This window comes from Plectropomus leopardus, chromosome 13 (genome assembly GCF_008729295.1).
Source record: "Plectropomus leopardus isolate mb chromosome 13, YSFRI_Pleo_2.0, whole genome shotgun sequence".
NCBI lineage: Eukaryota > Metazoa > Chordata > Actinopteri > Perciformes > Serranidae > Plectropomus > Plectropomus leopardus.
Window position 1 is genome coordinate 3,410,987 of NC_056475.1, and position 288,358 is coordinate 3,699,344.

The 288,358-nt window shown below is 39.4% G+C and overlaps 2 protein-coding genes across 2 annotated transcripts; both read left to right on the forward strand.

Annotated features, from left to right (window-relative positions):
• The first annotated feature begins 78,073 nt into the window (after positions 1-78,073).
• On the forward strand, positions 78,074-242,910 carry kirrel3a (kirre like nephrin family adhesion molecule 3a). Its single transcript, XM_042499533.1, has 17 exons — positions 78,074-78,134; positions 78,555-78,647; positions 151,445-151,594; positions 161,749-161,898; positions 178,737-178,894; positions 190,671-190,821; positions 199,455-199,560; positions 217,692-217,840; positions 218,477-218,604; positions 220,061-220,187; positions 227,293-227,393; positions 229,090-229,288; positions 231,991-232,098; positions 233,452-233,520; positions 238,262-238,371; positions 238,473-238,559; positions 242,111-242,910. The coding sequence occupies exons 1-17, from the start codon at positions 78,074-78,076 to the stop codon at positions 242,585-242,587; spliced, it is 2,424 nt and encodes an 807-aa protein (XP_042355467.1). The 3' UTR covers positions 242,588-242,910.
• An 8,964-nt stretch (positions 242,911-251,874) lies between these two features.
• On the forward strand, positions 251,875-256,434 carry smfn (small fragment nuclease). Its single transcript, XM_042499409.1, has 7 exons — positions 251,875-252,179; positions 253,110-253,193; positions 253,282-253,359; positions 253,627-253,738; positions 253,831-253,939; positions 254,653-254,706; positions 255,967-256,434. Exons 1-7 carry the CDS (start codon positions 251,913-251,915, stop codon positions 256,088-256,090), a joined length of 828 nt encoding a protein of 275 aa, XP_042355343.1. The 5' UTR covers positions 251,875-251,912; the 3' UTR covers positions 256,091-256,434.
• The last annotated feature ends 31,924 nt before the right edge of the window (positions 256,435-288,358 follow it).

Genomic DNA, 288,358 nt, shown 5'->3' on the forward strand with positions numbered 1-288,358 from the left:
GAAGGAGTGTCAAAGGGAGCAGGTGTTAAAATGATCAATATGTTGTGTATTTTTGTTGGAATGATTTTTTTTTCATCTTTTTGACTTTTTGACAGACAAATGACAGGAAATGCAGAGCTTGGGACATTTTGTTCATCTTTGCTTCTTTAAATATTATATAATAAACAATTATATAGAATGATAGTTCTTGTGGGTGCTGTTTTGATGTCCTGCTGTCAGGTGAAAAGAATCTTCTAAAAACAGGATGACAGGAAGCTGACTGACTGGTACACAGGATGAAAGAAAGTTAAAAGAGCTGGCACTCTTATCCTCAGAAAACACTTATCGGAAGGTGCTCTATCACGTCCAAAAGGCCTTTTATTAAAACCTCTACTTCCTACGTGTATTGGCTTTTTTTTTTCTTTCCTCACACAAGACACACTTTGTGCAGCTCTGCACCTATGCGGATGTGCATATTCTGCAGAATATCTTTAAACCATGGGTAAATTGTTGTAACTTAATGTGAAAGAAAATGGGGAGGAAATAGTGCAGCTCCAAATGATGGTGCTGACAATTTAACAAAATGTCAATAAACTACACACAGCATGCACAGGTGTGATTGTACTCTATCGCAAGATATAAAGATCTAAAACTGTCAGTCCGACTCCTGCTTGACAGTTTTTGTGTTAACACACAGAAAATACACTGGGTTCATCCTCATTCTGAAAAAGACAATATTCCTGCTGAGCTAGAATATGAGGTTGCATTTCTGTTCTTTTGTGATCATTGATACCAAGGCGCATTGCTTTGCAAAAATTAAAAACACATTTGATAGGGTTAAAACATGTGAAAACAGGTGGCAGTTCATGGGTACACCAAGGCCGGTGTCAGCTGCAGGCAGTCAGAGCAGCACTGGATAATTGTCACAGGTGCAATCAATGAAGTGAGGGTGCACAAAATCAGGTCAACACAAACAAAGCACAAGTATCTCCAAAAGCAGCAAATTCATCTTAAAGAATCAGATGAATACAACAAACATATTTACAGAAATGAAATGTAATGCTTTATTTCAGGCTTAAGCTCATAGTTGAGGATCCAAAATGTTTTTCTTTGTAACAGTTTTTACATCCATGGTGTTGTTTATAATGCTTGACCATCATCATTATTTGGTCTCATGTGTTCCTTAGATCCAGAGAACAACTGTTTTTTTGAGACCTGCATTTGTGAGTAGCAGCCCTCAGACAATTTAATCTACAGATTCATGCATGGTTAATGGAAATAAATACTCTGCTAATATTCTCATTTTTAGGAGCATTATTTGGGCGTGGATACAGCCAATTTGGAATATGTGTCTCAGTTGGATTTTTTACTTCAGTTTGAGACACACAGCCTCTTGTCTGCTCTGTTGGTTGTCATGGAAACGTTGTACACAGACCAACTCACTAACAGTTTGACCAAAAACAAGGGCTTTTCTACCCCAGCTTTGCAGAGGAAGCTTTTACATATTATAAAAGATTTGGATGAGTGTAAAAAAGGGATGAGCATGTATGGTCCAACAAGTCCACCTCCTGTACAAAACTTTGCAAGAATCCTGTTTTGATGCAAAGAAGCAAAATGAAAAGAGGCCCCAGCCATTCTACTTTTCCATATTTTGACGTTATGAACCAACACGTTCTCATCCCATAATCTCAGGAAAGTTTTTACTTCTGCGTCTACTTGAGATGTTTTAGGTATCCTTCAGCATTAGCTTTTTATGTTTTGGGATGCTGTCTGTGATGTCAACAAATGTACATGGTGGGAGGACGCAGCACTGTCCTTATGTTTACACAACATGAACACATGGAAGCCAACGCTGACTGTCACGATGGTTAGGTGTAGGCAACAAAATCATGGATGGTTAGGTTTTGGCAAGAGTTACATGGTAAAAAACACACACACCTTCACACGGGAAGCAAACTCTGGACACCCGCACTTAAGTCGGTTGTTTGTGGGACTCATTGACCTCCCTACCCGCCAGCCAGATAAATGCACTTGTGCTCTTTGTATTATGTTGTTACCAGCAGAGTTATCACCTGACACTGTCCTCAGCATTTCATGCATACACAGTTGGTTCTGTCCGGCCACGTTCTCAAGTGATGCCGTCTGTGCACATTGCATGTGGACGTGGCTGTTGCCATCTAGACGTCAGCCAGCATATAATGACATCGCTGCTGGTTCTGTCTGAGCGGATTCTCATCCGACACTTCTCAGCTCCGGCGACGCGGAAGGATGCTTTTGGCATCACGCTCATATGCGGAAAAGCATTGAAAGAGCAGATTTTTTGACAAGTTTGAAGTGAGAATGGGCTGGGTAAATGATAATGATATGCACATACATATGTCGGAGTAGGGCTGCATGTAAACGGGAGTGTCAGTAGAATATTCATTTTCGTAAGCAATGTAAACAGCTTAGTAGGAACATTGTCTTTTTTTCGGAATGAAGGCAAGAACCTGACTATTTTGTGCATGCAGACATACTCAGTGATTGCAGCTGATAAGGAGACACTTCCTGTGGCTGGAGAAGTAATAATCTTAGATGGAGAGAAGGCACTCTTCAGTGTACCCACAGAGATCTAGGCTGATACGTCTACAGCAGACAGATGTACTATACTTACGTCAACCTCCTGCCTGGTGCATCTTAAAGTAGCTGACTGTAACACATTCTGCAGTATAGATCCTTCTTTGCCTCGCTCGCCGCCTCTTGATTCATTTCTCTAATCTGACTGAGACTTTGTGTACCTCTCACTCAACCATTGCTTTCCCTCCCATTGCACATTTCCTGTTCGTAAAACCCAGCAGAATGTGGATAGTAAGCTGCCCTCCAGAGAGATGGCAACACTCCCCTCTTGGATTTGTCATATCAGATGACCACAGTGTGCAATCATGACAGTGTTTACTCACTCATAGTGCAGCACACTGGCCCCGATAGCACCAACACTGCTGCTGTCACACAAAGATAACCGAGAGTGGTGTTGCACCGCGGTCTTAACTGTTGATCTGTTTGTGGCCTGTTTATCGCACGCACATCCACACCATACTGAGGAATGAGGAATTTTTTATTGCAGTTGTACAAGCACATTAAATAATCTGCTTTATCCAAGCGGCTGCATTTTGGACTGTTTTCTGGACGATATCCGTGTCGAAGAAAGTTTCCCTCTGGGAAATCTGCTGCAGCCAAAGCCCGGTGCCTCTCTTTACATCTCCACCGAGCGCTGTCAGAGGACTGTTTGCAGGCCATTTCTGGGTTTTTGCTGCAAAACTCTAAAATGGGAACAGATAACCTCATATTGTCTTCATACTACTAAAAAAAAGCACATGCACATACCACAGTAGCTCCCAGGCTTATATCTTTGTATGCATGGTTGGAACTCCTTTTTATTGTAAATGGTTATGAATTGGTATTCATTTTACTAAATGACTTCAGGAGTCTTAACATTACAAACTGACATCAGTTCAGATAAATTCAATACAGTGCATTAACATTTGGCCTTCATTATTTTGCATATTTTTAAAAAGTGATTTTTATTCTTTACAAGTATAGAATGTTTGTACCTGATGCTTCACATAGCAGAGCAAGGACATCCACCGATAAACAGGACACAAAGAGTCTGCTCAGTAATGCACCTGCTCCTACTGTTAGTGCTTCTGGACATCAGCCTTACATCTGTTGACAGCTGGCTAGTGATTCTTAGCTACTGTTTATGACAGGGACACACCAATACGTGTGTGTGTGTGTGTGTGTGTGTGTGTGTGTGTGTGTGTGTGTGTGTGTTTTGCATCAAAAAAAATCTAGACATAGTCACTTAAAGCAGTTGTTGAGGTGTGTGTTTAAGTGGAAGATTTCCTTATAAAGAACACCTACTTATGTTTTAACAGTATTCTGCATTGAAGCCCCATTTACACCTGGAATTAACATTTGATCTGGATACATTACCTGGATAATAGTATCTGATCAACAGGCTTTTGCATTTACACCTTCTAACAAGCATGTTGTTGTGCCATGCTGGCGGACTCATCAAAAAACATGACCTCCCAGGTCACATGCTGCCTCTGCTTGTAGCTTTTGCTAGTGTTCATTGAGCTAGTAGGAATTAATAAGCAGAGTCAGGTGACCTTTCAACTGAATGGATTATTTTTCTTCAGAATCTGGTCATGCTGCAGGGAGGTCATTTATGCCTGGATGAGATCTCATCACAACGCGAGCCGGACCAAATCCAGACCTGGTCTGGCAGATCCAATCACATTCTGATCACATTGCATTTTGTTAACCCTTTTAAACCAGAGAGAACTGTCTTTATTTCTTTCAAAAATAAAATAAATTAAAAACAAAAAAACAAACAAAAAAAGACCTGGGAAAAGCACTTAAAAATAAAATTTTCTAACATAATATTAAATATGTAATAATGATCATTATAAATATAGATTGTGTGTGGCTTTTTTGACACTGACATATTTAAATGGTTTATTTTTAAACGTGGTATAATTAAAAATTCAGTCTTTCCTTTTAAACAGTGCATGACAGGGCGTCTGCACCTCGCTGAGTTCAAATTATGCAGTCCTACTTCAACAGAATTAAATGAGTCATTAATTTTGTAACAGATAGTGTTAAGCAGGCGCCAGAAAGTGTCAACAAAAACTGCTTCTTCAGTTTGTGACCACTGAAGAATTACTTTGTCCTCCCACACCACACACCCCTCATAGATTTCAATTAGTTGTGATGCCTCACTCCAATAACCTTAATGTGTATCCACACCAGGATTCAGTCCAAATTTGGAATAAACTGCACACTTCTCACAAGGTTTTTAACCCAAGGTCAGTGAGAAATATGAGTAGAAATAGGCAGAAATACTCACTGCCAAATTAAATTATAATAATTTCACAAAACAATATCTTATTTGAAACTGACTGACCTGAACAAGCCCTGTCCTTTTTTAAGTATAACAGAGGAAGGTTGCAGACCTAACAGAGCTAGCCTTATTTACAGCTTTTTAAATGCTTTAACTGTGTTTATACTGGCACAGTCCATTCAACCTCACAGGCCTGAGTACAAAGCAAATTACAGACCAGTCCCTGTAGCAGAGGCTGAGCAAGGGGTGCCTTCCAGGGCTCCTGATATGAGATATGCCCATGTTGTATATCTAATTATACGATTCCCTGAAGATTTCTGATATAACTGAGCAAATGTTCTTCTCTTGTGTTCAGGGTGCTGTAGACCACATTTACTTAATTGTTTGCGCTCTTTGATTTGCAGCCCATATTATTATGGCATGGATTATTATATTGTGCATTTATTGACTCAACATTCATTTTATGAATTCTGCTCCACCGTAACAAAAAATGGTTTCAACATTTGTAATTCTTTATACACCAAATTCCTACCCAGGCCATTGGACTCTCTGTTAAATTCTCTTTGAAACGAGTTGATAATATTTTCATGCTGTGTGGATGTACATGTTTAGACAATTTGCAGATGATCAATGATTCTCTATACCTCACCTCTCAATGTCATTATCCTACGTCTACATGAGGTGCTTGAAAAACATTGGATTTTGGATACTTAACAAATCAGTTTTAAACTAACAAAATATCAACTTTAGTATTCATCAGCACTCTATTTTAAATTGACGTCGGCATTATGCATCGCCCTGACATTGAATTTTGGTCATCCAACGTCACAACCTAAATTTAACCAAACATCAACGTAAGATAATGTCAGTTACCAGCCGGGAACATATTTTGTGTTGTGGTTTCAGAATGATGAAGACAATCAGAGAAAAATTAGAAAATAGGACGTAAGCTCAACAATATATTTGTTCCTTGGGAACTATTATGTTTTTCCCAAATGAGGCTTAGATTTTTAGGCATGATATTATCTCTAATGGCTTGAATAAGCATAAAGGTTGAACCCCCAAATGTTTACAACATCCCAACAGCAGACACTCGGGTATCCCCTGAGAACTCTAAAGATTAAGCAAATATGTTAGATAATAAATTCATTAAATGATTTTGACCCAATGTACAGGGGGCTGTGAAGTAGATTACAGGAGTCTGGTGTTTAGCAATTCCCCCCTCACCCCCATTCTCTTTTGCACACCTGTTTGTAATTAATGCGTTTCCCTTGGGATGATTTCACAGGGTGGACAGAGAGCAGGCTATTATTCCACATACATGAAACAAGGTCAGTATTTTACCATATAAATTAAAAGCTACACCAACGTACCATGTGTTTGTGAAGATTCAAGCATTTTCAAATCTGTGACCTGTCACATCTGTCGAAGTCCCACATGTTGAATTAGGATACTTTGTACAGCCCAAATATCTTGAATTGATTTGCCATGAGAAAAAATAATTTTACTCATGGCTCTCTGGGTAATTTCTACTTAAGTTGCCCATTACCTTCTTCCCATGTTTTTAAAAAGACATAGGGACAATTTACCCAAGTTATATATGGTTAATATTTCCCATGTTCAATTCAGAAAAGATATAAGGAATTGTAGGCATGGAAAATACACACTAACACTGAGATACTGGATACTGTATTTATGTTTAAATATATTTCTATTTCAGCTATCCACTTCTTTAAAGAGTTGTTTTTAATCAAGTGAGGAATGAGGTTGAAACCATGAAGCAGAAATTGAGTTATTTTACCTTGTTGGAGGCAGATGGCTCCATCCAATCAGCTGACCCATTAAAATGATCACAGTCCATACAAACAAATACCCAGCAAATCATTTACTTCAAATTCTCAGCTGCTGTTTGCCAGGACGCTTTTTTCCCCACTGTTCTCAATTACTCTTTCGTCCAACCAATTTATGATCTTCTATTAACCTGTATCCCTTCAGATTATATGCCATGCACACCTCCGACAAGACAGCCTGTTTAATGTATCCAGTACATTTTTGCTTTCTTACAGTACGCTTAAGGTAGCAGTAGAGTAAAGGTCAGTCGGCTTGTGACCAGATATTCTCTGGATCTAGATGCCCTTAAGCAACACACTGCTGTACATTGCCCCAAGATTTTTCGCCAGACAACATGAAGACTGTGGGTGAACAGAGCAGCTCCCAGGTGTGACTGGGTGTAACCGTATAAATTTAAAGCAGTGTTGAAAAATTGAATCTCTGTGGACTTAGGTTAAAACCTGCCAGGGTAAATAAAGGTTAGAACATCTTATTCTCAAACATATCTTCAACACTGGCACTTTTATACTGTAAGATACAGATATCTGAATGTTGCATTCATAGTCTGTTATCATGATTAGTCTGTAAATAGCAAAGGTTCGTATTTAGAGTAAGTTTAAAGGGTGAACTTTTCTGCACACTCCACCGTGGCCACAACTTGCATTAACAGGGAAATTAGGAATTGGGAATAAATGCTCTGTAACTTTGGAATTTACTCACTTGATGAAGTCCATCTTTTAAAGCCTTATATTATCTTCAGATAAATGTTGAAATGCATTTTCACAATGTCCCCCATATGTTATATTGGAAGCACATTAAGGAAATCAAATCTGTTTCAATGTACTGTACATATGAGCACCTTGATGTTGTGCAAATTGCACCTTTTCATGGCTTTTCAACATACATGAGTCCCAGGTGTGTCTAGAGACAGCTATAGTATGAGAAAAGACTATCCTCTCTCCTTACATTCTGTTTCATGTTGTATAAAACATTTGTAAGTACGAGTGAGTAAGGCTTGCTGCTGGATATGACACTCTATGGGGTTCGCTGTAACACAGAACATCCTTTAGCGGGGTGCCCATCCCCACCCACTGAATACCTAGTGAATCCACCTCACAGTTCGCCATAGCTATATCCTAACTGCAAACCTCACTGTGCAAAAAGGGCCAGAATCCGAAAATCCGGGGTCTTCATTTTCGCTTCATAATGCTCCACACATTTTCAACGGGAGACAGGTCTGCAGGCAGAACAGTCTAGTACCTACTCTCTTTTACTCTGTAGCCGCGCTGTTTGAACAGAATACATCTCATTGTCTTGCTGGAATAAGCAGGGTCATCCCTGAAAAATACATCGGCTGGATGACAGCATATGTTGCTCCAAAACCTGTACAGAATGTACATTTCAGCATCAATTTTGCCTTCACATCATGCGGCCAAGTTGGCCTTGTTTCGAGATGTTGTTGATTAATGGCTTTCACTTTGCATGGTAGAGTCTGTACTTGTGTTTGCAGATCCAGTTATAAAACTGTGTTTAATGTCAATGGTTGTCCAAAGTGTTCCAGATGTTGTAACATCCTTTATAAATGCTAGTTTTTAATGCAGTGCAGCCTGAGGTTTGATGGGTCACAGCCATTTGTTTTTTTAACATGAAAGCATGGTAACATGTTCTAGTTAGCACCCTAAACCCCCCAATAACAAACAAGTATGAACCTGCCATTTTCACAATTATACACACACGCATGCACACACACACAAAACACCTTTCAAGTGAATAAATGACTAATATTAACTTCATGGTCACCCTTTCTTTTTAAACATAATGTGGGTCAATGAAACACGTCTGAGGGAATCAACATTTCAAGGCTTTAGAATTTCATTAGCTGAGGCTCTTTGTGTTTCCTGTTCCCCAAAATTTTAATTATATACATTTTTCTCAAAACAAAATTCCACGGGCTTCAAAGCAATTAAAACATTTTTTATTGGCTATTCATTTCATCACATACTGTCACTCTTGTTTATTTATTTTCTGTTGAATTTATATTTTGAGTACATCAACTGGCAAATGGTGCTGTTAAGACTGAAAAAAACTGACTGACAATGTACTGTTTGTGTATTTATCATAGAGGAGAATATTAAAGCACTTTTGTTTTATTGTGAGTGTGTTATTATGTATAATGTGAGTAAAATAAGGCTTTAAAAGAGCTTCAGCTTGTTTATTCAACCAAGCAGGTGATTTCCTGCACATCAAAATGAGCTAAACTAAACTTCAACAAACACATTTGTTGTTAAAATCTCAAACATGACAATGAGTTGTCATGTATGACATACTCACACTGAACTTAACCTATTTGGCTCTAATGACCCCTTAAATGGCACCCCACACTCACGAGAAAAATAGCTCTACTTTCAGAGTTGTGAAGAACTGTCAAGCCAAAAAAGACAAATTTTCCTCTTTCAGGTTGTTTAAGTCGATTAATAATCAGAGGATGCTGAGAAGCTGAAAACTGTTCTGTAGCACACAAGACAAAAGAAAACTTAAGAAGAGAGATATCATCATAAATCATCAACGTACCATAAATCATCTCACAACCCTCTAGGGGTACCAAACTGCCAGGTTGAGAAGCGGAGCCGTATTAATTCAGCACATTATAGCGACTGCTCTTTACAGTACAGACCAGATGCTTCACAATTAGTTATTCACCAGATAGCAGCCAGACCGAAGAAAATATGCTCAGCTTTCCTGTTACAGAAAATAAAAAAGCTGACCACGTTCATCAGAAGTGAAATTCCCTGGAATGTGTGAAAAATGTTTTGTGGAATGAAAACTGACAGATCTAATGAAAAAAGAAAACCTGCAGTGACAGATGCTTTTTTTAAAAAATGACGTGTGGTGTCTGTTTTCAGTATTAGTTTAATACACCATAAACAAAATATTAAACAACACAGTTAACAAGTTTTTTAATCTAATGTGCTAAAACTCTTTATTTAAAAAAAAAAAACAGCAAGAAGTAAGTGCCAATCTTTTCGGACATTTTTGATTCTTTGTTGCTGAAGTATTATTGTGATGGGAAAGGTGTTGGATGTAAAATGTCAAAAAGTCAAATCAACATCTTTCTAAAAGTGACCAAGATTAACCTTTATGAGGGTGGATGCATGTTTGGGGGTTTTTTGGAGGACAAACTTCTCATATTTAGTTTGACAAACATGTCTAACATTAAACAGATAGTGAAAAAATAAAGTCAAATTACTCTCCAATACTAAAAAAAAGTAACAATTTGCATGGACATTTTTGTAGGATGGAATTACAGAAAATAAGTTATAATATCTTAAATACAATAACTGAATAAAATAATTTGACCACTTAATGACCACAACTTTTGGACTTAATTCGGCTTTTTAAGGTTCAAGCAAATCGTGTTTCAATGAAATAAGTAGAATAGAATAGAATAAAGGTCTTAAATAAAACAGTTTGACCACAACAGAAAGTTTGGATTCATATAAAGTTGGTTCAGTTTAATTAATTAAAGAAGTATAGGCAAAAAATGTTTGTTGTACCTGACTAATTGGCTTTTTAAGATCATTAAAGACTTGGAGGATTTACCCAATAATTCCAGAGTTGGATCAACTTAAAAAGAGGCATGCAAATTGTTCCTTAATTTGATCAAATGGATTGTTTTTTAGAGTGGAGCTTATACAACTCTCAGCGACGCAGCTCAGCCATGTGCTGCCTGAGAGAAGTTAAAAGGCGGATGTGCTCCGAGATGAACCCTCACAGAAATACACTGAAATGCAAAATATCAGGAACAGGACTGGAGGCAGAGCATGTCGCAAATTTTAATTACCTGCTGATTGGGATCGACCAAAGTCTCTCCTCTGTGGATTGCGTGTTTAAAAGAGCAAAATGCCTCCATGTCTCCCAACAAAACTCAGGGACTGTCGGCAGTGCTCACATCCATGCCCACCAAATAATCCAATCATAATGCAATTAAGATAGGAATACAGCGTGATGGAGGCCATGTAAACAACATACTGCGATTGTGTGGATGATATTATGCTTATAGTTGGAATAATCATAATGACAGTATGTGGAGTATCGAGTCACATTATTAAATCGTTTTGGAATAAAACCACCTTCATCCAGCAATTTTTCACAGAATTTTCTAAAGTACATGACAAACTAGCTTTTTGACAGCGCACGTCAAAACTGCTCTGCTGGTAAGACACTTCACTCTGTCGACTTTCTTGTTTCGTCATGTATGAGCGCTCTCCAGGCTCTACAAACAAACTTCATGCTGTGTTGGTGTCCATTTACTGACGGCACATGTTTCTCTGGAAAATGTTGGAACTACTGAGCAGCATAAATAAGAGTTTTAAAGCTGCATCCACACAGCAATAAAACTGCCAAAACAGTCACAAGGGTAGAACATGGCAGCATTATGAAAACAAAAACATCAGGTTTGAGGATATGCTGAGGAGAAACTGTGATGTTATAACATCATTTTCATTTCAATTTCCCCTCAGCTAACCAGGAAAATCTACTCAGTATCAATACTGCTTACCACAGGATCCTTTATTAAAAACAACACAAGACACAAACAATAAAACAGTGCGGAAAGTGGGAGCACATATTGAATTTTTGATAAGCCAAAAGCCTCAGTTGCTGACATGCTGAGAACATTACGGTTGCATACTGAAGCTCATCTGAAGAGTTCAGCGAGGCAAGTGATGATAGACCGAAAGATTACGTTCATCCAAATCTGCAGAGGGTTTTGAAGCCAAGAGTTCAGCATTTAGAGCTGCCATGTTGGGTTTTTGGAGCCATAAGTAAACAAAGTTGGACAAGAGGATGGAGCTGTAGATGAATCGGACTCATGGACTGTAGAAAGGTGTCCTACACATTAATTTATATGTGCTCGTCAAATTAAAACATCTGGCACCGCTTTGATTTTTTTTTATTTTTGGGGCTGGACCGTTCATTAGGAGCACTATTGGATAAATACTGTTCAGTTACTGATTGCACAACACATGTTGAAGACCCACCCTGTTCTGAAATCATCAAATATGTCAACTCTGTTAGTGCGTTTGGTGTCCAAGCATGAGGCCAAAAGCACCTTCCCTGCAACCTTCCATCCACCTGGGCTGGATGGCGTCAGACAGAGAACCAGGTGTGTTCACACACAACACACTACAGGCAGCATCACGTAAAAGACAGGGCCAGACAGAACTTGTGCGCATGCAACACGAAGGATGTAACACAAGTGCACTTGTAAGGTGGGGAGGTGGATGGGCTCCACAAACGAAAGACCTTTCATTGGGGACTCCAGAGTTCGCTTCTGTTTGTGGATTTGAGGGTTAGTTCTACACTTAATCATGTGTCTCTTTTGTCTAACCCTAACCAACCGTGACTTTATGTCTATTTCTAACCATTGTGACACTCCGCATTGTGCTCATTTTGTGTAAATACAAGGACCATGCAGTGTCATCCCACCACGTGCATCTGCTGACATCACAGTAACAGCATCCTGGAGTGTAAACAGCTGACGCAGAAGAATACCTAAAACATGATAAGTAGACGCAGAAGGTCACTGACAGAGTGGCACCATGTTACAAGCTGGGATAAAAACATGTTGGAACACCAGGTGTGTTAGTTAAAATGAAAATTAAGTGTTCATTGCGCTGGGTCTAAAAGTCTGCAGCAGCAACTGATCAGCTCTGGCCAACAAACCCCAGACTTTCACTTGGCAGCCCGGTGTTTGCTGCCAGTGTGAATGTGCAGCCAAATCCTAACCATGTGTTTTTGTTAACATCCCTGCATTGATTGGGAATCCCAAAACGTTAACAGCAGATGCACCCTGTGGCCAAAACTGTTTTTGTTGTTTGTTTTGGGGTTTTTTTTGTTGTTTTTGCTGTAAACATGTCAATTTTGGCTGTAAAATTGGATATTTTAACAGAGGTGGTCATGGGGATTGACTCACTTTTGAAGCCAGCTTTTAGTGGCCATACAAGACACAGCAATCATTGGTGCTTCATGTTTTCAGCCCCTGAGGTTGCAACTCGGTGTCATCACAGAAAAAGTGTTAGTTCCTCAGTACACCTTACTGTCAACCATTCTCACTGAAACTGAGAAAAAGTTCCTATTTCTTAATAAGATCTAAAAACCGACCAGTTATTTGATGACTTTTGTCTTGCAGCTTTGGCAAGCTTCCAACCTTGTATCTGAATATGCAAAGAGGGACCATTACCAAAAGTGTTGATCACAGATTATTTAAATTAATTAAAGTGGAAGAGTGCCTGTTTGTGTTTGACAGTTTTTATCATGAGAGCAGAAAGGTGAAAGGTGCTCCTCATTTCACTTTACTCCGAAAGATTTGTGACTTGGCGCACAAAGGATTTGCTCAGAAAGAGTCTTACATTCATGTTTGCCAACTGTTGGATTTAATGGGTCTCTGTGGATGTGTAGTCAGATTAAATTGGGCATAACAGCCATTATGAAACAGAAAGTCACTGCACGGCACGAGCGTGTGGGCACAGAAAGGACAGAGGCGAACTGTCAGTTAAATGCAATAATAAATATCCTAGTGTCCTCAGATCATCTATTCATATGGATTCTGTTGGGTTTTTTTTTTTGCATATATACATCCGTTTGATAAGAATTTATCCTGACTACTGCTCGGGTGACAGGCAGGTTTTTTTTTTCCTTATATTTGTTCTTGTGTTGAGTTAGAAATAGATATTTGTTTGTAAAGCACCGCATGAGCTGATTTAACTGCTCATCCCCTATTCCAACTCCCGACCCCTCACAACCTGTGACCAATCACTGCTCTCCGTTCTATGCAGCCATTTAAAACCCAAAAGTGGTTCAACATTTTCAGTGTTTAGGGACTATTTTGCGCATTTTACAAACTTTTCATCCTCCATTTTTTGCTGCTGTGTTCATGCATTTGGCATACATTTTGGGAAGCTTGTGTATTTTTTTGTTTAATCTTGGGATTTCCAGCTCAGCTTCAACAATAATTCTAAAATACACAGTGCAAACAAAATTGTTACATTCATACTGTTAAGTGCAAAAGATTAAATCGAAATTGAAACCTATAAAAATTGCAATTTTTGATCCCACAGCCATCAAAGCATAAAAATATAAACTGTATATTTCATAGGTGTCATTTTGTGCTTTTGTCTCTGTCTTTGTATTTTTTTACTATTTTCCACCTGATGCTGTCATTTTTTACCATATTTGGCATATGGAGAAAATACATGCTATGTACACCAGGTGTTCTGTCACAATGTCATATCCCAGGCTGTGATAATCAGCAGTATATTCAAAATAGCCTGGCATTTAAAGGGTTAAAAATTATATTTGATATTTATAATTAGGACTGATGTTGGTCAATAAATAACTCAACGAAAGTAGAAAATAATATCAATGTATGATATTTTTTTAAAGCTTGATTCTGAAAAGCACATTTTGTGCACAAAGAGTGAATATGTGATGCTGCACAAAAAATAATAATGTATTTAAAAAAAAAAAAAGCTGCTTAGCAAGCTGTATATTGAAAATAATTGAAAAGCGTATTTTGCGCGCTGAGCGATACAAGTGGGTGTTATATTAAAGCGGGCCCTCAGGGTTAATTATCATTATGTTGACACGCATGACCATGGCTACACTCATACTTTATTATGCTGTTTGTGCAATGCTGTGTGTCATGATTTCATCAAGATATTGTATGCCTTCATTAACTTACAATTACTGTCTTATTCATGACTGTTCTTATTGGATCATGCCTCTGTTTGATTTAATCTCTTTGCAAAGCACTTTGCTCAGTGTTACTGTTTTTAAATGTGCTCTTTAAATAAACTTGACTTGACTTAATTTGTTCAAGGTCCCTACTCTGAGAGACTATTTGCTGGCCATTTCTTAATAGCCTGCTCATAATTTTCCCCAGTCTCACTGAGTTTCAGGGATGGAAGTTCGTTCATTGCAGCCGTGCTTCAAAAGGTATTTTTGCACATTAAGCTCTTAATTCTAAAAGAAATTAAGTCTGTTGCTTGTTGAATCATTGTGATTGTCTCTGGAACGATAAAGTAGTTGGACAGATATTTTGGGACCTCATTATGAACAATTTTATGGGTACATTCCAACTTGATTTCTAAGACTTTTTTCAACTGGAAGCCAATTAACTTAGAAATGTGCTGAATAAAAAATGGGTAAGAGGAGATAACTTTAACACAGTCCTGATTAACTTGATTTGGACAACTCTAACCAGGATGAAATAAAATCATGAATGACTTTCTTGAGATCATTGACAGAGAAAAGACTAGATTTTTGAGATGGCGCATGTCCAAAGGATGCTGGTTAGGGTTCAAGTCCAACGTGTCTTGATCCTTGTGATGGGATGAAAATGATCAATCACTAAAGTCCTTTGAAAGAGTGTGCCATCATTTTAGCTGTACTATGGGCTCATCATGGTGTTGTTTTATCAGACCAAAGGAACACTGCAGAAAAGAAAAATCTGTTACATTTTAATTAAAGGATTGCAAACAGGAGCAGGAGCGTCACAGTGTGTAGAGTTACAGTGAGTGAGTGAGTGTATGAACAGATTTTTAAGACTCCTGCACACTCGCTACTTGAGCTGAAATTATAATGGCACTATAATAAATTGTCGTTATACGGGCGAGCAGCCTAGCATCAGGAGAGCAATAAGTAGGTCAGTCAGTGTGTCTGTCCAACACTTGGGGCAAGGTATCCATGACATCTGGTATAGATATTAATGGTCCCAAGATGATAATTACTAATGATTTTGTGACCTTGTGACCTTTCTGCTTTGCTGGGAATATTAACGGAAGAATCCTAATGATTTTAGTGACTCCCTTACCGTCAGGCAAAATATTTGAATAAGAAATAGCATGTTTAATAACATATAAAAACTCTGCTTTGAATAATCATTTCTGCATATTTCTCTTTACATGGTTAGAATAAAGAAGTCGGATACCACTGGCAGGATAATTTCATGCAGCTGTGTCAAATTACAACTACTTTAATTTACATTTAAGCTACATTTATTTTTTCAAGCCATAAGGGTGGCTTGCCAATGTTTACTGGCAGTCTAAATGAAATGTTTATGTTTTAATTACTTTTTGCATATATTTAAACCAAGTAGATAGCAAGTAAATTATTTTCCTAAAGACATAAACCTAGATATAAAAAGTGGTGCTATTTTCTGTAACACTTCAGCATAATTTCTACTTGGACATGATCTGGAAAGTATATATTAAGCTTAAAGTTGCAAAGTTGTGCTGTCCATTTATCCAGTTTTATTTCCATAGCATTGGCTTTGAATAAAGTGTTTGATTTTTTCAATACAGTAATAAGGTTCCTGTGGTTTTGCAGCCTGTTCTCATTCCTAAGTTGTCAAATACTGCTGCTTTGTGAGTGATTTTCATGTAAGATACTGATGCCAAAAGCTACCTATCTTGGCGGTAGGATACACCACCAGGTGTTATGAAGATATTACATATTGCTGCTTCGCAGTGAAATTCCGCATCTACATATTAAAGATATCCTTGTGCTTCTGCTGTTGAAGTTGCGGGATGCCACTACTATAATGTCAACAAAAGAGCAAGCTGCACATGGTTATATTTAGGCAACAAAAGCACACGTGGTAAGGAGTACGAAAAAAAACATCACATTTAGAAGGGAAGTGAACACCAGACTCCTGCATAAAAGTCCAGGATTTCACCCCTTCTGCCTGCTCTAAAGGGGCCTTTGTACTCCTTAAATTACGTTGTTACCAGCAGCGTATCAACCTGATGCCGTATCATGTGGACATCACATTTTCCATGCGGTTGGCTCTAAACTGACACAACTGTCTGTGTGTCATGCAACTGTGATAGATTGATTTTTGTTAAGAAACTGATAATTGATCATTTCTCAAGGCAGCAAAATCACTAAAATCAGTTTTACAACACTTTATAAAATCAGTCATTAAAGAACGGTCATCTAAAACAGTAAAAAGGAGAAATCATTTATAAATGGATGCTGTAACTATAAAACTCTTTCATAATTATTAATTTTCAAATTCATTGTGGATGAGATTAAAATTGTGAAAGCTGTTAAAATTTTAAGTGCTACGAAAGAGCTTAAAATAGTTAAAAACAAGGTTAAAACGGTTATAAGTATACCTGTCAGATGAGTGTATCTGGGATCTACCTGTTAAGCCTTTAGAGGTTGATCGTGATTGATTAGTTATGCCTGCAGAGGCCGGAAGGGGGAGCTCTCGGCCACGATGCGTCAGTGAAGCTGCCAGAGAGGAAACATCGTGTCGGAGCATCTTTATTGATATTTCCCCTTTTCAGGTATGAAATGAGCGTTTATGCTCTGTGAGTCGTTCTGTGTGTGCTTTATGAGCATGATGACTGCATTGTGAGCATGTTCAAGGTATTATTTTTATGTTTGAACGCCCAAATGGCATATTGTTAAAACAGTTAGCTTAACTGCGTCCTCCTCGTGGACAGCACGGAGCAGCACGTGTTAAGCATGCATGAGACGCACATGGCGTGTTAATGTTTCATAGCATGATGCTGTTTATGTGTTTGTGTGTTTGAATAGTTAACACAGCATTTATGAGCTTCACAGAGTGACTGTTTCAGAAACAAGGAATTTGACAAAGATGTGGCACAAATGTTTAAGATATATTTTGTTTATTTACAATTCATTTAATTTGCAATAATTTAAGTTGATGTTTATTATTTTAAAAGACAGTTTCACAGTCATTTATCTGTGGTGTTTAAGTTAACCTGTTAAAAGGAAAGTATGACATTTTAAAGTGCTTACCTGTTAAAAGAAAATGTAAAAATATACTTACCTGTTAAGGCCAGAAGAAATGTGGAACATGGACTGGGAAAATGCATATTTTGTGACATTGTAATATTCATGTTTAAAGAAACATTTGTACTTTTGTAAATACTTTTGAAACAAAGTCACATTCTCAATGAAGCTGCCAGAGAGGAAACATCGTGTCCGAGCATCTGTATTGATATCTCCCCTTTTCAGGGTGTAACACAACCGCAGCAGGTGCCAGCCAGCTGTTAGCTGGTTTTTAGCAACACCGTGAATGGTTCTGTCTAGTGGTATTTTTAAGCTGATGCCATCCAGCGACATATCATGTGGATGTGAATGGTAGCTTTTGGCGTTGGGATCTTATGCCAAAATCACTGCAAAAGTGGTTCAAAAATTTGAAGAATTCGGAATTACAACAGACTGATTTTAACCTTAAAAATAGTACTAAGTAAATTGCCCATTAAGTCATAAAAAGTTGTGCTAGTTTCTGCAATACATCTACATAATTTCCACTTTGCACTGATTTCGTCAGTTTACATTAAAATTAACTTGCTACTTTTGTGCATTGTATATACCCAATTGGTGTTTCCATTTCACTGGCTGTGGATAAAGTGCTATGATAAACACATTTAACAAATCAAATTTAGCAGTAAGGCCACTGTGACTTTATAGAAATCTTCCTTCATAAGTGTTTTATTTAATTGAACTGTTTAAACAGGTGATATGAAAAACACCTGTCCATTTAACATCCCATGTGTGAAAATGAGGAAGAGCGTTGCTCGTAATTCTTTGCTACAGGTTGTAAATAGTGACTGTAAGAAACACAACACATGCTTCTGTTTCATGGTTAGACTTTTTTATTGTGATGACAGATGGCTACATGAATTATGTTCTACAATATTTTGAAAGGGTATCAAAAAGATAATCTACAGCTTTGACAAACATCTCAGAGCATACATATGGTAATAATTGTCTGACAAGTAGAAACTTATCAAATGAAAAGATCTAAATCACTCTGTGAAACACCGACACAGTGCAGTCCTCACAGCAGCAGGTTTTCAACTACATGTTGAACAAGTTAAGATCAGTTATTCTATCTTCAGTTATGTCGACATGGGACAGGATAAAGTCTATTCACTGCAAATTACTGCCTCATTATGTGTCACTTGTCTGGTGTAACATATAAGTCAGGACAACATAAGGGAACATTTGCTACAGTTATCAGCATACTGTTGATTCTTTTTCTCATTTAGACCTTGTTTGGTGATTAAAGACAAAGCTAAAATTGTGAGACAGACATATTAATAGCAGAATTTACATCAGGGAAACCTGTAATTTTGGTTGCAGATGTTGTTAATTTCTCCCCAGTTTTGGGTCAGATGGAACACGTGCAGTTGTTTTTAGTTTAGAAGTGATTATTGCATTGATATGCACGATAGTGCAATTCATTTCTGTTACAGTGAGTCCCTGTCTGCAAAGACAGAGGATATATGAAAAGTTTCAGCCTGGTCTTACTCCCAGGGCATCAAGATACGCTGCCTGGCCACCATTGATGATGGGAACGTCGTATAGTGTCGATGTGAGACAATCTGGGCTTTCAACCAACTCCAGCGTAAACCCACCCGCATCATTACTGAATGCTCAGAGTCCACAGAAACAAACAACATCGTTTGCAACATTTGTGACACTCAAAGACAGGTGTTTTTCAGCAGGCGGGCTTCCATTAACATATTGCACAAATTGAAATTTCCAAAAAACTCCTATTTAAGCAAAAAAAAACAAAACCCTTGCATGAGGTGGTATTTCGGGCAATTCGAAAAAGCCATATTTTGCAAAACTGCAATGGAAACTGTTTTTGCTTTTATCTCTCACATGATGCTATGGCTACAAGGTGCAAGGTAATTTTTCAAAAGTTGAGCAGATCTTCCAGAAGTTTTGAATCCACAGTTCCTCTGTGAAATGGTGGTCCTTCACCTCCCAGAAATCCCTCATACGTGGCTGCATATAAGGGGCTTGCCTTTCCATTATTGCTTGCATAAAACGCCTATTTTGCCTTTCATTGGAAATAATGACAGCTAGTTCGGTGGCTGCAATAGGAATAAACCTGCTAGGGCACCCGGTGCCTTAGTTGGTAGAGCAGGCGCCCCATGTACTGAGGTTGTGTCCTTGCCGCAGCAGCTGCTGGTTCGAGTCCAACCTCAGCCCTTTGCTGCATGTCATCCCCTCTCTCTCTCCCCCTGTCACGCTATGTCTGTCCTATTAAATAAAGACAATAAAATCCCTAAAAAAATCTTTACAACAAATAAAGAAAGAAACCCGCTGATGTTTTGAACATCCATCGCTATGCTTCTTGGAACGTTATCAGTGAACGTGACGAGACGTCACAGACCGTCACTCAGTGGAAACGCAGACAACTCGCGATTGTGTTTTACTGACGTTTTGCAAATATTGCTTAAGTTTTGCACAATTCTGTACTAAAAAACCTTACCCAGAGACATCCACGAAATATACATTTTCTTCATATAATCAAGTACTTTTATTATAGTCTTAACCTGACCACTGACCCTTTGTGCTTCAAGAAATAATGTAAAAGGCTACCTCCAGGATCATTTTAGTAATGACTCGGGCTTATCCAGACCTTCCTTCCTATCACTGGGCTCACAGAGCAGGTGCACTTAAGACTTTCGCCAGCCTAGAGGTTAACTTCCTGTTTAGCATTCTGCTAACCTTAATGTGAATGAAGTGCTTTAATTGTGCAGTTCTTCTAGACTTTTAACATGTTATCTTACCAGGTCAGTCAAATCCTGATCGTTAAGTGAGTCACTTTGAGGGGGCTGTAACCGTCTCTTTTAGCTGAGGTCCACAGAAAAGCCCATTGTGGGTTTCTACCTCATTTGCTCACATAAACGGACATTACAGCTGTATGTGTTCTTTGCTGCTGACCCGTTTCTCTCCTGCAGCTCTGCCCAGGTGTGCTGCATTGCCTAATGAGGTGGATTGCTTGACGAGGTGCACCTGGCTGCAGAGGGAGCTGCTTAAGAGCTCCTTTTCCTGCAGCGGAGGAGAAAAAGGTTTTATTTTTTTGTGATAATTTTCAAATAATCCTCCTCGCTTTTTAAAAAACTAATTTTTAGGTAGTTCTCATATCACCTACATATTTCTTTCAAATTTAATACATTTCTTGCTGAGTTGGTCATTGCCTTTTTTCCCACTATGTTTTCAAAAGAAATTAAATCAATTTGTGCAGTCTTCAAAGGGTACAATAGATTGTGAAAGGCAACTGAACGAAGCACAAGAAAAGTGGTGTTGATCCAGGTTTCAAAGATGACCTCAGTCCCATTCTGAGATCAGAGTGCTTTTTAGTGCTTAAGCACTATTTCTCGACTTGACTCTGAGAGTTGTGATACGGGCCAAGAACTGACCACCTCTCCATGACTCACATGAACGTAATGATTCAAAAAATAAAAGTTTGTATGACTCAATTTCAGGACTGGTAAAACCACTCAGATAGCACAGTGGCAAAAATGTTCTAGACACCAGCTAGACACGTCCATCTCAGCGCTCAGAAGGAGAGTGGAAATGAAACCGCCTCATATGACATGGCTCCATATTAACGCTGACACTCTCCCGCCTCGTGAAATGTGTCAGAATTGACTTGGAGATTTTGCTGATCACCTTCAAGGCATGAAAAGGTTTGACATGGAGCTATTTCCCAGAGCTTTTGCCCTGTATGTACTGAATGATCGTAGCCTTGGGCTCCTGAGGTTCCTATCGGCTGCTGCTAAATCGACATAAAAACATGCAGAACACAATAAATCTTGAATGTCCTTGCCATTTGTTTTGCCGCCTGTAGTGCGTGGGGAAACAAATAACACAAAAAATGACAAAGCTGCATGCTTTAAAAGCTTTATCATTTTATTTCTCTATGTGCTGATATTGCCCTTGCTGCGCTTCCATTCTCAATGTCAACAAATACAATAAATATTTTATTGTCCATTTGTGCAAAGTGCTAAACATTATGTTTCTGTCCCATTAAATGATAATGCATGGCAGATCATCCAGGAGTTTTTTTTTTTTGCCACGGTCTAGACTGTCTAAATGGCAGAGAGGCAGATGAGCAGGCGGAGAGAGGGAGGAGCCAGCCTCTTAAGCACTTTCCTCACTGACTGTACCGGAGAGAGAGAGAGAGAGGGGGGGAGAGAGAGATGCAGAGAGGAGGAGAGAGGGAGCCAGTGAACAAGCGCGCACAGTCAGAGCGAGTAGCCCGAGCATGGGAGCTCGAGTAGTAAAAGCAAGCCTGGTGCACGCAGCGTGAACGGAGAGCAGCAGAGAGACAGTCAAGACTGAAGAGAAAGAAAGGAAGAAGTCAGAGCAGCTGAGGGACAGGAAGCTACACAGTGTCAACTCCACACACTCTTTGCATCCGAACTGTTTAATTCTGTCTCAACAAAAAGACGTCTGCAACAATGATTTCCTGGCTGCTGCTGCTGCTTCTTCTCTACTGTTTTTCCAGCACGGGTGAGTGAACAAGATTTTTTTTCTTCCCCGCTGTCACTGTCTGCAAGTTTGGATGCAGTTTGCTCGTGAATTGGTCATCGATGTTTTTGTTTTTTTTCTTCTTCTTGGAAACCCCGCTCTCGTGTCCTGCTGAAACTCCCCGCTACGCTGAGATGTCTGGCTGGATTCTGTTGCATTTTCTGAAAGTGATGTCTCAGTTTGTGCTCAGCGGGCTGGAGTTGCTTCGCTCAGAGTCGATATTATGCTGGGTGATAAGAGGAAAATGTTTGGGGTTATCCTTATTTACCAACATGTTGATGACAAGTGTCACAGCCGCCAGTTTTTACGCACAGTTTACGCACAATGCATATTCCTTAATCCTTGGTGCTGGGTGTATTGCCACACTTCTAAGATTGTATGCATAGACAATCCGGTTTCTGTTGCTATTTAAATCAGTTTGCATTAGCAATCTGAGAGTCTGTTTGAACAGTGTGTTCATGTTTGCTCCGACCAAACTTCTGTCATGTCTGCACACTCGGTACTGATGCAATGAATGCTGAGACAAATTAAGTGAGAATTGAAAAGTGCTGATTGAAAAAAAAGCTCTGACTGGTCTTATTGATTTTTGTTGCCCCTTATCCTGTGGCTAGTGACGACTTCACATTTGCTCGAGTCCATTCACTGAATTTAAAATGACTGGCTTCATTGCAGCACTGTTGGTTGGCACTGCAAAGTTTTGCAGAAATGTGACAGAAATGTGTAGTGACTTTTACTTTAGTGAATTGAGATTGTTATTGCGTTTTGGAGGAATAAGGGAAAAATGCAGCCCTGAATCTAAACTAGACATCTCACATGGGGTATGTATGGAGTCTATAGAAGCTGCAAGTCGCACACAACCTGAAACCATAACCTGACAGCTGGAGCCTCAGCAACAGTACAGAAACACTGTGAGATGAGGCGAAAACTTTGTAATGCCATTATGTTCCTTTAATAAAGCATCACGCTGCTCTCCCCATTCCCGTCTCCCCTGTGGGATTCAATCTAATTCACCTGTTGTGCCTCTGACTTCTTGTTTTAACTTGCTCACTCATCTGGAGGCCCAGCTCTAAATGGATATCTTCCAAATGTTATTGCTCAAGTTAATGTTGAGCGTTCGCACTCAGCCGCGTGTGACTTGAGCTAGAAAACCTGCCTAGTCAGGCTGAATCTGCACACACACGCGCAGATGCACCCAGTAGTCTGTGGCACACCACCACTAATTTGAATCTGACACTGGTAATAAAGCCTTTAATATGGCTCTCAGTAGCTCTCTTTCAGGCACCGTACATCAACTCTCAAGAGGATAGCAGCTTTATTGCCTGGTTTTATGAGAGTATGAGTGTGTGCTGGTGTTGGAGCACACTGAGTCCACCCCCTCCTCCTACCCCCTTTTTGTCTGAGAGGGGGCATTTGCCACAGTTTCCAAATGACTGCTTCATTTGCAGAAGCAATGCTTTATAGCGCTGCGCTCCCCAGTGCACCGCACAAAAGAGATTTTTCGCTGAAAAATCGAGCAAGGTCTCTTCTGCTTCAGCTAGTATGCAGTGTTTGGGAAACACACAGGTGAGGTCAACTAGCCTCAGAGTTAGTGGGATTCTCTAATTAGAGAGGCTGCACATCCTGTATTGCTCAGTCCTCTGGGTTTCTGGAGCTGTAATCCACAGGAGGCTGGGGGGGCTGTGTCCGAATCGCACAGGAGCAAAGCATCCTCAGAGCTGCAGCTGTCAGAACTTGGACAACCACGGGCCCTGTTAATAACCCGTTTGCTCCGTGCCAGATCCCCATGCTCAGCAAAACCGGTTATCATGCACTGTTTAAGGAGATTGCAGGTGAGCAATCTCTTTATGCATGCGGATAAGCATGGGCCAACGTGTGCAGCACATACATGCAAACGGCTGTGACTTCCCCTTTTCACAGAAATTACCAAGTGTGTTGATTTGCATTTGATGTGGGTGGAATCAGAGTGCGAGGACATCAGCCTGAACCAAAAGAGGAGGAGATGAGAGAAAGGAAGGAGACAAAGAATCCCTGCTGCCATCTGACTCTCCTTCTGGAGATGGCAGCCTTCCTCCTGTGTTCTTGTCGTCCTAGGCTGGCTTTGGCACCAATAGTTCGGCACAGAACATGGGAGAGAGGGAGAGTGTGGGAGAGACAAAAGCCTACTGACTGACACTTGGAAATTGATGTCTCTGTGTGGACATTGGATAAAATTGAGGATGAAAATCACAGCACTTGGGGGGCGGGTGGATAAGCATGGGCCTATTGGCATTGGCATATTGGCATTGCTAGTTTTATATTGGCATTTTTGTGCACCTCAAAGGTGCAGAAGGCACCAATAGTTTTTTTGAACATTTCGATCAAAGGACTTCTGAATCTTATTGTGTAGCAGCACTAATGACACGTTTATAATTTTGAACTGGTTGTAAATTACTACAATGATGCATCACAAACCACATAAAATGATATACAATATTCATTTTTTGTTCTTGGGCTCAGTATTGAAATTGTGAAGGTCTTTATCTTTGTGACTGCCAAGGACAGTTTTGGTTCTTCTAGCTGAAAGAAAGAGGAGACAAAAGGGACCTTAAATTTATGGATTGTGCGTGAAGTAAATGCTTTTGCTCCACTGTTTGGAGGCCCGGCAGCGAAGAAGAAGAATGAAATCTTTTTTCAATTGTGCAGTTTGGTCGTAATAACAGCAGATATAATAAGAAACATAAAGTTTTTATTGCAAAATATTATCCTGCACAAAGTTTCTTAAAGGATCGGTGTGTAAGGTGCTAGCAGTGAGGATTGCAGATCGCAACCAGCTGAAACTCCCGGTTAGAATTCCCTCCATGTTTATTGTTCAGAATGGTTTTATTGGGAGCCAAAATATCTGCAGATGTCTCTTCCTCTGCAAAACAAACTGACCCTCTGAACAAAAACTCTAACTTAACTTATTATCCAGACAGGAGCAGAGTTATCGTTGGAAGTAGAGATGATTTAAATCACTAAAATCACTGTATAAAGCTGCTTTGTGTTAAAAAAGCAGTGCTATTTCTTTTCAATTCTCTCTTCTCAGAGGGGCTTTCAACTACAGCAGCTGATGCCAAAATGCAAATGCCCCTATCTAGAGCCAGTGTTTGGGTTTGTCCATTCTGAAACTACAATAGAAACATGGTGGTGCAACATGGTAGACTTCATAGACAAGAATCTGCTCCCAGTATAAACTGCTATATAAGATAAAATAAGAATTCTCACTTTAAGGGGATTATACACTAAAAAAAGTAGTATATCCAATATATTCCCCAAAATCCTAAACACTAAACTGTTAGCACTATGTAGCAATCATGGGGGCTGGGCAATATAAAGATAATTTATCGAGATATGACACTATATATTTTCTTAGATATTGGATAATGTTTTATTGTGATATGGAATAAGTGTTGTTTTTTTCTTGATTTAAAGGTTACATTACAGTAAAGTGATGAATTTTTCTCAACTCAACAGATAGTTGAGTTGTTGAGTTGAGAAAAATTACATTTAATACTTAAATTTAATACTTGTCTTTACCCACTTAGTCATTATATCTACATCACTAATGATTATCATTCAAAAATGGAATTGTGTTAACATCCAACAGGAAATTTGGTAAAAAAGAAAAAAAGCAATGTTTGATATGTCTCCCAGTTCTAGCATTAATGAACTGATTTTGAGGTGATTTAAAAATATTGAGATGTTTATCAAGATATAATTTTCTGCCCATATTGCCCAGCCCCATAAATCACAATACAAGTCATAACACTGCACCCACTGGGGTCACTTTGCGTACCTCGTGTAAGCAACAAGTTCATTCATATTCTGTATACCTTTCAGTTCTTGGAGTAGTAGGAGTAAACATTGATGTAATTCTTAATGAAGGGAAAATCCTCATTGAAACAAATATGAATGGATCTACCCTGCTGGCCTGCTTGGCACTGGTTGGCCATTAATTCAGTGAGATTAATTAAACGTTTGCATATTAATCACGATGGTGTAAAAAGCCTCATATTCATACCCACATGATTATATATTGCTTGTCATGTTGACTGGGTCCTTGTTTCTTTTAATAGTGTGAGGAAATAAGTTTATCCCTTTTTTTGCTGATCTTTTATGAAAAGATGAACGTGTTTCAGTCTCGCATTAGGTTATTGTAAACACTTTTCACTGCCAGCGCTTAGTGGTTGATGAGCAATAAAATGCTCATCAGCTTCTCAGTTGATTATACGACGGGCAATCAGTGCTGAGTTAGCTACCGGGAGATCAACCTGGCTCTGAACTTTCCCTTCAGCTCAGAGCAACTTTACAGCACATGTACCTCCTGTGTGTGTCCTAAGTGGTTGTTGTTGTGAATCGACAGCAAGATTCATTGAGGGATCGGCGGGACTTGACCTCCAGATAACATTGCTGTCAGTCAGGTGAACACACCATGACACAGCACTTGAACCCTCTCTCTCGCCTGTGGTTGAAGAAGACAGGGGTTCGCTCCGGGGGCATGACCGGCACGTCACCTCAACTTCTGAACACGGGGAAGCCATATTGACTTTCCCAGTGGAGCGTGATTGTGCTTGTTTATGCCTCATCCGTCTTTAAGGACCCCCCACCTCAGCGAACACATCTTTCAATAGGTTGCTGTTCACCTTGGCTTGATTTCTGTGGTCAGAAATCAACCACAGACATTTCGAGGCACTGCAGCATATAGCTCATGGCTGACACTGATATCAGAACTTGTGGAACGAGGAGGCTGAGAGCTGATATTTTGTGTTGAAAGTCAGCATCTTTGCAAGTCTAAAATTATTAAGAGGCCTTGTTTTCTCTGTAATTTGTTTTTTTTTACTGTTGTCAGGAAATAAAAGCCCCTGAACCGCATCCTGTCCATCATCGGCACTCTCTCTTAAAACCCATAACAGTGACATTTTGTTAAGCGTGTTAACAAGACAGACTTTGTCACCTTGGAAATAAGAACACAATTTTCCTCTTACAAATGGAAAGTTTCATTTATAAGCAATTCACACACTTGTGCTTAATTTCTACCCACACAGGATTTTTTCTGTTACAAGGTTAATTGGTTTGGTATGACCAATAACATGCTAGTATGTCATGTATGCCAAGGTTAGCAAACATTATACAGACATTTCTACATTGTTGACTTTACATTGTTGCAGACAATGATTCTCCACAGTTGCCCTTTCAAACATGTTGCAAACAACAGTAAATTGTCCATGTCACATGTATTCTCACATACTGGAACGCTCCTTTTGGTTTAGGCGAGGGTTTGCACCTGCAGGAGGCAGTATATGATGCAAGAAGTACGTTGCAGAAATTACAGTGTTTTGTGTAAGACGTAAGTTGTAATTTGGTCATAAATAGTCGCATCTTGTCATTCTTTGACTTGGTCTTATGATGTTGGCAATAGGGTTTAGTGTATCATGATATTACGGTACACCAGGGTATTTAGAAATCCTGAAAGTATGTCTTTCAATACCATCATAAATACAGGCACTCCTCTCTCTATTAAAGTCATTGTATGTAGTGCACGACACGCACCAGCAGAGCTTAGTCTCCAGTCTTTTTTACATCTAACTTTGTGAATTAAGGATTTCTTTTGACCAAACTGGAGCTGGTGATAATTGAAACAAAAGACTTACTAGCAAGAGTAACCAAATGGTTTAGGTGAGTTTTATTTTGTTTTTGTTTTTATGATGAGTTAACGAGGCAGTTAAACCTTATCTGTCTTCTGTGACCGAGAGAAAGTTGAATTCAAAAGGTGAACAGTTGTATTTCTGTTTAATAAGGAAAATAGGTGTAAGAATATTACTTTTCTTAACATTTTGCTGATTTGTATTGTGTATTTGTTAGTCTGAAATGCTGAAAGTAAGAAAAGCACTCGCTGTCGGGGCTCCCGCACCATCCAGTCACCTTAGGGGACCGCTTACCTCTTTTCTCATATCAATGCATTGGTCTTGTTACAGCAAACCTTTCCAAATAAATTACACAAATTACTTGCTCATGAATACATGAAATATGTACAAATTTTGATGCCTTCATTTTCGGAAGATAACGTACCAGCAGTGCAAGAGAACAGCCTGTTCAGTGAGACGTTTTTTGCTGATGTCTTTGTGTAAATGACCAGTCCTGTTCACCCTCTGATGTTCATATTCTTTTGGTTTCATGCCAGTCCCATGGCAGAAATGTTGCACGCCCACTCACTGAATTCTCCAGACAATGACCTGCTTTATTCACATGGGCTCAATCGCACATTACAAAGACTTTGTATTAAGGAGCTTGGCAGCGTCATACCGTTAAACATCCGGTCCAAGTGATGCAGTCCTTTGTATTCTTAAGTGCTTTCCCTTTAGGTCACGTCTAGACAAGTTTAGGGTTGCAGTGCATGTATAAGAGGGCTTTATGATTTAGTATGTCAGAGATGAACATAGAGCTAAACACAGCACACCTCAAAAGAAATCATGTTTGCTGTTTCCTTCCTTGTGATCCCTTTCCACTTGCTCTCAGTCAGGATGTCTAATGATGATTATGTCTTAAAAGCAGCTGACACAAGACAATCTTAGTAAATGAGGACATAATTCATTGTGGCATTAAATGTCATATTTGATGTATGCATACCGGCTGCTGTTCAGAAACACTGGAAAAGCTGCAGAGGAAAATCCCTCCACAGCCATCTGATACAAAAATCATGAGTTTTGTCGACATTCTGACAGGCTGATATCTGTTTTTTAATAAAACCTGGTATCGGCATGTTGATGTATCGGTCCAGCCCTGCAGAACAGCCCGTACTTCCACAGAGATGTTATTGCAAGTCGTTGCTCAGAGGCATTGTGGCAGTAAGATTCATTAGGCTTCTCTCGCCGCCTTAAAAATGACAACGTAACAAGATGACAGAAAAGTAATATTGAAGAGGAATTTCTCAACCTTAAAGCCACTCCCCAGTCCTGTACCATCAGTCCTCATTCATTCTCTTCCTATGAATGTCTGGCTGAAATTATGCTCATATAATACTTTAATAGTACAAACTCAACAGACACTGACCCTGAGTATCTTCCTGCCATGTCCTCGCCTAACCCAAATGCAATCTACCCTGGCAAACAGCATATTTTAAAGCCAACAGTAAATATTTTACTGTGGTTGGATGTGCTGTTCCCTTCAACTACATCCAAAGGGCAAGCATGGCCCTGTCAATCCTTTTAATGCAGCGTTACGCAGCATTCATCTCCTCCAGATTATTGACGGATTAATAACCTCAGAACAAGTTAATGCACAGGAAGTTACAGACCAGGCTTCAGTTCCCTCAGCGCCGCATCTCAGCCATTAACCTCTTGCACAGGAGTCTATAACGACAACACACAGTCAGGTTGTTGCCTCAAATCACACTGATCAACTTGAAATCAATGCCTATTGATCAGTCTATGGGTTTCCTTTGGGAGTCGTTGTGATATAGAGGGCAGCAGGGGAGCAAGCGGAAGTGGAGGTTACAGTTACTTTGTGGCATGTTTGGCTTTCTGAGCTGAAGCTAATGAGAAACCCTCCTGTTAATGATTGATGTTGCACAGTTGCAGCTTAAACCGCACTGAAAATTGGAAAAAGCAGCTGAAGGCAGAGGAAGGGAGACACATTTTAAGGCTGTCTAGGTGGAAAGTCTGCCAACCAGTGACAGTCCATAGATGGGGAGGTGTTGCTTGTTTGGTTCGAGCATTATTTTTTAACAGTGTGGGTGTGAGTCCACTTGATTGCTGAACACGCTGTATCTTCTATTTTCTATTTACTCGGATTTTGTTTGCTGCAATCATTTCATCATTCAGCAGCCCGGCCGAGCAGCGTGAGGGTAAATAGTGCATCAACATATTTTTTTTTTCTTATAGTATTGCAGACATGAATCTTGTTCTGTGTCGCTGAGATCTATGGCCATGTTGCACTTAGCGGTTCCATCGGTGTTTCCTGGCACCGCTCGGAGGCGGCTGGAGTAAACAAATGGCTGCAGCTATTGACAGAGCTGTTAGGTTGTGCACAGGCCGATGTGTTTTGTGTTGCAGGACGACAGGCACTTTGAAGAACTGAGCTGCTGATTTGATACTGGGAGGCAGTATTTGCCCGCATTTCCCCGGCGTGGCGCTATCCACCTGGACAGAGCCGGCTCCCTGCGTTGTCGATGTAGACGTGTGTGTTTTTATCTCTTTGTTCAGACTCGCTCACTCTCACACACAGCTGTACACATGTGCTCAAGATGCTGCAAAAGAGTTTGTGTTTGCATATGTGTGGACATAAGTATGCGCGGTGCGTGAGTGTATGCAGAGAAGCATGTGTTTGCGTGTGGATCAGGCTCCACAACACCAATTACAACCCTATGCCTCTCTTTCGCAATATAAATGTAAATCAGCCTTTTAACTTGTACACAAGAACTCCTGGAGGGGGAGGGAGGGAGACATGGAGAGCGGGAACCAAGTACCTCACCTCCAGATAATGATGTGTTTCCTTGCCATTACCATGCAGCCCATCACAAAGGTGTTGTGCCGCTTGAATATAGTAGTGCACCTCACGCTTCCCCCAGTGGACACTTGTTTAGGGCTTTTGTTGTTTATTCCAGTCTGGTTGCTGCATAAAATAGGCTCTCTCCCTGTTGGCTGAGTGGACGGGGAGATAGCTAGTCTGCAAAGTAGCTCAGTCAGTAACTCAGTTGAACTGACCATTGTCTGCATCCCAGAGTGCCTCAGTGGCATCATGATGCTCTTGTCATTAATGCTCGGCATTTGTCTGTGATCTGATGCCCATGAGGCACAAACCTATCTGAGCGTGCTCTGTTTAATCTCGCCTCATTATTTTTCTACGCGGTAAACTAGGCGTAAGGGGTGGGGGGCGGTGGGGGGGCGGGGGGGGGTTGATGCCATCTTTTTAATGGGGAGCAGAAGCAATCACCACGGAGCTTATAATAAATGTTCTCCGCATGCTTTCTTTGAACCCGTCCCCGCAGATCTGGAAGACTGTGCTCAGCAAGGACCTTTCTAATAAAGTCCCCCCTGATAAGGCCTGATAAAGTTTGCCTCTGAAGTTTTTTAGTCTTATATTGTGAATGGCTTCAGACACGCTCGCCGTCTTCAAAGTCAAACCTCCGTGGCTGGGTAAATAAAACTGATTGATGGTTGTGACATTCATCCCTCCTTTGAAAATGGTACTCGACACCTGCCCGTCTCTGGCAGCTTTATGGACAATTAGGACGCCTGTCCTACAGCAGCTGATTAAATGTCTACACATACAGCGAATCCCAGCAGATCAGGAGAGATATGGGGGTTGTTTTTAATTTTCTAAAAGTTGATATTGTCTCCCTTGACTTGATTGGTTGAATTTCAATCACAAAACTGTGGAATTATCATGATGCCAGTCATCGCTTACTCTTTGTTCACGTAGCAGACATTTCATGCTTGGGCTGTGAAATCCTTTACACTTACTGAATAAGATGATAAAAAAAGAAAGTGTTCTAAGTAGGGCTGAAGAAAATATAACTTTTATTTTTATCACAATGCAAACTTGAGTTATAAACACATTGAAAAAAACAAAGAAAAAACAGTGATATTCTACTTCATGTGTTAGGTTAAAAGAGTATCGGTATACATTTTTTTCTTTAAAATGTAAATATCATTCAGTTTTGGAAAATCTCGCCTTTCATGTAGGGCATGGGCAATAAGGGAAAAAAATCTAATATAATATTATTGCTCAGGTAGCTCAAAATCAACAATGCAACAATACTGTAGGGTTTTTTATTGGTCGTTTCAGAATATTTGCAAAATGAGATTTTTGGCAAATAATCATCAATAATGTGGATATGATGATTAAGTGAGTAGAAATAAATAGTAGTATACAGTAAAAAGTAGTTAAATAAATGATCTGCATTATATTAAAAAAGTAATGCAGATTTTATACAGTACTTGTAGGGATGCCCGATTATAGCGGCGCATCCCTGGTATCAGCAAATATTGGCTTTAAAATGAAATATTGGAGTCTGCCAACATGTTCGTGTCTGCCGATATTACAGAGCAATGTTTTTTTTTTTATTGACAACGTGAACGTGTACAAAAAGTCAACCCTAACTTAAAGTATTTTTCTTATTTTGCACAATAAATGGATATTACATACAGGAAAAGCATTGTATTTCATGTCTCCATTTGCCGCTCATCACAATAGGAGTATGCATAATATGATGTTGATTCCACTACAAAAGAGACTATGACTATGACTTATGATCACTAAAACTAGGGGGGGTATTTAAAATATTTTGTATCACTGTATCATATATTGGCAAAAAATCCAGTATTGTGCATCCCTAATCATTTGTAACTCCCGATTTCAGCATCCGCTTTTCATGGGAGGGTTTCCCATCCCGACATGACGTAAATCAAATATAGCCTCCGTCTGAATAAAACAAAAGGACAAACAACATATCCAAATCTCCCTGGGCTCATTCACTGCTGCTTGGCACCGACCCAAGTCATAAACAGCCCAAAATGAGCCCCACTGTCCCCCATATCCATTAGTCTGTATCCAGCAGGCACAGAGTGGGCATTAAATATGCCTCCCGCTTCTTCATTAGCAACAACAACAACAATAACAAAAGAAAGTTGCAAAATATTGTGGCCATACATGGAGGAGACGAGACTCAAGCCAAGACTCGGTTAAGGTCCGCGAGCCCTGTCACAGTAACTGAGTTGATAAGCGAGGCAGCCTCTCAGGGCATGCTGGGGGAGAGTGGAAGTTGATAAACAGTGAAGCCCTTGGACTGAGAGTGTAGTTTATTGTAGCCTTATCTAAAGTGATAATGGCACTGCTGAGGGTCTAGTAATGAGGTATGAGTGGGAGGTAACCTTATAAAAGGCCCTAATGTCAGATCAGATAGCTGCTAGAGAAAGGTGGAGGAGCATTGACTCAATATTTTTCACTCTGCCAGGCACTTGGGGAAAAAACAGCAGAGCAGATTTTGGTGTGTGGGGAGGTTGGTGGGGGGCTTATAGAGTGGGTGGGCTTTGTGAGAAATGCTGTCACACGGCGAGAAGTTTGGATGCTTTGGGAGAGCAGGGGAGACAGCTCCTCTGAAAATAAAGAGAGTATCTTGGCTCAAATGAGGGGATGGAGAACTCTTTTTCTCCCCCTCTCTATTTCCCATTTCAGATTTGCACCATTTTGTCAGAGTGTAAAGAGGTAGGAGAGCAGTGGGGTGTTGAGGCGGGATGAGAGTGGGCAACAGACAGATGCATTTCTCACAGATTACGGTCAGATACTGAAGCCTTCCAGCGAAGCCTGCGGCTCTGCTTTTCTTTATCTTTATTTCAAGAGTTCACTTACTCCACTTGCTCCATCCCCCCGAAGGAGCTTCATGCGATGGACTAATCACCATCAAGAGAGCAGTAGTAAAAATTCAGTCTAGTTTTTATTTAACATACTTTTTTCTATATATAATTTTGTCTTCAGATTTCTGGAAAAATCTAACCTTAACCATACAAAAGAATGTTTCAAAATTGTTTGTCCTATTTAGACATTTCAGCTGCTATAGAAATGGTATGCCAGTGACAACACTGGTATTTAAGTCATTTCTCAGAGCATCTTTAAATGCTTAATATTCCCAAAATCTGTGTAACCTAAGCTAAAAGATTATGCAAGTCAATAAATCATAAATATTTATTGATAATAAAGTATTGACATTGTGTAATTGAAAAAAGAAGACAGTAAGACATCATATTTCACAAATTAAAAAAACAAAGCATATTGATTCAAAAGATTTAATGTAGAAACATACTTCTTAACCCTCCATAAGTTATTTAAATTATGTATATCATATGTATATCATTATTCTTTTTGAGATATGCTCAGCGCCACAGCACGGTTTTGCACTGAAGGTAACTTGGCACACTGATGTCATTACAAGTCTGCACATATTGCCGCTTTGTCAGTGGACATCTGTGTCTACATATTATACTCTAGGCATCCTTCCATTTGGGATGCTGCAACCGACGTCAGGATGTCCACAAATGCACATGGTCAAATTTAGGCAACAAAGGCACTGGTGAGTAGGTTGGGGAAAAAACATCTCGGTTTTACATTTATACAGGAAGCAAACACTGGGCTCCTGGGCGAAAGTCCTTAGTTTGTTGGACTCATCCATCACCACCGCCGTGATGATGATGATATCATGCCGCTATGAAAGGTGGCTTTTGGCGTTGGTATCTTATGCCAAAATCATTGACAAAGGGGCTGATTTAATGATTTCAAATGAGAACGGGCTGGTGCAACGTGATGAAATAGAAGACAGAAGCCTTAGCGCTCTATAGCAAAAATACAGACAGAAATCTTTCCTTTCTGCTGCAAAAAGGATGAACGCTCTAGTGTTATAATTCTTGTTTTAGATCTATTTAAACAAAAGTAATGCAAACAATGCCCCCTTACGGCCATCCTCAGGAGGTCCATTTTTAGAGGGTTAAAACACTGTAAGATGATGCAATAACTGCACAAAGTGATTACAATTTTTATTAGATATTGTTGGGAGATAAAATAGCGAAATGCTTTTCCTCTGTCTTCCCGCTAATGAGAGTTTTGCTATAAATATTGTATCTGTGACTCTCAGGAGCCCGGGATGTTTATGGCCTCTGGTCTTCCTAATGAAAACGTTTGATTAGAAGAAAAATAATACACCTCCTTGAAATAATACTACATATTAAATCACACTCTTGTGAAAACACAGTTATTAGTAGACATTTTCTGCAATCCAAATGTAATGGAATAATACATTATTCATCTGTTGACATGAAAAAAAAGGCTCTCAAGAGAGCAGGTATGTGAGATGTGTTGTAGAAAGGAGTGAAACTGTGCTCCCAATCATTTTTTTCACATCTTACGCGCGCATCCAACATTGTCACATCAATATTCTGGGGTGTAGAACCTCCAGAGGGCTGTCTGAGATGTGTTATTTGTTGCTTTTGGCAAACATGGTACAAGATAGATCATATAAAAGAATATTAGAATTGCCATGAGGTTAATGTGAGTTTATACACTGAGAGAAACAGTCAAAAACACAATTCCGTGTCCGACCAGGAAAAACATTTTTTATTTTCTGTCACCTTGATAATTTCAAATCCTTGTAAACATTTCTACAGCAGGAGTCGATCGATCAAGTCTAGCGTGTTCAAAAGGCAGCAGTGACAAGTTTAACATCGAACAAATAAAACATGATCACATTGCCTCACTTTAAGCCTCTCTGCAGTGGCTGCTGGTCAGTTGTAAATTTTATGATTTTGCTGAAGACTTTTATGACCGGCCCGGGTTTACCTTCCAACTAGATTATTGATCTTTTAAGCTCATGTGAGCTGAAATGCAGCCTGAGATCCTCAGGCAAAGGTTCTCTGAGCTGTTTTATAGTCTAAAGTCTTCAGTTTCAAACAGAGACTTTCAAATGGCTAAGAAAACTTTGCCCAAGGATCCCGGGCTTCACTTCATCTCACATGGGCTTAAAAGATCGATGGAGCAGTCAAAAGCCATATATCAGTCTAACAAAATCATTGTGTCTTCATGATTTTTTTCCACAAACATCAGAGGCTCACTATCTTGAAATCTTTCAGGGTTTTATATTCACGATTTCCTGTGTCACAGGTTCACTTTTTCCACATTTAGTAAAACCCTTCAACATACAAACATGACAATAATCTGTTTTAGAGATTTTCTTATTGATTGAGATGTGGATCAGCCTTTTATTTTGAGGTATCCATAGCAACCTCTGATGTGTATTTCCATTATTTTTATTTCCCCTGGCTGCCTGTATCGACCAAACACAATACATATTTATTTCAATAATGCACAAGGGCTGGGCAATATGGGCTGAAAATTATATTGTGATCTCGATACACCATATGGATGTTTTTAAATCTCCTCAAAAGCACTTCATAAAGGCTAGCACTGGGAGACAGAATCAAACGATTAACCGAATTCCCATTTTAATGTGACAATATAAGAATGACTATCGGTGCTTTGAAAAATATTAACACAATTCCTGTCATGACCAATAATTGTTAGCAATGTAGATAATGACTAAGTGGCTAAAGGCAACTATTAAAACAAGTAGAACTGTGGGATAAATTGAGAAAACTATCACTCTACCGTAATGCAACCTTAAAAATCAGGAAAAATCACCATTTATTCCACATTATAATGTAACAATATCTAATATCTAAGACTAGAGTTAGTCTCATCTCTTGATTTGATATAATTTCTTTGCATAGCACAACCCTATACACTTATATTGAATCGAAAATGGTTTAGAGTTGGAGACTAACTCCAGATTATCTGATCCATCAGAATCTTATGGCTTCAAGTTAATCAATTCTTGTATTGATGCATGGCTTTAATTACAAATTACAGATACAGATAATTTTGCAGGTTGAACAGATACAGATTATGACTTCTCTGTGCACTTCTGCTATCCCTGTAAACCTGACATATTTTGGTCTCATCATTGTAGCAAAATTATGTCAGAGCCTCTACAGTTATTTTCATATGGCACACTGATGTGGTTCAGCCTGATTGTATTTGCTGCACTACATCCCCCACCAACATTTGATGCTCTTTCCATTTAAATGGACAATCCTGGTGTTTTTTTCTTTCCCCCTCTTTCTTTTGTGATGGCTTTTTAAAGATGCCACATTACTCTGCCTCGTATTGGCATCCATTTGTGTTGGGGGGCCTGATTCAGCGACCCCTGCGACGGGGCCTCATTGAAATTCATTTAAAGGTCATGGACCAGCAACCTTGGCCTGCCCTTCAGCCCACACTGGGTCTGGCTTTTGATGGGGTGACACAGCTTGGCTGTAATGGTAACAGTTCTCAAGGTCTCCAGCATGACTGCACAGGCTTATCAGGGAGGGCTTCATCAAGGCCTGGCGGGCTGCTAGACAGAGTGCAAAGGAAATTAAAGAAAGAGAGGGTCTAATGTAAATGAAGAGGAAATCATCATGTGGAGAGGAGTGGAAGGAGCAGCAGGAATGTTATTATCAGAGAGAGACAGTGACAGGAAGAGGGGAAAGGGCCTAGTGGGGGCTATTGATGCTTCTTTGTCAAATAAGCATGAACTAGACTGGATAGACAACACTTAAGCTGCCTGTGCAAGGCGGGAATATCATGCCGTAATACTGCGTCATTCTGTATGTAACATCTGATCGCAGAAAGGGGGGACATAGTGGTCTCGCCTCCGAGCTAGGACAGGAGGTAATAACAGCCCTAAAATGAGGTCTGTGAAAAACGTAAAGCTGGAAAGACTAAGACTGTGACGGGCGTGATGGGTGTGACGGGTGTGACGTTTTAACGAGCTGGAAATTCCAAGATTGGAAAAAAACCCAAAACACATGCAATCTTGCCAGAATTTATGTCATATGCAGGGACACAGCCAAAATGATCAAAAAAATGAAGAATGAAAAGCGCGTAAAATAAACCAAGGGTTAGAAAGAGGTAAAAAGGCAGCTGTTAACACAGCGGCTAATTCAAAGAACAGGAACAGTGGCAGTTAATGTCCGCAAACTAAAAAGAAAACAAAAGAAACCAATGAGAATCGTGGGCTCCTTCCCCCCTGAGCAGAGGAGGAGATCAGTCGTAATGTAACAGGGACGATAAATGATTGTGATTGACGTGTTATTGTTAAGAAAGCGCTGCTGACGCATATAATATATCATATCACGCTAGAGGCGGACGCCCCCATGTTAAATGTCATGCCTGTTGAGCCTCTTTTGAATTCAGGATGTTGTGGTGCATTATATACTCACACACCTTGGCAGAATGATGCCGTCATCTTTTGGGTCTGTGTAAAAACCCATGGGTGGTACAAAAGGGGGACTTTGTTGTGACCCTATAGTGCAGTCTCTGTGTGAAAGCAGGTATTGTTGACATGACGGATTGAGCAATATGTTGATAACTTAGTATAAGACAAAATATTGTCACAAGAGAAATTTTTATTGAAGTATACACGTATACACATTAATAGGATTTTGTGTGAGGATAGAAAGACGTCCTATGGAGGGTCGGAGGAAAAGGCAGTGGTGGAAGGCAGAGTGTGCTTGTAGAGGTAGTCAAAAGTCAATGAAAGTCTTCGCTTCCCCCCGGAACAAGCAAGTATTGGAAAAACCACTCTAAGTATTTACTGTGCCCAATAAATACACAGGTCATCTGAGGTGCTTACAGAGTGAGGCTAGAATCACTCAGCACTACCAATCTCTCTCAATGTCTGCTGGTGTTACAAAGTTATCACTTGCTTCAAAGTCAGTTCACTGCAGATATAACCAAATACTAGAAAAAAAAATTGCTGAGGTAACAACCACAGGCGTCTGACATTTCTGCTCGACTTATCTACTTCCTCTCTATTTTTCTTTCAATCAAAAGTCTTCCCGCTATACGGATTTTCCAAATTGTGAAGCGTATGGAGCACCGGGGAGGTTTGAGTGGCATTATACTCTCCAAGCCATTGTCTGTTAATGATTTCAAAGATCCCATGAGTCGCTGCAGCTCTGTCATGTCAAGACTTTTGAGTTTTACATGGCTTGACAAGTGCCGTACTCCCACGGGGTGCAAGAGGGGAGACACAGCGAGGCAGCAGGAGAGAGAGAAGAGGGGGGGGAGGAGAATCAAGACGGGGAAGGGAAAAAAAAGAGGTGAAGTGAAGGATTTAAATGAAACCTGTTTTGTTGGCCTATCAGTGAGAAATTGGGAGGCAGATGTGCAGTTAGTTCACCTCTCAAAGTTTTGTTATAATGTGCCACTCACTCCCAGTAACAGTGATTTTCAAAGACACATAGATTCCTTGGTTCCATTTCCCAAGTTTAGCTGCCTTGCATGTGAGTTGATCAGACTGACAGAGTTCCTGCGCCCCCAGAGATGCCAGGCTTGCCAAAGCTCCTTCGCTACCCCTCCCCTCCTACTCGGCATTCCACTTGACAAACTCGAAGTGGCACCTTGGCGGTGCAGCATTTTTATTGTTGCTTTCCCCCCAAAGTACCTCTCCTGCACTCATACAACCTGAAAGCTCGGTAATAAATATGTGCAATATTATTTTCAGATTTATCGTTACCTTTTTTTTTCCCATACAGTCTTTTACAGTTCTCTTCCATCAACTGAGATTACTCAAGGCAGCCATGGATCTGCTCATCAACACGCTTTCTTTTGAACTCTCTCGCCTGGCCTTTAGGATTAGGCTTGACTGGAGGTCGGCATTGACCTCACTCGCTGCCCATGCCTTTAGACATTCATCATTAAGGCAAAGTGTTCTTAGGCTGTCCAGCAGAGCGTCATACAAGGGCGAACCCCAGGGAACTTCAAGGGGCTACGCACTACCTTGCCGAGAGCCATATACAACCTTGATTGCCAAAACCTGCAACTCTGTAGCTCTGCACTCCCAAGAGGAACAATCATCTCCTCTGGGTTCATGGAAGGATGGATTTGATGTCTTGAAGCTGCAGTTATGTACAGCATTTAGTCTGATCTCTCATTTACCCGAGATGAAAAGACAAGCTTCAGCAGTCTCTTAAAATGCTGATAATGAAGTCTGTTTAATGCACTATATGTGTGATGGTGTGGAGGTAACAGAGGATGGGCGTTAGTTTTTGGATTTCCAAGCTATGTTTCGAAGCTCACGTTCTTACACTGAGTTGCCAGTTCAGGTCTCACTTTCACAAACACTATATGTGTTTTATCTCTTGAAACTGAGTCTGGCATAAATCAGGCAGGCTAGTGTTTTAAGCATTAACTGAGTGTTGGAATGGCTAAAATAAGCAACTGAGATGGCTTTGAATGTGAGATCGATTTTAGTTCAGTTTTAGCAAGTGGATATCATCTCTCAGTTTTTGCACAAAACCATTTCAAGGAACAAATCCTCAAAGATTAAGGTCTGATAAGGGCTGTCAAACAGCACAATTATTCTCAGAATTTCTACAAATAATCATGATCGTTTTAAATTCAATTATTTTGCATTTTTAAACAGTTTTGAAGTCACTATTTACAAGGTGAAGAAATGCTTACCAACTTGTAACAGCAAAAAACTGCATGGGACTTGCAAAAAAGGGCATGTCTGTAAAGAGGAGACTCATGGGTACCCATAGGACCCTTTTACATTCAGATGTCTTGAGCTCAGAGGTCAATGGAACCCTGTGAAATGGCCATTTCGTTTTTCCATTACCAAAATTCAACCTATATTTGGAGCGTTTTTCTGTCTCCATCCTTAGAAGCATGACATAGATGATACCACTGAATTCCTTATGTCATCTGGTTTAATATGATACCAGTATCATCGCTCTTCCTAAAAACTTCGGCCATTACAGACTCTTAAAGACAGGAATTTTGGCTGCCAATGTATGCGATTTAAAAAAAAAAGAAGAAGAAGAAGAAAGCATTAATTATGGACCTTAATCGCATGGCAATTAACATATTAATGCTGACAGCCCTAATCTTAAGGTTGGGGGGAAGACGGTTGTGATGGTTATGGATAGTCCGACCTTGTCTCTGTTGTCTTTGTTGTTGCTCAGCCATCTTGCCCTCTATTACTGCTGGGTGACAGGAATAAAATCAAATATTTTTGACCAAATATCTCACACAGCCCATATCTTTTATTCTCTAACAGTACCAATAATAAAAGAGAAAAGCTGATGTTTTGCCTGCCTTCTAAAAAAAACCCTGTAAATTTTGTGTTGTAATCCAGAAACCTAAAATGTGCTCTCTTCACAGACTCAGTATAACTGTTCTCTCTGCACACAGTGTGCTATGGAAGCTGCATTGTTCATACTCTGTTGTCAAATATATCAAAAGCTGTTACAGCCCTGTATGTTTCATGCCCTATCATTGCACAGGTAGTAATATCTAAGAGAGAATTTAGCCAGTAAGAACTTCGCACCTCTGAGTGGAATTTAAATGGCAGCGCTGAGTTTCCTCTGTCCTTGGGAAGCTGAGAGCGGAGCGTTTATTGATGACTGGTAAAAGTTCATCCATCATCAAATCATCTATCATTAATCTTTAGTGGGTCAGGTATATTGGATGCATTTGCATTTCGGCGGCTCTCTAAAGACAGCTGCTTGTTGTGTTTTCTTTGAACGTGTACTCTGTCTCCCCTGGGTGTGGTTGCTGAGGAGGCATGTTTTTATTGTTGTTCTTGTTGGTTGTTTCTCACTATTATGCTTTTTTTTTTTCACCATCAGTGACAATACCTGATATACAAACCTGTTTGATCTACGTTGTCAGAGTGCAGGAGACACTGTTGCAGACTCAATTATGGTTTAGCTAATATAATGGCTTTATGTCTCGCCTGATGCGGTAGTTATTGGTATTAATCTGCGTGAAACAGAGCTGAATGGTGGATCCTCATATTGCCCCGTAGAGATGAAGCCATTCTTTCCTTCCCGCACCTGGAAAAAAAAAAATCCCCTTTGATATCCACAGCCAGCCGGGGCATTGTCATCTCATCATGTGTTTTTCCCCCCTTTTTTTCTCACCAGGAGGTGCAGTTGTTGTCCTTAACTGTTGTCCCGTTATCTCTCTCTACCCACAGTGCAGACCTCCCTTGCCAATCATTGTCACACTGGACACACTGCCACTGTCAAATAGATGCTGTCAAACAGAGCTTTTGAAGTGACAAATGATGATAGTGCAGTTGCAGTGATCCCAGCAGTGAGAGGAAAGGTCTCTGCAGACAGTTCAGAGGGAGAGAAAGGTGTCACCCTTGATTCTCTGCTCTGACTCCACCAGGGGAACTTTGATCTTACTGGAAAATTCACGGTTGCCACCAGGCTTGATGATAGATGGAGATACCTGCTTTCAAACACAACACTGCTGCATGGTCAGGTGTTGACATTCCAGTAGACCGGTGCCATCAAAGAATCTGTGATGTCAATTATTAGAGTCTTAGATTACTTTTCATCTCATGCAGACTCTCCTCGGGCTTAAATGACAGAAAAAAGTGACTGAGTTTAAAAAGATGCCGAAGCTCCGGGGAAGAGCACCTACAGCATGCTTTGCTTTTCTCCCCAGGTTTTCAGTACTACATCAAGTAAATATCGTCATTTTTATTTTTATTGCAACACTGCAAGTAGTAAAATAGTACAGTAAATCTCTCTTGTATAACCAAGGCAGTATATTTTTTTTAATTTAGAAGTCAGTAAATGCCATAGCAGTGCCATGCTCTATATTGGCATCGCGGTTTTTTGCAAATTGTCTTTCAGTGCCGAAAAAGACATTTCTTAGTCCTGTCGCCATTTTTGAAACAGCCCTTACAAATGCAAAATAAAATGCAAAAATGTAATTTTCTGCCACTAGAGAGCTCTTATTTAAAACAATAACATAAGCCAAAGCAATTCTGTCACTGACGTCATTTTTATACGTTAAGATTCCCTCAGTGTTCGTGAGGCTTTTACCAAGAGCCCAGTTATTTGCAGAGGTCTCCTCTCCAAAATAGATGGACCAGGTGATATGAACTAGCAAAAACACTGAATAAACAGTTTCACAAAAAAGATGCAATACTCAGTTACCAGATAGCCTGGACCATGTCCTTAAATGTTTGGGATAATGTAAAAACAACAAATTATACAGCTCTGATGTAGTCATTTTAGACATTTTAATGCTGAAACATTAAATCTGCATTATTAAAATTAAATTAAACCTACACAGATTTCTCTTTTGTTGCAAAATTTTAGTATAAATGGTCACTTTTATGAAAAAAGGCTGATCCGATCGTTTGAAGATGCATCCAGAGACCTTTGCCTCACACACACAATATTTTCAGGTGGGTATTTTATTTACTCTGTGTGTTATGAGCAGGTTTGACCCCTTGAATTGCGATGCTGTTTGGGTGAGCAGCACCCACTCTGAGGGACAGATTCTGTACTGCTTCTGTTTCTCCTTCATGTTTGTATTTTCTCCTGGGGTGGGTCACCTCCGTAGGACAGAATGAATGACATCCGGGCTGCTTCAGTATCATTATTTATGTGAACATATGAACTACCAAAAAACTGGAGCAATTTAACTCCCCTTTGTCACTGTCATGGAAATGTCAAAGTTAGTAAAGTAATTACCAGTGGTGGAATGCAATCTGCTGCTGATAAAGTAAGCGCCTCTTTAGCATGCCAATGAGCAAAAGAATGCAAACACAACAACCAATTTAATCATTGCCATTGTTCCCTCCTGCTACAGTAACATGATTTTGTATTCATAACCTAAACAAGGAGATGCCTGCTGCACAATGGACCTGCCCAGAAAATAGCGGTGCAAATCAACGACAAGAATACCTGCTTCGCTCTAATCTTTAGTAGCTTTGTTATATAAATTTTGAAATCATGCTGCGATTGAGCTCAGACGGCATTCTCAGTCCCAAGCATTAATTACTTAAGTAACACGAACAATAAAACTTAAGACTGCCTATTGTTAAAAAGAAAAATACCTTCCCAATCTGGCTCAGTCTGGTACGAAGCGAAAGAGACAAAACAAATCATTTCCATTCAGAAAGGGGCGATGAAACTAATGTTCATCCTGTTCTGGCCTATTCTCGCTGATTGTATTTCACGACAAGTCCTAAAAATGTCGTTTTATGATTCAGTTATCTGTTAAGTGATTGTCATAAAGTAGCCTATAATCATAACCCTGCTGAAATGCAGGCTCTTTTTAGTCTTTTAAGGGTGCTACACATTCAATATATACCAGGAGTGGAGTGATCTACTGCTCCCTAAGCCTCTTCAACATGTAAAACAGCGCTGCTCATCACACTCTCTCTGAACGAAAAAAAAAGAAGTAAAACGGCAGGTGAGCTTCAGGGAAAAGGTTTAACAACGACATCTCATTTTGGCAGCTAATCTCATTGCTCACATTTGACTTTATGTCTTATTTCCGCCACCATTTTCGCACTGACTTAATTAAGACGCGCTCCCTCAGCTAAAACAATCTGGCTCGAGGTAAAGCATTTGTATTTTATTTTTTTCAATACTGTATCCACATTTTGAAAATGAATTGTTTTCCTGAGAGATGGCCTAATGAGATACATTGGTCCTCCTGGTGCGTGGGGAGCCACCAAAAATAGAATCTCATATGGGCCTCAACCCATATAGTTTGCTTTTCTTTAATTTGTTATTCAGGTTCAGAAATGAGCTGCCAGCGCCCTTTTCAACATTATTATATTGCTAAAGAAGGATGGAATTTTGTGTACAGTAAGTTATTCGAACTATATTTTCGTGCACGGTGTAAAATTGGCACATAAATACAGTCTCCTTTGGCAGTCAGCGTGAATGAAGTCAAATCCATGTGCTCTGTTGGTCTACTGGCTTCCTGGGAGTAGCTAAGCTTAATGAAGTAGTTAATTATGCTGCAATGTATTGGGATTGGTCAGCCGCCATCCAATTACTCTTACTGGAAAGGAAAGGAAGCAGATTTCTTGGTGCCTCGTTCAGCTGCAAACAAATCACTAATAATACAAGCTCAAGGTGGGATGCTGGGATGTGACAGCAAAATAAGTGCAGCTTGTTTGGGAGAGGTATTTCTGCCTCATTTGATTGTGCACAGTGACAGAAGGATGGGAGACAAAGACAGAGGCGGGTGGCATACATTTGAACTCTTGACAATACAAGTGCATGATATGCCTAGCATTGTGTCAGCATGAGGTGTTATATCACAGAAAGTTGCTGTTCGCTGCAGAACTGTATGTGCTTTCCTTCAGTTCTTGAACCACACATTTTGGCTTCCATTTCTCAATACATTTGCCTGTGAATTTATTGTGAGGTATAGCAAACCACTCGTATCAAACAAATTTATGGATAAAGTATTGTTTTTTTTAACCCTTTGAAATCGTTTGCAATTTTTTCAATTTTCAAGAAATAAGGGGGAAAAAGTGCCCTGAAAATTTGTTGAGAGAGTGAGAGAGAGAGAATATCATTAGAAATTCAAAAACAAATGTATTGAGAAAAGGATGCCAAGATGACTAGATCAAGAACAGAAGTTTATGATTATATTGACTGTTTTATCTATATTTTTAAATTATTCTTTATTTATATTATTTATTTATTTTTTGGGCATTATGTCAAAATAAATGTTTTCCTTTTTTTAAAAAAATTTTTCTTTCTATTTTTTCTAAATTTAAGGTACTTTTCTTGTAACTTCATCAAACCAATTTACTCAAGTTTCAAAGGGTTATGTATGTTATTTGCATGGCGCCTATGCAGACAGAAGTGCTCTATTTTTGTGGTGCTGCACAGATAGTAGTCAAGTGCCATAATGCAGATCTGGTGATTTCATGACTTGGCTCTTTTGGGAATGAACCAGAACCCGATGATGTGTTGAGGAATAGATAAGATAAGATCATTGTTGTCATTGTTAAAAACGATGAAAGTCAGTTTGTGTTTTTCCTGTGCTGCTGCTGAAGATTCACCAAACAATACAAAAGCCTAAAAACAATTTAAAAAAAAAAAGCACAATACAAACTGGCCAGTACAAATGAGTGTGCAAGTTACTGTTCCTCTTCAGTCCAAAGAATCTGGGTTTCTAAAATTACACCCTTGTTTCTGGAAACGCTACTATTAAACAGAACTCAAACAATCATGTTGTGATCATACAACTGCATTGTAATTAAAAATGTGGACTCTTAAAATGATAACAGACACAGTCAATGCCACGGTAACCCAGCGTTTAGGACACGCTGATGTAGATTTGGCAAGAACGTGCAAGTTATTCCTGCCAATCATCCACCAGATTGGCAGGAATATCTCGCCATCAGGTGATTGTGGGAGTTATTAGGTCAGGGTTAGATGAAGACGTCAATGATTTTGCAGCCTCAGATCTTCAGGCAGAGCTCCAGAGCTGAGGGCCCCCTTATTGCAAAAGCTGGGTCACCTTTTGTTTTGAGCCGGGAACAGCCACCACAGCCCTGCCAAAAGATCTGAGGCTACACTCTGGCTCACAGGGGAGCAGCAATTCAGCACAACTGGGAGTAACTGGGAGCAAAACCATGCAGTGCTTTAAAATGAATTAGTAAAATCATAACATGAATTCTAAAACTTACTGCTCATCGGGGTAGGGAGGAAAATATTGAGTGCACCGGCATAATCTTGAGATCAGGTCGACAGAGAAAAGGCCTGATCTTTGAGGTAAAAACATGATTGAACAACTTTTGTAACTTTTTGTTTTTTCAAATGAAAGGTCAACATCAAAAATAAAACTCAGGTTTCAGGCTGCAGGTTTGACATTTGTACACAAAGAGCCAAGATGTTTTTACAAAATTTGGAGTGACTTTAAGGGACCAAAAAGAAAAACTCCTTTAAATTTCCAATTTTTCATTTAGCTGGAGAATGATTTGGAGGCATCAATGACTCATGAAAAGTGCCACCTGTTTTTTCTTTTTAATATGACATGCATGGGTCATGTGCATAAAAATGGTACTAAATTTTTTGTTGAAGTTTTATATGCCCTAGTGGCAGCATGAATAGAGAGAGCAACAGGGGCCAAGGATTGAGCCTTGGGGAACACCATAGTTCAGAGTGGCCACAGAAAAAACGGAATAACCAACCACTATCAGTCGGGAGGGGATACAATAAAGTAGAATGATCAACTGTGTCAAATGCTAAGCTGAGAATGAGAGGAATTAAAATCGAATAATCTTCAGCATCAAGAAGACCATTTGTAACTTTCATGAGAGCCGTTTCATTGCTGCAGTTACAGAAACCTGATTGTAATTTATCAAAGATAATGTGATTTTTCATAGAAAATTTTAACTTGAAGGAACCAGCTCCTCCAAAGCTTTTGACAAAAATAGTCATTTGGAAATGGTTCTAAAATCTTTGAAATCCAAAGGTTTCTTTTGATGTGGTTGCACTACTTGCATGCTTAAGGCAGAAAGAAATGCTGCCAGTGGACAGGGAGTTATTTACAAAGGATAAACTAGAGGGACCAACACTGTTAAAAACCTCCTTCAGAACTCTGGCAGGCATACCATCTAAAGGACATGATGAAGGCTTTAGTCTGGCAATTGTGCCCTTTAAATTGCACAAAGAAAGAGCCTCAAAATGACTGTGCAAGAAAGAGGGTCGCCATGGAGAGAGGGATCACAGGACCAATCAGGAGTTTGATTTCATTTATGTTATTTGTGAAGGACAGAATGTGCTCACAGATAATGGCGGTGGGGGCTTCAGTTTGTTTTTTAGGAGCTGTTATTTACTTTTTCTTTTTCACATCATGTACATTGCCCAAGTGAACTCTATTATGCAATACAATAACAAACAACTTTTTTCACATCAGATTGTTGCAAAAACACTTTCTCCCCACAATGAACAAACAACGAGGAGTGTCGATGGATTACCTGTTGTTGCAATTGAAAATGGAGCTGATGAAGGAAAAGGACAACGTAGACACATACCCATATGTGTTCATTGGCTGTGTCGGCAAATGCAATGATGGTGTTGTTTCAGGACTACTATATAAGCTATGGGAATGCCAGGTACATGCTCCAGAAAGTTATCAGCAGTGCTAACAAAGTGGAGTCTAACCACCATGGCTCCAACACCCAAACTATCTCAATTATAAGAGCTGATATGGTACAATACGATGGGCTACATACCTTTGGGGCTCTTTTTTTTTCTGTTCGCATTTGTACCGCTAATAGGAATGCTGGAGTGACATACTGTAAGCTGACAATTGGTAAAGCAGTGTAACTTTGATGAGCCAAAATCGAGTTGTATTTCCATTGTCGCATATGCTCAGTGAAGCTGGACTTCACTGTGGGTCCATTTGTTTGTGTTTTCTTTCATTGTTATTATTTTTTTTTATTTAAAAATTGTGGTTACCTACCTGAAACAGAGTAACAGTATTGTGATTTTCAGTTAAGTAGTGTCCTCTCAGTAAGCTTTTAACCAGCAAGTAACATGCTGATTGTCATGATTGAGCTGACAAATGTGTCAGTCACGAATTAATGTTTTCCGCTGATAAAAGTTTCAGATTCTGTCAGTGACAATGTCAATTCATTACACTGAGTTTGAACATTTGTTTGTTCACAAATTCAGCACGTCGTGATGCGGCTGAAATTAAATCATCATTAATGACACATTCAACAAAAAAATCCTGCACTGGAATCATCGCTTACGTGAATGCTATTTCCATCCGTGTGCAATCTCCACTGAAGAGAATATTCAGCAGAGATAGCATATTTTATTTTAATAATTTAAAATATTTAACTATTCAGTCAGCCAAGAGAATGTAAGTGGGAACCCAGTGTGCAGAGTGTACAAATATAAGCTACTATTATAGCTAATTACAAATTTGAGTTCCCACTGATAGTGTGGCCATGAATAATTTCAAGCGAGTGGCTGGGAGCAGCCCAAAACTGTATCACCATCTCTCATCAGCATATTAAGTCAAGCCAACAAAATGCAGTGGAAACACTTGGACCAATTTACTCCCTATTGGCACGTAATGTAACATATCCATTCACATATTAAATCCTGCAATTTTAGTGCTCAATGACAGAAAATAAATGCCAGACATGAAAAACGATGAAATACCACAACACTTAATTAAACAGCATTGTGCTGCAGGTATAGGTTAATATACAGGTTAAAGCTCACTTATCTCCCAGCTTTAGTTGGAGGTTTTATGTCAGTGTTTAACTCAATAGTGAATCTATTTGAAGTTCCCTTTAATTTTCTTTTTTTGTTGTTATCAAAAGCAGCATTAATTATAGAAACCAGGTGTCAAGGGGAATGTATGGCAGCTTAGTACAAATGTTTAGGTCAGTGAGTCGCTATTAAATGCCGTCTATTATTGTTGCCTCTGTTCTGTAGCGCTTCGTTGTTCGTTTCTGCAGTGACCTCCTTCTTCGTTCCCCTTTAAATGACTTGTTGGATAAGATGAGGCATCAAGGGAGAAAAAGCCAGTGTGCAGCGCAGATCAGTAACAATACAAAGGGGGATAATTGTGCCAAAATCACAGCCATCAGGTCTCACTTGCCACTCAGAACTCCATACATCTTGCTTAAATCCCTTCTATCTACCATACTCAGTCTGTGGTGCCCTTAATCTCTATTGCACCCACCAACACTGCACTGCACTAGCTTTGCAGCTCCTGGCTCCTCGCCTCTCCTTCGCTTCTCACCGCTCAGCACACTGACCCCCACAAATCCATTGAAAAACCCCCACGCACTGAGCGTTAAGACGATTTTTTTTTTTTTTTTACATACTCTCCAATCATTCTTTCATGGGAACAAGACAGGAAAATAATGCAGAATCTTGGGGAAAGAAGGAGAACAGAGAGTGGGAAAAGTGTGATAAGTAGGCCAGTAAGCTAGGATTGAAAATGATAGATTATGAAGCACTCTCTTGCAATTGCATCATGTTGAGGTTTGAGATATTACAGAATGTTATCACTTTGAATTCAGCTGCTTATGAAATCTTTTTTTCTGACAAGCAATCCAGGCCGGGGTGAAGCCCTGAACAAAATGAATGCTTGTTTATATTATTGAGTGTCTTGTGAAGCTCACGTGTGAAATGTACAGAAGCATCTCTTTTGAATGGTTGAATCTGACTCCACATTGCGGAGCGGAGGGCAGCCAGAGATGGATGGTTGTTGGCACAGGACAGATTGAGGACGCTGCCACTGTTTGGACATTCCATCTCCATCCATCCAGGATATTTTGGCTACTTCAGCAGATTTGGTGCCCATTCAATGCTGTTGGACTTGTGTGGCATCAACAGAAGTTGGCAGGGGTCAGTGGGTCTAGGCGCCAAATGGCGACGAGCTCCAGAGACAAAGGCAAACATAACATCTTTCCAAGAGACAATCGTTGAAAGAATAATTCCAGTTATTTCCAACACGGGCCTCATTATTCCGCTCTTTATCTTCACGCTGATCGCTTGTGAGAAAAATGTCCTCGCTGTACACCTGCTTGCCTCGAAGTTGGCACTTATTGGGTACTAATCAAATTCAAAAAGCACAAAAGAAGCTAACACAAACATAGAATAATTAGGACATTTCATGGTTCATAAAAATAAAGCAAAAGATACATTGCATTTATATTTAGAATGCGTATAGAACTGAGTGTTATTTATGATATGATAGAATCATATCAAATGTGTGTACGGTATGTATGTTAATCTGTCTGGTATGATCACACAAGACCATGTAACCTCAATCCCAACAGCTGTTTACTTACTTTTAAACAAAACATTACTCCGTCTCTCATCAGAATAATTTTATAGCCTTGAGACCATTTCAAATCGGGGACACAATGGAAAAAAATAAAACTAAAGTATGGATTATTCTTTTACAAATACTTGCATTCCAACAAAAAATAAGAATTTTTGTGCTGTCACTCAATCATCAATACATTGTTTTTACTCAACTGGAGATTGGCATGTTTTTCAGATTCTTTAACATCAAATCAGATTAATCAGATTGACTTGTTTGACATTTGATGACAGAGGTAGGAAGATTTTCAGGATGCTAAATTGTAAGTTGTAAGTTGATTTAATATTGTCCAGTCTACCCCAAACATGCTTCATACAGAAAGATTGCAAGCTTGAAGACATCTAGATTTTATATTGATTCACTGTCATAGTGCCACCTACTGGAAACAGGAAGTCAACCATATGTACAAACACCATCCAATTCACATGAAATTTACATTGTGTAGTCAACACTTGATATACAGCAACATAATGTATTATTGGTCCGAGTTTTCAAGGGCCTGCTCTGTTTTCATTTTTCCTATTTATCGTTACTTATCTGACTTATCTTCCATTTCCAAACAACCAAGCTAGTAATGGACATAATACCCAGGTACATCATAAAATAAGATAAATTATAAATAAATAAAACCATAAAAAAAACATTAGAGAATCCACACAATAAACGGAACTTTGGAATACAAATCCCCAGACCCTCTACCTTATAGCTCAGTATTTTTCTCATAAATGTTTTATCACCGAGCAGATCCACAAAGCATGAAGGAGAGTACCTTCTGTTCTCACACCTCCAACACCTACCATCATCAGTTAGCTCCATTCTTTTTCATTTTACAGGCGTACAGTAAACTCTGCCTCATACAATACATTTCCCCCTAGCCTTTCTAATCTATTTACCACTATTGGGGAGAAGTCTGAGCCCATGTTTCTTTATATATGTCTTCTTCCAAGTCCCTTTACCATATTAATCTTAAATCCTTAAATTCTCACACTTGAATCCTATCACACAACATTGTTGCATTTTGATCTTTGTTGTATGATTTGCCCACAGCTTAGGCGTCAACATTGTCTGTTGTTGTCTTGTTGTAGGATTTTAACATTTCTGACTACTATGATTCCTTGTGATAGTATTGGAAGCACACAACACTGCTATCCCATTAAAATTCGACATATGAAGCAGTCCCTCCAGAATTTCATAGGCTTTTTGGGGACTTTTGCAGCATCAAAATCCTGATTTCACAGCAGCGTTTCTAAAAAAAATCACAATGCATGTTGCATTGTGGTTTTTTTTGCAGGGAAATTGTGGGAGCAAGTGAAAATTGCAAAAATTGTTGCAATTTCTTGGTATAGTTCATTAAAAATTAAAGGAATCTTGCTTCAGTGGCAATAACACCGCACTGTTCTGAGTTTGTAATTTAAACTATGATAACATTACCACTAACCATGCATATTTTATTGAACTCGCCTTGATTCTTTCAGTACATGTAATAGATATGGATGCAGCAGCTTCTGCAACGCATCTTAACAACCAGAAACAAGGAAGTGAGTTTGAAGATATTATACAGGGGACACAAATATGGAAATTCTAGGAATATCAATGGATGACTTGCCCTCCTCTCCTTATGATTGTCTAGTACTGGTTGCCTTTGTTAGTTTTGGCGAGAGGAATGGGATTGTAACTGTTCATCTTTAATGAACAGTTTAAGGTTAGGTTTAGGTAATAAAAGTAACTATAGTAAAGTTTAGGAAAAGAAACATTTTTGGTTTAGGCAAGTGGTGTCATGATGGTTAGGTTTAGAAGAAGTAACATGGTGAGGACGTATGTGAAAATGAATCAAGTTCACTCAAAATTCACAAGATTGTGAACATGTGTCTCCATGGGAAAGACCTGGGTGAGAGTCATGTGTTTTGTGACTTATCTAACACACCAACCTGCCCCGTCACTGCTTGGGACCCCTCCTTTGTTGACTCCCATCAGTGTATTGGTAACTTGCTTTTCAAAATACATGGTATGGACACAAATTGGGTGCATTTATTTTTTCATAGGAAAATGTGCAAAGCGTCGGTGAGAATAGCTTGTAAGTAACCGAAAAGCGAATTTTCACACGGGACTTTTATAGTTGGTGAAACTCAGGAGCTATGATGATTGGTCAAATTTGCTGAAAAATTGTGGTGATTGGACAAACACTGCAAAGTTGCACACAGTTAACTGGAATTGGTTGAATTTGTGTTAATTGTTGCTATCACGACATTATAACATTCTAGAGAGGCTAAAGGATTTAATGCATGCATTTAATTACCTCTACTATAAAAGTCCCTTTGCATTTCAAAATATATTAGTGAGGTGCTATAAGAAGATCAAATAAATAACGATTTTTAGTAATAGAAATATTCTAAGATTCAGCCTTAGTGTGCCCTTTTTTAAATTTTACATTAGACATCATTAAGCCATATGGGATGATGAATTTTATTCACCCCAGAAATAAGTTGGAAATTTTAACTTACTGACATGTCGACGATGCTCATTTGCAATAAATATGACAGACTGAAATCGCTGTTCAATTGGGATTTATTTTTGAAGTTAAATTGTTACAGTCTTTTAAATTCTGCATTATACAGCTCAGTAAAGAGATGGTTTGTAAAAAAAGAAAGAAAAATCTTACTAATCCTTGAGGATATTTCTGAGCATTCAGGTACAAAGGCGTCAATGTTTCACTTTATCGAGCTGAATGTGGCTCCTGACGACCCTGAAGTTGCATTTTAAAGCTGGGAACGGCTTACTCTGTCTCTTCGTGCTGTCACATCTTGTTGAAGTCAGTTTTGACACCAACTTTTCACTCCAACTACATCATTGCACCAAACATCTTGTATTACATCACCTTTACCACATGATTTCTCATAACTGTCTGCCGATCACAATTTTGGAAGCTTCTTTTGGAGCCGTTTTGCTGTGTTTATTTCTATTTTCCTTCAAATGGCACATTGAATTGTCTCATCGAGCCTGGCTGTTCAACTGCGCTGCTTTCCTGAGGAGCAGTCGTGACAGCTTTATGTGTGTGTGTGTGCGACTGTGTGTGTATGAGAAAGAGAGAGACAAAGAGGGGGAGGGAGGGAGCAACATAGTAGGAGACAATCTCTTTCCTCCTCCATTAGGGGATGGCATTCGATTCAGCCAGCAGGAATTCCTTCTTTCTTTTTTTGGGATCTATCTGTAATCAGGAAAATGAATTCGCAGCACATTTTGGTGACACCTTTATCGCTACATGCTCATTACCGTGTTGTTTTTGCACCTGCACCTCCCGACATTGCTTGTTAATCAAACAGTAGAGAGACATAAAAAGCATTGATCCCTTTGCAAACGGAGTTCAAAGTGAAAAACATTATTAACTTCCTGTTCATTGTGTTACTGTTTAATTAACTGTTAATTCTGGTGAAAGCAAAGCAGAGCAGAAATGTATTTATATGAAAATATCACTTCTTCAGAAATATTAATGCCTGCTCTAACTGATCAGTATGTGAAAGTGTGAAGTCAGCAGCTGGCTTTTGAAAATACCTATTTAATTTGCTGGTGTACGAAGCTGCAGAGTGCCCGTGCATGTTTGTGTTTAAGCAAAAAAAGGCGTGTGAGTGTGCGCACGCTGAGGAATAGAGTGGAGTGACATGAGCGGGTACAGGGGGTATTTGATAAAGCCAGAGTTGCTGAAGGAAGTGGCACTTCGCTGTGATGAAGGAGATGAAAGCCAAAGGCACGTTAATTATGCATCTGTCTCCAATGGATAACACTCAGAGGAGACATGTCCTGATTCATTTGGCAGATTATTCTTCACTTCTGCTCGGGGATTTCAAGGAGATGATTTATTGATCTTGCTCCAACTGTGTCCTGTTGTTATTGCTGAATTCTGATGTGCCTCTGATTATGGACTGCCTCGGCTTTATAAGTGAGTGCAGCTGGAGAGAAAAGTGTGCACTGTAGGACACCAGCAATGTCTGTTTTTTTTCCCTCATTGTATTTCCTCGCAAAATGTTCTTCGTGTAACCTGTTGATATTACGTGCAGATGGCAAAGATAAACCCCAAACCCTTTTTTTTCTCTTTCTTGTCTTTGCTTGTTTCCGTGGTTCTTCAGTTGTCTCAACATCATTGGCAGTAATGTGTCATGAAACAAAACACTCAAAACTCTATTAGGCTACTTAGGCAATGTTTGTCTGCTTGAAAGAACATCAAACATCCCACTGACAGACAGTGTTGTAAATCCAAAAACCATAAACCACAGCTCGGCAGAGTCTTTTTTGTGTTGCTGGAAAGCTTTCTTGTTTTCAAGCTCGGGGAGCAATGTGCCTTGTAGGAACAATCGCTCATGTTTAACTGATAGCTGTGAACATGTATTTGACAAATATTGTGGATCATCTCAAACAGCACAAGAAAAAAAGACTCATTGGTGCTTTTACTACCACTGATCTAAGCAGAAAACAATCTGGAGCAGGGGGAGTATAAAAATGATCTATGGTGATGCAAAGGAAAAAGGGTCGTAAAGTGATAAGCGATGATATTTTCCCTTAATGGCGTTCAGAAAAGATTAAGGTGAAGCAAAGTAAGAACCTTGAAAATGATCAAGATATGGCAACGTTTGCCAGGTTTTATCTTCAGGAAGAAATGAGTCTAGTGCATAATCATTAAAAGATCTTTCTTTCATTCTTATGTGGTGGTATACCAAAGCCGTTTGCAAAAACCCAGAAGAATTTCTTTAACTTTTTTATGTGGAACGCATTTAAATCCTCCTCTGACACATATTTTTAGGGGTTCTAGCCCGAAGGGCTGAAACCCTTCTGTTTTCTTGCAGATTTATTATTCTTAATAATCTTCTTTCTCTTCTCATCATAAATGTTTTGCAAATTCCCGTGAGATGGTGCATTGTGGAGATGTGACATTTTTACCAAAGATTGGAGGTTGAATGCAATCGCTGCTCAACAGATATGACCTGATTGGCCTGATGGGGAATCTCTGTTATCAAAAGTAACATTTTTGATCTTTGAAAAGTCATAACTCCAATATAAGTCCAATTTACACAAAACTGACATCTATCCCATGTTGTAGATTGGCTACTTTTTTGGTCTTGTCTTGAACTTGGCCACATTTTTTCACAGTGTTGACTCTGCTCTGACAAAGAGGACTTGGAATTTTATTTCTACACCAGTCAAGATCATATCTCTAAATTGCCTCTGCAAAAGTGGTGTTTTGAATAAAGATGGTTCGATTGATTTTAACTCCTGAGTGGGAGATTAAGGAGTGCCTTTGGTTTGTTGGCACATATTATCGTAAATATGTCCTGCAGCGTGGGACATGCCTTGGTCTGGTCTTGTCTTTGTTTTGATACACTCTAGAATTTGGTTTCAGTTTAGGCGGGTCTTGGCCACGACACTGCATTTATTTATTTACACTACGAATTTGCTTCAAGAACCATGAAGGTCAATCTGATTAGATTTTCCAGTTTAATTTTTTGAAAAACACATTTTTGAGGTATTTGCCTAAACTGTTGGTCTGCTCCATACCCAATTTTCTGCGGGTCATTATTGAACCAAGCTTATCGAACTTTGCATAAAGCCTGTTGATATCTTATGCATTTTGAAGTTACTGACCAATGAATTTCAAAGGGGGTGTGGCTGCACACATCAATGGACCTAACAACACTTGGGCCAACCAACACAAAGCTTACAGAATCTGTCCACATAAGTACCTGAAATATACCCTGTAAGTTTCATTTGAATTGACCACTTTAGGCTGTCAGAAACTGTCAGATTTTCTGCTTTGACTTTTTTGTGAATGGTATGAGATGAAAATGTATTTTACTTAATGGTCATGGTCATGGTGTTTGAGTGTGGCTATATTCAACAGGAACTTGAATAGATGTCATCTTGGTAACTTTAAACGCATTTATATAGACTTTTTTAAATTACAGGTCAAAGTGAGACAAAGGTCTTTGATTAATGACAATATGTAGAGACCTGCTCAGCTTTTTTTATTTAGTAAAAGTCAGAGCTGCAACAATTCTGTCAAATTCGCCTCCATTTTGGCAGAAGAGTATTGCTGGACAGTTTTAGATACAGAATCAGTGTAGTGCTGTGTGTGTGTGTATCAGAGCCTGATTTATTCTATTCATCGTGCCATAGAGCTCCATTGTTGTCCACAAACTATTACACACACATCAGTGAGCCACACTGTTGCACTGGACGACATGTTCCTTCATTACCATGAACACACACTGTAGTTTATTTTGACTCAATCCCACGTCCACCGTCCTGCTGCCCCAAATACTCACTAGAGCACCAAATGTGGATTAATCCTCCCAAACAGATGCACTGTTTCCTCCTGTTTGAGTAACATGTTCTGAGTCATTGTAGAAATTACTAAGCGTTTTTTTCCCCATGAAATTATGCATTTGTGAGCTGTTTTTCAAGATGTTAAAGTGATTCATAGGTTGTGCACACAGACTGAGCTGACCTAATGAAGCTTCTGTTTTGACTGTTGCTCAGCATTAACGCAAGTGTGGTGTTTAAAAAAAACTGATATAGCCCTAAAAATCTGTAGAATACAAAAAAACATGTTGATTTGATCTTGATTAGCGGCAATATTGACAGCATATACGGTTAATATGTGCCATTTGTTACTGCTAGCTCAGAATGATCAATAAAAATGCTATATTTGTGATAAAATGTGATTTAAAAAAATCAGCTGTATTTAAGACATGGTGGAACAAGTCATATTTATCTTTAAGAAACAAGTTTAAATTTTCATCAAAAATTACACAGAAAGCCACATTTTACATAAAGCTCTGTATGGAAATGATTAAACATAAAGTCGTGCTGCCACATGATGGACAGAGTCGTACTGTGTGCCTGCTGCAGTATTTCATACAGTTAATGCAAGTGTACTGAGTTTCCTTGTCCTTGGGTCCACAGGCAACACAGCACTTATTGTTGCTACTGGCTGCAAAAACTAGATTGATGAATTTTAGAAATGCACAAACACACAATAGAATAGAATATCAAAAAATATAAAAAGAGAGAAATGTGATACGCAACAAAGGTCCCAAGGCCGGCAGAAATTGAACCAAGAGTATTATAATGAAATGATGTTTATGAATACATCATGGATTTTTTTTATGTAAGAGTATACATTTTTACCTATAATTTCAAATTAATTTTGAAAACATGTGTAATACTTGCAAATGCAAAAGATTAGAAAGTCTTAACTGTCATTATACTGCATACACAGTGAATAGGAGTGCTGCTTTAGTTTGGTACATAAGCAATCAAACACACACCCACACAGATTGATAAATAACAGACATTATGAGTATTAGAGCTTTTTTTTAAGTATACTATGCAGAAATGTTGGTTACTGGGTGTAAACAAAACATGCAAACTTGACCCTTTCTCCCTGCAAGCTACTGTACTATTGCAGAAATGAAACATTTGTTGTAACGAATGAGCTGATAATTTGGCATAAGCTAACTGGTGGCACCTGCCTGTTGAAACAAAATAGTTGCTCTTCATCCTCTTCTTCGGTGCCAGCCCGTGCTCACTCTGAAGTTGTTAAATTCTGTTGTATTGCAGATTTTTCAGCGTAAGATCCTGATGCAAAAGCCACCTTTTATGTCTGCATGATACGCAGTCAGCATCAGTATCATCATGGCATGACACACTGCTGGTCGGCGTCAGACTGACACGCTGCCAGTAACAACATAATATAAGGAGCACAAAGGTCCCTATAGGGCTGTGGGAGGGTTGGTGGATGGATCCAAAAAAAACACCTTACACCTTATCATGTGCCTGTCTTTCCTAAACTTAACCATCTGTGCCCTTGTTGCCACATCTTAAACCTGGGCATTTGTTGACATCCCAGCACTAGTTCTGTTGTCTTTACATAACCAAATGCTTTGTAGCTTAATCCCACCATGTGCTTTTTTTTTTATATCCCGGTGTCGGTAGCAGCATCCCAGTCAACAGCAGACGTAGAGGGATACCTAGAGTGTAATATGTTGACACAGAGACCCACGGCAAAGTGGCAATATGTGACAGCTTCAGATGAGAATATGTTGACTGCTAATACTGGTCGCTAGTTTTTTAATAAAGTCCTGACCACATCTGCTTACTGTTTTTGGCTGGAGAACTATACACTTAGAGACGCTCTGAACAAAGACAAATGCCACACACTTCTATGCTGACACGAGCGGTAACAGATGAGAGTTTTGTATGAGTCTATACATTATTTATTAATAAATAAATATGGCACCATATATGGTTGCAGTGCTGATATTATTTAAGTAACGCTGATCGTCTTGTCACCTAAATGTTGTCAGCTGCAGTCATTGCCTCTTTGTTCTCAGAACCATCTTCCATCCCTTTCTCCTTTAATTTGGCTCTGTCAGAGTACAGCTGTCAGTGCATCCATTCATGCTTTATGATTGATGACCGTCTGTACTTTGATGACAGGGCATGAGGATAATACTTTTTCCATCTACTGCAGCATAATTAGCTAACAGTGGGTGAAAGTTTTCCTGGTGTATGGGGAAAAAAACTGTAGTTATTTTAGCTTCAACAATTTCCTCATCATTAACCCTGTCTCTGCTGACAGTGATCTTCCGCTGTACTTGTCAGTAGCGTCTTAAAAGGATGTAAAGTTGCAAAACAACATTACAGGGCATCTGTTAATTACCTAAGTCAAAGGTGAGGATTATTCTTGGAGTTATTATAGAGCTAGTAGCTTACAGTGAGATGAAACGTCACCTCCTGGGCATCAACCACGAGAAGTCCCCTCAGAACTGTACTAAAAATGCTGGTGAACATTTGCGGTAAACCTCACCCAGCCTGCACAGCTGTCTGAAAAACTGCTTAATACCAAAGACAAGTCTGTGGTCTGAATACCAACGTGCACAGACTTATCTCGGCCGAGGATTGCAGCCTCACTGAATTCATGTCGCGCTGACGTCTCAGAAGTGCAGATTCTACAACAAAGGATTTGGGGTGACATTCTTGAAAAACACACTGCCCACTTCAAATATTTAGGACCCCCTCTGACACACAGAGTGTGACAGAGGCGAGGTGTTATGTGTACAAACAGCTGACTTAAAATCTGATTCTGGGGCAGAGATATTTTCTCTCCTGCATCAATATGTATCGTGCACCTTATGCTTGTAGACAACCTCTTCTTTCACAGTGTTCTGCCGAGAAGCACTTTTCTCTGACACCCTGCGCTGTCTGAGTTCTGGTTCACTAAACATACCCATAGGCGTGAAAAACCAGTAGTATCTGTGAAATATGCAATACCTAATTAGCATAATAATTTCATTGGCTCTCACCAACGGCACAAATCAGAACAGGGCGACTGTAATCTCGCCCTGTCACGGCAATCACCGCCACAGTAAGTTTCTGATCAATTCTTATTAACAGGCTGCAGATTTTTCTCGACTGTTTGCAGTCACAGTCGTGATTTATGACCAACCTCTGCTGTGTTTTCGCTTTCTGCCTGAGCTGTTATTTGGCTGTTATTAGGTGTGAAATTCATGATGGAATACCTCTGAAGACTTTCAGTGCCCATAAAGCAACTGGCTCAGAAAAGTTGGGAAGAACTGCTGGAGTGGAATTAACACAAAACAGCAACTTGACTCTGCTGCATGTCTCGGCCTCATTTCACATTGTGTTGATAGGCAGTTTTTAGATTGGCAACCCCAAACAATTAGCATGTTAGAAATAGATGAAGAAGGCGTATATTGTGGGGAAAAAAAGTCCACTGTATACTTTAACATCTGCATTCCTTATTAAAAACAAGGAAATCAGAGCCTTACATCACATAAAGGGAGATGGGCCCAGCAAGGTCAACTGCAACAGTAATAAAGATATATATTTTTTCCTAGTTTTGATACCAATTAGGATGAAAATATGTACTCATAAACATTTAATGAGCCACTGCCTTTTAACTGTAACCCTGTTAGTCCTCTAAAATACATAAAAAAGGCACTCCTGAGAAAAATGAACAGCACGGGGCCACAAACAGAGTAATGCAGTAAGGAGAAACTGCAGCGAACTAGACAGGTGTCGTAGTGAGTTAATGTTACCTGCTACTTCATCATGAAATTGTCAGGTCTTAGGAGCACTGACTTACCATACACGTTTCACATTACCTTCAAGCTGGATTTGTGCTGCTCCGTGACAAACTGGCGTCAGTCAAAGCAAATGGAGCTGCTGAAAGCAGAAGCAGAAGCTGTTTGAGTTGTCTGGATGGCACCAAGGAGGCTTCTGCAAACCATGGATATGTTGCATTTTTTACCTTATTATGTAGCGGTTATGTTGGAATGTTATGTTTCAACAACATTTGGTTATGTTAAGGCACAAAACCACTTGGTTATGTTCAGGATATGGGTATAACAACTGCTTTTTGTGGGACTATCCCTGCAGCAAACACAGCAGTCAGTACATTAACATGCACAGTTTAGTTGAGCTACAGTTATAGCCTGATTAGGCAAATTTATTAGACTACCATCCTTGTGCCAGTGTACAAGCACCAGAGGAGAATCATTTAAAGAGTAAATCTGCAGCTGCACCATTTATGTGTTAGTCCGACTTTGAGAAATTTGACTCCATTTTACTTGGACTTACATGTTTACATGTATTTTAAAAGTCCAGTTTAAGCCTAACACAATTATTTGACTTGTTTTAACATCATGTTAATGTACTGAATGTTTCTGTAAAAAATAACTGCTTTTCATGGCACTCTCCTGGCAGAAAATGCAGCAATGTCTCAGTGTGGCACTAAACCGGCAAGAAACATAGCAACGTCTAAATAGCTGCTTTTCTTGACACTGTCCTCCATGGAAACACGATGACAGGTTGCTAAAAAGCGCCTTTGTTTAGAGGTTAAAGGCCACTGTAAACACAGCTTTGGCTTGCTAAAATAACAACTGGTTTTGCTATTTGTTGGTCCCTTGCAGTGGTCTGTAGCAGACATCGTTTCAAGGTGATACACCATCCACCATCCTCTCCATCTCCTAATGACAAAGTCAGCTAATGTAAGACGTCACAATAGAAACATCGATATAACACGTATAAAACAAACTTCCCGTGGTTTACAGAAATGTACAATGCCAACAGTTTCTTCTGATGACCAGGCTCTCTGTTCTGTACTCCATCATGTCATATGCTGTTAACATAATTCTTTTGTCTAAACTTAAAGTCAGAAATGCATTCAATCCATTACAAACACTAAAATCCTTCCCACCAGCACAAAACACACTTGTTTAAATCACATGATGGCGAATGTGTGGGCTTTGTATAAACCTCCTTGCGTGTTGAGAATAAACATCTCATCATTCAGGTGGATCTTAATGTGTTTCTTACAATTGTTTTCGAATCAGTTCACAGTAAAATGAACCTTTGGAGTAAAGCTTGCTTTTCTGAAATATCTCACAGTGAATAGGAACATGTCCTGGACTGTTGCCATCCCAGCCTCCTGCAACAATGAATAACCCAGCAGACAAACCATGTAGGAGGAGAGCAGAGACAGCTTTGCAGGAAAAGCCTTTGTCTTGTACTTGTATGTGCTCATCTGCTTGAAAGACACCCTCACTGTTAAGAAAAAGTATTGTGAAACCCCCCAAAGTCTGGTCCTATAATACTGCTTTTTACGTTTAAAGATTTGAAACACCAGAAATTTCAAAACTCTATTGGAGACATGAAGTAGAGACCCTTATCATAGTATAGTTTCTGCACACTGTAAACCCTGAATGCATTGATTATGGACAGCAGATCCAAAAAGAGCAGAGCCAGCCCTTTGATCTTGAATTTAAAAATGCTCCCGCTGTTAAAGAGAACATGGGTAGAGCAATAAAAACAAAATGAGGCTCAGTGAACGCTGAAAATATTTCCATGACCTGGGATTGAAACCAAACACTCTCAAATACAGTATCAGATAGTACAGAGAGCTGCCGAGCTTATGGATTTTTTCACAAAGCTTTGAGGTCTGGTTGGTCTAGCTTAGCTCCTCTTCTCTCTTACCCTTAAAATCTAATTCAGAACAATCAATTTGCAGTTTTAAAATTATTATTTCATGAAAAGAACAAATACCTTCTTTCTTTCACAACAATATTAGTTGATTTAGGAAACAATTAGCATCAAAAATTCAAACAGTTGTCTTTTTTTCGAATGTATCACTTTGGTTGGTTAGATTTTTCCACAACATTGTGCCTCTATAATGCCTCTAGCCATGGCCAGAGGCATTATATTTTTGGGTTTTCCAACTCATTCTTGTGAAAGTTATATCTTAAGAACTCCTTGAGCAAATTTCTTCAAATTTGGCACAAACGTCCACTTGCACTCAAGAATGGACCCATTCAAATTTGGTGGTCAAAGGTCAGGGTCACTTTAACTTAATGTCCATCCCATTCGCATGTATGGATATCTCAAGACCACCTTAATGATATTTCGTCATATTTGGCACAAACAGTCACTTGGACTCACTGATGAACTAGATGAATTAGAATTTGATATAATGATATTATACAGTCAAAGGTTAACTTCACTGTTACATCATAATGTTCTGCATAAACACTTACGCAACGTCCTTAAGTCAGGGAGACATTTGGTCAGATACTGAGTTGGTGAAATTAATCGTGGGTGTTGCAGTAGTCCAGTTTTTCAGTATTGGACTCTAGTTCCCCTCTTCATCCTCTTTCTTTCCTTTGTAACCTGCAAGCTGTCGACATCTCGCCAGCTTTTCCAGAGCTAAAGGAAATGATTTAAGGAGCCTCGAGGTCTCTCTTTCAGAAACCTTGTGAGAGAATGAAAATACATTTGAATCCAGACCCTCCAAAGTACTTGCATCCCTTGCTTTTCTCACTTTCTCACACTAACGTCAGAACACCATCCTTCCAAGAGAATGGCAGTGTTTGTTATTTGTTGAAATTCCCCAAACATCACCTGCTTACATTGAACTGATGCACTCTAGCAGCCGTGTCAAAAGCAAAGGTGAAGGTAGTGTGATGTTAGAAAATGTTATAAGTGGTAAATATTTAAATGTAGTGGAATATTTTGTGGATTATTTTGAAGGACTTTTTTGGTTCCCCTCCTCCATCAATATCATCAAACATCCTGAATGTTCATCAGACCAGTTAATCATTTCATTTGGAATGCCATTTGTTATTTGTAATTTGCTAATGTTAAAAATTCAAGCAGTTGCTCTGCCTTTGGAACTGTGGTAAACAAACAAAAAACAAAAACAAAGCTAAGATGGATTTATTTTTTAACAGTGACTCTACATGTGACAGTCCCTGTCCTTCCCTGCTCAGTTTTCCCAGAGTTCTGTAGTCCTCGCTAGTTTTGTTCTAATGCACATTTCTGCTGCCAAACACAAATCAACGTACTGCTGTGACTCAGTCAGGGGCGGACTGCTCATATGAAGAGGCTTCATGCTTGTTATTCTGCATTCTCACATTTCTCTCTGCAACTGCTGCCGAACAAACAATCCAACTTCAAGCTTGGACTGCAGCTAACAAGACACTATTGATAGGCTAGATGGACCTACACACATTTTACTTGTATGTAACTTAGAACACATCCATGCAGACATATGTAGCTAAAAAATCTAATCAAATCTGTCATAAACACTAATGCCCGAAATGTAAAAACATGATTTGTATTTTGGACTATTGTATGAGACTGAGATAACTGGCTTTGCTGAATTTTAGATGCATGCATTAAAATACATATGTATCAATATACATTTCTATATGTATATATATATATATATATATATATATATATATATATATATATATATATATATATATATATATATATATATATATATATATATATATATATATATATATATATATATATATATATATATATGTATGTATGTATGTATGTATATAACATGTTATAGAATTAGCTGAAATCTGTGCAGCCATGAATTGGGTTGGAAAGGTTCTAAAAATTACTGGCTGGCTTCTAACTTCTAACTAAGTTTAAAAGTTTGACCATTTAATTAAAATGTAACCATGTACTACATTCAGAAAAGCACTAAAAAAAAGCTAGGGAAAAATGTCCACAAGACTGTATTTATAATTATCATAATTTTATGTTTTAAATTATGCGGCAGAATCATTATTATTTTTTATAATAAGACTTTTTTTTCCAGGTCATTTCTTTAGTTTTGCCCTTCTTTTTTAAAACTTTCCTTGGTTAGTGCTAATTTAATAATTATAATTTATAATAATAATAATTTTCTTTTTACTTTTTTTTTTTTTTTTTTACAAAGTTTAGGGTCATTTCTCATTGCCTACTTCTAATTTTGTTTATGAAGTTACTGTGGTTAGGCTTATGAAAATAAACATGGTGAAAAGAATGCACCTTAAAATGCCTCGGAGATCAACCTGCACCATGTGAGATGTAGCTAGATTGAGCATGCTAATTGAGGAGGTTAATTAATTTATTTGCATTCATTCTTTTATAATAATATAAAAGATAATATAATTATAAAATAATTTCTTTTATAAATTAGTTTGCTTTCAACCTTAATTTTGCACACAGCCCACATTGTCAGCTCAAATTTGACTAATTGTTTTCTTTGGAAAATTAATGGATGGCGTCTCCTCATGATATGATAAAAGGTTTGTTTCTATCTGCATATGGCATGATAAATACAGCCTGAAAAAAGAAAAAAGTAAAACAAAGCAAACAAGCCTTACGACCAAATGCACGAGTAAGAAGAACAATAAGAAATATACACAATATATTCAATATTTGTAATTCCCATAAATTTCCATGAAAAGTTTTCACCTTGAATACTTCTTTAATTCTGCCACCCTGAAAGACTGCAGCATATGTAATACTACACATATAATGGTTCACCCTCTCTGTGGTGGAAAAGTACCTTCATCTGTATTGAAAGTGCTGCTTCCCTGAGTGTTTCAATTAGAGGGAACTTCGCTTCTCCTCCTAAACATGTTTACATAAGTGTATGGAAGTTTAGACTGGAGGCTTCGTGTCTGAGTGTAGCCAGATGTTGGGCTAATTGAAAATTGAGAGACATCACCCTGAACGGAGGAAATGGGGGGAACCTGCAGAGTCCTGCAGGGAGTCTGCTGTGAAGGTAAATTGCTGCTGATTTGCACCTAGCGCTACCTCCCAGAAAGAAGAAGCAGCTGTAGCATTCAGATGGTAGAAACCGGTGAAGGTGAATGGAGATGGCTGACCACGTGGCGGCCGTCCAGATCTCTCTCTCAGAGAAGTGAAGTGGAAAAACACAGCAGATGGGAGGCCAGTAAAACTGAAACCTGAAACAATGCGAGAATTACAGTATTTGAAATAAGATTGCCAATGGCTCACTTGGTAAAGGCAAGTAATATATAACAATAACCAAAAACAATAGCAAAGCAGAAGAGGACTGTGGACATCTGTGCCACTTGCTCTCTCTGTTGTGTCTTTTTACTCCAAACTCCAAACTCATAGATTTGGAGATAACTTTAAAATTGATGATTTTTTTTTGCAACTTTAAACATGACTTGAAATTAAATATTTGAATACTGCATCTTTACTTTTGTGTGCTGATAAGACCACATTAATATTTGTTGTAGATTGTATTCACAAAAATGAGGATAGTGGTCAATACAAGCTTCAAATATATTCATGTTTGTTCTACGACATAAAATAATCATACTGTTGCACTGGTGCTGTTCAGCCGACCTGCGTGTATCTCAACATTGTGAGAGGTTCTCTCAGGCTGTGTTACAAACCGACACTGCCCGACGAGTCATACTGCCGCGAAAGGTGCCTTTTGGTGTCTGGTGCCGAAATCACTGACAAAGCGATGGTATTTGACGACTAAGGAATGAAAATGGGCTGCAGTGACAGTAACTACAGCAAGTTGATGAACTGTGAGACAGGATATAGTGATTTTACCTGCCTTCCTTGTATTCTTAGCACATATATTTGCATTTCAAGTGTTCATTTTATGAACATTTTGCGGAAAAGTCTGAGAGTGTTTTTCAGGCAATCTGAATACTGAACCATTCTCTCAATAGTCAACAGAAATCTGCAAAGTCCCATGCACCAACTGAGCCTGCAGTTCTGTTCTTTTTGGCCGACGTCACTGGCAGTAGGAAGTCTGCATTGAATAACAGCCACTTCAGGCCTCTGCAGCACACTTAGGCTTTCAGTGGCTCCAAAGAGGCACGGCAGGCTTCCCACCATGAGCCGTAAGCCTCTGAGCACATTTTGTGAATTAGGCTCCTCTGCTTATGCTGAAGCTGGCATCAACGGGAAACTTCCAGCTCTGCTGGAGAAGCAGTCTGGAGGAGTTGCCCAACATGCACTCTGCTACAGGCTCCTTTACTTCACACACTTGCTAACAGGATTATGCACCTTCTCAAACTTGCATTTCTCCCCACTTTACTTTTTCATCTCCTACCAACTCTGACACATAAATCACACATTAAATTATTCTACAGAAGACAGACAAGTTCATAAAACTAATTGTGAGCCCATCACTGAGGCTTTATGCACAGAGGTTAATGCACTGACTGTGAGCTGCTTCTTAGCATTGAAATACAGGGACTTTATTATGCTGCTGAATGCTGATGTCTGATATTTAGAGAAATGACTATTCACATTCCATCAAGATTATATTCCTTCACCACTCACTTCATCAAGTGCTGGCATGCCATTAAGAAGCATTGCCACTTTTCTGAATTTGAAAATGACTTCTACCATGACAGATAATGTTGAACATAGCAATCGCTTTAAGTCAAGAATCACAGCGAAAGCCCATTTTCCCATAATATATGGAGATGTAATCATCTTGAAAACAGTTGGTATCTTTTCAACATCATGCTTTCTTTTAAGAAGCAAAATTGCAGCCAATTGTTTAAATCATATCTTTGCTCATCTTCTTCCCTGTCGTCGGTGTGAAGAATTTTCTTCTCACCTTTCTTCCGCTCCTCTTAATCTTCAGATGTTGCTGATGCAAACAAGTGTGGGTGAAACACACTGAAGCATAATTGGGTTTGCGGTTTTGATTGTTTTCCTTTGGTTTTCACAGAGAGGGAGAGGCATCAGAACAAGGTTGTGCATAAAAGGTTGTGCGAAAAAAGTCTTTATTTACAATTAACTGGATTTCAAAAGAGGCATACAGAGGCGCTTCAACTTGCAGATAAAACAAACCATTTATCAACACAAACTCCATATGCTACCGGCAGCTAATGAATAAAAGCGTTTGGAGGCCTTCATTTGCTCTTTTGTCCCCATATAGCTTACTCTCGTTATGTGTCTTTATGATGATGACCATGATGACTAATAGAAAATACTAATTTGAAACTTAAAACAATTGGCAAGATGCCTTTGCAAGTTGTTTGAGAACAACAAACAGCAAAACCTGTTGGGTTTTACGCAGTTCTTTTTCAAGCAGGTTTTAAACATGTTTTTAAATTTTTTAATGGCTTCTTAGGCACCAAACATGGGTGTTTTTAGCGACCCGTCACTGTTTTTCTATTGGATTAGAGCCACAAAAAGCCGTTGATTTTTCATCCAGACATCGCTGTGCTCTCTTCTGGAGTAGTGGCATGAAAAAACCCAGAGCAAAGCAAACAAAACTTTCACCAAAACTTTGCTGCTTTTCCAGCAGTGATTGTACTCCCCAAAGCAGATAACGTCTGCTAAAATATGATCTTTTCCAAACCATAATCAAAGCATTTTTTGTCAAACCATCCATTATCCATAGTGTTGTTGAAACATAAAGTTTCAATGTAAAGTTTTTACAATCTGCAACATAATAACATGCAAATGTAACATATCCAAAGTTTACAGAAATTGTAAAATGCCATCATTTATTAATGGGGACTGGGCTGAACATTAATAAGCAGTCATTAGTCTTCATATTTGAATTTTTAACATAAAAATGCATATCCACAAATCTTATTGGATGCAAATTAAACTAGAAATGATTTTTTTTTTTTCTCAAAAAGTGATGCACTTAGTTAGTTAAGGCCAAATTTAATTATCACATGTCTCCATCAAATTTGGCCGCCACCAAGTCCAAATAATGAGGAAGGCCCTTTTAAAAAGTGTAATGACCCATTAGAGATCACAGGCGATGTGGCATTGCACCATTTAACAAGTTGGCGGCTCGGCCGGTCGGGAAATGAAGTGTAAACAATCTTTCAGCCAGTCGAAGCTTGCAGGGTGTTTTAAGAATGCAGACTTGCCTTTTATAATAAGCACTGGGTTACCATGGCATGCTCTGCCTGTCAAATTGGATATCAAAGGTCAGCGCTGCATGGCTAATAAGCGTCGACCAGTTTCAGTGGTGGTGCTGGACAATGGAAAAACAATGTGGATGTGAATCTGATCAGAGGAGGAAGTCAGTGAATATAACTGTTTGGTAGGGAGAAGCTGGTTGGACATCTCAACTAATCACCACCCGTTTCTGCAGTCTAGACTGTTGTTTAGACTTTCTCTTATCTTTTTATTATCCAGAATTATGTCTTTTATGCAATATGTAAAGCACCTTGAATTACCATTGTGTATGTATGATGCTATATAGTGTAAATCACACTGCCTTTAGCAGAAGCCGAAAGAGAGAAAACCCAGAAATCAGACAGAAGGCAGTTGGCATAATTAAGGACATTCTACACTGCTCTCAACTTTTTAATATTTAATCTGCTCTCTTTCCCATTGAAAACAACAAGATTATGCACCAGATCATGGGGTATAAAACTGGATTTGAACCTTTGCATGTATTTTACATTAGTTTAGCTATGTACCTTTTGTTACAGAGAAACTGCAAGATTGAGTCAACATTTTCTTTAGTAAAAACATTTAAAAGAAAGTAACAAATAAATAATAACAGGAATTAAAAAAAAAAAAAAACTTAACTCTGGAGCATTCACATATAATCCGGACACATTTATCTTTGTCCTAATGTTGGTACAAACTAGAATCTATGTTAAGGGTGCAGTTTCCAACTTTTATCGGACTAATCTTTGGTCATATTGTTCATTGGTGAATGGTAAATAGGCTATTTTCTCTCAACATTGGATTGTGTTGTAAATGTATTAATTGGCCAGCTAACTTCGAGACGGTCTTCAGGTTTCCCTTTCTGAATGACGATTACAGACGACAGCCGTCTGTCGATATGGAGGGGTTTTTTCTCTCACGCAGAACCTACATGCTGGTTGGCCGTCTGTTTGGTGTATTCATGGACAACCTTTTGGCTGAGACATGGCGATGTGAGGCGATGCAGCAGGGGGCTTTTGTCACTGTTAGTTTTCTGACGTAGGCTGGGCCCTTACACACACCATGCTCATTCTGTAAATTCTAATACCAAAAAGGAGTTGAACCTATTTAGGTTTGCAGGCTACCAGTGGGCCATGAACCATGTTAGCTTGAACACTGCAACATATTGACAATATTTATGTTTGCAACAGCTTCTCTGTCTTTTTATGCTCTACACTTTGTGGCCATCAACCAGGGCATACACACACACACACACACACACACACACACACACACACACACACACACACACACACACACACACACACACACACACACACACACACACACACACTGACAGAGTAGACAGCAGATGCGACCCAGGTGAAGTGAAAGGTTTTACTCAAGGTAACAGCAACTATTTTTGTCACTGTAAGTGCCAGAAAACCTTGGTTAGGAAAACCATGAATGAATTTAGTTCGATTGTAGTTTCCAGGGTGATATTATTGATTTGACATAGTGACATATTTTTTTTATTTTTTGCAATACTGAGAATAACTAAATGTTCTCTCTCTCTCTCTCTCTCTCTCCACACCAAAATAAGCCCAGGAAGGAAAATATGCCACTGAAGATTATGAAGTTCATGCAGTGAATGAGGTTTAAGACATTACTGACATGGCATTAATGTAACTTGGTTGGTTTGCGGAGGCAGTTATTCTAGTTCTTCAAATGACGTGTTAATCATGTCTTAAACCTCATTCACTGCATAAACTTCATAATCTTCAGTGACATATTTTCCATGCTGGCATTATTCTGCTGTATCTTTGCATAGATTTTAAAAATCTACAAGACTTTGCCATTGAGATCATGCTGTGTTGCAAGTGGTAAGAATTTGTCTGAATCTTAATTCCACATTCCTTGGTTGGATTGATTCTATGCCAGGAAGTGCACCCACATCAGTCGAGAACCATGAAAACCTTTCACTGCAGTGGGATTTTATCTTGGCATTCCCTTTCTTATTGATAATACCCTCTACCCATGCACAAACAATAAAGTGATAAGATGTAGTGTGTAACAGCTGTGGCATGCAGCTGTCAGATTAAATGGTTTGAAACCTGGCCACACACACACAAAGCAGAAACATCAAACACAACGGAAGTTTAGGCTTGGCATTTCTCTAATAAAACATTTATCACCGCGTGCTGATGATGTACGCTGGCTGGCGATCTTCTGTCATTTTTGCAAGACTTCCTACAAGTCCTCAGAAATTACTGCCTGCAACACATTAGAATAAAAATGAGGCGGGATCTAGGACAAATCCTGGCTTTTTCAGCGGAGACCTAATCTGCAAATGCAAATCCAGTGATAAAGTGCTTCCCCATCAGTGTGGAACAAAGTAAGGCAATCAAAAGATTTATTGGAAGAAGGATACTCACATATGCACACAACAGGCACATGAAAGACTCTCTGGTTGTCGGTGAGAACTCATCTGCTGCGTCTGGAGAACTGGAGCCGTGAGAGGAGCCCAAGAGATTTGCACTCTCCAGAGAGGACAGGAAATTGGATGCTTATGATAGGTGGTAATGAGGTTAGCATGAATTTTGAGAGCCATTTGTTGGAAGCAGGCAGATTATGAAGAAAAAACATTTGCTCCAACCTCATTTTTGACTCCAGGGTGGCTGGAATGGGCTTGACAGTGTCGGAGGATTTTAAGTGGGGTTTTAAATATAGCAGGAGAGAGGACTTTGGGACACCTGGGGTTAGACAAGAAAATGAAGAAAAGCAGGGAGATGAGATATTGAAGCAATTGTGATTTAAAATATAGAACTATGAACTCATCAGTTTTGGGGTTTATCAGAAATCCTAGCATCTGTTCTCTTAACCCTTTGAAATCTCGATCAATATAAGTTTTCTTGTGCTGCGTTTCGATGCCTTTCTAAGGCTATTTAACTCTTTGAAAACTGAGCAAATTAGTTTGATTTCTTTCATGAAGAAAGAGGGAAAAAACAACCAACTGGGCAAGAAATGTTCCACAAATTGCAAGTAATTAAAAAATTACTTAATATTTAGTTTTAAAAAAGACAGGAGGATTATAGGAAAATTATCCAAAAATAAGGGTAATGATTTCCTGAGAACTATATTTATAATCATGATAATTTCATATTTAAAATGAAGTTATGGAAAAAAAATATTTTTCACCACTTTTTATAAGTCATTTTTGTGTTTGTTTGTGTTAATCTTCCCCCCCCCCCCCCCCTTTTTGTGCTTATTTTCAGGTCATTTTCTTTTTTGCTCATTTTTGGGCCTTTAACTCATTCCCTTTTCTCATGTTTTTGAAAGAAATCAAACCAATTTGCTCAGATCAGTTACAGTTATGGAGAAAAAAAATATGTAATGAAATTACAGTTACTAATCAAATTGTTGGCGGTTAACAAAAGGGTTACATGAAAAAAAAATCTGTGAAAACTTTAGAAATTGAATTAAATATTCATTCTGCTGCTTTCCATCTTTTTGCCATGCAGGAATGCTTTCTTTTGGCATATTTTTGGGGGTCAGCAAAGCCATAGAGACAAATTTGAGCGCAACATTATGCATTTATGCATAGCTTTGACGCTTTATGGCCCTGTTTAAAACATTTAGAAAAGTTATCAAAAAGTAATTAATAATAAATAATAAGGTAATTAAAAGAGTTTAGTAATGTATTCCATTTTTAACAGGGTAACCAGTAACCTGTAACCTTTTACATTTCAAAAGTAATCTTCTGTTTATGGCAGGCCTTTATTTTGACATTCTGCATAACCCTCAAACAACAGCAGGCAGATAAATGCAAGCAGCTGAGAGAGACGATGAGGATGACAATATTTATTCATGAATAAATCAGCAGTGTGTAAATATTTTGGATTTCTGAGAACATAGACAGACAGAGCGTGTGCAGTATGTAAATTATGACGTCATGGGATTGAGGATGATTAACGGGTTGATTGTCAAATGCTCACAGCAGAATCAACCAATCACAGCAGCCTGTGGTTTCTAGCAGACTTTTCGATTAATGTGTCTCATAAACTGTAAATAACTGTTTACCTTCGTCTTTATGTCTATGATCCGTCTGCATCATTCCCCTTCAGAAGAGTGACTCTGCAGATTTGGATTCTCTTATTAAAGAGGTGAAGAAAGAGTTTATTACTCAGAGTGTGCAGCAGCATAACGATAACAAAGGTGAATAAATTTAACAGTGAACAAATTATTTTTTGATATAAGCCAGGAAACATCACATTAGCTCCAGTGTTGTTAGTTAACTTTAGGTTATCTGACTGCACTCTCTTTCAGAAATTTGATAGCTGCCGAGTTAAATCTCCATGAAAAGTGACAAAATTAATGTCAAATAAATCTATTGTAGTAGAAAGTACAATAATTCCCACTGAAATGTGATGAAATACAGGTATAAAGTAGTCCAATGGAATTACCCAAGTAAAGCTACCACAAATTGTAACTGACAAACTAGATTACCAAAGTAAATATTGACCAGCAGCATTAATTTCTGAGGCAGCGACACTCATCATTCTGCCATCAGTACATTCAACTCTTAATATCATTTCTCTTCCATCTTCAACTGAACAAATTAAACAAATTAATGTTTTTTGACACGTTTACTGTGTAACTATATTTGACCTTATTTAAAAAGAGCTCTGGACATTCAAGAGTGCAGTCTGTATGTAGTTACTATATAAATCGCGCAGTTACAGAAAGCTTGAAGTCCTGTATGTTAAAAAAAAACTGCCAAAAACTACAGGCTGCTGTGATTGGTTGACTCCACTGTGAGCATCAGATGACGTGTAGCGGAGGTCCCGCCCACCTCCCTCCGGACAATCCATTTTAGCATCAACCGTGACGTGCCTGGACAGGGATCAACATTAACGTTAGCTGCCCCGTATCGTCAATGTTAGACCGAAAAACCGAGCTTGAAGGCTGAAATTCAACCGTGCTGTTCCTTTGGAAGATGCAGTCACTATAAGAAGCGGTGAGTAAGCAAAAGTATAAATATTACATGTTAATTGATAAGCTAAACCGTGCTAGCAGCTAGGATAATGTTTGCAATGTAAAACTGCTAAAGCTAACACTGTGTCACTGTGCGAAAAAAACAGCTGTTTAGTCTGTGCACCTGAGCTTTATTACCAAGCTTTTGTCAAATAATCTTGTTGTTAATGAATGTTTGATGGCTGCTGGGAGAAGTTTGCTTGCAGGTCTTTAAGGTAGTCAGCCCTAAAGTTTTAGAAAAAGATCATAATTTGGGATAAAGTGAAAACATTTCTGTCAGAAAGATTTTTAAACAAGAGCATCGAAGGTTGACTTTTCCCATGTGCTGTTTGATGTTTGTTAGTGAAGTCAATCTAAAGTAAACTTTACTGCACTCCATCGGCTAAAATTATAAATAGTAGTAATGTGACATTTTCATCTATTATTATAAGAAAGGAAGGGGTGGCAGCTTTTTCTGTAATGGTTTTGTTTAATGATCATATGATATTGTTTTATTTCAATTGTAGGCCCCTGAATTTAGTCGAATTTAATTTGTGGCAGACTTTGTTTTTTTGGCAAACATGGTATCCTTGTCCAAATATTGGATATAATATCATATCCTGATGAAGCTGGTGACTTACACCCCCACTAAGTATTAATAACTAACTCAGAACACTGCTTTGTCACTTTTTGAGCTGCCAGCTGGAACCTGTGATATTTATGTAACATTGTCATAAATTTAAATAAGAAATTTGAGCAGAAATTAAGCAGTGATGGTGGTAAAGCTTCACAACAAAACACATGGTCACTCAAAACGATATTGCTTTACCCCCTTCATACTGCAGTTATTCTGGGTAATTCCTCTCACACAGGCAAATAACGTATGTGCTGGTTGGCAGTCGGTTTGGTGTGCTCATGTGCAACTTTTTGGCCCGAGACACAGCGAGGTGTTGTGACACAGCAGGGTGCTTTCTAGTTCTCTGATGTCGGTTTGGTGTATCTGGGCCTTTAGGTTTAGGCAACAATAAGCACCTTGGTTATGGTTAGGAAAAATCGTGAATACAATTTAAAAAAAAAAAAAAAAAAAGTAAGAATACAAAAATAATGCTGTAGTCACTACAAGTTGATAGTGTATTGCCCTTCATGGGCAATACATTTGAAAATGAACATTTTATGAACACATTCACCATAGATATTAATATTTTATCATTTTATTAAAGGTCTTGTGTGTAGGATTTAGTGGCATCTAACAGGGAGGTTGTAGATTGCAACCAGCTGAAACTTTTCTCGTGTGCCAAGCATGTAAAACTTGAGTAGTACTCGGAAATGTCAGTTGCTACGTCAGTTGCTTTTTAGAGCCAGTGTTTGCTTTGTCTGTTCTGTGCTACTGAAGAACAACCTGGCAAACTCTGTGGAAGAGAATTTGTTCTGTATGTTAATATAAACAGCTCATTCTAAGGTAACAAAAACTCAGTAATTTATAGTTTTAGGTGATTGTACACTGTAATAAAAAGCACAACTATGAATTTTTTTTTTCAAATTCTTTCAATAAATAACCCTATTCTACACAATGGACCTCTAAAAGAAAATGTTTGCTTGTCATTACATTTCCCTCAAAGTTTGAAATTTGTTGTATATAAACATCTTTTCAAGGCGACAAGGCTGCTCTGTGTGATCTGAGGGAAATAATCAGATTTGGGACCAAATCAGCTGCGGTGGGAATGCATCAGAGGAAGGGATGAGCCACCACTTGTAGTGTGCCAGGTCTGAGGTAGGCTGCATGAACAGCTTGGTGTTTGTTGAGAAGTTGAAGTCACATTCTTGCTGAGAACACATATCCTCGGGATAGTTCTGGCAGCACAGCTCGCACAGCTTGCAAGACACAGGTGAGAGGCTTAGCAGCTAACAGCGGCACAGAGAAAAAGTACAACATGCACTCAAAAAGTAACACTGGTAGAAACAAAACAAAAACTTGCAGAAACATTCTGACGGCAAAGTGATTCTCACGACTGAGGAAATGCAGCACAAAGCGAAGGAAAGACTTCTATCAAGGTGACGTGGGGTGTGTGAAATGAGGGGAGACATTCAAGAGCTAACAGGGATGAAAGACAGTGCTCCCTGACCTACTAAGCACTCAGTTAGAATTCAGATATGATTGTAAAAAGACTTCACATGCGACGGCCGTGCGCACACACGCCACCTTGTAGTGTTGCCTCAAGTGAGCAAAGTGAAAAAGAACCAATTATTTTTGCTAGTTCCAGCATTTGCACAAAAAACCCCCAAGTAAGTCAGAGAGCGTCTGCATTTTTCCGTCACTAACTAGGAGTCAACACTGTTTGAGTGAGTCACAGAGTCACCTCTTTTCAGGTTGGTTCCATCAATAATGTCATTGTAAGGTATAAAAGGGGCTCTATGGAAAGCCGTCTCTGCATGGATTCACTTCCTCGGATGGGTTTAACAAAAGTGTAACACAGCAAGGTATGCGGCGCGGAATAAAACAGTCAAAGCACTAACTTCCTCCCCCAAAGAAATGCTAAATCTTTCACGCGTCTATTCGCCGCCCGTCTTTACTGAGGGTGTTTTTGTGAAACCTCCATTATCCCAAAACACTCAAGCTGTGTATCTAATTTATTTCTTTTATCTTGACCACTTAGTCCCTCTTTTAAAGGTAAGAGTCTGACCTTTCCATAACATCTGGAAGGACCATCCTGCAGAAAGCAAGACTGACCTTTATTAGGCATTCTCTTTCTCAGCAGGCTGTCAATTAACCTTCAGTAAGGCAGGGACAGCATGAAACGTACTGAAAAAAATAACTCTCCTAAAAGCGGAGAAAGAGATTTTTTTTCCACTTATTTAATTGAACTATTTTTTAATTCTTTATTTACACAACATACAAAATTCAGCTGGTAACAATATTCATATTTTAGCTCTCTGTGTGGTGAAGCGCATTACATCCAATAAGATCATGTTAGGTTCTTATTAGCCATACTGATGTTATTGCAGGCGCATGGGAACAGTCCCTCGTGGTACAATCATTGCAGCAACAACATCAACAACCAAAAGGGTAATAATATTCCATGTACTTTCAAAAGATTGAGCTTTGGGATCGAAAAAATGAAGTGGGAGAGCATTTGTAAAGATCCAACACTTGATTACCATTGTTTAATACTCCCTGGTAAAACATCTGTGTGGATAATTGCTCGGCTGATTTCTTTTCTCTCCCGGCCGTGCCCTTTTTCATTTAATGCATGAACCTGTGCGGTAACAACACTACTTAATTGTGGGAGGAAAGAGGCATCCTACAGTGAAGTGAGTTAAAGGGACAACTTCTCCATTATCGCACATTTACATTGTTGTTCTTGTTTTTTTTGTGTGAGAGAAAGGGGAGATTTTTATGCAGCAATCTGCTTGAAGGAAGACAGGTCATTTTTTAAATTATAAATTAAGCAATCTGGCAAAGGAACTCTAATTGGAGGCAACATTTTGAGTAATTGTGCACACAGAATGATTACACTGTGTGACTGATGATGAATGACTCCTCAAGCATCTTTGAAAACAAATTACCACAGAGTTTCCTCCCTGAATCTGTTTGTTTTCTTGCTGACTTTGAGTTGTCATTCATGGCCCCCACTTCATCTTGTTGCTGAAAATTTGTTCAAGTTTGTGCATGTGCCACACACTGCGTACAGGAATTTGGCTTAGGGTACTTAGAAGTCTTGACGGTGTAATTTTTTTATACAATGTAAAATACAGACTCTCCTCTTTAATTAAACTGATACGAAGATGCTGTATTGAGTGTGTGTAGTGCACAGCATGCACCACCAGGTGTCAGTCTCTAATGGTACAGCAACAGCAGAGAAACCGCTGGGCTTTATTTGGACCAAATTAGAGTTGATGATTGATTGAACAGTGGATTAACTAACTAGACGTCTAACAAGACTAAGACAGTTTCGTTTTGCCTCTGTCATGTTTGAATGAAGTTTTTGGAGTTAAAAGGCAATGAAGGTAGTCTTAGTTTAGTGAAAAATTCAGAAGGTGTGTGGTTGTATTTTTGTGTTCAATAAGGAAAGTACACAGTAAAAATATCATAGAACATGGTTATGATTGATCCTTTTAAATGAGGCATCTGCATTAGGCCTCAAGTCTGAATATTTTTTTTCCGAAAATTAAAGCAACGTAAAAGATTAACAATTCTTCAATCTTTGAAAGTTCCTTAATAGAAGACCGTACACAAATGTGTCCTATATAAAAATGTATTAGTGAATATTGGCTGCCATCCATTCAAGGGTACCCAAAAGGTTTGATCAGGCCGGGTGCAGCCAAGGAGGCTAAACATGCAGAGCCAACGCCTTTATATCCAGTGCTGAACTACCAGACATTTATTTATTTACACATGTTGCTGCTTACTGGGTAACACCTCTGACACACACACCAAACGAGATGAAAACGCAGCTCAAAAGCTGTTGCACACTGTTTCTAAGTAACATGCCATTCAACCTGGTAAGCGCTTCACACAATTTCAACATTGAACAAGCCCCAGGAGCTGGTAATTTGACTGAACTAAGTGGGACCTTGGAGATGGGGAAGAGAGCATTGGGTTTTCTTTTTTTAAATTTTGTTTCTTGCCCTTTGAAGAATTAGCTCTAGCATGAATAGTGTGTTGTAGAGCTATTGTAAATTTTAAGGGCCTCCATGGAAACACTGATGTTAGTAACATTAGTAAGAGTGTTAATTGTCTGTTTGATTTTACCCATGCTGGTAGCAATAGTCCGACCTGGGAGTATTTAAAGCCCTTGTTTGATTCATCCGGCTTTTTGTCTGTGGGCTAGGAACCCCACCTTTGTGTCAGAGAGTTTCCTTTGTTCTTGTATTGATGGCATGTGTTTGATATATATTGATGTTAAGAATTTGTAAAAATCAGAGTTCCTGGACTGTTGTGCTCATTTTGACTTTCCAAACCTCCCAGAACTGCTGGCTCACATCCTGATCAAGACTAATTCAACCAAATCGGAGTTGGTGATTGGTGGAACTAGACGACTAACAAGACAAGATGATTTTGGTGAGTTTTTGTTTCTGTCAAGTTAAAAAATTGTGTTTAATAATGAGTTAAGACAATGAGTTATGAGCAAGTCATTGTTCAGTGAAAGAGAGGTGTGCAGTTGTTTTTTTCTGTTAAACAAGGAAAACAGGTGTAAGAAGATTTTCTTTCTCCATATACCATACGGTAAACCTCCATGAAAAGTCAAAATGGTATAATGCTAATGTCTTTACTGTATTTTTATTGTAAATGTGACTGCTGCAGTGGAAATTCAGGTGTAATGTGTGTCTTTTTCTTGGCATTAATCTAGCAACATTTTCAGATATCAAAGTTCAGTTGTTTACAGAGGGATGTACGACTCGGTGTTATGGAGAACCACCTTGACACGTCTGCTCCCAATTTAGATTCACTTGTTGAGGACAAAAGTGGCTACTCTGTTGTGATTTCTGGAACAGCAGCGGCCTTTTTCCTACTTAGAAGGAAATAAAGACATGGTCTAATCAGAGTGTACTTGTTGAGAAGTAGGCTGTGTAAGAACAAGAAATACATGAGCACGTGGTAACTGAACACTAATGTCCTTGATGGTGCTTTTGAAGGGCATCTTAATTAAGTAGTTTAGGTATTACCATTGCTTTAGTATTGATAGTGTAGCACAAGGAAATTTACTTTCATACGGTGTAACTATAACTCTGTATAGTGCCTATTTCAACAAGTATGGATGGGTGAATTTGCTAAGGATGAATTTTGGCTGCTGATAGCACCATGAATTGGGCGTCACTTGAAACTGCTATCCGCCCCGTCTCAAGGTCCAATGCAAAAACGTTTTTGTGCTTGTGATATTACAGTGCAAACTCTCCCATTAAGTTTTGCAGTTGAGTTCATTTTTTTTTTTTTTTACATCTTGTAGTAAAGTATAAACGTTGCCTTTGCACTCAGAACACAGTAGGAAAACGATGGCAAAGAGATACATAAAGCTGAAATATTCAAATCCTGAGCAACAGGTCCTGACTGAAAAGGTGCACTCCTCAAAAGCTCTCAGAGGATGCTAATATTTTCAATGTCACTTTGAGTGGCTCATAGCCCTGATCTTCATAAACTATTTGTTTGTGCCATGAGTATACCTTGCATAGAAAGGTGCCATTTTCACACCAAACTTTTGCATGTTACTTAATTTAGATTTGTTTTGAGTAGCAAAGGAGCACTGAGATGCTATTTTTTTGTGCTGCAGATAGGGGTACATTCAACTTCCTGCAGCTGCGTTAGGAATTAGGTTGTTTCTTTTTGTGCTGCAGATGGACATGCAGGTTTCTCTCCAGTGCAGTATTTCTTTGAACAATCAGAGGATGTCCTCTTGCTTGTTTAGCTGTCTTGGTACTGTATGTTGTGAGTTGAGAAGTTTTCAGGCTTGTTTCCAGTTCCATATGAAATCTGCCCTCAAACTTACTTGTGTCCACACTAGGGTTGGTTACCAAAACCTGGTGCCTATAGGGCATCTGTTCCCACAACACTGATACCTACCGGACTGGACCATAATGCAGGTTTTGGTAACCTCATTTCGATGCCATATTGTGCAAGTGGTGCGCAAGAGAGTGAGGGAGCGAGCGTGTGTGTGTGAAACTTGGCAGTGCACTGTGTTCTCAGTTCAGACTGTTTTTTAGTGAATAAAGTCTACAACTCTTCAAAACCTAAGACAACCTCCTGTGTAACTCTTGGCACCTGCAGATAAAAGTAAAGCGAGGTAACCCCGATGTTAGCTAGTCAAGTTGGCCAACCATTGGAACCTGACCAGGCTCCCTTAAGGTGGACTGTTGAGATAGACCAGTTCTTCTCATTGCAGCGAAAATCTCAGAGAAATGTCTGCTGAGTCTCTCCTGAGTTATGGAGACAGTTGTTAATCCCAATTTAAAATTTATTTTGCCATTATTACTACTGTAAGTGTTATTTAGTGTTAAATTATTGTCATTTGATTATTTTTTTTTATTGGGTGAATACTTTTTTATATTTATCAGTATTTATTCAGTATACTATAATATACATTGAAAAAAATAAAATTTAAATTCGCCTTTACAATAAAACAAAGCCATTTTAAAATGTAATTTACTGTCATCTAGTGCTATATTTTTCAAAAGCATCGATCTAGACCCAGGAAAAGTATCGTTTAGCACCTGTATTGCAAAAAAACCCCAAACAGTGCCTAAACCTTGACCTTGACACTTGAGACAGTGGTGGCTGTAATTCTTTAGACTCAAAGTTTAAAAATTGAGAGAACAAACGGCTCTGAATTGTGATGGAAGTTACAAGTTTGATTGATATCCAAACTGCTGTATGGATGATTTGTTCCATGTGCTTTTACTGTAGATTATAACCACTCAGGAAAGATTGGAGAGATGCGTTACAAGGTATGGAACATTTGCCAATAAAAACGGACAACATTAAATTAAAAATGAATAAGAGCTGCATCTCAAATGGAGGCTGCTGAAGCAAATCTAGTTTGATGGAGAGAGCTTCTCGTACCAACGACTGTAAAATCTGTTCCCCAATTATATCAAGCAGATTGTATAACAGGCAGCGGATAGAAACTATGACATAGCATTACCCATCACGGTCCAGGGGCTGCTGACGCTTCAGATCTGTTACTTAATAGGGCATCAGAGGAGTTTCAGAGACGTGTCAGTTATTGCTTCCAGCACATTCCGGTCTGAAGAGAGGGAAAGAGCCATTATAAAAAAAGTTATGCTTGAGCCATGTGCAGGAAGCAAAAACTATAAATAATAAAACTATGATTAAATTGACCTTTTGATTTCGCTACTTCCTGCGATCCATCACTAAAAAATAGCCCAAAGAGTCGCCATCGCACATTTCTAAAACTCTGCAGGTGGCCTATTCCTTTCCTCTGTCATGTCCTCTACAATTTAGGTGAACTTTTCTGTTGGTGTGATGACAACTGGCAGTATACTTGGCATTTTCACTGCAGTTATCATAGCTACTGTCAGAGAATCACATTGCATCACACAGGCGAACCTTAGAGTGCCACGGACCTCTTTAATTTATCCTCAGGGTGCAGGAAAAATGCTCTAATTACATCGAAGAGTGTGCACACAGATGCAGTATATAAAACAAAGAAAGTAGCACATGTTCCTTTTCCCTTCAAGTTCTTCCTTTGGAAATCACACAGTTTATGGCTCCATTGTAATTGCTGAACCGTGGGGATGTCAAGGCTGCTAGACTTTATTGAGGGCGATGGGTGAGAGAGATTACTGCCATCAATATAGATTTGGATGTTACTCACACCTCCGCAGAGCAATGGGTAAGCCCAGAGGCTCAAGCCAAGAGAGTGCTTGTTATAGAGTGTGTCTGCTTGTGTGTGTCAGTGTGCAGAGGCCGGGATGGGGAGGGGGGTTCGATGCTTGAGAAATGCGGGCTGAGTGTGTGTTTTGTCAGGTCAAGGTAGTCAATCCTTTGTGTCGCTATATGCTGAAACATGTCAGGCATGTTCTGGCAGATTTTGGAGACGAGAGAGGGAGCACGAGCAAGTGGAGCTCAGATTGGGCTGCATCAGTCCTCCATTCAGATCTCTGCAGGGGGCAAGTTGTTCACGGATGTGATATATCATTTCATCATCATGCTGCAAGCAAATAGTAGTGATTGCTCAGATTTTGGAAAAAAAAGAGATCTGTGTGTTGACTTTGTGTGTAAATTACCACACAATAAAGCAGTCCCTCAAGATTTTAACAGCCTTTTTGTGAGATCGTAGTGGCTCAAAATGCCTGATTTTACGGCAGCCTATAAAAATTGCAATGCGTGTTGCAGTGTTTTTAGATATTTTCTGTGATTAAATTGCAGGGGAAAATCAAGATTGCAAAATTATATATATATATATATATATATATATATATATATATATACATGTTTTTTTAATAATTAATTTAAAAACAGAAGGAAACTTGTTCCAGTGAGAAGAAAAAAGTTTTAGGTTATCTCATCCAGAAGGGAATAAAGCTTCCACACCATTCAAATTTTTTTTTTAATCCCTAAAGTGTTTTCTTTATCACACACACACACACACACACACAGCATGTATCAGCATTATCACTTTGCAGCAATACAGGTTGTTCTCACAAACTACTTACTGACCAACCATCTGTATTTATTTCATAATACTTCTGATTGCAGCCGTTTATGAGAACAACCTGTATTGATGCAAAGTGATAATGCTGATACATGCTGCCATCTTGCCATGCAGCCAAGAAAAAGACAATAACTATATTTACTGATGTCTCATATCAGATATAGGGTCGCTAAGCACAGACTGAATCGCAATAAGAATTCATTAGAGCCCACCTCCACCAGGGTCCTCAACACTCACACGTAGCATTAGGACCCCCCGTTGTTTTTTTTCCTTCTAATATCCTTTTAGTGCAATATTTTAACATGTGCAACACCTTAAAATGCAACACTGGCAAATGTGCAATTACTCCACAAGTACAATATTTCCTTCAGGACATGCAATAATTACGTAAATAGGTTTATTTTATGTATGTGTGTCGCTATATATCTTATCTTATCTTATCTTATCTTAATGTCTGAATTAATTTGATTGAAACTGCATCACGGTCCACTTGTTGATATCAGCAAATATTGTATTTTTGTCTAAAGAATCTGTGTAATATTGTTCTATGATAAAACTTGTGATTTAAATGCCTACCACTAACCATGCATATTTAATGTAACTTACCTTGAGGCTTTCAGTAGTTGATCTGGATGCAACAACGTCTGTCACAGTGATTTATCCTGTATTTTGTCTACGAGTTTCATCCATTCATCCAGTATGGCTTTCCTTTGTGTTGCACCAACATGTTGCACATGGTGCCGAACAGCTCACCTCTTTTTGTGCAGAACATCAAAAAATTGCCTTTCACAATAATTTTTGTTGGTAAATGGTGGTTTGGTGGTACCATGATTGATCAAAGTGTTACGGTGTTTGGGCGAATTAAGGTCGGCAAAATTCACTTGGATTTGTTGAATTTGCATTAATTGTTGCAATTGCAATGTCCTGGAGGGGCTTATTAAAGGTTGCACACAGAGAGAGCCTTGCCAAAATCTTTCTCCTTCTCTCTGGGGAAACATCATTCTCAGTTTCACCCCCATATGGACCTATTTTCTGATGGTAATTTCACATTTTGCACCTCTGGAAAAAAGGGTTAATTAATATCTAATTTCTAATCCAATTTGCATTGAGTTCTCGGCTGCATTAATATGAGTCCTGTTAATGTATTTCATGTGCTAAATGATTCTAATTATGCTGCATTATGTACATCTCTATCATTATCTCTATTTCTGTCACTGTGATTAACCCAGAGGACAAGAATATTTATCAGCAATTACAGACAGACAGGTTGGCGATTCTCATCTAGAAATACCAACTGGTAATTTCACTTTTCTCACCTTTACAAGATGATATTATGGTTTAAAACCAAAGCATGATAACAGAAACTAGCATTAACATTTTAAAATGTAATTACTGTTCATATTGTTTACAACTGGAGGTCACAGTTTGGGCTTCTATTTGTATTTCTATATCTCAGACAGTAAATTTGTTTTAAACATGAGAAACGTGTTTTCCGTGAGCTGAAGAGAAAAGCTGCAGGAAGTTCCACACTGAAACTTTAACGACAGTAAGTGACAGCCACCATTTACTGAACGCCGCTAAAGTTCATATTGTTATCAGCCTAGTGCTTTCAGACTGATGCTTGTGAAGCAGACACATATTGATTGGAGTCCGAGCAGCCAATGAGATGAGCTCCTTAGCTCATCCTTCCCAGCAGCAGCAAGTACGTCTCTGCTACCTGACGTTCATGTCAATAGTAAAATGCTTCGTATTTGAGATCTAAATGCACTTTTTTTTCGAGTGCAGCAAATAGTCATCCAATTTTTTTTTGTCTGGCCCTATTTTCCTGCCAGCATCTTTGTGTAGAGGAAAATGGCACCAGTGTGTGCATGTAAGAAATGTAGTGAAAAGGGAAGTGAGAGCTGATAGCTTTCAGGTAATTTTACACAGAGAAATCATATAAGATGACCCTCTCCAGTGACCGAGTTGCTGATTTGAAATGTATCTTAGGTCATTTCAAGTCCCTGTATCTTCTTCCTGTGCACGAAAAGTGTATCAGAGCAGTTTATTGTCGTAGTTTTACTCGTCCCTTTTTTGCCCTCTGCAGGTTTTACCAAATGTTGGCCTGGATAAGGCTTTGGCTGCGTCACAATATAATGGTGTATCAGGGTATTTAGAAATCCCAAAGGTATGTTTTTCAATACTGTTATGAATACAGGCACTTGTCTTTCTATTAAACTCATTGTATGTAGGTGGGACCATGCGCTTCACAGATGAGGGCGATGTGGGTTAGATGTGATCGAAACCGCGCACCATGTGAGAGAGAGAGACACGGAGTTTCGTTGTTAGGTAGGAGGAGACCCCTGTGTGCCTCCAACTGCTTGTCAGTGGTTGTGACACTTCATATTTTGTAAAATTGAAAGAAAAATAAAAACTCAGTTAAGCAATACGATAATCTGTGTCCAGAGTTCTAAATTAGTGCGTTAAATTTCGTTTTGCATCAGAAATAATCTGTCCTCATTATGGAAGAAATTGAATCTCTTCTGCTCTGTGCTGCAGGAAAGAGCTCCACTCGGGGTGAGCTGCAGAGGGGCTCACGTGTTTGCTTTTCAGTGGTGGACACACCGACACAGAAATGGCTCCACTCAGTCAACAAACCCATTAATAACTGTTGGGTAAAATGATCCTTCTTGTCACCGCGTGTGTGACAGGCGCAGCAGCGGTATCACAAACACTGAAATAGCATTTGTATTCTGCAAAAAAGAAAAAGAAATAAAAAGGAATATCCAAATGCCTAAATTGAAAACCAAATACCTACCCAATTAACGAATACTCAACTAGACGAATATTTTGGCCCAGCCCTAAATATTACAGACTGCCCAAGCCTAGCCTGGAGCTCTTTAGATTTTAGAAAGATGTGGAAGTTATGTAAAAGGCCATCACAGGAAAAGGGCCCTTTTTGGCACTCCTAACAGGCAGTGTGCTACGCATATTACTCATCTGTTTCCTTCTTCCTTTCTAAAGCTGATGCATATTAGAATCCAAATTATATCAGGATGTCAGCGCTAAAGGCTGTGTGGGTGGTATTTGAATTTGTTTGTAAATGGAAGACACAGAACAGCTATTTTAACTCATTATTTGAGCTTGGTTTCCTTTCTAAAAAAACAACAACAACAACTCAGCTTGTTTTACTTTACCTCAGGGATGTGCTATTATTTCATCCCCAACAACAATTTATGATTTAATTCCCCCAAACAATTTGCATTTCAATCCCTGAATAGGTGTGTTCTTGTAGGTGTAAAAGGGAAATAATGAAACAAGAGCTTGTTTAGTAAGAGCCAAAAAAAGAGAGGAACACTAATTTCTGGCGATATTGCACACAGTTTTGCATGACCTAGACGGAATTATATCTCTGCTGCTTTATTCACTGCCAATTTAGGATGAATAGGCCCTTTAAAAACGACATGTTTAACACCAGACAGGTGAAAGCTTTCGCAGTGGATACTTTCTTTAATCTGAACAACAAAGACCTTGTTCACTTGTTTTTCTAAATCTTTAGTATTCTCAACAGTGCATAGAGAAGCAGAGTAGGCTCTTTGATTCAGGTGTTTTTTTGAGGTTGTACAAGAATACGACCTTATGGCACCATTAACATTCTTGAATTTAAAAATCAAGTCTTGTTGATGTGAAAGGCTACTGTCAAATACGTAAACCACTCATTCACATCAACAAAGGGCTGTGAAGGACATGTTCATTCCCATAACCTGCATCGAACTGTCCAATAATAAAAAAAGAAATCTTAACTCAAGGTTGAGTTTTGCTTCGAGGCACTATGTTCAGTTTCAGGATGATAATTATGTCTTAATTATGTTCTTTCTCATCCCCGCTGCAATTTAGTGCATTTTCTATTTTAGACCTGGCTTGCTTTGTACATGAGCCCAAAAGTCATCCCTTGTATTATTGGAAATAACACGGTGTCTCTTCTTCTCATTGAGTTGGCAGGTTATTTAAGTGGAAGAGGTTATTGTGAGATTGTCTCAGAAGCAGTAAGAGACAGCAAGAAAGTTGTTGCATAAAATCTGTAAAATGAAGCCGCGTAGCAACCTACGAGGTGAAAGTGTGGCTTGCTGAATAGCGTCTGAGATTTGACTTGTGTGTCGCTGATTATAATACTAATGCTAATGCTGCTTCGCTGAGAGAAGAAACTGTAAAACAAATTGAACTTGAAGCAGAAAAGATAAGAACAAACAAAAAAACAGGGTGACCTCACTCTCACCTCATCAGATACTGACCCTTGGTTGGAGTCTGAATGAGGTGCACTATAGGCAAGTGATTAGTCGATGCTCTGAGCAACTGATATGATATAAAGAGCAAGAAAGTTGGCGTGGGGCTGGAAGGAGGCATGGCGGATGATGGTTCAAAAGCTGCTTTTGTTATGCCACCTTGCTGTTCTGTATATAATGTACAGTCACAGGAGAGGGGGAAAGAGATGTCTTGCATCTGAACGGAGGTGAAAACAGCTCTGAAATGAGGTCTGTGTAAAATGTAAAGTTGGAAATACCTGACCATGGGGGGGTGGGGGGGGGGTGTTACCTTTGGTAATGGTAAATGATTCTTACTGACACATTAATACCATTGTTGTTGTTAAGAAAGCACTGTTGGCACTTAAGTTTTACATCACAGGAGAGACTGGCGCTGCTGTTATGCACGTCATGCATCTTATGATTCTGCAAATCACTAGTGCACTGTATGATCACACACTGGAGTGAAATGAGGTTGTTTGGTACTGTGTAAAATGCAAATTAGGCATAAAGAAGGGACCTCAATGTGGCAATATAGTGCGATCTTTGTGTTAAAAAAGGCTAGACAAATACAGGACTTACACCAAGGAGACTGCTGTTTGTCTCCCATTTTGAACCATAAGTTCATGCAGCGTAGTATGTCATGTTAGGTGTGTTCCCAATGACCTGGCCCAGGTCTAAACTTGGCTGAAACTCGGTATTAATTAAGCCCCAGAATTGGGGTAAATGAACTGTCTAATTCTGCTGCCATCACTGGGCTGTCGTCAAAATGACCTGGCCCAGCACTGACCCAAAATCAGCAGTCCAGGAGAAATAACTTGGGCTGCTTCTGCTTGCCTTACTTGGCATGACAGTTGCCCTAGACTCGGACCAAATAAATCTATTTGTCTAATTCTTGTAAGTTAAGTAGCAAACATACTTAATTTAATCAATGCCGTGATCTTTTTTGTAAACCTAACAAAGTACTTCCTTCGCCTAAACCAAAAAGCAAGTAGGCTAAACCTCCGTTGGTTAATGTTCATTGTCAAAAGAGACCGTATGCATGTGACAAGTGGAAACTGAGCATCTAAAACTGATGCACGAGGGATACAAAGGGTGACATAGTTGGACAAGTAGGGCCACTGAGCAACCATCTGTATCTGTCAAGTTTGGAGTGAGAATGTGTTGGAAAAAACAACATTACCATTGTATTGAATCTTGTATTAAATTGAATATAACAACTGCAAACTCTCTCGTTGAAGGGAAACACATCAGTGACTTTGTGAATGTCACTGCACTCTTGAGCAGAGCTCCAATTCTGTAACAACTATTGTGAATCAACATTTTTCATCACCATAATTCACTGTGGCCTTTCTTTTCTCTGCTTTAAGTCCCCCAAACCTCTTTGAGCACTTTGCATTTATCTACAGCAGCAGCTCAGCACACCCGCTTTGTCTTTGTAAATCTCTTTGTGTCCAGTCACAGCCTTGACACTTGCCAGAACTGAGGCATAAATCAAGCCTACATGTAAAGCTAAGCATTCAGCCAACTGCCCATCCCCTCCGCTGTACGGAGGAGTTCAATTGATGGATTTGGACTGAAACCTTGAGGCGACCACCCGCTCTGTCCTGTCTCCTGTCTCCTGACAGGTGAGGGCAGATAGGATGTTGTGCTTTAATGGACATGCTTTTTTTTTTTTTTTTTTTTACACCTGACAGTCTGAGGTGAGAGGGATGTAAACTATCACCACTGACACTGACCCTCCCGGAGAGACCAAAAGGCTTAGTGCTTAGAGAAGCTCATTCACCTTTTCAAGTGTTCAAAGAACAAATTGGTGTAGATTTGTAAAGAATTGCTGGATATGAACTGACAGTCCTGAGCTCTATTGTTAAGAGGATTTAGTAGCATTAAGGGGCCGTTTACACGGCAACGGTTCGTGCATGAAACGTTAAACTTTTGATGTGTTCTTCTGTAGTGTGTCATTACAAAGGTACACCACCAACTACTGGCCTGGCATGCATACTACAGCATTTTCCTTTGTTTTTGCAGATCTGTGTACACAAGGATCATTTTCACTGTGTTTTCATATGAAAGCAGACTTTTTTTTTTTAAATGCAATGGAAAGCGTCTTTTTAGTAGGGCCGTAGCCTTTTTTTCTTTACTTTGAATTGAGGTTTTTCTCATAACTGCAAACAAAAAAATACAGTTTTAACATATAACAGCCATACGTGCTGTAAAGCAATCAAAATGATTTTTTTCCAAATTTGTTTGCAATGCAAAACATAGTGTTGAGGTTGCTGTCAGCCCCTGGGTATTATTCATTTGCAACCATTATACTGTTGTTTCATATTATGGTAATGATTGAATAATGCTGCAAAAACAACTTGCTAAAACTGGATTCCTTGCACGGTATACACATCTATGCGATTATGCCTATTACAGGGCTTCAGTCATTTTACTTGCACATTTTGAAATAAATATCTGCAGAAAACAACTGCTTCTCTATTCTTAGTATTTGAAACATCCGTATACAGGGGGGATTTGTGATTCCATTGCAACTCCTTTCCTGCGAGCTGAGTTTTTGAGTTTGATGTACCCGTCTGTGTGGCACTTCTTCGTCTACTCATGCACAGTGTGTAGGAAAACAAGACGAGAACTGGGGAGGGAAGCAACAAAAGCAGATGCTGCTAATGAAAAAAGCAGTGAAGCAGGCTAAATGAATAGGAACACAGTCCAAGGCTACTTTTGATTGCATTTCAGGAAAAGAATGCGCCATGGCGACCCCAGTGTCTTTTACACATGCTCATTTGCATGAGATGCACTTCAGCAGAGCGTCTTTCCGGAATACAGATTAACACCAAGACAAAGGAGACAGAAGAGAGCTGTTTCGCCAGCCCAGGCGAGCTGTCACACCTCCTTTTTTGCACTCCTTTTTTCTTGCTTCTTCTCCCAATTTGATGCCGTTTTGTTACCTTCATCATCTTTGAACCCCACAACCGAAAGGGTTCATTTCTAACTGGCCACAGACATACCATACACTTAATGCTGATGGTGCCAGGATGATGTGCAAGAAAGCACAGATTCCTGTGATTGCATTTAATTATCCAGTGTCACTTGGAAATAGAAGCGTTTGGCTCCAGAAAGCCCAGGTGTGCATCCATAGCTGTTGATAATTTGACAGAACATGTCCAGCTTTCAGCATAGCAGTTAAAGTGCCATAATGGTATAATGAAACATCACCTGGCACATTTTTAAAGGGTAACTTAGGCACGTTTCAACCTGGACCCTATTTCCCAATGTTTTTGTGTCTAAATGACTAATGGGACCAACCATTTTTGAAACTGGTGCACAGCTGAGCGATAGCTCTGCAGATAGGAGGCGAAACAGGCTGCAATATAACAACTCAAGGCATCTGTGCACCATCAATTTACATCAACTGTATGTGCTTGTTTTTGCCATTGACATGCTCGGATTATTATTCTAAGTGTCTAACAACATTTTGGAAAGGATCCATGCAGAGATAGACCATTTTGTGAAAGAGTATTTCTACCCAGCCTGGAAATTGCTATTGCTAAAGCAACCAGATTCCATTTAAAATCAAAGCAATTTTATATAGCAAAAAAATTTAAACCTTTAAACCATTTAAACCTCTGAAACTTGAGAAAATTTGTTAGATTTTGGAACAAAAAACAAGCAACTTGTCATTTTCTCTTTTATGTTTGTTTACTTTACTATTTTCGGGTTACTATCAGGACGTTTTCTTGTAGTTTTTTTTTTTTTTATAATTTCTTGTTATCTTTTTGGCCATTTTTTTGTTAAGTTGCTTGTTCTCTTCTTGCCATGTTTTTGAAAGAAAGCAGGCCAATTTGCTAAGGTTTCGGAGGGTTAAATATGAAAATTTGCTATACACTAAAATGACTGTTTATTTCAATGAAGCCTGGTGAGGTTGGCGGTAGTGTTTTCTGGTTAAAAATGTTTGTTCCCATTAGTCGCTTAGACACAAAAACATGGGAAAACAGGGTCCAGATTGAAAAATAACAAAATTGCCCTTTAATGTAATGCATGTAGAAGCCATCACCGCCTCTGCGTGTGATTATTTATTGTGGTAAAGGGTAATTCCAGCCTGACTTTAGCTATTTGTTCACCTTCATGACAGCACACTATCAAATTTGAATAAGCTAAATTAGCCTCCTGGGCGGTGACTGATGAAGTGATGGCAGATCCGGATGACATACGGGTGTCTGATGGCATTTAAATCAGGCCTCTGCTACCACCTCACATAGTGTGATAGCACTGATGACTTAGCACTGATGACTTGACAACACTAGCAGAGATGGGGCTCTTAATTCACTTTTTCATAAGATATTTGCTTGAGCTCAAAAAAAAAAAAAAAGGAAAACTTCGGATGGATCAGATTTAATTGAAGGTGAACGGAGCCCGAGCCTGCAGGCTAGGTGTCGCTTGTAAACAACGATGTGATGTATGAGCTGTGATCACGCCGTTGAAGCGTAGCAGCAGCATCGCACAAACTCTCCTCTGTCACTGTTTCGATTACTCCTTTTTATAACCCGCCATTAATGCAAAAACACTTTAAAGAAAGCTTTATCCCAGCTTATTACCAGCCAGTCATGTGGTCAATCACTGAGCATAGGCGCTAAATGCACAAACCTGGATATGCAGACTCCACAGAGAAGCGCGTCGTGCGATGTATTAATGGCCTTCTCTTGACAGGCAACTGTGCTTCGACTGGGCTGCTTTCCCTCCCATGTTCGCTTGCTGCCTCATTAAAATAGACACAAGTAGGAGAAATCAATGTCACTTATATGGCAAGGCTATGTCTGTTGACTACACTTAGACTTACATAATGACTCCTCTCACTCCCACTCATGTGTACACTTATATGCTGCTTGTTTGTACAGACAGCTGGCGTTGACTGACTGACTTGGGTGATCTTGATTGGTGCCTACAGTGACAGAGGTCGCCCGCTTTAACGCTCTCCCTCATCTCCTCGTGAATACCACAGATAAGGATGTGTTCACAGGAAGAGAAAGTGGCTGCTCCATATAATTCAGAACCCAGGGAGCTCCGCTACATGAGCGTCCTCAGAGAATGACAAGCTCTGCAGAGTACAAGCCTTGTTGAAGTTGCTTTGGCATTCGTTGCAAGGACTTTTGACGCTCTCAGAATATTTCCTCCACCTTCATTACCGAGTGTGCCATGGGACATGAGAGAGGCAGATCAGCATTCCCATATGGAAAGCAACATGATTTATGAATACTAATTTAGTCAGATGTTGTCTTGTTAATGCAGATGTGTTATTACCCCACTGTGGATGTTGCTGTGAGGGCCCTCAGCAGTGTTTTTTAATCTTCACATTGGCTCTTTGTGTTTTTTTTCCCAGAGTGGTTGTGCTTTCCGTTCTGTCCAGAATATATTAGCCTCTGCAGCCAGCCGAGCGATGCCTGGTCAGTGGATTGGAGCGCAGAACAAGGCCAACAATGACCCATTGTTTCTTTTCTGCTCGTATTGGCTCTCTATCAAAAGAGGTGTGTGTGTGGTGGTGGGGAGTTGAGGTGGGGATTGACAATTTGTTTGGCTCATTAGCTAGTGTCCCTATTCCACAATACACAGCTCTGTCAGCGTGTGTGCTGAAGCGTGTGCGTGTACATGCACGGATGGCGGGGCAATGAGATGTAAAGCAATCCTCCGCTGCTCCATGACATCATATGTTATTGATTTATTATATTGTGTTTAGCCATCTTCCAGGATCCTACCTCTTTCAATTATGCTTCCCACTGTTATGGAGCTTATGAGCAATATAAAGTGAATAATCCATATTTTATGGATCGTATGATGTTAGACAAAAAGCATTGTTACTGCCCATTCTTTTTTTATAGGCTCTTTTGTTTGGTGGTGTAATGTGATTACTTGTGTAGATAAGGGATGTCAGAAATGACTTTCTGTCACTGGAAGAGTCCTGACGACTTTGATTTCATCAAACAAAGTGACAGTGAGAGAAGGGTGGATGTCGATGCTGGTTGATTTGCTGATGATTCATTTGAGGGGAAATTAATGAGAGGATACGTGCGTATATCCTGCGATTGCCAATTTTAGGGAACAAGAGAAATATATTTGAGAGATAGATACATTGAATGGATGCCTACATGTGATAATAATTAATTTATACTTTTTACAACTTTCTCTTTCTAGTTTTGGCCAGTATTGGTTATGATGACGTGGCGATCACTGAGGAATCACCCGAAAATCAAAAATATATATTTTTATCAAATCTAGATTGTTTTGGTGCGAGTTGCTGAGTGTTGAAGATATCGGCTGTAGAGATGTCGGCCTTCTCTCCAGTAACATGAAACTAGATGACACCCAGTTTGTGGCGCTCAAAGTCCCAAAAGGGTACATCTGACAAACTCAACAGCAATAGAGTGCCCCAGTAATGAGTCCAAAAACCTGGAAATAAGTTAGAATTTCAGCACCTGAACATCCTTCAGTTTACAGACTGATGGCCTGGTTCAACTTTCACCCACTGTGCTTAGTGTAGTTGTGTGTACGCAGTTTTCCTGAGCAATGAGGGACAATTAGTGACATTTCAGGTAGAGTCACTTTCAGGAGGAACATCTGGCTAAAGTCATTAAGAACATCTGGATAAACCGGCTGCTTTCTTGCACTTTGCTGCAGCTTTGCAAAGGTGTTCCCACATTTCAGCAGTTACTTTAGTTAGGTTCATTGGTGATTCTAAATTGTCAGTAGGTGTCAAAATGTGAGCATGAAGGATGAGTGTGAATACTGGTCTGTCTCTATGTGTCAGCCCTGTGATTGACTGTCAACCTGTCCAGGGTGTACACCGCCTCTTGGCCAATGTCAGCTGGGAGAGGCTCCAGGCCCCCATGACCCTCAAGGACAAGCAGGGGTAGCTGATGGATGGATGATGGACCTTGGTTTCAGTGATATCAAAATTGATAGAAATGATGGCCAAAACAAGTATAAGTTGTAATGAAACAAAATTATTGTTTACATGTTATACAATCATGCCAACAATGAATTATGCAGTAATCTGCATATTTTATTTTCGTTATGTACTCCTGGTATGACTTTTTTTTTTTTTTTTTTTACAAGTGACACACAATTCACTACTCTTTTTCAAAACTGCTCAGAAAGTTCGCTTTGCAGACTTGCAGCTCAACTCAACAAGTATTTTGACATCCAAAAAGGTCACTTTTTACTGCACGGACTGTGCTACTTCACAGTATATATCACCAAACTGATATAGAAATGCTGCAGTACAGACTTTATTTCCTATTTTGCATTGAATAAATCCAAATGCACAAAATGAAAAAAGTAAAGTAAAGTAAAGTAATCCCAGAATATCCTTTCTCTTGCACTTGGCCACAAGTTCTTATCCAAATCACATCTTATGTTTTCTCTTGCAATACAGCTGGGTAATAATCTTTTACATGCAGGATCAGTCCCTGGTAATCCTCTGCAGGGATGTCCAGACATTCAGCATCCATTATGGACATCTGATCAAGTGGCTGGTAGACAGAAGCTTTCGCTGTGGTACGATACGCCACCGGGATGGTCAGTTTGTAACATGGCCAGATGGAGCCGATCCCAGTGTTATAACTTGCCACCAATTGGCCAGGCAGCATCTTGCGCGGCAATATGATATCAATAGGATAGCATCAGGTTGAAACACTGCCGCTAAGTTTGTAATTTAGTTGATTGCCGAGCGCTTTTGTTGCCTAAACCAATCCAACCAAAGAAGACAATAAGTATATGTATGTATGTATGATGTGATTTGGTAAACAAGCTAATGGTGGATTGTAAATGTGCAACATATATAAAGTTACTATGAGCTGTAAATTCACCACTTTTAAGCAGAGGGTATCTCCTCTCTCCTCCTCTGTGCCGCTGTCTGCATGCCCGCATGCCTGCAGCTCTCTGGACCAAAGAGTAGCACGAAAGTCAAGAGCACTCACTCCGTAGCAAAATCAGGGGACCAAAAATTCACCAGAAGTATACTGCACAGGAAAATCAAACAAACAAAAAAGAACTGCGCCCTCATGTCAAAGCAATCTCAGTTGACTTAGGGTCTCCAACTGATGATATGAATCTTTGATTTCCAAGGGGCAGCCCTAAACATGTGTAAAATAGACTATGAAGACAGAGAGTTTTGGTGGTGGTTCAGTTTTAGAAAAAAACAAAACAAAACATGAATTTAGAAAGAATTCTGAAATTAAAAGTGATGCACAGCTCAGTCCACAGTGACTTCTGTTGTGCTGACTGTGTGAGAAGCTTTGAAGAACTCTGAAAAATATGTATTACCAACTGTTAAAAAAAAAAAGAAAAAAAGAAGCAATGTGAACTAGACCATAAAACTTTAAGGAGTTATAGTAGTTTGAAGAAAATCAGGTTTCCCTCACTATTATGCAAATGCGTGCAGCAGAGAACTCTGAAATCTAATCACACTCTAACACACTTTACAGGAGCGTGTGGTGTTGGCATAAAGTTTCTATCATCTATTGCCTTCGTTATATTGTGTTTGCAAATGGTCTGAATGCGGACAAGTGCGACAACACATTACTGTTTTTATGTGAAAACAAAACACCTTCTCAGTATTCAACTTGCACCTAATAGACAAAGGACATTTGCAGGATGGTGAAAGCGACGATATCACTCTGGAACTTCAGCAGCAACAATGACAGTGTGTTTTGATGCAGTGTGCTTGAGGGGTGGAGTTATTGTCCTCTGCTCATTATGTGTATTGATAGTGGAATGAAAGTCCCTGCTGTTCCGCTGGCTCTCTAATGGACTGAATCTGAATGTCTTCCCTAATGGAGGAAGTTCTTATTGGTTGATGAGTGGGAGTGCAACGTCCTCGGTAATATTGTCGCTCTCTTAGATGGCTCTCTTGCTCAAGATAGAAGGCGCGAGCTTGCCTTTTTTTCCCCCTCTGCTTTCTTTCATAGTCTGTAACCGTCACATGATATTACCCATGTTGCTATGAGGGGAAAAAATGGGCAGCTTATTACAGCAATAAACCTCTTATTGTGTGTTCGAGAGCGTTTTCACCTTTCACCGCCACTCGTGAGAGTCCCTCTATCGTTTACGCCGGGATGTTATCTAGTACCTGTATTAAATTAATCATTCTGGTGAAACAGCCCTCCGAACAGATTTGTCATTGCACTACAGCGTCTGCATTCATTATTAAATCCACTACGGGTAATGCTCATTTGGTCATTCAAGGACGAAATGTCTCTTCAATCTGTCTTGAGCGGAACACCTGATGAACAATCAGCTTATTACATGTAAGGTCTCCTGGAGGGCCTGGGCCTTGTCTCTGTGCAAATTGAACCGTGTGGGCAGCATACAAATAATTACATGAACAGGTTGTCTCCACTGTAATTAACTGTGGAGGGGGAGCTGGGATTTGTTTTGATCCTCTTTTTCTGACATCTCATGGAGATGTAAGTCACAGCCAGAGGGACTCCATAGGTTAGAGGCTGATTGAGGGGTTGCAGTTGAACGGAGGAGGTGACGGGGGGTTGTGTGTGTGCTGTGTGTTGGGTGTTCGGCAGCAGCTCAGCGGGTGATGGTAGTGAGGATCCTGAGTAATCATGAGTGGTGGTTAGAGTGGTGTGCCTCCTATCCAGGCAAAGGCACAGCAGCGGCCAATATGTGCTGCCGGAGTTTGCAGCATACTGATTTGGTATGGTGGAGGTTCACTTTAACAACATGGCTGATTGGTATTGAACAAGGCTTGGAGGAACAATTGCATGCTGAGCTAAACCAAACACAGTGAGAGGGCCCATTGTTGCGTACAGAATAATATTCCATTTGCCTATGAAAACAGCCAGTCATGCAGCACATTTTCTAATATTAACTCTGGAGGCAAGCAGACAAAGAGCATGTTCTCATTTACAGAGAGAGACCAGTGGTAGAGAGGGACTGGTCCGATATGACACACTGAGACGAGACTGAAAATTACTGTTTAGTTTTGGAGGAGCTGGTTATATTGTTTCAGGGATGTTTGGGCAAAAACTGAAACAAATAATGTTGAACGTGTTCACATTTCACCATGCCTTTATAACCAACGTTTCCTTCCACTGTTCTCCCCATGGGGGAATTTTTTTCCTCATAGAGGTTGAAAGTTTCTGATCAGATGTCCTTCTAAGACGCAATGAATGCTTGATGTGTGGACTTATCTACAAATGATTGCCATTGATAGATCAGGCATGCAAAAAAGTGAATTTTCCAGCTGTATTGCAAGAGAGGACATATGGTGTGATGTAGATGAGGAGTTTCGGACAAATGCAGGAGACAGGGTTGACAAGCACTGTTGTCATTGTTAAATCTGCATCTCTCTTATACATTTGTGTGTAGTGGATATGTATGGTTTTGTTTTGCATCAGTGGAATTACTTTTTTTCACTTAGTGGATGCAAAAATGTCAAAAAAAAGCAAGATGCATTTAACAGATTTATTGTATGAAAAAAAGACTGATGTGCAAGTTTGACTGTATGAAGCCCATCTGCTTTGCCAAATACATTGTGGGGAAGCTTAGACAGGGAATCAGCTGTAGCATCCGAGCAAGACGAAGCCCCTCAGGACCCTACATAGAGGAGAGGAAGTGAAGAACTAGGTGGGAGGGAGGGGCGGAGAGTACAAGAGCAGAACAGGAAGAGCGGGTTGGGCAGGTACTTATGCAGGAGGTGACATGCTTGAGGTGCTGTGCAGCTCCTGAAGTTCTGCTAGAAAACTTCAAATGATGCATATTGCGGCATATCTGATTAATTTCCTTTTCAAAGGTAGCACAATCCGAGTAGAAGCGCCCTTCTTTTTGTTGAAAAGGAATTCTGGTTTATGGGATAGGAGCCTTAAATAAGGTCTGTGGTAAAAACAAGCTTCCCAGACTTTCACATTTTCTTCTACGACATGAAATATGTCAGTAAATACCCACTCCTGAACTTTGAAGCTTTTATATGTTTTTAGCAGTTGCTAACAACTACATTCTCACTGTAAATAGATAAGTTTTGATGTTCTGTTTAGAACAAAATGAAATGTTGCTGACAACAAAAGTGCTGATTTTTCTAATCAGTTGCATCAAAATTAAATTGCTTCCTATTGTGTCACTGAAAATGAGAGCAAAATCAGCATGTCTTTGATGTCGTTGTTGTTATGTCAACCCTTTGTGAATAACTAAATCATTCTGGAAACATATGGAACAAATACATGATCTAGTGTGTAGAAAAGACAAGTGCCCAAACCTGTTTAAGACACATTTCCGTGGCATCCACAGGTACGTTTGATGTACACGAAGACTCACGCACATTAAAATCTGTGTAGAGCTGTTGTTCATCAGAATGTGCTCATCAAAGAGCAAACAAACAAGATGAATGGAGTGGAAATGGAAGGAGAACAAAGACATCATAATCATCAGATATGTGGCCAGCCCTAGTGTGTGCATGTGTGTCCTGCATGCATATATACATATTTGTTAGTGAGTTAATGAGCTGTGGATGACACCAGGCCAGAGTGCAAATCCAACGATTTAATGACTACAGTCGATGGAGGAGCTGAACAGCTGATTGGAGGGGTAATTATAAAGATTGCCTCGTTTGATTTGGCAGATGTAACTGTACGGCCGCTGCATGTGTAACGTGATCAATGTAAAGCAGTTGCTAACTGCAGGCATCTTAGACTATTAAGAGTGACATTTGAACCATAGGGGAAGGAAAATGATGGCAGGTACAGTGTATTGGATCTAAAGCAGATTGCACGCTTTGGTGAATAAATTGGTTCAGAGTCTTATGTAGATGCTCAGACAGTATCTGATTCCCTTACATTGGCAACTGACATAATGCATGACATGAAGGAAGGAGATAGTGTCGGCAGCAGAGCAGATGCAGGAGCAACTGGCGGTTAAGTGTTTTGCTCAAGTGCACATGGTGATACTGTATCATTTTCACAGGTGACATCGGCAGTCAGGTTACAGCCTGTTATTGTGAGTTTAGTCTGTTTCTCCCAGGGCAGCCACTGGCTTGCTTTGTTGGTTATCATTGTATTTCCCAGTTTCGTGTCTGTCAGAACCTCAGCCCATGTTTACACCTGGTATTAACATGCATTCTGGGTGATCACATCACATGTGGACACATTGATTTGGTGAATCGTCAAATGCGTCCTCAATACGTCTTGAGATTCGATTGCTCAGACATTTGGAGATGGTCTGGAAGCACATGTGGCCACATCTTTCAGCAGGATGTACTATGGGAGGGGAATATATATATATATATATATATTCCTTTTTAACCGAAAATAATGTCCTAGAGGGAAGCTTTTACAGCATTTGTTTCATCTAATGAGATGTGGTTTCAGTTCACTTCACTCATTTTTATTGCAGCTAAATTTATCTAGTGGACTCAAAAAGCAAGTAACTTTGTTATTCTACAAGGCTACATAATTAAAATTATAATGATACTGTGCTGTATCAATTTGTGGCATCTTACTGACTGACTTGGTCTTCTAGTACAGGGGAAAGGTCGAAACCAAGGGTGTGCTTCAGTCATGTTAAACAGACAGAGAGTGGGGCAAAGAGGGGCTGAGTGAATCAATGTGCTGCATGCAGCTCTACAGTGAAATAAGATTTTGAGCCACTAGCACAACAAACCTTCTTGTGGTCCTTGCAAAGGGAAATGATGTAAGTGTTTATTTGCAGTTAGAACAGGGAAGTGAGATCTCATCACTCATCACTTCACGCTTGTGAAGACACATTCAGTGCCAGAATGTAGCAGACAGAGTTACAGCTGTCCACTTGTGATCCTATCACCAGAGACACATTTTATTACCAGGTCTGATCATGCTTTTAGTGTCAGTATCAATGTATTCTCGCTGCACCCAGTGCAGCTGGTAGCTGGTATCAAATCAACTAGTTTGCAATTACTTCTATCTCTACCTACTTTTCAACGCTCATTACAACATAACTAAGGAACAGAGGGATGTGGAAAGAAATGATAGATTGACACAATTGGCTTGAATATATAGCTCTGTACCAAAAAATAAATCAATAAAACTGTGTTTTACTTCATGAACCAATGTAGCCATTCATGCCCTTAGGTACGTTGGCAAGCAAAAGGTACATGTGTGGGAGCTGACCAGAGCAAACACAGGCCCGCAATGTTGGCCACTTAGCAGCTCCACTGGAGCAGTTGGAGAATGAACACCTGGCTCAAGGGCTCGGCACTCACAAATGGAGAGGAGAGAGAGACATTTGCTGCCTGAATTTCCTGGTCGGTGCAGGAGCTGCCAACCCGTTGGCTGAATTTGCTTCCCTAACCTTCAACACCGTTGTACTGGTGGTTTTTTAGAGTTGTGAGCCTGTAGCTGCGCTCAGGCTGCAGAGGATCCTGTGCTGGCCTTGTGAGAGTGAGAATAATTTAAACAATATGTTTACATGCATCTGTTTCACCTAAACTTCAGATGCTTGTTCTAAACTCTTGATGCAGCAGCACAACTACAATGCGCAATTAGTTTGTTTTCTGCTAAAAATCACTTTGTTTAAATTAAATACCAACTTAAAAAGCAAAAAAAAAAAAAAAAACATTCTCTGCATACAGTAACTCTTATCAAAACACTGCAAGCCCAACTCAATATAAGATCATATGTTACAGTTGATGGCATCACCAAAAATGGAATAACATTGAATGTTTCAGTTCTGTCTGCATGCAACAGGCAGTATGAGTTACATTCGCTTTGTATAATTCATTTTCCTTTTGCTGTAAACCGCTCTGCATATTTTTGTGTGCATTTTTGGCAATATACTAGCTTAAATTGAATGAGTCATCTTTACTGTATAGAATGTAGCCTACAGCAGAAAAAATAGTAAGTGATTTGCTGCAGTAAAACCCTTTTTTATATTAGCTACATGAAATTGCTGCCAGTGATAGAAAAAAAAGTACAACATAAACGGCCTTTGGTTCCAAATGTGAAAAAAATACACAAGTACAGTAAAAGATGCACAGAAGGGAAAACACAAAAATGCAGTTTAAGAAAGTCAAGCTCCAGCCTTTATTTGTCTCTCACTGTTTCTCTGTGCTGTACTGTATCCTCATCGAACAAAATCGATCCAGAGGTGAGCTTTCTACTGTACTATATATGAAAGAGCTGTACAGTATAGCTTTTGAGCTGCTGTTGCAGAAGTCAAGGCTTTCTATTTCAAGGTTTTGAACTTAAAGTTTTCATTTCTGGCATGCTTTGTGCAAACAAAAAAAAGATCCATTACTTTGGTATTGAGTCAACTTTTACATAAAGAAAAAGTGTTTCTTATTGAATTAGTGTGTATCTGTGTCAGTAGCCGAGGACAAGGGCTGTGTGTGTGTTCTGTTGTATCATTCTGTGTCCCCATGGTTTTTGCGGGTCCTTGAAATGCAGCATAGATGGAGCTCTCCTTGAGGATAATTGATCTGTTGATGCATGCAGAGCTGATCAGATCAAATTGATGCAAGAGAAGAGCAGCTGCTGCAATGAATGCAAACTTTTTGATTCAGCAGTATGAATGGTTAAGTTTCACTGTCAATGTGCTTGACAGGGTTTAAGTTAGGGTTACTCAGAATGTGCTGGCATAATAATAATAATAATGTTTATAATAATAATAATAAGAAGAAGAATTGGACTTTCTAAGGACTCAAAGACACTTTTCATGAAACAGAAGAACAAATATGCATTGCATCACACTGAATATATGTTTGAACGGTGCTCCGAATGAGTGGTCCAGCACCAAAAATAGGAAATCTAACTTTGGAGACAGATGTTTTAATTTTGGCAGGTCACCACAATAACGTGTGTGAAACCCAGAGAAAACTTGAGCATTTTAGAAATGTGTTAATTGACTGTATATATCAGCTTGAATTCCATTGATGGTAGACATATGTTATGCCTACTGTGTTTCAAGTTTTGATGATGTGAGTACAGAATGGACAAAAAGATAATAGGGATTGTGCAGATTTTGATGAAATCATACACTAGTTTATTTTTCCCTGTTGGCTACAAACAGCATCAGTCATTTGTTATTGGTGATGAACAACTCGGTTTCTGATTTAAGACCTTTTTTTTTCTTCCTCTGGATGATAAAAAAATGTAAATCTAAAATTTCCTGAACAATGACCTTTGACTGCAGAATAGATTTCTACCGTGAGTTTAGTTGAACTTTAATCATAGTAGCAAAATGAAGTGTGCACACCATCCATGTCCCATTTGGCAGTGTACTGTAGCGCCCATAAATATAGCCCATGAGTAGGCTGCTGCTCATTTTTCAATTCCCCCACTCAGAAATGCACTTTCACTTTAACACTTCTGTATGAAGGCATACATTTTTAGCCTTTTTTAAAAGCCATTTACTGTCAAGACTAATGTGAGGCTCATAGAAAGAAAACGGGCCCCTTGTAGGTCTCCACAATGACACAATTAGCAGCGCTTACTGTGGGAATAGACGGGCAACAGCTGGACATGTCACCGGAAATCTGCGTGGCACTGCAGCAGTCAGCCAATGGTGTGTCCAGGGTGCCACATGGCAAGGACATCAATTAAATAAGCTTCTTTATCAGGCTGACATCACAGCTTGCTCTACAAGCGTGGTGTGAGATCCTTGATGGTGGCACAGCTTCTTGGCTGGAGGTAAGACATTAACAGACAGCCTACCATTTGCTCCCCTCACGAGCAGCAAAGAGTAATGGGACTGCACGCAGCTGCATGTGAAAAAAATGAAACTAGCATGAAGCTGAGGCAGTGAAGGCTTGGACCAAAAAGCACAAGGCTGTGTCATTTTGCTCTGTCTGACAGTAATCTATTAATTAAGCACGGTAATGGCTGTAATTGTGACCATTCTCCGAGCCAACATTGTGGGAAATGCTGGCCTTGTTTGCCAAGTATCAAGCGTCTCTGAGGTGAGTATACTTGACTGCTCAGAGGGCCAGGGAGGCTGCGGTGCATTGGTGCTCACTCGCATTTCACCTCCTGCTCGCAGCAGATAACAGCTGCTCCTTGCAATAGGCTCCCGGCCACTGTAACAAAGGCCTCACCTTTCAGGGAGCAGAGAGTAACTGCCTCGCATTAGCTCGCTGGCACCCACAGATGCTCTGTATACAATACATAAACAGGTGCAACACAAGCATAACCGAGCACAAAATGCCACTTGGGCAAACACGTCAAGAGGGTGCAGTGCGCCACACCACACACTAGTGTGGCAGTTGTTATGTTGTGTCCAGCTGGCACTGGATGCTTTCTAATCTGTGTTTTGGCACCGCGGTTCCAAAATGAAAGCATGTGTCATCCTGGGCTCTCTTCTGTCCTGACTCAAATTAACTTGGAAGTCTAACACATATCAAAGGATTTAAGGAGTGACATGAAAGCGTGCCAACCACTTTAAATGTCTGCACCCCCTCTCTGCATGCTTCACCGGGGTTCTGAATGAACTCCATCTTGAAAACATACAACTCCCTGCAGGATTTGTTAAATATCATTTTGGTTTGTGCATTCAGTAGTTATACTGAATAATGAAAGTGCAGTACCAATAACCACAACGGCTGCTGTGTTTGTGCATTGTTTCAAGGGAGATGGGGGGGGGGTGGATGAAACGCTTGATAAATCACCAGACCCCGCTTATAAACATAATAAAAATACCAGTTTAATGTTGTATATGGAGAAAATACAGATAGCAGCAGACAGGAAATAAATGGAGCTGAGAAAAGAAAATGTTGTATGGATGAGAGTCTGACTTATCTCCCGGTTAAATGCAAAGATCTCCTCGCTACACTTTCTGTGAACTCGAGTAGCTAATGTAGTGGATGAAACAGCGCGGGCCGCGTGGTGAGCTTCTTCAATGGCTGTGATTCGATTCACTAATGGACTCTGGAGGCTGTTTTGTTTAACAACGCCTTATCTCTTTCTCTGTCTCTCCCTCCCTTTCAGTACAGCTCACACTGAATCTGTTTCTAGCATCAGGCCCCAGCAAAGCTCCAGTTGCACTGTGGTGTGCTTTGCACGTACCAGTGGCTGCCATGATGGGAGAATTATCACAGGCAGTGTCCATGAAGCAAAGGTAAATGGGAGCACTGGGAGAATAGCTGTTGTGCTGCCGGATAGTTTTGCATGGACAGACTCAAATTAAAGGGGCAATCAGTAAGGTTTTTATTGCCTCATAGCCTGAAATGGTCATAGTTTATCTGCTGGGCTGATGGGGCTGTTGATCAATATGGAAGACTCAACGACCAGCTGGCCAGGTGCTGAGATTTCTGCTGTCACAATACATTGCAGCCATGAAGGCTAAAAGCCTTGATGTCAAGCAGTAAAAGCGAATGACAATGCAGATTCATGGTTTAAGTACTTTTTGTATTGATATGTCTGACCTCTCCACCATAAGTTTGTGCCGGATCTCTGCTCTAATTAGACAGCGTCCTTGTCTTTTGTGAACTGTGACTTTGTTTCAGTCAATTATAATCTGGCACCACTGGTGGGCTGCTGGACTTATGCCTACCAATTATATCTGAAGTATGAGCAATAGATGGCAGTGAAACAGACACAACGTTATGATGTCATCCTTCTTTTAATCTCTGAGGAGTTTTATCAGATGAAGACCTTCCAACAGTCCCAAATGAGCCAAACATGATGTTTAATTTGGGATATGTTCCAATTTTTTAAGGTTTAGTGCTGACAGTAAACCCACACACAACTGGCAGAACAAAGACACATCTAATATCTCCAACTTTGACTTCTGAAGCTTTATATACAGTTTATTTATACATCTGATGACTATATATCTATATATATCGGTACATATACTCTGTCAGTTTGCACATGATGTGCTAAAACTAAGCAGAAAACCCCAGGACTGAAAAAAATGAAGCCAAAATAGAAGTGCCAAAAACTGCAATTCCTCATGTGGTCACTTGAGGCTGGGGTCCAGAAGTGTGTCAATCCCCATAGACCCCCATGTTAAAATGCCCACCTTTACAGCCGAAATAAATATGTTTACAGCCTGGTACAAAAAGCAATATCTATGGCTAATTTCAACATTCATGACAACTGTACGGAGGGTGAATTTTCATGTAACTCAACTCCTTAAATGTTATTAAGGCTTAAATTTATGCATGATAAATGGAGGGGCCTCTTAGAGTGACATGCTGCTTGCTAGGTGCCTAAAGTCCAAGTCAGATCCACACCTCATTAAAATTTGGTAACTTCTTGCTTCAAAAATTCAATCCATGATCAAAATGCCAAACTTAAGGCTTGAAAACAAGAGTCCACAAACCAATAGGTGATGCTACACCTTTGATTTTTATATAGTCTATGGTAAAAGAAAGGCGAATTCTTCCAGATGCAATAACAGCTCAATCTGCAAGTCTTCCAAATTAAACAGCTAATACATTGCTTTTGACTCTTCTCTAGGACAAGCCATGTCCCCCTCCCCCTTTATCTAATGTCCTATCAGCAGGATAACATATTTTATTTGTGCCCCCCCCCCCCCCAATACATTTTAGAAATTGACTATTGTATTGCTGACGGTTTGTTGTAGGGATGCACAATATTGGATTTTTGCCAATATCCAATATTCTAATATTTTCTGACTCATTTTGGCCGATTGCAGATGCAGATAATAATATATGCACACGTTTTTCCAGCTAATTGCAGAGAACATTAAGTCCCTTCTGTAGTTGAATTAACATGCGTCTACTTTACTATTGTGATGGCCCCGTGGTGGCAAATCCAGACATAAAATACAATACTCTTCAATGTCATATTTATTCTTTATTCTCCCACTTTAACAGGCTTTGATGATGCCCATCCTCAGGCAATCCTGGCAATATCTTAAACCAGTGCAAATTTGACTTATTTCAACCAGTTAAAGCCACACAACTAAAGTATCATTTTGGTCTGTAAAGTTCATTTTGGGCTGATGTTGATATTTCATTTTAGAGCCGTAATTTGCTGCTACTGATGACGTGTCGATATTATTGTGCTTTTGTTTATGGTTATATAAGCATAATGGCACAGCTTTGCTTAGGGCTACGGAAACATCATTACCATGGTTACAGCAGAAAAGATGGTCAAGATCGGGTTACAGTTGTGGTCATGCTTTTTAGAAAAACGTTGCCTATTAGCTCAAAACTAGGAACAATCAGCTGTCTCCATGTGTTAAAGTCCCATGTCTTCTTGAGCCATCCATCTAAACCAACCTCTTGTATGCGCTGACTTTGTGTCTCTATAACTGTGATGTTTTGGAGCACTTGCTGAAAGCACTGGTTGCTGTGGTTCTTCTTTGGAGGACAGTCTCCTGTCCATCACGTAGTGTCTTTTGGTTGTCCACGTGTCTAATTTACACTTCTCTTTTCCTCTCACAATGAGAATGTGTCATGTGTGCTGTACTTTATCAACACTGTGGAGTTTTTCTGGATTCACAAGTCAATGTTAGAAATTTAGCTTGTTAATGGAACTGATGTGTTGTGCCATCTGGTTCACAGCAGCTTGTTCCAGATGGAGGCTAACGAAAATGTTTGCTTCCAAAAAACTTTTTTTTTCATTTCTTACTTTTTTGTAAGGTGGCCTTCAACTTTTGTCTCGCCTTCCAAACCTTCAGTGTGTGACATCTCTTTCCCCCGAGGCTATTATACCAAACCATGGATGAAGCAGTTCTTAGCTTGTTGTTGCTTTATGCCAGCACAAATTTTGTTATAGCTGGAATACAAAATGTTCAGATAAATACTGCAACTCCAGTGAAAAATGATAGGGAAAAAGTGCCACCTTTGGATTAATTCATTAACACACCTTGAAATAAATTTGATGCATAGAAACTAAATTATTCTTAATGTTAATGGTATTGAATGAAGCACATCTAAAAAGCCATTACTACAGACGTAGTTATTTTTCCTTTCATTGGCTGTGTGCATTTTCACACCAATGTAATAAAAAGTATTTCTTTAAAAGAACACACTGTACTGATTATAAAAGGAAAATGAGTGCCAAAGGCAACCGGTGGGATAATAGTTTCTGATAATTGCACTGCCCATGTAAAATTAATCTAGCATGCTAACTCATGCTTGATAAAAACAAACTGTTCTATAAACATTGCTATTCTTTCATGTGTGAAAAGATTGGGATGGGTAAAACCTGTTTGTTTGTTTCACATAATGCACCAGACTTGGTCCTTTTAAAATGACAGTTGCCTGTGAGGCTTTCAGCTTGGCTGAAACACTTCATGAAATATGTAAGATGCATAAATAATTTTTGTTCATCATAGTTTTCATCAGTGATCATTTTTAAAATGCAGACCATGGTATGTTAAATGGTGTGTTTCATAAAAGCTGCAATCTGGTATACAGTTTCTTGATGCTGAGAACACAATTGCTACCTTTTTTTTTTTTTTTTTTTTTGCCCATTCAGCCTCACTGTCTCTTCTTTCAGTCACATTCCCACTTCCCCTTCCCCTGCATTTCTATGGAGCTTTGGAGTCATTTTCCATCTGTCTACCAGATGTCCTGGATTTTCCTGTCAGTCTAATTCTGTTTACCTGACTCCCACATCCTCCTGATCACCTGCATCTCATTCTCCGGTCGCCATGTCAGTATATATACCATCTCCTTTTCCCGTGTCTGTTGACAAATGGTCAGTGTTGCAGTGTGCAGCCTCTTGAACCTGAAAATGTACCAACCTGCTCACCTGCCTGCACCTTTTACCCGCCCCCATTCCTGTCAGTCTGTGGATTTTCACCCAGTGACAGTACAGTCTGGCCACATATGAAATTAATATCCAGCATCATCATTCATTTTGCCTGAGCCACACACCTTGGCTGCTGTTGAAGACACCCATGCAATCCAGCTTCCAACATGTCTTTCACCTTGGTCACCACTTGTCATCTTTGGTGTCCTTGAGTCCAGCCTCCACTGATCATGCCTTTGGCCTTTTGTCTCCTGCCCCAAACCCCTGCCACTGGCTTCTTGGCCTGGTCCACCCTTGAGCGCAGGCATCGGGTCCGCTCTGCTGAGCAACTCCACCCATATATCTTGCCTTTAAGTCTTTATCTTTGTATCTTCAGTTCCCTGGAAAACCTCCCTAGCAGCCTCTTCTTGCTCTTCGGTCTCACAGCTGCCCTCTTTAAGTCTCCTGCCCTGCTGATCTCCTTTGCTCATGCTGTCAGTCTTACCTCTCCCGCCCTAGCCCCACATGGCTGAGGTCTCCTGCCTCTCCTGCTCCACCGCTGTCACATTAACTGGCCATCTGCCTATGGGTTCCTGCCCACAACTGTCCCCAGGCTGCCCACCGGAGCTTTCTGTCTGTGTAGATTCTCAGATATCCAAGTCATGGTAATTCTAGCTGCTGTATCGTAGCCAACTGGACTTTTTTTGAGTTTCTTAAAGACGTTTCACCTCTCATCCGAGGGGCTTCTTTCAGTTCTGGCAGACAAGTCTGGAGTCACGGGCTTTAAACTCAGTGTTGGCATGATGGCCAGGTCAATGATTCATATGTCCGTACCCAGCCGGCCATCATGTTATAACTCAACGACCCACATGAGGGGTCAATTTGGGTCAACGACTCACATATGAGATGAGAGGTGAAATGTCTTCAAGACACTCAAACAAGTCCATTTGCCTGCAATATTACAGCTAGAATTACCTGAGCTTTCCTTCCTTGCTGAATTCAGTTTCCAGGCCACTCATCTCTTTGGTTCTTTCCTCTGAAAAACATGGAAGAAACTTTGGGAAGAGCAACAGACAAAGGATCCATCCATCCAACTTTCAGACGGACACCAAACAGATGGGACTTGTCGCGTCTGACTCACCCCATCATAGATTAACTGTTTCTTGTGAACTTCTGTTGACACATTGGCATGCTCCCTGTACATGATATTGCCCTTTACCACGGCAGCTTTTAGGATTTCCCTTTTATTTGAAATTAAAAAAATTCAAGATTGCTCTTGAACCATAGTTATCTTGCTTGCTATTGCCTCATCTTCTACCAGGAATCTGTTGGACTGTTTCATTTACGAGCAGGGTACTTGAAGTGTCCATCCCAAGATTTTTAGGTAGCCAGCTCTCCAGAAAAGTGCATGGATTCTGTACCTCTGCGTGTTGAGGAAAACCTACAAGTCTCAGAATATTACTCCAGCTTCGGCAGTCCACATCGTCCACTTTCTCAAACAGAGACTTGAATAGAACTGCTAGAGTTTTTTCACGTGATTGGAGTTGGGCAATGTCATCTTCTGCACTAGAGATGTGCTCTCAGCCTTCCTCACCCGTGCTTTCACTTCTTTCATTGCAGACAGTAGGCCATCAATTTTTTAATTGTAACATCTGTGTTTCTAGGGGCTTTGTCAGTTGTGTTTCTATCATGTTCTTCACAATCTGTGCTCAATAGCAGCAAAGCTTGCATTGGCTTCCTCAAATTTCCTTCCTTACAAGTTGGAAAGTGCAGCGGCTTCCTGCTCTGTCTTTTTTTTCTGCGGCACAATTTTTTATTTTTATGATCAGGCATAGCTGGAAATGTTTAGCACTGGCCTATTTACTCCTTTTCAAGCAGCAGACTATTCAATGTCATTGTCAAATAGGTTTTTTTTGTTTAATGTAAAAATGTGTCATTAGGCAGGTCAAATGATTTTTGAAGAAAATAATTCATCAAGCTTCTAGAAAGCAATACATTTTTTAAGAGGTTATGCTTTCGTCAAGGTTTTTTTTTATTGCAAGGAGTAATTCCATTCAGCAATGTTTATTAATAAACAAACTGTTTAATCACCTGAGAGCTGTTGATTTCACAGAACTGTTGGAAAAACAACTTGCAGTCCCACACTGCTGAGAAATCTCACAGAGAGAAATAAATAGAAAGTAATGGGTTCCTCTGCAAAATCTTTTTCACATGCCAGATAAAGGGAATCAATACGTTCTCCCCCAACAGCAGCCGACACTCTTTCACCGCCTCGTGTTTTCTGTAGCTGATACCTCAAATCACTGATGGCCCAGCACTCACCGTTCAGGTGTCAACCATGACAGAGGAAGGACTCAATCACAGTGTCGTCTCAAATTGTAGCACAGTGCCCTGTAGGCAGAGGAGGTACCATGACTGCACAGCAGCCTTCGAGGCTTGAAAATCAGTACCTCACTTCCAAACATCCCTCACAGTTGCCACGGATCTCTCTGAGCTTCACAGATGATGTCAGAAATGCTGAAATCCTACGATCAATCAGCACAGCCTTTGCACACCCAGCAGTGGTGCTTCCAAGGCAGAAGCACAAACATGCCAAAAAATGGATATGATCTATTTTTATCCTGGACAATTGTAACGTCCGCCAGAGCCGTTCTTCCCCACTGATTACAATAATCATTACGCTTACAACCATCCGGACAAGCGCCTCACTGCCATAATTGTTGGAATCACTGTATGAAAAAGAGCCTTTGTTAGAATCACACATTATTTTTCATTCATCCTCAATCCAGTATTATAATGTCTCCACGGATAAAGTTGTAGCCTTGTTCCAATGCCTATGATTTTTCACAAAAAGTTTTTTCACGAAAATTTATCTTCAAAAAAAGAGTGCTTTATGTCAGGTGCTCATACGAGTTGAGTGATTGATTTAATTTTATTATTGTCCTTAACCCCTTTAACGTCTTGCTCAGCTGTTTGGTAGAGCACATTTTGAGTCACTATATCTTAATGAAAAATGTGTTCAGCTTAACTCAACCTCAAGGGTCAAATGATTTTTAAAGAAACATGCTCTATAAAATGGTTAGCCTTTTATGGTAAAGGAACTGATGTCAAGATAATTAATTTTTTTATGAAGTTGAAAAAAAATATGAATATTTATAGTTTTTATAACATATATATTTCATGTCATTCCATTATGTATTTGATCAAAAAAAAAAAATTCAGTATGTCGTTTTTCACCATTTATGAGAGGTTTTCAAAGTAATGTTGTGGTACTTATCAAGAATACATGTGCGGAAATAATACTAGTAACGGTAATGCTATTAATTTCATAGTCGTAAATTAAAATATGTTGTAATAGTAACATATTACAAGCAATGTAACAGTAAATGATGTGCAATTTTGATTTTTTCTTTCTTTACCATTACCATGAACAGCTATCTCAACTGTATGGTAGAGGCCTATATTAAAAAAACAAACTACAAGGTCAGTAAAGAAAAGAAATACTGATTTTTGTTATTATAGTCACAAAGACATAAAAAAACGCAGAGAAAAAAGTATCTCCATTGCTTTTTCCTTCACATGGACTTTCAAAGGTTAAAAAAGTCAATGACAAGCTGCTGTTAACCTGCAGCAACACAAAGTGAAGTATGTCGTTTTTTTTTGCACACAGTCAGTCTTTCTCTGATAACCAAGGAACTGCAAATTTCATCACTGTCGTCTCACAACAGAAGTCTTTTCACAATTTATATAATATAGAATTTTTCTGCAACTGACCAGAAGTCAACTTGTGATCTCCAGAGAATCACCCTGAACAGCAGAATTTATTCTATATCTCGTTTTCACCGTATCCACTATGGAAACTGTTTTTAAGGAACAATCTGTCCTCTGAGAGTCTGCTTACCGATACCTAAAAACAGTTGTGTATTTCAGAGCCAAAGTTCATTGGCATTCCTCTACATGTTTCAGTGCAGGATTCATTTCACTTCAGCGGCCCACAGGAGAATCCAATTATTTTAGTGAAAAGTAAGAAGAGATGAAAGGTCTTCCAGCACGTCACGCTTTTGCTGAAAGAAAAGCAGAGTGTCAACAAGTCAACAAACTTTGTCTGTATGGTGCGCCGCTAAAGCTTAATTATGTCTCCAAGACACCCACAACTAGCTTTGGTTCCCACTTAAGCCATTGTGGAAGCCACAAGATACCACTAAAATTTAGACCACTAACTGTCAATTGGGGTTAAGAGGCCCTAAATATGGCAGAGGTTGGTCAGGCGTGCAGTGCGACGTAGCATGACACCTGAAGGCTAATGGAAATTGACATTCCTGCTTGGTTGAGTCATGGACGCACAGGCATAGTGGAGCCCAGGGGTGGGGGTGGCTCATTCCTCCAGGCGTCGCCTCCAATTAGCCAGGCCATGCTGCAGGCCTCTGTTTGCTCCCCATTAAAATGTTAATCAAATGGAACAGAAACCTGCCTGTGGTCAGCATATCCTTCCACTGAAGGCTTCCACAAATTTAATTAAAAAAATCTGCATGTGTACCATTATGTCAGTGTCTGCGCGATTCCCTCACAGTACTATAAACGAGGTGCAGAGAGCGAATCCTCAGAATGACTGTTAAACCATTTTTGAGCACTTTTATAGTCTTTATTTTATTTATTTTTCTTCTTTTTTCTCTCATGTAAAACTAGCACCACGCCTGTCAGGAAGACTAAGAGCTGGGAGCCACAGAGCCCCAGTGATTGAGCTTCACAGTTTTGTATTTGTGATATAGAGCTCTTTTATCTGGGTATGTGTGCCGGTGCATCAGTCTCCAACAATAAGTAAACAGGACAGCCAGCACCATCCAAAGAGCCATCTCTGCTACATTTTTATTCACACATTTGGAATCTGTCGCCTGAAGCCTGGAACACCCAAAGCTTAGCAATAACAAACCGACTGCAGCCGTTCAGAGTAATAATAGAGGACATTTGAATAATTAACTTACTGGTCACTTTCTTATGCAGCTCTGCCATGAATGACACTGTCAGAAAGATGGTGCTACTTCATGTTTAATATTCAGGTGGAAGTGTTTGGTGCGTAAATGTAAGTATTTCTAATATTCTGTCCACTACCTTTCATTTCTATCACTGCTGATCAAAGCTGTGAATGATAAATACCCGTGACTACAGCAGAGTCATTTGTCCCATGAGTTTGATTGTAACCCTTCCCACTAAAGCCAGATGTTAGTGGGTGTCAGTGGGTTTGTTCTGTGCAGTAGAAATGGGTTTAGGAGATAGATTTTCTCTCATTACGGGTAATTTAGAGTCAACAATTAACTGAACTTGCATGTCTTAAGACCGTTGGAAAAGTACAAACGTGTACTTGGGCTCAAGAATTAAGTGCTTTGAATTTGTCAGAAGTCAAGGTCACTGTGACCTTACATCTGAACCATTTTCGTGAACGCATTATCTAGAGGCATATATTTATTTATTTTTTAAAATTTTGCACAAACATCCACTCTGACTCAACAATAAACTGATGACATTTTGGTGGTGAAAGATTGCTTTCACTGTGACCTCACAAAACATGTTTTTGGCCATAACTTAAGATTTCATATGCTAATTATGACAAAATTTCACACAAATGTCTAATTGAATAAAATCATGACATGATGACATTTTTATATAAGAGGTTTCTGTAACATCAAATTGTCCTGCAAAAACACTTTTTCTGGCCATAATTCATCGTCATATCTCCGAAACAGAAGACAGACATTTGGAGACGCTAATCTTGGGTGTCCATATTTAAACTGTGGTGATTGTATAGATCTTCTGTGCTGCTGGGGATAAGATGTCCATGTTTAGGAATATTTGAATTATTGTCAACCGTCCTGGCTACAAATGAGTCTGTACAGACATGAATGTAACTGCGTCTTGACTGGTTCACGCAGGCATGCAACTTCGAGGCGCTATTTCTAGTTTTTTGATACTTGTTAGAACAGTGTGTTGCATCTGAGAGACAGCAAGAGAAAAGGAGAAAGAGACTGAATGTAGCAACAGACGTGTAATTAAATATGTTTCTGTTATTTTGACATAAGAGGACCGTTATCGTGGCCAATCAATACTGTGTTAAGAGATAATCTCGTCATGATGCCTGAGCCCACCACTGCTCCACCACGCACTGCTGTTAGACTCTCTGGTTTGTATTAAAGTCACATTTGAGGTTTTCCCACATTTTCCATTCAAATGTTCAGAAACCCTTTAGTCACCTTCCTAGTGAGGCTCTTGCAGCAGCAGTGAGGGAAATGAGAGTGATGAAGGCGGGATAAATGTCTGTGGAAATCCCTGAAAGGCGACAGATGAACTCGCAATTAAGTGTGCCGCTGTGCCTCACGACAAATGGGCTCAAGTAAATCTCATATTAGGTGGCTCGCAAGCAATGCTTGATTGCTTGCTAGTCCCCTCTCCTGCCCTCCCCCACCCTCCTCTCTTGCTTTCCTGTTACTTGAGGTCAGTGCCGGTCTATCCACAGAGATGAGAGCTTGGCTTTAGATTGCATCAGGCTTTCCTGAGCTTCAGTTTGGCACCCAGTCTCAAACCCACAGCTCTGTGCAAATTCAGCAGAGCCATCGGTCACAAAGTGGGGTTAATGCGGGATCGATACCAGGCTCTTGAAGGGAAAAGCCCCACAGTTCTTATTAAAGCTTTTCATTATTCTTTCAGTGTAGTGAATTTTTAAAGACCTCTTTAAGGCTAATTTCCCAGTAGCTCATTTTATAAGTTCACATTCAAAGTTCACATTTCAGGGTTGTACCAAGGTGAAGGAAGACGCTATAACATATTATATAAACTAATGTTATTATACAAATGGGAATTATTCTTTATGCCATGTCCTAACTGGACGTTAGCGTCAGATATCGCGTCAGATCACGTTACATCGCAAGCTTTCGGTCCACGCTGCATCCGTTAAAATGTATTTCAGTCACTTCATGTAAGCATGAAAGCATTTTTGTATTTAGATATTTAGAGACATAACCACTGAAAAGATGTGTGAGTACTTACTTCCTCATTATTCATATTCACTACAGTAGTATTGTGGGTAATTTATAGATAGCACTGTTGTTGCTTCCACTCTATATCATTCCACCATCTCCACTTTGTATTAATAATAATAATAACTTTATTTATATAGCACCTTTAAAAACAGAGTTTAAAAGGGCGTTTGACAAAGCAAAGCAGAAGCAACAAGGACTTCCTGTAGAGACAACATAACGATTAGAGACAAACAGTAATACCAGACTAAGGCCAAACAAAATTTAAAGTGGAATTAAACAAGAGAAAAACAATTACAAAACAAAAACAATAACAACCCATACCAATAAGAGTAAATGCAATTCAAAGCATATTAGGAGTGAACATTATAGTACTAGTAATAGAATTAAATACAATTAAACACTAATTAAAGGATAAATTAAAAGACAACCTAAAATAGATTAATTAATTAAGACAAGCTAGCATGCTAGCATCCCAAAATATTTGACAATATTTACTGAAACATTTAGCTCCAGCCAGATGCAACTCTATTGTAGCAATCCTCACATTCCCATCATGCCTAGTGTTGGACTGAGGAGTTAGTTAAGTTTGCTGTTTTATGCTCCAGAATGCAAATAACTCTTTTTGTCTGTGTTTATAATGTTTCCGTTGAAATGGTGGATTATTTATTTATTCATTGTAGATTACACCACTCGTGAGTTACATTCATGATGTCTGCTAAAAGTATGGATGAAAGGAGATCACACCTCTTCTTAAAAAGCCTTTTCTCCTCGACAATGGAGGGAAAGTCATAGTGCTGACACATAAGGCATATAAATATTGACATTAAACTCACATCGTAACGTCAAGCCCTGTGAAGCAGCTAAACCTCGGCATTTGTGGCGCTGTCAACACGTGCAACAGGTATAAAATAGAGACAGGGTAAGCGAAAAAAGTGCTGCTCACACAGCACGCCACATCGGGTTAACTTACAAACTTACACACAGTGAACTACAACTCATTTTTGTGTGAAGTGGAGAATAGCCCAAACTGACATACAGCCTGTACCATAAAGCTTAACAAAGCAAATATACTCTTCTGCAAGTACTCTGAAAAATGATTCAGTGGGAATGTTTTGATATAAAGTATCCTGTAACTAAAAATGAACATGACTTCAAAAGGTACATAATTACACCTCCAGTCAGTTGTCTTAATTTACAGCTTGCTTTCAGAAGTGCATTATAACAATGACATGAGGCATTATGTCCAATAATTGGTTGTTTTGGTGCTCCAAGGCAAATACGAGACAACAATAAGCAGCATCATTCTATCAATTCAACTTTTAATCACAAAGTGAATTCCTGTGGCTCTGGCAGACAATTCCACTTTAAAATTTTTATCCATAAATACAACACTTGTTAAAAAAGGAAATTATTGCGTGTTTCAACAATATCCACACTAAGTCAAATTCTTTATTATCCTATGCACAAGAGAAGCAGAGATTGTAGATGTCAGGCTCCCTTCAAAGATGCTCATTAAATATGTATTAAAGCAAAACCACGCAAGTTAAAAAATTAAATGAGCATCTCAGACATATAATAGCACAAGTTAAAGTGTAGTGATGAAATATTACATAAATAAAAAATGAAATAAAGTCATATCAGTTTCTGCTACATGTTAATTGTAAATTGATTAACTATGGCATGAACAGGAATAGATGTACGCGTATGTCTATTACGTGAGCACATCTAATAAATAATGATAACTTAATGTCCTCTGTCCTTCACATGGGTATCAAAACCAAACATCACAGTATGAAACAATTTTACCAGTAAAGTAAAGCAGTACACTCTGCAGAGTGATCTACTATTTTCTTTACTTTACTGGCAAAAATACTTAACTTAACGGATATATCAAATGGCCTAAACACACATAGGGATCTTCCAGCCCCTCTTATTTCATCACCACTGGCAGCGTTTCAACCTGACGCTGTCCAGCGGCGTATCATACAGCCGCAACAGGTGCTGTCCGGTCATGGTACTGACACCGCCTGTCCGTGTATCATACTGTAGCGCCAGGTGCTTTCCGGCGGCGTATTAAAACACCACGAAAGGTTCTGTATGGCCGTGTCACAAACCGCAGCCTCCCGGCAGCATATTATGCCTCTGTGAAAGGTGGCTTTTGGTGTCTGTGTCTGATGATTTTTGAAGACTTCAGGACAAGAACAGGTCAAACAAACACAGCTTAGGAAAACACTTTGGCTTTTTTTTCCAGTACATGTGAAACCGTGCATAATTATAACTGCTTTTTTTTTAGTTTTGAATGCAAAGATAAAGATGTCTACCATACAGCAGGTGAAATAAAGTTGGTATTGGAAGTCCAGAGGAAAGTGGCAGGGGCCACGGAGTTACCTCCTGTGCCCATGATTTGTATCTGTACTCCTGGGAACAGGTGGAGACAAAACAATCGTGCTGTTTAGGAGTCAGTTCTGTATTTTTTATCTGTTTTGATTTGTTCCTTCCTGTGCACAGAGACGTTTCTGTCCACACACCTCATATGAGGTGTCTTCTGTCTCAGTGGGAATTGGGACACTGCTGTATCAAAGCCCAATAGGTAATATAATAATAAAGCCTGGAACAGCTTTGAACAAAATTATGATATTATTAAAGTGTAAAAATAACAGGTGTACACTGTGTTTGCATAATTGCATCCAAACACAATAAATATGTATTTCTTTGAAGAAGTGCTACAATCATTTCTTTATTTATCTCCCGGGGTGAACTTGCAGACAGTATTAGCCCTCTAACCACACTGCACACATGAACATGCCACGGAAACGTATCCCCACATCTGTGTCAGTAGAGTGACAGACTCCGAATCAGTCAGTATAATATCTGTGATCACTCCCCCTGGTTTGTGCTCCCAATATGCACCACTCTCCCTCCTGAGCCTAATGCCATGTGGCAGCGCTGGCACCTCTCTGTCCAAAAACATCCATCATATCACACACATACACACACACACACACAACCTTGCATAAATTCATTTGATGTGGGAGTTATCGAGAGTTATAGAATCTGAATTTATCCTGCAACGATGACAGTTCTTCCACATGGTCTTAAAGCCAGCTCTGCTACATGAAAAAATACTGAAATAAATAGTTCAACCCCGTCAAATACCGTTGCTCAGTTGAAGGGCCCACGGCATCAGATATCAGGAGGCCCCCTTTAGCAGTGATATGATATACAGTGGCTGGTGGTTATTTGTTACTATTTATTTGTAAGGTATATTTTAGCTAATATTATTTATTCTGTACACTGCTGGACCTGGGAAACAAATTTCGTTCCTTCATGTTTAACATGCACAGGAGTAATACCATAAAATACTCAAAGCCTTACAGACTTATTTAGACTCTTTCTGTAACACCCAGGACTGCTTACAAATGCTGCAAACCTTTCATACGATAGAGCAAATGAGCCCAGTTAGCCGTATTGTCATTGGAACAATAGCTAATACTGCTGATGTTACCAGCATCAGGCCCAGCAGCAAACACTGTAGAGAAACATGATAAACAAATAGTTTTTGGGCATAATTGCATACACAAGAGTCTGGATGTGAACTTGTCACTGGTATTACTGTCCTGCACATGTATGTCTGCCATCCACTCTGACCAGCTTCATGCGACTCCATTGTGGTACATAAATGTAGCGCTTTATTCTAACAAAAAACATGCTCTCTGAGCATAACCCAAGCAGTCAACTACTAAGCTTATTTCCATTTAAAGTCCCTGGGTAAAAAGAAAGTGACATCATACAATGTGCACTAAAGTAGCATCATAAAGATTTTAAAGCTGTCAAGGTCAGGAGATTATTCTTATGAGTGATGTAAGAATGACGGTAACTCGATGGCTTTGTGAGTTTGCAGTGAAGCAAATGTTGTAATGTTGTTTTTCCAGCTTGTAACCAGCTTGTGATACACGATGAGATGTGTATGAAATAATCAACGAGTTCATGTACAGTTTTGCTGCATCTAAGGGCAGCTGTTTCTGAAGTTCTGGTTCGTTTGAAGAATTTCGCAGTATCTTGCACCTGCTTCATGCGTCTTCTAAAGAACACTGAGTCAGTAAAAACTCCCAGATATTTAAAATGTGAAACAATTTTAATACTTTACAATGACAACTGTATGACTTTGTTTTTTCTAATACAAAAGTACACACAATTGATTTTATTCACATTAACCCTTAGGGCCTAGTTGACATTACACAATCTCGCTTCACTCTGGACACAAAATGCGCTTTTCACAATCAAGCTTTAAAAAATGTTTCACATAAATATGATTTTTTACTTTCATTGAGTTTATTTTTTATTGACCAACATCAATCCTAATCATAAATGTCAAATATTAATTAATTTAATTATTGGTTACTTTTAATCCTTTAACTGCTAAGTTTATGCCATGATGCATTATGTTTTTAGATTGTAAAAACAAAAAATATTTTCACTATATTACATGCTAATTAGATCCTTTTTTTTGATAATCGCAGACTGGAATATGTCAGTGATTTGCAGCAACACAGGGCACCCGTGGAAATAATATTTTTTTTCTCCATATGCCAAATAAAGTAAAAATAACTTCATCTGGTCGAAAATAGTAAAAGTTACAAATTCTAAGACAAAAGCCCAGAATGACACCCAGAAATAATACAATGCACGTTTTTACTCTTTGATGGCTGTGGGTCCAAAAATTGCATTATAAATGGGTTTCATTGGTACATTTTGCACTTAACAGTATGGATGTAACAATTTTATTTATACCTTGTATTTTAGACTTTCTGCAGGAGCTGAGCTGGTAATTCCAAAATCAAACAAAAATACACAATCTTGCCAAAATGTATGCCAAATGCATGAACACAGCCAAAATAACAGTCAAGCAGTCCCTAAATAAATATCAGACAAGACTCCAAGGGGCAAAATACTGACCATTTCTGATATTAATTTGGCTGCTATGTCATTTCTGTCTTTAATATATATAAACAAATACATGGATGGTTTCGATGGATGGTTTCGACCATCCATCAGTTAAGGTGTGATGTCAGCTATGATATTTCTGCGAGCGGGCAGAATGAAGAGCAGTGATGTAATGCGGTGGTTGTGGACGGCAGCTTTGATGAAAAGATGTTTACAGCAATTCAACGTAGAAAGCTAATGGGCGAATGGACTTACCTCAGTTTTGCAGATGGCGTATGATTGATGAGACTGCATGTAATGAAATCACAGCACAATCAACTCTGATCTGTACTCTTCTGCAGAAACCTGCTCCATTTGTCAAGAGCTCATTTTCTCAGACACCTCCAAAAAACAGCTGCTGTTCAGAGAGAAGCTCAACCCCAAAATGTGACTTTTTCCTCAAACTTAATGAAATCGTTAACCCTTGCAACACTTCACTTACAAACCCTGTAGTCATTTGATGAGATTCATTTGAGATGTCTGGTGTTTTGTGCTCCCTGGGAGAGAAGCGAAATGGTTCGATAATGTGATTATTTTTCATTAGATCCATGGATGATCAAATGAAGAGTTTTAAAATAATGTGCTTGCTTATGTAACTTCTTTCTTGGTTCACAGCTTGACACAGTTTTCACATGGAGATCCAACTGCTGCACCAGCAGAGCAGATCAAATCCGAATCTTCATTCTCTCTTTGAAATAAAAACCAGCCGAGGTCATGCTTTTCTCCTTGAGTGCAAGATTTCTGACCATCTTAGCCATGCATTTCTTAAGTTAATAATCTCTCCCGCTTACGTCACCTGAAACAGAGGAAGCCAAATGCTGCAAATCAAAGTGTACCCCATGGGCAAAATCTGTCACCCGAATGCCAAAAGCTGGCCAAGCTGTGTGGCTGAAAATTAAAGATGTGACAGTGAGAATCTGCTGACTGCAAGTTAAACATCAAATGCAATTTTCACAGCTCAGGTTTGCTGGATACTTATGAAACCACAGGATCAATGCTGTTTTACGGCCATGCAAAGCTGTGAGCACAGGATTTAATCACAAGCTGTTTCCACTTTTAAACTGCAGTTTGTTCATTGCAAAGAATTTTACTAAAAATACAATTTATGATACATGTTGTCATTCTTGCGTAAGGCAAAAAAAAAAATAAACATTTCTAAAAGCAAGAGTTAGGATCGAAAGCATGCAAAATCAGGCTACTCTGAATTACTTTTTTTGTCCGCCCGCCTCTCTCTAGTTTACCTTCTTTTTCTCGTTTATAACTGTCTATATAGTTTAACAGGTAATTAGGGATGTTGATATTTTACAATTAACAGTCAGAATTGTGAAAAGTTATAGCTAAGAGTAGTCATTACTTGCACGTTTGTTTACAGACACTGATTTTGCTCTCTGAAGCTGCTGGTATCCATTTGATGTCTAAGTATTATTGACCAATCACATTTGTGCAGGCAAACGGTTCTTGTTGAGTACAAAAGATACAGAATGCATCAGCCAAAAATGTCTGAACCCAACGGCTATCATCTAGTGACAATTTATAAGGTTTTTAGGAATGTCAGTTTTGGTTCATTTTACTTTCGGGAGCCTTACACACATTAACTGTTTCCTAACTGGTTACCTTGCATTGCTTCTATTTAGTGGTGAAATTTGAATGCTTAGTGCTTTAAATGTTTGCCTTTTAGTTACAGAGCTAAAAAAAAAAACATATTTATGATTTAGAATTATGTTACAGAGAAAAATAGGCCTATATTAATTTTTAGTGCTTTCTTAAGGTTATTTTCTTGTGTTTCTTTCTTTTTCTTTCTTTCTTTCTTTTTTTTTTTTGCTTATTTTTAGGTTATTGTTTTGTAACTTTTTAGATATCCCATCCTTTTGAAAAAGTCGAGCCAATTTGCGCAGGTATCAGAGGGTTAATATACAGTCCATGGTCTCATCAAACTGTGATGTCAACTTCACATAGAAGAGGAAGTCTTCCCCAAAAGTCCTCGCGATATTGTCTGTTGTCCTTGTAGACTCGTGTCCATCAGACTGATAGCCAACGGTTTCTGAGACTGACTGAGATTAAATAAATATTTCAAATGAGTTTAATGTATTTCTCTTTTCTGGAAATGATGGTTCCAGTTAGAGCCTCATCTAAAATTTTACATGATAATCTTTTTCACACACATAATTTTCACAGATCAACTGGAATACTCACCGAAACCCAGTTCAGATGAGAGCCAGATAATGGTGCTTTAGATAAGGAAGGCAAATTAGACAACGCAGAAAACATATACAGCCTGATCATGAGGAGCTCATATTTCCAAAGCTTCAGAGGTTTTTGCTGGCAGGAATTTAGCCCTCTGGAATAAGTTATTAGGGCAATTCCCCATGGCCCGCCTGTCCTTTGTCATGATATTGACTGCACATTAATTTCTTGTTGCTTTAATTCCACCTGAGAACATGAATTCTGGATTTTTCCTTTCCCTGCACATTGGAGAATCCAGCCCTCTTTTATGCTTGCTGAGCAGAGGACCAATTAACACTGATGTGTAAACATCCTCCCTTTGTTGGATGCGAGTGGAGCCTCCAAAAGCTGCTGTTCTCTCAAGCTTAAATTTGTATTTTTTCCATGATTTAGTCATGTACATCATCCACTTATCACCGCGCTCGCACGTCAACACAAGCTCGCATCCATTCACAACGGGATCGTTTGACTCGCCCAGCTGACAGGGCTCCTCTGGTGAAATCTCTATTTTTTTCAGCCGTGACATTTACGCTGCACAATAGAATATGTAAGAGCATGTAAAACATTTTGGTGTTTTTGTGTTGACAGCTGGGAGCATAGGAAACACAGCAGGAGGAGGTATGAGAGCAGCACCAGTCAAGTCCTTGCCCAAAGCCACCAGGTAGTTTTCAAACGCTCCATCGACGCTTTGAAAGTTGTAGGAGGTTCACCAACACTCAAAACAAATGGAAATGAGCACAATGGAGCAGCATACTAATCGCCGCTCTGTTGTGTCTCAGCAGTGCGGATAAAAAAAGTTGTATTATTAAACGAGGAAATTAACTGAGAGCACGAGAACAATGTTTTCTATCAAACAAAGAACAGTCGCTTTTACTAATGTTAAAGCAAATTCACCCTGTGATGAAGAAACTCCACAGCGGTGAGCAGCCTCTGAAATCAACCAAAAATGTGAGTAATGATTTGGTGAGTGAGACAAATATCAATTACCGCTGCTGATCATTATAACCCTGATGATGCAATAAAGCATGCATCACAGAGATATTGATTTTCAACACTGAGCTGGCTTGGTCGGGAGGGGAGCGGATGTAGGGAGAATTGACTGTGTAGTCGGTTAAGCTCTTATTACGCTGATCAGCTCGAAAGCCGGTGGAAATATAAAGTGCACGCTCTCGAGCATGTCCTCATCGACAGATGCTCATCTGAACAGCTTGCCCTTAAGCCTAAAGAGTCAACGGGGAAAAGCCGCCGGTTAGGTTCGCTCATCAGAACGGTGATGTAGATCTCACCCTGCACCATGTGATGATTATTTATCACTAACACAAACATGAACAAAAGTTCTCTGTGAAGACCATTTAAACAAAATTCACTCTGGGAATAAAAGGGGAATAAAGGCAAAGAGAAATTGACAGCAGCCCAGTCTATTAGTAATGATGCCATCTTCAAAGAATATACGACTTTATTTAGTCAAAAGTAATAGTAGTAGTAATAGTTCTTCTTTTTTGATCCATCCACAACTCCAACAGCCCTCCTAAATACGTGGGTCAGACACAAGTTCCTGGATCATAATTATGTGGAATATGTGCGAATTTTGGTGCCCTGCACCAACAGTGCATGAGAATGGCCTACGATGTTGCAGTAAGTTTGCATTTCCTGTGGATATGTCATGTAACAAGTGTGAATGCTGAGCTTCATCGAACTGTTTTTTGTCATGTACGATAGGACTGAACGGATTACTGATGTTATGTTACATACACATGTTTGTGATATATGACTTTTAATACAAGGCTGAGCGGTCAGTTTATAGTGGTCAGCTTATATTGGGGCTCAGTGTATTTCTCAGGTGAGCTCATGATATAAAAAGAAATGATTGGCGCAACACTCCTGGTTATAGGATCAGGTTTTATACTATACCTTTCACAAGATTACATATAATTTCTATCATGTTCCACAGCTAATGCACTTGAAAATTACTGGTTCTCTATATGTTACCTTGACAACAAAGTACCCCTCTTTTGGCAGGTGTTTTATAAGTTCAGCTGCTGCACTTCTCTAGATGTTCTTTATATTTAGTAGCTTTATAGTCTTTATTTTTTGTCAAAGTGGACTCAGTTTTGGGAGATTGATATATATATTAGTGGTATAAGTCATTGTTGTATTTGTTGGCTTGTTATTCTTGGGACTTGAAATTCACAGAAATTGAAACAGCTGTGGAAAAGATTTTTTGATTCTGTACAGATAGGCTCCTGGAGATAGATCTACTTGAATTTTTTTAACTGACATAAGTTGTATTTGCATGAATTATTCACATTGAGTGTAAAAGTTGTGTGTTTTTGGACAACATTCAAAGGTTATTTTTGTCTCATTGAGTGCAGGCTGAGTGGAGTGATACTTAAACATGCTGCTTTATTTACAGAGCAAGTGACCCTTCTCTAAGTCCCGCCTTTAAATGCAGACTGGCCAATCACATCGGACCAATTCAACCAGGGTCTTGCAATTATACAACCATGTTCCATGTACTTTGGACATTTGTGTCCTTTTCAGGCTGGTTATGGATTTTGGGCTATTGTTAACCCTTTGAAACCTTGGCCTGTATTCTTTCAAAAACATTGTAAGAAGAAATTACCTAGAAATCTACTAGAAATAGTACAATGAAATTAGCACACCCCCAAAACAAAACCTAAATAGGGGAATGGCCTAAAAAAACAGAATAATATAGAAAATTATTTTAAAAATTAAAAAAATAATAATTCTGTGAAATAATTTGAAATATATATTAATAATAATTAGAAATATTGATCTCTAAAAAAAATGTTCCTAGCTTTTTTGAAAGACATCTGAATGCATCCTGGATATATCCTTCTAATGCTTACCGTATGCCATTCTGTATTCTTCTCTCTGAAACTGTATTTTCGGTTTTCCAAAAATTAGGGAGTGCAGTTATTGTCAGTGTCCATGCTCTCTCAGGTGGCTTCACAGGGTAGCTGCGGCTAACACAGTTATCTTCAAAGATATTTACTGGTGCATATCGGCACTTAGTAACCATCCCATCAAGAGCTTCCAAGACAGAAACTTTCTTGTGCGGTTGCAGCCGGTGCCGTATGCTCTGCTTCACATGTCGATAAAGCTGCTGTTGGCTTCATCTTTGATTTCCATGAAATGACATAGATGACAGTTTTTATGTAAACTTAAGCAGCACCTTGACATGCTTCATCTATCATTTTGATCTCCTGCCCAATCAGCATAACTGGATGCCACAAGTTCTTCCTCTCTTTTGTTCTAACACAACTCCTGGTTCATTGTTCCCTTCAAACTTCCTCGTGTTTGGCAGTTAGCTGGTGTTACTGCTTTGGCTCTGATAGGTAGCGTGACAGCCTGCTGACAATCCAACTTAGATCAGGTCTTGCGCATGTCATTACATGTATCACACTGCCAACAGCTTCAAGTTTTGTTTCTGTTCACATGCAGTTGACCTTGTCTTAAAATAAGACTCTCTCCATGTAACATCAGTGCCCTGGAAATGCTTAAGTTATCTCAAGCTCCTTCGTCTTTCATTTTTTCTCATTTTGTCACTCTCACTGACAGCAATAATGAGATCATCTTTCCAAATTTTTCTTCCAGGCTGTATGAACACTTGTTAAAATTTGTTGACTAGCTCTTAAATTTACGTCTATCAGGTTGTTTCTAGTATGCCGCACAGGCAATTAGAGCATTTAGATGAGGTGTTTTAACTATTTATAACCTGAGCAAATTGGCTTGATTTCTTCCACAAACTTGGAAAGAAGCCAATGAGCAAATTAACAAGAAATGGCTGCAAAATTAGCAAGAAATTAGTAAAAAAATAAAAGTTAGAAGAAAATTGCCTAAAATTAGCAATAAATAAATAAATAAAGCAAAATACGGTCAGTAAATTATGTGAAAAGGGGCCTAACAATTTAAAAAATGAAATAATAATAAAAATATAAATTTATTTTATGTAACATCTTTGTCAATTTAGAACTATAAAAATATTGAGTTTATAAATATATATTTGTTGCCCTAATTATTTAATCATTTTCTAATGACTCTCTCTCTCTCTCTCTCTCTCTCTCTCTCTCTCTCTCTCTCTCTCTCTCTCTCTCTCTCAGCTTATTTTTTGGTCATTTTGTTGATTTTTTGCTGAGCTAAAGCCAATGAGAATGCAAGACATGTGTTGAGGAATGAGCCAAAAGCTGCTGCGTTTCATCCCAGTATGTGTGTGTGTGCATGTGCGTGTGTGTGTGTGTGTGTGTGTGTGTGTGTGTGAGAGAGAGAGAGAGAGAGAGAGAAAATGACAGACAGGAGAGGAAAAGTTGGACTAAATTATTAACTTAATAACTGATGGGAAAGCTGCTTTGTCACTTTTTGACTTGGATATTTTCCGCCTGACGCCGGGTTTTGGGTCACCCATGCATCACATGACACACTCATCTGGGATTTCTCCCGGTGAAAGATCTTGTAGTGTGTGACCCCCGTGTCGCCACACAGTCATGTAGTGTGAAAATTACAACAACTTCAAGACTCTCGATTACAAGACAGCGAGTTGTGTCGTGTGAACAGTACAGCGATGTGGCGACTCTGAAAGTCGTGTAGTGTGAACTTTACTCATACTGAGCTGCCATTTGCATCACACTGATTTCATATTTGCAGAGAGAAAAAGTCTTTTCCTGCCACTTAACTGTAACCCTTTACAACATATCTGTCCTTGAGTGTTTCAGTATTATCAAAACTATTTTTCATTGCATTTACCACAGCTATTCTAAACCTGTGAAAAGGTTATCTTTCAACTTTTGCACATGGCTTTATTCTCCAGCATTAATAGCATTTTCTCTGTCTGCTGCATTTTTAACCCTTTAACAGGCACACCAAGACATACATTTGCAAAAAGTATTTTTGGCAGGTAAAATTGTGATCCTGACTCCACATTTAGCAACTTTTCTTTCTTTTTTTTTCATCCTTTTTTGTTAGATGATCCATTCAGGCAGCAGATTTGCAAGTCAACTTGCAGGTTGACATGCCCACTTAGGGTAACTGTAGCATTAATGTTTTTCATATAAAGAAAAAAATTCTACATAAACTGTGAATGGCAATATACACCCATGAAAAGGTTGTCTTTCTACCTTAACCTTACTTATTCCTTATTCCCCAACATTAATAGCATGTCTTTTTCTGTCTGCGCAATTATTATTATTATTATTATTATTATTATTATTATTACAGGCACATTAGGAAATACACCAAATACAATAATATATGTGTGTGTATATATATATATTTTACATTTTCTTTAAAATGTATTTACTTATTTTCTGATGACCCATCCAGACAGCAGGCGTGTGTCTGTTTATGCCCTCATGTTGTGGGCATTGGTAAGATGTGAGAAGACTGCTAGGGGGTTCTGCAGTAAATGACATTTCATTATTATTTTGGTTTGTATTGGTGCTCACAAATAAATTGTGATCTCAGCACTAATCAGCAAATCTAGCAATAGTGTTTTGTTGATTACTTAAAATGTTTTCTGTGTGTTTGCTCTGTTTGACTCCCCCTACCTGAGCAGGTGGTATGTTCCAGTCAGGTGAGGCAGAGAGGGTATTAGGGGGAGAAAGGAGTTGGCAGTGAACTGTGGCTGCACTTTCCATTTGTTTGGTGTTCTTTTGCTTCAGTTTAATTTAGTTTTATTGAATTTCCGGGGTTCCATTTTTGCCTTTTGTTCCAGTAAATGCTTTGTTAATAATGGCCATGGTTTTCGCACCACTCCTGCTTATCGACTTGGTTCTTCAGCATCCATTTTAAAGTTTCCAAGTGCCAAACCACCTCATCTGCCTTTTATATGGGGTTGCAGCACTACAACACCAGAAATCAGTCCAGGTGAGCCGTATCACAGCCAGAACGGGCCCTATTTAAATGATCTATGGGACATGTTGTAATGTACATAGTTTATGTGCAATGAAGGTGTGTGCGACTCTGCTTTTGATAGTGAAACTGCTCATAAACTGAGGCTGTTTTTAATTCTTTGATGTATTTAATCCTTTAATTAATAATAGGTGTGTTTTGGGTCTTTTTACCTGGCAGGCTGCTTTTCACATGGCAGATTTGGGGTTTTTTTTTGGCTAGAATGTACCTGTAAAGTCATAATTTAAAGTATACTTTGCCAATTTTCAGCCAGCTTTGTATCAAAACAGTGTGGGTAATATGTGTATAGGAAAGACTGTGAACTTCCTAACATCTGCCTAGATATGATGTAATTTACATCATTTGGTGGAGTTTCGCTGGCTGCTGGGGCTGCTTTAAATACAGTATAAATACACTTTATGTCCGCATTTTGGTATTGCCTGCCACCACACAAGAGACACAAAGAGTAAACAGGTGATGAAGAGACACGCTCGTCCCTCTCTCTTTCTCTCAAACTCTGACTGAACTGTAACATAAGATCCGTCCGGCCTCCACTGTGTCACACAGATGAGGTCACATTACATCACCCATCAGTTGGAGCATTTATTCGTGTAATGCCTCTTTAATATCACAGTTTTTGACAAATTCAAAAAAACTCTTCCAAATGTTAATAAACTCAGAAGCATTTCTCTCCAGCTATATAAGTTAGTCTCTCAAGAGCCAAACTTGATCTTAAGTTTTTTGACCAGTGGCCAAGAGAGGGACATCTGACACTTTTCCAGCACACTGGGATAGAGCCATTTACTTCTTTTTACTGCGTAGACGGCCTTGTTTTATATGAGGACCCTTTTTATACTGGTGAAGTACTTTTTTAACCTATCCTCCAAGCGTTTTATGGTGACAGGCTTAAGACTTTTTATAACACAGCTCATATTCTGTATTGATGATTAAAAATAATAATAATCTATCCACGCAGTCAACATGCTCCAGCCTAACCCACCTAACATATGAGAGGACTAAATGGCTCTGTATGTCTTCTGTTTTATACAGTATCTTAATGTAAGGTGGTTTACTTAAACAGTTATCTGGGAGCTAAGAGAGGGAAAGATCAGAGGCTACACACGATTCATTGTGAGATCACCTGCGGCCTGTTGAGCTGCGTTTAATCACCAAAATTAGGTGCCTAATTTGCTCATTTGCAGCCCCTATTAGCATACCAGCCCCACGTCCAAATTAAGGGTTCATACAGACCCCCAGTGACTCATTTCCTTTTCATCCCCATTCGCTTCCTCTATAGCAATCATTCTTCTTATTCGTCAGTAATTTGATTGAGGAGTGAATTGGTGTGCAGATTTAGTGTACGAATGTATTGAAACGCTCACAAAACTCCAGCCGACAAATGTTAATGAAGGAAATCAAAAACGGAGCATCCTTTCAGTGTTGTGCTGTGTTTGCATGCCTTTCAGAGGCGAGATCCATCCTTTTCTTAGAACGATGTGAACGCCAAACCCCTGCCAGTAAACCCTCCACTCATTGCTGCACTGAGCCCCATTAACACACAAGTAGCACTATGAGGAGGTAATTAACAAATTACAACCAAACACTTTTGTTCCATGAGACACATTTACAGAGATAATGAAATTTACTGAAATCACCAGTGATGCAAATATTTAAGGTCAGGACTTAATCATTTGTTATTTCTGGATTTAGCAAAGCAACTTGGTTAGTTTGTGCCAGAAAATATTCAAAACCCATCCTTCAGAGATCCCAGCACTGCCTAGGTTTTTTTTAAAGAAAAGAAAAAAGTTAATGTGCACTAAAAGCACAACTGAAATTACCACACTATAAAAAAATGACAAGTTCTTGCTAAATTAAATCTAGGAAACGTATTGCATCGCATCTTATATAATCCAAGATACTCTTACTCATCTGAAGATTTGTTTTCTCAGCAAAGATAGAAATATACAGTATGTCTGTAAAATTTGTATTTTGTGTCATGATAAAGAGGTTTTTGGTGCAATGAGGGTATCTGCAAGTTCTGATTTGTTGTTCGTTTAAGGATATAAAATGTGATTGGCCAGTTTGCAACCAGCAGAATGCAGATATATAGCACAGTTTTGACACCTTGTTCATTACAGTTAAAGCAGATGCAAAATATGCATAGTTTGATGAAATAACTTGTATAATTTACAAGTATAGAGGACAATCAGTTCCCCAAATTCTACAATGTAAACTCACAAACTGATCTTGCGTTAAAAAGTGTAGGAAACCAATTTTTTTAATAAAGGTAACTAAAATAGCTATAAAGTTTATTTCATAGTTTATTTTTAAGTTTAATTAAATTTAAGTTTAATTTACATAATTGTGTGTTGTTGAAATTTAAAAATAACAAGTGAAATAACTTGTTCTTTTCAAGTCTTTTCTTTTTATACAGCTTTAACGTGGATTTGACTTGATAATATAATTTTGCTTGTTTTGTGCAAACACTTGTCTTGTCTCAAGATGCTCCGAATGGTATTTTGTTAAAATGACAATCCTACGAACTAATTGTTCTTTTTTTTCCCCTTCATTTTATTTATCATACTAAATCAGTTCTAAATAAGTGTGACGTTTATTTAATTAAGTAGCTATCAATAAAATAATTCAATTTCGCTTGTCATTTTTGATTTACAAAAATAGTGAATACCACAAAGTAGACATAACATAAGAAAAGTTATATTTACTTAATTTTTTCAAGGCAATCAGTTTCCTAGATTTCTTTAAGATCAACTTGTCAGATTTTACAATGTTCTCTGTTATTACTGTTAAGTCAGACTAACTTGACTTACTTCAGTTACTGCAAATTCAACTACATTTCAGGTAAACTTCACAGTTAGATAAAAAATAAACATAACTTAGCACTAATAGTTACATGAACTTACTTTTTTCAAGGCAGTTGTTTTCCTAGATTTTTTCCAACTTCAAACTCAGCTTTTACAGTGCAAGAGATCTCATTTAATGTTTGTATTATCACGGGACCTTTTGTGATCATGAAAATACTACGAGTCTGGAAGTTCAACCTTACAAATTACTGACATGAGAGGGGAATTCAAAGCGCTGATTATGCTAGCAGCTTTCACTCCATCATCCAGGTCTCCTGTTTTGAAGTAGTCCCACGTGTATAGAGCTTTGGTAACAGCGATGAGCTGGTGAAGTAAAGCCTTAGGAAAAACAAGCAGTGTTGCTCCTCCCTAACACCCTCCACCCAGGCGGCCTGCGAGTTCGTGCTGGTTGTTGCTGTACGGCCTCCTACGCCGCCGAGGATTGTTTAATGAAGCAAGGGCAGGCTCACTGACAAGCATGGTTAGTGAGAAACTGACAAGTGTGGTTATGACATGCCTTGTCTTACCTACCTTGTGGGAGACAAGGGCAAATGGACTTATTCTTTTGTGTCTTTTGCGTGTGTGTGTGTGTGTACAAGCATGCATGCGTGCTGCTGTGTTTGTGTAATTTGTGGAAAGGGAATGACAAGGGAGGGAAGGGCGGGCAGAGTGCTTACAGATCCTGACATTTCTATCCAAGAAAGCCTGCTCATAGCTGGTCAGGTGTGTCAGGGTGAATGGTGCCCGAAATGCTGTGCCCACGTCTCGGGAAGACATGTTACTTAACCTGCCTGAGCGCCCCTGCTGACACTGAAGCAGCTTGCGGCAAAAGGCCACAGCACAGACCTGTCCTAACGTTTTGCCATTTCGTCTCAAATATTCGGCTTTGTTCAGCGGAGGCCTTCACAGTCACATTTGAGATGTATTGTATTTAGTTGTGCCTGTTTATCGTGGAACTGATGTGAAAAGGTTTCTCGTTATATGCCTCTATAGCTCTCAACAATGGCCTTTTCACTGGCAGCCAGAGGCGAAAAGATATTCTTAATGATTTTTGTGGCTGATCTGATAACTCTGACATAGACAGTTGGCCGTTCGATTGATCCACCTTTGGTCCAGACCAGCTGGAGGGGATTGCCATGGAAGTTGGTACAGACATTCATGGTGCCCAGAGGATCTGTTTTACTGATTTTGTTGATAACTTTAACTTTCCTGCACCACTGTGAGTTTGACATTTATAGTTCAGTTAAGAGTGACATGTCTCAACAACTGTGGGGTGGACTACCATGCAATCTGGTATCGAAATTCCTGTTCTTTGTGAACTTTGTTGGTCCCCTGACTTTCCTTTTTTCTCACATAATGTGAGGAGCTGCAGCTCTATCAGGACTTTAAAAACAACCTTGAAAAGACATTTAAAAGCTGCTTAGCTCTACTCACTGACCTTGAACCCTCGATTTTTTAGTTGTTTGTTTTTAATTTTACAAGCATTCACTTGTGATGTGCTATTTTGTGTAGCTTTTTATTCATTGTTTTGTAAGAGAGCTTTTTTGTCTAGTTTTATGTCGTATTGTCTGTCTTGTGTCTTCTTCTCTGTATCAATTTATATCATGCGCTATTGTGTGTATTATTATTATTATTATTGTGATATATGATTAAGACCAGAATTCTGTCATTGCCATTACAGTTGAGGAAATAACTCTGAAAGAATATTAACTCTTTTGACTCTTACTCTCATTTGCCTCCGTGCATAGTGATTTACATCATGAAAATAAACTATTAGCCATTTTTTTGGGGTCCCCATGCTCTGGTTCTCAACCTCTGCACAGAACATGTTTTTGTCAGTTTGATCCTCAGTTCCCTGCAGGTTCAAGAGTCCATGGGCAAGATGCAGAGCCCCTAGCTGCTTCCTGTGGTCAGGGTTAGGTCTTTGCCTTCTTTGGTTGCTTCCTGCCATTGGTGTGTGAAATAAAGGCAAAATGCAAAGTGCTTTAGATAATTACCAAAAGAATGACTAAAGACTGTGTTTAATGCTTCTATAGTTGTAAGTATATGTTCACGCTAAGCTGAAATTTAATGATGAATATTATATAAACCGAACACACAAACAAAAACCTTTATATTTCCCATGTGATAACTGGAAGCACATAATTATTTTACTGTTGTTTTTTCCTGACAGCAACCTCTGGGCATTTATTACCTTTACCTCACCACAACGGTTGTCAGTTTTGATCTACCAGTTTGGTTTTATTTGCAAAGAGCCTTGAAACCTCACAAAGCCGCTGGCATGGCCGCATACTGTTTACCCAGGACTGTATAAATAATTGACGTAGCCACCGGGATGTCCACATTGGTTTGCGGACTCATGTTTGAAACCTTGAGTTTGGCACTTCTGCTGTTGTCATCCTGGTTTATTGGAGCCAGAAGTGAGCATATTTGAATGAGTGGGTGAAGCTGTGGAGGAAGAAGGGGTGGATGTAACCTAAAGATTGTGGTGATGCCCTACAGACAGCCTGTCACTCAAAGCTGCCACTACCTTAAGTATGCAGAGCTTTGGCCCCTATCAGTATTTTAAGTTAAGTTTAAAAAAGCTTCACCTCCTGTACAGTTGTCATTAATGTTGAAAAACGTATGAGACTGTAAACATGTCTATTTCTGCTGCAAAGCTGGGCATTTTAACATGTGAGTCTTTTGAATTTGACTTGCTCTTGGAGCCAGCCTCAAGTGGCCATTACAGGAACTGCAGTTTTTGGTAATTTTGCATTTTTGCTTCGTTTTTCAGCTCCTGTTGCCGCTTGCTGTTTACAAATATAACAAGGCAACTTCTACAGTGAGCAAACATGCAAAATGTTCTCTGCCAGTGTATTCAATTTGTTTTTCATATATTTATTGTTGCAGGTAAAGCTTGATTAACATTTTTAATGGCACTTGGTTAGGTAAGGGAAAGACTGTGGTAACAGGTAAATATTTGAAAGTGACAGAGCCTCAAATTCCCACAATTTCTAGCAGTTTGTTTGGCCAGTCAACCGCCCCAAGTCAATTCATTTGAATTTTAAATCTTTACAGGAAAGATATAGACAGAGAGATAGATATAGATATAGATATGGCAAAGCAAGTATAGTGTGAGCATGAGGCTTGAGAGGTATCATCATCTTATGATATTACAGTATACTAGGGTATTTAGAAATCCTGAAGGTGTCATAAATACAGATGCTCCTCTCTCTATTAAACTCATGGTATGTAGTGCACAGCATGCACCACTAAAACTCAGTCTCTAGTCTTTACTGGTAGAACAGGCAGCAAAGCTGAAAGACACCATGGCATTTAGTGGTGGACTGATAACTTAAAGGACTGTAAACAGCTGGCAGCCAGCAACAAGAGCCTTTTGGGATAAAATGAAATGTTTTTGTTTTTTTTTTTTTTTACATCTAACTTGGTGAAATTTTGACCACACCAGAGCTGCTGATTGTTGGAACAGTCGACTTAGCCAAGACGGTTTGATTGAATTTATTTTGTTTTGGCTGAGTTTGAATAAAATGTGTTTTATGAAGAGTTATTGAGGCAAGTAAATCTTGTCAGTCTTCCATGATTGAGAGAAAGTGAAATTCAAAAGGTTTACAGTTGTATTTTATAGTTTGGAAAGCTTAAAGTAAGTAGTGCACTCATCATTTGCTACCTATCTGTGTTGATTTTATCTGCAGTTTCCCTACCCGTTGCAATGCAGGTGTAGCCCAGTCTAATCACAGCATCTTTCATGATATCAAACCTTCATTGATGCATCTGTGGGTCATTACACTTTACAAGGAGTGTGGTGACCCGCTGAACTCCAGCTTCGTTTCACACCATCCTCTTCAACCTGCCCACATACTAGTACCTCGGTGTGGAGGTGACAACACAGATTGCAGTGGTGCATTAGTGCTGATAAGGTCAGCCATTCAAAAGTAGAGTAGGCCATAATCTTCCCTGACTTGACCTTTCCAACATAGATTAACTCCATTAGCCATGCAGGAGAGCCGTGCAGATGAGCGGCCTGTCACTACCCAACTACTTTCTAGTACTGAGAAATGGAAATGGGATTGCATACATATATATAAATATATGAGTAGGACGGTTTAGGAATGAAAAGCCCCTGAGCAGTGAGACTCTCTGGCAGGCAGAAATAATGCAGTCACACCAATTGTGCAGAGGCCTCACCCTAAGGTATGCCTGGATGTGATTCATGTGTCACAATGAGTCTCTGTGATTTCCACTACATCAGTGGAAGGCTTAAATTTACCTGATTTCTTTGCTGCATTCATGCACCTGTGACTCACAGCACCAATGAATGGCCCTGAAAAAAGATGCGGGGGGGGGGGTTGCATCTTGAGTCACAGCAGAGGGATATTGTTAAGCTTTGCAGGAAGACAGCAAGTATCTGAAGCCCTGTCCCAATGCTATCCATCTTTGTGTCAGCTTTGACAAAGCAATCGAATATTTCCTCCATGACTGTGGCGCATTACAAACTCAGATTTCTGTTCAGAATTGTGATCGCAGGCGAGAGTTTCCCTGACAGAGCCAGTGGACAAATGCAGAGATAAAGCCAACTTTTTTTTATAGAGAATAATACATATACCTGCAAACAGAATACTTTTGAGGCAGCTGTGGCTCTGGAGGTAGAGCGGATGGTCCTTTAATCTCAAAGTTGGCGGTAAGATGCTCTTCCTGTCTGCATGTCGAGAATGCAAACATTCATGTTTTCAGCTTCTGTCAGTGAAGATTTGCTTCTTTTCTTTGTTTTATATCATTTCAAACTGAATGCTTTTGGGTTTCAGCCCAAATAAGACGTCAGAAAACATTACAAGACATCCAGACAGGCTTAGCAATCAACATTAATTGATGATGAAAACGAATCTTTGCAGCTGTACCATAGTTAAACATTGCATGGAATGGTTGCTTTAGCTAAATCTAAAGGCCACAGAAAACTCTTTTGCTCCTCCAGCCTGTTTGTCCTCCTCCCTGTGGTCCCACACTAATTGCCTCGCCTGCCTTACCCTGTGTCTGAGAGAGTCTGAACAACAGCAGTGTTAATGAGACGGGACTCGCTACTTTACTGGTGTCTCAACCCAACCTTAGTGTCATAATGGCAATTACCACCTGCCACGGTCATGCGAGGCAGCTGGCAGTCTCTCCAGCGCCCTGTGAACATGCAAATCAGCGCGCGTTGATGTTCTCACTGCCGTCTCGCGTGTTTACATCTCATTTCCGAGGATCACTCACTGCAGCCTGCACCAAAGCCTTTTTTTTCTTGTAGTACAGCGTGTCTGGGTCTGTTCACACTTGCTCTTTTTTCATATGGCCACCATCTCCTCTTGCTGTTTTTGGATATAATGGGAAGCTGCTGTGAGGCGTACAGAATATTTGTGAATTGAGTTAAGCTGGGCATCTTTCTAGGCATAGAAGGGCTTCTGAAGTTGTGGAAAGTTCAACCTTTTAGAGCTGACCAGGCACACTCCTCCTCTTTTATTGCAGCTTTACGCAGCCTTTTCTTTTTCAATAAAATCCACACAAAAACACAAACTGTTAAGACATGCAGAATCCTCCTTAGCCCCCACCATCCGCAATTTATCTGCACTAGCGGAAGCTCCCTGTCCTGCCTCGCTTTTCACCCACCAGTGATAACACTGAACATGCATTATATATCACAAGCTATTTCACAACAGAAGAACAAATGCTTTATGTTACAAGCCACATCAGACAATTTAATTATTTGTAATATCAGCATAAAATGCATTTGGAGCAACACAGTGGCTACTGTTACATGCACACCAGTAATCCCTTATTATTCAGAATATGAAAGTATTATGACTTTAATGCGGGTAATATAAACAGCATGTTCTGTTTAAATACTCTGAATTAGGCCATAAACCATATTCTGCATTTTCTGGTTTAAACATGTTGTATATGCCGGTATAATTTGGGTTTTAGGAGCATTATTTAGGCATGTGTACAGCCAGTTCAGAATACAGTCTTAACTGGGGTATTTACCACAGTTTGTGTATGTTTACAGTGGGCTCTGTGCGTTGTCATGGATATGCTATACACAAACCAATTCACCAACAGCTTGCAAAGCTTTGGGGTAGAGATGCTTACAAAAGAAAATCCCATTTCTGGTCAGAAGGAGACACACAGCTGCTTTTAAACTTCATGAAAGATCTGGTTATTAACAGGTTTTGGGATATTCATAAATATCGCAGCACCAACCTTTTCAGTAATAATAATGAGAATAATTACAATAATATTTATTCATATATATTACTTTTAAAGCTTAAGCACAAAGTGCTTCCCGTATTAAAAGATTAAAACAATAAAGTTAAATAAATAAAGTTGAAACCAATGTAGCCCCTCCCCCACCCCCTCATGACAAAACCAAAATTAAGAACATTAAAAACGTTAGAGCAAAAATATCAAACAGCACTGCGTACATTAACAGGGTGCAAGTCCAAAAATATAATTTCATAAATAAATAAGTAAAATATAGATACAAGGATTAGGCTCATTATAAGGAGATAAAAGTAAGAGTAAAATAATTGATGGTATATATAAGTAGATAAGACGCTAATAAAGGAGATGATCTCATATAAAACAGCTAGAATGCTAATAAAAGAACCAACTCTTGAATTTAAAATAGGTAAAAGTGCAAAGTATATGGGAGTTCATAAAATAGTCACATGAGGAAACTAAAACAAGACCACGATAAAATGCAACAAATATAATTTCAATATATAGCATCATCAAATAATAATATCAAGGATATGCTTTTCAAGAGACTGAGGGAAGGAAGGAGAGAGTTTCACAAGTCCGCCATCAGTAGGAAACTGAGACAAATATTCCTATTTTGATGCAAAGAAGCAAAATGATGACTTGAGTGATGAGTGGCATATTAGGGCACTTTATTTGGAATATGCACAGCTGCATGTAAAAGGGAGTGTTAGAGGAATAATCATTTTCATTAGACATGTAAACTACTTTGCAGGAATATTGTCTTTTTCAGAATGAGGGCAAATACCAGACTATTTTGTGCATGTAAACATGCTCAGTATGTGCAAACATGTGCATGCACAAGCAAGCATCTGCATGTCTTTCAGACCTGCTGCACTGGGCAGCAGTTCACAGACAGCCGAGGCAATCTAAAAGGCTATAGAGTGGCCTTTGGCAGTGCCATAGGCAATATTCCCCCCAAGGACAGACAGAGGAAGAGAGGAGCATGCAGAGGAGAAAGATGAGCATGAACGAAGGAGATAGAGAGGAGCTTGGAGGAGTGGGAGACGGGCAGAGCTTAGGGATTTCACAGAGTGGGGTGTTTACCTGCAGCCTCCTCACCCTACTCCTCCTCCTCCTCCTCCTTTTCAGAAAGTACTGGTGCTCCCAAGTTGACAGCTGAGGTCAGACAAAAGACCCGGCAAAAAGCCCTCCAGCATTCTTGCTGCGTGCTGCCCATCAAAAGGCCCGTGAAATAAACACAAACATGAATGAAACACTGAAAAGCAGAATACGCTAAGACTGGAGAAACAGGCAGCCTTTTAAACAGAGAGAGATGAAGGAAAAAGGGGGAAGAGCGAGACAGCAGGTCGAGACTCACAGAGCGTTTGTGAAATGGCTGATTCCATTAGCTGCGTGTGCATTGCTACCAGGTGGGGTTTGAACTGCATTTGAAAAAAAAAAAAAATAAATAAAATTCAGAGGAATCCGAGAGGGCCGGTGAACGGGACAGAACCGAATGTCCCCGAATAAGTTTATGTGAAGCTGGTGGCGCATTATGTTCCAGCCATTTATCTTCTTTTTCTCTCCACCTCTATGTATGTGTGTGTGTGTGTGTGTGTGTGTGTGTGTGTGTGTGTGTGCATGCACTCCTTTCATGGTTGGCAGAACAAGTAAATGGAGTTAGTGCAAAGCGGTTGCCTTGACTTTGAATTTGTTTAATACAAGAATGTATTTGTGATTTTTCTGAATTGTCTCCAGCAGGCCAACCATCTATAGAAGTAAGAAAAATATGACCATAAGTTTGACCTAGGACCTTTTTGAGAATACATCAGGAAATCAAATAGAAAGTGTGAATTAAATGTCAGACCTGTTCGTTTAAAGGACACGATGGTTCACAGTAAAGTGGATGATGAACTGCTGCGTACAGTTGCCGTTAGAAGGATAAATAAAGTTTTACTGAATTTAACTAAATTTAGTGTCATTAGCAAAGAGGATAGAAAAGACTGGATTCCATCAGAGAGGTGTTGGGTCACTTTAACAGTGAAATGTAAATGCATTGTTTCTTTATAATGATGTAAACCGGTGTAGTATGAAGCACAGAGAGGCAATTAAATAAGATGTCAGTTTACTGGTAATGTATAGACATTACCAGAAGAGATGGGAGTGACACTGCGTATGGAGGTACATTATCCAATGTATTACCATGCAGGAAGTAGTGTTGGGTAGAGTATTAAAAATCTATACTCAAGTAAAAAATTAGAAAATTGAAGTGAAAATTACCATTTGAAAAACATACTTGGGTAAAACAGTACCTGGTAAATCAATTGCTCAAAGTACAAGTTACTTTACATTTGAATATTTCGAATGTGTTCTGGCCAACACAAAGTAATGAAAAAGCAGCAGTTGTTGATAAAACCTTTTTTGTAAAATAGAGGCTCATCAACCAATACAACTGAATGTAAAATCTTCCACTCTCTCTTCATCCCGTCCACTCTACTACTCTTTTCCTTATCATAACATCAAAAATTAAAATTATACATAAAAAATGAATATTGCTAATATTAGCTAGCTTCCTAGGGGAAAGGAAAATTCAAATAAGATTTTTTTCTATGCCCAGCCTATTTCCCCCTAGAAATAAGAGCTCATTTTGACAACAGTATGAGTTTCTGACAATTTTCTCACAATTCTTAAATTCATCTCCTAAAAAATTCCCTCAGCCCGACTGTACTTCTGACCATTCTTGTGAATATGATATCTCAAGAAGGCCTTGAGGGAATTTATTCAAATTTGGCAAAAACGTTCACTTGGACCCAATGATGAACCAATTACAATGCAACCTTGTGTTCATTTTGTTCTTGTCAATCCAATCTCTTAGGAGGGCCTTTAGGGAGTTTCCTCAAATTTGGCTTCCACTCAGATTCAATATGAAGAGATTAGAATTTAGTGGTCAAACGTCAAGGTCACTGTGACTTCACAGAACATGCTTTTGGCCATAACTCAAACATTCATATGTAATTGTGACAAATATTTACACAAATTCCCAAAAGGATAAAATGATGAAGCAATGATAATATGCTCTTGTTCAACGTCATATCTCAGGAGCAGAAGGAGAGACATTTAGTCAGATACTAAATTGGTTAAAACAGACTTTGGTGTTCTTGAAACTGTGTCGATTGTGTAAATCTTCTGTGCTGTTGGGGGGAAGATGTGTGTGAAGCATCCATGTTTCTGCAGACATGGATGTAAAATGTAAGCACAACCTGACTTATTCATGAAGATGCGTAACCACAAAGAGGAACATTGTGAATGTCCAGAAATGCATTCATTGCATAGTTTGTGTTTTGCATTCATACCCCACCTCAGAAATAACAAGGTTTCTTTAATTTGTAATCTCATTTTGTATGTGTTTGCGGCAGTTAGAAGGTTTACCGTTTTTAAATGTGGAGGTCTCAGTGTTTTTCAGGAGGTAAAGCAAGGACTTAGTCATGTAACTGTTGGCTTTTTTTATGACTTTGGTATAAAAAGTGCTGTCAGATGTGGTCAGTGATTTTCGCTTGAAGCCTCTTATTCTGTTTTCTTTCCAGGCTGCTGGTAACTTTGTATCTGTAGTAGAGGTGCTCCTTGCATACTCGCGCCCCCAATACTCAATCCTTGTATTTAGAGCAGATTGGTTGTAACAAAGGTATAAACTGCACATGTTAAGTAAGTAAGATTACTGGCTCCGACATAGAGTTTAAAAAAGGAACAACTACTACTTTTTTACTGATGTGTGTTACTTGTAACTCGTAACTACCCACCACCTGACAGGAAGGAAATTAACTTTTAGTCCCACTCACGGTTGTTACACCACATCTAGACACCAATGCTGATGCTCCTTGCTTGTAGCTGTCCTTCCAAAACCTTGCAAGTTTCCAGTTACATGATGTACAACCCCAGTCGCAGTTTGTCAGCCATACAATCTCTTTCTCATCACACACACATCACTTGCTCTGCCCGTGGACAGACCGCAGATGTATGACAAGATGTACCATGTCTTTGACATAGCTGTGTAATACAATAGCGCTCTGGATCCCCTGCAAATAGTCGTCCTTCATCCACCATCATATTTCAGTCAAAGTGTGGCAGCGTGATGTTTGAGGACGCTGCAAAGCATTTGGTCATTTGTTGGATCTTAGAGATGTTTTTTTTTCTTCTTTTGTCAGATGACATCATGCGGTTCGACAAACAGCTTTGTCAACTGTGTTATCTCTGTGACCTTCATCTAAACTCATGTGTATGTGACCTTCATCTAAACACAAGAAAGACTGTGTCCCTCCCTAGGACAGGTCAGAGGACAGGCATCACTCCAGCTCCCGCTGATGGTTTTATCAGTCACAGTAGATTTTGATGAATGTAGGTCTAGAGCCATCATGTTTTTTTACAGCTGATTTTGGGTTTTTTTAGCTGAGATGATTGTCAACTAAACATGAATCTTATTAGCTTTTATACATCATATGACCTAAATATGTTTGACATTTTGCAAGAGAAATAAAACGTCTCCTTAAAGATCTTTGAATAAACACTTACCATGGCTGCAAAATGCTAAGCAGAGAAACAGGTTTGAACTTGATGCATGATGAAGGCAGGTAAGTTTACCTGTGGTGTAAGATCAGGCAAAGCTCCCAAACCAGGCAGGCAGATTTATGCAAAAACTTATCCAAAAAGCTCAGACAGAGGGGTAAAGGTCAGATGGGCAAGCAGGGGATCAAGCTGGCAAGTCAGGCAGGCAGAACAGAAGGCTGGAAAGCGAAAGGTGAACAGGAAGGGCTGGTTTGTATACTGCAGGACTGATGGGGGAATCTGGAACAGGTGTACAGGTAGGCAGAGGTCAGGTGAAAAGGGGTGGCTACCAGCCCCTTCTCATTCCAAACTTGTCTGATACTCCCCGCTAGGTCAGTCATGTCAAAAGCCACATTTCACGGCGGCATGAAGCGCCGGTGGGTGACATCACTTTACGACACGGCTTGATGGAACCTATTGAAGCGGAATGATACGCCAGCTCGTTCTCATTCTAAAGGTATCAAATACCATCGCTTTTGCAGTGATTTCAGCATAAGATCAGGACGCCAAAAGCCACCTTTTGCGGCTGTATGATATGCCACCAGGCGGCGTCAGCTGAGAACGCAGCCCGACAGAACCATTTGTGGTGTTATTACATCCCGCAAGACAGCCGGGGAGAACCTGCCACGGAAACAGGATATGTAGACGGGCGGCATCACTTGAGAATGTGGATGGACTGAACCTGTTGAGTCTGCATGATACTGGAGGGCTTTAGGATGAAACATTGCTGGTAATGATGTAATATACCGAGAACAATGGTCCTTATAGGGTGGGTGGGAGGGGCGGTGGATGGATCTAACAAACTCCAGACTTTCACCCGCGAGACCTTTGTTCACTTTGTTGACATCATAGTAGTGACATCCCGGAGCGTCGACAGCAGACGCAGGAGGACATCTAGAGCGTAATATGTAGACGCGAAAGTCCACCGAAAAGCAACAATATATAATATGCAACTTGGGATGAGAAATTGTTGGATACGTTACTGGATGTAACACTGATGGTGATAACACTGCCCTCTTAGGCTTTAAATTATCAGATCCATAATTGCACAACTTTGAAGTAAAAGTTACCTTTATTTTTTTTGCTAATTGCACTACAGGTATATCCACCATCTATGATAAAAGTTGTGTTGTGAGAGAACAATGACAAAAGCCTTGAAGCATTCGGTGACTCTCTTTTCCTCTACACACTCACGCACAGTAAACCTCTGGCTTTATTTGCCACATTAAAATTCTCCTGTTGCTGCGAGTGCACAACTGGGTGCTTTCATCTCGTGAAGTTAGGAAGTCAAATTCATTGTTTGATTGGTACTATGCCCCCTCCCCCACCAAAAAAAAAAAAAAAACTCTGTGCCTTAGGCTGTGCTTGAAACCCTTTTGTTCACACAGAACAAGGATCAATCCATGAATCAAAGATTTTCTAGATCCATTTTTTCCTGTTTTACCCTCCACCCTTGTTGAAGCCAGGGAAGACGCATTTATTTTCCAATGCGGGGAACTGAGAAACTCAAGAGACCTGAAAGGAAGGACAATTTTACACATTGTGTCTTTTTTTTCCAAACCCACACTGTTATCTATCAAGGCCTGTCTGCAACATACAGTAGCAAACAATTTCATTTTTCACAGAGAGACCCTGGAGAGTTAAGTACACAGTGTTTTGTGTTTGTAACATACTGTATTTTTTAGTCTTTATCATTTTATAGAAGATTAAAAGGACTTTATATTTTCCATTTTTAGTAGTTTCTGAGTATTACTTAGTATTTGTCATATTATTCCACAGACACTTCACAGTACTGTGGAGTGTGTGAGCCATTTAAATCCACTGTAACAATCCAATTATATATTTTAGATTAATTCAGAACTGGCTTGTTTGATTTTTTATAGGTAGACTGTGTTATTAATCTCACAGCAGTGATAACACAGAAGATGGAATGGCATTGACATGTAATGCACTTCGACGCTGAACTATATACCTTATTCTTATTGAAAAAAATTATTTCCAAATGGAGTTATGCAATTTTCACTATGATTCTGACATTCATCAATCTTTTCTTGTTTGGGGTTTCTTCTTAGGAAAAAAATCAATCTCTGTGCGCTCACTTATAGACATTAGAGTCCCAAGACGCAAAATAATTATTGTGTTTTTTTTAAATTCTACAGTTCTACAATATCACAGGATTTAAATTACAGCTGCATTTTTCTATCATGATGATTTGAAATATTAATTTTCATTATTTTACAAAGCATTATGGTCTGTTAAAATAAAAACCTAACGCTTCAGTGCAACTAAATTATGTTAAGAATAATCAATGACTGATCACGCAAGAAAATGTCACAGGTTGCAGCGGGCAGACTGGTCAAAAAAGGACTGAGCAGCGTTCTGTGTGAGTTATTAATAACTTACAGAATGTTGTATTAAATAGGATCACACACATGCACTCCTTGGAGATAGCTGCGGCACTCATCTTTGTCCTCAGTTGTCCACAAGATACACTTCCATTTTCCAAATGTACGTTTTATTTTTCAAAATAAACTTAAAATATCAGTAAAACATCCTATTTAAGTTTTTTTTGTTTGTTTGTTTTCCTTGTGCAATAAAAGCAAAGAAGAAAAAAAACATGATGGTTTTGGATCAACATTCATATGGGAAGCAAGCAGCGGGTTACTGGGTGAAAGTCTGGGGTTGTTGGACCCTCCTGTCCTCCTCACAGGGACTGTCCAGCTCCTTATGTCACGTCGTTACCAGCAGTGTTTCAAACTTGTCCGACAGCATGTCATACCACTGCAGAAGGTGCCGTTCGGCTGTCCTGAAGCGTATCAAACCACCTCAAAAGGTGCCGTCTAGGTGGGTTATAAACATCGTGGAAATCCATGCCTCTGTAAAACTTGCCTTTCTGCATCGGTGTCTGACGCTGAAATCATTGACCACGTGGTGTTACTTGATGAGTTGGGAAAACAGGCTGCATAAAGTTTGCAGTTTTCGGGTCGAGTCAGGTTTGGGTGCTTAATTAACACAGACTGTCAGCATCCAGTGAATCTCTGCTGTGTTATTTTATATCCACTCCTGACGCTTAGAAATATGACGGCTCATTTGGTGTTTACTCTCTCCAGAAATGTCAATATTTCAAAACTATTGAAATTTTTTTGGGACTCGGTACTTCACCCAGAATTTTGTTCGGGCATTCTTGATTTAGTCCGTTTAACTTTTCTTCTTGTACTTTTTCTTCTTTGTCTACCCTTGTATGGGGATTGGTGTGAAATTTATGCTAATTATGATCATCTAGCACATGCTTTCAACTGATGACGATGAGGGGATTAATCACTACAACAACACAGGTGTGACCAATGGTGCGGTTTAAGAACACACAATGAGGCAAACATGGACTCTTAGGACCATCCCTATGAACAAATTTAAGGAAAATGAGGCCCAGTGGTATTAACATCCTGAGTTTAACTTCATGCTCATTCTGAATGCTTTTAACAGCAGAATTTCTCTCTTAGCAAGGCTCACTGTAAGAATGGATTTGTGATGGGTAATGCTGAATGGTTATGAAATATTGTGAACACCCCATTCAGCCTTTCTTTCGCGGTCTGTTATTCAGAACAACCTCAAAATGAAATGATTATGTTTACCCCCGTCAGGACCTTGTAAGACTAATTTCTTTCTGTGCTTAACTTCTACCGTTTCTAGGGTCATGGAGTTTTTTCAATACCAAGCCAAAACATGTACAGTTATAAAAGAGTCAAAGCTCTATTAAGTTCCTGTCCAGATAAAGAGGAGACCTGCCAGCAACAGAGAGCTCATATTAGGGACATAAAGATAAAGATGGTGGAATTTTTCACTACAAGCAAATTTAGCACAGTAGTGTTGACAGCAGAGGTCTTCTTTGGGCACGATTTTAAACAGATCAGTGGAAAACCTCCCCAAACCCTACGTGCATAAATGTCACACAGTGGCTCTAAGAAACAAATTTTTCCAGTCAAGATTTTTATGAGTCTATAAAATATTCAGTTGAATGCTGCGGTGTGTGCAGTGAACTGAGCTTTGCAACTGTCCTCTCCTGTGCCGTAGCTCATGGCACTGCGGAGTCTCTACAGAGCTCTATGAAAGGAAGGCGGACTCTGGTAACCATAATGAGACTAAATCGCTCTCAGCACTATTTTGCTAAATTGCTGAAGCTGTTTAAGGAACACATTTTCATCTCCCCAGTAGACCTCTCAGAGACCACTTTGGCATAAAGCTGCCAAATGCCCCCCGCCCTTGTTTCAGTCTTCTTGGCAGGTGAGGGAATTGAGTGGCCCCTCATAAGCTTAATTGCGTTTCAGTAAATCCACGAGCCAATGAGAGAATCGATTCCCCCATCAATGGCTGGCAAAGTGAAAGCAAACATCGCGTTGGGTGTAGTGATCTCAGGCTTAAGCTGAATGAAGATTGTCGAGGAAACTGCCCTTCAGTTTTCTGAGCATATTCACACTCTGGAGTTTAGTTGTAGTGGGCAACTCTGCCCAAGATTTTCTGTGTTTTCCTCTTTCTTCTCTCCAATCTCTCCACATCCACAGGCCCCATAACTTAACAGAAGTCTTTACCTTCTTCTTTTCAAGAAACAAGGCTTTCTGCAGTAGAAGGGCACAAATACTTTTGAAATTGGTGCTACATGACCAGAAAATACTGAGAAAAAGGACTATGGCATGGTGTTTGGTCTGTAGCCTACAATGCACTGCGCCGAAATGGACCAATAAACACTCCTGCTGGTGGGTGAAGAAATGCAAACTCATACGAGTGAAATAATGGCAGCTGACAGGCAAGAAAAAGTCTAGTATTACAGTAAAATGAAAAGCTAAAACTTGTCTCTGAAATCATTTCAAGTGAAAAAAAAAGATTCTGCCATTTTTACTATGCAGGAAACAGTATGGGGACCAACTCCTGTTCACAAACTCTAACTATTACAGATAAAAAGTGCATTAAAATATGTTTCTGAAAACATTTTAGGCAAGAAATAGGCATTGCTTTAACAGAATCTTGGTATATTTTAGGGGAAGCAATGATTGGGAAATTCTTGGTCAATAACATATCAAGGAAAATAACAATTTGGCCGATATCTAGGCACTGATGCAATGGAGGGATGTGTGCTGCAGTTCATTTACACATACTACCCACATTGTCATCACACAAAACTTTTTGAAAATTGGCAAAGTATCCCCCTAAATCATCCTCGCCACATGTACAACTCTTCATGAAATGTGAATTCTAAATATTGCTCTCCCCAAGACCTTCAATATCATCAACTTTGAAAAGAAAAAAAGCACAAAAAACACAAAAAAATTATATTTTCCATTCCTCCCATACAGTAATAAACTGAACACAGCTGGAGACATGAGGTTACATTTGCTTCAAGTGGCTCGCCCGTTTAGCAAAACACCCTGCTGCTGTCCTTTATCTCTAAATTGCACACATCTAAGCTGTCAACAGCTTCAACATCAACAAGTGGGGGAAAAAAGGGAACATTTCCACACCGGTGTAATCGCTCTTTGTGCCAGGCACCTGTAGAAATTGTGGATGTTTAATGGGTGAGACCTCTAGGCAAATTGCGGAAAAGCGAGGTCGAAAAATTTTTGCAAAGAAATATGTTTATTTTGATTTGACTGAGACAGCCGTCTCCCACAGAGAAGCTGGGAGATGTAATGATGAGATCCATTTGTTCTACTCATCCTCCCATTAGTGCCCGCCCTGCTGTGCAAACGTACTGTTGTGAAGCACAAGACAAGGTTAGATTGTCACATTACAGCGCTCCCCATAGAGCTGCACAAACCCTGCTTGATCGACAGAGACACAGGCATGTACATATATAGATTGCCCCCCACTGGAACCCCCGTTGGCACCGTTTGCTACTCTCATGCTTATCATGATCTTCCGCACTCTGTGTACTAAACCCATATTTAAGACTTCACAGACACGATTGTTCAGATGTATACTGAGAGTTTTAGAACCAAAGTTAAACAAAGAGTCAAGTGTTTTTTGGCTCGTGGATGTAGGCGAAGACTCAATGTATTAATTAACTATCCAAAAATCAGGAAATACAGTGCCTCACACTTTAGTGGATGTTTTGTAGAGCACGACACTCATTTCTTCAGAGAGTTAAGACCTCTGAGAATCCACTTGAACAAAAGTTGAGGTTTGGTTCTTTAAAAAAACAAGACAGCAACACACAGGCAAGTCAACGCCACACTCTAAGCAAAGTACCATTGAGACTGAATACAAAACACACTAATGCATTGGTAGTCAAGGACTGAAGGAGGAGAGACAAAATAGAGGCGCTATAGGGGGATGAAGAGCATGTATTTGCTCAGTGGAATGGAAAATCACAAAAGACAGAAAACCATTTAAACTCACTCTGTTTAGTTTTCAGATGGCAACATTAATATTAATGAAAATCTTGAAATTTAGAATTTTTTCTTTAACGTTTGCATTGTCATTGGCTAATTCCTCCAATACAATTAGGGTGAAGCGATGGTAATAAGACCAATGGAAAGCATAAAAATATATGAATTAGGAAAGAGACACTGCAAACCTCTATATAACAGGTGTCTATGAAAAACATTTAGACACAGTGTCCCCTGAATAGTTAAAACCTTGACAAAACTTTTTTTCCTGTTATACAACTGATTGACTGTCAATCATGCTGCTTCCTCCACTGATGCTTTTTGCACTGACACGTAATGATACAAAAAACGCATTGTTTTTCAATATGTGTGTGTGGTGTGAGCCTTATAGACTTTTAAATCTATATGAATAGTTTTGTTATTTAAGGTATCATTTTTGTCTGTAACCAGGAACTAGCTGCAATTTCTCCTTACAAAGGAGGATAGAAAGATGCTTACAGTGTCATGCAAAAAACTTACACTGTTAATTTGAGCAGGCGGCCTGCAGCGCTTATGTTTTCATATATGAAGAAGAAAAGTTTGAAATCAGAATCAGAAACTTTTTTTTTTAATTGCCAGCTAAGTTTGCACATACATACAACATCAAATGAAATAATATAACATAGAAAAAGTTAGCAATGATAAAAATAAATAAATAAAAAAGAAAATAGAAATGCATCAAATTCGATCAGTTTTTAAAGTGGAAGAACTATACAGTCTTGTGCAGGACTATTCAAAAATACTGACCAGCGGATATGCAAAAGTTCACAGTAGTGGAGATAGTGAAGATGTGAGCTTGCATGGCGACAGCTGTGGATAAGAGTCAGTGTCAGTGGGGGTCCTTGGCCTTGTTGACGAGGCCAGCTGCAGTCGGGAAGAAATTATTTTTGTGGTGTGAGTTAGTGTCCGGGGTGATGACGCGAATGTTGGAAATAAATCTGCTGAGTTCTTTCCCTGATGTGCATGAGCTTATCGTCTCTGGTGAAGGAGTGTTGGATACCACGGCCAAAAATCTGAATTATCAATAAAAACATGACATTACAATGCACGCCAGCTTACAGAGGCAGCCACCTATGGCGACATCTTGATTACTTTATATGTCTTCTTTTTTGCCTTTGAGTCCTCTTCAAGACCTCTTCTCTGCTGCTCCTCCTCTGATCTGTTGCTCATGCAGTTGGGGCCACTTTATTAAGGACTGGATCAAGTCATTAGCTATCATTTGTGCTTTTTAAACGGAAGTTAAATTCTGTTATTTACTATAAAACGAGTCATTTTGGATAACCAAAGTTGAGTGCCATCACTCCACTTCATCATTTGGACCAATTCTTTTGTTTATGATGTCCAGTTTTTGAGCCCCTTAGAGCTAATTTGTTGTAGTTTTTTGGTTTGTTTCTTTTTTATTTATTTTACATTTTAATGTATATTTTATTTCCTTTTATTTGTGGTTTTAGTGGTTTTTTCTGTTTTACCATTACCATGAACAACCACCATTTGGTAGAAGCCTATATTTAAAAAACTATGGAGTCTGTTAAAAAAAATAAGCTAATTTTATTATTTTTATTATAGCCCAAAAGAAATAAAACAATTCAAATATTTTTGTCTGCATTGCATTTTCCTTGGTGAGGACACATTCAGATGTGTTACGGGGTTTATAGAAAAAAGCTTTGTGACCTTTTTGGCTGCAGCAGGAATGGGATCTCAGAGGACCCAACACAGATGTTGCAGTGGTATGAAACATGTGATATGGCGGTGTGATAAATGATCTGTCCCTCCAGGTTCCACCTTTCTGTTGTTGAAAGATGTGATAGTTTTACTCAAACGGCAAAAAGCAACTGATTTCTCAAACGTGTTGGCAGCATCGGTGTTTGTATCTGCCGTCACTCTTGCTGCTGATATCCTACTGCTCCCATTTGGGCTTGCTTTGAAACGTTTAGATAATTGTCAGAATCCTTTCTCAGTAAACAAGCCCTGGAGGTTGTTTTTTTTCTTCAATAAGGGAGAAAAAAAATGATGTAAGATTGGATCAGAATTATAGAATATGTGGAAGTGTGATCTCACCATTTCTCACAGTTTAATGTAAAGGTGTTTCTTTCATTGGGGTTTCACTATGTTTAGCTGTTCTGTTTTTATCCAAGGCAGCAGCTTGGTTTTTATGATGACACTGTTTCTCGTTTCAGTTTGACTAGTACTTTGGTTTTTATGTTTGCGCCAGCGATAGTGGACACCGGAGATTATGTTCTGTCCGTCTGTACGTCCTTTTGTCCACCCGTCATGTACATTCTTGTGAAAGTGATATCTAAACAACGCCTTGAGGGAATTTCTTCAAATCTTGCACAAACATTCACTAAGACTCAACGATGATGCATTTTGGTGGTGATAGGTCAAAGGTCTAGGCCACTATGGACTTATTGGTCTCATTCTTGTGAACTAGATATCTCAAGAACACCATGAGGGAATTTCTTCAAATTCGGCACAAATATTTGAGTAGACTCCAGGATGAACTGATTAGATTTTGATGGTCAAAGGTTGCAGTGAACTTGCATTCTTATGAACACAATATCTCAAGAACACCTTGAGGGAACTGATTCAGATGTGACAAAAACATTTACATGGACTCAACGATGAGCGGATGAAAATTTGGTGTTTCGAAGGTCAAGGTCACTGTGACCTTGCATCTGTCTCATTTTTGACAAAGGTAAAGGTCATAGTGACCTCATACAACATGTTTTTGGCCATAACTCAAGAACTCTGAAGAACTACCTTATCTATCTATTCATCCATCTATCTGTCCATCTATCCATCTGGTCTTTGGCAACACTTTTGTGTGATAAAGTAAGCAAGGACTAACATGAATGCAGCTTGAATAAAAGAGAAGCCCTGGGATGATAACCAGAGAATATAGAGGAAATTATTCGAAAAGAACCATTATTTATTAAAAGTATTGCAATTGCAAGACCTTGTGATGTCTTGCGGCCTCAGGCAATTTTCTGACCGAACATATGGCCGGTGCAGTGCCTCTCAGTGTGCCTCTGAAATGGGGTTATGGGCTGTCAATAACACTCCATTGCCCCAAAATTCTTCTGTTACACCTGTGCTTACACATTTAGTGTTGATTTATGTGCCACATGGGGATGGTGATCATGGAGCGCCAGATGAAACAAGTTAAATCAATGCAGTAATATTTTACTACTGTGTAAAGATATGAAATACAGATATTTTAGCATTTATGCAGTACCATTTTCTGTGCAGCTTTATGTGAACTCATTTGCATGCCTTATTTGAAATAATTGCTATATAATGGTAGAGTTTCTGAGACTGAGGGGACTTTTTTTAATTTTATTTTGGTGTCTGAGTTTGAATTGTGTTCTTGCTTATTATGTTTAATTTACCATTTGCTTGCTCATTTGCAGTTTTTGTCACTTGGTGTTTATTATACAAGCTTAACTAATAAATTCCCTCTTCTTACTATTGCAGGGAGCTCCGCTGTGTTCACCCAACAACCCACAGACTTGGTGGTGGTGGCGGGCCAGCCGGTCACCCTGCCCTGCTCCATTCCCGGTTACCATGGCATGGTGCTCTGGCTGCGTGATGGCATGGCCCTGGGTGTTAACAGGGATCTGTCAGGTAACATCTCACTTGGCTGATCTCATCACCTAATATAAATGCATAAATTATTCCTCAGAGTGAATCAAACATAAAAAAGGTATACATATACAATTACACCATCAGTTAACCACTTTGATTCCTAAGCAAATTTGGTTTGATTTCTTTCAAAAACATGGGGCGAGGGCAATAAGCAGCTTGAAACGACATGGCCCAAAAAGTGAGAAGAAAATGACTTGAAATATGCACAAAAAAAGAGTAAAGATAAAAAAAAAAAAAAGAAAAGAAAATGATCTTAAAAAAGTAAGTTCATTAACTGAAAATGATCTTTAAAAAGTCCTAATATATATATATATATATATATATATAAAATTATTTATTTATTGTCACAATGGGGAAAACAGTGCCTCACATCCACCACTCCACCACCCCTACCGCCCGCCCGCCCTATAAGCCCACTTGCGCTCTCTATATCAAGTCACACTGTCAGAGCAGACGTATTTGACGAGTCCAGAATGAGAAAAGATGCGACATACAACTTAAAGGAAATAGTCACTTATGACCTGAAAAACAAGGTCGCTGGAGAGGATTGTACATCAACTATCAGTCCTGAATGTTTACACACAGATTGATGTAGTGGCAAAAGATAATAACTGAAGCAGACGTTACATTTCAGCAGAACTGACAAATAAACCTCTAGCAGGCTCTCGTATACTGTATCACCCACAAGTGCACAGGCATGCCCAACTGCACCCCCTTAAAAAGACCCCATAAAATGGCCATGCCCCTGGTAGGATGAGCTCTCTTACCTAAGGGGGCCTTGACACTGCAGCTAATGCAATTCACAGTTATTGCCTCCACTAAGTGCTGATGAAATAAGAGTTTTCTTTTATGAGGAGTAGCCCATGAAATGAACCGGTGATCATCTCTCCTCAGGCGTCGTGTTCCATCCACATGCATGTGTAGAGTGCACCGAGTAGCTCCTCGGGTAATCAAAATGAGGGGGGGACGAAAATCTCATAATTCTAAAGTAGGGCATATGTAAGCAGATTCTAACACTTTAGAGACTAATGTAGGATTAGGTTGACAGCACACTTTAAAATGCCCTGGTGCAAATTAAAAATTAACAGGCAAATAGAGAGCACATGCACTTCGCTCCGTGTCGTGGCTGTTAGAGGAAGTGACATCTTAAGTGAAAGGATTTTAATGTTGCCTGCTCTAATAGCTCAGAGGGTTTCAGTTATGATACACTGAGACCAACAGACCAGTCCTGCAATGGGGCTAAAGGCCTGTGAATTCAGAGTTAGTGCCAAAAGCATCATGACGGACCAAACCTGCTGCCAAATATCCCTTAGAGAAGGGCTCTGCCCTTATTGAATATGTTCTTCAAGATACAAAGCTAAGAGATTGAGCTTGGTCTGTACAATTGGATTCAGATCATACAATTCTTCATGAATTATAAAGGTGTGTGCTATGTGAGATGGCTCTCGTGATCCCAGCACTCTTGGAGGTGAATAGAAAGGTTTACTACCTTTCATGGGCCAAGTCTATAATGCAACATGATGTGAATAGAAGAATAATTCTCTATGTGCTTGAGAAAGGAAGCCACTGCACAGTTGGAGATCTCAAGGCTGGCCCTCTAATTATTGAATTGGCCGGTGAATGGAGAGTTTAGAACGACTTACTCTGGCCTTAATGATAACTCATGGGAGTGAATGCTTGTATGACTACACAAGTGTTTTTTTGTGTGTTTTAGTTCATTTTCCACAAATAGACATTCAATCATCTTTTACAGTAAATATGTTTTTTCTACCACGCACAAGGCAGTTTGGTAGTCCTTTACAGGGTTTTTATTCTTTTCAAGGACATGAAGTTGCTGTGCGGTAATTTAATGCAGGTCAATCTTCACCTACAACAAGAAATTTCAAGCAATATTGGTGGTATAACACCTTACACCTTCCCGTCACAACAAGTATAAACTGACAGCACCCATTATCATGCTGCCGCAAAAGGTGCCTTCTTGCACTGGTGTCTGACACCAAAATCACTGACCAAGCAGTGGCATTTAATGTGTTGGAAGTGGAAATGATTCCACACTATTCCACTGACTAACAAATGGCAGTAATGAACCATGAAACGCAGCAAAGGCAGTGAAGAAGAAGACTTCTAGCTATAGCGAACATGGATGTAATGATTGCAGGTTAAAAATTCTTCTTTGTGAATGTTTCATAAGGAAGGAGATGCATTTAACATGTTTGTTGGGCCTTCAGGATACACACAAGAAATACTGTCAAAATCGCTTTTTTTCTTCTCAGTTTTTACAAGAAAATTCCAGAAGGCACGTGACAATCATGGCGAAGGCCATAGAAAAGACAAAGTACTGTCCGATAGGCCTTCATGTCACTGATATTTTCTAAATGTCACCTTCATAAAGTACTGAATGTTTAGTCATTATTTTGTAGACAGACAATTCCTCTGATCACCATGATGATTTGTGATGCAACTGCAACAGGAGCTTCTGTACCTAAACCTTTAAACTGGGGGATTGTTTTTGCAGTTTGATTGACGTGCAGGTGCCTCCTCGTGCACATTATTTATTTGTCCTTCTGGGTTTGTTTCAGTCTTTTTGAACCTGTGTTTGGTCAAATGCTCCATTCTTTTGCTTTTTTTTTTTGAGATTCAGTAAGCCTTATCCATGTGGACAAACACGAAATCCCCACAGTGGTTATGTTCCTGTTTGGTTGAACACTTTGAATGACACCTTGTCAGTTCTCTTTATCTGCAAAATGCATGGTTGAGTGTGTTGGGGCTGCAACACACGTCAGGAAAACACTCGTCCTTCAAGACACACAGACCGGCTTTTCTGTCTCTTGACATGCGAAAAATATGGAAAGCCTCTTCATCAGCACGTCCAGCTGGGTTACAAAAAGTCAACATTTGAAAGTTGCAATTTATCACAACATCTGCTGCTTGAGCAGATGGTTAATCGTGTTTTGCTCTTTGCCGAACCACATGTGACTTCCTACCCCCCTTCTTCCATTTTTCCCCAGGCTGTTTTGAAGACTCGAACTGCCTGAGGAAATAATTCCCTCCAATAAGCTTTCCGAGTGGAGGGTGTTTGTTTAGGTGCTGGGTTAGGTCAATAACAGCACACTTCATCTGCATGTCTTTGACCTCCAGTAGAAGTGAAGACACACATTCTGCATCAAGCAAAAATCTCTCATTGCTGTTTTTTTTTTTTTAAAGAAACAAAAAAAACACTGCTAGGTGTGTGGTGTTACGCAGACATATTTTAGCATGTTAACACGATGCATTCCCCAAAAGACACCGTCTGCCTTGGCCTCTTTTTTGCTGCTCCCATTTTGTCATAGACAGTGTTCCCCTAATTGGGCCTCAGAGGACAATTCTCCGCCATTACATCTTTTCTATCTCACTCTAGGGCCTTTCACTGGTGTCACTGAAAGTCATAATGACCTGGACCCCAGGGACCCGCTGGTGCCTAACCAAACATCACTATCGACTTAGCTTGGCAGAGATAGACAGAGAGGACTGGAGCTCCGTTTGTGTGTGTTTGAGTGTGTGTGTATGTGTGCGTGTGTGTGTGTGTGTGTTTGTGTGTGTGCGTGTGTGCACGTGTTGTTCACGTGTGTTTATGTATGCACTGCCCTGCATTTGTTTGTGCATGACTGTGCCTGTCACAGTGTAGATGGCACTTCGTTCTTGATTGCGCGTCAATGACAAGAACCAGAGAGAACTGGAAAGCCTTTCTCTCTTTCTTCCTCTTGAACAGTGAGTGTTTATTCGGAGGTGACAGTGTAATTGGCCTTTTTGCCTGGACAACAGTTGAGAGCCCTTCTTGCTGACACCGCACTGCTGTTTAAACAGGTTATTATAACTATTGAAAGAGCCGAAAGGAAAAGAATATATGAGCTCAGCGGATCGAAAAGATATTATCACTAAAGGAGAATAGCACTTGCAAAACTAAACACTATTGAAAGTAATGAAAGCATGGGTACTGAAGTAGGATATTGCAGTAATTCAAATTAAAAGCTGGATTTAATGAGGGAGTGAGGATTGAAATGTAATGCCGCTGCGCTGCAAATGGGCTTTGAAAGCAAAGATGTTGGTTGATAATTCTATTCTTCCAAAACTATCTACTTTTCAGTGAGAGTTTTATAATGTGACCTTCCTCCCCCTCTTGAGTTTGACCACAAGCTCCTTTCAACCATCCAGTTTCCTGCTAATGATAATGAGTCATACAGTAGGTGCCTGAATCAATTCTTTATTAGCCAGGCCTTATTAGCAAACTGGCTCTCCAAACAGAGCATCTCAATAACAAATCACTGCAAAATTATTCAATTAACAGACGAGAGTTTTTGGGAGGACTTTGTCTTATCCAAAGCATGGGTTGGAAAAATAGAAGCTGTCATATGCTGTATGGATTTTAAAGCCGCCTGAGGTAAATTTGTGATTTGTGAACACTGGCTTGAGTTACAATATTCCTTGTTTAGAACCCACTCTCATTACAAGGTCGTCAAATACTGATGCTTCGACACACCATCTGGCATCTCATAGTGACGCACAGGGTAATTTTTTAGCGTATCTGCAGCGTAGCCCCTTTCACACACGCCCTGCAAACCTTAAATTAAGTAGAAGTCACCACAAAAGGGCTGTATGTAAGAATGCAAATGTCCAAATCAGTTGGATGGGACATTTAATTTTGTTCTGTCAGCTCCCTCATACAAAGTGGATGTAATGTTCGATTAAGTCCATGTGTGAATAGAGCAGGTCATTGTCCCTGGATTGACAGTGATCATGTAGACAGGTTGATGAAATGTATACCCTAAGACATGTGTGAAACCGCAACAATATAAACATCCAAGGGTAAAGCAGAGGGAACATTTACACAGTGACAGCAACAAAAATGTCTAACTGGAGTGATTCATAAGCTGCTTTCGGCACAACGTATTCACAAAGTATGGGCCGTAGGATATCCTATGAAAATGTAGCATGATAGCTCATTTGATAACATACACATCTTTAACATGTAAAGGAGGTAAGGTCTAGGCAAGAGAGGCTTTATGCAGACTTTCTCGCTCTTTATACTACATTAGTTGCTCTCAACATCAAGTATCGCCGTAGATTAGTTTACCTTGCAGTTGGTTGAAAGCCTGACGTATCTCATAAAGCCAAAATCTGTCTTTGGGCAGTCTGTATTCGGCACCATGGGAGAGAGAGTGGACTGGTGATCACATCCACATGGTTCTCAACATAAAGGGCCTGTTTAATGGCCTGTTTAAGGATTAATAAAAAAAAATGATGATGGTTAAAATCTGCTCAATACAAACAATACTATTAGCCCTAAGATTTGATTAAAAAAACATGTAGACTTAACAGATGTTCAGTTGTAAAGAAAGAGAAAAAAATCACTTGTCCTAAAATATTTATATCACTAACACATCACGAGCTTGTTATCATCACAGAATTGATAACATTCATGAATGCAAATTGTAACATAATGTTCCCCAGCAGGCTGACTGCTCTTTGAATTGGAAATGCTTTTGAGGCTGAATACGTGTGTTAAATTTCAGTCATTTTCTGGTAGGCTAGAATACCACTGACAGCTCAGCTCTGCCCACCACCTTGCCCACATTTCCTATGCATTTCAATTATCAGCCCTTCAGCTTGGTGTGCAGGGCATGGTTCAACAATCCCCATAAGCATATTGTTTTTAGTCAGCAGTCACTGAAATCTCCAAACACAACACTTCCACTGAAACTGGCCACAGCTGGACTGCTTTGATGGAAGATGGAAGAAAATTGTCATTTTTGTTTGTGTCTAAATATTTGCGATCTGTTTTTTTTTTTAATGCATGCTCTCTGAATACCCAATGTAATGTAATAATTCAGAGTAGTGTAGCATCTAATTGTCTATAAACTGGCACTCATATAATAGACACATAAAGTAAAATATATTCTGATTACTTTGTGCTTTGCATCCTGGGATAATGTATATTTTAAGTGTTTAATGGGTCACATTTTTTCACGACAGAGCTCACTGTGCCATCAATCCAAATGCTCAAAAAGAAAGTAAAAAAGCTAATGGCTGCAGCATCCTATATCTCTAAGCCATCCAACTGGTTCAAATGTATTGAGAAGATTAGGGGAATAGTTTGAATACTGAAATACAGGTATATGTATGGGTTTTTTATAACCACACCATTGTAGTATGTAATTTCAGCCCATTCTCATTCCAAAGCTGTCAAATACCGCCACTTTTGCAGTGATTTCATCATTATATCCCAATATTAAACCTACATTTCGCAGCAGCACAATTTACAGACGGGCAGTGTCAGATGAGAGTACGGCTGGATGAAACCTGTTGCGTTTGCATGAAACGCCACTTACCACCACTAACTGGGCATGTCAGATTGAAACACTGTTAGTAGCAACATAATATAAGGAGCAGATCGCTATAGGGTGGGCAGGAGGGGAAGTGGATGAATCTAACAAACACTGGACTATCACGCAGGAGACTGGTCTCTTCATGTCTGATGTTGTTGTTTTTTTTAAATACATAAACATTTGCCTTTTTTTCTCCCAAAACCTATCATCTGCTTTGTTGATGTCCTGGCATTGATTACCATGTGCCTTTGTTGCAAACCACATGTTTTTGTTGTGCAATCCCACCATGTGCTTTTGTTGCCATCCTGGCATTGGTAGTGGCATCCCAGAACATGCAAACAGACACAGGAGGATACTTAGCGTAGTATGTGGGTTGAGAACATGTTAGTATTTTTCCGCTCCTCTCTCTCATGGTCTGCCTGCGTCTCCGCCGGTGTCTCATACTCCACAGGTGTCTCCTCCAATGTTTCCAACCGATGTCTCTCATTCGAGATTGGATTTTCCAGCTTTTTGTCTGAAATGTCAGTCAGTCAGTCATTTTCTGTAACCGCTTGTCCTTGTAAGGGTCGCGGGGGGGGGCTGTATCTTGATAAGGCCTTTTTCCATATCGCCCAGCCCTAGTTATAGTGCTCCAAACTCACTTGGTGATTAGTTTGAATATCATATCTGCTGCATATATTACCAACTGATATCCAGTTTTGATGGAACAAATTTAGATTTACCATGAATTTGCTTATGATTAAGTGTGTATGTAATTTAAATTGAGTCATAGAGATGTATTACTGCTGTATTCCAATGTAATGAGATGGCATTTTTCATAAATCCTGTGTTATTGCTGTGAACCGATGTTAGTGAGAGACTTCCAAAAGGCCCTAGTCATTGATTGTTGGTCAGTAGAATAAATAGCTGTATTTTAGATGGAATCAATAAGCATTAATGTTATTTACTTTGCCCATTTGGCTTTAATGGAACCCCTTCCTCCCCCTCCTCCCCTCCTTCCATCTCCAGCTTGCTCCCTCTCAAAACAAGCTGACCTGCAGGCATACTCATTCTCTCCCCGCCTCCCTCCTTCATTCTTGCCTCTTTCATTCCTCTCCAACACTCTCCCCCTCCATCCATTGACTGGACTTTGGAGAATGGATGAAGGAATATCCAATGTTCAAAGGGATTCTTTGTGTGAGTGCGTTAGGATCTTCCTGAAGGGAAAAAAGTCTACCTGTATGCAAGATGGGAGGAAGTCAGAAAGACAGGCCTCATCTCCGCACATCCACCAACTCTTACAATGTTTGACACAATGGTAGAATTGGAAGTATGCATGCCTTTATAATTTTCTAGTTCTTCAAAAACACCATAATGAAGTGATTTTAGTAAACAACGTATAAATGTGCTTCAAGTCATGCAATAGTTTCATTTTATGCACCATGCAATTAATCACATATTACACTACAATTGCCATTTGAGCCTCTGGGTGGTATTTGGCATCTGATTTCATCAGGGTACAAATTACAGCAGTGAAAGTCAATCCCAACGAAAACATGTCCTCAAGGACATTATGGCTCTTTCTATGATGGATGCCAACACGTGACAAAGAAAATTCATTTATTAAATGCCCGACCAAAGAGGAAAATACTTTGAGTTATTGCAACATTACAGTCAGAAGTGCCTAAGGCAATGTTCTCCACTCTGCATTGGGAAACTCTGACCACGTCATGGTCCAGGTAATCCCCTCATATAGGCAGAAATTAAGCTCTATAACCTGCTTGATGTGAAGATATCCAAGTTTCCAAGTTTAAAATTGAAGTCATGGAAGATCCTTGTCTGTGCTTGGACTGGATTAACTGGGAGGCTTTGAGGACTGCTACCAACAGACTGGATGAGTTCAGCAGGGTTTGGACACTTCTGACGAGTCAGATTTAACTGTTTGGCTGAAACTGCTTGTTTAGACGTGCTCTGCATTAGGTTGCATCAGCAGAATGTAATATGATTTACTTCACTGTGATTTCAAGTAATGCACTGAGGCAAATTTAATCATTTTAGTGCTTTTCCTACCAAACAAGAGAACACTATCAATGCAAATATGAACCAGTACACAGTGAACATTTCAATCAGGAGAGACTTATTTCATTGAAAGAGGCTTAAATAATAATTAATAACAATAATAATAATAATAATAATAATGTTAATATATATCACAAAAAGAACATAGGGAAGTTGTCTAAAAGTTAAGAGTCTTTGGAGATTAGACCCCAATGTGACACCAGTATTTTGAGGTGTAGTGATGCCATGAGCCTCTAGACATTGTTGTCGTGGTGTGGGGAGCGATGCTCAAGATCTAGATAGGTGTGATGTGGAGAAGGACTTTTGGAGAGCTCATTGGAGGGACCGGTGCAGGATGTGATGCGAGACTGGAGGTGGATGGGGTGGGGTGGTTTTAAAAGCAGACTGCAACATGTAAATTGGTTCACATAGATCATGGCCAGATCTGATTGGTGTAACTGAAAGAGTAAATGCCTTAGTCAGTATTGGCATAAAGCGTAGCATAAAGACATTCTTCTTGTGTAAACTTTTGCTAAGCTTCATGTCAAAGTTTGGGAAGAGTTGTTTCCAATTGGCTCTAATTTGCAGTTTCTATAAGGATCCCAAGGTACCACACCACAAACAGTCACAAAGGTTCAGTAAAAATGGATCAATTTATGTAAATTTTTAATTGAAAATACTGCGAGCTCGATGTTAAAACTGATGCCAAGCACTACGACAGACAGTCAATTTAACCAGTCTATACTCCAAGTCCAGTAAATGAAAAGAGTTCAGTGCAGTGGCCAGGACACACTCCTAATCTTATTTGTGCTGACGTCTCTCACTGACCAACCCGTGGGGAGGAGTGAGGGGTTAGAGGGAATTTTGTACTGAAAGCAAAAGAACTTTCCTTCAAATAACTGACATCAGGACCTTCAATACATACTGCAGGCTCATTCATCAGCGTCCTGGCAGGTTCACTTCTGCATTCCCAAGAGTGTGTAGTTTGTTAGTGTTGTTGCACATTTTCTGGTTAGTTAATTGGCAATAAAAAAATGCAAGAACAACACATTCTCATGCTAAGTTGTCACATATCGTCGCTTTGTCAGTGGACCTCCTGCATCTGCTGGTGACGTGCCGGGATGCTGCAGCCAACAACGGGATGTCAACAAAAGCATGTGGCTAGGACTAGGCTACAAAGGCACAGGTGGCTAGATTTAGGAAAAAACATCCTGATTTGGCTTTACATTCATATGGAAAGCAAACAGCAGGCTTCCAGGGTAAAGTCTGTGGTTAGTTGGACCCATCCATCACCACTCGCACCCGCCCTTTAAGGAACCTTGCACTCCTTATATAACGTTGTTACAGGGAGCGTTTTTAACCTTATGCATTTTAGTGGCATATCACACAGACGCAACAGGCTCTGTCCAACTATATTATCAACTGACACCACCCATCCGCATATCATTTGGCCATGCCAGTTGCCATCTGCCTGACTAGCGATGTATCATGACACTGTCAAAGGTGCTGTCTGGACGCGTCACAAAATGACAACACCGGGTGGCTTTGGCCGTGGCTATCTTATGTCACAATCGCTGATATAGCAGCTGTGAATGAAGACTTTGTCTATAAAAATACTCTGACAGAAACAGATTTAACAATCAATGAGTGTGTGTGTGTGTATGTGTGTGTGAGAGAGAGAGAATCCCCTTTTGATCGACAATAGATAACATTGTGCTACCCATTGTATTTCAGGTTACCCACGATATGACATTGTCGGAGACCACAGTAAAGGAGAATATCACCTCTTGATCCAGAGAACAGAGATCCAAGACGACGCCTTTTTCGAGTGCCAGGCCATCCAAGCAGCTATCAGATCCCGCCCCGCCCGGCTCACCGTCCTGGGTATGTCCCAACCCCTCACTTCACTGATGTGGAAACATATCAACTGTATGAAATCATGAATCGGGGAGACAATTAGATTCATGTAGGGGAGCTGAAAGTAAAGATAGAAGTGACATGATTATGGATCGGGCAGATAAATTGGTGAGATGTGCTTAAATCAGAGGCTAATCATGTAATGTCAGAGTCCCTGTGGATCGGTTTTCCATCAGCTTGTCATTTGGTCCCAAATCGATCCGAGCTCTTTGATTCACAAAAAAAGGCTTTGCATATAAGAACAGCAGCCGCTGGCAAGCAAAGACTACACTGATTACCATTATCGATTCAGCCCTGCCTTATTTAAAGCATGATATATTCCAAAGGTATCAGTTCATTATCCAAGCACCACGGCTCAAAACTCCCTCATTAGTTGCAGTTTTACCCACTAATCTTACGCTGGTTACTTAATGGGGAGAGCAGTTGAAGACAAGGGGGAGGAGTTAAGACGTTTGGCAATTGGGATCCATTAAAATGATTAATTATAGATAAGAGGGGTACCATTTGTTTAGTTTTTTTTTTTTTTCCACCCGACTAGAAGGTGACAAATCATTCAGACATTAGCCTGACATTTAATCCCAGTCAAATGCTGCTGCCGGCTTTGTGAAATAAAACTGCACATGAGGCTCCTGGCATTGTTCCAGGAGTGAGGCAACACACTTAATAGATTAAGTGAAATGTGTTGTATTATACCCGAGAAGATGTGGAATCAATGTGACTGTGTTTTGGAATCTGTAATGGGGGGAAATGCTCCACAATTTAATCCAATCAAGAACAATTATGCACATTAGAGCCAGCAAAACTCTGATGAAGAGCTTCATATCAGCCACATTCACATTTGCAAACACTGATTCAATCCGTCCTCAGATGTCCGTGTAGCAGTGTGTGCGGCACAGTGTCAATAATTTGACAGACAGACGAGACATTCTCATTTGACAGTCAGCAAACTCTCATGTTTCGCAGACAAACAGAAAACGAGCACAGACAGCTGTTGTAGACTTGTATGCCTGATTTGATGTCATGTAAATAGAGTTTGTACACTTTTGGCACATTCTGGAGCTTTGACTGAGTTTGGAACAGAGACCTTTATTATTATTTATACCTGTTTTCTCTTCATACTGTGATACGTTAAAAAACCTGTCCTTAGTTTTATGGGGTATGCATCAAAGTTAGGAAGCAAACAGTTGCTGCTCTTTTTTTATGTTATTGCATTGAAAGTGTTTCCATCTGCTGTCAGGTGACCATAGTCAATGTTGCGCCTCACTGTAAGTCGAGGCTTTAACTTTTTCCGAAGTTCTGCTCTTTCAACACATTCTTATCCCAAGCCGTCACATATCCCTGCTTTGCAGCAGACTACCTCTTCTACATATTATATCATTATGCATCTGCTGTTGACGTTCCAGGGTGTCGAAAGAAACACCAAGATGTCAACAAATGCACATGGTTAGGAACAGGCCAGAAAAGCACCTGAGGCAAGGTTTCCAGGTGGGCTGAAATGAGCTTGCAGATTAGTCTGGTTCCCAGGCTGGGGCGCTGTCACTTGAATGTAAAATGTTGTTTTGGGGCATTTGCTGAAATGACTGAGGCTGTAGTTTTTCGTCATCTGTAAAATTACCTGGCAAAAAATACACTTAGTTGCCATTTTTTAGGTCCACCTAGTGGAAAAACTAATGCAGTCTATTACAACAGAGGCAAAGTCTATTATTTGCTGGTTTGTTTTCCTGTTATCAGTGATTCCCCTCAAACTGCACTACTAGCAGAACTACTGCCTGAGAGAGTTCAATATTCATAGACAGCAGAGGCAAAGAACTACCCCATTCAGTCTGACTCGTAAGCTTTCTATTTTCGCAGTCATTGAGTAATATCCACATCTCCACATAGAGCCAGGGAGAATTAACATGGGCTCTGGGCCTCGGTGACTTGCCGCAGGGATGAGAATGACCCATGAGCACAGACCTGTGACCATTGACCCTTGTTTTAGTATGGCAGGCTAATCTATGTGGCCTCCAAGAGAATGCAGCCTATTGAATAAGGCATGAGACTGAGCTGATCCACTGCACAGGGGAGAACCCTAAAGCTAATTAGATTCTCAGAAAGCCTTCCTGTCTGTATATGAAGATACACACACACATATACATATAAACACACACATTTTTGGTACAAAGTGTGTGTATATATACAACAAATTGGATTTGTACTAGGTACGGAATATAAATGTGTATACAACCCTGATTCCAAAAACGTTGGGAGGCTGTACAAAACGTAAATTACAACAGAATGCAATGATTTTTGACCTTTATTCGATTGAAAATAGCACAAAAAATAAATAGTTGTGTCTTTCTTTCTTTATTTGGATCCCCATTAGCACTATCATAAGCACTGGCTATACCTCCTGGGGTCCTAACGCATGCAAACACACACCAACAACAAAACACATAATCTTGTTGGTTTCACATTGAATATGGAAAAGAAACAAAAAAAAATATCCTTCTAACAAACAATTAAGCTTAACACAGACTCATAGTTCAATCACATTTCCAAAGAATTCTTAGAAGGCTTGACTTTAATTTTCATACAAATAATCTTGATAAACTTCATTGTCTGACTGAACCTGAATCCTATATTATCCACCCTGTACTTTCACACATTTAATTCCAAGAAATTGGGTATTAAAAAAGACCATATCTCATTATCTACCAGAAAAAGACAAAAGACAAAAATAAAATATTAAATGTTAAAGCTGAAAAAAGTTTTTTGTTAAAATATTCACTCATTCAAAATTTGATGCCTGCAACGCATTCCAAAAAAGTTGGGACAGGTGCAAGAAAAGACAGGGAAAGTTGAACGCTGGCCAGATGTATCTGAGTTTGAAATAAACGCTGTCACAATTTAGCGACTGCTTTTTCCCTTATCTGCATCTCCTTTTAAAGCAGAGCTGCTGCTCCTCCAACTAAAAGCCGGGTAAATCTTTCCGTTTCAATGAAGTGTGGTGAGAAAGTGAAAAGAAGAGTCGATTTTAGGTGCCGTAAACTGCTTCAGCTTCCATAATCACTGCTCCTCCTAGTGGATGGATAAGCCACTGCTCCTGGTTGCTATGCATGGTGCTTAGAGGCGTTGAGTCGGCCCCATTTTCCCTGTGTCATCATCTAATTTCAGCCAAAGACCCAGAAGGGTCTCAGCAGGGATCTGCCATAGATCAGGCTAAGCCCTGTCAGCAAATTGTCTTTTCTTAGGATGGCGAAGGCATGACCCGCCCTACTCTCTGATTGGCTTATTTACATTGACCTCATTGGTTGGGTTAGTAATTTTAAGGAAAGAGGAGTGAGATTGGTAAGGGTTGGGTTAAGAATGTCAAGGTAAGCTAATCTGATGAAGAATGAGGCTGTCCAGGCCTTCACCATCCAAGAAAAAACTAAATTCACGATTTGTCACGGACTAAGTAGAAATTCTAGGTGGCTGCATCTGTATAGGATATGGCCTAGAGTCAAAGTGCATTCACGTAATTACTGTTGACTATAAGCACCAAACTCACTCAGTCAATTTCATCGAGGCCAATGAGAAAAATACAGTCAACTATTCTCTTTCACTTGCCATCTCTTTTTCCTGTCTTTATAAACTCACACAAAGCAGACAAGGCCCTGATTTACCGAGACTGAACTGTGTGGGTGCATTGTATAATTCTCCTCACCTCAGCTGCTTTTGCAAAAAGTGAAGAGGACAGAGAGTTCAGTTTGAAATATACTCCAATCTGGAGTATGACAGGGCATAGTGCACCCAAATAGCCACATTTAATCAGGTGCATGTAATCTTTTTCATTCATTTTTATGCCTGCGCTGGCAAGGCCCTGACAGTATTTTTTCCAGGTTGTCCATCTGTCCGTGAATCTGTCTGTCCCATAATCGTGAATGTGATATCTCAAGAGCGCTGTGAGAGAATTTCTTAAATGTAGCACAAATGTCTACTTGGACTTAACAATGAACTGATTAGATTTTGGTGGTCAAAGGTTAAAATCATTGTGACTGTCTGTCACATTCTAGGGAACTCAAACACACGAGAACACCTTTCAGGAATTCCTTCAAATCTAGCGCAAACATGCACTTAAACTAAATGATGAATGGACCTAAACTCATCGGTTAAGGTCACTGTGGCCTTGCATCTGCTGCAGTCTTGTAAACCTTTATATTTTGAGAACATCTTGAGGGAATTTCTTTAAATTTCGCACAAACGTCCACTTCGTATCAGGAATGAACTTATTAGAATTTAGTGGTCAAAGGCCATGTTCACTGTGACCTTGCATCTGTTGCAATCTGTCAATGTGATATCTCAAGAAGACCTCAAAGGAATTTTTCTTCAAATTTGGCACAAGCATCCACTTGGACTTCAGAATGAACTTATGAGAATTTGGTAGTGAGAGGTCAAGGTCACTGTGACCTCATTAAACATGTTTTTGGCAATAATTAACACACAAATGTCTAATAGGATAATATTATTAGGTGCTGACATTGCGTGTTCAAAATGTCGATCAACTCCACACAAAAGAACTAAAGGGGGGACATTTGATCAGGTACTGATTTGGTGACACTAATCAACCTTGAATCTGTGCTGATTGCATAGATCTTCTGCGCTGCCGTGAAAAATGTGTGTGAAGCATTTACATATTCACAGACAGCAGCATGACTGGTTTACAGAAGAAGATGACCGCAAGTTAGTCACTCTAATTCGTTTATTTTTTTGCACAGTACACAGAGGTTGTTGACTCACCTAATGACCACCTTCTTATTAACGGTATGTCAAAATCACAAATAAGAATGTGAGGATTATTAATTATATGCAGTTGTTTACTGTCTCATTTGGGTTAACCCTGATTTTCAGGCTTTTAAATACAGCAACTGAGTGGTTTGTACTGTAAATGAAATCAGTGTGGTGTCTGTTAAAAGGCTGAGTGAGGACTATTACACAGAAGGGTCAGGTCGCCTGCTGTTTTTATGGTTGTTATAGAACCGTTACCACCACAAAGCTCTGTCTATGATATTTTGTTTCAGTACTTTTGCAGTGGCGGTGCCCTTTGTTATGTTGCGTGAAAGCAGAGCATAAAGAGTAAGTGAGCCTCTAAAGCACTTTCTTGTTGTTTTGCTGCAACCTGGCATTGAAGATGGGATCTTGTCATTTTAAGGAAAGTGAGTCAGCCTCATGTAATGCTGAGAGGAGCTGCACTTGGCTTTGTTCTGAGATGGTGAGGTTGTTGCTTAAGCACAGCAGCAAAAAGTTTACAGAGACAGAAAGTTTTCAGGCCGATATGGACAGACTTACAATGAGCACATTTTCATACTCTGACAAAAATATTTGACTTCTCAAAAGGTTATTTAACCCTCTCCACCTCTCTTTTTTTCCATGGCAAGCTCTCACTGCAGCTGTTTTGTAGCAGTTCAGCAACACATCCATCAACACGACCCTTTGTGTATCAGGAAAGCTCTGCGTTGCTATCCTCTGGATGTTTGACATCTTTTTCTTTTTTTATCAGAATCAGCTGTATTGGCCAAGAAAGAGCTCCAACAGCATCCCAAGCTCTGGCATATTATTTGTATTTCCTTTGGTGCCATCCAAGGGTGAAAGTAGATTGAAGTTCTTACTGGTATTTCTACTCCAGCCTTTATCACTCAGCATTAATCTCCCCCTGCCCAAGGCTTCATGCAGCCCTAAACACTTGCATTCAAGTTTTTAATGTCTGCATCGGTATAAATAAATGAGAAAAATTCATTTATAGCAAAGTAATTATTTACATGGTACTCTTGCCACAGAATATTTTATTTTTAATGTTGACAAAATGTAGAAAATTACATCTAAATTTATCAACAACAGTTGAACAGTTTACAAGTCTTTTCAAGTTCATAATAAAACATCAACTTTTAAATGTTGTCCAAAGCTGCACCAGGTTACAGGACCTTCTCTCGCCCTCACTCAAACAAATCTCAAAATAAAAAGAGTGCTCCAGGTTACTGGACACAACTTTTTGTGCAAATAAAATACAACTGACAATAAATAGCAGTAAAATCCACTTAATCTGATATTTGTTTTACTTTCCCAAAAGAGAAGAGGAGAGAAAGGAGTGACCCCCTGCTGTCCAGGGGGAAAGTCTGGATTTTTGCAACCCACCCACCACTGCCTCCTTACAAGACCACTGAAGGCGGCTTTCTTGCAGTCTTCCAAAATGCTTGAGATATGTATGAATTTGCATGCATTCATTTGCATAGGAAATGTGCAATAAGTTGTGAGAACAGCATAGCATGGCTAACCAGTAGCCCAGCTCCTAAAAAGGACACCCTGTGGCATAATAATAAGGCATCTGGTTTTGATATGTCTGTCAGGCAGGATTGCCTATCAAAGTTGAATTTTTAAACCCAAAATCTCAACCAGAAGGACTCTTTAGCATTGGTTAACAGCTCTATACTACGTCCGTGGTCACTTAATCCTGCAGGAGAAGTCTTACATCTAACTATCTTTCTTGCCATGCTTTGAGTTGTTTGGCTGATTGGCTTTCAATTGCAAGGAATTTGACTGTAAATTAATTATAAGAACAACAAATTAAAAAAGAAAACCCAAGCTGAATTTATTTAACAGTTGATGATAGCCATTTCTGGAACCACATTTTTTCCTCACCTTTATTGGTAGTCTAACAATCTTTTAGAATTCAAGACTGGAAGTAACTTATCAGTCTGCTTTACTCAAAATATATATTAATTTCTATAATCCTGTTGCATGGCATTAAAGGTTTTATGGTGGGTTTTGGGGTGTTTAGTTATATTTTTAGTGGTGTAAAAAATAGTGTATTGCTTTTTGAGGATGTTACCAACACAGATCTTAGCCATTTCCCTCATAGATTCATTCTGTTCTCTTCCACATCTCTTATCAAACATGTGGATAAGAGATTCCAGAGTCCAAAATGCATAGACTCATTTCATTCATAACTTTTTACTATTTATGTCATCTTGAGGCAACAATCTCCTGTTAGACTCAATTTTAACTGCATATGAAATATTCAACCAGGGACAAAAAATATATGAACTGTGCATTAATGGTTAGGGTGTAGGATGATGGATATGCTCTTTCTCTCTTTTGCTCTCAGAGCTCTGATAGTTCCCTTCAGAGGGGTGGACTGGGACTCATCAAAGCTACAGAGATTAGTCATGGCCGGTGGACACTATTGGAATTTCACAAGTTCTGAATTATACCTTTAAAGTTTGAAATGGAGAAACAAGGTGTCCTTTCCAATCCTGGAACCTCGTTTTTCTGAGGTCTTACCAACTTAACACTTTTTTTTATTTTACAAATATACAGGATGTTTTGTTTGTGCTCTGTAGAAATATCTGCCAATAAATGAACACATCTCTGTGGTGCATCTGCTGCCCAAAGGGACTGAGGCATGAATCATGAATGTGCTGTGGAAGAGTTGCAGCACACTCGGATTAGATTGTAAATCACAGAAAAAGCAGTGAAAGGACAGATAGACAGATGAACACAGTTTCCTCGTAGCAGAAATTTGTTTGAATATAAGAAACAGTCATATTAACAGCAGAGTAAGTTAGTAAATAAAGCTGTAGCACTTTTAAAACCATGCATTTACAAAGCGCTTAACAAACACAATGAATTAATTAATGGAGTTTAAATAAATTAAGATACGTACTACAGTGCAATGAAGGACAGACGAGACCAAAACAAACAAATAAAAACATCTCATGTGGAGCTGCTATAGGCTTTCCTAAAGGCGGGTTTTTAGTTGATGTTTGAAACAGTCCAAGGACTCAGCAAATCCAACGAACTGGGAAAGATTGTTCCAGAGGGTTGGGGCTAAAACAGCAAATGCATGATCACATTTTGTTTTGTAGTTGGAGCGGGTATGGATAAAAGGTCGAGATTTGAGGATCGGATTGGTCGAGAAGTAGAAAAAGGATCAAGGAGATCAGAGATGTAACGAGGCCGTACAAGGTCGTGCAGTGCCTTGTATGTTATCAACAGGAGCTTTTAGGTTATTCTGAATTTTACCAGAAGCCAATGGAGAATGCAAGAACAGGTGTTATGTGGGACGGACAGCTTGTCCTTGTCAGTAGTCTTGCAGCTGCATTTTGAACCAGAGGAAGCAAACGTATTTAGACTTATAGAGTTTCTTTGTGCTAGGTTCAGTGTCAGTCATACTTTGGATGAAATTCTGTTGAATAACAGAACTCATTGCTACATGTAATGATCTCTCCTGTCACCTGGCTGCTCTGCTTTTACTTTCTCTGCCTGAAGCAGGGAAACAGCAATGTCTGTCTCTGACTGGCTCACTCATTCCTGTCTCACTCTAATATTGGCAAGACTGCATGTATATATTTTTCATTTAGAGGAAAAGATGTCCATTAGTCTGACATCTCTGTTAAGGATAGGAAGCTTTAAATAGTCTCAGTTCCTTGGGTTAATTTACCTGAAGTTTGACTGTGGGAATGACCCATTAAATGCTTTTTTAAACTCTTTAGGAATCTAAACCTGTAAGTTTTACATGCACTCTATGAATTTCACACACCTTTTACATTGTATGACCATTTGGTCCCAAACAGGAAACAACATTCTCAGGCCCCACAGCTTCAACAATTAATTTCATAGTTGTCAGTTATTAAATCAATCAGTTCAAGTACTTTTTCAAGAGGAAAAAAAAATCTCTGATTTCAGCTCTGTTAATGTGGATATCTCCCTTTTCCCTCTGCAACAGTAAACTGATCAACATTTTTCACCAAATTCGGACGTTTTAAAGACCAAAACAACTAATGGATTGAAAGAGAAAATAATAGTCCGAATAATCAACAATAAAAATATTTTTTATTTGCAGACTAATTAGCATAAATGGATTGCTGAATGGGCCTACTGGGCACAGGCCAAAGTGTCAAAAAAAGGACATAAAATCCCCTAAGACACAATACCACAAAAAGATGCATAGTGAATACAAAGAAATACAAAACTACAACAAAGACACTCAAACTCACTATACGAACATACAAAATGACTACAAGAAGACACAAAACAACTACAAAGACAAAAAAATTGACTACAAAGAGACACACAATGACACAACATGACACAAAATAACCAAGAAGAGATGCACAGGAACTGCAAAGACACACAACACCACAAAAAGACTACAAAGAGATGCAAAATTACTACAAACACACTCAAAATCCCTACAGAGATATACAAAATGACTACAAAGAGACACATAATGTCTACAATGAGTCACAAAATGAGCCAAAAGAGATGCAAAGGAACTGCAAAGACACACAAAATAACCATAAAAATCTGCAAAAAAAAACCACATCATCACTGACAGATAAGTAACATCTTTGACATTTTGCACCTTTGCCTGGCTGAAGAGGACATTTAACACAGCTAATGCAACACCCATGCAACAACTGCATCTACATGTCCTAGATGAAAATTACCATCGTCTTAATTTGGATTATATGAAATCTAAATGAACCCCATGAGAAAATTGGGTCACTAAAGCAGCAGAGCAGAAGACAAACAGGGAGCATTGAAGGCAAGGTAGTGGAACAATGCAGTACATGCATAACACTGTAACAGAGGATATGAAATCAAATGTGTAATGCTGTTTATAAATCTATGGGTTTGTTGGAATCTACAGTTTAAATGGATAATGTGCATGACTATTCACATTAGTTGGTCCTCATTGTTGTCCATTTCCTTCCGTCTTCATGGAGTTTATTGGCCATTACTACCATCTGCGAATCCTCGACAATTAGCCATATCGTCAATAAAGATAGAACATATAATTGTCTGTTGATTAAAAGGAAAAGGATTGCTCTGTTTAGAGAATCAAATGCAAAGGCTTGCGTGATGTGGCGATACAGTAAGGCGAATGATTATTGTGCAGTATAAAGGGGAAAGAAAGTGTTAGATTTTAACTTTTTTTAGTTTGTGTTGACCTGCAGCTCATGTAACAAATGTTAAAGTCTTGTTGGTGCTTTAGAGAACCTTGTTTAGTTTTCTTTAGAAAAGTTTCCATTGATTTGCTTCAGTATTGGTGCTTTTAGAAACCATATCTGAAGAGAATGCGCACAACAAGCAAGGCCAACTGTTGTTACTCTCTTGAAATGTGATACAAAGAAGCAAACATTACAGACAGCTTTTACAAAGAGAGAAACAATCTCTTTACAGAGAGCATATTTTCTTTTGCATCACGACTTTATTCCTGAAGTCAAACAGCAAAGAACCAGTGAGTTTTGGTATAAAAAGATTAGAGCAACCTGATGACAAAGAGAAATATTAAATTATACATCCACTCTAGTGGTGACAGATCATCAGTCACACAGATGACAGTAAAGATGGCAGCTAAAGCCTCATAAAAGTTAGATAATATATGGGTCAAGTTGTTAAAAAAAGGCCAAGTGTGAGAGTGTTAGATGCATGAGCCTTATTTTCCTTCACAAAATACTTTGATGTGAATGGGGCATATTCTGAGTGTGTTTACTCTATGTAATCGATCACATTGGACATGGTCCAAATCTATGAGATAAACATGTCAAATTTGAAACTGAAAAAAGCTTTGAAAGGTTTGTACTCCGTGTTCGACAGCTTGAAATCAAATAAAAAAGGGTTTCTGCAAGCTTTAAACTAAGTTTTGAAGGCTTGCATATTGTTTGATTTCAGAGGCTAAAAACGAAATCTCTGCAAACATGAATTTTATTTGATTTTTTTTTCCTCACAACTACAGCTCTCTTTTTAAAATGTTTCTTCAACACATTTTTTGGAGTTTCAAAGCTGTCCTTGTGTATTTAGTTTGTTATCCAGGTTTGACATCTTGTAAATAATGATTCAAAAACTGGTGCTCATATATTGAAATCTGCAGTAAAGTTTACTGGTTATCAAATGCAGATATTATTCAACGCCCACCCCTGCCACATTGCTTGGGGAAATCCAGACAGCTGCAAGAACCATGCAGCCTGGTCACGTATCCTGTTCATCAGTCTCTAGCCGAGCAGTCTTTCAATCCCACCTAAGGGCTCAATTATGGTTACTGTTACATACGGAGACATATGGAGCCTTCTGTCCATACTCTGCATTTATTTTGTCCATATTTGTGCGCATTTTCTGAGAGCTTCCGTATATGGACGAAACGGGGCACCAGAGGTCGGCAGTGTAGCATAGTTCAGGCGAGATACGACCCTGGGAGACGACAAAAATATATATGTATATTGGTGTGACCGAACATATCAGTAACACTTAATAATATACAGTACTATATGATAAAATTAGCAAAGCAATTATCAGTCCACGTGTATGTAATGGCCGCACAGACCGCTGCAGTCTAAAAAGCTGTCTCCGTTAAAATTTAAAATATAATGATCTCTGAAAAGTGGCTGTTGTAACCAGTCTGTAATACGAGTGCAAATGTACATCCACACATTTTTAAAGTAAAGATTTACCCTTTCAAAGCTTAAGTTTCAACTTCCAGAAAAAAAAAATAATTACATAAAATCCCAGCATATGTGCACCATTTCAGATCACAATTGTACAAGGTGTCAAACCTTGAACACAAATTAAACACACCAAGAGAACAGTGGCAAATTTCAGAAAAGACTCAGAAAATGTGTCTGAGCAACACTGTAAAAGGAGTGCTGCAGTTTTGAATAATGGAAACTCAGATACACAATAATCTTGCAGAGATTTCAACTTTTTTTCATCCTATCAAAATATTATACAAGCCTTCAAAACTTAGTTTCAATCTTGCAAAATTGTTTTTATTAAATTTCAAGTTTTTCAGACACTCAACCTTTCAAAGCTTTTTTTTTTTTTCCAGTAGTGAAACATGACACATTCATCCCATACAAATGGAACGAGTGAATTAGAGTCTGCAGGATGAGGAAGATGATGAAGTAGAACTCAATAATATCTCAAGCTAATTTTTTTTGTTTTTTCGAAGGGTAGAGCTTATGAAACGTTTCTTTGTGGCTGTGTGTTTGTGTAACATCGAATCACTGATGCTTGCAGACTCTTCGTCACCCTCGTCTCTGAGGTGATCTAAGGTGAGCCGGAGTTTGATGATGAAGCCTCCATGCTGTCGGCCATAAAGAGAATTTAAACATTCGTCAGACTCATCTGGTGGATAACAGATGTGGAGAGTGGATTGGTTTTTGCTGTTTTTTTTTTTTCTTCATGCAAAGTTAGGATGGGAAAAAATCCAATATCATTTATAATAAGCAAACAATCAGCAGCAGAGCTAACCTTTGATGTTCCAGTGTTGTAAAGTGCAGCAGCAGACCACATGTGAATATCAAAGTTATTGCGTATCAAATAAAGAATAAATATTGTTGCAGAGCTTAATCTTCAGGCAAGATGAGAATGACACATGCAGCTCAGTGACTCACATTATACATTAGGTGCATATTCAGCTCTTAATGGTCCGACTCCACAGTATATGCTCTCAATTCACAAACCCAGCAGACCACGCCACTCACAAGACACCCAACTGTTTCATTCATGAGCTGCAGCCTGCCCACTGATCTGAGACCAGCACGCATACATGCTTCATTTAAAGCAATGCGGGTCATTTTTATTCACTTAAGTTGCTTTTATGGAGTAATTTTGTCCAGTGGTAGAAAATAACTACATTTTTGCAAGTACTGTACCAACCCTCCATTTATCTTTTGGGCCAATTTAGCCCCATGCAGTTTTTAATGTCTCTTAATATTTGACATGATGTAACTGCTACTGACTGCAGCACCTGCAGACCGTAGGGGTATACATTTTGTCATATCTCACAGGTACTTTATTCTCTTTGCACGACCTGGTAAAAATTTGTTATTACAATCATTTTCTGGAGGTATAATTTGCTAAGGTGATCTGAGGTTAGCCGGAGTTTGATGATGAAGCCTCCATGCTGTCGGCCATAAAGAGAGTTTAAACATTCGTCAAGGACAAGGGTTGGTTAAAGGTTATGTGTAATTCTGAGGTACTTGTACTTGAATATTTCCTTTTAATGCTACTTTTTTACGATTATATACGGTGGGATTTATTGTACTTTTTGTGGTACATTCCATCTATCTGAAATGTGTAATTATTTGTCAGTTTTTTAGATCAAACTTTTGCATAACAGTCTTTTAAACAGCAGTGCATTGTTCAGAGATTAAACCAGTGGCCTCCAACCAGTCTGATTTCAGACAAATTCCAAAAAAAAGAAAAAAGAAAAGAGAATAAAGTTAAGTTGGACATTTTTGTCAGGTTTCAGGTGTTGGAGTTGTTTGCAGCTCTGCCAAAAAGACATTTTACCACTTTTCTGGTGGTTTCATTTAAAAGAAAGTTATTTTTTGTCTCACTGTTTTGTGCCTGTCTTGTTCCCATTTGGCACAGATGCCCAATCAGTCTCAGTGATGAATTGATTAAAATCTGGTAGACAGTCCTGTTCATCAGCTGCAAAACCACCTCAGTCCCAAATATGAGAACGCAGTTAGACCTTGTTCTGTTTTCTGAACATCATGAAAATCGTTTAGCGACACTTCACATGTGATATATTAATTATCCAGTCAGCGCACAGCATTTAATGAAAGATAATACAACAGGTCCCACCAATCAGCTCTCCTCTCTCCTTCAGCTCCTGCCTCCCTCCTCAGTTCTCATATCTATCCTCCAACCAGTCTAAATTATTTTGGCAGCAGATGGGAGCGGATACAAAAATCCACACGCATTAAAATTACATCTGCAGAAACAGCCCAATTCCTACAGTTTATCAAATCATTTGCTACACATTTGAAAGCAGTTGTTTACAAACACAAATCCATTTTTCATACTGTGTCATGGAAGAGCGAGTTGGGGCATTTGCTTCCTTGAATAACATATTAGTCAAAGCACCCGCTGCGTCAAGTGCATTTTACGCTGAAATTTGAAAAGTACATACATGATGCATGTCTCATCCAGTCCGTTGAAATGTGCATGTGAGGTGCATGTTGAGCATTACAGGGGGAGCAGTGTTAAACTCTCGTCTCCTGCTTTCTTCTCAGCGCTCAGGATGTGCCATCTGCATGTTGCCTTTGATTAAGGCTTGCCCCAGATCTGCTATCTAATGAGCTCAGAGCTCAATCAATAATTCACTCAAGTTTGAATAAAATCCAGGCTGATCAGGTCCATTCATACAAGAACGTAATCAGCGTCTTTGAGCAGCCTCGATGATGCTCCTGCCATTAGCTTTGTCCTGCTTCTTGGCTTGTTTGTCAAAGTTGAAGATCTATTTGGCTCTTGCCTCTGAGTAATCTCTCAGGTGTGGGATTTAATAGTATTCACAGATTTGGGGAAGAGCATAATCAATCCTCTTTTAATTTAGTTTTAATCTTTAAAATGTAATTAGAAATCATGGTTCACTCATAGCTGCTTTTGTAATCTACACCATGATTGTCCTGCATACCAGATTCTTCCAAATCCAGTTGATATACTTTTATTCATCTTTTACCAGTTTTTAAGAGGTTTGACTCCATTGAAAGTAGGTTTGTATGATTGTGAAATTTTGGGCCAATACTGATGATTAACCTTATGTGACATCACTTTTCTTGTGCTGCATTTAGACACATTTAGACACTTTTAACAAGTATAAAAACCTTTGAATCTTTGAAGCATATCAGTGCGATTTCTTTCAGAAACATGGGGGGAAAAAGGCAATGAGCAATTTAGCAGGAAATAATCCACAAGTTGCAAAAAATCAGTAGATTTAGAAAATTAATTTTAAAACGCTGGGGAACAATGTCTGGGGAAAAAGAAAAAAGTCAGAAAAAAAATGTTTTTGATGATCATAATAACATATTCAACATTGTTTTAAATAAAGCTAAATCAAGATTTGTGGCGACTACAGTTAAAATGGAGAGTATTCATACGTTTCTATTTTTTCATTTAAATTATTGTAACGCTATTTTTACACCTTATTTTTACCCCCCCTCTTTACCCCCCTGACCTTACCATCCGTGCCCCCCCCCCCCCCCCCCCCCCCCCCCCCCCCCCCCCCCCCCCCCCCCCCCCCCCCCCCCCCCCCCCCCCCCCCCCCCCCCCCCCCCCCCCCCCCCCCCCCCCCCCCCCCCCCCCCCCCCCAAAGACCTTACCATCCGTGCCCTTGTTGCCAAATCTTAACCATCATCTGTGATTCAGATTGTTCAACGCTTCTGATGAGGTGTAATTAGGACAATGTCTTGCACAATGCAGCATTTTAGTGATATTCTTTATCTCAGAAATATGTGAAAATTAATTACAAATGCAGCTACAGCCACAGCTACAGTCGTCTTGATACATTCAGATTGGGCACAAACAGGGAAAGTATCAGAGCCTCTTTTTTAAAGTGATCCATCATCACTGATGCACAGTGCATCGCACAGGACTCCGAACTGCTTAAATATTGAGCACAAACAGAACATTTTGATCCTGCCTAAAGGATTAACAGAAAAAAAATAAAAGATGTCTTGGCACTGACCACACTTTGCTACAGAGAGAAAGGCACAGTATATTCACATCTGTTACCAGAGTACATGGCACAGTTGATAAATGAGACAATAAAATAGTTCTTAAAACAAAACTCTTTGCTGTAAATGATTATTAGCTAAAGTGCTAATTAGATTACACTAAGAAACAGAGCTTTAGGCCTTGCGCACACTTGCGGCTCATTATAGAAACCCTAAAACCGTCAAATCCACACCTCAAGGGAACGCCAAAGTGCTAAGAACAACTAGCTGGAAACATTTTGAAAGATCTCAGCTTTAGGGTTCATACAATGAGCAGTTATGTAAGCCATAAGCCATAAATGCTTGAGTAATGAATTATTTTTCTGTGTTATGTTTGTTATTTTTGCCAAGGAGTTTATTTTTATTTTTTATTTTTTGGTCTGCTCAGATATAAATGAATGTGAGCGAACGTTACTCCACAGGCCAACAAAGAGCCGTTGAGTTTTTGGTGTGCCGCACTCCATGTGTCCATTTCTGAAGTACTTCAAAAAAGTACCAAAAAACTCTCTTGGATTTTTTAAATCAATTAAGTCCCATGTCTGTCAGAGCAGATTATCGTTTTTTTTTTTTTTTCTTTTTTTTTTGGAAAAAAAAATTTTTTAGTCTACAAATCAATGATACAAAAATATTTGGATGAGAGAGAATAAGTTATTAACACCCATCCACTGTAAGCGCTTTATAAATATTGATATTTTGTACACAGGACTAAGGTTTTCCTTCAAGAAATCACCATCCGCCAATCAGCATGATTGTCTGTCACTCTGTGTTTTGATGCAGATCAGAATCCAAATGATGATTAAAAATTAAAACATTTTCTTTTAATATTTTAGAGAAACAGTGCGTCCTTGGCAGAAGTATGAGTTTCAGTCATCTCAAGTTTTTATTTGTTTTGTTTTGGAGTTCTGCCAACCCTGATACAAATCCTGTTTTTTAGTGCCAGGTCTTAAGAAACATATTTCATTGGGTAAATCTCTTTTGCACCTTGTGTGCCTTACTTTAAATAGAAAATATTTGTTTTAACTGAAAAAATTGATGTCCAAGCTGCATTAAATATTTAAGTTTACTGAACTTGAGTAGACAAGTTGAATCACTGTCGAAATACCTCAAGTTGTCTTTTCAAATTAATTCAACTTAAACTTTTAAGGCAGCCCAGAAACCAAAGTTAAGACAAACAGTTTTTACAGTTTGTGCACTTGTTGTCTTAGTATTATTATCTTTTTGACATGTATTCTTAAATTCGGAGAAAATGACACCAGAGTGTAACACCTGACTATCCCTCTGCAGTTCCTCCTGATGACCCGGTGATCGTGGGGGCCCCGGTGGTGAGTTTACGGGCCGGTGACCACCTCAACCTCACATGTCACGCAGATAACGCCAAACCTGCTGCGTCCATCATCTGGATCCGCAACGGTCTGGTCCTGAGTGGAGCCATGTACTCAAAGGTATGCTGGGAGAGTTTGGGTGATATGTTGTACCTCCATTAGATAATTTTGCTTAACTCTTTGAAACATCAAGGGACGTCAGTTTTCTTCACAAGTATTTAGACCTTTTAACGCTGAGCAAATGGGTATGATTTATTTCAGAAACATGGGAAAAAGGGCAATGAGTAAGGAAACCTGGGGAAATCATTTCCAGGGAAAAAGAAAAAAGCTAGTGTACTTATAATATATCATAATAATGTGTTTAATTTTATGTAACAAAATTGTAATTTTTAGCACTTAATACCTTTTTTACTTGCTTTTCCTTGTTTGTTATTTTCCTTTTTTAATTGCTGTTGTTCACTTTTTACCGTCTACAAACTGTCTAAATGTGTTTTTTTTTCTCTACCTTACCATAAAACCTTTTCCTCAAAACCTTACCATCCATGCCCTTGTTGCCTAAACCTAACCATCCCTGCCAGCGTGTGTTTGTTGATGTTGACTTGAGATGAGTGTTAGCATACCAGCAGGCGGCGGTCGTCTATAATTAGTCTTAAAAAAGGGAAACCAGAAGAACGTCTTTACTCTAGTTCACCATGTAGCATTTTAACAGCACAATCCAGTGTTTAAAGAACAGAGCTTATTAACTATGTGCCCGTGAACAACAACCCAAACCATCAGGAAATGTTTCTGGTAAAGAGCTCAGTGACTAAAAAAAAAGACAATCTTATCTTATGTAACATGTTTGTTGTAACCTCACCCCCTCTTCATCTTAGCCCTTTGTTTAATTTCCTCACGTCTTTCTCTTCTTGTTCACTGAGCTGAACCGCCCAGGTGATTTCATTCACCAGTGAGCTCCACTAATACACCAACATACTGAATCAGTGGGAAAAAAGCCGACCAGGGTTGATGGGGGCCAACGGTGCGGGACACACCGCGGTCACTAAGGCCAGAGACATTCGCCGTCGGCCCAACATTGACCGACAGCCGACCGTCTTTATCGCAGATGTTAGTGGACGTCCTGACAGTTGCGATTTTTGCCTCTGAGGCCCTCTATAAGGTAGTATTAGTCCACCACAAAGCATGATGGGCCAAGTCACCAAGAAGTACAAAAAAAGAGTTGACTGTCTCAGCTCATCAAATCAAACTGTCAAGAAACACATAAAGGGACAGTTAAAGTATCCTGCTTACAGTCTGGCTGTGCGCCACAGAAAGCTTTTCAAGACGACTTCCATTGTGTCGCCCACACTGCTGAGTGGGTGACCTGTAGCAGGCAGTCGCCCTTAAAGAAATCGCCTGACTGAGGGTACACAAAAGGAGGAAGGACTTGTACCAAAGCTTTTGACCTCTGATTGAGGTCAGAGTCACAGCCCTACCATGCAGGATTTGGTCGTGTCCTGCTCACAGGCACTTTGGCAGCAGCCAAGCATCACCTCAGCCATTACAGTGCACTTTCCCTGAGCACTGGACCACCCTGCTGCCCCGTGCTGACACTAAAGTGATAACCAGCCCAGAAAAATGGGTCTTGTAGCCTGTGTTGTCATGTCAGATGAATTAGATGTTAACTTCAGTGAGAGTGCTGTACCTGAAATAGTGATGATACCAGTCATGCAGAGAAATTACCACCCCTCTCTAGTGGCGAGTCAATTGACTCCCTGCTATTGCATCTGTCTGTGTGTTTACCTCCGAAAAGGTCTTGTCAAGACACCTGATCAATAAACTTTTGTTTATAGCCTGTGGAGAGCTACAGTCGTTCCATTTGTCTTGTCCATATGCGTTTCTTCCACCTTGGCCCCACAATGTTATGAGACAAAATAAAATATGTAATGTTAAATCTTAATGCGGTGCATAAGACTTGCTGGTATTAGAATTTGTAGGCCGCGTGCTGCTTTTCATGCTGACATTTACTTCTCAACAAGTTTATTGTTGAAATAACTTTTACATGCACTTTGAAAGTCCATCTCCTGCAGTTTCACACGACCCTATTCTACAAATCTATATATGTCCACCTCATTGTGCAATACCAACATGTTCTCATCCCAAGTCAACAAACTTTCACGTGTACATATTACGTTCTAGTTATCTTCCTATGTCTGTTGTTGACATTCTGAGTTGCCGCAACAGCAGGACATCAAGAAAAGTCTATGTTGAGGATTAGGCAACGAAAGCGTGCGGTAAGGGTTACGAAAAACATCATTGTTTGGCTCTACATTCATATTGGAAGTAAACAGCGGGCTGCTGGGCGAAAGTCTAGGGTTTGTTTGACCCACTTCCCCTCCCCCCTGCCTGGTAGAAACCCTTGATCCTATATGACGTAATTTCGGCAGCATTTCAATCTGACACCGTCCAGGTGTGTATCATACGACTGTGCCAGGTGCCATCTGGCCGACCCGGGTCATATAGACGCAATCACACCAAGACGCATTGCACCAGCTGTAACCGCTCCAGAAATGCCTTAAAAACGCATAAAAAACAGCAGGGCTGTGTGCGCATACTCCATACACGTGACCAAAAGTGATGAGCAGTGTGACTCTGCACCTTGAGCTGAAAAGTTGAACATTTCTTAACTTTTATGCATGCCAAAAAACCAGAGGAGAGCCCAGCAGGCACGCTGTACCTTTTCTAGCGATGCGTCTCAAGCCTCAGTGTGACCTGGGTGAAAGTCCTATATTTGTTTGATCCATCTACCTCCCCTCCATCCCTCCCTACTCTGACTTTTTTTTTCTTTATACCACGTCATAGCCACTTTACATCGCGTTAGCTGATAACCCAGTACGTCTCATAGAGATGCTTCAGGGTGCCCTGTGTCGGTAACAGATGCCGACATCCACCTACCAAACTGCAGTACTTGCTGCCCTGGGAGTGAGAACAGGCTGACAATGCATGCCACTAATTGCCTTTTAAATTATTTAATAACAGTTTAATTTGGCACTAAAGTGTACCTCTGACTGTACTGATTACATCGCTGCTGTTTGGACAAAATGTTTGTTTTTGTGTAATTTAATATTATTAATCATGTTCCCCTTAGGACTCTTGCTCCTAGCGTATTTTTATAGACTAATGTACCTGTATGAGCCTAAAAACACAACATGCTCTTTGCTGCATTTCCAAGTCACAGAGGAGATTTTATTTGATGTTTGCGCTACTTCTGGAGAAGAAAATTATCATTTCTACATGAAGGGATTCTGTTACAGAATTGACATTAGTTAGTTAGTTAGTTAGTAAGAAATGCAGTCTCTTACAGACAAACTATAGATAGCTTTAAATGCATATTGTTCACTAAGACGTGACCATCTGACACTATGAACACACACATTCCACCGCTGTTTTCTTCTTCAAACTTACCACCTTAACAATGTTAATTACCGGTTCATGAAGACAAATGTCTTTTTCGTGCTCAGCCACTGTCTTTGGCAAATTAACAGAATATGGAGCTTTGCCGAACAGGATAATTATAAGTAAGGTTGGGAGGTGACGAGTTTACGCACAGGCTCAGTTTTCTCCATAACATTAAGATTTACTATGAGAAACAGATGTAAGTGGTCTATAATGATCTATAGGAGGATTATGTATGTTTGTCTATTTACAGCAGATTGAAAGCGACACGTATGCTAAGCTTCTATAAACAGAGCCAAATAGACTCAATACTGAGTGAGAACAAAGAAAAAACAGCTCACAACTTTGCAAGCATTTCTGAAAACATTTATCATGAGACATGATGGCAAATATGATTTAATCTTTTTTAAAAGAAGCCTGCAGCACAACAAATGTTGTTGAACTGGTGAACAATGAATGTTCTCCTGATTGTTGTGGGTTGAACAGATTTTAAAAGTTTTTTTTTGAAGGTGTGGTGATGTCATTTCTCTTTATTTCTTCTCTTTTCTCACTGTCTGTAGTTAACCCTGAAACACCAGGATCGACATCAGCTTCCTTGTTCTGCATTCAGACACCTTTTACTAGCATTTAAACCTTTGAAACCTGAGAAAATTGGTTTGATTTCTCTAAAAATAGAGGAAAAAATCCATGAGAAATGCAAACTGCAAAAAGAATTAGTAAAAGGTTACAAGGAAATAACATGAAAATTACATGGGAGGATTATTAGGAAAAATTGGGACAAATGTTCCAGAACAAAATCGATTTATAATTCTCTTAACTATATATTTAGAAACGTACAGAAAAACATTTTTTAGCACTCTCTTGAGGATGAGGCTTTTTTTTTTTTTTTGCTTATTTTCAGGTCAATTTCTTCTATTTTTTTGCTGATGTCTTGCTAATTTATGGGCCATTTCCTGTTAAGTTACTCATGACCCTCCTCCCATGTTTTTGAAAGAAATCAAGCCAACTTGCTTAGGTTTCAAAGGGACAAACACCTCAGGGATGCTTGTTTACTTACACAATATCTTTCTTTTTTTCAGTTAACATAACTTTCAGCATCTAACTCTCAACTGCCTGCAGCTCTGAATACCCTCATCCCTTTATAAAACAGCACTTTATTCAGTCACTTTTTCTTTTTTAACAGTAACTCAGACAGCAGCCATTAACAGAGGTATATGATTCACAGTAGCTATAAAAGCAGCCAATGCACTAACTGCAAACTGGAGTCAGACTTTAAAGAAATCACTGACTACAAATATAAAATTCATGAACAAATAAAGATATGATGGTATGTACATTGCACATTTTTGTCTTTATATCTCATGCTGTGAAACTCATTCCATGGACAATTTTACACATTTATGCACAAACTATCACTTTTTCTTTTTTCTTTTTTTGCAGTAGTTGTTTTTGGTTCATTATCTGTTTTCTTATGCACAAATGCACCAAATCAAATCCCTACTTTGTGAAACCTACTTGGCAATAAACCAAATTCTGATTATGGTTCACAGTGAGCAAGTAAAATACAAAACAGAAATTAGCTGCATGCAACATTCAGAGCAGTAACATAGCATCAGACTACCTTTTTCTGCATCCTGAGCAAATAATTAATTCACTACCTCTGTGTGTTGTAATCCCAGCTTCTCTGTTTTTTGTTGTGATAGACAATCTTACAACAATTTTCAAAGACTGACAATGATTTGATTGAAATTTTGATCATAAGGAAATGTGCCATATTCCATCACAATTTGCACTGGAGATCTCACCATTAATGTAATGTAATGGCCACAAACAACAAATTCATTAACACACATTATTCATTCATTCAAACCTTTATTTAAGACTCGGGGAATCATTGAGGGAGACCGTCATTTTCAGTGATGCTGAGCAAGAACAATGCATTTAAAACATAAGCAATCAAAAGAAACAAGACTGAATCATACAAAGGAACAAACAATAATAGCATTGAAAATAGCTAAAAATAGAAATGCAGGAAAACAACATGGTAAGGTGTAGAAATTATAATAAAAAAAATTGCACTTGATTAAAACAAGATCTGAAATAAGGCATTTGAATAGCCGCAATGATGGAAGAGTGTCCAAGTTCAAGTTTGGGGAATGTGATGTAACAAGCTATTGTGACCGAGTACCCAGATTATGTGATGAAATATAGGAAGAAAGCATCTGTTTCAAAGCTTTACAGATGCCTAAAAGCCAAGGCTGGTCCCAAAAATGAGGCCAAGCCAACCTTTTGGTAAAGATGGCAGTGGTGGGTCTGTAAGGATGGTACACATTCAGCTCTCATAAATCAATAGTACCTAAAGCTGCCCTTGCCATAAAATCAAGATGTGGTTGCCATATTTTAATTTTAATTTTAAATAGTCCTGACTCTTACATTTTATGTTGTGGTAGATTTTATCTGGGTGATCAGATTTCCAGTGGATTGTAATGCACTTTCTTAAAATCAATACATTTTTTTCAATATTCATTCCAAGGGTCCGTATCGCCTGTGTTTAGCAGACACAAGCGAGGTGATTTTGTAATATGAATATCCAAACATTGTGATATAATATCAGCAACAAATTTCCAAAATGTTGACAACGGTTTACAGGACCTACAATAGAAGTTGCCTTTTCATTTTTTACACTGCCAGCACAGAAGGGACATTTCATTATTCCTTTTTTGAAGTTTTCTGCTGTGTCATATCTTCTACGGAGAGTTTTGTAAAGAGAAAGATTGTTTCTCACATTGTAAGAGCATTTGTGAACGTTCAAACATAAAAAAGACCATTCTTCTTTTTTTATTTTTGTCTTTCAATCCTTTTCCCATTTACATTGAATTGCCTTTGTATTTGTGGACAAACAGTCTAACAGGGATTTATATACTTTATAGATACATTGAGCAGTTTTTACAAAACAAACTGAACCGTGTACATAGGTGTTCTCTCTGGGCCCCTCCCCGCTCCCACAGCTATGTGTTCTAGCGTCCTTGTGGGCCCCCTCTCGAGCGCTTTGTATACTCAGTACCCCTTTTCCCCCAGTCACACTCCCCTGATCCCACCAACCCTCTGTCCCCGGGAGGTTATTTTACCGTTCCTTCGAATACCTTTCTTGAAGTGAATTTGCTACATCAATGTTGTACCAGATGAGATTTTTATTTTGATCCACAGGGTGAGAGTGAGTTTTCCTATCATGCTTAAAACGTGACAAAAATAGAGAAAATGCTCCAATGTTGTTAATTATTGACATTTTCTCTGGCGGTTTGTTCACTTTGTTCAGTCCTGGGCTGGAAACCAAAAGAGTGAGAGGTCCTTTTAAAGGCGTATTCCCCTGATGTGGAGTCTTAGTGCACTTCAGCTTTGTAGCTGTGGCAGACCGACAGCCCTTGATTCATTATAGAAACTCATAAATTAGACAGAGCCAAGTCACTTAAACATGTTTATTAAAGACAGACACAGCTTCTCTCATTAATATTGTATTTACATGCCATTTTACATTACTCCCTGTGACAGTATGGGCTTACAGTATTCCTGTGAGGTTTAATCACAGAGTGTTTTATGTGACATAATGTATGCATGTATGTATGCATTTATGTATTTGCTCTGACTGGTGAAATACGTTGTGTGAGATTTACAGAGCAACAGATATTTGGCAGTGAAATGACATCTATTCAGAGAAGAGATTAATAATTCAAGCACTCACTTCATGTCACTCATTTTTCGTATGTAAATGGATTCATGAAGCAGAAGCATTACAACAGAGTCGCAAAACATTTCATTGCAGTTTACTCTAAACAAGATTTGTGACGAATTGCACCTTCGAAACAAGTAATACTCAAGCAATCAATCATTTTTTGAGGGGAGAATCATCATGAGGCATGGTCCCAAAACACCTCACAGTAGGGTAAAACATAGAGTGGCAAATAGATTAACATAAATGAAAATAAGACCACCATGTTCAAAACATTAAATTCAGATTCTATCACATTACTTTCTGAAGTCATCAAATACTGCCGCTTTTGCAGTGATTGCAGCATAAGATCCGGACCTCAAACGCCACCTTTCACAGCTGCATGATATACCGCTGGATGGCGTCAGGTTAAAAAGCTTTAACGACATAATGTAAGTAAGGTCCGGCTGGGCAGGAGGTGGTGGATGGGTCCAACAAACCCCGGACTTTCATTCAGGAGTTCATAATCACTGTCAGTCTGAATGTGATGGGTTGACCACCCGTACCTTTGTAGCTTAGTCACAACCGTGTGCTTTTATTGGCCTCCTGCGGCTGGTTGCCATGTGCTTTTGTTGACATCCCAGCATCGCGAGCAGCATCCTGGAACGTTAACAGCAAACACAGAAAGATACTTAGAGTGTAATATGCAGACGCAGAAGTCTCCTGACAAAGCAGCAATATGTAACAATTTGGAATGAGAATGTTTTGAAAATGCCAAAAATTTGAATAAAATGTTGAAATAATGCAAAATAAAACATGCATATGAAGGTGGAGGAGATGTTGGATGGCATCACACCTAAAGGCAAGATGCCTGCAAAGCTGCAGACCAGTGTTCAAGACCAACAAACAGCAAGAATCGTTGTGTTTTAGTGAGTCATTACTTTGTAGAAGCTTTATAATCAACAAAAATGGTTGTCGTTGATGTTTGCCACAGATAGTGCCACAAACACGGGGCTGTTTTTTAGTGAGACCGCAAACCCCAAATCCCAACTCTTTACGCCAAAACATGATCTTTTCCTAATCACAATCAAGTGTTTTTTGTTTCTAGAAGTAACCAAATGTTAACCAGCATTGCTGAATGTAAAGAAATACAAAGTTTTAAGATATTAGGCACATGGTAATGTACAAACATATCTGTGGTTTGCTGATACATGTATTGCCAGCATTATCTTCTGGTGATTGCTTTTACCCTAAACTGCCCTTGGGAGAAGACACACATTCACTTTGGCGAGTTGGCTTTCATTCTAGAGGTTTTGATTGTACATGTGCCAAAGTGATTCAATAGAGTGGCTAAATTTTTCTACTTGAGCAACAATTAATGTTAAAATGTCTCTGAGCAATTTGAAAGGTTCCAAGGAGACTGATAAAACTTTTCCACTGTTTTCAACCTTTCAGAGAATATCAGCCAAATATAAATTGGTTCAAATTTCAAAAAGTTGGTTTGCAGCTGGAAGCAAAAAGACCTGAAGTATAAACCATGATAACATCAGTCATTGTCTCCATGATGAAAAGAGACAATGGAAAAAGCGAAAACAGAGAGGTCCAAAAGAGCGTGCAGTGTTCTCATTGAAAGTTGGGTCATGCTTCTCTTTTGGGTAAAAACAAATATCTGGAAAAGTGGTACAAAGGTTACATCACATCACCAGTGTCATCTGGGATTTTGCTTCTACTGTTTACCTCTGTTGTGCACTGTGCAACGCCCTCTGATGATAAACTGTCTGTGATTACAATGATTCTGGGCAAAACAGGTGGAAATACAGGCTGATTTGTGTGATAGCATTGAGAAACCTGATCAGAACCTGCTCAAGATTCAGAGCTGATTTGGTGGAAAAGTGGCACAAGCAGTAGAATAGTAAGAGGTGTGATTTGACACCTTTTCAGCTACATCATGTGTACAGTAACCTTAGGTGATGCAAGCACTTGTTTTTTCATGTTTTGAATGTAGATCTGACGTATTTGTTGTTGTTAGTAGGAGTTTAATGAAATGTTGGGGTTAGGCTTGCCTGCACTGTGGTAGGAGGAACTGAAAACCAAACATTTACACAGCTGATTAAAATCTCATCACAATGTGTCCGACAAGTTTGCCTTGGATTTTTTTTGTGTACAGACTAACACCTCCATACAGACAACACTGTTATTCCACCCATTCGACTGTTTACCATTCTTTTCACACACTTTCAAAGTCCAAGTCACACTGAAATTTATTTATTTGTTTATTTGGATCCTCATTAGTTACCACGTAAGCAGCAGCTACTCTTCCTGGGGTCCACACAAGAAAATTACATTGCATAGCATTAAAAGTAGATTACATGACAGCTCATAAGACAGTTAATGAAAAAAACAACAACAAACAAATTCAATTCTATGGTTTTCTATATAACATTCTTCCCGATATCTCAGGCAACAACATAGTTTCTGTACAATTTCAGGTTTGCAGCACAATACACACTCCTCAATCCCATTCACCCAAGAAACATTAAACAGTGTATGTGTCAGCTGTAATCAAAAGTCGATTTCATGAGATGCTTCTTTAATTTCTTTTTAAAATCTTATTTACCTGTTGACTGTGTGAATTTTGATAGAAGACTATTCAGCTCTTTCATTGCTCTGTACATTACTGTGTGTCGCATTGAATTGCATAATTAGACCTTGTAATGCAACGAGAGTGACCTTCACTGGATCAGTTAACAACATATTGAGTTATTTACCTGTTTGACGTTAGTCAGGGACACTCGACTTACTTTTGCAAAATGACAAGAGGCCAGGGGCCAGTCACAATAACTCCATACATGTTTCTAGGATTTTAGGATTCTTCTAAAATTATAGGACATTTAAAGGAATTTAGGATGTTTCAAAGATTTAAACACATTTTTACAATTTTAGGACACTTCTTCGATTTTATGACATTTCTAGGATTTTAAGGCCTTTCTAAGATTTTTGGATGTTTCTAAGATTTTAGGACATTTCTCAGATTTACAAAACATGTTTTGTACGTTTCTTTGAATTCTCTAAGACTTTAAGTACATTTCTGGGAATTCAGAAAACTAATAGAATTTTAAGACGTGTCTAGGATTTAAGGACCTCACTTAGATTTTGGGAAACTTCTCAGATTTTTAGACCTTTCTAGATTGATATGATGTTTCTAGGATTTTAAGACATATCTGGAATTTTAAGGTGTTTCTATAGGATCTTAGGACATTTTTAGGATTGTAGGATATTTCTAGGACTTCAGGATATCCTAGGATTTTAGGATGTTTCTGGGATTTTAAAATGCGTCTAAAATTTCAGGATGTTTCTAGGATTTTAGGACATTAGATATTTAGCGAGGACCTCTGTTCGGGATCCTCCACTGGCACTTTTTTTTATAGACATACTCTATTTTGATGCTGTTTTATGCACGCTGGCACCTTATGTATAGTAAAAATACAAAAAACTATTCCCAGTATGAATCACTTTATTTTTAATTCGAATTAGCAAATGGTTGAGGGGCCACCCAGTACCTTATTGGGGGCCAGATTTGGCCCATGGGCCATAAGTTTAGCATCACTGCATTAGGGGGATAGTTTTATTTGTTGTCACTGTCACCACCCTGACTGAGAGATTACCTTGAGATGCTCACAGTATTTTCATATCATTGCTCTAGAGTATTAAATGTCCCACTGTCTGCAGAGAGTGGTTGGTAAAAGATCTATGGCGGATATTAATTCCTCTCAGAAAGAGCCTTTGGCTGTTGAACGTCACACTAATGACAACTAATGTGATCCTTGCATCATTATGAACACTAACCCTGTTTTAGACTGGATTTATTTTTTTTAGTAATTGCTGAATAAAAGACACTTTGAGGTACAGACATCTGGGATGTCTTTATTGTAATACATTGTGGAATTGGATAATGTGAAATGATTTTAGGTGGAGAATAATTGCCACATTCATGCGGCAGTTAAACCCCTGAGTCAAGTCAAAAAGATGCTGATTTTGGAAAGCATTTTTCCATAGTATTACTATTTTTTAAAAGTTCTTGAATAAAGACACTTGAAAACAATTCCTGGGTCTTTTTCAAGCACCAGTTTACTAATTTCATTTGAACATGAAATTGTTGACCAGTCAGCCGTGTGTTGAGTTAAATTGTCTAAACACATAACAGCCGATGGCTTTGTGTGGTTTGTGCTTCAGCTTGACAGCCTTTTACCACTGCTCGCCTTTGAAGTGGATTTAATGGCTAAAGGGAGCCTCCACTTTGTATATGTGTGAATATTGTGTGGTGGGCCTGCTTGGTGGCCTTGAGAGGGTTCTGTAAAGTGCAGGATTATGTGCAAGCGAATGAGAACCTGGAAGTGAAATAAACACACGCATTCATATTAGTGATTGGCCAAACACCTGGGCAGCTCTCAGGTATCAATGTGTGGTCACATTTGCAAACAACTCAGGTTTTTCCACAGAATGAATAATTTATCCAGCTATTTAAAATATGCCCCGACATCCACTCTGAAAATCGGATGCCCTGAAAAATAACTATTCATTGAGGGACTCACAGTTTCACCAGTCCCCCTAAATAAATAGATAAATGAAGTAAAATGTATTTATGCTCCATGAAGTCAAGGTCAAACAGACTATTACTAAAGTCATGTGTGTTTATTTTCGGGTTGATGAAATGATCGATAATGAATAAATATGACATTTTTTGCCTTGATTCCTCAGACCTTGCTGCGGGATGGTAAGAGGGAGAGCACCGTCAGCACGCTCTACCTTTCTCCCTCCAACATTGAGTCGGGTCAGCAGATTACCTGTCGAGCTTCGAACAAAGCAGCCCCCAACGGCAAAGATGCTACAGTCACTATCGACATTCAGCGTGAGTAACAAACAGCCAAACTTCAAATTTATCATTTGCAATCAATCAAATATGCTCTTCTCATTCAACTAGTGCTTCATTGACAGGATTTAAAGGTCTAGTATGTAGCTTTTAAAGGATATTTGAGGATATTTTGGCAGAAATAGAATATGGATTAATATGTGTATGTTTTAAATGTTGCGGTTTTCATTACCTTGGAAAGAGACGTTTTTATCTACATAAGGAGCCGGTCTTCATCCACAGAGATCGCCATGTTGCACTGCCAGGTTTCTACAGGAGCCCTGAACGGACAAACCAAACACTGGCTCTAGATTGGGCCGTTTTTGCGTCAGCCATCCTAGTAAGAAGCCCCTCTGCAGCAAGCAGTGCTGGAAAAACACAAATTTCTTCACGTAAAACTGCTTTATTGAGTGTTTGTTCCAGGGTGAGAGTTTTCTGCAGACAGTGCAGCTCCTGATAAAAAACCTCCTGAACATCTGGTTCTTGAATTATAAGAGCACACTTAACAGGTTTTAAGCTGACAGCACGGCTCCATCATGCTTAACAACACTGGACAAACACTGTTTTGTGATGTGAAACTGCTTCATTCAGTGTTTTTACTGTTATAAAACACATCTTGTTTGTTTTGAAGTGAAAGAGACCTCTACGAATAATTCGGGTGAAAACCTCCAGAACATCTGGATCCAAAATATAGTGAGCCCACTTTAAGTTTAAGAGAAAAGTTTAAGTTGCCCAGAAACACTGATTTGTAGCTAGTTTTGCCATTTTTTATCACTGGGTCTGTTGGTTTTGGAGAGGAGGAGACCTCTGTGGATAATTTGGCTCCCGGTAAAAACCTCCTGAGCAATTAGCACTGAAGGAATCCCAACCAGGAAATCTGCAACCCTCACCACTAGATGCCACTAAATCTCCCTAAATCAAAACTGCTTTTTTAAAGTACTCCGCAGATTATAATGATGTTTACCAGGAATACTCAGCTAATGTGTGGGGCCACTTTTGCAAAATGACAGGAGGAGGATGAAGAGGACTATTTAAGGAAGTTTAAGGGGGATTTTAGGACATTTCTAGGATTCCAGGACATTTCTCAAATTTTAGGATGTTTCTAGATTTTTAGGATGTTTCTAGGATTTTAGGACTATCTAGACTTTCAGGACGTTTTGGGGATTTTAGGACATTAACAAGGATTTTTTGTCGTGGGGTGCGGGGGATCCAACACTGGCACTTTTTTTTTAATAAACAAGCTCTATTTTGATGCTCTTTTATGCACTCTGACACCTTGTATATACTAAAAGTACAAAAAAAAAACCAAATCCATAATTCCATTTGAGTGACAGTCAATGTATATATTGTGCACTGTCATATAAAGGTAAAAGGTACATACTATACCTTATACCTTTATCTGACAAGAGAATAATGTTGCTTCTCTTTTTAACAGTGTTTTAATATAGCCAAGAAACACCATAAGAAATCAGTCTACAGTGAAATCTGCAGGGAGAAAGCACAGGAACACAATGGCACAGATAATTAGATGATTACAGATGGTACAGTATGTTTTCAGTGTGTATCACTTATATGAAAAAACGTGTGCTTTGTTACTGCCTTTTTTTCTCTATTTCACTCTCTACCTCTTCACAGTGTCATCCAAACACAGAAAATGAGGCGCCTCTATGAATAATTAAATTTTCAGATGATATTATTTGATGACAAAATCTATTTTCCACAAGTTACGGATATTCTTAACGTTTCTCACAGCTCCTTCAAAGCTATTAAGTATGACTAATAAAGCATAAAATGCTATTCAGAGATGCATTTCTTTCGACGGATCTATTCTTCCTCCCCGTGCTTTCTTTTTTACGCCTCAGTTTAGTCATCCAGAAGGAATGGAGCTCACAGGATAGAGCTTGGACAAACTGAGATGCGTGAATTAATTGATTATTGTAAGAATGGCCCTTAATCCTTCTGTCGTACAAAACAATGGGAGCACCATTTTCCATGGAAAGTCAAGAGTTGGAAAAACAAATGTTTGATTGCAGTACCCCACCACTTGTGTGTATGGGCGGCCTTGAACTATAGCAGCAGTTCTGGTAATAGAGCTCCCTGGCTTCCACTGACAGCGCTCCAAACACCCCCAAAGTCACTGAAATGTGCAATCTTCAGGAAACAGCCAATCCAGTCTGCCTCCACAGCAAAGCAAGGGCTGCTTGGAGTAACGGCAGTGCCGTTAGTGTTTCACACTAAGCTAAATCATTCCCAATGCAGTGTTTGAGCCAAGCGCTTAAACATGCACTCTTTGTTCCATTTAAAATGCACATACTGTATAGCTGTGAGGTGAGGGTGTTCACTGGGTGAGGTGGGTTTGGAGAGGGAATGTTAAAACACAAAGAAGCAATTCAGCAAGTTTTGGAAAGGCAGCCATGAGCTCATGAGCTGTTTGACGGTCGGGGGTAGGAGAAGGGGGTGACAGGTGTTGGATGAATAAGTGATGATGGCGCTGTCAAGGTGGAGAGGCTGCAGAGACTCCTGGGGGTCTTAGAAAGCACGGTACCTCACCACTGGGGGCAGCCAATGTTAACCACTGGCTGTTAATATTGATGGGAGGCAGCTGCTGCTGTCTCAGAGAGCCACTCTGCAGCCAACACTGTGTACCGCACTGGCAGGATGCCCTCAGTGCACCAGGCAGAGGACAGGCAAACACACAGGGTTAGTCTGGCTCTGACTCCCAGGCAGACCACTGGTCACCTGGGCTGGAACTGGGCACAACTGGGCATTCAGCATATTCGTCATCACAGCTGCCGACAGCTTTTAATGAGGTTTCCACATTGATTATTCTGCTTCAGCCCAAACATGCTGGGCAAACGCAGCGAGGCAGCTCCTGCACTGTTTCTCTGCTACTGAATCAAACAAAACGACATGTGAAAAAACACCACTCATATTTTTCATCTCAAGTATAAATTTGTCTGAAAAAAATGAAACGATAGACAGGTTTCCATAAACCTTCAAACTGCGCAAATTGCAGATATGAAATCTGCCCAATGAAAACACGTCAATTTTGAAAAAACTCACATTTACAGCAAAATAGTTTTTCGCTTGCATGAGGTGGTATTTCAGATGATTTGAAAAAGCAATATTTCACAAAACTGCAATGGAAACACCTTTTTGGCTTTTAGAGGTCACATTATGTACAACAAATAGTATCGGTAGGAACTGGCTCCCCCATGATGCAGCAGGAGCTACAAGAGGTGTTGCATCACGTAACTTATATAAGGGGCTTGCCTCTCCATTTTCACTCGCATAACACATCTTTGTCACCTTAGATTGGAAATAATGACGGCTAGTGTGATGGCTGCAATAGAAATTAAGCTGCTAATGTTTGAACATCCATCGCCATGCTTCTTGGAATGTTTTCGAGATAAGAGAAGTCGCACTACATAAGTGAATGGAAACAGTCATTTTTGCGCAAATCTGTGATGGAAACCTGTTGAGTGTGTTTGAAACTTTTTTGTTTGAAACATATCAATAGTCAATAGTCAGCATATAATTTAACACATTCCTTAAACAGTTTGGCTTTCAAACATCATGAAATATATATGTTTTTGTAGTGAAGAATGACATATTTCTTATAAAAATCAAGACCTTAGACGACGCTGAGTGATAATACAATAGTGCTCCTCAGTTAAACTTCTCTCAGTTATAATTCCTTCAGTGTTTTTGTCTGGGAGGTTTTTACCAGGAGACAAATTATCTGCAGAGGTTTTTCCTTTCCAAAACAGACAGACAAGGTAATTAAAACCTGTAAAATATTGAATTTCAGATTACAAATTAGTAGTTCTCTGATGTTGTTTGGCATTTTGGAGATGAGCCGCTCGCCCACCACATGCTAATGTGTGCACCCCGTTACATCTGATAACGTAAGATCCAAACATTCAGGAGAGAGACGAATTATCTTCAGAGGTCTCTTCTTTTCCAAAACAAACATACCTAGTGATTTACACAGAATAAAGTAGGTTCATGTTACAAATCAGTCCTTTTCGGATGATCCCTATCTATAGTGTTTGGTTTTTCCATTCTGGGCTTCTGTAAAAGCATGGCGGTGCAACATGGATGAGGACCCACTCCCTATGTAGATATGAACAAATCATTTGTGTGAAACGAAAACATACAATTTCTGCCAGTAAAGCCTCCTAAATCCTACACACTGAAACTGAAGTTATGAGAGAAGATTGACATATAACCTTTATTTAACCAGGTAATCTCAATGAAATCAAGAGCACCTTTGCAAGAGAGATTTGGTTATAGCAGATAAAAATAAAAAAACAGATTTGAAGTGACACTTTGGAAATTGTAAAATATTCTGTAATTCATTACGTTTGGTGGAAGTGGTGGAAGGCATTCTTCCCAAATGCAGCATTTACCAAAGACATAACCTGAGTTTTATTTGTGTTTGTTAACTGCAAAGATAAGGTCAACCCTATCTGAAATCATCTTTATATAGTACTCAGTAAATTTGCTTATCCTGTTATAGTGGCAAACATAATGAGTGGGTGGATGACTGTCATTGTCAGGAATTTTTATTTGTATTTTTTAATTAATGAAGTTCCAAAAAAAATTTCATAATGGTGAGCTCAGTACAAGCGTAGTGTATTTGAAGATTGGATATTTTAGTGGAAACAAATAAACGTATGGTGAGTAAAAATTTTAAAGGGAATTTTTAACCAGCTCTTTGTCACTGCAGTGTGTACAGATGAATAGTGTTTGACTTGTGTTTGGGGTGGTAGACAGGCTGGGAGCTCTTAAAGCTGGCGACCGAGGGGGCACCTTAACACCATTCCTCTGTAAACACTTTCAGCTCTGCAGAGCTGCAGAGCTGGTTGAAAACTGGCAAAGTGTCCCTTTAGTCATATCCCCAATATCAACATGTTTTAAATAAAAGATGTGTCCCTTTTATATTGATAGATAATGTTCCTTGTGGGATTAACTTTCCTTCAAAACACATTCACTTGCAAATTATATAAATGTAATTAAAAAAGGAGTCCTTAAGGTGACAGTTGGCAGTTGTGTAGCAGCTCTGGACAAAACCTTAATAACTAATATGTAAATAAGACAAGTTGGCGCTGTTTGATAGTGCATATGCTTCTCTTCAGGCCACAGATGTAGTTGCTGTTAACTACGCGTATGCATAATGGCTGCCACGCGTCCCCCTGTTTCGGTTTGGAGCGTCAGCTGTTCGTGTCCTCAAAAATGAATGTGACTTGGACAGTAGATGCAGTACGTATATAAACAGCAGGGGCAGTGTAGAGGCAGAGCGGAGGTGACAGAGTAAACACAACAGGAAGGATTAAAAATGGTGAGAAGCACAAGAGACGCGTCCTCCCCATTGTCCCAACGGGCTTGATTTAGAGGCCTTACGTACCTCCGACATTGCATCTGTCGCCTTTTCTGCCTTGATCTCAATATGATAGTAACCTCATATATAGTCATATATAGATTGAGCTCTCTCGTGTCCCCTCTAAGAGGTATCCACCAGTAACACACGTCGCGTATAGGCAAGTATATATACAAAACCTTCACGATGCAGCTGGCAACATACACAAACGCAAGGTTAAACAGCAAGTATTTCTCCAGCTTTAGGTTTCCCTTCTTCCAGTCTTTTTGTTACATTTTGTGAACCAATCTCTCTTCTCAACAGGCAGATATGAGAAATGATGTAATCTTCTTATCTATGCTTTGGGTAAGGCAACAACTGGCTTCCCCATATTGTCAGAGTGTTCCTTTAATTCACACACAGTAAACAAAGCTCTGTGCAGTTATATCTACAGTACAGTAAACCGGAGCTAGCACAGCTAATACATATGTATGGAAGATCTGTGTTATGTAAATTCAATCTGAACTGCATCACGATTAATTCTGAACCCAGAGTAACATGGTGAGAATCAGGTCTAGCAATTAAAAAAGTTTGTTATTTTGCAGAGGGCCTTTAATTTCCTGTGGTTCCTCTGCCTACAATGAGCTGAAGGAGTCAGGGCACAGAGGAGCCAAGAGGCGGACTCTGTCCCTGGGTAATTGTAAGAAAGGGAGAAGCTTGGAAGGTAATTGCACAAAGAGGAGGAGCGTGGGCTAAATAATGCATTTTTCTTTGATAATTAATAGCCAAATGCAGAAGTGGTGTGTCCACAAAGGTCCCCACGGGCACCAAAAAGACACACATACTAAAAATGCTAATGTAACATCGCCAAAGTAGAGCCATACTCAAGTAGAGTGTGGTTCATCACACTGTTCTCCCAGGAGTCTGATTTCTGTGACAGAGACTCACTTTTTGCATTCTTTGTTTTGTGGTGGACTTCTATTAGACTCTGCCCAGCTCCAAATTGTGCGCTGATGAAAGCCACAGACAAAAGTTAATTACACAGTGTGCTCGAAGAGGCTCTCTGAACAAACCACAGAAGTAGATCAGTGAAGACAATAAGCACAGAGGGCTTGTATTTTTATATGATTGTTTAAAAATATGGGGTAGAATCGTAGTCTAACTAACATCTGAAGAGAATTTATCTGAAAATTATTGTTGATGAATAAAGTCTGTATTTTGATTTTCAATTTTGTTTAGAATAAAGAAGAGTGATATGCATGATTTTTCGAGGGTATGGCTGCAGGGTTACACGTCAGTGTCACAGCGTCTTACTCAAACTTTAACCCTAACCATGTCTGATGTGCTGTGCATGCATCTGTACATGCATCAAACTGACAGAGCCGTGAGAGTGGCGGCTACAAGCCTGCAGCCATATCGAGGGCTTTTCGCTCGACTCACAGCCCTGGGCAAAAAAACCCCCCTTAGCCCAGGGCTAGCAAGTCTGTTAGCCCCAGTCACTTCATGAAAAATCACATATGGTATATACCCACTGAGATCCCAGTATACACCGAGTCCCACTCCAGAGATGTTTTATCAGGGTGGAACGGTACACTGAAGACATGTTAGGTCATAACCCGGTTTAGGCGTCATGGTTTGGTATAGCAGAAAGAAAAAAAAAAGCTTACAGAGATTTTTCTTTCTATTTATTTTAAACAGACAGTCGTGCAAGAAGTAACATTTTCCCACTGGCAACTTTGATGAACTATTTTCATTAGAAAAACTCCAAACATTTCTGTATTACATTGTACAAACACTGAACAGACACTTTCCCAAAGGGCAGCACATCACAACAGGCTGTAAAACTGAAAAGCATCTCCTATGAAATTGAAAATACCAAACAAGTAGAATTCAAAAAATGTGCACTGGGAGTGTTACAGTCAGTTCCACCTTGACAAATAGTTGCAGTTGCTTAAGTAATAGTGTTTTCCCTCTCTGCCTTCAGATCTAAAGGCCGCTTGAAAGCAGTGGGGTTAAGGAGTTCGGCTCTGGTTTGATTTTTTTTCTCTCATGCTGGTGAAACATCTGAGTGATGACTGTCGCATTAATGTTAGCATGTTGGATGTCTCGGAGCGGCATATCACACAGCCGTGACACATTCCATCCAGTCGTGTGATCAATCGCATGATCAACTGCCGTCAACCTGATGCGTCACAAACTGGAGTCGGCCGTCAGCGTATCTTACTGCCTCGAAAGGTGGCTTTTGGCACTGATGTCTGATGCCAAAATCACTAACCAAGTGATGATATTTTGGCAATTTCAGAGTGACAACATGATGGTATCTCAGTGTTCTTCAGAGAACAGTCAAAGATCATACAAATGGGCAAATCCGCTATCATTTAAACTTTGAAATACTGTGTATGACACCACATAAATTGCCAGGCTTTCAATAATCCCCCTGTGGCTCGCAAAAGAAGTTTGATTTCTCAAATGAAAATTTCTGGCAATAGTTGAAGTCAAATTTCTCATAATGAAGTCAGTAGCAGACTGCAGGGAATTCTTGTGGTGGAGTCAAAGATCGGGAAGTTTTTCGAGTGATAAACTACACGGAGACTTGGAGAGACACCTCAGTAAGGGCCTTCACTGTATACCTCAAAAGCACTTAAGCACTTTGTGAGCCACTGAGTGGGAGTGTGTGATAATGCCTAGTGCTGCACCTTTCATTCTTTTGGGTGGCAGCCTTGACTCTACCCGAGTTGATTACAATGAATAATACAGCCTGTTGTGCAAAAAGTCCGACTCCGGTATTTTGTATTGGCGCTAAAAGCAAGATGTTTTTTTTCCCAACCAGCAGGAACTGAAGCTCTCTCCCTTTGAAACTGTTATATTGTGCTTAAAAGGGCATTTCACTCACAGTGCATCGGAAGGTTATTTTGTCCCACACTTTCGTCCTCCTCGGGTTTTTGTTTGTGTGTGGAAATGTGGCTTTTGTTGACGCTGATGTTTTGTTGCAAAGCATTGTTCAGCTCTCACCCCCAAAATGATCATTTGTATATCAATTACTCACCTGAAATTTGTAAAGAAACTTTTTTTTTCTCGCATGCCTCCACGGTGAATAAAGAATGAAAAAAATAGAGATAAGTCTCTATAAATTGAAGTAAAAGGGGGTTTTGTGCAGTATTTGTAACTCTTTCAATGTGTAACCAAAGCCGCTGATGACTTTAAAGCGATGACCAAGCCCTCGTGCGCTGCTTTGTCCTTTATTCCCCTCATGATCTCTCTCCTCTCTCAGACCTGCCAACTGTAAACCTCACTGTGGAGCCACAGCCTGTTCTGGAGGGAAATTTGGTCAAATTCCACTGTGCTGCCAAAGCCAACCCACCTGTCATCTACTACAGGTTAGCCCCACCATATTCACTACTTCACTGAGATGTTTTGTATGTTTTTTCCTCTGCTGTGTGCCTCATACATTCTGTTTTTTATCCTCTTGGTCGTAAAACATGATGTCACAAAATAATCACTTGAGCAAGCAATGTTCGTCTCTGTATGCCAGCACTGTGAGTAACTGCCGACCTGTCTAGGCTGTTCCCCAATGTCGGTTGGGATCGGCTCCGGCCCACCGAAGTATATGAGCGGCTAAGCGGGTATAGCTAATGTATGGATGGAATGTAGCTTTATTTTTCCTCTCTGACCTCAAGTCAAGGCGGCAGCTTAGAATTTCAATCTTTTAATGCGTCAGTGAACAATTTAAAGTGCGCCATGATCCCGGGTCATGGAACAGTAACACATGGATTTGCTATTTCATAAGGTCATACAGTTCATGAGAATACTCAACAAAAAAGTTTACACCAGTAGTTTTGTGCAGGGGAAGCCTAACGGTGTCACAATACAAAAATTCACATTTCACAAGTGAAAAGGAATGATAAAACATAAAATAACTGATTTTATGATAACTTTATGATAACTGATGGGTTTTATTTTGTTGTTTTGTTGACAGTATTTACATTTTGGATCTTAATTTGTAGAGTATGGATAATTCCTATGTTATGTTTTGAAAGAAAAGTAAAGGCAAGGAAGAACTGGTCTAGGGTACAAACACAGCATTAGGCTGTACACAAACGTTTTGCTCCCTTTTTGCTGTGATGCTTTTTTTTTAGTTTCTAAAATATAAATTATGTGTAATATGTCTCATAACATCACCATTCACTGTCATTTTTATGTGTATCTCTACATCCACACATACACACAGCCATTCTCATAAATGTGATATCTTGTGAATACCTTAGGGGTATTTCTTCCAATTTGTCAAAAACCTCCATTTGGATTTATTAGATTTTGGTGGTCAAACATTGAAGGTCAAGGTCACTGTGACCTCGTCTGTCTCATTCTTATGAACACAATCTCAAGAATGTCTTCAGGGACCTTTTTTTAATTTGGCACAAGCATCATTTGGTTTTAACAATTACCTGATTAGATTTTAGTGGTGCAAGGTCAAGGTCACCATGACCTTGCATGTGTCTCATTCTTGTGAATGTAATATCTCAAGAACGCTTTAAGGGAATTTCTTCAGTGTGGCACAAATGTTCAATTTGACTCAATGATGACATGATTAAAATGATGGTGATCAAAGGTCAAGGTCACTCTGACCTCACAAAACATTTTTTAAGCCAAAAGTCAACAAGTCACATGCTAAATATGAAACAAATCATATAAATGTCTATTGTATATCTGTTCTAAATGTTTCTTAAAGGAAATGTTTCAATGTTTTAACATGTTTATCAACATGGGAGTGGACAAATATGCCTGCTTTATGCATATGTATATGTATGATTATTATTATTGCAATAATCCAAAACAATGACAAATACTGTCCATAACAACCTCGGGGGTACTGCATGCTCAAAAATTAAATTAATTAAAAGAGAAACTTCAGCATATTTCTGTAGAGAAACTGGAGCTCGAACAGGAGCTGTCTGGCCACTGCAATCATGTCTCGTGCACATCAGTCGTCACTGTCCTGCCTTTATATTATGTCTGGCCACTGCATAAAGTGCAAGTCTGTTGCAAACTATCCAGCATGGTCTGCCTTTGGTGAGGGGGAGGAGGGCTCTCTGCATCAGTTGTGTGCTTGGCCAGCAAGTGGTAAATGAAATACAGCGTACTCTGTGCATGTTAATCATGCACTAATTGCGCGTCAGAAAAAATGGTGGCGTCTAAAGGAATTTGCCTGAGCTCATAAATATGGCGCTCACTTTGACAGCCCTACTAATAACATAAAATGATAAAATGATGACATTTAATATCCAAAAGGTCAAAGATCACTGTGACATCATAATATTCTGCAAAAACACTTCTCTGGCCATTATTCAACATCATAACTCACGAACAGAAGGGAAGACATTTGGTCAGCTACTGAATTGGTGACAGTAATCTTGGGTGTCCACCTTGTAACTGTGCTGATTGTATAAATCTTCTGTGCCAGCGGGGGGAAGATGTGTGAGAACCCCAAGGCGCTAATTCTACTTAATATTTTTGATAATGATAATATTGTAGCGTATACAGTTCCCCATGCATAAATGACATAATCTGTGTGTGTCATGCTGTCTGGGGTGGGGCAGTCACTGACTGAGGGCTGCCTAAAAGAATGTCTGACACACTGTGCCAGTGGCTCACCTGCACTCATAAACACTCCCCCAGCAGCTGGCTGCTCTTTCATTATAAATGGGCAGACAGCCCTGAGAAGCCGCCACATTTCTGCCATCTGTCTGTGTGCCAGGACCGAGCCGGCCGTCTCTCCTTCGCTGCATGAACTCTGAGAGAAGGGGTCAGGCTAACTACAAGGCATGCACACTGACATTCACTTCCACAATCAGGGCCCCGAAGCATCCTGGGAACACAGGCTAAAAATTCAGTAGAGAATATAATGAACCTGTGCAGAGTATTGAACAAAACACAACAGAACAGAAAATAGTAATGCTTTACACCACCTCCTTGATCTTTATTTTTCATTTGGGGATTACTTTAAGGCTCATAAACCCAAACTGACAGCAGCAAAATGCATGCCAGGTGCACCTTCCCTTGTTAAAATTTGTGTTGCTAAAAAATGACAGGGAACGCCTTATCTGCTGACAATACTGCTTTAATGGTTTGTTTGGTACAATCCTATCTGTGCTGCCTGCAACCTTACTGTCAGCTCACTGTATAATTCACATCTGACCATTTGTGCCAGTGCTCCAGTGTATTGTTCATGGATGCACGATTCTCTCCTTGTGTGTCATCATAATGAGATTACCCAAAAATGGAATGAATACAACAAAGGGAGCTGGGTTGTGGACATGTGTTGTGTTTGTTTTACATTTTCCTAAGTAACATATCATAAAGTTGCACATGTGGAATGCCTGGGCCTGCATTTCATCATGTTGATGAAAACAGTGTAAATGGATGTAGATGTAAGGTGACGCAGAACAATCCAATTGCCAGAAAAGAAAAAAAAAAAAAACATTGGCATTGAGCGTTTGAAACTTGTTTAAACTTTAAGTTCCAACAATGCTGTGGTTAATGTGTGGTTAGGTTTTGTTCAAAAACCACTTGGTTGTTCGTGTTTTGCTTAAAATACCTGTTTTTTGGGGAACAATTCCTGCTGGAAAAGCAGTGATGTCTTAGTAAAGAAGCAACTTTTTTCACAATCCCTCCTGGATAAACAGCAACAGGCTGTTAAAAAAAACATCCATGTTTGAGGGCTAGAAAAGCCACAGGGAAAAAACAACCAGTCCCTACAAAACATTCACGTTTGGGGCCTAGAAAACTGCAGGGGGAAAAAGTGATGGGTCACTTAAGCTGCGATAAAACAGCTGTTCCCTAAAAAAACATCAATTTTTGTGGGCTAAAAAGCTGCAGGGAGAGGAAGCAACCAGTCCCTAAAATACAGCCATGTTTGGGGGCGTAAAAGCTGCAGGAAAATAGTCCTGGTTCCCTAAAAATACCCATGTCTGGGGGCTGAAAAGCAACTGGAAAATGCAGCATCAGTTACCTAAAAACATTCATGCTTAGGGGGCTAAAAATGTTGGAAAAAACATCAACAGGTCCCTAAAAACAAGTTTGTAGGCAAAAAGTCTGCTGGAAAAAGAGCTGCATGTCCCTTAAAAATACTCATGTCTAGGGTCTGAAAAGCTATTGGAAAAAACACCTATATGTTCATAAAAAACACCCATGTTTGGGGGCTGGAAAGCCGCAGGTGAAAGAATTATTGCTTTAACTCTTTAACTCATATTTGGACTCTGGGCCTCCAGTTGCTGACACACACCAATCAACTGGAGGGATGTAGAAGAGGGGGGTGGATGAGTAAACACCAACGCATCCCTCCAAACATGCTGTTTCAGGTAGTGTTATGGCCCTCCAACCTACGTTTTGTGTTAGTGTAAGTTATGGTCAAATTGCTGGTGAGACTTTCACATATTCCCATTCTACTTTGAAAAGGTCAGTCTTTTGTTCTTCGTTTTGGGGTTCACAGTGCTGTGATTTTGCGGGCCCCGTCGTGGAATGTGGGAGTCTAAGCAGTTATCGGGTTATTGTGAGGCCCATCATGTCATAAACTGGCCATTTGTCACTCACCTTTCCATTAGTGCCCTCTTTGAGTCCTGCAGGGTCCTTTTCTGACCCAGGGGTCTTGTATTCAGGCTAGAGAGAGTTCGCTCAGTTCAAGGCTGGAAGTAATAAATCCTGACGTCCACACTACAACAGATTCTACACTTCAAATTCAGCTTTTACTTGGTATGCAGAAGTCAAACAGTGGACTGAATATGTTGAATGAAAAATCCTTGAGACAATATAAACTACAGTATATTAAAGGACGGTAAAATTGAAAACCTTGGTATTTTCCAACCTGGAGCCCATTTTCTAATGTTTATGTGTGTAAGTGACTATTGAGAACAACAGTTTTTGAAAGTGGTCCAGTATTGAGTGAAACCTCTGCAGGCAGCCAGCAGCCATGAAACAATCTGCAATGTAAGCCTCAGGGCAATATTGTATCATCAGTGTACCCCCACTAAAAGTGCTTGTTTTTGCCACTGACAGGCTCATATTGTTGTTTTCTTTCACTTGATCTGGACCATTTTTTGGTGGGTCTAATTAACCACCTCCACCTTCACCTCCAGCAATTTCAATTAAGATAATTTATGCGAGAAATTAAAAGGGAAACTTTGGTATTTTGGTATTAGTGAGCTAAAACACAAGAGAAATGTGAGAACTTTGTCCTCCTTGAATTTTCAGATATGCTATCTTTTCACACATTTTTGCAGCATGCACCTTGGATAATGGGTCTAGCGCTCCATTGAAAAAGAAGAGTTCAATTGTTGAAGCGCAGCCTCCTTTAAAAAGTTTTTCTAATCCCGAGTTGTCACATATTGCTGCTTTGTCAGTAGACTTCCATGTCTACATATTACGTTCTAGGTGTCCTCCTTAGTCTGCTCTCCAAAAGCATGTGGTTATGTTATGGCAACCGGTACAGGAACATCAAAAAAAGCATTTGGTTAGGATTAGGCAACAAAGGCAGATGGTTAGGTTGAGGAAAAAAACACAATGTTTTGGCTCGATATTCATACAGGAAGTAAACACGGGGCTCCCTGGTGAAAGTCTGGGGTGTGTTGGACCCATCCACCACCCCTGCTGCCCGCCCTTCCAACTATTTACATTGTGTTGCTACCAGCAGCGTTTAAACCTGACTAGCGGTGTATCATATGGCCACAATAGGTTCCGTCTGGTTGTATTATTAACTGACACAGTCTGATCGCGTATCATATGACCATGCCAGGTGCAGTCCAACTGATCAGCAATGTATCATGAAAGGTTCCAGTGGTCAGCATTACAAACGGACACTGCCTGGCAGCATATCATACTGCCGCAAAATGTGGCTTTTGGTGTCGGTATCTTGCATTGAATTCACTGACAAGTCGGTAGTATTTGATGACTTAGGAAAGAGAACAGGCTGGTCTAACTGAGCCCGCTCAAGTCTCATTCTGAAGTTCTGAGTTGTTGCTGGTAGACGGTAACAAATACAGATCAAGGACAGGACAAAGAAAAACTTTTTAAAGGAGATTGTGCTTCAACATCTTCTTTTTCAATGAAGTGCTTGACCCAGTCTCCAATGTACATGTTTCAAAAAAGTTTGAAAAGGTAGTACATCCCAAATGTCAAGGAGGACATAGTATCCACATTTCACTTGGTTTTTGGCTAATATTACAATAGCAAAACACAGTTTAAATGTGTTACAAAATACTAAGGTTTCCCTTTTAATTCCTAGCACAAGGTTATCTTAATTGTAATTGCTAAAGAAGAAGACATTTAATTGAGTTCCCCAGCCCAGACATTTACCTGTGACTCATGCCATTCAAGCCATAATAAGTATCTGATCCTTCACATCCACTTCATACACTCAACACTTGACTGTGGCCTGCTTTCGGCAGCTTTGCTTTGTAGAGTCCCCAGAGGTACAACACACTTGCACAAAAGATCCTTTTATAATACTCAGTTATATTCAATATGTCGTATTGATTTAAATTTCTGACTTATCAGCTAATGCTGTTGAATGACCGTGCTGATGCTTGTCTGCCCACACAATTTCTTTTATATTATTGTATTAATGGGTATTGTGAAGTTTTTCCACCAGTAAATTTCAGCCTCTGTGGATAATAAGATTCTCCTCTCTCCTCTACTCTTGAGCACCACATGTAGTACCCATAGACTGTGTAGATAGTGGACACAGCTACTGTGACATCCCCCATGGTTATGTGACTGCTTTTTTAAAGCCTCAAGTTCAACATTTTGGCCGTCGCCAAGTTGTTGTTTTTTTTTTCTTTTTTTGGAGTCAAAAGTGACAATATTTGGACATTGGGCCTTAAAAAAATGTCAGTCAGGGGGTTATAAAGAAATTCAACCCCCATACAGTGAATGTTGAAAATAGCTGTAGAGCCCGAAACTATTTTTTTGTACCTGACTGTAAACATCTTTTTCTGCTTTAAAGTAAGGCAGTTTAACATGGCCGTACATGGAGATTTACTTTGTTTTGAGCCAGCCTCAAGTGGTCATTTGAAGAACTGCAGTTTTTTGCACTGGCATTGACTTCATTTTTCAGTCTTGGAGATTCCTGCTTGATAGTGCAACCCTCAGTCAATCTCTATGAAATGAAGTTGAGAGAAGAGAGTATCTCAGTATAGAAAGAACATCCTCGTATTAAAGTCTTGACAGAGATATTTCAGCACATTGTTGTCAAAAACAGCCACTCCTAAAGCCAAATTTTGCAGCGGTATAATACACAGCTTGTTGGCGTCAATGTGGCCAGACAGAACCTTTCATGGTGGCATGATAGGCTGTCAGTCGGCTGGACAGCACTTTTCGGGGCATTTTGCCACATGGACAGACAGCGTCAGTTGGTAATTTAGCGAGGCAGAGCAGGTTGCGGCTGTATGATATACTGGATGGCATCAGGTTGAAACACTGCAGGTAAAGATGTATAATGAAGAGCTGGAAGGTCCCGAAGGGAGACCAGGAGGAGAGGTGGATGGGTCCAACAAAGCCCGGACTTTCACCTGTGTACCTGGTGTGCATATTTCTGTTGCTGGTCATTTTCATGTAGAGGTCTTTTGGAAATTCACTTGCTTTGCCTCATGTGGCTATTAGAGGAAGTGCAGTTTCTAGCACCTAGCAATGGCTTCATTTTTCAGCACTGAAGGTTGCCGCTTAGTAAGGAGACAGCAGGATCAAAGCTCAGCTCCATCTAGCTTGAACTCTGATGTGCACAACATTTCAGCTGCATAAAAGCTTTTTATCTAGAAAGAATATATTACATGAAAAACTATAATATCATATCACAGCTGTATCTCCCAGCATGTCATTGTGTCTTTAACACAACAGGCTGCAACAGGTTCATTCCTCAGAGGCGTTTTGCTGCCCTTTCCATTGAGCGTGTTATTGATCACCTGAGGTCTCTCCTCTTTCTCTGTGAAATGAGGAAAGTCAGACTTCCTGAGGGCGGATGGGTGGGTGGTATGTTTGGAGTGGAAGTAAGTTCAGTTGTGGCTCCTCCTTATCACATAAGCTCCAGATGCTCTTCATCTCTCACTCCTGCCTCCGCTCCTCCTCCTCCTCTGTCACGTCCCAGATTGACTGAAAGCACTCCATTCAGAGGGAGAGAAATGCCCAGAGACCACTGGTGAATCATCGACCAGTTAATTGTCGTTCATGGGAACAAAAGTCATGAAAATTTTGCATCTCAACTCCAAAATGACTTCAAATTTGGTTGTATTTTAGCACGCACAAGGATAGAGATTAGCACAATTACCTTGATGATATGAATCCTGTGGTGTGTGTGCGTGTGCCTGCCGGCCTCCGTGTGTGTGTGCATCTGTGCTCTGTGCAGTATTGCTATCTGTGCATGTTTGTTTGCTCAGACTCATGGGTGTTTGGGATGAAAGTACAGCAGCGGCTCAAGAGCAGCACCGTGTCCGCAGACAGATAGATACAGGACAGGAGGAGGAAGGGAGGAGGGTGGGGGCGACCACAGGGTGACAATTTATCTCAACAACCCCACACAGCCGTCGACACCGCTGGCTGTCTGGCAGGCTCGCGGGATGAATCCGGGAGCCGACTCATTATTGCCCGTTTGTTTTTCAAAACACCGCAAAGGAAGTGAGGAGAAATGAAGTGATGGATGGAGGAAGAGAGAGTGAAACAGAAGACGAAGGCAAAGGAGGGTGAGGGGAGAAGGAGCCGGAGATGAATTGAATTGTAAAGGAGGGAGAGAGAAAGGAGCGGCAGAACAGAAGGAGAGAGGAAATGAGTTGATGTCGTTCGCAAATCAAGTGCCTCCTATTCCTATGGGGAGCTGCTGCTGCTGCCGTCGCTGCTGTTGAGGGCTTTTTACTTTGAAGCAAAGTTGTCATGTCCGGTTTCTTCATTTGTCACTTTAGCGGTGTCTAATGAGAGACTCAGTTGTGCTGGTTAAGCCTGGCCTGTCATCCGTTTGATGTGAACACAAGGGTGCAAAATTACTCTGTCTGATTATGTACAAAAATCTGTTTGACTGTTTTGGCACCTAGATATAGGAAGTATCTGTGTATACTGGGGTAGAGGTGAGTCATTTTTCACAATAAACAATCTGTGTGTTGGAATGTATGCAGTGCAATACATGAAAAAAATTGAATTTCACTGCTTGAGATTAAAATTTGATAATTCATCTTTATTGGCAAGACATTTTAAATTAAAATCAGTTTTGGCTATAGTGCTTCAAACAGATTTGTATGCAGTAAGAAATCTCCATTTCTGCAACAAGTTTGGTGGACAGCATAAAGCTAACATCAATACCCAACACTAAATAAGTAAGAACCCCTTATTTAATTCATATGGTCTGTTTGTCAAAATACAATATTTCCTTTTAATTATTTAAAAACCACTTGAAACATCCAGTCACCAACAGCCAAGGCCGGCTGGCATTCTACGTTATTACAAACCATGGATATGTTACATTTTTATGTTAAATTTAGTGGATACATTAACATTTTACATTTTAACAACGCTTTGGTAAACATGTGGTTGGTTTAGGCACAAAATTACTTAGTTTGCGTTAATGCAGTCATATCTTGGTAAAGAACAACAGCTTTTTGCGGCACTATCCCTGCTGGAAACACAGTGCCAGGTTGCTGAAAAAAACATGTTTGATAGTGATTTAAAAAAAGTACTGGACAAAAGATGCTGGGATGCGGTGGTCTCAGTAAAGTGTTGTAGCTTTTTCTTGGCACTATGCAAGCTGGAAATGCAGCGCTAGAGTGCTTAAAACACCCACATTTGTTGGCAAAAGAAAAAACAAACAATGCTGAAATTGCTGAAAATACAGCTGTCAGAGTAAAAAACAACTGCTTTTCTTTGCATTATCCTGGCTGGTAATGAAAGCAATAGAGATCTTTGTAAAAAAAGAAAAAAAAAAGAGGTTTTCTTGGCATAATCCCTACTGGAAACACAGACCAAGGTTGCTTAAAAACCACCCACGTTTGTGATCTAAAAGCCCCTGGAAATGCAGCCGTGACTCACTTAAAAAACAGCAGTTGTTTGTTGGTAACAGTGATCCGCATTCATCTGTGGTTTGGCAGGCATCATGCTTAGATTACAAGCCATCCACCATCCTGTCCACCTCCCAATGACAAAGGTCATATACTACATCACTTTTAAAATGATATGATACGTATGACATGTACAAATGTAACATGTCTGTAGTTTGCAGAAACGTACAATGCCAACATTTTCCTCTGGCGACTGGGAGGATTTTTTTAAAAATGTGAAACATAAGGTAATTTGAATGGAGAATGCTGATATTGACAGCAGTGGTCCTTTTGCATGTCTTTTTTTCTCCTATGTGACTTTTGTTAGCGCAATATTGTTATAGTGATCAAGCCTGATCAGTCTCTGCCTTTCAGAAAAAATATTATCACAAGAAAGTATTTGACTGCAATCTAGGATTGAGATTGATGATGATCCCTAAAGGTTAATGTTGTTTTAGACTCAGGTTGTTATAAGTTAATAGGAACGTCATCCACCCTCCTCATTCATATTAATAAATTGTACCAAAGGTTGGCAGGGGACGCTGTAGCCAACCCATCACTCCCACTTCTTTTTTTCCCCTTTGAAGACTTTTTGTATCTTTGCCTCGTTGTGCTACTTTACGGATGCAGGGTGTGTTTGCCACACAGCAAACAACAACAACTGTGTTCTCAGCAGACCGCATGAATAAAGGGGACATATTAAACTTTGAATGACTTTTGCTCGTTTATAGATTTCTATATTTTCTTGGTGGGCACTCATATTAAACATTATCAGAGATGCAAAACTTAAGGTGAATGCCTGGAGAAATTAGCTCAGTGAGTCAAAAACTTGGCTCCCACTCTGAACAGTTCGCTTGTATTTCACTCTTTACTCCCACACGAGATGATATCAGCTCATCACGGATATCAATGAAAGATCCAAAACATTGTCAAAGATGCAAAACTTAAGGTGAACGCCTGGAGAATTCAGCTCAGAAAGTCAAAAAACTCTGAATGGTTTGCTTGTACTTCATCTCCTACTCCTAAACAAGGTGATATCAGCTGCTCCATCAATTGGACAGCTTTATATACATGAGGTCAGTGGATATGCCCAGCATGTACACATATCAGTTTAAAGTATATTAAGCAGCTTAGGTTTAAAAACAGTGTCCATTGATAAAAAATTGCAAGAAATAAGGAAAAGCCCGCAAAAAATCCATGACCCATTCATTAAAAAAGAAAAAACCTGAACTTATCAGGCAGAACTCTCTGCAGCAGCAGCAGACTCGGTTCTGCATTCTCCATGTAAAATTCCCTGCAGCTCCCCTCAGCTCCCTCTTCCTACACAGCCAGTGGGTAAATAAAAACATACTTCTTGTAAAACAAGCCCCCTTTTCTTTAATTTTTTTGGGTCATTATTCTGTTAATTGAATGCCACAGCAGCCAGTTTCACATACAGACCAACACAATTAAAAAATAAATCTTTCTACAAACCAAAATAGCAGTGTGTTTAGTGAGCTTGGCGGCACCGCCTGTGTCCCTAAGACCTACCACTTTGTGTTTGTTGTTGCGTTTAAGAAGGCCCCTAGATCAGAGCTTGTAATGCACAACTCTGCAGCACCTTTGTGTCCAAAATGTCTGATGATGCACTGAACAACACAATCTTGCATTGATTTGTGTTTTAAAGTCCCAAAATTTGACAGACTTTGACTTTTTTTGTATTTGTCTGAGGGTATTTTCCTGAGTTGAAGAATGTCTTCCAATAAAGCATTTTTTAGCCGCATGTTTTGTCAAGGCCAAACTAAAGAAAATGTTTAACAGTTAGAAAAGTTATTTCACAGTTGACATCTCTATATGGGTTGATCCACATGTTTGCTTGCAAAAAAGAAAAAAAGATGTCAAGCAAAGAGGTCTTTGCCAAAGTTCAAGAGATATTTGGACATGATTAAGTGGTATGAGCTCCTGTCTTGTGAATATTAATGCATGAGTTTCCCACTAAGAGTTTTGTCTGGAGATCTCCCAGCCAGACGGTGTTTGACAAACATGAGCAGCTGCATTCAGGGCTGATAGAAGTTTTTAAGCCACAACATTTAAATAAAAAGTTAGTACCACCCACACCAGAAATACACAACTTTTCTGTACTTGTGATTCTTGATGCTGCTCTCAGACCTCACTGCAGGGTTTCTGAGACTGTACAGTGTTGCCTGTTCCAGCATCACGCCTAGATTTAAAATTAAGTAAACTTACAGGCTGTAAGCCATAGATGTGTAAAGAGAACTGGATACAGCTTGGAGGCGTGGCCCCATTCATTCCTATCTGTGTTGCTCTGTGGTGCATGAAGCAAGAATGTTCAACTTCCAGGGTGTAAACTTCCCTGAATTTTCAACATCATTGGGTCCATAGAGTAGGCGTTCTAACTTCCAGTTTAGCATTGTGCCAGGGGGCTTGCTGTAAAGTAACAAAACTTTTAGGATATGTCAACATGTTCTCATCCCAACTCATGACATGGTGCCATTCTGTCAGTGACCTTCTTCGTCTACTTATGACATTTTGTGTCCTTTCGCATCAGGTGTTTATGCTCCAAAATGCTGTTACTGTGATGTCAACAAATGCACATGGTTGGCTGACGCAGCATGTGTTTTGTTTTGGCCGATGTGACCAAATGGCAACCAACGGGACCGTCCAGATTTTTATGATTAGGCAAAAAAAAGTCATGTATGGTTTAGGCAAAAGAGGCACATGGTAAGGTGTAGGAAACAAATCCTCACCTCCATATAGGAAATCAGTTGTTTGTGAGACCCATCCACCACCCCTCCCGTCACCGCAGCGTTATTACCTGATGCCGTCCTTCAGGGTTTCATGCACATGCGACATGCTCGAACACCAAAAACACTGACAGAGTGGATGTATTTGACGAGTTTGGGGCTGGATATGATTGAAAATAATGTTTAACCACATGTGTAAAATTATTTTGCAATCGGTCAGTAGGGGGTGCCTCCAGTTCCAAACAAGTGCATTGGCCTTTTGCAAAAGTTGTCCGTAAATCAACGACAGTTTGTTCAAACATGACCACATTCAGAGAATATTTTTGACTGAACTGTTGAAGCATGTACTAAAAATGTTTCTGCAACTGACTAATAGGAAGCAACAGTGTTACCAAAGAAGAGAGTAGAGATTTGGATGGAAAAAAATGAGCATTTGTCCAAAAAACTGTTCATTATCTTTAATGTGGGTGTCATGAAGTGTCAAAAGTCATGATCCTACTCAGCTTTAAAGTTTTAACATCCATGCTGACTTGAATCCTGGAATTGCCACTTGCAGCTGTATCATTTCTTCCTGTTGCTCATTTGTGGGGCCTATGAAGCAAAATGGCAGTTTCTAATGAGCTTTTTTGAAAAGCTATAGCTTCATATGTTTTTATCTTGAAGGTGCAGCTCATTTCTTTCTTGTAGCTCTTGTGGCTTATATTTAGGCATAGATTCCTCTACAGGTCAGTACTACATTAAAAAAACAGCTGTTTTAATAATAGATGCCCTAGACAGCCTCTATAAATATCAATAATTCCTGCCTCAGAAGTGGGTTTTACTTTCCTATGTAGTGTTCCTTTTTGCAAGACACTGATATCGATAGTAAACGTCGCTGACACTTTTCCATTGCTCCTACCGTCTTCTCCTGTCTGCTGTTGACTATGATAGAGGAATCATTATAATTGTCATACCTGCAGGGAAAAATAGATGCTGCTTTTGTACCTCACCATTAGTACTGACAAATTTCTTCTCAGCCAGTTGACCTGTACACCTCCAGGTAAGAGAACGTAGAAGTTACACCTAGAAAAAAGAGCAGTTACACCCAACAGATGTATGATGGAAGACCATAATAACCCCGTCTTTAAATGCACACCAATTGTTACAGACAAGATTCACCATCTGCTGTTATGTGGCCTAATTTGAGCGTACTTTAATAAATAGAGGCCTGCAGGGGTAGTCTTGTTAGCTGCAAATGTATTTCTTGTTCATGTTTGTATAAAACTGTTTTATGGGAAACTTAATATACTGACCCCCAAGCTGTCAAGTCCAGAAAAAGAAAACTGTACCTTCCACTGGAAAAGAAGTGATTAAGCCTGTTTCTTCATTCAACATTTCTTCCAGTTCTGTTGTCATTACACACTGTCCCTATAAATCCCATCATGTTAGCTGTAAATCATCTTGGTGGCAGGCAGCTGTGGTGTGCTGGTAGTGTTTTTATTCTATGTTTTCACTCGGTCTTTGATACAAGCCCTGTTTACTGCTCAAAGGCGTGTTGCCTTGAAGACACACTGAATCATTGTCTCAGAGTTGCTGCTTTGGCAACTGACTTGACCAATTGGAAAAGCAAACCCAGGAGGAAAAACAGTTCAGTTATAGACAGATTGTTGCTGCTTCTACCCACTTAAACATGTTAGATGAAGTCGAATGGAATAAAGCATCCCGCTATCAATGCAAAGCAAGGAGTGGTTCGATTTACTGCTGGTTAGTAATCTTCATCAGTGGGTTGGGTCACACTCTGTATTTTTAAGGGTACCAACCAAATTATGTAGGAAGACCAAGAACTAAATCATGTTAAATCCATGGGTGCCAAATGTCGGGACCTGAGAGCACATTTGGGTGAGATTGCCGGCTTTAGATAAGAGGTGGAAATGCCGTGAAGCCTGGAGGCCAGCCCTCGCAGAGCTGTCCGGTTTCACTTCAGACAGGAGATAGAAGTGCCAGGAAGACAGCCACAGAGCTCCCTGCCACTCTGTCGACTTCCTAGGGAGCCAAAGCTTTCACTGCAGCAGAGAAACAAAGAACCAAAACAGGCACTGTTGGGTACCGGAGCTGAATTTCTGGTTGGTTCAGTTTGAATGGTACCCAACCCTATCCATCAGTGTCCTGGCCCGATTTTAACAAAGCATTGGAGAAAGGTGAGACAGTGTTCACTTGAAGGTATGAGCCCATTGTAACAATCAGCTACAGATGGAGGTTCCAAAAAAAAGCCTGCTGAGGTCCCCAGGCCACTGAGCGAGGATCCTGTGAGTGAACAGATCACATCCAGAGACAGCACCATGACCAAAAGTAATGACTTTCATCAATCATGTGCAGTAAAACTGCAAACAAGAGTCGAAACAACAAAGCTATGATGCATTACTCCAAACACCAAACTATGGGACTCCCCATCAAGACCTAAAGGCTTAAAAGAAACATGACATGTACTTCTAAAAGGGACCAAGTACAGAATCTCCTTACAAATTCAAAGTTTTGTTTCTTTTGTCTGATAGAAACCAAGGTTAAAAGAAACATCTTCAAATCTGCCTATGACATTTTTAGTGAAGGACAGAGTTAACTCAAATATCTAGGCAATAAGTCAATATTTGGCAGCTACCATGTCATTTAATATGTATGCTGTTTTTTGTTGTTTTTTAACCCTTTAACCCCTGGATCGACATCAGAAAACAGGGGAAAAGCAATGAATAAATTGGCTAAAAATGTCCTGCAAATTGCAAAAAAAATATTATGAAAACTAAATCAGGTGGCAAGGGAGGTAGGATAATTGAATCCAAAAAAGGGAAAAAAGTCCAGAAATTATTATAATTCTCATAATTATATATTTAAAATAATGTTACAGAAAAAATATTTTCCCTCTTTTTCAACATCATTTTGTTCTGTTTTTTTTGTTTGTTTGTTTTTACTTTTTTGTGCTTATTTTTAGGTAATTTTTATGTAACAAATTTCTTGCTAATTTTTGGTCCAGTTCTTGTTAAGTTGCTCATTGCTGCCTTTCCGTCTTACTGAAAGAAATTCAGCCAATATGCTCAGGTTTCAAAGGGTTAATGTTGTTGCAAGTTTATTTTGAAAAATACTTTTTCTTTTTTTTTTAAAAGGAGCTATACATTTCCTGAGAAAACTGGAGTATATTTTGAAAAGACAATACATGTAACAATCTTCAATTGAACGGCCATCCCTGAGCGTCCCAATCTCATGCACGAGGGTTACCGAGCACATGTGGAGTTAGATGGAAGTTTTACCCGCAGTGCGTAAATAAAGTCATTTGTCCTTTTACCATTACTGATTCAGAAACATACTCTTGCTCTAATTGACTTCAGCTCCATGTAGTCAGGAGATGATCAAGGATGCAGGGCGAGGCAGAGTTCTGTGGTCTTTTAAGGACACGCGCTCGTAGTCTGACTTTTCAGATCACTACAACGAGTTTAATGTTCAAAGCAACATGTTTAAAAAGTAAAATCAGGAGGCAGTTGATGTTCTTATTCACATGTATTAAAAAACCTTGTAAAAGTAGTAATACTAGCAGCAAAGCTTGTGTTTTACAGACAATAGCCTGTCAGTGTTCTTTTAATTTTTTATTTTTTTTTCAATTTCAGTCAACAAGATTGAGAGACAATAAGAAAAGCTGCAGCGATGAGGCATGTGGTCTTAAAACATCTGATTTTAGAAATGATATGACTGACTTTCATCCACAAAAAAACTCCATGCTTTTGACAGGCTGCTATAAATCAATACGCGGCGCTGATAAAGGCTGGAACATAAACCTGCCAGTGTCACCAGGTGGAATAGAGAGCTGAAGATAATCAAATCTGTCTGGAAGGCAGCGAGAGGTGTCCTTTCAGAGCCGGATTGTCCAACACAGCTCACTTCAAATGAGCTCAAACTTATGCAGTCGCTCTGTGTTACCTTCGATCCCCTTTGAAGAAACCACAAATGGTAATCTGACAAGGTGGTCACCTCTATTTTTGTTACTGGATGTGTCAGGGGACAGCGCTATGCAATGGCAGACAGAAGACTGACAGGGAACAGGAAGCGTGTTCAAACATTGAGAACCTCTGCTGCGAAATGTCTGGTCAAGTTTTACAGCGGAGAGGGGAGGGAGGCTGTATTTTGACAGCAATATGACGTGGGCGTTTCAGTCGTCAGCAAGAAAAAGAGCAGGCAGAGAGAGACGGGAAAGTCACTGTTGTGATGACTGAGAGGAGGTCAGCTGAAGTCAGTTGTCTGTATATCTATCACAAACTTAATGTGTTTCAATTTGATCATTTATTCGTCTTTTCGATGTTAAACTCGCAGTTTTCTCTTCCAGACGCATGAACGACCACTACATTAAACATTTCTGAAGACACTTTCCACCTAAATGTGCTATCCATAGACAGATGCAGCACTTGATCCTTATAGGGTTTGCATTGCAATGAAAAAAGCATGCTTAAAGAGCTTCAGATGAATTAAATGATGATTTAATGCAGATGAAAGTGCAAACAAGGTCAGGTGTAATCTGAACCTTTAGTTTTAATGATGAGCAGAGCCGCCTCAGCTCATGTTTCCTCCTGCACCACACGATACTTCAGTTCCTGTCAACAATTTATAGCACAGCGATACTCTATTGCTCCCTGTAGGGAAATTCTCCAGCGTTGACTCCCTCAAGGGAAGTCAAAGGTTGAGGTCAGCTACACAACAGCAGCCGGAGGTTCAGTGTCTCATTCAAAGCAGGTTTTTCAGCAAGGTGGATGCTTGCCAATAAAACCCTTTTTCAGAAAGAATGATCTCTGGATTTAGTGCATCTCTCTGCCAATACTTATAGAAGCTCATATGTACAACCCTGAACCACAATGTATGTCGTCCTCTATGTATGTATGTTATATTATAAGCAGTGTGGGGCTGTAGATAAGATTGACTGCGTCTGTTAGTTTCCAGCTTTACTTTGCTGCTTTCTGGAGACGTGAATGAAAATTATATTTGCAATTAGTGTATTTCATTTATGCCTCCGCTCCGGCGACAGCCGTGGCCAAAGGCATTATGTTTTCAGGTTGTCCGTCCATCCGTACATCATATTCTTATGAATGCAATATCTTATTTAGTTTAAATTAATATATTGTACACGCTTAAAAATAATTACATCACAGTTAGCTAGCAGCTAATTTGCATATGTTGTCTACGTATGTTAATTATGACAAAATTTCACTCAAACGTCTAATAGGATGAAATGTTGAAGTGATGCCATTTAAAATTCAATAGGTCACCTTCACTGTAACATCATAATGCTCTATTCCAAAAAACTTTTCTGGCCATTACTCACCCTCATAACTTTGATAATGTGGTGACTCGTTCGTGGAGGCATTAAACAGTTTGTTTTTTGGGTTGTTGTTTTTTTGTGAAGCCGCTCTGTGAGACTTTTGTATTTGTAATCAGTTTGAATTGAATCCAACCGTGGGTTATTTGCTGGATTTTAATTATTATTGCGAAGAGTCATTTGAGCTGAGTCTTAATCAAAAACATTCATTCTTTTCTGACTCCAAGAACACAGATTCTTCAAAATCATATTTTCCACCTCCGATCCATTGCATGTTTTTAGGAAAGTCCTTGCTGAAATGAATGCACCTTTGTTTCCTCTATATATTTAAAGTACTATACTGTATACTCTGTTTCTAATGATCTCAGATGGGCCAAAGGAGGTCAACCGATTTTAGACGTGCCAGGTGACACCTACGAGGTTCTGGTGGATCACTCTTTCTTCACGGAGCCTGTTTCCTGTGAGGTCACCAACGCACTGGGCAACACCAACATCAGCAGGAACGTGGACGTCTACTGTGAGTGTTTGTTTGCTGGAAATACACCTGAGCACAGCCTGTCTGAGATACATGATATATGCTGCATGTATTGTGTGTTGGTGTGTCATATCAGACATTATATGTGACTAATTTGCTTTCCCAGTTTTGTGAGGAAACTTAATCATTGGCTATTGTCTTCTTTTGTAACTGGTGTGGTAGGTGTATCGAATGGTGGACTTTGATACCATAGAGCAGTTCTTATGTCCTGTGTGTGGTTAGGCGCCAAAAGCCCGTTTTGATCAGGTGGTTTTAGCTAAATGATAACAGTTTTGAAAAAAAAAATCCTGTCCCATGCTTTAAATTATGTTTCACCATTTTAGAATTTAATCTAGACTATAATCTTTTCCTAACCTGAAGTGCTGTGAGTCTCTAAACGAATGAACATAAAAATAAATATATGTACCTTGCTGTCTTCTAATATGAAATGTCATTTCTTCAACTAGAACTATAACAGAGCCATTCAAAAGCTGTCTCAGTCGGGACAAGCGGATATTATTTCACAAAACCAGATTGTAAACAATTACATTTGTGTCATAGACTTTATTCTCTTTGTTGTGGGCAGCTGAGCTCTTTAAAAGTATTTTTGTCATAGTACAAAATATTTCTGACTTCCAGTTGGGCCGAGGATGGCGGCAGAGCCTCAGTCTCTGCAGGTGGACCTGGGATCTGATGCTGTTTTCAACTGCGCTTGGACAGGAAATCCCTCGCTAACAATTGTGTGGATGAAACGTGGCTCTGGAGTGGTATGTATTTTTCACCAATAAGTGCAGTATACACATCATAACCATTTTAATAAGGCATCAGAAGTGTGATCTGCTGCTGCAGGAGGGCGGAATATAAAATTTAATGTAAATCCATCATGTGTTTCCAAATATAAAGATTCAGTTAAAGATCAAGCACTCTGTATACACATGAAGTCTTTATGCTGCATGCAGAGTCCATTTCCATATATAAATAATAATAATAATAATAATGGGTGTTTTAGAGATTTTCCACCAGCTTCTTCAGTGTTTTCTTTGAAGCCTGTAAATCTGAAATGGCATGATTGCTAAACGATTAGAGGATTATGCCAATCAACAAGTTAAGAGATCTGCAAGATCTGTTTTAATTAACATGTTTAAGAAAATACAGATACGATTGCTTAGTTTTCAACCAGCAGAATACAGATATTCAGCACAGTATACTTGGTTTACTGAGGTACGTAGAATCTCTTTATTGTCATTGTACATGTACAATGAAATTGGATGCAATTCTATCAAGTGCAGAACAGTAAAATGCAAGCATCACTGCACGATTCATTTCCTATAAATTGCACAGTTCAAGTTTTGACGGTGTTAAGTGCAGTTATGGCTGTTGGGGAAAAACTGTTTTTTAGTATGTTTGTTCGTGTTTTCACTGTCCTGTAACATCTGCCCGAAGGCAGTAGCTCAAACAGAGAGTGAACTTAGAAAGATTGATTTAATCAAACTTGTCATTTTTATGTTGCAACAACTTCTCAAAATTTAGTTAATATAACTAAATTTTGAGTAAACTTAACAATTAGATATAAAGTAGACATAAAATAAGACTAATAGTTATATTTACTTTATTTATTTATTTGTCAAGGCAATCTGTTTCATAGTGTTTTTATTAAATAAAGTCAACTTTTCAGATTTTACGTCAAACTTAATAAATACAATTTCACATACAAGTACACAAAAACAGCTTTGTTTATAAGGAGAATAATTTTGTACTTTAGACACACGTTAAATAAAAAGACATTTTTATGCACAAAACTCTCAATGTAGCCAGATGTGTACCACATAACTGTCCTTGGACGAATTAACAGTGTTTTAGTTTTTGATTTTAAAAAAACAATGTCAACAATGTTTTATTTTAAAATAAGGTATGCCAAGAGTGCACAGCTTTGTGTGCAGAGTCAAAGGCATTGCAGCTGATAGAGCGCTCAGGATAAAACAGGTAGAACAGAATCAATCAGCAACATGCACTTTTGAATGACACAAATCACAAAATTTTTCTTCACCTCTTTCACCTTGCAGACTGTGCAACATCTCTTCCAAATTTTTGTTTTTTGTCCGTTTCGAGCCACTTGTTAAATGTTAATGCTATCCTTTTTTGTTGCAGTGTAATTGGTGTTTAATTAGATAGAAATGACTAGTGTCTCCTCCGACCTTTGAAACTGTTTCCCTCACAACACAGGTGCTTAGCAACAAGAACACTCTAACACTGAAAGCAGTGAAGCCAGAGGATGCTGGGAAGTATGTGTGCCGGGCCGTAGTCCCCAGAGTGGGCGCCGGGGAGAAGGAGGTGTCGCTCACTGTGAATGGTAAGTACAATGGCCTATCATGCACTGAATGTGAATGGCACTTGGTCCACACAGCACTTGATCCTGTCTGAAAGTAATGCAGAGGAAAAAGCCTTACCTTAGGAAACCTGGAACAGACTCTAGTGCTGAGGAGGAAGAATCTGGCCACATATGCCCATCAATAAGTTATGCACGGCAGTTATTTCAATCTTTGAGCAGGCTAGGGTCAAGAGGCACGTTTACATGGAGCCTACTAATCTGATTAGAGTAGGTCCAGATAGGCCACATAAACACCTTTATTAACTTAAACAGGCCCAAACCATTCAAATTTCAGTCAGTTGCAGAGGCGTAGTTTCAACCTTTATATAGACCGATCAAAAGAAAATTTGAATCATGTAAATGATTAAGATGATTCATTTCTGGCCATGTTCTTTCTGCGCGTAAGGGACGTGACGACATCCACGACAGAATTCATTCAATAGCATTCGATATAGTGCTTTTCTAAGTACTCAAAGACGGTTAAGCTCTGCAAAGAGCGCTGTTAGTGGCCTAAAATGTTCTTTTTGATTTGATGACCTTTTTGATTGCTTAATAGCGTGAAATCAATCAAAAGCATGTATAATAAAAAAAGATAATATCATTACTGCCACGAGGTGGGTTTCCATTAACTCTCAAATTGAAATTGTGAATAAAAAATATACTTAATGGAAACATGTTCATTTAAAAAAAAGTGCAACAAAGTTTTTACGTTCGCATGAAGTGGTATTTCAGGCGATTCAAAAAAGCCATATTTCACAAAACTGCAATGGAAACAATTTTTTTTACTTTTATAGGTCACATGATGCTATGGCTATGTGTTTTTTGGTAGGAACTGGCTCCCTCATGATGCAGCAGGCGCTACAAGAGCTGTTATTGCTTGAGTGCATCATCTGGAAGTTTTGAATCCACAATTCCTCTGTTCCATGATCACTTGCATTACACGTCTACGTCACCTTCGATTGGAAATGGCTAGTGCGGTAGCTGCAATAGAAATAAACCTGCTAATGTTTTGAACATCTATCGCCATGAGAAATGCATGAGAAAAAGTCAAATTGCGAGAGAAGTCACATAACATCACTCAGTGGAAACACAGTCATCGCACAATTGTATTATTACTGATGACTTACTGGAGTCTTGAAGAGTTGTCCCAAATCATAGAAGCCACTACCTCCTATAGGTGTCCTGAGTGGTAAGATGGCACTCTGAAACAAGGGGTATGGGTAAAAATAAGAAAAGGCCTAAAAGTCATCCTGAGATGGGTGAGGACAGCGTAGAGCTCTCCCTCTGCAGCACAGCTGTCACTGGGAGTTAATAAGGCTGCATATCATGGATTTCTAATGGCCAAATTCCACACCTTTATCTCCACTCTGTGACTGATGGCTGCAGTTCAGTGAGAAATTATTCCAACCTTTTTTCAATTAGTCAGCAGCGAGAAAACAAATGGACAGCTGTTCAAAAGAGAGCTGCTGTAAGGTCACAGGGTTGAAAGACACATTGACAAGCTGTAAAATTCATCCCACTTTCTGCACTGTAAGATCAAACTGTTTCAATTTTTAAATTAAAGTTTAAAGAACTAGTGTCCAAGCTGCTTTAACCCTTTAAACCTGAGCAAAGCTTGATTTCTTTCAAAACTATGGAAAGAGATGGACAAACAACTTAACAAAATAATTAGAAAGAAATTATTCAAAAGTTACAACAAAACTACTTGAAAGTAAGCAAAACAAGAAAAAAAGTATAAAATACAATAAAAAAGTATAAAATACAATTAAAATACTTTTTTTCTTATTTTCTGTAACATAATTTAAAATATATAGTAAGAGAATTATGAAAATAGTTTTCTGGATATTTCTTGCTGGTTTTTTAATAACATCTAATTATCCCAGCTAATTTGCAGATAATTTAATTGTTACCTTTTTACAATGTTTTTTCAGGACATTTCTTACAATCATTTTGAATCATTTCAAAATTCCCTCAACTCAAAAGCAGTTAGTTACTTTTTACAGTGTGCACACAGACAAAAACTGATGGACTGACTTCACAACTTAGTTGAAAGTAGTGCCTTGGATTTTTATTTATCTATTTACTTTTTTTAAAGGTTGAACCTAGTCAGATTTTTAAAAAAGAGTGAGAGTAATTACAAATGCTGCCGGGAAGGGTTTCATGTTCAAGCTGTGTTTTTTAGACCAAATACAAAACTCGAGGCTCTGAAATTACCTTGGCTAAGTCTGAGCAAACTTTCAAAAAAGAAACTGTTTGTCAGAGGACATATTTGATAGTTATATCATGCAAATAAAGAGAAATTCAACTATTCTCTGAAACAAAAGTATAATGACGAGTTATTATGTTTTCAGACACGCTGGTGTGGAAAAGATAATCATGAAATGTAATTATGAGTATGTTCCCCTCCACTTAACACCATCTCTCCTGCTCCATGGCTCAAGTTATTTATTTAGCTTCACATTTTTTATTGTCATATGCACAACAATTACAGAGAAGCAGTCGTTGGCAATGAAAATGTTAGATCTCAGGCTCCCTCCAACAGTGCTCATTAAATATGAATAAAAAAGAAAATCGTTCTACTGATGTGTTATGTTTCTGTAAACGGTGGCAGGCCAGGCCCTGAGGGCTCTCCGAGGGAAAATGGTGTGCGTTTGAAGGCAGAAAAGGAAATATTTGATTTCTCATGGTCAGCAGTTCCTCAATTTGCAAAAGCCTCTTGAGTGTCAGCGCTGTCATTCTGTGTGCAGCGCGTCGCAGCACAGACGCAAGATGTCAGAGCGTTTCAGACCCTCGTTCTGATCCAAACACCACATGGTGGTGACTTATTGAGCTGACGGACAGCGAATAACGACAAGCGCTTGCCGGCTCCAAAGTCTGTTATCTGATCCTCAAACCCTTTCTTGCATTTGTCTTTCTACTCACACTGTTTGAAGCCTTTTGTAAGAGGCTGACAGAGAAGTGACCCAGTAAACATTTTGAGTAAGTGTAGGAAGACTGCTTCTTTCAGGTAACTTGATTTTTCGGTTCCATACTAAACGTCAAGCAGTTGATTTTTACCTGCCATCCTCGTTGGTCTAACACTCATTTGCAAGCATCCCAGTTGCCAGAGAATGTGTTGGTATTGTACGTTTCTGCAAACCACAGATACGTTATATTTGCAAGTCATTATGTAGCACAGTGATCAAGTCATTAGTTCAAGGTCCACATGTTATAAACAACCACATATTCAGTTTTATTTCATAAAATGTGAGCTGCATGTTGGCTTAGGACATGTAGAAATGAAAAATATTGCAAGGATAAACAGAATCAGCACTAAGAAATAAAAGCTCAGCGACAGTCTCTAATAAAAACACCTTATTACGAGACCGAAAAGCCACTAGAGAGAGCCGTGGGTCGCAAAAATATACCATCAGCTTTTCATCCCAAGTCATCACATATCACCATTTTATCGGATGACTTCAATACAGCGTACCATCGCTTGCCATATTTTACGTCGTTATCGGCAGCATTTCAACATGACCCCATCTGTATGCGTATGTTACAGCCACGCTACATTGAGATATTATAACACTGCGAAAAGTTCTGTCTTCTTCAAAAGGCAGCTTTTGGCGTCAATATCTTATGTCAAAATCACTGACAAAGCAGCAGTATATGATGACTTCAAAGTAAGATACGTATAAAACATGCAAGTGTAATGTATTCATGGTTTATAGAAACGTACAATGCCAACATTTATCTCTGGTGACTGGGCTAGCTGTAGTCCGAGCTTAACAAGTAAGACCAATTTGGAAATGTTTTAGATAAATAAATTCACAACCCCTATTACTATCAGCCAAAATAACTTTCACACTGCAGACACTGTTGGGATCCTCACAACCAATGCTGGGCAGTGCAACTGTTATTAATTTTTTCTTTATGCTTGACAGAAATTATAATGCCATCAGTATGTTTCCCTGTATTGTTCCATTTGGTAATAATGGAAACTGTATCTGTAATGTCGCTATGGTAACCGACTACGATCTGTGGCAGTGCATCGTCTGTCTTTGTGTCCATTGTTACTCTTTGTCAGGGAATGATTAGAATTCGTCAGAGGACAGTACTCATGTGTATATATATATATATATATATATATATTGTATATATATATATATATATAGATATATATATATATGTAACTGACATTGTTATCCATATCCATACAAGGCTGGATTTAAAAGTGTTGCACCGTTTATTTATTCATTCATTTATTGAGGTATATATATATATATCTTGTAGTGTCCCAGCTGTGTTCCATATGTACTAAAATCCAAAAATTAAAAGTTTGAAGTTTTTAGCTTTGAAATGTAATTTTCCTCAGCCCTTCCTAACACTTTTTTCCCATTGTGGTTTTTTGTATGGTGATGTTACTACACACAGACCCATGTACTATTGACTTTTAAAAAGTATTTTACCACATACTTTACTATTTTTTGAAATTTCTACAACATACTATCCTATGACCTCTACTTTTCCACAGGGTATTATACTATGATTTTTTTGCTTTTTGTTTTTATAATCTACTTTACTATGACTTTTTGGACTTTTTTGCAACATGCTATACTATGACTTTTTTATTTTGTCAATGACTTACATAATTATTTTACAACATACTATACTATGACTTTTTTAATTATTAATGACATTACTTTTTTAATAACAGCCTATGTTTTGACTTTTTAGGATTATTTATGACATACTATACTGTGTTTTTTGGTTGTTTTTTTTATAAAATACTAAACTTCAGAGGCAGTAGTTCAACGAGCAACACTAAAATTATGGTTTCTGTCAATTGAGTCTATTGGCTTTGAAAAAGGCGACGTAACAGCTTCAGTTTCCTGTTGGAAAAGGCTGTCTGACAATAATGCAAAGTGATAAAAATAATCTAAATATAGCGTACGCCTACACTGAGATTGATTTTTTAAGGTGTCTCTTTATTTCCGTGGCAAAAATACAATTTGCTGCTTCCTCTATCCACAGACGCCAGACTCCTTTGACAGAAACAGTCATTTCTACCTCACAGAACATACGTTTGTTTTATGTGTAACCTACGTATAAATAATAATAATCCACTTTATTTATATAGCACTTTTCTTAACGAGGTTACAAAGTACTTTTACATAATCAACTACAGCATCCTCAGCAGTATATTGCTTATCTTTTGTGGCGATACTCTTGTCTGCTTCCGTCATGGACTGGAGGTAAAACACTGACTATGGATCTATAAATGTGTGTATAGTGTAAGTGTTTTTTTATATTATACCGAATGTCTGTGTGACCTGGTTAAATAAAGGCTTAATAATAATGAAATTGCACCGTCTTTCACCTCCGACCTCAAATTCTCTAAGCTAACATAAGCCTCACTCTTCATGCTAACATTGTAAGCGAGCGTGTGTGTGGGGGAGGTGAAGGACGGGAGGGCATCGGCGCCATAACCTACGTCTTTGCTTATTGCAAATGGCTGAGTGGGAGTTTCCATTTGAAAAAAAAAACAGAAAAGAGCGCAGATTTGACCCGCCCCCTTTAACTGGCACTACACCTCTGAGCAAAACCAGATGCAACATCACCAGTGCCACATAGAACAAAAGTGCAGTTCATGTAATATTGATAATTTTAAACTTTTTTTTTTTCCAGATGCATGCCTCATCGTAAAGTTCTTACATGGACCTGCACCTCCCACACTGAGTCAGTTTATGTTGCAGAGTGATATAGCGGCAGGGCAACAAGGGCAACTACCAGAGGGGAATATGGACAATACAGACAGAGCAAGTTTGGGAAAACAGATTTCTCAGTTAGAGCCACCCACCTCTGGAATATTCTTCCTGTTGAATTAAGAGGGAGCATTAATTACCTGAACTTTAATGACAAACTTAAGAGATGACTTAAAGCAAACAAAACGTTTACATAATGAATCACTATTTTTGCAAAAATATGCTACTTTTGTAATGTATTAAAGTAATTTTATGCCTCATGCAGGAGGAAATTCCTTCAAATTTTGCACAAATATCCATTTGGACTCAATGATGAACTGATTTGATTTTTGTGGTCAAAGGTGAAAGGTCAAGGTCACTGTGACCTCAATTCTCATTCTCATGAATGCAATATCTCAAGGGGACTTTGAAGTAATTTTTTTCAAATTCGGCACAAATGCCCGGTTGGACTCAAGGATGTCCAGACTTTGGTGGTCAAAGGCCAATGTTACTGTGACCTTACAAATTCTTACAAACATGGTACTCAAAATATCTTGAGGGGATCGCTTCAAATTTGGCACAAACCTTCAGTTGGGCTAAAAGACGAACTGATAAAAAGAAATTTTTCTTTAAAGTTCAAGGTCATATTGACCTCACAAATATGTTTTTGGCTATAACTTGTGAATTAATCCATTAGTTTTGACAAATTTTACTCAAATGTCTGATAAAGTGATAAAGTGATTATATTTTGTTTCCAAATGGTGACATAACTAACATCACATTGCTCTGCAAAATAAAAAATAAAATGAAGATTCTGGCCTTAATTTAATGTCATGACACTCAGAAGATTGACAAAAGAAGATTAATGACAAAAATCTTGGCTAAACTGTGCTGATTGTGTGTGAAGCATCCATGTTTTCACAGACATGTCTGTAAACTGCTAAGTGCAACTTAAGTGATTCATGGAGTGTACGATCAAGAGCCGTTTTGTATTGTGTTGTATTGTTGGGCGTTGTATTGATAACATTAAGCTACTAATTTGTAAGAACATGCCCTGGGACTATAGATGAAAATTAGCTCATTAGCTGATTCTGGCAGATCTGCAGTGATGTGGGAACTGAAAACATTGATTAATGTGCACTGTCCTTGGTAAATAAAAAAATAAATAACATAGAAAATTAAAACCAGCAAATAAATAATGTTTCAAAGTTTTCACAGTTATTAGGACCTGAGCGTGACTCTGCCCTTGGCGCTGCCCCTCACAGAGCAGTTAATGCATGCGCTGCGATCGCCAGGAAGATGTATGGCTCAAGTTTATATTGTGGTGATTGAGTGTTTCTGCCTTGGCTGTGCCTCTACAGGTCCTCCCACTATCTCTAGCACCCAGACCCAGCAGGCGCTCTACGGTGAGAAGGGTCAGATCAAGTGCTTCATCCGCAGCACCCCTCCTCCCGACCGAATCGTGAGTCACTTCATCCCTCCTTCCATTTACTGCTTCATTTCCATATTTAGGAGATTTGGTCAGTGTGCGTAATGCATCTCATTAGTCTGAAGCACACTAAAAACGAGACTTTCACAGGCACTAGGAGCAAAAAAAAAAGAAAGAAAAGAAATAAAAAACAAAACACATAAATAAAAACACTAGCCATATTTTAGATACTGAGTCACTTCCTGTAAAAACAGAGTTTGTCAAAATAAATCTGAACTATGACACCATAGTTCACTATGTTTTTGACATAAGTATGGCAGTTATTTACCTAGATGTCCAACAGTCTCTCCAGAACATCACCACATTGCTGTGAATAATGAGCAGTGGTGGAGGAAGTATTCAGATACTTAAATAAAATGAAGTATAATCAGGAACATGTAGTTAAAAGTAGTAAAATTAAAAGCACTTAATGCAGAAAAAAAAATCTTTTAAAAAAAAACACCCAAATAATGAAAAGTCTTTACATTCAACAAAATATATATATATATATTTAAAAAATAAACTATAAAAGATTTAATGACAAAATATAAATATATGCCCATTTCAGGATTTTTTTTTGTTCGTTGTGTCAATTTGCCAACTATTAATCAACTATTGATTCAGCTGTACTTGTAAAATTTCTTAGTTGGTTTAATTTAAACCATATACATCATATTTTATAAATATAAAAAACCCTTCTGTGATTTTTTTATTCAGAAAAATCTTGACTTTTAAAGTAACTACCAACAAAGAGTACAATATTGTAACCCTAGTTCTGTTAGCACAGGTGGAGCCCTCTACTGGGCACTTTTGGGTAATAATCCTCCAATCACAAGCACGCATTCCCACACTGAGAAAAGTATATACGTCAATCGCAATCAGGATGTGCCTAGCCAAACACTATATTTGACAACAAATTCCTGCCATCCAACAGCCTCAAATTTGTACTTAAGTATAGTTCTGGAGTACATGTACTTAGTTACATTGCACCACAGAATATGAGTACAGGTGGGTGTAAAAAATAAAAATAAAAACCCAGCAACCAATGCCCTCACAGCCTTGTTTATAGATGGATAGCATTTATCACGCCCAAAATTGGTTTCCATAGAATCCTAAGACTGATGTGTGACAGATGAGGCGACTGATGCAATAATGCTGTAAAATTAAGATGTTAATACAGAGCTTTTGTAATTTGTCTTTTTTTTTTACTTTTAATTACTTTTTAATTTTTTAGATATTGCTAAGTGATTCAGACTTTTTTAATAAAGTAATTTGTCATGTGAAAAGTTTTACGGTTTAATGTCTCTTTATACAGCAGGGACTTTGGTGGACGGCCAGTGAGAATACATAAGCATCAATAATTAGTGTAGTCTGGCTACTTCTTATTTTCCCTGTAAAAATGACTAAGTTTGATTTATTCACATTAAGACATAATTAGGAGACATTAAGAGATAATTTTTTACGCCCACAGTGGTGGGCAGCATGAATTATCTCTAGTAGGAACAGTGGGGGGAAAGCAGGCCAAGAGCTACTTGTTTTAAAGAAAAAAAAAATTAAAGACTAATCACAGACTGTCAGTCAGTCTGCTTGTAATGCATCACCACGCTCTTCAGGCACAGTGTGAATGTGTTTCTGTACATGTATGAATAAGCATGTGTGCTCCCACTAACATGTACATGTTGTCCCTCAGGCCTGGTCCTGGAAGGAGACAGTTTTAGAGTCGGGGACGTCTGGACGCTACACTGTGGAGACAGTCAGCACGGATGAAGGGGTGATCTCCACACTGACCATGAGTAATATCGTCCCCGCTGATTTCCAGACGATTTACAACTGCACGGCCTGGAACAGCTTCGGCTCTGACACTGAGATCATTCGACTCAAAGAACAAGGTGAGGACGACAACGTTTCTGGCAGAAATCTCGTAGATGATCACACGGTGGTTAAATCTCACACTGATAATACTGACGCCGAAGCTGCAAGTAGTCAGTGTCAAAAACTGAGTGTATTTTCGGGATACCTGTTTGGATTCCAATCAAAATTTTGTATCAGGAAAAGTTCATATAATGGGCTTCAACAGTGCATGAGCCTTCATAGCTGTCACGCCAGAAATAAACATGACTAGTCTGCGATTGATTAATACTCAAAGGCAAATTCGTTCTTGCTTGTATTCAACAAGAGCCTGCAGGTATCAGTTATCAAAATGTTTGACAATTTCTGCACAGAAATAACAGATTTGTACCCTCAAATTACTTGCAGAAGCAGCCTGAGTGGTAGCTGCTGTGTTTATTGAAAACAGAGTGACTAAATTCACAAAAACATGTTTTGTTTTTTTGTCACTGCCTTAGAAAACCAATATGGCTTCAAAAAATGACTCATGGGAGCCTTTTTTGATCTGCCAATCTATGGATAAGGTCACATTTAGGCCTAATTTACTAAAACGATATCTTTGTTGGCACATTTCTACATTAGTTGTCACATTAACACTGCCAACTTTTGTTCGTCGGAATAGAGATATGTAATTTACTCAGCAGCGGGGTTTTCTTTAATTGCAGTAGTTTTAACAAACACTGAACCCACATAGTATGTTGAATAGAGGCTCGCCAGATAGCCTGAAGCCTGCAGTTCATGTACAGTACCATATAGTTCTGGTAAATCTCTTCTTCATTCCTGCATAGAAATATCTCCACATCTTGTCTCCATTATAAAATCTTTTCTCGCAGCGTAAACATATGTAGGTCATATTTAGGTCTGAACAACAAGGGCCCCTTGGGTAACGTACCAAGAGGACTTTTTGTGCATGAAAGTTTGGAAGAAATCTGCTGTTGGAACCATAAAGATACCAAGGAAGTTTGCAGTTTTCACACACACACACGCACACACACACACACACACACACACACACACACACACACACACATACAGTATATCCATCACCATCTGTATTATTTTCTGACTGTGTCCCAGTGGTAGTATGCAACTCAGTACATTAACTCAAGTACTGTGCAATTTTAACATACTTGTAGTTTACTTGAATATTTCCATTTTATGCTGCTTTGTACTTCTACTCCACAACATTTCAGTCATTACTTTTGACATAAAAAATATGATATGCTGATGATATCATGCAGTACTATACTACTGCCACCCAATAGCCAATAGTTAATACAATATTTTAAAAAATTGGCTCCACATTGAAGAACTACAACTTTAAAAAGCTCTTCTCTCCTTTAGTGCCATGCATTTTTTGCTGACATTTGATTCATGAATCATGAATTGCTTTAACTTGTCAATATGGACCTTGGAACAGTTTTAAAAGCTAAATAATGGAATTGAAAACATTGATTAAAAAATGTGATTAATCACGATTAAATATTGAAATTCTGCGATTAATCGCAATTAAAAACTTGCATATTCAGTCTGATCCCTATACAGCTGGATCCGGTCACACAGCTTTTGTACATATCATTTTATACATTGAAAATTTGTCTTCTTAATTATATTTGTTCTGTTGTTACACATGTTGTATTTAACTCTGCCTCGTAAGGTGACCTTAAGTGTTTTGAAAGCGCCTATAAATAAAATGTTATTATTATTAATTATTATGAAAAACTCTCTTGTTTGACAGTCCTAATTTTTAGTAAATGGCCATTTTATGGTCATTGTTTCCAGATGGGGACAGTTCGCATCAACTGATTCTATATTTGTGGGCTAATCAAAGATATTTTTGGGCGCAGAACTAACATTTGTGCATAACTGACTCATCTGGACGTGAAAATGACTTCACTCATTTTCCTTGATTCTGGAGTCTCTTGTTATATTATATCAATGCAGATAAGTGCACTTGTGTGTGTTAGTGTGTTAAGTGTTGGTTGTATAAAGAATAATGTCTTTTCCTGAGTGCATTTAAGAGCTCAAATAACTTTCAGTGGAGGTCAACAGCTCTGTGCCTGTCCCTTGGGTGAAGGTCGTCCAGTCTGATCTGTAAAAGTCATCCATTATATTACGGCTGATCACAGATTCAACTTTTAATCACAACTTTATCAGCCTGAAATAGTGTATGAGCTTTTTTTTTATATATATATCTAATTTTCATGTCTTATCTTTTTTTCTTTTATTATTGATGGGACCAGACTTTTAGATTCAAAGTATCATTTTCAAAGCAACTATTCCTTAAAGACACTGAGTTCGAGCAAAGATCTGGACTGAGCTGAACCTTTTTTAAAACTTCGTTTCCAAATCTCAACCTCTCCTAAGAAGGTCAAACTATAACTTTTGTCTTTAAAGCGCCTCGCTTGAATTATGTCTCCTGACCAGCCTGTCAAACCCACTTAAGGACACACAATTTCCTGCTGGAAAGCTTCCAGAGCTCCTATCATGATATCCACAGAAAGATATCGAACAAAAGCTTGGCAGAGGCCTGTGTGTTGATGGTAATTGTTCTCAGCCTGTAAAGAGTAAACACTGGCCTCATAAATAATAAAACAAATTATGTGCGTCATTCTGTGTGTGTGTGTGTGTGTGTGTGAGTGAAAGAGCAAGGAGAGGAGGAAGCAGCTAAGTCCCTTTGAATTGTCTTGCTGTGTTTGTTCAGAGACTCTGCGACTGGCTGTCATCATCGGCGTGGCGGTGGGAGCCTTCCTCGCCCTCTCCATCCTCCTGGGAACGTTGGGCGCATTCTGCTGCACCAGATTCCAGAGAAGTAAGATACCAGTGAATCAAAGCTTTGGGTCAGACAAAGACCTCGAAACGCAGTATATGTGTGTGAGTTTTATATTTTTATGATGGTGGATCCTGCTCATGAGGGGTTATTTTTTAGATTGTCGGTGACAGAGAAACATATTTCCTTTGGCACTACGTTACTTTTTGGTCATCCAACACCAACCTACAGACATTTTACCGTTTCTGTGCTGAAAATTTAAAAATTCACAGATTTGAACAGTCAGATTTCTAGAATCAAAGATTACATCAACAGGATTGAAAGGATCCTGATCCATCATGTCTTACAGCAGCGTTTCTAGGATTTATGGATGGTTCTTCGGCCATTTCTAGGATGTTACCACATTATTAGGATTTTTAGGACATTTTTCAGATTTTAATACTTTTGTAGGATTTTAGAATATTTCTAGGACTTAAGGAAGTTTTTTAGTATTCAAGACGTTTGTGGGATCTTAGGACACAATTAGAATTTGCGACATTTTTAAGAATTTAGGACATTTTTAGGGCTTTAGAATAATTCTAGTATCTTGGAACATTTATTGGATTGTAGGACATTTTTAGGGTTTTAGGACATTTCCAGGATTTTAGCAAATTTCTAGGATTTCAGGACATTTCTAGAATCTTAGAATGTTTCAAGATTTTTCAGGACATACCTAGAGTTTTTGGACATTTCTAGGTTTTGGAGGTATTTCTAGGATTTTAGGACATTTCGAGGGCTTTGGGACATTTCTAGGATTTTAGGACACAAGGGGCGTAGCTAGGACAGGTCAGGGGGTGCGATTGATCCTCCACTGTACATAATCTATTTTTATGCTGTTTCATTCAATCTGAAACCGTATACATACCAAAGGTACAAAAACAATTCCCAGCGTGAATCACCTTGTTTTTTATTGTGAATAAGAAAATGGTTGGGGTGACACCCGGCTCCCTATCAGGGGCCATAAGTTGAGTATCATTGTTATACAGTGTAACAGAGAGAAGTATCTGCCAGCATTAGTTGATGTGAAACTTGTTCCTTCCTCCAGTTCAGTTGCTGTAATCTTTGATTCGGGTTCATGCACAATTTAGCCTCCAGCTCTGCCTCTGCTCTCTCTGAAGGCCCTTAGAAGAACTTTTTGATTGTATTTTTCTGAAGATAGGGTTCACTTTTCCTCTGTTTGTATCTGCTCCACTGTGTGAAAGGCAGATTCCCACCCCACACACGACTAAATGTCCTGCTAGAGCTCGGAGGTCTGTATCGCTGTCACTGGAACAGAGGGAGAACATCAGAGAGAGAAGTTTTTGTCTTTGAGATGCTCTCTGTTAACTATCTCTGTTGTTTTCTCTCTTTCTACAGAGGACGTCCATCTGGTCATGTCTTCTCTTCCCGTGTCCCTTTCGCGCCAGAGAGATGTGAAGCCAGAGAGTAAGGCCTCTAATAAACAGTTTGTGAATGATTCCATGTTGGCAGTTTGATGAGCAGTGTCTGCAGATGCTTCCACTGGACAATCATCAGTGTTGAGTCCGGTCGCTGACTTCATATTTGTATAGCTCTTAAAAAAAAATCGAATGTTACCCACAAGTAATGTGTCCTCCTCAGCAATATCATACCTGCAGTCGGGGCTCAAAATACTTTTTTTTGCTGTGTTCATGCAATGGCGCATGTAACTTTTAACATGCACCAAAATGTTTTACTGCACCATTTGGTGTAACTATCTTTTTTTCTCTTTCACCATCAGATCTGACAAAACGAAATCCAACATCAGTCGCTGCAGCATTTTCGTTTTTATGATGTTTCACATGTACCATTGTGTTGTATTTAAATTTTAGCTCACTTTCCCTTAACTTTCTCAAAAGCTGCACAGGAAAATAACATCAGATTTTACTTTGTCACAGTCAGGGTCATTCTAAACAACACTGGAGATTTCATCAAACCTCAGAGGGAAAAAATATTCTTTTAATTTGTGAGAGTTTAAAAATGAGCACATTTTTACTGCGCAGTAATGTGAAGTGATACCACTTCATATCTTTTTCTATTTTCATCACATCATTTTATATATCTTACTCATTTCATAGCTCATATATTGATGACATTTTCTTTAAATTAAAAAAGTGGGCAGGTGTGTCAACCAGTGGAACATCTGAATAACAAATAATCTACATATAATGACAAATAAAAACAGAAAATCACAATAGTTGCAACACAGGTTTAAAATAGTTGAAGTGTTGTAATTTTGAAATCATTGAAAAATATCTCTGATCTCATTTTATTTTTAAAATTCTTTAATTAAAATTTTGTAATTCCCCAATTTTTTCCTCTTATCATAATTTCAACCACTCTGTACATCAACAAACAGCTAAGTAAAAAAAAAAGATTCTAATAAGTTGAAGCGTTTATTATGAGTTTCTCCGCCATTCTTTAGGTGTTTTAATCATGATTATATCCAGTAGATTTCAAATCACATTTTATCCAGTAACCTTTTAAACATTATTTTATCCAGTAGATGTTATTTTTCTTTTAGCCAGTAGATTTTACTTTTTCTGAAATTATATTATCTGAACATTGTTTTGGTTATATCCCACTTTGATGTTATTTCCGTCCGGTTGGCGGTGGAGAATTTAATTAATCATGATTATTTTTATTCAAATTGTATTCAGTCCATGAGGTTTGATGGTTTTCAGTTCATTTATCCATCGTCTTTCCGCTGCTAGTCTCCGCGCTTCTGACCAAACCGCTCCCTTTTCCAGGCCCGCAATCATCAGTCATTTAATTATAACCCTTGTTGGTGGTTCAGGTTTAGAGTAAGAGTTAGGGTAAGGGGGTTAGGGGTAGTTGGGGCGTTTTGAGTTTGATTGTGTGAGTGTCATGAGAGTTGGCCACCCTAAACAGTTATTTGCATGTAAAGGGTGAAAAATTTGCAGTCACTGGTATGGTATCTTGAGCCCTGATTGTGAACCATACATAACTTTCTATCCATGACAAAAAATAAAATTTCATCTCAGTCTTAACAGAGAAAGTCCATCTCTGGGTCACAACCTTTTTTTCCAATGCAAACTAAAGAATAAGCCCTTCTGACATAAGTCTAAATTCAACATGACATTATACTGCGACCCTTTTATATACACTGTGTAAATGAGCTCAGGCCCACAGGCTCTGTAAGTTTTCTTAAGCAGAGGCGGGAGAAATCAGACAGTAGAGAAACCTTTCAGATACATTTAGGACATCAATGTGCGCACCAGAAATAAAGTGCTGTCAGTGTTCTGATATGAACATGAAAAATGCTTTTTTCACCTGTCACAGTTACAACCATTGGCAATAACATGAAAAAGCATGAAAAATGTACATGTTGTTGTGTGATGTCAATATGTGAAGTAAGAATAAATTTTAAAACTAGGCTTTAAAGAAGCATTTGTATTTCAATTCACATGTGGTTTCATGCAACTTCTATGGTCATTGGGGGTTTTTTGGAGCTCAGCTGGCTGATATGCACACGTTCAGCCTTTCAGAAGCACCACTGTGTGACTGTGTCAAATAAATATATGTCATTAGGTCCAATAAGAGGAGACAAAGAGATCTACAGGTCAGTCTCTGGTGATTATTAGTTGATTAAGAACTCCATTTCTTGTTTGTCATTTCTCTGTGTTAAATGTAATTCGTAATACAGCCACAGCAGCTACTCTGGGAGGCCGCAGGCAATTACATTTGTTGGTCTCTGTTGTATAGTTAAAACATACGACTGTGCCACTCACGGAGTAAGTACTTCACAGCCAGTTATGTACGAGTAAAAGATAATGTGTGGGCAGTGTATTAATATTGGTGTTACTCTAGCCATGTATTCCTGGCTCAGTGATCATGATCTTAACCTGCTTTAGTAACAAGCTATAGAATTTTCCTATAATGTAAAAACCGATTACCAATGGCATGAGAGAATTTAGACTTAAGCCCCTATCTACAGACATTTTTGGATTATTTGCCCCTTCTTTAAAAAAAAAAAAAACCTTTTACAAAAAATCCTCATCCACACTAGAATGCAAAAACAACTCCGGCATCATCTGTCTTCCTCAGTCTCCCCTCATCTCAGAGGTAATAAAGTGTACAGAATGCCTTTTTCAAAACACCTACTGCAGAGCTCATTACTGTTGTTTCCCCTTGGATTTACGGACGAAAGAGTTCACTCAAAGATGCAAGTGATGCCTTGGACAAGCAAAAGTTTTCCTTCCGACCTTCAGACACCTCCATTCATCCATGAAGTGGTGCAGGAGTACTTAGTTTAAGTGTTAAGTAGTTATTAGAGCAGGCAGTACTAACAAAATGTTAACATAATGGTAGTCTGCCAATATTAACACCAGCTGAGCACCAAATGCAGATAGATTTTCCATTTGGCGAGTTAATCTCAGAAGTCTGTATACTGCTACAGCAAGTAAATGTTGCCGGTACATTTTTTTAATCTACCACTGCTCTTGGCTGATGAGTGAAAAACTTAATTTTAGTTTAGTTGTTCGCTATTGTTGCTGTTGTTGTTGTTTGTATCAGTTTAGCAACAATGAGCATGCAGGAATTCAGGAGATGACATCATCATTTCCCAAAGGATCTGTTTAACCAGCCAATACTCTTTCAAAGTCATCAAATACAGCCACTTTGTTAGTGAATTCAGCGTCAGACACAGACGCTAAAAGCCACCTTTCGCAGCAGTGTGATACGCAGATAGACTGATGGAATCTGTTGTGGCTGTATGATACGCCGCTGGACACCATAAGGTTTAAACGCTGCTGGTAATGATGTAATACAAGAACCTGAAAGGTCCCTTTATGGTGGGCAGGAGGGGTGGTGGATCGGTCAAACAATCCCCAGACTTTCACGCAGGAGCGCTGTGTTCACTTCCTGTGTAAATGCTGAGCCAAACCATTTTTTTTTTTTCTAAACTTATCTACTTGGCCTTTGTTGCCAAAACCTAACCACATGCTTTTGTTGGCATCTCCATTGGTTACGGCATCCCGGAAAGTCGACAGTAGATGCAGGAGGACAATTAGAGCGTATTATGTTGACACACAAGTTCTCTGACAAAGCGGAGATATCCACAAAGTGACCACATTTATGAAAATCTGCAACTTAGAAGATATTTTCGAAAATCTCTGTTTGCAGTGACTTAAAACTATGTGTATATGTTGATAAGTGGCCAAAATGTCAAGGAAAATTTCTGTTTTCAAAAATATCTGTATACTTGTACACAAGGCCTAAATTTTAAAACTTTAAAATGTCTAATTAAAAAAACAGCAATCTGTTTCTCTTGTGGCACTAATATTAAGTGATGTCTAAAACTAAGAAGAATCTTCATTATGTCCCGTTAACAACAATGATAGATATGCAGTAAATTGTTGTACGCTGCTATAGATAGCTGTTAAAAACACCTGAAGAGGTTAGTAGAAGTTTAGAGAACACTAAAACCTGACAAGCAATGCGTTTTAGTAGTTTACTGTTTTGCAAAACACCCGTTAGGAAAATGTTTTAATGGATAACATTCAAAAATAAAAAACATGAAAGCTCACCCCAGAGGATGCACCGTTCCTTGTATTCTGCTAATTTCAGGTGAAATATTCCCTTTGTAACTTTGTGCCACTTAGCAAGGTTGCACCCAAGGACTGCTAGTTATTTTAATAGCCATAGTTCTGAGAGAACTTCTTGCAAAAATGAATAACACCGCCTCTATTAATAAAAACTTTGAATCTGCAGAGTTTCAGAATGCCAAAAGAAAAGAGGAAGTGCAGCGGGATCATTTCACATCCAGTGAGCTTGTTGTTGCCTCTGTGAGCTAAAGTAAACTAATCATTGTGACAGGCCAGACGTTTTATATTCATACTCCCAGGCCAGCTACACACAGCGGCATTATTAGATTGCAGATATTGATCAGTATCGTACCATGAGGTTCGGGGACAAGTGAGTGTTACCAAGCTGGGCTTTATCCACTAAGTAAGTTAAGGTCACACTGCAGTCGGCAGGAGAGACTGTTGTGTACACAGCACAGGCTTTATTAGCAGTAAGAGCTGAGGAAAAAGCAGCTTTTGAAGCCGCCACGAGTGCATTAGGTGGGGATACGGAGGGATGCAGCTCCAATGCATCTATCAGCCTCCAACAATAAACTACTGCTCCGTCTCTCCCTCTCCTCCAGATCTCAAAGGAGTGGTTTCAGCAAAAAATGACATCCGGGTGGAGATCGTCCACAAGGATCACAATGCGGCACGGGAGAGCGAGGAGCACACCAGCATCAAACAGATGATGGTGAGTGCAGTTTGATGCTCTGATGTGCGCTCTTTAAGGCTTTCTTGTCCACTGTGCTCAACATGTATGACTACTGATGTCCCTCATTACCCATAATGCAGATTGACCGCGGTGAGTTCCAGCAGGAGCCTGTGCTGAAGCAGCTCGAGGTGCTCCAGGAGGAGGAAAAGGAGTTTCAGCACATCAAGGTGGGTGAACACTAAGAACGTTTGGGGCCAAATGTCAACTGCAGGAAATCCAGCAGGAAATCCGGCTTCAGAGAGCCAATTACCCTTTTATTTGCAGAAGCAAAGGCGGCTGTTAGCATCTCGTTCAATAACAAATGGTCGCGTATCAGGCCGCCGCGTAACAGAAGCCCGTTAATGAGGAAAAGTGCACATGCCTCGCAGAAGTGACAGCACAACAGAGTCATGTTTGAGGGTTATGCAGGGGCGTTTGAATCTCTGAAGTCACTGCAACTAATTGATTTCTTAGACTTTTCAAAGGTCCTTAAATAATTATTATCTACGGTATTGCAGAAAGGAAAGAGTCAAAAACATTGAATCAAGACTGTTTTAACCTTTAATTTAGATCATTGTGACAGCACATCAATCTTTAATTATTGTAATTATTGTCAATTTAGTGTTTGTTTTGCCTTTTTTTATTTTATTGTATTTTTTGTTTTTCTTATTTGAGCTTTCTTTGAGAATGTAAAGTTGTAATAGCAAAAGTAAATAGAAAACTACATTTAAAAAAAAGATCAAAATATAAGAAATTAAAAGAAATACATTTCACACAGGCATTGAAAACAACCAGCGGTCCTTTGAAAAGCCTGGAACGAAGAGTTTGGTTTTGTTTGCAGATTTTTATTTCTAAGTAATTGGTGCCATCACTAAAATTGGCTTAATAAATTGGTTGAAAAAGGCCACCAACACCAAAACCATATTTTGCAGCAGTAAGATGTCAAGGCGTCAGTCTGTAACGCAGCCGGCTGGAACCTTCTGTGGTGTTATGATACGCCACCACTCAGCCAGACGGCACCTGGCGAGGCGGTGTGGTAGGCAGATAGACAACGTCAGTCAGGGCATGGCGGCTGATCTCATCCTCTGCTTTGAGGGTATGGAGCTCCTGAATCTTTTTGTTTTCCCAAATTTGAGAACATTTACATTGGCTGTTCTCCTTTTTAGAGTTAGCCGCCAACTGCTATTAGCTGCTTTTCAAATCTCCCACAGTGGGTCACATGCATAACACGCCCAAACCTGTCCCATCCACGGTCCCATCCCACCAGCTGTTGCTTCTACGCTGACGTCAAATTGGTGATGTTACTAAAAAAGAAAGAAAGGGGGGCCCACAAAGACGGTATGCACAGGGCGCAGAATTTGGTGCTACGCCCCTGACAACAATTAACACAGCATTGTTTTTTTTTCGACAAACGCCACTCAGAAAAAGGGCAAGCGGTGCATCTTCTGCCTGTCTTAAAAGATCTCACATATTCAATTTGTCTAATAGCCTGCAGGTTGGGATGGGCACAGGAGAGATAAACAAAGAGAAAGATAAATGGTTGCATCTTCCTGCTAATTTTCCTATTGAACCCTCTGGGAAAATTAGTAGGAAGAAGATAACCATTAAAGTTATCTATGTCTGTACTTCTCCATTAGCTCTATAGCAGGAGCATTATGATTTAGGTCTGGTTTGATAAGACTCTTATTACTCTCATTTAGTCAACCATGTTCTTTCTGCTGCCTCCGAGCAATTTAAAGCTCGGCAGAGTCACATCGGAGTCTTTGCACAGGAATTAGTTAGCCAGTTTATCAGGCAGTCGGCTGACAGTAATGATGCTGTCTGCAGCAGCTCGTCCGTGCTTCCATACGTTCAGAGTTTAGCATCACAGTGTTCAAAGCATTAACAGGTTTACAGCCCACACACTCAGCAGGACCACGCTCAGGGGCGGAGCGGAGGGAGGCTCTCTGACACCCTGAGTGTTTTCTCAAATGCTTTTCCTTGATAAATAATATAATGACTAAATTCTTCTGTTGATCTAATGGCCAATTCACAGTTGTGAAAACCACACTTAGTCGGTATTGTTGCCAAGATTAAACTGTAAAAAGGAACTAATTGGTCTAACTTTTCAGTGTAGTAATGCTGTTTACACCAAATTTCTATCCTACGTATGTTATGTAACTTAAAACTTTTTGGCCTCTTTTTAGGAGGCAGGAGTGAAATGTTTCTTCATTTAGGAAAAGATCAGGTTTTGGCCTGAAACACCCACTTTGAGAGGCAAAATCCCCGTTTTTTTGTCCTGCTTTCAGATGCCTTACATGAGTATTTAAAACTTTGAACCCTGAGCAAATATGTGAGATTTCTTACCAAAAAAAGACACGGAAAAAAGGTACTGGACAACTTCATGAGAAATGTTCCACTAGAAAAAAAAACTATACTTACAATCATCATAATCACGTAGTTGAACTAATTTTACAGAATTATTATGATGTTTTCAGCACTTTCCCCACTAGTTTTGTGACTAGTTTGTAAGTTTGACTAATTTTTAAACTAATTTTCAGTTAACTTTTGTGTTCTTTTTACTGATTTCTTGCTCAATTTGGGTCATTTCATCTTTCGTAGCTCATTGCCTTTTCCCCATGTCTTTGAAAGTAACCAATCGAATTTGCTCAAGGAATTAAGGAAATGAACAATGCCACCATTTTCTTCTGGCGACAGGGCTGCTATTCTGCTGCAACAGCCTACATTTTTGCTGTCTTTTCGCTCCTTTTCCTCACAGTAGCAGACAGTCAGTTTGTGTCAGCCATGGTATTTAAAAGAGTGAGACAGACAGAGAGAGAGAGAGAGTGACAGACAGTGCTGTCCAGTCTTGCGTGTGATTCGACAGACAATAAAACGTATTAACACATCCTGCTGTATACACGGCACAAACGTGGATATTGCCGAGCTGTAATTAAATGAAAAGGCTTTCTGAGTCACAGGGAGATGACTCACACCACTAAAACATGTTATCAGCTTTTTCATGTTGCACAAATTAGCCTGTTTATTAATTAATTTCTTATATTCAGCTTCCCATTTTCTAATTACAGTTTGCGGGTCTACTTTTGACCTTCAGAGGAGAAAGCTGCAGATGAGAAAACCAGTTCTTGTTTTGCACGTTCACGGATGCACTGTGTTAAATAGCTTTAACATGACTGTTGAGTAAAAAGAAAGATTATAGGATGCAACTAAAAGAAACTTGTTAATTGTATTACTTTTAACCCTTTGAAACATGAGCAAATTGGTTTTTGTTGTTTGTTTGTTTGTTTGTTTGTTTGTTTTCGTTTTTTTGAAAACGTGGGGGGAAAAGGGAATGATCAACTTGGAAAAATATGTCCCTTAAATTGCAAGAAATTAGTAAAAGGTGACAAGAAAATTATGTAAAAATTAGTTTATAGATCTGCGGAAGGTTATTAGATCATTTTTTTAAATAGGGAGAGATGTCCTTAAAAATTATTATTTTAATTTTATATTTGAAATTATGATACAAAATGTAATTAATATATAAAATGGATACTTTTTTAAAAAATCTAGTACTTTTAGGTAATTTTCTTTTTTTTGTAATTTTTTTTAGGTAATTTTAATTGTTATTTTTTACTAATTTCTTGCTCATTTTTGGGCTATGCGCTCGTTGCCTTCTCCCCATGTTTTTAAAATCAATCAAATCAATTTGCTACAGTTTTAAAGGGTTTCATCTTTTTTTGTTTGTTTCTTTTGAAAGGACCCCACCAATGGCTACTACAGTGTGAACACCTTTAACGAGCATCACGCCACCCCCACCATGTCCATGGCCCCCAGCCAGACCCCCGACGTAGTCCGAAGCCCACCCGCCGGAACTATGACCATCGGCAAGCAGCGGGTGCCCACCGGCATGTCCTTCACCAACATCTACAACACCCTGGGTGCCGGTCCCAACCGCCTCTACGACTACAGCCAGCGCTTTGTCCTGGGCATGGGCAGCAGCTCCATCGAACTGTGCGAGCGGGAGTTTCAGCGGAGCTCGCTCAGCGACTCCAGCTCCTTCATCGACACGCAGTGTGACAGCAGCGTCAGCAGCTACAGCAAGCAGGACGGCTACGTGCAGTTTGACAAGGACAGCAAGACCTCGGCCTCGTCCTCCTCCCACTACTCTCAGTCGTCGTCCCAGAACTCAGACCTCACCAGGCCTCTGCAGAAACGCATGCAGACCCACGTCTAACAGACGGAGATAACGAGGATGGAAAGGATGTTCCAAAGAGCCATTTTACCTACACGGATGATTTTTTTGTTCCAGTGCAGAGGGACATGACACAGTTTGTAGACGCCAACTTTTGAAGCTGCACACCTTGATGAAACCGCTGGAATCAAAGCGTGACTTAAATCATGAGCCAACAAAAAAAAATCATGACAATCATTTGTCTGCTTTTCTCTGCTCATAAGAAACAAACAGTAGTTTGCTGCTGTTCCCTTTTTTTGTTATTTTGGCAGACTGCCTTGACACATGAACCTGGGGGCAGAGTGATGGTTAGTTTCAAAGAATATCACACGAAAACTATCAGAGAAAAAGTAACAAGCAGTTTTTTTTATTAATGAGAAAACTCTGGGTGCTGCGAGCTCGCCTGCTCTTCCGCCGTTCACAGCACTGAGGGTATTGTTAAAATCAGAAAATGGCTTTTCTTGCGAGCACCTTGGAGGAAAAAAAAATGTGTGTGAGCTGGCAGCAAGCTCTGTTAGATGTCACTCATTTCCTGTTCATCACACCGCCTTGGCGATGTTTAATGCTAGCTGCATCAGAAATGGGGTTCTCTTTTGTATAATGTGCTGTACATTGTTTTGGCTCTAATTCTTTTTTAGACATTGTGAGAATTGTTTTTCAGTGTATGCTTTGCGAAGGATCATTCCTCTTGAACTGATCACAGAATGCATGGAGAAGTGGACGCGTCATCTCGCCCGACACACACGAAGGCAGCCTTCAGATGCTTTTGTTCAGTCACCTGCTGCTTTCCGAAACGTTTTTTTTTTCCCTGTTTCCCTCCTGAAAGGACCTTATGATGTTTACAAGTGTAGTGCAAGGGTATTGAGATCTGTACTTTTCCCATTTAATGTGAGACACTTGCAGCTTGTGTGTGTACTGTATCTCTGGGAAGCACTTTCTAGCTGCCAGAGCAGGTTTGTCATTTCCATATTTGGCTGATATCGTGTTGTTTACACTAGAGCTCTGTAAAACCCAGCATTTTGTGTACTGTGATTTGACTACTGAATGACACGGGGTGACGATAAAGTGAGATTCTTGCTGTCTGTCTTTCTTCTGGGGACTTTGATGCCCACTGTTTTAAGTGAGCCAGAAAGCTAGAGCTGGAGACAAAATGCTATCATTAGTTTGAAGCCTGACAATTAGACCGCTGCACTCAAGAACGACTTTAAAAAAAAAAAAAAAAAAAAAGGGACAAGCAAACACATGTGCTGCCACAAATATCAGTTTGAAGACTTCTATGAGGAAATTAAGATGAGCCGATCTGAAATGATTATGAGTTCCTGGGTTTAACAGGCCATCCGTCAAAGCAGCCACACAATAAAACCGAGCTGCAACAAGTGTTTAGGACCCCAAAGGGCAATCAGCCAATACAAATGATGGACAACTCCAGTGCGACAAAGCCGAGGGACACAAATAACAAGGTTAAAGATTGTCTGGAAGGGATGTGGACGGAGTGAAGAAAGCACAAATTGGTACATTACATAACTACTCATGTTCTACAAATGAATATAACTGAATAGCATGGGTTGATGTACTGTCATAACTAAGCACTTACAAATGTATTTGGCTCACTCTTACTGTGTAATTAAAATGAATCTCATCCTGTTTGGCAATCCCACCTTACATTTGGGGATTTCTGTTGTGAACATACATTACTGTACAGAAGGAAAGATTTTGTGCCAACATTGTGTTTTGATTAAAGAAAACTACAATATACCTCAATTGTACTTGGTTGGAGGTATTTTTCTTCTCTGTGGTCTAAAATTGTTGGATATTATGCCGTTACTTGGATTTTAATTTGTCGAAGGAGCTCCGTATGATATACAGAACATTAATGTAACAGCAAACAACCACTTGCCATGTACAGATTTAGCAGAGAATTGGCGTCCTGAGCAGAGAATGGAGTCATGCTATCTCTCTGTGTTTTGTAATCAGAGCTTCTCTGTTTTTTGTTGTGATAGACGGACAGTCTGGCTTTCTTTTTCTTTCTTTCTTGCTTGCTTGCTTTTTCTTTCTTACTGTCTTTTTTCTGTTTCTTTCTTACATACATGGATACAACAAAACTAAAGATAAAAACAGCAAAAAACTGCTCATCTTGTTGGTTTAACAGTGAATATGGAAAAGAAACAAAATTATCGTCCTTTTAACTAAAGAAAAAATGAAGATAAACACAGAATTGCAATCAATCATATTTTCAAAGAATTCATAGCAGACCTGACATTGATCTTCTTACAAATATTTTTTAATAAACACACATCATTGTCTGACTGATGTATATAATATATAAATAATAATATTAATTAAGCTGAATTGTTGTTCGACGATGGGTTCAGAGAATGCATTTTTGGCCAATGTGCTCTGCCTATCCACACATACTTTATGACTCAAACAGACAGAACAATACCAAAATCTTGTTTCGTTGCCTGGATTCTGCACTCATATGGAGATATCTACGGTATTTATAGAGATTATTGTAAAGCAAAATGCCAAAATCTATGGTTTCAGTTTCCTTACGTGTGACATTTAACTGCTTTTCTCTATTTTGCATAAAGTTAATTTAATCACTCTACCCAGCTTAGTCTTGGCAAGATGTTGGAAACATTAGAAAAAGCCCCAACTTGTTGAAAAGACACACACTTGTTCCCATTCAGAGTTTCACTTCACTCTGAGCCTGCAGTTTCCAGGAGGTGGAGCGACTAGCAGCAGGGCTGTGCACAGCTGTGATGCATACTGTCACTGATTAGACTGGGACTGGACACTGTTGCCTGTTTTATTGTTGAGCCGGATGTGCTCTGATGAAGGTCTGACAGAACAAATGGAAACACTGCGTAGAGGTAAGTGTGCAGAAATCTTTCCTAAAAGTATGAATTTTGTTTAAAAACTTTGGGTCTCACATGGTTAATCAAACAAAACAACTATTTTGAATATTTTCTTACAATATGAGACTAAACAAATAATCAACTAATTAAAAAAAGTTAATCAAATAATTAGGTCATGAAAAATGATTTTATAGCCATAACAATTACATTATTTTTAATTCATAAACAGTCGGCAAGAAAAGTTGCTGACATTAACTGACGCATAGTTCAGAGCACAGAGATCCAAACAAATATGAGCAACATGGAAAGTAAATTTAGAAAAAATATTTTTAAAAAGCTAGGGAACAATTATATTTTTAATGATCAAAATTATATATTTAAAATAATCTTACAGAGTTATATTTTTGAAGCACTTCCTCTTCATTTTAATTTCCTAATTTCCTCCTTTTTGTGTGTATTTTCCTTTGCATATTTTTTAAAAATTATTGTTTTCAGGTAATTTTCTTGTTTTTTTCTTATTTTACCATTTTTGTGCTGATTTGGGGGCCATTTTTTTGTCATTGCTCAAATTATTTTTAAAAAAGGGACCCATAGTTCAGAGAACTATATATTTTATAATGATCATAATACAATATTTAAAAGTATATTACAGAATTATTAGAATTTCAAGCTGTTTTCTGTTCACAATTCTTTATTATTTTTTATTAGTTCAATTTTTTGTTTTTTGTTTTATTATTTTTTTAAATGTATTTATTTGACAAATGTCCAGGTATTTTCTTATAGTTGCCTAATTTCATGTTAACTTTTGTGTTATTCCCTCTGAACTTGCTTATTGAAATCAAGCCACTTTGCCCAAGTTTAAAAGGGTTAACTAAGATCTGTTATTGATTCATGTGTTTATTTTTGGCAGTTGCTAGTAGAATCCTTGTTGCTGCTTCGATGAGAGTTTCCCTCAAACAGCAAAGCCTTTTCTGCCATATCTTAGTGACCATCAGGAGGCTTGAAAATGTATACAGACTGCACGCCTGCTGAGCTGACGAGGCAGGTAGCAGCTGTGCAACATAACTTCACTTCTCTTACTTTAAGTGTTGCGGTGGTGCATCGAGCACAGGCATGTTTGAGTCTTTGTTTACAAGGCAACTCAAATCTCTGGTTTCTACTATCTGGAGATGTTGTACCTCTTCCTGCTGTTATCTCGTTTGCCAGACATGCTTTGTGAGGTTGCGTCTTGGAGCCCGAGGATCAGCAGGTGGAATCATGCTCAACACAAACATGCATTTAGAGAGGCTCTGTTGAGCTTCTCTCTGTGCCAGCTTTGAGTGTTTGATAAAGACCAGCACAGCACATCAATGGATTTACAGTAATACACAGGGTGTACGTGGCAACAAAGTACAGACTTTGACATGTAGCTCAAAATCTGCTCGTTTGGATGAAGATTGCTGAAATTTGCTGGTGTTTGAATTTTGCCATACTGTGGCTATTAAGACTGAGCTTCCCTATTTCATTACACAACAACCTCCCAATGTTAATGCCTAAAGTTAAAGAGAGGATATACCTCGCAATGATGCTTCATTTTTCTTGCACATCTGTTGTTGATTGCTGTGGGATTCATTAGGGAGAACTGGAGATATGTCCTCCCTGAGCAAATCGCTTCCCCACTTAAATTTTCCCCGATACCTTCAGGTTGTTTGACCCTCACGTTCATATCTTCACTTTGCTATTAAATACAACTCACTGGAGGTAAAGGTGGCCGACTTTACCAGGCAAACAGCCTGTCAGCCTCAAGGAAGGCAGGTGAGGACCCAAATGCAGAGCAGTAGACCAGGAGACAGGATTAGGTCTCCACTGAGGACCAAGCAAAAGATTAAAGCGTACAAGGAAACATGGGAGGGCTGACTACTCATGCACGAGGGACAAACAAGCAGCAGAGACTAAGTGGGCCAGGCAGACAGGACACACAAAGGGGACTGGATAATTGCTAACTGGAGGGAGCTGCAGACGGTGTGTGGGAAACACACTGAGGACACCTAGTGGACAGATTGAGCAATGTAGCTGGACCCCTGACACAAAGACGGGGAACACTGACGGAGAGATGGAGAGGAGGGAGATAACAGTTATGGCAGTGACAGAGGTGTTTCCACCATCTGCTTAATTGTGATTCACAGTTTTCTTTATTACTTGTCAGGTTTATTTAATTTAGCTTTTTTTTGTCTGTCAGTGGGGCCCCTTGAAATTTCTCATAAGGATGGCCAGTTGGGGCCTTTTTAGGTAATTTTCATGTACTTTTTAATAAATTATTATTACTAATTTCATGTTTTGTTTTGTTTTTCTATTAATTTCGTCTATAATTGCTCAAATAACTTATAACTTAACTTACTTAAATAAATTTTCCAGAGAGCTACTTATTTAGAATGGTCATAATTCAATATTTAACATTATTATAGAATTAGTTTCATTTTAAGCATGTTTTTTTCTTCATCATTTCTTTTTTTATTTAATTTTTCAAAAATATTTTTAATTTACCTTTTTTTCTTTTTCTATTTTTTTTTGGAGGGGGTGGTTATTTTTTTCTTTTTTTTTTTTTGGTTTATTTTTTGTCGTTGTTGTAGTTGTTGTTGTTGTTGTTTTACAGATTTTTCTAAGTGGAGGTTAGAAATTTGTCTTAGGGGTGACCAGTTAGGGCCACTGAATATTTTGGGGTGGTACACTCAAGCTAAAAACCATAAATGATTTTTAATGAATTTATTACATCGTTGTAATATGGGCTTGCTGAAAATTCAGTCTCGTCATATAAGAAGTATCAGGCTTTCAACTGACACTAATGGCAATAACGAAGCAGAAGGAGCGAGAAAGTCCAAGTAGGGTGGGAGGGAGGAGCGCTGGATGGGTCAAACACACATGGTTTAACAATGTTTGTTTCCCCAGTGAAACCAAAAGTCAACTTAACTTTTTTTAACCAGATAACATGGTTACTGGCATACGTCACGACATACTCATCAAGTGTTATGCTCAAAGTTACTTTGTCAGCGATTACTGCATCAGACACAGACGCCAAAAGCAACCTTTCACAATGGTGTGATGCACCACCTGTTGGCGCCAGTTTAGCTTGACGTAACCTTTCATGGCGGTATGATATGCTGCAGGTTGGCTGGACGGTACCAGGCACGGCTATATGAGAGGCGGACAGGCAGCACTTGTCACTAAATGCCGCTGGACGCCGTCAGGTTGAAGCGCTTTTGGCAAATATGCAGAAAACGGAGCTGGAAGGTCCCTTTAGGGTGGACTGGAGAGGCGGTGGATTTCACCTGGGCGCCTGGTGTTTGCTTCCCATGTAAATGTAGAGCTAAATATGATGTTTGTTTTTTTTCTAAACCTAATCATGTGCTTTTGTTGACATCCCGGTGTTGGTTGTGGCGTCCTAGATTGTCAACAAGCACCGATCATGCTCTGTGCTTTGCGGTTGATTCTTTGTGGGACCTTGAGCATCTTGAACGAGGTCACTGTGTCAGACGTAAAAGCTGAACCCTGTTATGCAGACAGTCTGTTGAGTGCTGCACCTGCAGAGTCCCCGTCCTGTTAGCACATGGACAGCAACACAAATGATGTAACATTAGGATTCAACCACTGACTAAAACAGACATTGAATATCAATTTGCTCCACTCTGGATGTTTGACCCAGTCTTATTGCCTCTCCAGAGGCACAAATGACATCTTTAGTATATTTTTAAACAAAGCCCATCAAAACCAGCCAGTAGACTTCCACATGGGAGGCCAGCTAGGCAGACTTTACTGGTCTATGATATTTGCTTTTCTTTTAATTAATGAAAGGTTGAAGGCAGGCAGGCTTTGGACCAAGGGAAATCAAATGCTGACATTTCCTGCTTCCAGCCTTGAGGGGAAGCAGCATGTGGTTCATGTCCAAATTCATTCAAGGGCCCCCTTTCCTTCTGCCCTTTGCTCCACAAAGTTAATTTATTCATGTCTGGCTTTGCCAAAATAATTTCCCCTCTTTTGATTTGTAGCTTCTGTCTATTAATGGTGATAATTGGGGCCCTTCAACTTGCTGCACTCTCACTATCTGCCCGACTCATGAGCATACATAAGTAATGATCCTTCCAACATACATGTGTGGGGGCTTTTCTGTCCCCCTTCCCTCTCCCTTCTCTTTTTACTAATTAGGGCATACGGCTGATGACCATTTGTCAGACGTCTTGATGGGCTGCAGTGCGATGTGCGCCTTCGCCTGCATGGTGAAGTCCATCGAGTCGTGTTGTGTTTGCACGGATGTTATGATGGACGATTCGTCCCTCGTGACTGTGATTGACCAAAGGAGCCCTTCCGTCCAATTCAATTACCAGCAGCATCTCGGCTGGTAATCACACATTTATGTTGGGCAGAGTGCATCCGGGAGGGATATCAGTAAATGGCTGTGAATGCTCATCTAGAAAGCCGATCCAAAGAGAAAATCTTCCAAAGGGAGTAACATCAAACACGCCTGTCTGATTATACAGCAGACGTTAGAGGTGAGGAAAGGGAACAGTGCTGTTGACAGTTCTTGGCATAAATTGAAATTAATCAGAGTACAGAGTATATGTTTAGCTTTAATGTTTTTCTAAAAAAAAAAAGGGAGCGTGCTTTGTGTGCTGCCCTGGAAATGACAAACTAATATTATTTTTGTAGTTAGGTGGTAGCCTACATTATTTCGTCTTTTGGGTGGTTCTGTCAAGATTTCTAATTTGCAAGGTTGCTTATCTCTCTAGTTAGAATCGTGACTGTCTCAAAGGAAGGGCTCATAGCGCACAAAAAACAAAAGACTATGACTTTATCTAATATGGGTAAAGTCCCTACAGTCATGGGCGGATTATGAGACAATGTCCCCAGCACCTCTCCTCCTTAGGAGCAAAACCCACCGATGTTATAGTTGTTAAGTCTCTTTTTGTTGTTGTTTTGCAACTCTGTCTTTATGCATCTCTCTGTGGTTTTGTGTCTCTTTGTACTTTTTGTGTTCGGGGTTGTTTGTTGCCCCTTTATGTAGTCATTTCAAGTCTCTTTGTAGCTGCTTTTTTTCTCGTCAGAATCACGATTGTCTTCACAGCTGCTTCACGTCTCTTTGTAGTCATTTTGAATCTGTTTGTAGCTTTGCATCTCTTTGACGTGTTTTTCCATCTCTTTAAAGTCATTTGAGTCTCAGTGCCGTTCCTTTGCATCTCTTTGTCATCATTTTGAGTCTCTCTGTAATTGCTTTGCAGTCATTTGGAGTCATGTAATTGTTTTGGCCCTTTTCATTGTTGTTGTGAGACTTTTTGTCTCTTTGCAGCTTTTTTGGATCATTTTGTAGTTGTTGTGTATCTCTTTGCACCTCTGTAGCTGTAGTTGTTCTGCATCTCTTTGTAGTTTCCAGCTTTTTAAGTCTTTTGAGTTTGTCTGCAATTGTTTCACAACAATCTATAATCATTTCAAGTCTGTCTGGGGTCATTTTGAGTCTCTCTGGGATTGCTTTGCATCTCATTGTAGCCATTTTGAGTCTGTTTGGGACTGTTTTGCCCCTTTTTCATTGTTGTTGTGAGTCTCTGTGCAAAATGAGCTGTCAGAATATCATGCATTGAAATATAATATTTATTATTATTATTAGTTGTATTAGTAATAATAATATTTTTTTATTTAACCTTTATTTAACCTCCCAAAAACCTCCTCAGATTAAAAATCTCCCTTTTAAAAGTGCCCTGACCAAGACAAGCAGCAATGTAAGTAACAGATGGACAACAAAAAACAAAAATGACAAATTCAAAATATACAATTCTAAACAAGCAATATAAAACACAAAAATCCATAAATTCTAACATACAGAAGTCCTGAAACAGCCTTAAAATGTCCGAAGGGAACCAGTGAGTGCAGCTTTAACCCTTTGAAACCAGAGCTAATTGGCTTGATTTCTTTGGGGAAAAATGGGAAGAGGGCAATAAGCAACTTAAAAAGAAATTACCCCTAAATTACCTAAAAATAAATAAAACAAATTTTTTTTTTAAAAAAAATGAAAAGAAATTAACACAAACACTGAAAACAAGACCCAGAGAAAGTGCTTATAACCATAATAATGCTGTAACATAATTTTAAATATGTCATTATCATAGTCGTAAATATAGTTTTCCCCTAGCTTTTTTCTTTCTTTTTTCCTCTTGGCATTTCCCTGGCATTTTTAGAAATAATAATAATTTAAAAAAATCTATTTCCTTGCAATTTGTGGAACATTTCTCACAGAGCTGATCACTGCCTTCTTCCAATGTTTATGATTTTTTTGAAAAAATCGCACCAGTGTTTTCAGGGTCCAAAGCGTTAAACACTTTGGTAAATGTAAATATTATAACCTCTATCGATGTAATTGAACAAACAACCTGCAGAGGGCAACAAACGCATGCGCTGTTTGTGCGCCTGCCGCATATTTGAGCAGCAGAAGAAGAAGCCGGCGGCCCATGATGCCAGTGTGTCGGAAAGCTTCGGCATGGACTCTGGTTACCCTGCAGGGTCTCTGCAGGAGGACACAGCCCGTCCTCCGGTCCGGCAGCCAGGCAGCGTCTGTCTCTCACTTCAGTAGAGTCTCACAGAAGACCGCACCGTTCAGCCGACTTATAAACCCCCTCACGTCCACATTTGGATCCATTTTTGACGTCCAGGTGTCCAGAAGACTCAGCATGTCGTCCTCTGCCATGTCCCAGAGAATGGTCTGGGTGGACCTGGAGGCAAGTCACCGCTTAAAACCGGCTTTTATACGTTAACATCATGTCAGTTTGCTAACATTAGCCACACCAAGCTAACAAAAGGTTAAACGTTAGCTAACGTGGGAAAACACGTCAGTTGGGCTAACTACCTTCATATGCCAAAACATTATGAGGCTAAATAGGTTTTTTGTAGATATGCTAGTTGTGTAGTTTTTAAATGACAGTTTTGGATTATGCTAAAATGACGGTGTAGTTTGGCAGTAAACCCCGTGGGGGGTAAGCTATGACATATTAGCCATAAATTTAGGACGTGACTCAGCTTAGATTTGCTGTATCATGCTTTGTGTTTTCCAAAAATATCACTTGTCTTTGATTACTATGGTTTTAAAGCAACATAATGACGCACAAAATAACGCCCACAGATAGTATTGCTGTAATAGGCCTCTTCAAATTTAATTCAGTTTTATTTCTAAAGCCAGGGAAAAACTCCCCAAAAACCCCTGTAACGGGGCAAAAAATGGAAGAAACCTCAGGAGGAGCAGCTGAGGAGGGATCCCTCCTCCAGGATGGACAAATAAATAACAATTAAATTACAATAATGACAAAAAAGAAAGGGAAAGAGAGAGCGGGAGAGATGCACAGCAATAATGGTAACAACAGCATATCATGTAGTGATAGGTGTAAAATGACCAAATGCACTCTGTGATAGCATGTGATGTTACGTGCAAATACTGTGGGTGTTGATAAGAGTCCCGTGTGTATACTGATAGTGGAGGCATGATGCATAATGATGGTATTTGACCGCGAAGACTGCAGTTAAAATTTGAAAAAATGATGTTAAAGGGTTAATAATAATAGTCATGACTTTATTTACATCACACCTTTATTAAAACATAGTTTACAAAATGTTGTGACAAGCGAAAAAAATTTTTGTTTTTTTTGTTTTTTCAGATGACAGGTCTGGACATCGAGAAGGACCAGATCATTGAGATGGCGTGCATCATCACAGACTCTGACTTGAACATTTTGGCCGAGGTAACACAAACATTTACGCAAAATATTCGACTGCTGCTTCTTTTAAATCTGTCTCAGCAGTTAAAATTGTCCTTTTTTCGGTTGACAGGGGCCCAACTTGATAATTAACCAGCCAAACGAGCTGCTGGACGGGATGTCAGAGTGGTGTAAAGAGCATCATGGGAAGGTAAGATGTCTTGTGGTCAGCAGCTTTGAAGATAGAAAATAAAATAGGGTGTAAAGCGATTTTTGCACTAAGCTGCAAATTTTAAACTCTAAATTAGTCAGAGTCTGAAAGAGAGACTGAATAAATAACAGATATTAAAAAAGAAGTGACAATTATATCATTTTCACTGGCCTCCATGCTGCTTTTTCACTGTTTCTCTGTTTTTGTCATATCATTCTTTTACAGTATTGTAAGAGAATAAATCTGTTTTGTGTGTCTGTGTCTCAGTCAGGACTAACGCAGGCTGTAAAGGACAGTAAAATCACCCTGGAACAAGCAGAGTATGAGTTCCTGTCCTTCGTCAGACAGCACACCCCGCCTGGATCCTGTCCTCTCGCCGGTGGGCTACTTTTTATTACCAGCTGCACAACTGTGATGTTACTCAACTGGTTTCACTCTTACAGGCGTCTCCTATGATTCCTCTTCCTGCAGGTAACTCTGTGCACGCAGACAAGAAGTTCCTGGACAAGTACATGCCACAGTTTATGTACCACCTCCACTACAGAATCATTGACGTCAGCACCATTAAGGAGCTCTGCAGGTGAGTTTTTGTGTGGCTGTTTGTGCTGTTTTGCAAAGTTGCAGTTTCCCACATTTGTCTCTCAGCTTTCTTAGCTTACCCAATGTGAATTCTCTGCAGCTGAAGCTCCGGTGTGCAGGATTTAGAGGGATATATTGGCAGAAGTGGGGTTTTAATATAACAAGTGTGTTTTCTTTCGTGCATAATCACCTGAAAATAACAACTCTGTTTTCATGACCTGAGAATGAGTCATTTATATCTACACAGGAAGCAGGTACTTGAAACTGCTATAATTAGTAAATTTATCAGTTTTAATCACCTGGTTTGTTTGAGAAACTTCTGCAGATAAATCGGCGCCGGATAAAAATCTGCTGAACAATAAACAAGTTGTAGCTGGTTGTGATCTGCAGTCCTCTCAGACGCCAAATCTCCTTAAATCTTTACACACCGAGCAGATGAATGTATGTGCTGGCTGAGGTTTGGTGTCTTCCTATGCAACTTTTTGGCCGAGACACAGGAAACATGATGCCGCTTGTTGTCTGATATCGGCTTGTTGTGTCTGGGCCTTTAAAGCAGAGTTTTAGTTTCACTCTGTCAAGTAGGTTTTGTATCTCAGTTAAAGTATCTCTTCTAAGCAGTAAATGAGCATAACTTAAAGACAGTACAGTATTCTCTTCAGTCTGACAGTATTATTACATAAAAGTGCTTTATTTTTGTTCTTTAAACGTCTACAGACGGTGGTTTCCAGAGGAGTACAAAAAGGTGCCTCTCAAGAAAGCAGCCCACAGGTATATGATGCAAAAACACATCAACAGAATCATGTGAAGCAGAGACACTCAACTTGCGGCCTGCGGGCCAAATTTGGCCCCCAATAGGATGCCGGGTGGCCCCCAAACCATTTTCTAATCCACAATAAAAATAAAGCGATTCGCACAGGGAATTGTTTTTGTATTCTTAGTATACAGAAGCTGTCAGAGTGCATAAAACATCCAGTGGAAGATCTTCCACACCCCCCAACAGAGGTCCTAGCTAAGATCCTAATTTCCCTAAAGTTCTAGAAGTGTTCTTAAAATCCAAGAAATGTCCTAAAAACCTGCTTAAATCCTAAAAAATGTGATAAGATCCTGGAAATGTGATAAAATCTTGGAAATGTCCTAAAATCTTAGCAGTGTCCTAAATTCTGAGAAACTTGCTAAAATCCTAAAAATGTGAAAAGATCCTAGAAATGTTTTAAATTCCTAGAAATTTCCTAAAACCATAGAATTCTCCGAAAATCTTAGAAATGTGCTCATATCCTGGAAATGTCCTAAAATCCCAGAAACCTCTACTGGGCTGCTGTGACTGGCCCCTGGCCTCCTGTGATTTTGCAAAAGTGGCCAAGCAAAGCAAGTTGAGTATCCCTGATGTAAAAGATGACTATTTTTGTTTGTTTGTTTGATTTCGTTTTGCAGTTTCGGCCTTTTTGCCGTCAGTTGTTTTTACAGCGTCCTCCCCACAGTCACTGCTGACGTCTTTGGCATCACTGCAGCAGAGTCAGACAGACAGGCTGGAAACAAACCAACAGTTTATTCTACATTATGTAACCGCTTTCTTTGGAAATTAAATTAGAAGTAAAATGTCATTTCTAAGCCTCCATTGTACAGGAAGACTATGCAACTCCAGTAAGAACAGGGGGTCAAAGTTGAAGCAGGAAGTGGGTCTACAAACTCTGATAGATTTATTGAACAGACAGTTTGGGTAATAACTTCACCATTCATCTTTGTTTTCTCTTGAAAACACATTAAAATAGCCGGGGGCTTTGTTTAAAACCAGTCTGATCATGTTTCCCGCCTCAGTGGACTTCTCCTCAGTGGTAATGTCACGCTGCCAGATCTCAGTAATTAAGCTGGTAAGAACACGGGTATCATAACGAACACAGCTGATAGCAAAACCTGCGAAAATGAGTTCCGAGTTGAATCAAAAATGATCCTTTAAGCTCAAAGTTGAGAGGAATATGCATAATACAGGGAATGCAGTTAATTTGGTTTCTCCCTCCTTCCTCCCTTCAGAGCCTTGGATGACATCCAGGAAAGCATTAAAGAGCTGCAGTACTACAGAGAACACGTCTTCAAAACCACAACAGACGAGAAGAAGCGCAAGATAGTAGAAAATGGAGGCAGCAACAACAGTTAGCACGTGCGAATGAGACTGCAGAGCATTTATAGTTGCGTTGCTGCATTTCTTGAAGAAAGCAGTTCAACCATTTAGATCTGTGATTCACTGATTTTAGTTTCTTTTCACATTTAGCAGCCCAATGATCCTTTGTTTCAATATTGTTCAAAATGTAGAGGTTTCATCAAAGGGAGCAAGATTCTTGTAACAGTTTATTCAAAAGAAACCTATTTTTCCAAGTTTAAGAGAGGAACGTTTGAAAGTGACCTTGCCGTTTTGTATTTATTTATCTTCAGTCTGGGATTGACTTTCATTTTCCCTTGTTTTTAAAAATGAAACCAAATAAACCGTGATCCCTGAGGAAACGGTCGTTGATCCAGCGTCTCCTTCCTCAAACAAATACCACACACCAATGGTTCGGATTAAACACACATATTTTGTGCAACATTTTATTTATTGATTATGGTGGTGTTTTTGTCCCACAGTGCAATCCAATGAAATGCTAGAGCAATTCACAGAATGGCTGATGTGAAACAAACAAACCTGAAATGTTTTGGAAAAAAACTGATTATGCAGTATTTCAGTTTCTTTTTAACTGTCAAACTAAAATTGTGAAGTAGTGTGTGATAAATTGTGTATACAGCAGTGTACTGTTGACCTGTAGCAACACTAGATGGCAGTGTTCACTTTGGTAAGATTTGAGGTGCAGCATGTTTTGTTTTACAGTAGGGTGGAAATAAAAAAAAACTTAGATATTGAGAAAATGCTTTAGATAAAGGTGATTAAGATTTAAATGAATTCATATTGTTTAATAATGAAGAAATATGACTCCGATGTAATGCATAACTCATCAAAATCATTGTTTGGTGTCACAAGGATCAAATTCAAGAGCTTTGTTAGTGTTGTATACATGATTTTTTTTGTGTGGATTAACAGCCTTTTATAGACATTTCAGTTTGAAGTTTTAAGCAGCACAGGTTAAAAGGATTTTACTGAACCTCTCCATCCTTTGCTCTGCTTGTTCAAAGTTTATGATTTATTATTTGTCGGCTGAAATTGCTAATTGACACTGTGCATCCAGACCCCCTCATCACATTTTGTCATGTTGCTTCATGCTTAAATAATCTAAATTTATCTTTACCCCATAATGACATAGCAAAAAGAGGATGTTAGGTTTGTTATTTGTTGTTGTAAATTTACTCAAAAACTGAAGTAATCAGACCTGTTGCTTGGATACTTGAAGTTCAGGTGCATCTCATTTCTCCTGCACATCATCCCACATGTTGGGTTTTATGACAGAATGGCCAGGAGGAGGAGGAGGAGGTCTTATCTCGGTGAAAGATAGTTTTACCTTGAGAAAAAACAAAACAAAAAAAAAAAAGCAAGTCAAGGACTCTTAGTAGAGGCGGTTTACATGCAAACAGTTCTTGCATGAAATGTTAGACTTTTGTTGCGGTTTAGTCTTTCGTTCAAATGAAAATGGCATTTTCGAGGCTTGAAAGTGCAAACTTTTGAAACCGGTTTCGGAGTGTAATTTTTTATTAAATTTTTGCTGTGTAAACGAAAACAGTGATGTCACGGCCGCGCTTTGCGCATTACGTTTCAGACAAATATCCATGTGGGAGTAGAGGACAACAACGACGATGGCGGACTTCTGAGCTGTGTTTGTGCTGCTGTTCTGAGTTTATTAACGATGTCGGTTCTCGTGCGTTAGTCATCGTCTTCTTGTTTTTTTATACTCACCACTCTGTTTCACAAAATACAGAGGTAGCCTTTTGTCGGTTACAGTTTGTGACCATAATTGGCAGTTAAAGTGAAAGCCAATCATGGGTTCCCAGATCCTAGACAGAGCTTTGTCCGCTTGGTGTTTTGCCTCACTCTTTTTTGTTTGTGCGATTTCGTAGCTCTCCCTTGCGTGCTGCTTAGAGTCTGGCACCTGGTCACTACGTTTTGAGAAAGTCCCAACCTCAACTACACATTGTACCCAGGAACATCCAAATAAACCTCAGACTGTCATGCCGGAGTCTGGTGTTCACTACCCGTCTGAATGTTATGTTTACACCGTTCATGTGCCTTTTTTGCTGCACCTGCATCATAATCCCACTCTGTGCTTGTGTTGACATCACGGTCGCTGCATCTTGGAACGTCAGTAGCAGACGCAGAAGGATACCTAAAGTGTAATATGTAGACGCAGAATTTCAGAAGGTGGAAGATTCACCTATTAACACTCTAAGCACGCAGCCAAGACACAAAATACACACATATTTTAAACATAACCTGTACCTCCCAGACCAGACTGGATTTAATTAAAGTAGGGACTGTGGAGGGAAAATGGTGCTGCAGGGTTTCTATTGTGCAAAGAACTCTTTTTCAAATCAGTCGATCTGGTACAGTATCTCAGCAGCTGACATTTCATCTTAAATTAGTCGTGTGTGTAGTCTGCACACGGCATTGGAATTTCATTGTCGACTCATCACAAATTCTCCAGTCCCCACCCCACCTCTGCCACCCTCTACTGCCATTTCTCTTTTCTTCTCAAATACAAATCGATGGGGGAGCAGACAACGTGTGCTTTTCACACACACACATCCCCGCACACCGTGTGAACATGTGACAGCCCTCAGACTCAATCCCAGCCTCCCAGATTTGACTTAATCTGACAAGGCAGGTCATGAAAGGGAAGGCGTAAAGCCTCTTCTAACCCAACTTCAAAGTGAGGTAGAGGATGTGGAGATGAATAGACAGTGTTCTGACCTGGACTGTGTGCATCCATGCTGTGGTGTGAAAACTCTGTGGCCGCTGCCTGACCCCTGACGTGCAGCCAAACTGTCACTCAAATCTTTGTTAGCTTTGTGTTTTTACTTTGACGGACAGGTTGAGACATCTGCTTCAGCTTTATGCTCACATTTATGCTCACTACGATTCAGTCTTTGCATCCACCACCATATGATAACACCCCCTTTTAAACCAGATTCAAGTGGCTACTTTAAGTAAATGGGAACAGAGTGCTGTAATAACTGATGCCTGACGGGTGTTATTATATAAGGAGTATGATCAGTTATTAGATGTACTGCATCGTAACATAAACCTACAGCAGTGGTTCTCAATTTTCAGCCCCCAGACGAAATATGGCCCCCAATAGGGTGCTAGGTGGCCCCCCCAACCATTTTGTAACTCACAATAAAAATAAAGTGATTCATATTAGGTATTGTTTTTGTACTTTTAGCATACTCCAGGTGCACAAGTGCTTAAAACAGCATCAAATTAGAGCTTATTTATTTTTAAAAAAATGCCACTGGAGGATCTCGTGCAACCCCCAACAGAGGTCGTAGCTAAATCCTTAATATCCTAAAATCCTAGAAGTGTAACATTTGTATAATGTGGCAGATATGTTAAAACTGAATGTGCTTTTCAACAACGCTATGGGTAATGCGATTTTATTTCGGCACAAAAACCAGTTGGTTGTGATCATGCCTGACTGGTGGTACTGGAGTAGATGTGGATGAGAGTCCAAATTTGGAAAATTTTGTTCCCTTGTCCACTTTCCTTACGGCTTGCATGGTTATGGCTTGGAGAAGATTATGCTGGTGCTTAAAGTAAAGTTTTTGGGGGTGTAATAATGGCAATGATGTCTCACAAAAAAACCCTAAAACATCCATTTTATTGTTTGTTTTAGTCTCAAACATAGACTGTATGAATAATGGACGTAGCTACCGTGACGTCACCCATTGGTTTGTGGACTGTGGTTCAGTTTGGCATTCTGGTTGTCACCATCTTGGTTTTTTGGAGGCAGAAGTAAACATGTTTGTAAAAGAGGATGGAGCTGTGGAGTACCCGATTCTAATCTTTCCCATTAAATAAAAAAGACAAATGTTAAGAGGTATTAGTGTTTTTTTTTGTGCAGTAGGAGAGGGCTCATATATATTCCAACGGCTTTTTGGTATTTGTACTGTACATGGAAGAAGAGGTGGGTGTGTATATGTGTATACCCACCACTGTATAAAAATGTCTTTGCAAGCTATGACAGATTCTCACAGTTTTGTCTTGAAACATGGTCTGGACCAAAGAGAAAGTTAGTAAGTGTTGTTGCTGAATCGTTGGTATTTGTCATGGACCCTGTATTATGTTGTTATGTTACTCCTTATATGCGATGTCGATCAATAACCCTGTTAATCCAGCACAGGAATAGTGTATAATGAGGAGTTTGTGATAGGGGACAATAAAAAACTTAAAATATTGCACTTTCAGGAGGTCAGTTCGAGTGTTTCTTTGCCTACAGCACACATTTGACAGTTGTCATACATTATTTGCAGCTATAAAAGTTTTTAGCTACTAGTTGACATCGGTCATTTAGATTTTACATTGAGGACTTGGGCAGAATATTCACGTGTATTTGTCTAGATTATGACAAGGGACGTATTTCATCATTACCACTCGGATGACATTACAGTTTCAGACCTTTCAGGAAAGCGTCTGCTTACATGCATCACTAGGTCTTTGGTATCACACTCAGCAATGCTTGTGATGAAATTTTCACAGCCTTTTTGTGTCCTGCCCCTCTACCCTTGCTACTTTGGAAGGCACCGCTGCAAAGTGCACTCAACCTTCATGTTCGCTGTCATCAAGTTTGCTGGTATTCTGCAAGATGCACACCTTAAGGAAACTTCCAGGCTTCTCTGTGAGTGTTTAATCTCTGCAACAAGCACCAGGCGCAGGCCTGTGGTGCAGTACAGCAGCAGGCTGATCGTCTCTGAGGTGCATTTGACAGAGCTGTGCCCCTGCTTGCTGTGTTTGGCTACTTCAATTAAGAGCAGGGTGGGACGGGGCTGTGCGGCTTTAAGGGAGGGAACCATGAGACAACTTGCCATATGTCCCTGCTTCAGAGAAACCAGTGTTTGCCATCAGCAGGCTTTCACCCTCTCAGCAAGCCTTTGATCTGCGTGTCTGTGTACATGTCATTGTGTGTGTATGTGTGCATATGCTTGCAGCTGCATAATGTTAATGAATAACCTGATGTCATCAGCACCAAGCTGTGGAGGTGATTCACATCTAACTGCAGAGCTGTAGTCTTTGCTAATGATCAAACTGACCTTGCATGATATCAGACAGAATTGTCAACTCATTACACTCTGTTTCCATCTTCAGTCTGACATTGCGTCCACACTAACAGCGTCCCGTGGGGGAGGGGGATTAGCCCGGCAAGACCGTCCTGATGACGTGGGCTTAACATTCTGTTGCTCTCTATCAGTTTGGACTTGCTGCCGCCCCAAAAACTTTGAGTGGGTGGGAGTACTTGCCTTGATAGACAAAGTCCTTCAGCTTATCCTTATGTTGGCACTAGCCTCTACCACACAAAAAGACAGCAACAGTTGATTCAACATGTTCTCATATCACCCTATTGGTGCCCCCATGCTCCTTATATTACATTGTTATTGGCAGCGTTTTTAACCTGACTTACCTTACACGGCAACCGTTGTTAAACATCCCAACAAACACAAAGCAAAACCATAGTAACAATTGGGTAATGTCGGCCGTGTGATGCTAACAGTTAGTTCTGCTACTGTGTGTGCAGGCTTACAAACTGCCCTCGAAAGTTTCGGAGAGGCCTCTATCTGCCTTGAAATCTGTGGCAAAAATAATTTAATTAAAAAAAACAAACATTAAAAGATATTTTTCACATGAGCATGATAGTATGAGCTTGATATTGTTTTCTTCTCTATAAAAGGTTTTGCTAAAATAGCCAAAATTGGACTTACTTGAAGATTTGGTGACCTTTTTGGAGCCACATTAAAATTATAGTAAGAGATGTGTTGAAAAAGATGATAGAAGATATTTCAAAATGTGTCCACTTAAAAGCACAACAACTCACAAAATCATGTGATCTGATGAGGCTAAACAGATGCTTAAGTAAAAGACAACGAAATGCAGAGTCGATAAAGAATTAAATATGCAAATTTTTAAGAGATAATGAGATAAAAAAATAATTAAAAAAGAGAGATTATAAAGCAATATTAAGCTATTATGGGCTTTTTCCCAGAAATAATTGTCTCTTTCGTGTTAGTCTTCAAATGTGCGTCTCAAATATGCGATTGGCAGTTGTTCTTATTGCTTAGACACATTTCTGATCACAGCACAAAGATACAAGTACATCCTCAATAGCTGTGTCTGTGTACTGGTGCCGTTTGTAGCAGAACATAGACACTTAAATACACTAAATCTTTATTCAAATACATACTAACAACATACTACAAACAAACATTAACCCAAAAAAACAGTATTCAGCTTCATAAATGTCTGCTGCGTGACAGATGTGCACTCTGTAGCAGATTGTTCAGCCTTTTCTGACTCACACATGATCACTTGGAAATAACAAAGTACTGCCACAAACTGCTGCAGCAGTCCAGCTGTCGGACATGCCAGCCAGGCGGGCTCTCTCTGTCTCTGCTGTCCATCACCAGTCGTTGTGTCATCTATCTCGGCAGTGCGGGGCTGTCAGACTGCCTGTCAATCACCTGTCACACCTGGCCTGTGTGTGGGTGGGCAGTGTTGACCACTCAGCTCTTTGACAGGAAAAACAAGACAGTGTACAGTATGTGTGTGTGTGTACATGCTCCTATCAGTAAATAGCTTTGTGATGATCTTGCGCCTATATTTTGGCAAATATCTGACTTGTTTTATTATCTAATGAAACATATGCAATATGGAGCCATAGCAGAAGTCTGAGTGTTTGTTAGCAGTATGTTTTAATACAATATTTCTTGGTCTAAAACACTGGTGTTGCATTTGGTAAGTTACGTTATTAGGCTAGGACAAACTAAACAGCACATTTTTATAAGAAATGGCCAAAAAAATTGGCATGATATAACTAAAAAGTTAAAGAAAATTAAGGAAAAAATGAAAATTAATAAAACAACAAAAAACATTTTTTCCATACCCTAATTTTATATATGCATATATGTATTATTGTATATTTTCATTCTATATTTTTCCCTTTTTTTTCATATTGAACACCCCTCCCCGCCCCACCTTTTAAGAATTTTTTTTGCAATTCGTGGGACATATCTTGCCATGTTGCTTATTGCTTTCTCCCCCTTTGTTATACAAAGAAATCAATCCAGTTTCATCATATTTCAGAGGTTTAAAAGCTTGTGAAAGGTGCTGAGTGCCGCACAACAAAAATGATGTTGATCCAGCTGTTCAAGGGTTAAAGGAAAACAGTTATATCAGTGCAGAGTGGAAATTACATGTAAGTCTACCCATATGCTGATTCAACAGTGCATTTGTATGTGACATAATGTCCATGCATGCAACAATGCTATAATCCCATTACAAGAAGCTTTTATCTGAATAACTGCAGTGAGGAAAATCCATTTACAAGGGATTTGGTACAACATTGAGAGCCCAATATTCTTCAAAGGTGACACAGTTCTGTTTATATTAAGCTGTGTCTGTATACACTGATGTGTTCACATGTTTAAAAGTGTGCACAGTCCATGCAGACCCCTACAGACATGGCAGATGACAGTAGTGGAAAGTATAATTTTGGCTCAAGTAGATCAGGTGTGAAAACTTAACCAAAAAAATTACTCTGAACAAAAAAATTAAATGCAATATTTTTGTTCTCTCATTTTCACAGGTTTAAGTTTAATATCTAAAGGCCCTGACACACCAAAACAACAGTCAGCCGTCTGCCAATGTCGGGCCGACGGGGAGTGTCTGCGGTCCTCTTCATCGCAGTGTGTCCTGCACCATTAGTGCTTGTCAATGCTTGTCGGCTTTTTTTCACTCTGATTGGCTGCTCAGCTCAGTGCACAAGAAGAGAAAAATGGAAACAAACGTACAAACGAACGTACATGCTGGTTGGTTGTTTGATGTGTTCATGTACAAATTTTTGGCCGAGACAAGGCGTCGTGAGGTAACATAACAGGAGGCCATGTTTTGCCATTAGTTCTCTGAGTGTAAATAGCAATTTATAAAATAAATAAGAGTCAAGGAGTAATTTTCAGGATGTTATTTACATTTACCTTATATCATATAACTGTCGAGTGAAAATAATCTTCCTTGCCTCAGTTTTTTAACAAATCCCCTGTTATTCTTACATAACTGATGAATAATATGTGGAGCGTTTAACCTGATTTGATCCTAACGTGACATTTTCATTTGATTAGACTGAGGTATTTACAAGTACTAATAATGACCGTGTTTATTCAGCACATCTGTGACCTTTTTTAGCATCGCCATGATGGTTTGAATGTCTTAGTGTTTTTTCCTTCCTGTCAAGCATTAAACATAACAGTTTTTTTTTTTTTTTTTTTTTTTTGTTTTTAATTTCTTCTCCTGAAAATAACCAGATTGAAATATATTCCATTACTTTCACAAATTTTGCCTGCAGCAGCTTCAATCTAAATTTATCTACACTGGCCTTCCAAAACCTGTAACAGACCAACTCTAATGCGCATAAAATTAGAAGTTAGTGAGTTTCCTAAATGATTAAGTTCAGACGAACATCCAGCGAGTGGAGCTGTCCTGTTTTCCTCTCCAGTGACATCCTGATTCCTAGGATATGCCATGAATCATTCAAAAGCGTTGCGAACACACTGCCCCCGGCTCACTCCTTTCACTAGCTGTCGCTGCTCTTCTCAAAGTTAGGGAAGAGAGTGACGCACAGCGAGCGCGGGCCTTACAGCTCAGGCTCAGCACTGACACACTCACAAGGTCAGACACTGTACATGACAAAAGCCTAACAAGAAGGGACAGTGCGTCTGGGAGGACAGACATTTTAATATAGCTCCTCAGCCAGGCTTTGTCTTAATAAGGAGACGTCCGACGCTGCTTAATAGACGGAGATGGAGAAATCAGTGGAATGTTTATGCAAGCTTATTTGTAAGGACTCTTAATACAGCTGCACCATGCAAAACTTTTATGTCAAAATATAACATTATTATCAGTCTGCATCATCTTAGGGACAGATTGCTTTATCACATATTTTTGATGATCCTGTTATGACAGACAAGCTTTGTTCTGTGCTCGAGGTGCCTTTAGGTCGAGTTTTGTTCACCATGACAAGTGTTCATGTGACTAATCTGCTGTGATATTAATGTGGCTGTAAGTGGAAACAATTTTGGCAGGTGGAAGGAGTGGTAAATAAATACAACAAACACAGGACTTTACCCTGGTGCCCGCTGTTCACTTCCCTTTATGAATGTAGAGCCAAACCATGATGTTTTTTTCTAAACCAAACCACCAGCTGTTGTCGATGTCCCAGCATTGGTTGGCATGTGCTTTTGTTGCCTAAAACCAGCCACACGCTTTTGTTGCCTAATCCTGACCATGTGCTATTGTTATTGTCCCGGCATCGGTTGCGACATCCCGCAATATTAACAGCAGACGCAAGAGGATACTTAAAGCATAATATGTAGACGCTTAAATAAACTGACAAAGTGGCATTATGTGACGACATGTTTGTAGTGTGCAGGTTGCAGGGGGAAAAATGTAATGGATAAAACGAAATAAAGCAAGAAAATAGCTGACAACGAGCTCAAGACATAGCAACCATCTTGGGCAGAGCCCCCAAAAATGTCTTCCGGTGTTAATGTACAGTATTGTCAATTGGTTAGCAACAGTGTTTAACCACCCAGACTTGACTTTCTACTTTGCAAACACGCAATGATGAGTTCAGTCTGAAGACAACATGATGAGCCCAATTTGTTTCATACTGTATTAAAAGCAATCTGAAGGTAGCAGGCCACATTGATAAATCTGCAGCCTCTGGTTTAAATAGTGCTGCTCCGAGCTCAGTAACATTGCACACATTGTTCACTCTTCCTTGATTTAATTGTGAGCAGGCTGCTACAGAATCACCTCACACACCTCTATACACATCAGACTGGCTGGTCTGAAATTGGTACTCTGTTGAAAATGCTGCATTACCTGCAATCATTAATATTGTGCATCATTACCTCTGTTTTTAATCATTTGCAGTGCATTACTAAGCAAAGGCAGCTCAATTGTGATTTCCTGTATAGGAGTTCATCAGAAAGTTGTTGAGAAGCCAACATATGTCTCTAGGTTTGACATTAATGTTCATGTCTATGGAAAGTTGTCATATGCTGAATTTGTCATTATGGCTGATGTTTGAGTAAGAGTCAGTCTTATGTTTGTCAAGGATTTTTTGTCCTGCTGCTTCACAGAACATTTGAATAGAGGGATTAGAGGAATGGGGAATTAATTAAGTTTTTGGTTTAAACACAGGTTTATTAGTCCTTTGTGTTTCAGGATTGCCAAACATATGTTCCAGTTTGATATTTCTGGAAGAGCAAAATATACAGTATGTGCTTTAATAAGAATCAGCTGTGTGTGTTAGAACAAAGCTTAGAATATGATGAAGACGGTTCTTGCTCGTCTGTTGGTGAACAGTCTCTCTCTGGCTCTCTTTGCTTGCTTTTTTGGCTCGGCATCATATTGTCTTGTCATGATCCTCCTATAATCTTTGTCACATCCCGTTCTTCCACATAAGGTCATGTTTTGTTGTTTTTCATGTTTACCCAGTGTTCCTGTTTTATTTTTATTCTTGTCTCATTTCAGATTCACTTCCTGTCAAGTTTCCTGCCTGTATGTTTGCATGCACCGCTCTAATCTGTATTTAGTGTGCCTCTTCCCATCTATCTGTTCCAGATCTTCTTTGCCTCAGTGTGAGAGTTCCTGCATTTCATCTTTGTATTCCTAGTTTAGAACTTTGTCACTCTTTATTACCTACTTTTGCCTGCAGATTTGCCTGTTGGACTGATTGCCTGATTGTGATTGTCTTTTGCCTTTTCCTGTGATTTTCATGCAGGAGTCTGGCGTTTGCTTCCTGACTGAATGCAATGGTTTTTTTTCCTACACCTTACCATGTGTCCTTTTGCCTAATTCTAACCATCATGTGTTTGTTGACATCCCCGTATTGATTGTCATGTGCTTCTGTTGTCTAAGCATCATCCCACCGTGTGCATTTCTTGACATCACGGTAGCAGCATCAAGGAACGTCAACAGCAGTAGCAGAAGGATACTTCAGGCATAATATGAAGACGTGGAATTCCACTGCAAAGTGGTAATATTTGACAACTTGGGATGAGAGCCTGTTCCTTTATGTCGACATAATTACAGACAAATTATCATCCCAACTTATCTCATGGTGCCACTCTGTCAGTGACCTTCTGCGTCTACTTATGAAGTTTTAGATATCCCTCTACATCGGCTGTTTACACTCCAGTTTGCTGTGATGTCAACAAATGCACATGTGGAGCATGGTCCTTACAGCGCAGGCCGTCACAGCGATGGTCTGCCAGCATATAGTGACAATGAAGGAGGTCATGATAGTGTACCTTTTAACAGAGGCAGCGTTGGAGGCGATGGTCTGTGAAACCATTAAAAACATTGTGACATGTGGACAGTAAATTCTTTTTACTAGATTACTGATGGACGGATGTTTCATATGGTCGTATTTTGCTTGAATTATACAACACTGCCCCTGTGATTTTGCAGTAGTACGATCCTGTGTCATCTTTAAGCTTCCAGAAAATGTGCACAAATATGGACAAAATGAACTCAGAGTTTAGACAAAAGGCTCCGTCCCTCTCCGTGTCCAACACTAAGCATAAATGAGCCCTTACTCTCTGTCTTTCTCCTCCTCTCCTCATCCCACTCTTCTCCTCGCCTCAGCTCCTTCCAGTGCTTTAAAAAATTACAGCACATTGATTTTGTTGGGGACCTCAGTGGAGTACAGTTCAACCTGAGAAATTGTGTGTCTAGTGTGTGTGTGTATCCAGAGCAAAGCTGGCCAATCAGAGAGGACCAGGCTCAAAGGTGCTGATGCAGCTCCTTGGCTATATGGGATTGTCTCATCCCATCAAGTGACGTTATGGATTGAATATTGACGTACGCTTGCCTGCCAGCCACTGAAACAAGACAGCAAGGACAACAGATACAGTCCAACCAAGGCAGATGGAGAGCCAGCTTCTTCAAACATCTTTTGCTGTAGAAATTGAATTTGGTATCTCGAAGGGAAAAGATGCTTGTATTAAGTATAGCATGTCTGAAGGGGACAACTCTCAAGGAAAAGACAAAAGCCTTTTGAATAATGCAAGCATCTGCTGGTCAAAGAAGTTTAATTCACTCCATGTCTTGTTGAAGATTGATAAAGACACTGTAATGGCTTATATAAAAAACAACAACAAAGGTTTATCATAAACTATAAATCACAGCCTATATACGGATTTCCTTATGACGGTTTATCAGGTGTTCGGGCTGTGGGTTTACTGCTGCAAAGGAAGAGCAGCTCAGCACTTATCATCCTAATGCCAGCCACATGTCAGCAGCAGCTGCAGTCCTCCATCAGCTGCAGTGCTCTTATGCACTTATTATTTCATAGCACTCATAGCCAGACAAGTCATTGACAAGACAAGGTAATTGTTTTGCAAGTCATAAGTAGGTCTTGGCTTTGAAGTCTTGAGTCAAGTCCTGAGTCAAGACCAACAAGCCTTGATTAAGTCCAAGCTCTCTACTTTGTGTTTTAAGTCATTATGGGGACTATGCTAAATATAATCCCATTTAATTGAAAATCTAATCATTTAAATGTAAAATTATTAAATTTGCCTTGGTATGTCACTACTCATCTTCTTTGGACTAGGGTTGTGGTTTGACATCATTTTATCAAACCTGGATCTAATGTTGAATATCTTATTTGATCCATTTGTCTTTAGCTTTCTAATTTGTAACAAAGTGTAAAAATACTAAATCCATAGATTAAGCCAGCTTGTTTTCATTCCAAAGTCATCAGATACCACCGCTTTTGCAGTGTTTTCAGCAAAAGTTAACACAAGTTATTTTGTACAACTTGTGCTTTGCTATTTAATGCAGTGACTTACTGGTAAATAGAAATATCCTTGAGATTCTGGACTCTGCACATACTGCTCGGTCTCGTAGAAGCTCACCAGGAGATAAAACATCAGCACTGTACGACCTGTGCAAAGCTTTGACTAAGATGTTGACCATGAGTTCAATTAGACACAGGTGAAGGCTGATAATTAGCTGTTCCTTAAATCGATCATGCCGTGGGTAATGATAGAAATTTAGGCTAATTATTAGCTGTTCCTTTAATCAATCATGCCTAGGGTAATGAATGAAATTTGGTGTTGCAGACATTGGAAGGAGATTGCTTTAGTGAAACCTTGGCATTAATCTCGATTGACCTACAGAGTGATCTACTGCTGTGCGGTGCCCCAATGCCCTCAGAATAAATGGAGACAAAGATACTGTCGTAAAGAGAAGGGAGAGTTAAAACACATATATGATTTATTATGTAGTAGTACCCTAGATGTTGGTTTGTTGAGTATATTCAGAGAATATGCAGTTTACGAAGAACACACTGTAATCTCAATTTACAGATGTGAATAGTGGAGCTTGCTCAACAAAATTTCTTCATTCTTGCAAATTGTAGCACTCAAAGAAAGGTTCAGTACAAATACAAATTTTTCATTTCAATATATCCAACAAGACAGAGTGGACCAGGCAAATGGATCCTAGAGGCGGAAATTTTTTGGACGAACATCATACTGATCATTTTTGCTTGGCAAACTAAGCGTGCAAGCATGTCTCAAATAAAATCCATTCATGAAATATTACTGATTTGCTGTGCAGGAAAAATAACAAATACCTGGACTATGTTCGCCACATTTTATTTTTTATTTTTCGGTGCAGTGCTACAATCTTGTGCCACATGGAAGATGGAAGTATGGAAGAGTTGAGCATGCAAAGTGCAGGACTGTGAAACCAGAAAGCATCCAAAACTGGTTAAGGGATAGATCATAGTTTTAGTAAAATTTTAATGAAGTAAACAAGTCCTGTCTAGTGTTTCAAGTCTGTGTTTACTTTATCAAACGTTAAGGATGGGGTTGAGTTCTTGCAAGAGCAGTTACAAGATGGGATCAACCAAGTGCTATGAGTGCCTAAACTTAACCATAAAAAAGTATTTTCCATCCATATACTAGTTGGTCTCAGACTCTTCTGTCTGTCCCTAATCACCTGATCATCATCCTGCTCACCTGTTTCCACCTTCCCTCGTTAGCCCTGAAGTGTACCTGACTGCCTGCCTCCCTGCACCTCTCACCTGCTTCATTTCTGTTCATCGCTTGCCTTTCCTGAGCAGGCTTTCCTGTCACATGTCTTCCCTAATCCTATATCTCCTTAAACTAATGAACCTTCAATGGACCTGTTGAAGAGCTACTGTGATATCTAGCAGCCGTCTCTCATCCGGTCTCGTTTTTCCATTTTCAGGGGTTGCCCCTCCAAAGTCCCCAAAGCCTGCATAATCCAATGCCACAGACAACCAGGAGGAACCCTTTGCAGCCCTATCCAGCCTTGGATGCCCATGCCTCCATCCTCCTGACTGCCCTCCTTAGCAGTCTTGCCTACAGTGCCACCCTCCTGACCACAATCTATACCTACTTCTGTCCTGCCCTCAGGCTGTCTGCCTGCGGTCTCCTGCTCTGCTGCTGTCCAGCCCCCAGGACATCCGCCTGTCAGGTCTGTGTTTCCATCAATTTGGAGTTTATTTGTCTAGAGATTTTGTTTCTCCTGCTGATCAAACATTCCCTAATCCTGTTTGTGTCCTGCCCATTGGGCTCAGGTCAGTTTGCTGAAATGAAGCGCAGTGTCAGTTCAGGCATGGCACTGAAGTCAACTTGTTGACATAAATTGTTTTAATCATGCTTCACAAATAACTGGCTCATTCGCAGCTGTGTGGCTGTAAGATGATTGGTAATGCCTGATGATATTTGTGCAGGTGTGGTGCAAACATTATAATGTGACCCTTTTCACTATTACTCTGCTGATCCATACTGCTGCTGTTCACGTTCATATATGTATTCATTGAGTATCTTTACAGGCGTAAAATAGTGCAGTTTTGCCCTTATTCTGAAAAAGACAATATTCCTACTAAGCTGATAGCTAATGAAAATAATTATTTCACTAACACTAACTGTTTACATGCAGCTGTGCATACTCTGATTAATATGTCATTTAGCAAGTCAAAATATGGAAAAATAGAACAGCTGGAGCTGCTTGTCATTTTGCTATTTTGCATTGATATGTAATATGGGTCCAACAAACCCTGACCTTATATGCGGCCGTCCGGTGTTCACTTCCGGTCTGAATGTGCTGGGTGTTTTTCTACACCTTACCATGTGCCTTCCCCTAAACCTAACCATCTATGACTTTGTTGCCTAACTCTAACCATCCGTGCCAGCATGTGCATTTATTGACGTACCCGCATTGCATGCCATTTGCTTTTGTTGCCTAAACACAACCAGGTGCAGCACAATCCCACCATGAAGTTGTGTTGACATCACAGTAGCATGCATCCTGGAATGTAAAGAAGGATACTTAGAGCGTAACATGTACATGCAGAAGTCCACTGCAGAGCAGCAATATGCGACAACTTGGGATGAGAGCATGTTGTGTGGTCATACGCTTTGCATACGCTCCTGCATCTCCTACACAGTCGTATGGAAAAAATGTTCAATTGGTGACATTTATAGAAAAAGATGACTGTTCAACATGGAAAATAAACATCTTCAGCATCAACCATAGTACAGTGGTCCAGTGTTTTCTCACTGCTCACACTGCTTGTGGGCCTGGAAACATTAGAAACCCTTTCGACGAGGCCTCAATCTGTGCGTCTTTGTCTAAACCTGAAAGCCATTGCTGCGTTCTCATTTGCTCAATGCACTGCATTCACAGAGAAATAGCTCCAGGATTTGAAATAACAAGCTGCTGCATGTGTGAAATCTCCCTAATGCCCTTATAATACACAATACCCCTTCATTCACAGCCATGATTTTTGAATGAGTTGGCTCGAAATCCATGTGGGGAGCATACTGTGTGTGTGTGTGTGTGTGTGTGTGTGTGTGTGTGTGTGTGTGTGTTTGAATGCCTGTCCAGTGCAGTCATCCAGGATTGCAGCTGAATGTGGCAGCCTTCCTCTGTTGTGATCCTTCAGGGCTCTGGTGTCTCTGCTACCGCTGTGCCCTGGGCTCTCCCAAGGTGACCCCCTTTTATCATCTTGCTATTGGATCCTAGAAGGCTCTCTGGCTGTCATACTGCACTTCCACACATGCATGCGCACACACAATGAATGATGCAGCGATCCATGCAATCCAATGGCTGTTTGGCTGCAATGTGCATGATAGTAACGTTAATGACACTTTGTAATATGGTTTTGAGGTTGTCTATGAAATCCATTAAGGATTAGGCCAAAGTTCAACTGCATCTCTGCTGCTGTGATGGAGGAACAGGAACTTTGGCATTGAATACTACTACTGTGTACTCTGTCTTGGGATATAGCAGCCCATTCTCATACTGAAATCAACAAATACTGCGACATTTTCAGTGATTTTGACAGGAGATCCCAACTCCAAAAGCCTAACACAAACAAACCCTGGACTTTCATGCAGGAGTTAGGTGTTTGCTTCCTGTCTGAATGTGATGTTTTCTTTTCCACACCTTACCATGTGCCTCTTTTACCAAAACCTAACCATTGATGCTCATGTTGCCTAATCCTAAACATCCATGCCAGCCTGTGTTTTTATTGACTTCTCGGCGTTCGTTGCCATGTGCGGAACCATGTGCAGTATAATCCCACAATGAAGTTGTGTTGACATCACTGTAGTGGCATCACAGAATGTCAGTAGCAGATGCAGAAGGATACACTGTAATATGTTGATGTGGAAGTTCACTGCAAGGTGGCAATATGTGATGACTTGGGATCAGAGTGTGTTGGATGTATTTACTTGTCAAGAATTAAGCCACGGTTAAGGCAGATAACAAGAGACTCCTTTTTTGCATAAGGTGTCTATTTCTGACACCTCAGTATGAACCCATTTTTTTCTAATGGATGCACATATCTGGCTCCGCAAACCTTTTGAGACAAGATTTGTGCATAGATTTCGAATGTCATGACAGCTGCAGCGACAGAGGCCATCTTTAGTGGCAAATTCCAAGAGCTGTAGATCTTTGCTGCAGGCAAAGGAGGGACTCACTGATGCCACTGGAGCGGAAATGAAATGCTGGATTCTGGGAGACAAGTTCAGATGTAGGAATATGTTTTTTCTGCTGCTAGTAGTAGGTGAAACCTTCGGAGCCAATCTTTCTCGACATTCTTCAGCTCTCCTCACTGATCAAACAGCTCCAGGATACAAAGGAGTACTTTATATTTCAGATCATGAATCTGTCTCATTTATGAGACCCTGCCTTGATGTCGTTTAGGATATAGATTTTTCTTTTTTTGCAAGTTAAGTATATCTTTGCTTTGTGACATTCACATCCTTCTTAAATTATTCTTGTCATCGACCAGGTGGAAGACATCGTTACTCATGAATTGCAGTCTGTTTAGTTTTGTAAATATAGTGTATTCCAAATGTAAGGTCAGATATTCAGAATACATAAAGTCGTGCACTGAGATACATAAAGCCAACAACATTTGCAAGTCTAATGGTTGGCAGTCCTGCAGAAGCCCGTGCCTCAGTCTTTAATGAATTTAAATGACCCACTTAAAATGATGACACCTGTGCGGACAATGATTGATGCACACACATCACCTGCTTTACCACTCTGGAAGACTTTAAGGCCTCTAAATATTCAGCACAGGTACCAAAAGAAAATGTTGGTATTGTATGTTTCAGTAAACCACAGATATGTTTGGATGTTTGTATCATATCAATGTTAATAAAGTGACAGAGTTATGATTGCATGTACATGAGTTGACTTTATAATTGGGAGGTGTACACCGAAGCAAGTCTGTTGCCAGGTTGCAGAGCAAGTGTTCAGGTGCATTTCCAACAGCAATTGTGGTACCGTTGCTTTGTTTCTGGCGGTGATTGTGCCACCAAAGTTAATGTTGTTTAAGGGCTCCCTCGCTGCGTTTAGAGTGACAATTGTGACACTGAAGTGGGTGTTTTTCAGTAAGATGTTGCTCTTTTCAACAGTGATTGTGACATTGAACGTGGGTGTTTTCAGTGAGTCGTCACTGTGTTTTCAGTGCCAACTGTTCCATCGAAGGAGGGTGTTATGTAGCGAGCCATAGTTGTATTTCCAGCAGCAACTGTTTCACAGAACAAAGGTGTTTTTTAGCAAGTCATTGCTGTGTTTCCAACAGCAATTGTGACATTGAATGTAGGTATTTTTCAGTGAGATGTGTGTGTTTAAAATGCCAATTGTTCTGCCGAATGAGGGTGTTTTTTAATTTCTGGGGCAATTGTTTCACTAAACAAAAGTGTGTGTTGTAAGTGTTTTTTAGCACTTATCACTGTATTTCCAGTGGCGATAGTTCCACCAAACAAAACAAAAACATTTTCTCTGGGTGCCCTTTAGCAAGTTGTTGCTGTGTTTCCAGCAGCTATTAAGACAAAACATGATCCATGTCTATGGTGTTGTTGAAACGTAAAGACATTTTGGATTTTCCAGTTAAGGGCCACCACAAGCCCAGGGGTTTTTATACACACAGAGACACATATAAATATATTTATATATAAATATACAAACCTGGTTTTATCTTTCAAGGTGAATTTGCTGGTTTTGAGCACATAGATGCTTTGTTGGAGTTGACTTGATTGTGTGCATACTCACCTCATTGATTGCACCTGTGACAATTATCCAGTCCTCCTCTGATTGCCTGGCAGCTGACACCTGCCTCTGTATATCTGTGAGCTGCCACTTTTTTTCAGATGTAGACAGTGAGATGAAGTGCATAGATGCTAAGCCCATTTATTAAAGGCTTTTTTAATTTTTGCAAATCAGTGTGGCTTAGTAGTCTAAGTTATGACTTCATGATTACAAAGCAAAGTACAAGTCTAGCCTCTCCTCTTTTGGTCTCATATGTTCCTTGGATTGAGGGAGCACCTATTTTTTATACCTGCATGTGTAAAGAAGCACCCCTCAGGCAATCGGCTAAGAAGTGTTACATGTATAAAGAAGAATTTTTTTTTTTTTTTTTTAAGTTTGCCAGCAAATGTTGTCAGTCACTTACTGAAACTATCCCAGGGTTATTGAGTGCAAATTGCATCCCGACACAAGAAATTAATTCTTGATAGTTTTCTGTGGAAAAACTCATGTTTGTTCTCCCTCATCCATCTGTAGGCTGAACGGAGACCTTAAAATAGATCTGCAGTCACCCTTTCCCTTGATAATGATGTGGGCTTGTAGCACCTGAGTTGCTTACTCTACAAATACCACACTGCAGCAGGCTGGAGAGGGGAGGTAGAGCTTTAGGTATCTATAATTTAGCCAACTGAATTTGGTCTATTTTTAGCCCAGTGCCACTTGTGTAGGTATGTGAGGAGAGTTAATTAAGTGGCTGGCCTTTTCCCTTCGATGCTTTAAATGAACATGACTGCTGCATGTGGGGCTGCGGTGAAAGATAACTGCACTATTATCTGCACTGTCCCTTTTTTCTTTGTCTTTCACCTCCTCATAGTCTGTGTCTGTGTCTTTATTTCTGCAGTTTTACCCTGTAATGCAGTGATACTCAACCAATGGCCCATGGACCAAATGTGGCCCCTGATAGGGTGCTTGGTGGCTCCCCAACCATTTTCTCATCACGATAAAAGTAAATGGATTCACACTGGATATTGTTTTTGCACTTTTAGTATACATAGGGTACCAGAGTGTGTAAAACAGCATTGAAATGGAGCTTGTTTATTTAAAAAAAAAAAAGTGCTAGTGGAGGATGTCACTCAAACCCTGAAGGAGGTTCTAGCTAAGCCCCTAATGTCCTAAAAACCCAGAAACCTCGTAAAATCCTAAAATGTTGTAAAATCCTAAAAATGTCCCTAAAATCCTAGAACTGTCTTAAAATCCCAGAAACTTCCTAATATCTAGGAAATGTCCTAAAATCGTAGAACTGTCTTAAAATCCCAGAAACTTCTTAATATCTGATAAATGAACTAAAATCACAGACATGTCCTGAAATCCTAGCAAAGTCGTAAAATCACTGAAATGTCTTGAAATCGTAGAAATGTCCCTTAACTCCTAGAGACATCCTACAATTCTAGATCTCCTAAGAATATATAGGGCTGCTGCGACTGACCCCTGGCCTTCTTTCATTTTACAAAAGTGGCCACAAAGCAAAGTAGTCTGAGTTTCCCTGCTGTAATGTGTACATTAGCTGCTCTGCTGCTGTACTCTGGTCATCTGATAAAACTGGAAATCTCTCACCATTTCTTTTCAGCCTAAAGTTAGACATATTTTTGAAATGGAAAGTATCCTCCTGTACGCACACATTTGGGAAAAACACCCTGCTTGGCTTTTCATGTGTTGTTTCTTTACACTTCTCTCAAGAAATTGTGCATCAGGTTGTTCATTAGGCAAATGCACTTGGCTGTAGGTGTGTGTGAGTGAAGCATGTTTGTTTGTGTGCTGCTGTGTTTTGTAAAGGCAGTCTTTCCATGACTCTCTCAGGAGCACTGCTCTTCAAAAGGGAACTATCCACCACATGGCAGAAGAGTGTGAGACCTTCTTTTTTCCTTTTCAACAAATCGGAAATTGCGGATGTAGTTAGTTCAGTCAGAGCATTGAAATCACACTTGCATCAGATGTTTTATGAATGCTGCACAATGTGAGGCCCATTCACTGCTGTGTGGCTGAGAAACTGACTATTTACATTCAGTCGTATTCATGCAGGTGTGATGTGGCCATTTAAACACTTATCCCATCAAAATCAGTTATCCTTCAGAGAGGTTTAGGATGGGAATACAAATGGTTTGGATTGATTGATCATGGTTAGGAAAGGATCATGTTTTGCCATAAAATGCATAGTTTGAGGGGCGCTTCTACCAGCAGGAAAAGCAGTGATAACAGATATCGTGCCAAAAAAAACCCACTGAAAACACAGAAATGACTTACTAAATCGGGTTTTGTTGCCATCATACGCCAACATACCCTCCGCAGGAAAAAGTCAGCTCATGTACCATGTCACTTTAGAAATGTTGACATGATGTGTATAAAAAGTGTGACTGTAACGTATTGGTTTGCAAAAATGAATACTGCCAGTATTTTGCCCCTGTGACTGGGCTGTAATTTCCCCTTCTGCTCACCCTTTTTGGGGGGTTTTGTAGCACAGAATTGTGGTGTGACTGCCTGCTCTGGTGGTAGACGTTAAAAATTCCTTGAAACTTAGGCTGGAAAATGCAATAATCCCTGTTATTTCCAACACAAAGACTCTCTGAACCCACCATCTGTTCTCTTTCCTTCAATTGGTTTATCAACTCTGTTGTGGGTAATGAATATGAATAAGGAATTTACATGCAAGCAGGAAAGACTGTGCTTAGGTGAGGTCACCTTTCAGGGTCATCACGTGCAGTTTTTGACAATTCACCACTCACCTTTTCTCTTGAAAACATTAGTTTTTACATTAAAAGTGACGGGCGGACTCCTTCTAGCATATGGTGTTGATTTTCTAACACTTTCAAAGATGCTCAGACACCTGGCATGTCTATTTTTCTTAGGCTCTAATTTTGGATTTTCTCATCCTGAACACCATATGTTCGGAATACACATATCTGCTTCTCACTGGACCAAAACCAAAGAAAGAGTTAATTACTTTTTGTTGAAAATGAAGTACTGGCTGATACTAAGTCGGGATGTGTTTGAGTGTGTGTGTGTGTGTGTGTGTGTGTGTGTGTGTGCGCACGCAGCTTTGTCCCCTATAGAAATCCTCCACATCCAGAAGGGCTGTTGGGCTTTATTTGTAGGAGGCTGCTGGCTCCCGGCCACCAATACTGTACCACTGCAGGAAAGTTAACAATGCAACAAAAAAATGTATGAACGAATCTCTCTCTCTGTCTCTCTGTCTCAAACACACACTCACACACACATACGCACACAGGAATAACATCACGCACAATGAATATCTATCAAGCTGACCTTTGGCTGTTATCCCAGACAGAAAGTGAGTACAGTACATGACCTGAATTATGATCATATAAGCAGACAGCACCTCAATGAATATGATTCATGTAGCAAACATTTTTTTCCTCATTAATTCCAAAATTGCCGGACATTAATAATTCAAACATGATGTGCCTTTGGTCATTAGGCCAGTAATCCTTACCAGCTTATTTCACTATATTTATCCCTTAAAGGCTCCGTTGAAGCAATCTCAGAAGCGAAAGCGAGGCGTTGCAGAAGTGCTGGTCATTAGCAGCTGAAATAAATTGGTGCTTTTTCTTTGCTTTAATCTTGTTTTGGGGTTAGAAGTGGCAAAATAGCTTTGAGTATCACATGGTGGATAAATGCCAATTATTTTTGCACTTTAACATTCAAATTGCACTTTGAAAGTGTCCCTTTGGAGAGGAGTTTTATGCTGCCACAGTCTAATGCAGATTTGAAAGCTGTTATATGAGATGGTTTGTCTAATGAAGAGGCACCTCAGAGTTTCAGTTCCCCAACAGTAAAGCCACTGATGGGTCATTTTATCTTGGTGATGATGAGGAAGGTGGAGGGTACAAAAGTTTTAAATGTCAGAGTAATGATATTTGGTGTGCTGTATGAGCAGTCGTTGAAGGAACAGAATACTTGGTTATATGTGGTGATGTATGAAATCTGTGAAAAGGAGGAATTTTCACAGAATGGGAAAGCAGAAACGATGGAAAACAGCATTCATCAAAGCATAGGGAGCGAGTAGAAATTCATGGTAAAAAAAAAAACCTAAACTACAGAGCAATATTTTCCAAACTAAATTTTAAAAACCTCCATAAAAGTAAAAAAAAAAAAATAACAAAGTAAGAAATAAGTCATGCATAACCAACACATTCTCATCCCAAACTGTCAAAGAACCAGATTGAATTTTTGTAGTAGCTGCTGATTTTAATCAACTCATCCTTCGACTCCAAAGATTTAGCAAGATCATTTTTTCACTTTGTTTAAAAATGACTTATAAATCTACCTTCTACCTTATTCTACCTTCTACAGATAGCTGCTTTGTAAGTGGACTTTCACGTCTACATATTTGTAGATTTCCTCCTGAGTCTGCTGTTGACGCTCTGGAAGTCCACAAACGCCAGGATCAGATAACAAAAGCGTGTGGTTAGGTTTAAGAAAAAACATACTTTGACTCTATATACATACAGGAAGTAAATACCAAGCTCCCAGGTGAAAGTGCAGAGTTTGTTGGATCTGCCGGCCCTGTTGGGACCGTTCAGCTCTGTATATTACATCATTACTAGCAGCATGTTAGGTGCCATCAGCCCAACTGGCAGTGTATCATAACTCCAAAATCACTGAAAATGCAGCAGTATTTGACAACTTTAGAATAAGAACAGGCTGCACCACAAGTCCCTGTACCAGCATGCCAGTACATCCCTTTGGAGTATTGCAGCATAGTGCTATTGTGGGTCTGAACACAGCCTAACTCCCACCTGGAGATGCACAGTACAGACTTAATTATAGTTTAACACCTCCATTGGAGCTTTCCTCACTAAATACCCAGGAACTGCTGCTTTGTTGTCGTGATATTGCACATACATGTACGGAGCATAAGTAGCAGCAGACTGAATATGAGTGAATTCAGGCTGATTTATGAGAATGCCTTCAGAAATGGCATTTGTGGATTTTGTACAAAGATGAAATGGCGAAATGTCCTTTTGACTCAGGTCTCCAGATGCACACGTGATGTGATGGTTTGGTTCATTCTAATTTCAACCTGGTCAAATACTGTCACTTTGTCAGTGATTTTGTTGTAAGATGCCAAAAGCTGCACAGCATCAGTTTGTAACCCGGCTGAAAAGAACCTACCACGGCGTTATATGCCACCAGTCAGCGGGATAGCACCAGGTGCTGCAGTATGATATATGGACAGGCGGCGTCAGTTGATAACAGGGCCGTATGATACACCTCTGGAACCTGTCAGGTTGAAACACTGCCAGGAATTATGTAATATACGAAGGTGGAAGTTCCCTACGAGACAGGCAGAAAGGATGGTGGATTTGTCCAACAATCCCCGGACTTCTATGTGGGAGCCCAGTGTTTGCTTCGTGTATGAATGCTGAGCCAAACCATGATGTTTTTTTCTTAACCTAACCACCAATATATTTGTAGTTTGATACCAATCACATGCTTTTGTTAACGTCCCAGCATTGGTTGCAGCATCCCAAAACATAAAGAGCAGACACAGGAGGATACCTAGGGTGTAACATGTAGACGTGAAAGCCCACTAACTAAGCAGGGATACATGACGTGCGTGGTACTAGTACGCTGTATAGGTACGATTTTTTGTCAGACAATTTTGTGTCATTTGAGTTCTCTGCATCATAACCCCGATATACCAACACAGCACTGAAATGAATAGGAAATGTTTTGATGCAGTGTTTTCTGAATGCAGTCTAACCAGGCTGAAGCACATGGGAATAAATCCACACCTGACATCAGTGTGCAAGCCTGGAAAACACACATCTCTTTCACACGCAGTCAAGACTAAAGACCCATGTATCATTTAAAACTGACAGCTGGTGGCTCATGTTTCTCAGATCTGCACAATTCTGGGTTTTGCTTTTATTTTTGGCTGCTTGTTTGCATCTATTTTTAAAAGTGAGTCATTATTCAATTCCTGAGTGTTTTTTCATTGAAAACAGGTCATGAATACATGAATATACTTCAGACATGAACCTTATCTTCATGCCTACCAGGCAACACGAATAATAACTGAAGCTGGAGGGTGAGCCCAGAGCCAGCGGTCAAGATTCGGAGTTGATTTGGGTTTATTTGAGGCAGTGAGTGACCATGGCCCATATCATGGAAGAGTTCTGCTACTTCCCCTCTGTTACCCAGAAAAAAACTAAGTGAAACTGTCCAAATGAAACCCAAAGACCTAAAAATCTTAACCTGTGCTTTCAGATGGAGGTCTTCCATATATCCATTATGAATATGGTTCAAAACAGAAGACAAAATGCATTTCTGTTTTGTTACTAGTTAGATTAAATGTGTGTTTATGATTTAAGATTTCTTGCCCTGGGAAGGCTCAAGAGTGTGCTTTTGTTTAGGACTTTGCTCTAGTTTCAGTGGGGACAATAAGAGTGAAGAAGGACTCTCTCTGTGACTTTTTGGTTACTTTGTTTGGTTGTTCGGTGATGTTTTATTCATTCCTTTATTTAATGAGTCACTACATTTCTTTCACAGAGAGAACCACACGCGCCCCAAACAATGAGCACACCAGTTGATATAAAACATTTAACAAACCCCTGAATGGTTGAGGTGGTTCGACAAAGGATAATAAATTACAAGCATAAATAAAAACTCCAGGGAAAACTGTGGTTGCACAGAGGACTTGCATAAGGCATTAGTCACAGAAAAAGAATTGTTTCTTGTCATTCTCAAACAATAAGTTAAAAACTTTTCACCAGGAGTGGATTTGAAAATTATTTATGCCAGACCTTCGGGAAAGAATTTAGGCTAAGTTGTTCCTCAGCTGTTTGTGGGCGGGGGGGTATTGTTGTTGTTTTGTTTATTTTTTGTTTGTTTGTTTCATTTGACCCAGTAATTTTGTCTCTTTAGTTTAGCTTTTAACCTTATTTAAAAAAACATAAATCAATTGAATTAGCCAACGCGACGTTATCCATTGGTTTGTGGACTGCTGTTTTAAAGCCTTGAATTCAGCATGTCAGATTTTTGAAGCCAAAAGTGATAATTTTAGTAATTTGTGAACGTATTCGGATGAGAAGGTGGAGATGTGGATGAGCAAGTGATGGATCTGTCTCATAGATTGTGGTGTCACCTCAAAGACAGCCTGTGACTCTAGGCAGCCATGCCCTTAATTATGCATCACTTGAGCATAAATAAAGTGATGAGTTGTAAAGCTGTAAAGGTGGGCATTTCAACATGGGGGTCTATTGAGTGTTGCAGAGATGACGTTTTTTTTTTTTTTCAGGCAAGCCCAGAAGTTAACATCATCCTGGTTATCTCAACAAAAGTGAATTTTCCATCTGATTTTGGAACACGTTAGAAAATAAGCTCGGTGGCAAACAAAAGTTCATAATACATTTTGTTTAGCAAGTGTGTTCTCTTCACAAATGAACACCTCTTTTGTGATTTTCTTTTTAAATGTAAATGCAGCTGTCAGAAGTACAAATCTTAGGTCAGGCTGTTAAGAAACTACACCGTGGTCTCATGACATCAACAATGCCTCCACAATGAGGCCGTAAAGGCATGTTTAGCATGATGATGTTCTGCATTTCGTTTATCCACGTGCCAGAAACCATCGTTTTTCAAAATTCACAAGTGGGGTATTTATAACGTATTTATGTCATATAACAAAATGTGAAAGTCTCTCAGGTTTGTGTAAACCACAGACCTTATTTTAGGAATCTAACCAAAAACTTGTTCAAAAAACCCATTGACTTTGAGACGAGGGAACCAGAGGTGCTGAAATGCTGACTCATATCTGGGTTTTAGGACTCATTCCTGCAGCGCTCTATTTAGATTTCCTTTTTTTTTCTTGAAAACTGAGAAACTGCAATTTTTGAAACTTCTATGAAAGTTTCATTTTTCTGCTGCAGAGAAACCAGCCCATTCTCATTCCACAGTTGTCGACTACTGCTGTTTTTTTGTTTGTTTTTTTTTTAAGATTGTTTTTTTGGCATTTTAGCCTTTATTAGATAGAACAGATCAACAGTGTGAAAGGGGGAAAGAGAGTGGGGAGGACATGAAGCAAAGGGCCTCGAGCAGGAGTCGAACCCAAGGCCGCTGCAGCAAGGACACTGCTTTTATTCATGGGATGCCTGCTTTATCCACTCAGCCACTGACGCCCCTGACTACTGCTGCTTTTGAAGTACTTTCCGCATGAGAACCCAATGCCAAAAGCCACCTTTTGCATCCACGTGATAAGCCCCTTGATGGCGTCAGCTGAGAATGATTTTGATGATTTTTTTTCTATACCTTACTATGTGCCTCCTTCCCCAAATCATAACCATCAATGCCCTTGTTTTGTGATCCAAACCATCTGTGCTAGCATGTGTGTTTGTTGACGTGCCAGCATTCACTGCCATGTGCTTTTGTTGCCTAAACATAACCGCGTGCAGGATAACCCCACCATGTGCTTGTGTTGCGGAACATCAGCAGCAGACTGGAAGGATAGCTAGTGTAATGTGTAGACGTATATGTCCACTGCGAATCGGCAATATTTGATGACTTGGTATGAGATCGTGTTGGTAGCCTGGATGGACAGGGGAGGGTGCTCAGCTGTAAACAGCGTCCCTCCTTATCTCTGCTTCTCTCATTTGTATCTTGTCTCAGTCCAGTCAGAAAAGAAAGGTCAATTAAAACAACCTCAATGAAGCCTATTCTGGCTATTGGCATCATATATCAGCCGACATTGTTTACCTATGCACTGCAATTTGTAAACTTTGATCGTTAGCTTTGACTTTGTGTTCTTTGGCCACATTTCTTGACCTTTATCTTTCTTGTTCATTAAGGCTGTCAACTTTGACAATGGACTGGCAGCACAGCACTGTTGCCACTCTCCACTTAGCTTTAATCAGGTCATGATAATAAGTTGCAAACTCCCTCTGTGCATTCCTCTTTTTCACAAGAAGACCTTCATGAATAATTGTTTGGGGGAGGTGGGTTGGGGCGGCGGGGTTGGGGTGGGGGCAGAGCAGGGGAGGGCAGGCCAAAGCAGCAAGGCTTTTGAAGTTGTCCATTTCATAGCACAGAGAAAATAATCTAAGCTGAGGAGGAAAGAAAGTCCCTGGGCGAGCTGAACGAATATGGCTGTCTTCAGTAATAAAACATTGGATGTCTGAAGACGGGATTTCTTCTGAAGACAAACTCGCTGACTGTAACAAATGTGTTTGTTTCTGTGGCTGTCGTTCCAAACTGGAGAAGAGATGACTGAAGAATAACAACCTGTGTCAGTCAGCTGTGAGAAAAACAACCTATAATGATTTGTGTCATAGTTGCGTGCTTTAATGATGCCCTGTGTATGGACATTTGCAAGTCATATAGAGTCATTGAGGGACATATAGAGAATCCATGTTTTTTTGGCTCTAATGAAGAAGCTGTTTTTCATTTTCCTTCCACTTGTTGTGTTTCTCTTTCCACAAGGACCTCAACCTGCCTAATTAATAGAAATTCAATTTCATTTTTTGTTGTTCCTACCAGGTATTATAATGTAGTTTGACTCTGTTCGACACACCTTTACATGGGGTGTAAATGGGAAATGTAAGAGGTTAGACACATTTTAAACAAGTCATATATTAACAAATTACCAAAATGCTAGGTTAATGACACCTTCATTCAAACTACTTAACACCTTGTCACTGGTAGTATTAAGTTTAATTCAATAGTGATTTTTTTTGTCATTGCCTTTTTCGATTTCTTTCCATTTGAATTTTTTTTTAGAGGTTTAAGGATCTATAACGATCCAGTTTTTCACACAAAAAAAGCTTTTGCCAGATTTGAAAATGAAAGCAAAGACAAACTTTCTATTGATACATTTTGGCCTCTCTTGTTTAACCATCAGTACTTATGAAGTTGTAAATTGTATGAAGTTTTGCACGCAAGCACGCAAAGATGCAGATAAAGAGCAAGATTGCGTGCATGCATGAATGCGTGCGTGCGTACATGTTGTATGTGCACTGCTGTCCCCTACAGGACTGCAATGTAAATAATTCTCTAACCGGTATGAATGATGGCTACAACTAAAAAACAAACTATAATTCTACTTCAAGTTGCCATGCACTGTTTTCAGTAAAATATTAATATCTGCCTCAAAAAAATCCAGACTTTCCCCGAGGACTTTCTTCCAGAGACACGTGTTCAGTACTGTGTGAACTTTGAATAAACTTTGAGTCATTTTTTAGGTACTTTCTCACTATGTTTCTTTTCCCAAACCTAACCATAGTACCTTTTATAGTCTAAACCTTGCCTCTGTGACTGTACGTCGCTTGACTTTACGTTAAGCATGTAACGTCATTTGTGGGGCACTAATTTGGAAATCACATGAACTGTTGTTTTTGCATTTTTGTCGAATATTATATGATTTGTTCTATGAAAATATGTTGACAGAACCGCTAAAAGTAATGCATACTTTAGCATCTGTCTGCTATGGCTTAAAAACAGCTTAAATCATATAACATATGTTTTAATCAACATAAGTTAAAGTCATGACAATGCAAAACTAATTTCCTCTATTCTATAACCTCTGACAACACATATCTCTTGTTGATGATGTTGCCACAGATCTATAGCATCCAACCTCAAAGGGAGAGTGAGCCCTGGTGGTCTAAGAGTGTGTGTGGTCACAGCATTGGCCATTACATCACAGTGCCTCATCTATCGCATCACCTGCACTAAAGTGATGATCACACTTTGGTCTCTCGCTCTCATAACCTACACCCAATTCCCAACCTAATCATAAATCTCATAGGCTAATGGGCTGACCTGTGTGTGGTTTGAAACTGCACAGTCAGCAGTTCAGTGTATTGTACCAACATGCATATGCTAAAAGAGTACTGCAGTGTACTGGCAAACAATGGGCTTAAGCAAAAAGAATTACCCTGAGAGTTGCTTAGTGTAACTAACCATGGTTATAATACAGCATGAATTCCACCATGTGATTAATTAAGTCTGTTTCTGGAGTCTTTTAAATTCAGCCAACGTCACAGGCTTCTCTTAAGGGTCTCTGACAGCACATCGCACTGCATCCTGAATGGCTGAATGATGTGACTACAGATCTGCAGCATCTACCTTCACAGGCTATACCCTGGTGCTTCAGCAACTGTGCATTTACGTCTTAGTTTGTCTTCAAATATTTTCATCTTTCAGTCACACAGTAGACTCCTATTAACATTCTACTGACCTGCATTAAGGCCACACTGCTGATGATTAATTTAACAGTCAGTTATTTGTGAACAGCTGTCCCAAAATACAGCAGAGTTGCCAGTCAGGTCATAGCCTGGTATAACTTTGACACATTCCCATCCCAAGTCATCACACATTGCTGCTTTATCAGTGAACTTCCGCATCTACATATTACGCTCTACATAACCCCCTGCATTGTTGACTTTTAGGGATGCTGCCAGGACATCAGAAAGGGCACATGGGTAGGATTAGGCAACAAAAGCACATGGCAGCCAATGCTGGGACGTCAATAAAAGTACATGGTTAGGATTTGACAATAAAGCCACAGGCTGTTAGGTTTCGGTTCAAATCTCTTGGTTTGGCTCTACATTCAGACGTGAGGCGAACACCGAACTCCTGTGTGAAAGTTCGAGGTTCGTCAGAACCATCCACTGTCCCTCTCGCCTACCCTGTAGGCATCCTTGCGTTCCTTATATCATGCCGTTTTTGGCTGCATTTCAACCTGATGCCGTCCAGCGGCATATCATGCAGATGCAACACTAACGCTGCCTGTCTGCATATCATTCTGCCACAGCAGTTGCCATCCAGCAGCTTGGCAGCACATCATAACAACACGAACGGCTCCGTCCAGCCGAATTCTCGGCCGACGCTGTCCAGTGCCGTATTATGTGGACGCAAAAGGTGGCTTTTGGCATCAGTATATTAAGCTGAAATTACTGCAAACGTGATGGTATTTGATGACTTCAGGATGAGAACGGGCTGGTCCTACAGTACAGCACAGTAGCCAGTCAGGTTATTAGCTGATGTACAGTAGTTTGTAATTTTGCTCTTTATCTACTTACAGCTTCTTTCCCTAATTTGCTTTTTGTGCTTATTTTGAGTTCTCTGCCAGTTCTGTTTTTTGTGCAGTGCATTTGGTTTTTTTCCCCTGAAAACATTTACTGTGTTTGCTTAATTTGTGGTGTTATAGCAAATGTAGAAGGAGATGTAATTATGCTGCACACCCAGAGAACAGTGAGATGAGAGGCAAAAACCTACACTAGTCTCAGTCAAAAGTATGTCTGCATTTAAAGTACCAACCTAATAACCAACTGAACTGTGGGGGCATAATAGGCGAGAGCTCCTCACCAGATAAGTTATCTTATGGTTCAGTGGCGAGCTGTGGTTATCCCACGAGTCACTTCCATGTAATGAGCAGCTTGCAGCTTGGGGGAGGGGGAAGTTTGGAGTGCTTTGTGTGGTTAGTATACATGAAAGCAACATAGTGTTATGCACAGCAAAATGCTCCGAATTAATTAAACTCAGAAGGTGTAAAAATAACATTCCAGCAGTTCTCACACCCATCACACCAAATGTAACACTTGCAGTTCTGAACAGATGCCCCTGAGCGGTATTAGCACTCAGAGTGTACAAACAACTCACCGATCAACACTTGTCATCATCGCATAATCATTTCGGAGAAATCAATCACAAGTTTGAGGTGTAGGTTCCGATTATTAAATAATATACAAGCATCAGGGAAAAACATCAAAAACATTTTTTTTTCAGTCCAGGCCTGTAGCTTAATTGGGAACCATCTTACCCAGAAGGTCCAGCACATTCTCATCCCAACTGATCAAATATTGCCAGTTGGTCAGTACTGTTTAAATCTACACATTACGCCCCAGGCATTCTGCGTTTGTTGTCGACGTTCTGGGATGTCATGTCAATTTATACCACTTTAAATGCAGTGTGTCTTCTCAAAATACACTCCAGTTTTCACAGGAAATATGCAGTTTCTGTTTGTTTGATTAATACAGTCTTTTTCAATCAGTAAAACACCTTATATTCATGTTTATTTCTCTGTGTGACACAAGCATATGGTTAGGTTTAGAAAAAAAACAACATGGTTTCATATGGAAAGCAAACAGCAGGCTCTGTTGTTTGTTTGACCTTCCAGCCCGCCCTGTAGGGACTATCTAAATCCTTATATTATGTCGTTACCAGCAGGATTTCACATTGACGCCATCCAGTGGTGTATTGTACTGCCGGGACAAGCTCCATCTGCCGACATTATAGCGGCATATCATACTACTGCAAAGGGTGGCTTCTGGCATTGGTATCTGACACCAAATCACAGACCAAGCGGCAGTATTTGATGAGTTTGGAATGAAAATGGGCTGAAAAGTCAGTCTGATTTTGTTCTACAAACCTGTGAGGAGAAATAAAACAAGTTTTTTGTACTGAATATTTTATATAGATTCAATGTATAGTGATCAAAGAAAGAAGTCTTCCTGATGAATTACTCATAGTAGAGTAGGATAAACATCTGTCAAAGCAATTTTCTTTCAACCTTGCAACTTAAAAAACCTTATTAACAGCCAGTACACTCTTATTTTGAACTCCTCTAATACTGTGGCTTTGTCA

Bases quoted from the DNA above. Each gene is read 5' to 3' on its own strand.
- kirrel3a (XM_042499533.1), top strand. From the start codon at position 78,074: ATGCCATTCAACCTGGTAAGCGCTTCACACAATTTCAACATTGAACAA. The intron at 227,394-229,089 runs GTGAGTCACTTC...GTTGTCCCTCAG, and splicing joins CCCCTCCTCCCGACCGAATC to GCCTGGTCCTGGAAGGAGAC. The intron at 233,521-238,261 runs GTAAGGCCTCTA...CCTCTCCTCCAG, and splicing joins GAGAGATGTGAAGCCAGAGA to ATCTCAAAGGAGTGGTTTCA.
- smfn (XM_042499409.1), top strand. From the start codon at position 251,913: ATGATGCCAGTGTGTCGGAAAGCTTCGGCATGGACTCTGGTTACCCTG. The intron at 253,194-253,281 runs GTAACACAAACA...TTCGGTTGACAG, and splicing joins ACTTGAACATTTTGGCCGAG to GGGCCCAACTTGATAATTAA. The intron at 254,707-255,966 runs GTATATGATGCA...TCCTCCCTTCAG, and splicing joins CTCAAGAAAGCAGCCCACAG to AGCCTTGGATGACATCCAGG.